General features: G+C 45.8%; 4 protein-coding genes across 5 annotated transcripts; 1 reads left to right on the top strand and 3 right to left on the bottom strand.

Annotated features, from left to right (window-relative positions):
- The first annotated feature begins 4,718 nt into the window (after positions 1 to 4,718).
- Positions 4,719 to 121,898, top strand: LOC109886111 (bone morphogenetic protein receptor type-2). The gene is made up of 14 exons (XM_031801720.1): positions 4,719 to 5,467; positions 54,142 to 54,339; positions 57,723 to 57,899; positions 62,710 to 62,909; positions 64,215 to 64,445; positions 75,861 to 75,975; positions 77,827 to 77,987; positions 78,120 to 78,267; positions 81,432 to 81,568; positions 82,152 to 82,324; positions 84,001 to 84,275; positions 106,580 to 107,496; positions 108,178 to 108,274; positions 120,580 to 121,898. The coding sequence occupies exons 1-14, from the start codon at positions 5,326 to 5,328 to the stop codon at positions 120,846 to 120,848; spliced, it is 3,240 nt and encodes a 1,079-aa protein (XP_031657580.1). The 5' UTR covers positions 4,719 to 5,325; the 3' UTR covers positions 120,849 to 121,898.
- Positions 121,899 to 123,869: 1,971 nt separating this feature from the next.
- On the bottom strand, positions 123,870 to 141,725 carry LOC116356562 (uncharacterized protein KIAA2012 homolog). The gene is made up of 6 exons (XM_031802383.1): positions 141,719 to 141,725; positions 141,138 to 141,384; positions 136,873 to 137,045; positions 136,022 to 136,241; positions 132,048 to 132,234; positions 123,870 to 124,634 (listed from the first exon to the last, which is right to left on the bottom strand). The coding sequence occupies exons 1-5, from the start codon at positions 141,723 to 141,725 to the stop codon at positions 132,051 to 132,053; spliced, it is 831 nt and encodes a 276-aa protein (XP_031658243.1). The 3' UTR covers positions 123,870 to 124,634; positions 132,048 to 132,050.
- On the bottom strand, positions 139,986 to 195,798 carry LOC109886047 (uncharacterized). 2 transcript variants are annotated; one of them, XM_031801734.1, is made up of 21 exons: positions 194,632 to 195,798; positions 194,145 to 194,435; positions 187,768 to 187,948; positions 187,394 to 187,576; positions 185,135 to 185,289; positions 184,491 to 184,540; positions 180,275 to 180,552; positions 180,016 to 180,140; positions 179,692 to 179,944; positions 176,643 to 176,852; positions 169,617 to 169,793; positions 169,260 to 169,415; positions 168,925 to 168,996; positions 165,676 to 165,827; positions 159,980 to 160,052; positions 159,622 to 159,889; positions 159,011 to 159,176; positions 141,621 to 141,740; positions 141,138 to 141,384; positions 140,506 to 140,686; positions 139,986 to 140,160 (listed from the first exon to the last, which is right to left on the bottom strand). In XM_031801734.1, exons 1-18 carry the CDS (start codon positions 194,734 to 194,736, stop codon positions 141,726 to 141,728), a joined length of 2,910 nt encoding a protein of 969 aa, XP_031657594.1. In that variant the 5' UTR covers positions 194,737 to 195,798; the 3' UTR covers positions 139,986 to 140,160; positions 140,506 to 140,686; positions 141,138 to 141,384; positions 141,621 to 141,725. The 2 variants fall into 2 exon arrangements, with proteins under 2 accessions (XP_031657594.1, XP_031657591.1); XM_031801731.1 differs by having other exon boundaries at positions 159,011 to 159,179.
- A 6,656-nt stretch (positions 195,799 to 202,454) lies between these two features.
- LOC109874160 (complement C1q subcomponent subunit B) lies at positions 202,455 to 203,840 on the bottom strand. The gene has a single exon (XM_020465969.2). The coding sequence runs from the start codon at positions 203,709 to 203,711 to the stop codon at positions 203,043 to 203,045; it is 669 nt and encodes a 222-aa protein (XP_020321558.1). The 5' UTR covers positions 203,712 to 203,840; the 3' UTR covers positions 202,455 to 203,042.
- Positions 203,841 to 218,905: the final 15,065 nt, after the last annotated feature.

A 218,905-nucleotide genomic window follows, 5' to 3' on the forward strand; every position in this document is an offset into this window, starting at 1 on the left:
ACACATTACAACTGTATACACATTATGGCTGTATACACATTACAACTGTATATATTATGGCTGTATACACATTACAACTGTATACACATTATGGCTGTATACACATTACAACTGTATATATTATGGCTGTATACACATTACAACTGTATACACATTATGGCTGTATACACATTACAACTGTATATATTATGGCTGTATACACATTACAACTGTATACACATTATGGCTGTATACACATTACAACTGTATATATTATGGCTGTATACACATTACAACTGTATACACATTATGGCTGTATACACATTACAACTATATACACATTACAACTATATACACATTACAACTGTATACACATTATGGCTGTATATATTACAACTGTATATATTATGGCTGTATACACATTACAACTGTATACACATTATGGCTGTATACACATTACAACTGTATATAATATGGCTGTATACATATTACAACTGTATACACATTACAACTGTATACACATTATGGCTGTATACACATTACAACTGTATATATTATGGCTGTATATATTACAACTGTATACACATTACAACTGTATACACATTATGGCTGTATACACATTACAACTGTATATATTATGGCTGTATATATTACAACTGTATACACATTACAACTGTATACACATTATGGCTGTATACACATTACAACTGTATATATTATGGCTGTATATATTATGGCTGTATATATTATGGCTGTATACACATTACAACTGTATATATTATGGCTGTATATATTACAACTGTATACACATTACAACTGTATATATTATGGCTGTATATATTACAACTGTATACACATTACAACTGTATATATTATGGCTGTATATATTACAACTGTATACACATTACAACTGTATATATTATGGCTGTATATATTACAACTGTATACACATTACAACTGTATACACATTACAACTGTATATATTATGGCTGTATATATTACAACTGTATACACATTACAACTGTATACACATTACAACTGTATATATTATGGCTGTATATATTACAACTGTATACACATTACAACTGTATACACATTACAACTGTATATATTATGGCTGTATATATTACAACTGTATACACATTACAACTGTATACACATTATGGCTGTATACACATTACAACTGTATATAATATGGCTGTATACACATTACAACTGTATACACATTACAACTGTATACACATTACAACTGTATATATTATGGCTGTATACACATTACAACTGTATACACATTACAACTGTATACACATTACAACTGTATATAATATGGCTGTATACATATTACAACTGTATATATTATGGCTGTATACACATTACAACTGTATATATTATGGCTGTATACATATTACAACTGTATATATTATGGCTGTATATATTACAACTGTATACACATTACAACTGTATATATTATGGCTGTATATATTACAACTGTATACACATTATGGCTGTATACATATTACAACTGTATATATTATGGCTGTATATATTACAACTGTATACACATTACAACTGTATATATTATGGCTGTATATATTACAACTGTATACACATTATGGCTGTATACATATTACAACTGTATACACATTACAACTGTATACACATTACAACTGTATACACATTACAACTGTATATAATATGGCTGTATACATATTACAACTGTATATATTATGGCTGTATACACATTACAACTGTATATATTATGGCTGTATACACATTACAACTGTATACACATTATGGCTGTATACACATTACAACTGTATATATTATGGCTGTATATATTACAACTGTATACACATTACAACTGTATATATTATGGCTGTATATATTACAACTGTATACACATTATGGCTGTATACATATTACAACTGTATACACATTACAACTGTATACACATTATGGCTGTATACACATTACAACTGTATACACATTACAACTGTATATATTATGGCTGTATACACATCACAACTGTATATAGTATGGCTGTAGACACATTATGGCTGTATACATATTACAACTGTATATATTATGGCTGTATACACATTACAACTGTATACATATTACAACTGTATACACATTATGGCTGTATACACATTACAACTGTATATAATATGGCTGTATACACATTACAACTGTATACACATTACAACTGTATACACATTATGGCTGTATACACATTATGGCTGTATACACATTACAACTGTATACACATTACAACTGTATATAATATGGCTGTATACACATTACAACTGTATACACATTACAACTGTATATATATTACAACTGTATACACATTATGGCTGTATACACATTACAACTGTATATATATTACAACTGTATACACATTACAACTGTATACATATTACAACTGTATACACATTATGGCTGTATACACATTACAACTGTATATATTATGGCTGTATACATATTACAACTGTATACACATTACAACTGTATACACATTACAACTGTATACACATTACAACTGTATATATTACAACTGTATACACATTACAACTGTATACACATTACAACTGTATACACATTACAACTGTATACACATTACAACTGTATATATTATGGCTGTATACACATTACAACTGTATACACATTACAACTGTATACACATTATGGCTGTATACACATTACAACTGTATACACATTATGGCTGTATACACATTACAACTGTATACACATTATGGCTGTATACACATTACAACTGTATACACATTACAACTGTATATATTACAACTGTATACACATTACAACTGTATACACATTACAACTGTATACACATTACAACTGTATATATTATGGCTGTATACACATTATGGCTGTATACACATTACAACTGTATATATTATGGCTGTATACATATTACAACTGTATATAATATGGCTGTATACACATTACAACTGTATATATTATGGCTGTATACACATTACAACTGTATACACATTACAACTGTATATATTATGGCTGTATACATATTACAACTGTATATAATATGGCTGTATACACATTACAACTGTATATATTATGGCTGTATACACATTACAACTGTATACACATTACAACTGTATATATTATGGCTGTATACACATTACAACTGTATATATTATGGCTGTATACACATTACAACTGTATACACATTATGGCTGTATACACATTACAACTGTATATATTATGGCTGTATACACATTACAACTGTATATATTATGGCTGTATACACATTACAACTGTATATATTATGGCTGTATACACATTACAACTGTATATATTATGGCTGTATACACATTACAACTGTATACACATTATGGCTGTATACACATTACAACTGTATACACATTATGGCTGTATACACATTACAACTGTATATATTATGGCTGTATACACATTACAACTGTATATATTATGGCTGTATAAATTACAACTGTATACACATTACAACTGTATATATTATGGCTGTATATATTACAACTGTATACACATTACAACTGTATATATTATGGCTGTATACACATTACAACTGTATACACATTACAACTGTATATATTATGGCTGTATACACATTACAACTGTATACACATTACAACTGTATATATTATGGCTGTATATATTACAACTGTATACACATTACAACTGTATATATTATGGCTGTATACACATTACAACTGTATATATTATGGCTGTATATATTACAACTGTATACACATTACAACTGTATATATTATGGCTGTATACACATTACAACTGTATACACATTACAACTGTATATATTATGGCTGTATATATTACAACTGTATACACATTACAACTGTATATATTATGGCTGTATATATTACAACTGTATACACATTACAACTGTATATATTATGGCTGTATACACATTACAACTGTATATATTATGGCTGTATATATTACAACTGTATACACATTACAACTGTATATATTATGGCTGTATATATTACAACTGTATACACATTACAACTGTATATATTATGGCTGTATATATTACAACTGTATACACATTACAACTGTATATATTATGGCTGTATACACATTACAACTGTATATATTATGGCTGTATACACATTACAACTATATACACATTACAACTGTATACACATTACAACTGTATACACATTACAACTGTATACACATTACAGCTGTATATATTATGGCTGTATAAACATTACAACTATATACACATTACAACTGTATACACATTACAACTGTATACACATTACAACTGTATACACATTACAACTGTATATATTATGGCTGTATACACATTACAGCTGTATATATTATGGCTGTATACACATTACAACTGTATATATTATGGCTGTATATATTATGGCTGTATACACATTACAACTGTATATATTATGGCTGTATACACATTACAACTGTATATATTATGGCTGTATACACATTACAACTGTATACATGTTATGGTAATCTACATATTATGGCTGCATACATATCTATCTGCAACGCTCCAAAAGGTGTTTGTACTGATCATGCTCAGGCGAACCCCTCTGTCCATTGCTCGTCTGTCTGGAAAACCTCCGCAAATGGAAACATGTCTTCCCGGTCCGACCCCACCCCCAGCCGGCCCTCCCTGTTCCGTGTGCCGTGGCGAGGGGCTTCCCTGCCCACCCGACTTGTCAGCCTGGTTTTACAGTATGGACACATTTCCAACAGGCAGAACACAACTTGTCCATTATGGATGGATACCAAGCGGATTTGATCGGGAATATATATATTTTTGGGGAAAACAAGTAGGATCATCAATTTTGTGATAACAGTTTTATCAGCTTGCTAGTAGAATATGCCTGCTTAGATCGCCAGAAAAGCCGTATGACAGTGCCACCCAGCCAAAAGATTTGTCTTGTCCAGTCGGCCACTAGGAAACGTGAGGTTACTGTAGCTGCATTAAAATCTGATTTTTCTCGTTGAATGCGATGACAACTCAATATGTAGCACAGTTAACTTACAGTGGAGACTCCATGTCGATTAAAACCCTACAACGTTTAGGCAATTTAATAAGAATAAGGTAGCTAGTTAGGTGATAAGAAAGTATACAGACAACGGTAGCTATTTTACTAGCTGAAATTAGATTGTATTTGTTGTTGCACTGCCTGGGGACCTTCTATTGGACAATCACGGTTAGGTAATTATCTAGTTAAGTTCCTCGTCAATATCAACTATTAAAGCTGGGAAACATTTTAATCATCCCGTCCTATTTTATTTGGATTATGTTGGATTTGATAGTCCGGGCGAATGTATTCGTTTAACATTAGTTTACGGAGTTTTTGGAGAAACCGCCCGTCCCAAATGACCCCACCAGCCATGGCAGTCCTGTGCCCAATGTCGGCGCTGTCACTGGGGCTATACATCATCCTGCTCCTCAGTCCTGTTACTGGTAAGTCTCCTTCACCTCCATTTACCCAGCTAGTTTATTCAAATCGATTAAATAAATATACATGCACACTAATTCATTTCCATATGATGTAATTGGAAAATAGATTTTGAGTTCCCCTTCCTATAGCTAACTAGCCCTAGTTAGTAAATCAAATCACATTTTATTTTTCACATACACATGGTGAGCAGATGTTAATGCGAGTGTAGCGAAATGCTTGTGCTTCTAGTTCTGACAATGCAGTAATAACCAACGAGTAATCTAGCTAACAATTCCACAACTACTACCTTATACACACAAGTGTAAAGGGATGAAGAATATGTACATACAGATATATGAATGAGTGATGGTACAGAACGGCATAGGCAAGATGCAGTAGATGGTATAGAGTACAGTATATACACTATTACTGCAATTTCACAATGTGTCTGCTTTTATTAATGGGATCTGTTGACCATGACCTGTGAATGAATGGCTAGCCATGTCATCTCAAGTCAAGACATTACACCGGCTCTGAGAATATGATATTGGCAAGCCACAGCAACAATGCTAGCCTGTCATCCATACATGGGGTCTATTGATAGGTTATTGATCTGATGGATGGTGAAAGCCTGGTATTATAGGCCATACTGAGATCGGATATTCAGAAAAGGCTCTGATCTACCCGAGATGCTAGTGCCGCTTTGGTTGAAAGTGCTGGAGGCCTATCTGCTGTCAGGAGCCTCCTCAGAGAACATTCAAATGTCGTCCAACTTACTACCATGATGGTAAAGAATTTTTTTTTTTTACTTCTGAGAGTCGAGAGGATTCAGGAAGCTCTAATTCTACACATTTAGTGTTCAGCCTTGACATGGCTCCCGAGTGGCCCAGCGGTCTAAGGCCCTGGTTCCATTCCAGGCTGTATCACAGCAGTCTAAGGCCCTGGTTCCATTCCAGGCTGTATCACAGCAGTCTAAGGCCCTGGTTCCATTCCAGTCTGTATCACAGTGGTCTAAAGCCTTGGTTCTAAGACCCTGGTTCCATTCCAGTCTGTATCACAGCAGTCTAAGGCCCCGGTTCTAAGACCCTGGTTCCATTCCAGGCTGTATCACAGCAGTCTAAGGCCCTGGTTCCATTCCAGTCTGTATCACAGCAGTCTAAGGCCCTGGTTCCATTCCAGTCTGTATCACAGTGGTCTAAGGCCTTGGTTCTAAGACCCTGGTTCCATTCCAGGCTGTATCACCAGGGTCTAAGGCCCTGATTCTAAAGCCCTGGTTCTAAGGTCCCGGTTCCATTCCAGTTTGCATCCCAGCGGTCTAAGACCCTGGTTCTAAGGCCCCGGTTCCATTCCAGGCTGCATCCCAGCGGTCTAAGACCCTGGTTCTAAGACCCTGGTTCTATTCCAGGCTGCATCCCAGCAGTCTAAGACCCTGGTTCCATTCCAGTCTGTATCACAGCGGTCTAAGACCCTGGTTTTAAGGCCCTGGTTCCATTCCAGTCTGTATCACAGCAGTCTAAGACCCTGGTTCTAAGGCCCTGGTTCCATTCCAGTCTATATCACAGCGGTCTAAGACCCTGGTTCTAAGGCCCTGGTTCCATTCCAGTCTGTATCACAGCGGTCTAAGACCCTGGTTCCATTCCAGTCTGTATCCCAGCGGTCTAAGGCCCTGGTTCCATTCCAGTCTGTATCACAGCAGTCTAAGGCCCCGGTTCCATTCCAGGCTGTATCACAACCCACTGTGATTGGGAGTCCCATAGGGCGGCGCACAATTGGCCCGGCGACGTCCGGGTTTGGCCGGTGTAGGCCGTCATTGTAAATAAGAATTAGTTCTTAACTGACTTGCCTAGTTAAATATAGTGCACTACTTTTAACCAGAACCCAATGGCACCCTATCCCCTATATAGTGCACTTCTTTTAACCAGAACCCAATGGCCAATGGCACCCTATCCCCTATATAGTGCACAACTTTTAACCAGAACCCAATGGCCAATGGCACCCTATCCCCTATATAGTGCACAACTTTTAACCAGAACCCAATGGCCAATGGCACCCTATCCCCTATATAGTGCACAACTTTTAACCAGAACCCAATGGCCAATGGCACCCTCTGGACCTCACAGCCAGTTCCACTGTGTTGTTTTCATTGTTCCTCTAATCAAGGCCTGATTTAGACCTGGGACACCAGGTGGGTGATTCCCCTCTAATCGGGGACTGATTTAGACCGGGGATACCAGGTGCGTGATTCCCCTCTAATCAGGGACTGATTTAGACCTGGGACACCAGGTGGGTGATTTCCCTCCAATCAGGGACTGATTTAGACCTGGGACACCAGGTGGGTGATTCCCCTCTAATCAGGGACTGATTTAGACCTGGGACACCAGGTGGGTGATTCCCCTCCAATCAGGGACTGATTTAGACCTGGGACACCAGGTGGGTGCATACCCCTGCCTCGTAGGGTAACGGTTGAATACGCCCTGCCTTGTTGGGTAACGGTTGAATACCCCTGGTCTAAAGGATAAGCTAAAGCTGAGAATGTCAGCCATGTTGAATATGATCATTTATCACTCTGTTCCACAGGCTGTTGACACCATTTTCTCTTCTTGACAGTTTCTCCCCCCGTCACTGAGAAAATGGTGACGGGGCAATTTAATGCGGTGGAAAAGTGTTTTCTTCCTCTATCAGCAGCATACCAGAACCCCACAGCAACTCCAAAACAAACCATATCAGCAATATTTGGGATGGTCTCTCCATGACGAAATGGTGGCCTCCTGATAGTAGCTGATGAGGTAGAGCAGTAAAACTCCAGACGACATGCCAAGAGAGGAGATGGAATGGGGTCGGAGTCCAAAATGGCCACCTACTCCCTATATAGTGCACTACTTTTGACCAGATTATCCCAAATGGCACCATATCATTTCCCCTTTGTTGTTCCCTATGAAGGGAAAAGGGAAAGGACCACATTTTTGTAAATGTTAGGCATGTTTAAATCGTCTTTCTGTTAAAACGTCGAGAAATAAAATCATAATTTATAATTTAATATAATTCATATTTTAATTCACAATGCTGCTGACAGCAACGGTCTCGGATCTCAGCAACGGTCACAGCAACGGTCTGGGTCTCAGCAACGGTCACAGCAACGGTCTGGGTCTCAGCAACGGTCACAGCAACGGTCTCAGCAACGGTCACAGCAACGGTCACAGCAACGGTCTCAGCAACGGTATGGGTCTCAGCAACGGTCTGGGTCTCAGCAACGGTCTGGGTCTCAGCAATGGTCACAGCAACGGTCTGGGTCTCAGCAACGGTCACAGCAACGGTCTGGGTCTCAGCAACGGTCACAGCAACGGTCTCAGCAACGGTCACAGCAACGGTCACAGCAACGGTCTCAGCAACGGTCTGGGTCTCAGCAACGGTATGGGTCTCAGCAACGGTCTGGGTCTCAGCAACGGTCACAGCAACGGTCTGGGTCTCAGCAACGGTCACAGCAACGGTCTGGGTCTCAGCAACGGTCACAGCAACGGTCTCAGCAACGGTCACAGCAACGGTCTCAGCAACGGTCTGGGTCTCAGCAACGGTATGGGTCTCAGCAACGGTCTGGGTCTCAGCAACGGTCTCAGCAACAGTCTCAGCAACGGTTTGGGTCTCAGCAACGGTCTCAGTAACGGTCTCAGCAAAGGTTTGGGTCTCAGCAACGGTCTCAGCAAAGGTCTGGGTCACAGCAACGGTCTCAGCAACGGTCTGGGTCACAGCAACGGTCTGGGTCACAGCAACGGTCTGGGTCACAGCAACGGTCTCAGCAACGGTCTCAGCAACGGTCTGGGTCACATCAACGGTCTCAGCAACGGTCTGGGTCTCAGCAACGGTCACAGCAACGGTCTCAGCAACGGTTTGGGTCTCAGCAACGGTTTGGGTCTCAGCAACGGTCACAGCAACGGTCTCAGCAACGGTCTCAGCAACGGTCTCAGCAACGGTCACAGCAACGGTCACAGCAACGGTTTGGGTCTCAGCAACGGTCTCAGCAACGGTTTGGGTCTCAGCAACGGTCTCAGAAACGGTCTCAGCAACGGTCACAGCAACGGTCACAGCAACGGTCACAGCAACGGTCACAGCAATGGTCTCAGCAACGGTCTCAGCAACGGTTTGGGTCTCAGCAACGGTCTCAGCAACGGTCACAGCAACGGTCTCAGCAACGGTCTCAGCAACGGTCTCAGCAACGGTCACAGCAACGGTCACAGCAACGGTCACAGCAACGGTCTCAGCAACGGTCTCAGCAACGGTTTGGGTCTCAGCAACGGTCTGGGTCTCAGCAACGGTCTGGGTCTCAGCAACGGTCTCAGCAACGGTTTGGGTCTCAGCAACGGTCTGGGTCACAGCAACGGTCTCAGCAACGGTTTGGGTCTCAGCAACGGTCTCAGCAACGGTTTGAGTCTCAGCAACGGTCTCAGCAACGGTTTGGGTCTCAGCAACGGTCTGGGTCTCAGCAACGGTCTGGGTCACAGCAACGGTCTCAGCAAGGTTTGGGTCTCAGCAACGGTCTCAGCAACGGTTTGGGTCTCAGCAACGGTCTGGGTCACAGCAACGGTCTCAGCAACGGTTTGGGTCTCAGCAACGGTCACAGCAACGGTCTCAGCAACGGTCTCAGCAACGGTTTGGGTCTCAGCAACGGTTTGGGTCTCAGCAACGGTCTGGGTCTCAGCAACGGTTTGGGTCTCAGCAACGGTTTGGGTCTCAGTAACGGTCTGGGTCACAGTAACGGTCTGGGTCACAGTAACGGTCTGGGTCACAGTAACGGTCTGGGTCTCAGTAACGGTTTGGGTCTCAGCAACGGTTTGGGTCTCAGCAACGGTTTGGGTCTCAGCAACGGTTTGGGTCTCAGCAACGGTCACAGCAACGGTCACAGCAACGGTCTCAGCAACGGTCTCAGCAATGGTCACAGCAACGGTCACAGCAACGGTTTGGGTCTCAGCAACGGTCTCAGCAACGGTTTGGGTCTCAGCAACGGTCTCAGAAACGGTCTCAGCAACGGTCACAGCAACGGTCACAGCAACGGTCACAGCAATGGTCTCAGCAACGGTCTCAGCAACGGTTTGGGTCTCAGCAACGGTCTCAGCAACGGTCACAGCAACGGTCTCAGCAACGGTCTCAGCAACGGTCACAGCAACGGTCACAGCAACGGTCTCAGCAACGGTCTCAGCAACGGTTTGGGTCTCAGCAACGGTCTGGGTCTCAGCAACGGTCTCAGCAACGGTTTGGGTCTCAGCAACGGTTTGGGTCTCAGCAACGGTCTCAGCAACGGTTTGGGTCTCAGCAACGGTCTGGGTCTCAGCAACGGTCTCAGCAACGGTTTGGGTTTCAGCAACGGTCTGGGTCACAGCAACGGTCTCAGCAAGGTTTGGGTCTTAGCAACGGTCTCAGCAACGGTTTGGGTCTCAGCAATGGTCTGGGTCACAGCAACGGTCTCAGCAACGATTTGGGTCTCAGCAACGGTCACAGCAACGGTCTCAGCAACGGTCTCAGCAACGGTTTGGGTCTCAGCAACGGTTTGGGTCTCAGCAACGGTCTGGGTCTCAGCAACGGTTTGGGTCTCAGCAACGGTTTGGGTCTCAGTAACGGTCTGGGTCACAGTAACGGTCTGGGTCACAGTAACGGTCTGGGTCACAGTAACGGTCTGGGTCTCAGTAACGGTCTGGGTCTCAGTAACGGTCTGGGTCACACGGTTCACAGTGGACAGGACATCTAAACATGTCTATGGGTTGGCTTCACACAGTTCACAGTAGACAGGACATCTAAACATGTCTATGGGTTGGCTTCACACAGTTCACAGTAGACAGGACATCTAAACATGTCTATGGGTTGGCTTCACACGGTTCACAGTAGACAGGACATCTAAACATGTCTATGGGTTGGCTTCACACTGTTCACAGTAGACAGGACATCTAAACATGTCTATGGGTTGGCTTCACACTGTTCACAGTAGACAGGACATCTAAACATGTGTATGGGTTGGCTTCACACGGTTCACAGTAGACAGGACATCTAAACATGTCTATGGGTTGGCTTCACACTGTTCACAGTGGACAGGACATCAAAACATGTCTATGGGTTGGCTTCACACAGTTCACAGTAGACAGGACATCTAAACATGTCTATGGGTTGGCTTCACACTGTTCACAGTGGACAGGACATCTAAACATGTCTATGGGTTGGCTTCACACAGTTCACAGTAGACAGGACATCTAAACATGTCTATGGGTTGGCTTCACACGGTTCACAGTAGACAGGACATCTAAACATGTCTATGGGTTGGCTTCACACAGTTCACAGTAGACAGGACATCTAAACATGTCTATGGGTTGGCTTCACACTGTTCACAGTGGACAGGACATCTAAACATGTCTATGGGTTGGCTTCACACAGTTCACAGTAGACAGGACATCTAAACATGTGTATGGGTTGGCTTCACACTGTTCACAGTGGACAGGACATCTAAACATGTCTATGGGTTGGCTTCACACTGTTCACAGTGGACAGGACATCTAAACATGTCTATGGGTTGGCTTCACACTGTTCACAGTGGACAGGACATCTAAACATGTCTATGGGTTGGCTTCACACTGTTCACAGTGGACAGGACATCTAAACATGTCTATGGGTTGGCTTCACACGGTTCACAGTGGACAGGACATCTAAACATGTCTATGGGTTGGCTTCACACTGTTCACAGTGGACAGGACATCTAAACATGTCTATGGGTTGGCTTCACACAGTTCACAGTAGACAGGACATCTAAACATGTCTATGGGTTGGCTTCACACTGTTCACAGTGGACAGGACATCTAAACATGTCTATGGGTTGGCTTCACACAGTTCACAGTGGACAGGACATCTAAACATGTCTATGGGTTGGCTTCACACTGTTCACAGTGGACAGGACATCTAAACATGTCTATGGGTTGGCTTCACACTGTTCACAGTAGACAGGACATCTAAACATGTCTATGGGTTGGCTTCACACGGTTCACAGTAGACAGGACATCTAAACATGTCTATGGGTTGGCTTCACACGGTTCACAGTAGACAGGACATCTAAACATGTCTATGGGTTGGCTTCACACGGTTCACAGTAGACAGGACATCTAAACATGTCTATGGGTTGGCTTCACACGGTTCACAGTAGACAGGACATCTAAACATGTCTATGGGTTGGCTTCACACAGTTCACAGTGGACAGGACATCTAAACATGTCTATGGGTTGGCTTCACACGGTTCACAGTAGACAGGACATCTAAACATGTCTATGGGTTGGCTTCACACGGTTCACAGTAGACAGGACATCTAAACATGTCTATGGGTTGGCTTCACACGGTTCACAGTAGACAGGACATCTAAACATGTCTATGGGTTGGCTTCACACAGTTCACAGTGGACAGGACATCTAAACATGTCTATGGGTTGGCTTCACACTGTTCACAGTGGACAGGACATCTAAACATGTCTATGGGTTGGCTTCACACGGTTCACAGTGGACAGGACATCTAAACATGTCTATGGGTTGGCTTCACACTGTTCACAGTGGACAGGACATCTAAACATGTCTATGGGTTGGCTTCACACGGTTCACAGTGGACAGGACATCTAAACATGTCTATGGGTTGGCTTCACACTGTTCACAGTAGACAGGACATCTAAACATGTCTATGGGTTGGCTTCACACGGTTCACAGTAGACAGGACATCTAAACATGTCTATGGGTTGGCTTCACACTGTTCACAGTGGACAGGACATCTAAACATGTGTATGGGTTGGCTTCACACTGTTCACAGTAGACAGGACATCTAAACATGTCTATGGGTTGGCTTCACACTGTTCACAGTGGACAGGACATCTAAACATGTCTATGGGTTGGCTTCACACTGTTCACAGTGGACAGGACATCTAAACATGTCTATGGGTTGGCTTCACACTGTTCACAGTGGACAGGACATCTAAACATGTCTATGGGTTGGCTTCACACTGTTCACAGTGGACAGGACATCTAAACATGTCTATGGGTTGGCTTCACACTGTTCACAGTGGACAGGACATCTAAACATGTCTATGGGTTGGCTTCACACTGTTCACAGTGGACAGGACATCTAAACATGTCTATGGGTTGGCTTCACACTGTTCACAGTGGACAGGACATCTAAACATGTCTATGGGTTGGCTTCACACTGTTCACAGTGGACAGGACATCTAAACATGTCTATGGGTTGGCTTCACACTGTTCACAGTGGACAGGACATCTAAACATGTCTATGGGTTGGCTTCACACTGTTCACAGTGGACAGGACATCTAAACATGTCTATGGGTTGGCTTCACACTGTTCACAGTGGACAGGACATCTAAACATGTCTATGGGTTGGCTTCACACTGTTCACAGTGGACAGGACATCTAAACATGTCTATGGGTTGGCTTCACACTGTTCACAGTGGACAGGACATCTAAACATGTCTATGGGTTGGCTTCACACTGTTCACAGTGGACAGGACATCTAAACATGTCTATGGGTTGGCTTCACACTGTTCACAGTGGACAGGACATCTAAAAACAGAGCAGAAGTTTAGCCTCACTTGTCAAAACTTTTAGTTGTTGTAGAAATTGACCCACTATGGTGTTTACTGTCTTACTTCTTCCTGCTGAGTCTGTCTTTAAATTACACAACTTCCTCCGGGCCTTTCATAGCCTATCGTTGAGTTAGGCTGTAACACATTATTTCCTGTGTTTTGTGATAACTGCACTGTGATTTTGAATTTTGTGTTTCGGTTAGGATTTTTCTGCATGTTGAAGATCCCAACTTTGTTTAAACGTTTTCACGTTCACAGCCCTAGTAGATGTATTAAACCTGTCTGACTGACTGTCTTCAGACGAGAAGTCCAGCATTCCCATCTCCATGGTGATTTAAGAAGGCGCCATCCTCGAGGCCTCCGTTTTGTGAGCTTCGAACCAACTTTGCTATTTTGATTCTTCTGGCGTTAATCTTTACTTTATTTTCACAATGTATTCGCTATCATTTCTTATAACCAATAAGAACTTTCTGCTTCCACTTGGAGACATATTTCTGTGATTCCTGAAACGCTGGAAGACCTGACATTTCACATTCTTAAAATAAAGTGGTGATCCTAACTGATCACTGAGTTAAACTCACTGAAAACTGAGTTTAAATGTATTTGGCTAAGGTGTAACTTCTGACTTCAACTGTATATAGTTGTAATATGTATACAGATGTAATATGTATATAATTGTAATATGTATCCAACCATATTAGAGCTATGTTACATAATAGCTCATAGCTAGAGGTGTCACTACAGACAGACCTGGGTTCGATCCCAGGCTGTCACAGCGGTCTAAGGCACTGCATCTCATAGCTAGAGGCGTCACTACAGACAGACCCGGGTTCGATCCCAGGCTGTGTCACAGCGATCTAAGGTACTGCATCTCATAGCTAGAGGTGTCACTACAGACAGACCTGGGTTCGATCCCAGGCTGTGTCACAGCTGGCCGTGACCAGAAGACCCATGAGGTGACGCACAATTGGCCCAGCGTCGTCCGGGTTAGGGGATGGTTTGGCCGGCTGGTATTGCCTTGTCCCATCGCACTCTAGCGACTCTTTGTGACAGGCCGGGCACCTGAAAGCTGAATTCGGTCGCCAGGTGTACAGTGTTTCCTCCAACACATTGGTGCGGCTGGCTTCTGGGTTAGGCGAGAAGTGTGTCAAGAAGCAGTGCGGCTTGGCAGGGCCGTGTTTCGGAGGACGCATGGTTCTCGACCTTCGCCTCTCCCGAGTCCTTACTGGAGTTGCAGTGATGGGACAAGACTGTAACTACCAATTGGATAACATGAAATTGGGGAGAAAATAGGGGTATAAAGTGAAAAAAGGTCAAAATCCCAGTCAGTATCTGGTGTGACCACCATTTACCTCATGGAAACCAGTCAGTATCTGATGTGACCACCATTTACCTCATGGAAACCAGTCAGTATCTGGTGTGACCACCATTTACCTCATGGAAACCAGTCAGTATCTGGTGTGACCACCATTTACCTCATGGAAACCAGTCAGTATCTGGTGTGACCACCATTTACCTCATGGAAACCAGTCAGTATCTGGTGTGACCACCATTTACCTCATGGAAACCAGTCAGTATCTGATGTGACCACCATTTACCTCATGGAAACCAGTCAGTTTCTGGTGTGACCACCGTTTGCCTGATGCAGGGTGACACATCTCCTTCGCATAGAGTTGATCCAGCTGTTGATTGTGGCCTGTGGAATGTTGTCCCATTCCTCTTCAATGGCTGTTTGAAGTTGCTTGATATTGGCAGGAACTGGAACACGCTGTCATACACGTCGATCCAGAGCATCCCAACTACACTCAATGAGTTTCTGGTGAGTATGCAGGCCATGGAAGAACTGGGACATTTTCAACTTCCAGGAATTGTGTCCAGATCCTTACGACATGGGGCCGTGTATTATCATGCTGAAACATGAGGTAATGGCACAACAATGGGCCTCAGGATCTCGCCATGGTGTCTCTGTGCTTTCAAATTACCATTGATAAAAGTGTGTGTGTTGTCTGTAGCTTATGCCTGTCCATACCATAACCCCACCACCACCATGGAGCACTCTGTTCACAACGTTGACATCAGCAAAACGCTCGCCCACACGACCCATTACACGCTGTCTGCCTGGTACAGTTCTGCCCGGTACAAACAGGGAATCATCTGTGAAGAGCACACTTCTCCAGCGTGCCAGTGGCCATCGAAGGTGAGCATTTGCCCACTGAAGTCAGTTACGACACCGAACTGCAGTCAGGTCAAGACCCTGGTGAGGACGACGAGTACCCAGTTTCCCTGAGACGGTTTCTGACAGTTTGTGCAGAAATGCTTTGCTTGTGTAAACCCACAGTTTTATCAGCTGTCTGGGTGGCTGGTCTCAGACGATCCCACAGTTTCATCAGCTGTCTGGGTGGCTGGTCTCAGACAATCCCACAGTTTCATCAGCTGTTTGGGTGGCTGGTCTCAGACGATCCCACAGTTTCATCAGCCATCTTGGTGGCTGGTCTCAGACGATCCCACAGTTTCATCAGCTGTCTGGGTGGCTGGTCTCAGACGATCCCACAGTTTCATCAGCTGTCTGGGTGGCTGGTCTCAGACAATCCCACAGTTTCATCAGCTGTCCAGGTGGCTGGTCTCAGACAATCCCACAGTTTCATCGGCTGTCCAGGTGGTTGGTCTCAGACAATCCCACAGTTTCATCAACTGTCCAGGTGGCTGGTCTCAGACAATCCCACAGTTTCATCAGCTGTCTGGGTGGCTGGTCTCAGACAATCCCACAGTTTCATCAGCTGTCCGGGTGGCTGGTCTCAGACAATCCCACAGTTTCATCAGCTGTCTGGGTGGCTGGTCTCAGACGATCCCACAGTTTCATCAGCTGTCTGGGTGGCTGGTCTCAGACAATCCCACAGTTTCATCAGCTGTCTGGGTGGCTGGTCTCAGACGATCCCACAGTTTCATCAGCTGTCTGGATGGTTGGTCTCAGACGATCCCACAGTTTCATCAGCTGTCTGGGTGGCTGGTCTCAGACGATCCCACAGTTTCATCAGCTGTCTGGGTGGCTGGTCTCAGACAATCCCACAGTTTCATCAGCTGTTTGGGTGGCTGGTCTCAGACGATCCCACAGTTTCATCAGCTGTTTGGGTGGCTGGTCTCAGACGATCCCACAGTTTCATCAGCTGTCCGGGTGGTTGGTCTCAGACAATCCCACAGTTTCATCAGCTGTCCAGGTGGTTGGTCTCAGACAATCCCACAGTTTCATCAGCTGTCTGGATGGTTGGTCTCAGACGATCCCACAGTTTCATCAGCTGTCTGGATGGTTGGTCTCAGACAATCCCACAGTTTCATCAGCTGTCCAGGTGGTTGGTCTCAGACAATCCCACAGTTTCATCAGCTGTCCAGGTGGCTGGTCTCAGACGATCCCACAGTTTCATCAGCTGTCCAGGTGGCTGGTCTCAGACGATCCCACAGTTTCATCAGCTGTCCAGGTGGCTGGTCTCAGACGATCCCACAGTTTCATCAGCTGTCCAGGTGGTTGGTCTCAGACAATCCCACAGTTTCATCAGCTGTCCAGGTGGCTGGTCTCAGACGATCCCACAGTTTCATCAGCTGTCCAGGTGGTTGGTCTCAGACAATCCTGCAGTTTCATCAGTTGTCCAGGTGGTTGGTCTCAGACAATCCCACAGTTTCATCAGCTGTCCTGGTGGCTGGTCTCAGACCATCCCACAGTTTCATCAACTGTCCGGATGGTTGGTCTCAGACACTCCTGCAGGTGAAGAAGCCGGATCTGGAGGTCCTGGCTTGAGTGGTTACACGTGGTCGGTCTGCAGTTGTCAGGCCTATTAGACGTACTGTCAAATTCTCTAAAATGACATTGGAGGCGGCTTATGGTAGATAAATGAAGATTCAATTCTCTGGCAACAGCTCTGCTGGACGTTCCTGCAGCCAGCATGCCAATTGCACGCTCCCTCAACTTGAGACATCTGTGGCGTTGTGTTGTGTTACAAAAAGGCATATTTTAGAGTGGCCTTTTATTGTCCCCAACACAAGGTGCACCTGTGTAATGATCATGCTGTTTAATCAGCTTCTTGATATGCCACACCTGGATTATCTTGGCAAATGAGAAATGCTGACTAACTGAGATGTAAAGAAATTTGTGCCCGAAATTTGACTGAAATAAGCTTTTTGTGCTCATTGAACATTTGTGGGATCTTTTATTTCAGCTCATGAAACATGGGACCAACACATTACATGTTGAGTTTATATTTTTGTTCAGTAATATTCCGGTCTCTATTTCTTAATTTTTCTTTTTTTTTGTAATGATAGTTTTTGCTTCCTTTCACGATATAACAATGCAATTGAGTTACATTTAGCACTAAACAATAACTTGGCAGACATTAATATACAGTGCCAGTCGAAGCCGGGACAAACCCAGCCACTCTTTTCAATGGGTAGCTGGTCCGCACAGACACGCCCAGCCAGCCACTCTTTTCAATGGGTAGCTGGGCCGCACAGACACGCCAAGCCAGCCACTCTTTCCAATGGGTAGCTGGGCCACCCGGACACGCCCAGCCAGCCACTCTTTTCAATGGGTAGCTGGGCCACCTGGACACGCCCAGCCAGTCACTCTTTTCAATATGACTCTTTTAGCTGTCCTCCTCCCTCCAGTGTCTCAATATGACTCTTTTGGCTGTCCTCCTACCTCCAGTGTCTCAATATGACTCTTTTGGCTGTCCTCCTCCCTCCAGTGTCTCAATATGACTCTTTTGGCTGTCCTCCTCCCTCCAGTGTCTCAATGTGACTCTTTTGGCTGTCCTCCTGCCTCCAGTGTCTCAATATGACTCTTTTGGCTGTCCTCCTCCCTCCAGTGTCTCAATATGACTCTTTTGGCTGTCCTCCTCCCTCCAGTGTCTCAATATGACTCTTTTGGCTGTCCTCCTCCCTCCAGTGTCTCAATATGACTCTTTTGGCTGTCCTCCTCCCTCCAGTGTCTCAATATGACTCTTTTGGCTGTCCTCCTCGCTCCAGTGTCTCAATATGACTCTTTTGGCTGTCCTCCTCCCTCCAGAGTCTCAATATGACTCTTTTGGCTGTCCTCCTCCCTCCAGTGTCTCAATATGACTCTTTTGGCTGTCCTCCTCCCTCCAGTGTCTCAATATGACTCTTTTGGCTGTCCTCCTCCCTCCAGTGTCTCAATATGACTCTTTTGGCTGTCCTCCTCCCTCCAGTGTCTCAATATGACTCTTTTGGCTGTCCTCCTCCCTCCAGTGTCTCAATATGACTCTTTTGGCTGTCCTCCTCCCTCCAGTGTCTCAATATGACTCTTTTGGCTGTCCTCCTCCCTCCAGAGTCTCAATATGACTCTTTTGGCTGTCCATTCTATATGACTCTTTTGGCTGTCCTCCTCCCTCCAGTGTCTCAATATGACTCTTTTGGCTGTCCATCTCTATATGACTCTTTTTGCTGTCCTCCTCCCTCCAGTGTCTCAATATGACTGGCTGTGATTAGAGCAACTTTTAGCCAGTTTAAACATGAGCTTTTCAGTCTATCAATATCGTTAGTGATATTCAGTAATGGAAAAACCAGGATTTGCAGGTATTGTGGTACCCAGGTATATCCCCAATCTTTTCCATTACCTTCCGCCAAAAGGTATCCAAGCTTAGACAGTCACAGAACATATATCATGTCACCTGTACGTGCCTGACAACTCCAGCATAGACTGGATTCATTCAAACCTATTCTGTTCAACCTCGGAGTCCATTGAATCAGCTTGGACCGGACATCTCTCATAGGGAGGAGCATATGTTATATTAGTATCTATTCCATTCCTCCTCTCCAATAGTTACCTCCAGGTCTTTTTCCCATATGTCCTTTAGGCCCAGGCATTAATTCCACCTATCAGGTGGCTATATGTTCCTATGGATTTCTATCTTAACACTTGTATCAGAATGTACAGGGAATTTGTTGTTGTTTTTGTCCTACCTTAAACATTACAATCTATAAACTGGAGATACAGTGCCTTGCGAAAGTATTCGGCCCCCTTGAACTTTGCGATCTTTTGCCACATTTCAGGCTTCAAACATAAAGATATAAAACTGTATTTTTTTGTGAAGAATCAACAACAAGTGGGACACAATCATGAAGTGGAACGACATTTATTGGATATTTCAAACTTTTTTAACAAATCAAAAACTGAAAAATTGTGCGTGCAGAATTATTCAGCCCCCTTAAGTTAATACTTTGTAGTGCCACCTTTTGCTGCGATTACAGCTGTAAGTCGCTTGGGGTATGTCTCTATCAGTTTTGCACATCGAGAGACTGACATTTTTTCCCATTCCTCCTTGCAAAACAGCTCGAGCTCAGTGAGGTTGGATGGAGAGCATTTGTGAACAGCAGTTTTCAGTTCTTTCCATAGATTCTCGATTGGATTCAGGTCTGGACTTTGACTTGGCCATTCTAACACCTGGATATGTTTATTTTTGAACCATTCCATTGTAGATTTTGCTTTATATTTTGGATCATTGTCTTGTTGGAAGACAAATCTCCATCCCAGTCTCAGGTCTTTTGCAGACTCCATCAGGTTTTCTTCCAGAATGGTCCTGTATTTGGCTCCATCCATCTTCCCATCAATTTTAACCATCTTCCCTGTCCCTGCTGAAGAAAAGCAGGCCCAAACCATGATGCTGCCACCACCATGTTTGACAGTGGGGATGGTGTGTTCAGGGTGTTGCTTTTACGCCAAACATAACATTTAGCATTGTTGCCAAAAAGTTCCATTTTGGTTTCATCTGACCAGAGCACCTTCTTCCACATGTTTGGTGTGTCTCCCAGGTGGCTTGTGGCAAACTTTAAACGACACTTTTTATGGATATCTTTAAGAAATGGCTTTCTTCTTGCCACTCTTCCATAAAGGCCAGATTTGTGCAATATACGACTGATTGTTGTCCTATGGACAGAGTCTCCCACCTCAGCTGTAGATCTCTGCAGTTCTTCCAGAGTGATCATGGGCCTCTTGGCTGCATCTCTGATCAGTCTTCTCCTTGTATGAGCTGAAAGTTTAGAGGGACGGCCAGGTCTTGGTAGATTTGCAGTGGTCTGATACTCCTTCCATTTCAATATTATCGCTTGCACAGTGCTCCTTGGGATGTTTAAAGCTTGGGAAATCTTTTTGTATCCAAATCCGGCTTTAAACTTCTTCACAACAGTATCTCGGACCTGCCTGGTGTGTTCCTTGTTCTTCATGATGCTCTCTGCGCTTTTAACGGACCTCTGAGACTATCACAGTGCAGGTGCATTTATACGGAGACTTGATTACACACAGGTGGATTGTATTTATCATCATTAGTCATTTAGGTCAACATTGGATCATTCAGAGATCCTCACTGAACTTCTGGAGAGAGTTTGCTGCACTGAAAGTAAAGGGGCTGAATAATTTTGCACGCCCAATTTTTCAGTTTTTGATTTATTAAAAAAGTTTGAAATATCCAATAAATGTCGTTCCACTTCATGATTGTGTCCCACTTGTTGTTGATTCTTCACAAAAAAATACAGTTTTATATCTTTATGTTTGAAGCCTGAAATGTGGCAAAAGGTCGCAAAGTTCAAGGGGGCCGAATACTTTCGCAAGGCACTGTATCTCAGTGTTCTTTCTGTAAATTCTACTTGGACCTTAGTTCTTCAAAAGAGGTAAAGGTGTTTTCTTGATTATCTGTACCAATGTTCCCTATCCCCTTTCTATACCAATCTTTCCAGAAAACCATGTGTCCCTATTTTCAATGTAGGCTTGTTCCTTATTGAAGCAGAGCTTGTCAGGAAAAGTGAAAATTTCTCTCTCTTTTGAATCTGACTCCATATATTTTGTTTGTATGAAACATTGTTGAATTCTGCAGTGCCACTTTTTGTTGACTCAAATAATCTGATTCTCCGAATGGGGCATTAAGTTCTTCCTCCATGTCCACCCAGATTGGCCAATTACAGTTCTCGGGTAAAGAGAGAGCCTATTAGAGTTCTCAGTAAAGAGAGAGCCTATTAGAGTTCTCAGGTAAAGAGAGAGAGCCTATTAGTGTTCTCAGTAAAGAGAGAGCCTATTAGAGTTCTCGGGTAAAGAGAGAGCCTATTAGAGTTCTCAGTAAAGAGAGAGCCTATTAGAGTTCTCAGTAAAGAGAGCGCCTATTAGAGTTCTCAGTAAAGAGAGAGCTGATTAGAGTTCTCAGTAAAGAGAGAGCCCATTAGAGTTCTTGGGTAAAGAGAGAGAGCCTATTAGAGTTCTCGGGTAAAGAGAGAGCCTATTAGAGTTCTCAGTAAAGAGAGAGCCTATTAGAGTTCTCAGGTAAAGAGAGAGAGCCTATTAGTGTTCTCAGTAAAGAGAGAGCCGATTAGAGTTCTCGGGTAAAGAGAGAGCCTATTAGAGTTCTCAGTAAAGAGAGAGCCTATTAGAGTTCTCAGTAAAGAGAGAGCCTATTAGAGTTCTCAGGTAAAGAGAGAGAGCCTATTAGTGTTCTCAGTAAAGAGAGAGCCGATTAGAGTTCTCGGGTAAAGAGAGAGCCTATTAGAGTTCTCAGTAAAGAGAGAGCCTATTAGAGTTCTCAGTAAAGAGAGCGCCTATTAGAGTTCTCAGTAAAGAGAGAGCTGATTAGAGTTCTCAGTAAAGAGAGAGCCTATTAGAGTTCTTGGGTAAAGAGAGAGTGCCTATTAGAGTTCTCGGGTAAAGAGAGAATCTATTAGAGTTCTCAGTAAAGAGAGAGCCAATTAGAGTTCTCAGTAAAGAGAGAGAGCCTATTAGAGTTCAGTAAAGAGAGAGCCTATTAGAGTTCTCAGTAAAGAGAGAGCCTATTAGAGTTCTCAGTAAAGAGAGAGAGCCTATTAGAGTTCTCAGTAAAGAGAGAGCTTATTGGAGTTCTCAGTAAAGAGAGAGCCAATTAGAGTTCTCAGTAAAGAGAGAGCCAATTAGAGTTCGCAGTAAAGAGAGAGCCAATTAGAGTTCTCAGTAAAGAGAGCTTATTGGAGTTCTCAGTAAAGAGAGAGCCTATTAGAGTTCTCAGTAAAGAGAGAGCCTATTAGGGTGGTTATAAAGGCTTCTTGATATAATTACATGTTAGGGAGTTTTAATCCTCCCTTCTCAGTCGTTGCCTGTAATCTCGCTAGTTTCAGCCTGGCCCTTTTACCGGCAATAAACAAACTCCGTAGTCATTTTGTCTATGGATTTAAAAAGTATAGACAGGTATGGACAATGGTAACATGCTGATGACGTCATTCAGAGCTATGACCTGCATCCTCTCACATAATGAGATCTGTAGTTTATCCCAGCGCTTAAACTGGAGTTGAACTTTGTTCAGTAGTGGGTCAATGTTTTCAGAAATCATGTTCTCTAGACCAGGATTTAAGGTGATTCCCAGGTAGCTCACGGTTTTAAGGAACCGTTGAAACCTCCAGCTGAGGAAATCATTTCTCAGACATTGTTTTGACAGGTGCATTACTTCAGATTTGGTCCAGTTTACTTTATAGCCCGATATCTCTGAAAATGCATGTATTAAGTCCGGTAAAGGCTGGAGAGTTGGGTGGTCTGACGTTAATAGTAATATGTCGTCTGCATAAAACAGTAGTTTATTCTCCCTACCTCCCATAGTAACCCCTTTGATTGACTGATGCAGCCTAATGGCTTCGGCTACTGGTTCTAATGCTACAATAAATAGGAGAGGTGACAGACAGTCACCTTGTTTCGTGCCTCGTCCTACAGAAAATGGACATGATCGTAGTCCGTTAGTGACGACTGGATTTGGGGTCGTTGTACAGAAGTTTAGTAATATTCTGAAAGCCCTGTCCAAATCCTAATGTATTTATAGTATAATGCAGGTAGTCCCAGCCCACCCTATCAAAGGCTTTCTCTGCGTCTAGGGATAAGGCTGCTACTGAAGTGTCCAACTCTGTAGCCTTCCAGATGACATGCAGGAGTCTAAGATTATCAGATGAAGTTCTGCCTTCCACAAATCCCACCTGGTCTGGATTTAGGATTTTCTTAATGATATTATTCACCCTCATAGACAGAAGTTTTGGAAACAATTTTCCATCACAATTTATCAAAGAAATTGGACGGTAGCGCCCACACTCATGGGGATCCTTTCCCTGTTTGACGATTAGGGGGATTACTGCATCACTCATAGGTGGGAGTTCAGCTGTGTCAATCGATGTGTTAAGTGTTTTCAATCTTTCTGGGCTAAGCTGCTCTGCAAACCTTTTATAGAAATGACTGGGTATCCCATCTAACCCCAGAGTTTTCCCACTCTCACAACTGCAGACCGACCACGTGTAACCACTCAAGCCAGGACCTCCAGATCCACTTATCTTATACATTCGGTCAATTCCTCCAAAGTAATAGGGTGGTCGAGCCACTTCCTGTCTTCCTCTGTTAGTTTAGGAAGGTTTGAAATTCTGAAAGAAGGCCTCTGCTTTCTGCATATCTAAAGGACTGTCTGAAGTAGAAAGTTCCTGATAAAAGTCTGTAAATATATTGTTTATTTCTTTATGATTGGTAATCAGCTTGGCTGTCTTATTTCAGATTCCACCGACTTGCCGATCTGTTTCTCTAGATTTCAATTGACTGCAGTTTTCCTGCCTTTTCACCAGATTCCTACCATCTCTGCTTCAGCCTGGGAATATTCAGCTTTTTTTTACTGAATAAAGCATTCAGCTCGTATTTGGTTTTCATCAGGGTCATCAGGCTGGTGTTCTTTCGCTGTCTCCGTGTCCTCCTCCTCCACTGTCTCTGTCTCTTCCTCCTCCTCTGTCTCCGTCTCCTCCTCCTCCTCTGTCTCTGTCTCCTCCTCTGTCTCCGTCTCCTCCTCCTCCTCTGTCTCTGTGTCCTCCTCTGTCTCCATCTCCTCCTCTGTCTCCTCCTCCTGCTCTGTCTCCGTCTCCTCCTCTGTCTCCGTCTCCTCCTCCTCCTCCTCTGTCTCCGTCTCCTCCTCCTCCTCTGTATCCGTCTCCTCCTCCTACTCTGTGTCCGTCTCCTCCTCCTCTGTCTCCGTCTCCTCCTCCTCCTCTGTCTCCGTCTCCTCCTCCTCCTCTGTCTCCGTCTCCTCCTCCTCCTCTGTCTCCGTCTCCTCCTCCTCCTCTGTCTCCGTCTCCTCCTCTGTCTCCTCCTCCTTCTCTGTCTCCGTCTCCTCCTCCTGCTCTGTCTCCGTCTCCTCCTCTGTCTCTGTCTCCTCCTCCCCCTCTGTCTCCGTCTCCTCCTCCTACTCTGTCTCCGTCTCCCCCTCCTCCTCCTCCTCTGTATCCGTCTCCTCCTCCTACTCTGTGTCCGTCTCCTCCTCCTCTGTCTCCGTCTCCTTCTCTGTGTCCGTCTCCTCCTCCTCCTCCTCTGTCTCCGTCTCCTACTCCTTCTCTGTCTCCGTCTCCTACTCTGTCTCCGTCTCCTCCTCTGTCTCCGTCTCCTCCTCCTACTCTGTCTCCTCCTCCTACTCCGTCTCCTCCTCCTTCACTGTCTCCATCTCCTCCTCCTCTGTCTCCTCCTCCTCCTCTGTGTCCGTCTCCTCCTCCTCCTCCTCTGTGTCTGTCTCCTCCTCCTCCTCTGTCTCCGTCTCCTCCTCCTACTCTGTCTCCGTCTCCTCCTCCTCCTCCTCCTCTGTCTCCGTCTCCTACTCTGTCTCCGTCTCCGTCCTCCTCCTCCTCTGTCTCCGTCTCCTCCTCCTCCTCTGTCTCCATCTTCTACTCTGTCCTCCTCTGTCTCCTCAAATCAAAATTTTATTTATTTAATTTTATTTATTTTCAAATCAAATCAAATCAAATGTATTTATATAGCCCTTCGTACATCAGCTGATATCTCAAAGTGCTGTACAGAAACCCAGCCTAAAACCCCAAACAGCAAGCAATGCAGGTGTAGAAGCACGGTGGCTAGGAAAAACTCCCTAGAAAGGCCAAAACCTAGGAAGAAACCTAGAGAGGAACCAGGCTATGTGGGGTTGCCAGTCCTCTTCTGGCTGTGCCGGGTGGAGATTATAACAGAACATGGCCAAGATGTTCAAATGTTCATAAATGACCAGCATGGTCGAATAATAATAAGGCAGAACAGTTGAAACTGGAGCAGCAGCACAGTCAGGTGGAAGTTGAAACTGGAGCAGCAGCATGGCCAGGTGGACTGGGGACAGCAAGGAGTCATCATGTCAGGTAGTCCTGGGGCATGGTCCTAGGGCTCAGGTCAGTTGAAACTGGAACAGCAGCATGGCCAGGTGGACTGGGGACAGCAAGGAGTCATCATGTCAGGTAGTCCTGGGGCATGGTCCTAGGGCTCAGGTCCTCCGAGAGAGAGAAAGAAAGAGAGAAGGAGAGAATTAGAGAACGCACACTTAGATTCACACAGGACACCGAATAGGACAGGAGAAGTACTCCAGATATAACAAACTGACCCCAGCCCCACGACACATAAACTACTGCAGCATAAATACTGGAGGCTGAGACAGGAGGGGTCAGGAGACACTGTGGCCCCATCCGAGGACACCCCCGGACAGGGCCAAACAGGAAGGATATAACCCCACCCACTTTGCCAAAGCACAGCCCCCACACCACTAGAGGGATATCTTCAACCACCAACTTACCATCCTGAGACAAGGCTGAGTATAGCCCACAAAGATCTCCGCCACGGCACAACCCAAGGGGGGGGTGCCAACCCAGACAGGATGACCACAACAGTGAATCAACCCACTCAGGTGACGCACCCCCTCCAGGGACGGCATGAGAGAGCCCCAGCAAGCCAGTGACTCAGCCCCTGTAATAGGGTTAGAGGCAGAGAATCCCAGTGGAAAGAGGGGAACCGGCCAGGCAGAGACAGCAAGGGCGGTTCGTTGCTCCAGAGCCTTTCCGTTCACCTTCCCATTCCTGGGCCAGACTACACTCAATCATATGACCCACTGAAGAGATGAGTCTTCAGTAAAGACTTAAAGGTTGAGACCGAGTTTGCGTCTCTGACATGGGTAGGCAGACCGTTCCATAAAAATGGAGCTCTATAGGAGAAAGCCCTGCCTCCAGCTGTTTGCTTAGAAATTCTAAGGACAATTAGGAGGCCTGCGTCTTGTGACCGTAGCGTACGTGTAGGTATGTACGGCAGGACCAAATCAGAGAGATAGGTAGGAGCAAGCCCATGTAATGCTTTGTAGGTTAGCAGTAAAACCTTGAAATCAGCCCTTGCTTTGACAGGAAGCCAGTGTAGAGAGGCTAGCACTGGAGTAATATGATCAAATTTTTGGGTTCTAGTCAGGATTCTAGCAGCCGTATTTAGCACTAACTGAAGTTTATTTAGTGCTTTATCCGGGTAGCCGGAAAATAGAGCATTGCAGTAGTCTAACCTAGAAGTGACAAAAGCATGGATTAATTTTTCTGCATCATTTTTGGACAGAAAGTTTCTGATTTTTGCAATGTTACGTAGATGGAAAAAAGCTGTCCTCGAAATGGTCTTGATATGTTCTTCAAAAGAGAGATCAGGGTCCAGAGTAACGCCGAGGTCCTTCACAGTTTTATTTGAGACGACTGTACAACCATTAAGATTAATTGTCATATTCAACAGAAGATCTCTTTGTTTCTTGGGACCTAGAACAAGCATCTCTGTTTTGTCCGAGTTTAATAGTAGAAAGTTTGCAGCCATCCACTTCCTTATGTCTGAAACACATGCTTCTAGCGAGGGCAATTTTGGGGCTTCACCATGTTTCATTGAAATGTACAGCTGTGTGTCATACGCATAGCAGTGAAAGTTTACATTATGTTTTCGATTAACATCCCCAAGAGGTAAAATATATAGTGAAAACAAGTAAACAAATAGTGGTCCTAAAACGGAACCTTGAGGAACACCGAAATTTACAGTTGATTTGTCAGAGGACAAACCATTCACAGAGACAAACTGATATCTTTCCGACAGATAAGATCTAAACCAGGCCAGAACATGTCTGTGTAGACCAATTTGGGTTTCCAATCTCTCCAAAAGAATGTGGTGATCGATGGTATCAAAAGCAGCACTAAGGTCTAGGAGCACGAGGACAGTCTCCTCCGTCTCCTCCTCCTCCATCTCCTCCTCTGTCTCCGTCTCCCCCTCCTCTGTCTCCTCCTCCTCCTCCATCTCCTCCTCCTCCTTTGTCTCCGTCTCCCCCTCCTCTGTCTCCGTCTCCTCCTCCATCTCCTCCTCCTGTCTCGCTGTCTTTCCTTTCTGAGTTGCTGGATTCTGACAGTAGAAGGCTGGCTGATGTACTGAGCCACCACTACCACAGCCTACTTTCATCTCAATGTAAACCTGTGTGTGTGTGTGTGTTAAGGGGTTGGATAGCATGTGTGTGTGTTAAGGGGTTGGATAGCGTGTGCGTGTGTGTGTTATCAACTTCCGGCGCCGACAGAGATGGCCGCCTCGCTTCGCGTTCCTAGGAAACTATGCAGTTTTTTGTTTTTTTTACGTGTTATTTCTTACACTAGTACCCCAGGTCATCTTAGGTTTCATTACATACAGCCGAGAAGAACTACTGAATATAAGATCAGCGTCAACTCACCATCAGTACGACCAAGAATATGTTTTTCGCGATGCAGATCCTGTGTTCTGCCTTACAACCAGTGTAACGGAGTGGATTACATGCAGCGACCCAAAAAAACGACTCAGAAAAAGAGGGAAACGAAGCGGTCTTCTGGTCAGACTCCGGAGACGGGCACATCGTGCACCACTCCCTAGCATTCTTCTTGCCAATGTCCAGTCTCTTGACAACAAGGTTGATGAAATCCGAGCAAGGGTAGCATTCCAGAGGGACATCAGAGACTGTAACGTTCTCTGCTTCACGGAAACATGGCTAACTGGAGAGACGCAATCCGAAGCGGTGCAGCCAGCGGGTTTCTCCACGCATCGCGCCGACAGAAACGAACATCTTTCTGGTAAGAAGAGGGGCGGGGGCGTATGAAAGAAACATACAGGAACTCAAATCCTTCTGTTCACCTGATTTAGAATTCCTCACAATCAAATGTAGACCGCATTATCTACCAAGAGAATTCTCTTCGATTATAATCGCAGCCGTATATATACCCCCCCAAGCAGACACATCGATGGCTCTGAACGAACTTTATTTAACTCTCTGCAAACTGGAAACGATTTATCCGGAGGCTGCATTCATTGTAGCTGGGGATTTTAACAAGGCTAATCTGAAAACAAGACTCCCTAAATTTTATCAGCATATCGATTGCGCAACCAGGGGTGGAAAGACCCTGGATCATTGTTACTCTAACTTCCGCGACGCATATAAGGCCCTGCCCCGCCCCCTTTCGGAAAAGCTGACCACGACTCCATTTTGTTGATCCCTGCCTACAGACAGACACTAAAACAAGAAGCTCCCACGCTGAGGTCTGTCCAACGCTGGTCCGACCAAGCTGACTCCACACTCCAAGACTGCTTCCATCACGTGGACTGGGAGATGTTTCGTATTGGGTCAGATAACAACATTGACGAATACGCTGATTCGGTGTGCGAGTTCATTAGAACGTGCGTTGAAGATGTCGTTCCCATAGCAACGATTAAAACATTCCCTAACCAGAAACCGTGGATTGATGGCAGCATTCGTGTGGAACTGAAGGCGCGAACCACTGCTTTTAATCAGGGCAAAGTGTCTGAATTGTGACTGAAAGGCAAAGTGACTGAATACAAACAGTGCAGCTATTCCCTCCGCAAGGCTATCAAACAAGCTAAGCACCAGTACAGAGACAAAGTAGAATCTCAATTCAACGGCTCAGACACAAGAGGCATGTGGCAGGGTCTACAGTCAATCACGGACTACAGGAAGAAACCCAGCCCAGTCACGGACCAGGATGTCTTGCTCCCAGGCAGACTAAATAACTTTTTTGCCCGCTTTGAGGACAATACAGTGCCACTGACACGGCCTGCAACGAAAACATGCGGTCTCTCCTTCACTGCAGCCGAAGTGAGTAAGACATTTAGACGTGTTAACCCTCGCAAGGCTGCAGGCCCAGACGGCATCCCCAGCCGCGCCCTCAGAGCATGCGCAGACCAGCTGGCCGGTGTGTTTACGGACATATTCAATCAATCCCTATACCAGTCTGCTGTTCCCACATGCTTCAAGAGGGCCACCATTGTTCCTGTTCCCAAGAAAGCTAAGGTAACTGAGCTAAACGACTACCGCCCCGTAGCACTCACATCCGTCATCATGAAGTGCTTTGAGAGACTAGTCAAGGACCATATCACCTCCACCCTACCTGACACCCTTGACCCACTCCAATTTGCTTACCGCCCAAATAGGTCCACAGACGATGCAATCTCAACCACACTGCACACTGCCCTAACCCATCTGGACAAGAGGAATACCTATGTGAGAATGCTGTTCATCGACTACAGCTCGGCATTCAACACCATAGTACCCTCCAAGCTCGTCATCAAGCTCGAGACCCTGGGTCTCGACCCCGCCCTGTGCAACTGGGTACTGGACTTCCTGACGGGCCGCCCCCAGGTGGTGAGGGTAGGCAACAACATCTCCTCCCCGCTGATCCTCAACACTGGGGCCCCACAAGGGTGCGTTCTGAGCCCTCTCCTGTACTCCCTGTTCACCCACGACTGCGTGGCCATGCACGCCTCCAACTCAATCATCAAGTTTGCGGACGACACAACAGTGGTAGGCTTGATTACCAATAACGACGATACGGCCTACAGGGAGGAGGTGAGGGCCCTCGGAGTGTGGTGTCAGGAAAATAACCTCACACTCAACGTCAACAAAACTAAGGAGATGATTGTGGACTTCAGGAAACAGCAGAGGGAACACCCCCCCCATCCACATCGATGGAACAGTAGTGGAGAGGGTAGCAAGTTTTAAGTTCCTCGGCATACACATCACAGACAAACTGAATTGGTCCACTCACACAGACAGCATCGTGAGGAAGGCGCAGCAGCGCCTCTTCAACCTCAGGAGGCTGAAGAAATTCGGCTTGTCACCAAAAGCACTCACAAACTTCTACAGATGCACAATCGAGAGCATCCTGGCGGGCTGTATCACCGCCTGGTATGGCAACTGCACCGCCCTCAACCGTAAGGCTCTCCAGAGGGTAGTGAGGTCTGCACAACGCATCACCGGGGGCAAACTACCTGCCCTCCAGGACACCTACACCACCCGATGCTACAGGAAGGCCATAAAGATCATCAAGGACATCAACCACCCGAGCCACTGCCTGTTCACCCCGCTGTCATCCAGAAGGCGAGGTCAGTACAGGTGCATCAAAGCTGGGACTGAGAGACTGAAAAACAGCTTCTATCTCAAGGCCATCAGACTGTTAAACAGCCACCACTAACATTGAGTGGCTACTGCCAACACACTGTCAATGACACTGACTCTACTCCAGCCACTTTAATCATGGGAATTGATGGGAAATGATGTAAATATATCACTAGCCACTTTAAACAATGTTACTTACCCTACATTATTCATCTCATATGCATACGTAGATACTGTACTCTATATCATCGACTGCATCCTTATGTAATACATGTATCACTAGCCACTTTAACTACGCCACTTGGTTTACATACTCATCTCATATGTATATACTGTACTCGATATCATCTACTGTATCTTGCCTATGCTGCTCTGTACCAACACTCATTCATATATCCTTATGTACATATTCTTTATCCCCTTACACTGTGTATAAGACAGTAGTTTTTTTTGGAATTGTTAGTTAGATTACTTGTTCGTTATTACTGCATTGTCGGAACTAGAAGCACAAGCATTTCGCTACACTCGCATTAACATCTGCTAACCATGTGTATGTGACAAATAAAATTTGATTTGATTTGATTTGGATAGCGTGTGTGTTAAGGGGTTGATAGCGTGTGTGTGTGTGTGTGTTAAGGGGTTGGATAGCGTGTGTGTGTTAAAGGGTTGGATAGCGTGTTTGTGTTAAGGGGTTGGATAGCGTGTGTGTGTTTAAGGGGTTGGATAGCATGTGTGTTAAGGGGTTGGATAGCGTGTGTGTGTGTGTGTGTTAAGGGGTTGGATAGTGTGTATGCGTGTGTGTGTGTGTGTGTGTTGCTCGGCTGGCATTGCGTGTTGGGCTGCGGTGTTAACTCTTTGTGCCACTTGCTGTGATGGGACGCAGTCTCTGCCCTGAACAACACACACACACACACACACACACACACACACACACACACACACACACACACACACACACACACACACACACACACACACACACACACACACACACACACACACACACACACACACACACACACACACTATCCAACCCCTTAACACACACACACACACACATAAGTAGATCTCTCTTAAAGCACTTTCAACCACACTGAACATTTTACATGAGCGTAACTATGCACAGTATCAAAGATACGACCATTGAGTTGTCTCTCTGTATGTAGACAGTGTGGTCAGCAGTTGGTACGTAGAGAGGGATGTCGGGAGGGTCTGCAGTGGTCTGTGGTGTGTCTTGTGTACAGGATACTGTGCTGCTCTGCTGCACGCCAGGTTTTAGACTAAACAATGGCTTTCCTTCTGGCTCCGTTGGGGAGATGACGACCCCTGCCTTTTACCCACACCCCACCCTGCCTGCCCCATGGAGCCGGAGGGAGAGCCATTGTTTAGTCTAAAGCCTGGCCAGTAGCAGAGTGTGTGTCTCCCACCCCTCACTAGTTCTACTGGCTGTCATTGAACAGACCGCCCTCTGCCAGACAGTCCTGTGGTCTATATACAGACTGCTCTCTACCAGACAGTCCTGTGGTCTATATATAGACTGCCCTCTACCAGACAGTCCTGTGGTCCATATATAGACTGCCCTCTACCAGACAGTCCTGTGGTCTATATACAGACTGCCCTCTACCAGACAGTCCTGTAGAGAATATACAGACTGCTCTCTACCAGACAGTCCTGTGGTCTATATACAGACTGCCCTCTACCAGACAGTCCTGTGGTCTATATATAGACTGCTCTCTACCAGACAGTCCTGTGGTCTATATATAGACTGCCCTCTAGACCAGACAGTCCTGTGGTCTATATATAGACTGCTCTCTACCAGACAGGCATGTGGTCTATATACAGACTGCTCTCTACCAGACAGTCCTGTAGAGAATATACAGACTGCTCTCTACCAGACAGTCCTGTAGAGAATATACAGACTGCTCTCTACCAGACAGTCCTGTGGTCTATATACAGACTGCCCTCTACCAGACAGTCCTGTGGTCTATATACAGACTGCCCTCTACCAGACAGTCCTGTGGTCTATATACAGACTGCCCTCTACCAGACAGTCCTGTAGAGAATATACAGACTGCTCTTTACCAGACAGTCCTGTGGTCTATATACAGACTGCCCTCTACCAGACAGTCCTGTGGTCTATATACAGACTGCCCTCTACCAGACAGTCCTGTGGTCTATATACAGACTGCTCTCTACCAGACAGTCCTGTGGTCTATATACAGACTGCTCTCTACCAGACAGTCCTGTTGTCTATATACAGACTGCCCTCTACCAGACAGTCCTGTGGTCTATATACAGACTGCCCTCTACCAGACAGTCCTGTAGTCTATATACAGACTGCTCTCTACCAGACAGTCCTGTGGTCTATATATAGACTGCCCTCTAGACCAGACAGTCCTGTGGTCTATATATAGACTGCTCTCTACCAGACAGTCATGTGGTCTATATACAGACTGCTCTCTACCAGACAGTCCTGTAGAGAATATACAGACTGCTCTCTACCAGACAGTCCTGTAGAGAATATACAGACTGCTCTCTACCAGACAGTCCTGTGGTCTATATACAGACTGCCCTCTACCAGACAGTCCTGTGGTCTATATACAGACTGCCCTCTACCAGACAGTCCTGTGGTCTATATACAGACTGCCCTCTACCAGACAGTACTGTAGAGAATATAAAGACTGCTCTCTACCAGACAGTCCTGTGGTCTATATACAGACTGCCCTCTACCAGACAGTCCTGTGGTCTATATACAGACTGCCCTCTACCAGACAGTCCTGTGGTCTATATACAGACTGCTCTCTACCAGACAGTCCTGTAGTCTATATACAGACTGCTCTCTACCAGACAGTCCTGTTGTCTATATACAGACTGCCCTCTACCAGACAGTCCTGTGGTCTATATACAGACTGCTCTCTACCAGACAGTCCTGTGGTCTATATACAGACTGCTCTCTACCAGACAGTCCTGTTGTCTATATACAGACTGCCCTCTACCAGACAGTCCTGTGGTCTATATACAGACTGCCCTCTACCAGACAGTCCTGTAGTCTATATACAGACTGCTCTCTACCAGACAGTCCTGTGGTCTATATATAGACTGCCCTCTAGACCAGACAGTCCTGTGGTCTATATATAGACTGCTCTCTACCAGACAGTCATGTGGTCTATATACAGACTGCTCTCTACCAGACAGTCCTGTAGAGAATATACAGACTGCTCTCTACCAGACAGTCCTGTAGAGAATATACAGACTGCTCTCTACCAGACAGTCCTGTGGTCTATATACAGACTGCCCTCTACCAGACAGTCCTGTGGTCTATATACAGACTGCCCTCTACCAGACAGTCCTGTGGTCTATATACAGACTGCCCTCTACCAGACAGTACTGTAGAGAATATAAAGACTGCTCTCTACCAGACAGTCCTGTGGTCTATATACAGACTGCCCTCTACCAGACAGTCCTGTGGTCTATATACAGACTGCCCTCTACCAGACAGTCCTGTGGTCTATATACAGACTGCTCTCTACCAGACAGTCCTGTAGTCTATATACAGACTGCTCTCTACCAGACAGTCCTGTTGTCTATATACAGACTGCCCTCTACCAGACAGTCCTGTGGTCTATATACAGACTGCCCTCTACCAGACAGTCCTGTAGAGAATATACAGACTGCTCTTTACCAGACAGTCCTGTGGTCTATATACAGACTGCCCTCTACCAGACAGTCCTGTGGTCTATATACAGACTGCTCTCTACCAGACAGTCCTGTGGTCTATATACAGACTGCCCTCTACCAGACAGTCCTGTGGTCTATATACAGACTGCTCTCTACCAGACAGTCCTGTGGTCTATATACAGACTGCCCTCTACCAGACAGTCCTGTGGTCTATATACAGACTACCCTCTACCAGACAGTCCTGTGGTCTATATATAGACTGCTCTCTACCAGACAGTCCTGTGGTCTATATACAGACTGCCCTCTACCAGACAGTCCTGTAGTCTATATACAGACTGCTCTCTACCAGACAGTCCTGTGGTCTATATATAGACTGCCCTCTAGACCAGACAGTCCTGTGGTCTATATATAGACTGCTCTCTACCAGACAGTCATGTGGTCTATATACAGACTGCTCTCTACCAGACAGTCCTGTAGAGAATATACAGACTGCTCTCTACCAGACAGTCCTGTAGAGAATATACAGACTGCTCTCTACCAGACAGTCCTGTGGTCTATATACAGACTGCCCTCTACCAGACAGTCCTGTGGTCTATATACAGACTGCCCTCTACCAGACAGTCCTGTGGTCTATATACAGACTGCCCTCTACCAGACAGTCCTGTAGAGAATATAAAGACTGCTCTCTACCAGACAGTCCTGTGGTCTATATACAGACTGCCCTCTACCAGACAGTCCTGTGGTCTATATACAGACTGCCCTCTACCAGACAGTCCTGTGGTCTATATACAGACTGCCCTCTACCAGACAGTCCTGTAGAGAATATACAGACTGCTCTTTACCAGACAGTCCTGTGGTCTATATACAGACTGCCCTCTACCAGACAGTCCTGTGGTCTATATACAGACTGCCCTCTACCAGACAGTCCTGTGGTCTATATACAGACTGCTCTCTACCAGACAGTCCTGTGGTCTATATACAGACTGCTCTCTACCAGACAGTCCTGTTGTCTATATACAGACTGCCCTCTACCAGACAGTCCTGTGGTCTATATACAGACTGCCCTCTACCAGACAGTCCTGTAGTCTATATACAGACTGCTCTCTACCAGACAGTCCTGTGGTCTATATATAGACTGCCCTCTAGACCAGACAGTCCTGTGGTCTATATATAGACTGCTCTCTACCAGACAGTCATGTGGTCTATATACAGACTGCTCTCTACCAGACAGTCCTGTAGAGAATATACAGACTGCTCTCTACCAGACAGTCCTGTGGTCTATATACAGACTGCCCTCTACCAGACAGTCCTGTGGTCTATATACAGACTGCCCTCTACCAGACAGTCCTGTGGTCTATATACAGACTGCCCTCTACCAGACAGTACTGTAGAGAATATAAAGACTGCTCTCTACCAGACAGTCCTGTGGTCTATATACAGACTGCCCTCTACCAGACAGTCCTGTGGTCTATATACAGACTGCCCTCTACCAGACAGTCCTGTGGTCTATATACAGACTGCCCTCTACCAGACAGTCCTGTAGAGAATATACAGACTGCTCTTTACCAGACAGTCCTGTGGTCTATATACAGACTGCCCTCTACCAGACAGTCCTGTGGTCTATATACAGACTGCCCTCTACCAGACAGTCCTGTGGTCTATATACAGACTGCTCTCTACCAGACAGTCCTGTAGTCTATATACAGACTGCTCTCTACCAGACAGTCCTGTTGTCTATATACAGACTGCCCTCTACCAGACAGTCCTGTGGTCTATATACAGACTGCCCTCTACCAGACAGTCCTGTAGAGAATATACAGACTGCTCTTTACCAGACAGTCCTGTGGTCTATATACAGACTGCCCTCTACCAGACAGTCCTGTGGTCTATATACAGACTGCTCTCTACCAGACAGTCCTGTGGTCTATATACAGACTGCCCTCTACCAGACAGTCCTGTGGTCTATATACAGACTGCTCTCTACCAGACAGTCCTGTGGTCTATATACAGACTGCCCTCTACCAGACAGTCCTGTGGTCTATATACAGACTACCCTCTACCAGACAGTCCTGTGGTCTATATACAGACTGCTCTCTACCAGACAGTCCTGTGGTCTATATACAGACTGCCCTCTACCAGACAGTCCTGTGGTCTATATACAGACTGCTCTCTACCAGACAGTCCTGTGGTCTATATACAGACTGCTCTCTACCAGACAGTCCTGTGGTCTATATACAGACTGCCCTCTACCAGACAGTCCTGTGGTCTATATACAGACTGCTCTCTACCAGACAGTCCTGTGGTCTATATACAGACTGCCCTCTACCAGACAGTCCTGTGGTCTATATACAGACTGCCCTCTACCAGACAGTCCTGTGGTCTATATACAGACTGCCCTCTACCAGACAGTCCTGTGGTCTATATACAGACTGCCCTCTACCAGACAGTCCTGTGGTCTATATACAGACTGCCCTCTACCAGACAGTCCTGTGGTCTATATACAGACTGCCCTCTACCAGACAGTCCTGTGGTCTATATACAGACTGCCCTCTACCAGACAGTCCTGTGGTCTATATACAGACTGCCCTCTACCAGACAGTTAGATAATAGATAATAAACAAAAGTGAAACAGTAAACATTACACTACAAAAGTTCCAAAAGAATAAAGACATTTCAAATGTCATATTATGTTTTTATACAGTGTTGTAATGTTGTGCAAATAGTTAAAGTACACAAGGGAAAATAAATAAGCATACATATAGGTTGTATTTACAAGGGTGTTTGTTCTTCACTGGTTGACCTTTTCTTGTGGCAACAGGTCACAAATCTTGCTGCTGTGATGGCACACTGTGGAATTTCCCCCAGTAGATATGGGAGTTTATCAAAATTGGATTTGTTTTCGAATTCTTTGTGGATCTGTGTAATCTGAGGGAAATATGTCTCTCTAATATGGTCATACATTGGGCAGGAGGTTAGGAAGTGCAGCTCAGTTTCCACCTCATTTTGTGGACAGTGAGCACATAGCCTGTCTTCTCTTGAGAGCCATGTCTGTCTACGGCGGCCTTTCTCAATAGCAAGGCTATGCTATATGTGGGGGGGCTCTCTTGCTGGGAGGTGGGGTCTCACAACCATAAAGGGCAAGGGGCTCTATGACTGATTCAAGTATTTTTAGCCAGATCCTAATTGGGATGTCAAATGTTGTGTTCCTTTTGATGGCATAGAATGCCCTTCTTGCCTTGTCTCTCAGATCGTTCACAGCTCTGTTGAAGTTACCTGTGGCGCTGATGTTTAGGCCAAGGTATGTATAGTTTTTTGTGTGCTCTAGGGCAACAGTGTCTAGATGGAATTTGTATTTGTGGTCCTGGCGACTGGACCTTTTTTGGAACACAATTGTTTTGGTCTTACTGAGATTTACTGTCAGGGCCCAGGTCTGGCAGAATCTGTGCAGAACATCTAGGTGCTGCTGTAGGCCCTCCTTGGTTGGGGACAGAAGCACCAGATCATCAGTAGACATTTGACTTCAGATTCTAGTAGGGTGAGACCGGGTGCTGCATACTGTTCTAGTGCCCTCGCCAATTCATTGATATCTATGTTGAAGAGGGTTGGGCTCAAGCTGCTTCCCTGTCTCGCCCCACGGTCCTGTGTCTCGCCCCTCGGCCCTGTGTCTCACTCCACGGCCCTGTGTCTCGCCCCACGACCCTGTGTCTCACCCCACGGCCCTGTGTCTCGCCCCACGGCCCTGTGTCTCGCCCCACGGCCCTGTGTCTCACCCCACAACCCTGTGTCTCACCCCTCGGTCCTGTGTCTCGCCCCACGGCCCCGTGTCTCGCCCCACGGCCCCGTGTCTCGCCCCAGGGCCCCGTGTCTCACCCCTCGGCCCCGTGTCTCGCCCCACGGCCCCGTGTCTCGCCCCACGGCCCCGTGTCTCGCCCCACGGCCCCGTGTCTCGCCCCACGGCCCCGTGTCTCGCCCCACGGCCCCGTGTCTCGCCCCACGGCCCCGTGTCTCGCCCCACGGCCCCGTGTCTCGCCCCACGGCCCCGTGTCTCGCCCCACGGCCCCGTGTCTCGCCCCACGGCCCCGTGTCTCGCACCTCGGCCCCGTGTCTCACCCCACGGCCCCGTGTCTCACCCCACGGCCCCGGCCCCGTGTCTCACCCCTCGACCCTGTGTCTCGCCCCACGGCCCCGTGTCTCACCCCTCGGCCCCGTGTCTCACCCCACGGCCCTGTGTCTCACCCCACAGCCATGTGTCTCACCTATGTTTTACCCCCAACACCACTTTCCATCAACTTGTATAGCAGATCCTCACGCCAAATTGAGTCAAAGGCTTTTTTTAAATCAACAAAGCATGAGAAGACTTTGCCTTTGTTTTGGTTTGTTTGTCAATTAGGGTGTGCAGGGTGAATACGTGGTCTGTCGTACGGTAATTTGGTAAAAAGCCAATTTGATATTGGCTCAGTACATTGTTTTCATTGAGGAAATGTACGAGTCTGCTGTTAATGATAATGCAGAGGATTTTCCCAAGGTTACTGTTGACGCATATCCCATGGTAGTTATTGGGGTCAAATTTGTCTCCACTTTTGTGGATCAGTCCTTGGTTCCAAATATTGGGGAAGATGCCAGAGCTGAGGATGATGTTAAAGAGTTTAAGGATAGCCAATTGGAATTTGTGGTCTGTATATTTTATAATTTCATTCATCAACACCACAGGCCTTTTTGAGTTGTAAAGTTTGCATTTTGTCCTGTAGTTCATTCAATGTCATTTGGATGGGTTCTGGGAGACTTTAATAGTTATACGACCAAAAAGAGAAGTGGTTTCACCCAGACATCTGCATTTTGGAAAGATAACTCTTCGTTTTGTGTGCTTTCCAATTTTCCCAGAAGTGGTTAGTCTATGGATTCTTCATTTCTCTCTCCCCCTGTCTTTCTCTCTCCCCCTGTCTTTCTCTCTCCCCCCCCCATCTTTCTCTCTCCCCCCTCTCCTGTCTTTCTCTCTCTCCCCCTGTCTTTCTCTCTCCCCCTCCCCGTCTTTCTCTCTCCCCCCTCTCCTGTCTTTCTCTCTCTCCCCCTGTCTTTCTCTCTCTCCCCCTGTCTTTCTCTCTCTCCCCCTGTCTTTCTCTCTCTCCCCCTCCCCCTGTCTCTCTACCCCTCCCCTGTCTTTCTCTCTCTCTCCCCCTCCCCCTCCCTCTCTCCCCCTCCCCTGTCTTTCTCTCTCTCCCCCCTCCCCCTGTCTCTCTCCCCCTCCCCTGTCTTTCTCTCTCTCCCCCCTCCCCCTGTCTCTCTCCCCCTCCCCTGTCTTTCTCTCTCTCCCCCTCCCCCTGTCTCTCTCCCCCTCCCCTGTCTTTCTCTCTCTCCCCCCTCCCCCTGTCTCTCTCCCCCTCCCCCTGTCTCTCTCCCCCCCTGTCTTTCTCTCTCTCCCCCTCCCCCTGTCTCTCTCCCCCTCCCCTGTCTTTCTCTCTCCCCCCCCTCCCCCTGTCTCTCTCCCCCCTCCCCCTGTCTCTCTCCCCCCCTGTCTTTCTCTCTCCCCCTCCCCCTTTCTCTTCCCCTCCCCTGTCTTACTCCTTCCCCCCCGTCTTTCTCTCTCTCCCCCCTCCCCCTGTCTTTCTCTCTCTCCCCCCTCCCCCTGTCTCTCTCTCCCCCTGTCTTTCTCTCTCTCCCCCTGTCTCTCTCTCCCCCTGTCTTTCTCTCTCTCCCCCTGTCTTTCTCTCTCCCCCTCCCCCCATCTTTCTTTCTCTCTCTCTCTCTACCCCACCCTACCCTACTCTACCCTACCCTACTCTACTCTACCCTACTCTACCCTACCCTACCCTACTCTACTCTACCCTACCCCACCCTACCCTACTCTACCCTTCTCTACCCTACCCCACCCTACTCTACTCTACCCTACTCTACTCTACTATACCCTACCCTACCCTACTCTACTCTACTCTACTTCACCCTACTCTAGTCTACCCTACCCTACCCTACTCTATTCTACTCTACCCCACCCTACCCTACTCTACCCTACTCTACTCTACTCTACTTCACCCTACTCTACTCTACCCCACCCTACCCTACTCTACTCTACCCTACCCTTCTCTACTCTACTCTACCATACCCTTTCTACCCTTCCCCACCCTACTCTACTTTACTCTACCCTACCCCACCCTACCCTACTCTACTCTACCCTACCCTACCCTGCCCTACCCTACCCTACCCTACCCTACCCTACCCTATACTACTCTACTCTACTTCACCCTACTCTATTCTACCCTACCCTACTCTACTCTACTCTACCCTACCTTACTCTACTCTACTCTCCCCTACCCTTCTCTTGTGAAACATGAGGAGAAGGACATTCATATCCCTAATTATGCATTTCTGTGTAGTACAGATCAGGGACCCATGATGAAATTCTGTTAGCGTAATTCCGCTACTAGTTGTAAATCCCATTCACTTGCTGTAGTTCAATAACCAAAAGAGATGTTTTTCAAGTGCAAGGTCCCATGTCATAGCTGACACCCCCATTCTTTCTGCAGACAATGTTGAATCTTAATTTGGAGCAGACATTTAAGAGTTTATGGAAGACATGGTCGCATAGAAACCTGAGGGAGATTTGACCCTAATTCCATGACCTAAATTTGCATCTGCACAGTTTTTTTCTGTACAGTATTTTGTATTTTTTTTGAGTTTAATGGTTTGTTAAACTTTGAAATGAATGTTTTTTGTTTGGCATACAAGTGAAAAAAACTTGAGTAAAGCGTGGCAGGTAGCCTAGTGGTTAGAGTGTAGAGGTGGCAGGTAGCCTAGTGGTTAGAGTGTAGAGGTGGCAGGTAGCCTAGTGGTTAGAGTGTAGAGGTGGCAGGTAGCCTAGTGGTTAGAGTGTAGAGGTGGCAGGTAGCCTAGTGGTTAGAGTGTAGAGGTCGCAGGTAGCCTAGTGGTTAGAGTGTAGAGGCGGCAGGTAGCCTAGTGGTTAGAGTGTAGAGGTGGCAGGTAGCCTAGTGGTTAGAGTGTAGAGGTGGCAGGTAGCCTAGTGGTTAGAGTGTAGAGGTGGCAGGTAGCCTAGTGGTTAGAGTGTAGAGGTGGCAGGTAGCCTAGTGGTTAGAGCGTAGAGGTGGCAGGTAGCCTAGTGGTTAGAGCGTAGAGGTGGCAGGTAGCCTAGTGGTTAGAGTGTAGAGGTGGCAGGTAGCCTAGTGGTTAGAGTGTAGGGGAGACAGGTAGCCTAGTGGTTAGAGTGTAGAGGTGGCAGGTAGCCTAGTGGTTAGAGTGTAGAGGTGGCAGGTAGCCTAGTGGTTAGAGTGTAGAGGTGGCAGGTAGTCTAGTGGTTAGAGCGTAGAGGTGGCAGGTAGCCTAGTGGTTAGAGTGTAGAGGTGGCAGGTAGCCTAGTGGTTAGAGTGTAGGGGAGACAGGTAGCCTAGTGGTTAGAGTGTAGAGGTGGCAGGTAGCCTAGTGGTTAGAGTGTAGAGGTGGCAGGTAGCCTAGTGGTTAGAGGGTAGAGGTGGCAGGTAGCCTAGTGGTTAGAGTGTAGAGGAGGCAGGTAGCCTAGTGGTTAGAGTGTAGAGGTGGCAGGTAGCCTAGTGGTTAGAGTGTAGAGGTGGCAGGTAGCCTAGTGGTTAGAGTGTAGAGGTGGCAGGTAGCCTAGTGGTTAGAGTGTAGAGGTGGCAGGTAGCCTAGTGGTTAGAGTCTAGAGGTGGCAGGTAGCCTAGTGGTTAGAGTGTAGAGGTGGCAGGTAGCCTAGTGGTTAGAGTGTAGAGGTGGCAGGTAGCCTAGTGGTTAGAGTGTAGAGGTGGCAGGTAGCCTAGTGGTTAGAGTGTAGAGGTGACAGGTAGTCTAGTGGTTAGAGTGTAGAGGTGGCAGGTAGCCTAGTGGTTAGAGTGTAGAGGAGACAGGTAGCCTAGTGGTTAAAGTGTAGGGGAGACAGGTAGCCTAGTGGTTAAAGTGTAGGGGAGACAGGTAGCCTAGTGGTTAAAGTGTAGTGGAGACAGGTAGCCTAGTGGTTAGAGTGTAGGGGAGACAGGTAGCCTCGTGGTTAGAGTGTAGAGGAGACAGGTAGCCTAGTGGTTAAAGTGTAGGGGAGACAGGTAGCCTAGTGGTTAAAGTGTAGGGGAGACAGGTAGCCTAGTGGTTAAAGTGTAGTGGAGACAGGTAGCCTAGTGGTTAGAGTGTAGAGGAGACAGGTAGCCTCGTGGTTAGAGTGTAGGGGAGACAGGTAGCCTAGTGGTTAAAGTGTAGGGGAGACAGGTAGCCTAGTGGTTAAAGTGTAGGGGAGACAGGTAGCCTTGTGGTTAGAGTGTAGGGGAGACAGGTAGCCTAGTGGTTAAAGTGTAGTGGAGACAGGTAGCCTAGTGGTTAGAGTGTAGAGGAGACAGGTAGCCTAGTGGTTAGAGTGTAGAGGAGACAGGTAGCCTAGTGTTAAAGTGTAGGGGAGACAGGTAGCCTAGTGGTTAGAGTGTAGGGGAGACAGGTAGCCTCGTGGTTAGAGTGTAGTGGAGACAGGTAGCCTCGTGGTTAGAGTGTAGAGGTGGCAGCTAGCCTAGTGGTTAGAGTGTAGGGGAGACAGGTAGCCTAGTGGTTGAAGTGTAGTGGAGACAGGTAGCCTAGTGGTTAGAGTGTAGGGGAGACAGGTAGCCTCGTGGTTAGAGTGTAGAGGAGACAGGTAGCCTCGTGGTTAGAGTGTAGGGGAGACAGGTAGCCTATTGGTTAAAGTGTAGGGGAGACAGGTAGCCTAGTGGTTAAAGTGTAGGGGAGACAGGTAGCCTCGTGGTTAGAGTGTAGGGGAGACAGGTAGCCTCGTGGTTAGAGTGTAGGGGAGACAGGTAGCCTCGTGGTTAGAGTGTAGGGGAGACAGGTAGCCTTGTGGTTAGAGTGTAGGGGAGACAGGTAGCCTAGTGGTTAGAGTGTAGAGGTGGCAGGTAGCCTAGTGGTTAGAGTGTAGAGGTGGCAGGTAGCCTAGTGGTTAGAGTGTAGAGGTGGCAGGTAGCCTAGTGGTTAGAGTGTAGAGGTGGCAGGTAGCCTAGTGGTTAGAGTGTAGAGGTGGCAGGTAGCCTAGTGGTTAGAGTGTAGAGGTGGCAGGTAGCCTAGTGGTTAGAGTGTAGAGGCGGCAGGTAGCCTAGTGGTTAGAGTGTAGAGGTGGCAGGTAGCCTAGTGGTTAGAGTGTAGAGGTGGCAGGTAGCCTAGTGGTTAGAGTGTAGAGGTGGCAGGTAGCCTAGTGGTTAGAGTGTAGAGGTGGCAGGTAGCCTAGTGGTTAGAGCGTAGAGGTGGCAGGTAGCCTAGTGGTTAGAGCGTAGAGGTGGCAGGTAGCCTAGTGGTTAGAGTGTAGAGGTGGCAGGTAGCCTAGTGGTTAGAGTGTAGGGGAGACAGGTAGCCTAGTGGTTAGAGTGTAGAGGTGGCAGGTAGCCTAGTGGTTAGAGTGTAGAGGTGGCAGGTAGCCTAGTGGTTAGAGTGTAGAGGTGGCAGGTAGTCTAGTGGTTAGAGCGTAGAGGTGGCAGGTAGCCTAGTGGTTAGAGTGTAGAGGTGGCAGGTAGCCTAGTGGTTAGAGTGTAGGGGAGACAGGTAGCCTAGTGGTTAGAGTGTAGAGGTGGCAGGTAGCCTAGTGGTTAGAGTGTAGAGGTGGCAGGTAGCCTAGTGGTTAGAGGGTAGAGGTGGCAGGTAGCCTAGTGGTTAGAGTGTAGAGGAGGCAGGTAGCCTAGTGGTTAGAGTGTAGAGGTGGCAGGTAGCCTAGTGGTTAGAGTGTAGAGGTGGCAGGTAGCCTAGTGGTTAGAGTGTAGAGGTGGCAGGTAGCCTAGTGGTTAGAGTGTAGAGGTGGCAGGTAGCCTAGTGGTTAGAGTCTAGAGGTGGCAGGTAGCCTAGTGGTTAGAGTGTAGAGGTGGCAGGTAGCCTAGTGGTTAGAGTGTAGAGGTGGCAGGTAGCCTAGTGGTTAGAGTGTAGAGGTGGCAGGTAGCCTAGTGGTTAGAGTGTAGAGGTGACAGGTAGTCTAGTGGTTAGAGTGTAGAGGTGGCAGGTAGCCTAGTGGTTAGAGTGTAGAGGAGACAGGTAGCCTAGTGGTTAAAGTGTAGGGGAGACAGGTAGCCTAGTGGTTAAAGTGTAGGGGAGACAGGTAGCCTAGTGGTTAAAGTGTAGTGGAGACAGGTAGCCTAGTGGTTAGAGTGTAGGGGAGACAGGTAGCCTCGTGGTTAGAGTGTAGAGGAGACAGGTAGCCTAGTGGTTAAAGTGTAGGGGAGACAGGTAGCCTAGTGGTTAAAGTGTAGGGGAGACAGGTAGCCTAGTGGTTAAAGTGTAGTGGAGACAGGTAGCCTAGTGGTTAGAGTGTAGAGGAGACAGGTAGCCTCGTGGTTAGAGTGTAGGGGAGACAGGTAGCCTAGTGGTTAAAGTGTAGGGGAGACAGGTAGCCTAGTGGTTAAAGTGTAGGGGAGACAGGTAGCCTTGTGGTTAGAGTGTAGGGGAGACAGGTAGCCTAGTGGTTAAAGTGTAGTGGAGACAGGTAGCCTAGTGGTTAGAGTGTAGAGGAGACAGGTAGCCTAGTGGTTAGAGTGTAGAGGAGACAGGTAGCCTAGTGTTAAAGTGTAGGGGAGACAGGTAGCCTAGTGGTTAGAGTGTAGGGGAGACAGGTAGCCTCGTGGTTAGAGTGTAGTGGAGACAGGTAGCCTCGTGGTTAGAGTGTAGAGGTGGCAGCTAGCCTAGTGGTTAGAGTGTAGGGGAGACAGGTAGCCTAGTGGTTGAAGTGTAGTGGAGACAGGTAGCCTAGTGGTTAGAGTGTAGGGGAGACAGGTAGCCTCGTGGTTAGAGTGTAGAGGAGACAGGTAGCCTCGTGGTTAGAGTGTAGGGGAGACAGGTAGCCTATTGGTTAAAGTGTAGGGGAGACAGGTAGCCTAGTGGTTAAAGTGTAGGGGAGACAGGTAGCCTCGTGGTTAGAGTGTAGGGGAGACAGGTAGCCTCGTGGTTAGAGTGTAGGGGAGACAGGTAGCCTCGTGGTTAGAGTGTAGGGGAGACAGGTAGCCTTGTGGTTAGAGTGTAGGGGAGACAGGTAGCCTAGTGGTTAGAGTGTAGAGGTGGCAGGTAGCCTAGTGGTTAGAGTGTAGAGGTGGCAGGTAGCCTAGTGGTTAGAGTGTAGAGGTGGCAGCTAGCCTAGTGGTTAGAGTGTAGAGGTGGCAGGTAGCCTAGTGGTTAGAGTGTAGAGGTGGCAGGTAGCCTAGTGGTTAGAGTGTAGAGGTGGCAGGTAGCCTAGTGGTTAGAGTGTAGAGGTGACAGGTAGTCTAGTGGTTAGAGTGTAGAGGTGGCAGGTAGCCTAGTGGTTAGAGTGTAGAGGAGACAGGTAGCCTAGTGGTTAAAGTGTAGGGGAGACAGGTAGCCTAGTGGTTAAAGTGTAGGGGAGACAGGTAGCCTAGTGGTTAAAGTGTAGTGGAGACAGGTAGCCTAGTGGTTAGAGTGTAGGGGAGACAGGTAGCCTCGTGGTTAGAGTGTAGAGGAGACAGGTAGCCTAGTGGTTAAAGTGTAGGGGAGACAGGTAGCCTAGTGGTTAAAGTGTAGGGGAGACAGGTAGCCTAGTGGTTAAAGTGTAGTGGAGACAGGTAGCCTAGTGGTTAGAGTGTAGAGGAGACAGGTAGCCTCTTGGTTAGAGTGTAGAGGAGACAGGTAGCCTCGTGGTTAGAGTGTAGGGGAGACAGGTAGCCTAGTGGTTAAAGTGTAGGGGAGACAGGTAGCCTAGTGGTTAAAGTGTAGGGGAGACAGGTAGCCTTGTGGTTAGAGTGTAGGGGAGACAGGTAGCCTAGTGGTTAAAGTGTAGTGGAGACAGGTAGCCTAGTGGTTAGAGTGTAGAGGAGACAGGTAGCCTAGTGGTTAGAGTGTAGAGGAGACAGGTAGCCTAGTGTTAAAGTGTAGGGGAGACAGGTAGCCTAGTGGTTAGAGTGTAGGGGAGACAGGTAGCCTCGTGGTTAGAGTGTAGTGGAGACAGGTAGCCTCGTGGTTAGAGTGTAGAGGTGGCAGCTAGCCTAGTGGTTAGAGTGTAGGGGAGACAGGTAGCCTAGTGGTTGAAGTGTAGTGGAGACAGGTAGCCTAGTGGTTAGAGTGTAGGGGAGACAGGTAGCCTCGTGGTTAGAGTGTAGAGGAGACAGGTAGCCTCGTGGTTAGAGTGTAGGGGAGACAGGTAGCCTATTGGTTAAAGTGTAGGGGAGACAGGTAGCCTAGTGGTTAAAGTGTAGGGGAGACAGGTAGCCTCGTGGTTAGAGTGTAGGGGAGACAGGTAGCCTCGTGGTTAGAGTGTAGGGGAGACAGGTAGCCTCGTGGTTAGAGTGTAGGGGAGACAGGTAGCCTTGTGGTTAGAGTGTAGGGGAGACAGGTAGCCTCGTGGTTAGAGTGTAGTGGAGACAGGTAGCCTAGTGGTTAGAGTGTAGGGGAGACAGGTAGCCTAGTGGTTAGAGTAGGGGAGACAGGTAGCCTTGTGGTTAGAGTGTAAGGGAGACAGGTAGCCTCGTGGTTAGAGTGTAGGGGAGACAGGTAGCCTCGTGGTTAGAGTGTAGGGGAGACAGGTAGCCTCGTGGTTAGAGTGTAGGGTAGACAGGTAGCCTCGTGGTTAGAGTGTAGGGTAGACAGGTAGCCTCGTGGTTAGAGTGTAGGGTAGACAGGTAGCCTAGTGGTTAAAGTGTAGTGGAGACAGGTAGCCTAGTGGTTAGAGTGTTGGATCAGCGACCGAAAGGTTGCAAGATCGAACCCCCGAGCTGACAAGGTACAAATCTGTCATTCTGTCCCTGAACAATGCAGTTTACCCACTGTTCATTGAAAATAAGAATTTGTTCTTAACTGGCTTGTCTAGTTAAATAAAGGTTCAAATAAATTTAAAAAATCCGTTGCCGTGGAATTGCCCATTCTGGACAGATATGTTGTCTGATATGTAATTCTGGACAAATATGTTGTCTGATCTGTAATTCTGGACAGATATGTTGTCTGATCTGTAATTCTGGACAGATATGTTGTCTGATCTGTAATTCTGGACAGATATGTTGCCTGATCTGTAATTCTGGACTGATATGTTGCCTGATCTGTAATTCTGGACAGATATTTTGCATGATATGTAATTCTGGACAGATATGTTGTCTGATCTGTAATTCTGGACAGATATGTTGTCTGATCTGTAATTCTGGACAGATATGTTGTCTGATCTGTAATTCTGGACAGATATGTTGTCTGATCTGTAATTCTGGACAGATATGTTGTCTGATCTGTAATTCTGGACAGATATGTTGTCTGATCTGGTTTTTCTGGACAGATATGTTGTCTGATCTGTAATTCTGGACAGATATGTTGTCTGATCTGTAATTCTGGACAGATATGTTGTCTGATCTGTAATTCTGGACAGTTATGTTGTCTGATCTGTAATTCTGGACAGATATGTTGTCTGATCTGTAATTCTGGACAGATATGTTGCCTGATCTGTAATTCTGGACAGATATGTTGCCTGATCTGTAATTCTGGACAGATATGTTGCCTGATCTGTAATTCTGGACAGATATGTTGTCTGATCTGTAATTCTGGACAGATATGTTGTCTGATCTGTAATTCTGGACAGATATGTTGCCTGATCTGTAATTCTGGACAGATATGTTGCCTGATCTGTAATTCTGGACAGATATGTTGTCTGATCTGTAATTCTGGACAGATATGTTGTCTGATCTGTAATTCTGGACAGATATGTTGTCTGATCTGTAATTCTGGACAGATATGTTGTCTGATCTGTAATTCTGGGCAGATATGTTGTCTGATCTGTAATTCTGGACAGATATGTTGTCTGATCTGTAATTCTGGACAGATATGTTGTCTGATCTGTAATTCTGGACAGATATGTTGCCTGATCTGTAATTCTGGACAGATATGTTGTCTGATCTGTAATTCTGGACGGATATGTTGCCTGATCTGTAATTATGGACGGATATGTTGCCTGATCTGTAGTTCTGGACGGATATGTTGTCTGATCTGTAATTCTGGACGGATATGTTGTCTGATCTGTAATTCTGGACGGATATGTTGTCTGATCTGTAATTCTGGACGGATATGTTGTCTGATCTGTCATTCTTGACAGGTATGTTGTTTGATCTGTAATTCTGGACAGATATGTTGTCTGATCTGTAATTCTTGACAGATATGTTGTTTGATCTGTAATTCTGGACAGATATGTTGTCTGATCTGTAATTCTGGACAGATATGTTGCCTGATCTGTAATTCTGGACAGATATGTTGTCTGATCTGTAATTCTTGACAGATATGTTGCCTGATCTGTAATTCTGGACAGATATGTTGCCTGATCTGTAATTCTGGACAGATATGTTGTCTGATCTGTAATTCTGGACGGATACTTTGCCTGATCTGTAATTCTGGACAGATATGTTGTCTGATCTGTAATTCTTGACAGATATGTTGTTTGATCTGTAATTCTGGACAGATATGTTGCCTGATCTGTAATTCTGGACAGATATGTTGTCTGATCTGTAATTCTGGACAGATATGTTGTCTGATCTGTAATTCTGGACAGATATGTTGTCTGATCTGTAGTTCTGGACTGAGATGTTGTCTGATCTGTAATTCTGGACAGATATGTTGTCTGATCTGTAATTCTGGGCAGATATGTTGCCTGATCTGTAATTCTGGACAGACATTTTGTCTGATATCTAACAAGATAATATGGCAGCTAGCTACTGACCTGAACATGATGAACAGCATATTATATATTTCCATTGTCTTCTTCAGCTTGATTCAGCTTTTCACTTCACAATGTCCAATACAATGTCAATGGCATGGTGCTTTTGTTCAATCCGGATTAACTAACACAATGGACACAGTATGTGCTTTGACAAGTTTCACGAGAGGACATGATGAAACAGACTATTGTCACAGAGTTACAAAGAGGTCTTAAAACACTCATTTTTCTTTGTCAGTGTAATTAGATTTAAAACATGAAGGTTGTCATGGTTTCTGTTTGAGGAAATGGAGAATGAAGTTAGTTTTTTTTCTTCATTTTTCACATTCTGCCTTACTCTAGCGCTCTACTGGTTGTGTCGCGTCCCAAATCACACCCTATTCCCGAAGTAAAGCCCTATGGGCCTTGGTAAAAAGTAGTGCACTACCCCTATGGGCCCTTGGTCAAAAGTAGTGCACTACGTAGGAAATAGGGTGCCATTTGAGACGTTGATAAGTGTATGATGGTGCAGTAGTGTTTTGCAACTCTTTGGTGTGATTCATGTGTAACTTGTGAAATGTTGACTGGTTGGCTGGCTGACTGGCTGGCTGACTGGCTGACTGGCTGACTGACTGGCTGGCTGGCTGACTGGCTGACTGACTGGCTGGCTGGCTGACTGGCTGGCTGGCTGACTGGCTGACTGGCTGACTGGCTGACTGGCTGGCTGGCTGGCTGACTTGCTGACTGGCTGGTTGGCTTGCTGACTAAGCTGTGAACGGAGCTGTGTTCACTGGGCCAAATGTCACTAGATCTCTGTAGACTGGCTTTTAGCCAGCAGAGATGGAAACTGTTTGATTTCAGCTGCTAGCTTCTCAGTCTGGTTCGTGGAAAGAACTAGTAGCCCCGGACAGGTGTATCTGCTACTTAATGAGCTTTCACTGGAGCAAATGTCAAGGAGGTGGATATGTTGGAGTCAGCTGGTAGCCTGCCTCTGAGCTGGTAGCCTGCCTCTGAGCTGGTAGCCCGCCTCTGAGCTGGTAGCCCGCCTCTGAGCTGGTAGCCCGCCTCTGAGCTGGTAGCCTGCCTCTGAGCTGGTAGCCTGCCTCTGAGTTGGTAGCCTGCCTCTGAGCTGGTAGCCTGCCTCTGAGCTGGTAGCCTGCCTCTGAGCTGGTAGCCCGCCTCTGAGCTGGTAGCCCGCCTCTGAGTTGGTAGCCTGCCTCTGAGCTGGTAGCCTGCCTCTGAGCTGGTAGCCTGCCTCTGAGCTGGTAGCCTGCCTCTGAGTTGGTAGCCTGCCTCTGAGTTGGTAGCCTGCCTCTGAGTTGGTAGCCTGCCTCTGAGCTGGTAGCCCGCCTCTGAGCTGGTAGCCCGCCTCTGAGCTGGTAGCCTGCCTCTGAGCTGGTAGCCCGCGTCTGAGCTGGTAGCCCGCCTCTGAGCTGGTAGCCCGCCTCTGAGCTGGTAGCCCGCGTCTGAGTTGGTAGCCCGCCTCTGAGTTGGTAGCCTGCCTCTGAGTTGGTAGCCTGCCTCTGAGCTGGTAGCCCGCCTCTGAGCTGGTAGCCTGCCTCTGAGCTGGTAGCCTGCCTCTGAGCTGGTAGCCCGCGTCTGAGCTGGTAGCCCGCCTCTGAGCTGGTAGCCCGCCTCTGAGCTGGTAGCCCGCGTCTGAGCTGGTAGCCCGCCTCTGAGCTGGTAGCCCGCCTCTGAGTTGGTAGCCTGCCTCTGAGCTGGTAGCCTGCCTCTGAGTTGGTAGCCCGCCTCTGAGCTGGTAGCCCGCCAGACTGACTCCACCAGCTGGTTGCCTGCTGGTGGAGGGCTCAGCCTGCCGGTGGAGGAGTCAGTCTGCCATAATTAGCAAATAAATTCATTAAAAATCCTACAATGTGATTTTCTGGATTTCTTTTTCTCATTTTGTCTGTCATAGTTGAAGTGTACCTATGATGAAAATTACAGGCCTCATCTTTTTAAGTGGGAGAACTTGCACAATTGGTGGCTGACTAAATACTTTTTTGCCCCACTGTACATATTACCTCAATTACCTCGACTAACTGGTGCCTCCGCACATTGAACGGTACACCCTGTATATAGTCTCCACATTGACTCTGTACTGGTACCCCCTGTATATAGCCTCCACATTGACTCTGTACCGGTACCCCCTGTATATAGCCTCCACATTGACTCTGTACTGGTACCCCCTGTATATAGTCTCCACATTGACTCTGTACCGTAACACCCTGTATATAGCCTCCACATTGACTCTGTACCGTAACACCCTGTATATAGCCTCCACATTGACTCTGTACCGTAACACCCGGTATATAGCCTCCACATTGACTCTGTACCGGTACACCCTGTATATAGTCTCCACATTGACTCTGTACTGGTACCCCCTGTATATAGTCTCCACATTGACTCTGTACCGGTACACCCTGTATATAGTCTCCACATTGACTCTGTACTGGTACCCCCTGTATATAGTCTCCACATTGACTCTGTACTGGTACCCCCCTGTATATAGCCTCCACATTGACTCTGTACCGGTACCCCCTCTATATAGCCTCCACATTGACTCTGTACTGGTACACCCTGTATATAGTCTCCACATTGACTCTGTACCGATACCCCCTGTATACAGTCTCCACATTGACTCTGTACTGGTACCCCCTGTATATAGCCTCCACATTGACTCTGTACTGGTACCCCCTGTATATAGTCTCCACATTGACTCTGTACCGTAACACCCTGTATATAGCCTCCACATTGACTCTGTACTGGTACACCCTGTATATAGTCTCCACATTGACTCTGTACTGGTACACCCTGTATATAGCCTCCACATTGACTCTGTACTGGTACACCCTGTATATAGTCTCCACATTGACTCTGTACTGGTACACCCTGTATATAGCCTCCACATTGACTCTGTACCGGTACCCCCTGTATATAGCCTCCACATTGACTCTGTACCGGTACCCCCCTGTATATAGCCTCCACATTGACTCTGTACTGGTACACCCTGTATATAGTCTCCACATTGACTCTGTACTGGTACACCCTGTATATAGTCTCCACATTGACTCTGTACTGGTACACCCTGTATATAGCCTCCACATTGACTCTATACCGGTACCCCCCTGTATATAGCCTCCACATTGACTCTGTACCGGTACCCCCTGTATATAGCCTCCACATTGACTCTGTACCGATACCCCCTGTATATAGCCTCCACATTGACTCTGTACCGTAACACCCTGTATATAGCCTCCACATTGACTCTGTACCGTAACACCCTGTATATATCCTCCACATTGACTCTGTACTGGTACCCCCTGTATATATCCTCCACATTGACTCTGTACCGTAACACCCTGTATATAGCCTCCACATTGACTCTGTACCGTAACACCCTGTATATAGCCTCCACATTGACTCTGTACCGGTACCCCCCTGTATATAGCCTCCACATTGACTCTGTACCGTAACACCCTGTATATAGCCTCCACATTGACTCTGTACCGTAACACCCTGTATATAGCCTCCACATTGACTCTGTACCGTAACACCCTGTATATAGCCTCCACATTGACTCTGTACCGTAACACCCTGTATATAGCCTCCACATTGACTCTGTACCGTAACACCCTGTATATAGCCTCCACATTGACTCTGTACCGTAACACCCTGTATATAGCCTGAATACTGTTATTTTATCGTTGATTTTAATAATTCTTAATTTACTTCATTTTATTTTTTTATTAAGGTGACCAACAGATGTATTTCCAGTCATGTGAAATCCATAGATTAGGACCTAATGAATGTATTTAAATTCCTTAAATGAACTGTGACTCAGTAAAATCTGAAAATGTGTTGCGTTTATCTTTTTATTCAGTATATTTAAAACCCAAGAAGACAAGCACACCTTTATTAGTTATCCTCGATCACCTTCACATGATCACATTCATGATAAGACATTGTTTTTGCTAACGTATGATTGGGCAAGAAAAGGTTGAAGACCCCTGATGCTGCTAACCCTAACCCTATAATAATCACTGAGATGCTGAGATAACAGAGAGATGCCTGATGCTGCGACCTGTATCATAATGATATAATAATCACTGAGATGCTGAGATAACAGAGAGATGCCTGATGTATCATAATAATATAATAATCACTGAGATGCTGAGATAACAGAGAGATGCCTGATGCTGCGACCTGTATCATAATGATATAATAATAGCTCCATCCGTTAACTTTTCTGTGTCAGATGATTTTCACAAACTTTTCTATATCTCTCCCTTCCCCTCTATCCTGCTATTTCCTGTCCCTCCCTCCCTCCCTCCCTCCCTCCCTCCCTCCCTCCCTCCCTCCCTCCCTCCCTCCCTCCCTCCCTCCCTCCCTCCCTCCCTCCCTCCCTCCCTCCCTCCCTCCCTCCCTCCCTCCCTCCCTCCCTCCCTCTTCTCCCTGTCCCCCTCCCCCACTCGCTCCCTCCCTCCCTTTCTCGCTCTCTCCCCCCTCTCTCATCCTCCCTTTCCCCCTCTCTCCCTCTCTCTCTCTGTCCCTAGGTGCACAGAGTGAGGAGCGTGAGTGTGCGTTCAACGACCAGCAGCAGCAGTATGAGGAGCAGCGTGTGGGAGCAGGAGGAGGAGGAAGAGACTGGCCTTTGACCAGAGAGAATACTACAATACGCTGCAGTAGGGGCTCTCGATGCTATGGACTGTGGGAGAAGACTAGAGACGGAGAGATACACCTGGTCAAACAGGGTACGTCTACACACATAGACGGACCTGGTGTTCATGTACAACTGTTTCTCCTTCTGTCCTGATCTCATTCGCTCTCTCTCTCTCTTTCTCTCTCTGTTTTTCTCTTTCTCTCTCTGTTTTTCTCTGTCTCTCTCTCTCTCTCTCTCTCTCTCTCTCTGTTTCTCTCTCTGTCTCTCTCTGTTTCTCTCTCTGTCTCTCTCTGTTTCTCTCTCTGTCTCTCTCTGTTTCTCTCTCTCTCTGTTTCTCTCTCTCTCTGTTTCTCTCTGTTTCTCTTTGTTTCTCTCATTCTCTCACACACACATAATATTTTGGTGTATTTTACCCCCTTTTCCTCCCCAATTTCGATCTTGTCTCATCGCTGCAACTCCCCAACGGGCTTGGGAGAGGCGAAGGTTGAGTCATGCGTCCTCCGAAACATGACCCACCAAACCGCTCTTCTTAACACCCGCCAGCTTAACCCGGAAGCCAGCTGCACCAATGTGTCAAAGGAAACACTGTTCAACTGACGTCCGAGGTCAGCCTGCAGGCACCCGGCCCGCCACAAGGAGTCGCTAGAGCGCGATGAGCCAACTAAAGCCCCCCCGGCCAAACCCTTCCCTAACCCAGACGACACTGGGCCAATTGTACCCCACCCTATGTGACTCCTGATCACGGCCGGTTGTGACACAGCCTGGGATCAAACCTGGGTCTGTAGTGACGCCTCTAGCTCTGCGATGCAGTGCCTTAGACCACTGCACCACTCGGCAGGCCCACTCACAAAACTTAAAATAATATAGAGATTTTACATTTTAGATTATTGGCTATGTACAGTGTACAGTTGTATTTACAATAGTGATACACCGATATGACATTTTTGAACAATACCGATATCCAATATTTTCCTTGCCAAAAAATCTGATACCTACGTTATACAGGTATGTAAATCATCTACCTACCTTATACAGGTATGTAGGTCATCTACCTACGTTATACAGGTATGTACCTCATCTACCTACGTTATACAGGTATGTAGGTCATCTACCTACGTTATACAGGTATGTACCTCATCTACCTACGTTATACAGGTATGTAGGTCATCTACCTACATTATACAGGTATGTACCTCATCTACCTACCTTATACAGGTATGTAGGTCATCTACCTACGTTATATAGGTATGTAGGTCATCTACCTACGTTATACAGGTATGTAGGTCATCTACCTACGTTATACAGGTATGTACCTCATCTACCCACGTTATACAGGTATGTACCTCATCTACCTACGTTATACAGGTATGTACCTCATCTACCTACATTATGTACCTGATCTACCTACCTTATACAGGTATGTAGGTCATCTACCTACGTTATACAGGTATGTAGGTCATCTACCTACGTTATACAGGTATGTACCTCATCTACCTACGTTATACAGGTATGTACCTCATCTACCTACATTATACAGGTATGTACCTCATCTACCTACCTTATACAGGTATGTAGGTCATCTACCTACGTTATATAGGTATGTAGGTCATCTACCTACGTTATACAGGTATGTAGGTCATCTACCTACGTTATACAGGTATGTACCTCATCTACCTACGTTATACAGGTATGTACCTCATCTACCTACATTATGTACCTGATCTACCTACCTTATACAGGTATGTAGGTCATCTACCTACGTTATACAGGTATGTACCTCATCTACCTACGTTATACAGGTATGTACCTCATCTACCTACGTTATACAGGTATGTACCTCATATACCTACATTATGTACCTCATCTACCTACCTTATACAGGTATGTAGGTCATCTACCTACGCTATACAGGTATGTAGGTCATCTACCTACGTTATACAGGTATGTACCTCATATACCTACATTATGTACCTCATCTACCTACCGTATACAGGTATGTAGGTCATCTACCTACGTTATACAGGTATGTACCTCATATACCTACGTTATACAGGTATGTACCTCATATACCTACGTTATACAGGTATGTAGGTCATCTACCTACATTATACAGGTATGTACCTCATCTACCTACATTATACAGGTATGTAGGTTATCTACCTACGTTATACAGGTATGTAGGTCATCTACCTACGTTATACAGGTATGTAGGTCATCTACCTACGTTATACAGGTATGTAGGTCATCTACCTACGTTATATAGGTATGTAGGTCATCTACCTACGTTATGTAGGTCATCTACCTACGTTATGTACCTCATCTACCTACGTTATGTACCTCATCTACCTACCTTATACAGGTATGTAGGTCATCTACCTACGTTATATAGGTATGCACCTCATCTACCTACATTATGTACCTCATCTACCTACCTTATACAGGTATGTAGGTCATCTACCTACGTTATACAGGTATGTACCTCATCTACCTACCTTATACAGGTATGTCGGTCATCTACCTACGTTATACGGGTATGTAGTTCATCTACCTACGTTATACAGGTATGTACCTCATCTACCTACCTTATACAGGTATGTACCTCATCTACCTACCTTATACAGGTATGTACCTCATCTACCTACCTTATACAGGTAGGTATGCACGTCAGCTTTGACATCGGTTAAGCACATCTGTGTTAAACTAGACATCGGGCCGATGCCTTTGTTGGCATTTTTAGCTAATATCAGCCGATTCCGATATGCTTACTGCTATATCGTGCATCCCTAATTTACGATGTTGTTTGTTCTTCACTGGTTGGCCTTTTCTCATGGCAACGTGTCACACGTCTTGCTGCTGTGATGTCACACGGTGGTAATGCACCTAATACATATGGGAGTTGATCAATGTTTGATTTGTTTTCAAATTCTTTGTGGATCTGTGTGATCTGAGGGAAATATGTGTCTCCAATATGGTCATACATTTGGCAGGAGGTTAGGAAGTGCAGCTCAGTTTCCACCTCATTTTGTGGGCAGTGTGCACATAGCCTGTCTTCTCTTGAGAGCCATGTCTGCCTATGGCGGCCTTTCTCAATAGCAAGGCTATGCTCACTGAGTCTGTACATAGTCAAAGCTTTCCTTAAGTTTGGGTTAGTCACAGTGGTTAGGTATTCTGCCACTGTGTACTCTCTGTGTAGGGCCAAATAGCATTCTAGTTTGATCTGTTTTTTTGGGTTAATTATTTTTGTTTTCTCATGATTTGGTTGGGTCTAACTGTGCTGCTGTCCCGGGGCTCTGTAGGGTGTGTTTGTGTTTGTGAACAGAGCCCCAGGACCAGCTTGCTTAGGGGAGTCTTCTCCAGGTTCATCTTTCTTTAGGTGATGGATTTGTGGTGGGGCTCGGCAGTGGGTTAGGTTTCAGATTCTCTCTCTCATCTTGTCCACACCAGTCTCCTCATCCTCTCTCTCTCCTCTCCCAGGATGCTGGACTCACATCGGGGACCAGCAGGAGTGCCATGACGACCGTTGCGTGGTTACCACCACTCCGTCTCAGATCCAGAACGGGACGTATAGGTTCTGCTGCTGTAGCACCAACATGTGTAACGTCAACTTCACCGAGGACTTCCCCCCGCCCAGCCCCACCTCTGCACAGCTATGTAAGTACGATGACCCCTGACCCCACACACAACACAGCGACACAACAGTGGGAGTGTCGTAAGTAGTATAACGTCATAGAGAAGTGGTCGTCAGTACGTTTCTAGCTGCAGGTCACGCAGAGGATCTTCTAAACTAGTCCATAGTCTCTGAGGTTTTAGTCTGCTTTTAGTCTGCTTTTAGTCTGGTTTTAGTCTGGCTTTAGTCTGGTTTTAGTCTGGTTTTAGTCTGGTTTTAGTCTGGTATTAGTCTGCTTTTAGTCTGGTATTAGTCTGGTGTTAGTCTGGTTTTATTCTGGTTTTATTCTGGTGTTAGTCTGGTTTTTGGCTTGGCCCAGCCACATGGTCAGGAGGTTACCAGGGTTACCGTTAGGGCTGCACCAAATCAAATGTTATTGGTCACATACACATGTTTAGCAGGTGTTATTATTAAGAGTGTAGTGAAATGCTTGTGCTTCTAGTTCCATCAGTGCAGTAATATCTAACAAGTAATCTAACAATTCCACAACTACCGTATACACACAGATCTAAAGGGGTGAATGAGAATATGTAAATATATACACCTTAGGCAAATACATTTAAACTCAGTTCTTCACCATTCCTGACATTTAATCCTAATAAAAATGCCTTGTCAAGATCAGTTAGGATCACCACTTTATTTTAAGAGTGTGAAATGTCAGAATAATAGTAGAGAGAATGATTACTTTCAGCTTTTATTTCTTTCATCACATTCCCAGTGGGTCAGAAGTTTACATACACTCAATTAGTATTTGGTAGCATTGCCTTTAAATTGTTTAACTTGGGTCAAACATTTCAGGTAGCCTTCCACAAGCTTCCCACAATAAGTTGGGTGAATTTTGGCCCATTCCTCCTGACAGAGCTGGTCTAACTGAGTCAGGTTTGTAGGCCTCCTTGCTCGCACAATCTTTTTCAGTTGTGCCCACAAATTTTCTATAGGATTGAGGTCAGGGCTTTGTGATGCACACTCCAATACCTTGACTTTGTTGTCCTTAAGCCATTTTGCAACAACACTGGAAATATGCTTGGGGTCATTGTCCATTTGGAAGACCCATTTGCGACCAAGCTTTAACTTCCTGACTGATATCTTGAGATGTTGCTTCAATATATCCACAGAATTTTCCTCCCTCATGAGGCCATCTATTTTGTGAAGTGCACCAGTCCCTCCTGCAGCAAAGCACCCCCACAACATGATGCTGCCACCCACGTGCTTCACGGTTGGGATGGTGTTCCTCAGCTTGCAAGCCTCCTCCTTTTTCCTCCAAACATAACGATGGTCATTATGGCCAAACAGTTCTATTTATGTTTCATCAGACCAGAGGACATTTCTCCAAAAAGTACGATCTTTGTCCCCATGTGCAGTTGCAAACCGTAGTCTGGCTTTTTTATGGCGGTTTTGGAGCAGTGGCTTCTTCCTTGCTGAGCGGCCTTTCAGGTTATGTTGATATAGGACTCGTTTTACTGTGGATATAGATACTTTTGTACCTGTTTCCTCCAACATCTTCACAAGGTCCTTTGCTGTTGTTCTGGGATTGATTTGCACTTTTCACACCAATGTACGTTCATCTCTAGGCGACAGAACGCGTCTCCTTCCTGAGCTGTATGACAGCTGCGTGGTCCCATGGTGTTTATACTTGCGTACTATTGTTTATACAGATGAACGTGGTACCTTCAGGCTACTGTTTTTTTTCTGGGGTCGTGGCTGATTTCTTTTGATTTTCCCATGATGTCAAGCAAAGAGGCACTGAGTTTGAAGGTAGGCCTTGAAATACATCCACAGGTACACCTCCAATTGACTCAAATTATGTCAATTTGCTTATCAGAAGCTTCTAAAGCCATGACATCATTTTCTGGAATTTTCCCAGCTGTTTAAAGGCACATTCAACTTAGTGTATGTGAACTTCTGACCCACTGGAATTGTGATACAGTGAAATAAGTGAAATAATCTGTTTGTAAACAATTGATGGAAAAATGACTTGTGTCGTGTACCAAGTAGAGGTCCTAACCGACTTGCTTTAACAAGAAATGTGTGGAGTGGTTGAAAGTGAGTGCATGTAAACTTCTGACTTCAACTGTATCTGCTAGTAGACAGTAGTAGTGAGTTCTATCTGTTAGTAGACAGTAGTAGTGAGTTACATCTGTTAGTAGACAGTAGTAGTGAGTTATATCTGCTAGTAGACAGTAGTAGTGAGTTCTATCTGTTAGTAGACAGTAGTAGTGAGTTATATCTGTTAGTAGACAGTAGTAGTGAGTTATATCTGTTAGTAGACAGTAGTAGTGAGTTATATCTGTTAGTAGACAGTAGTAGTGAGTTATATCTGTTAGTAGACAGTAGTAGTGAGTTATATCTGTTAGTAGACAGTAGTAGTGAGTTATATCTGTTAGTAGACAGTAGTAGTGAGTTATATCTGTTAGTAGACAGTAGTAGTGAGTTATATCTGTTAGTAGACAGTAGAAGTGAGTTATATCTGTTAGTAGACAGTAGTAGTGAGTTATATCTGTTAGTAGACAGTAGAAGTGAGTTATATCTGCTAGTAGACAGTAGTAGTGAGTTATATCTGTTAGTAGACAGTAGTAGTGAGTTATATCTGTTAGTAGACAGTAGTAGTGAGTTATATCTGCTAGTAGACAGTAGTAGTGAGTTATATCTGTTAGTAGACAGTAGTAGTGAGTTACATCTGTTAGTAGACAGTAGTAGTGAGTTATATCTGCTAGTAGACAGTAGTAGTGAGTTCTATCTGTTAGTAGACAGTAGTAGTGAGTTATATCTGTTAGTAGACAGTAGTAGTGAGTTATATCTGTTAGTAGACAGTAGTAGTGAGTTATATCTGTTAGTAGACAGTAGTAGTGAGTTATATCTGTTAGTAGACAGTAGTAGTGAGTTATATCTGTTAGTAGACAGTAGTAGTGAGTTATATCTGTTAGTAGACAGTAGTAGTGAGTTATATCTGTTAGTAGACAGTAGTAGTGAGTTATATCTGTTAGTAGACAGTAGAAGTGAGTTATATCTGTTAGTAGACAGTAGTAGTGAGTTATATCTGTTAGTAGACAGTAGAAGTGAGTTATATCTGCTAGTAGACAGTAGTAGTGAGTTATATCTGTTAGTAGACAGTAGTAGTGAGTTATATCTGTTAGTAGACAGTAGTAGTGAGTTATATCTGCTAGTAGACAGTAGTAGTGAGTTATATCTGTTAGTAGACAGTAGAAGTGAGTTATATCTGTTAGTAGACAGTAGAAGTGAGTTATATCTGCTAGTAGACAGTAGTAGTGAGTTATATCTGTTAGTAGACAGTAGTAGTGAGTTATATCTGTTAGTAGACAGTAGTAGTGAGTTATATCTGCTAGTAGACAGTAGTAGTGAGTTATATCTGTTAGTAGACAGTAGTAGTGAGTTATATCTGTTGGTAGACAGTAGTAGTGAGTTATATCTGTTAGTAGACAGTAGAAGTGAGTTATATCGGTTGGTATTTTATTTTAACTTTATTTAACTAGGCAAGTTAGTTAAGAACAAATTCTTATTGTCAATGACGGCCTAGGAGTAGACAGTAGTGGTGAGTCTGTGTGTATGATGTCACACTGAGTTGTATCTCATTGTAACGCTTGTCTTCGTCCTCCTCTGATGAGGAGTAAGAAATGTCAGACCATGCGCAGCGTTGTAAGTGTCCATATTGTATTTAATACGAATACCAAACAAATGAACAAAAACAATAAAATGACAAAAACGAACAGTCCTGAACGTTGAAGCAAAACACAGAACAGAAAATAATCAAAGGTGAAAACAGGCTGCCTAAGTATGGTTCTCAATCAGGGACAACCAGGCTACCTAAGTATGGTTCTCAATCAGGGACAACCAGGCTACCTAAGTATGGTTCTCAATCAGGGACAACCAGGCTGCCTAAGTATGGTTCTCAATCAGGGACAACCAGGCTACCTAAGTATGGTTCTCAATCAGGGACAACCAGGCTACCTAAGTATGGTTCTCAATCAGGGACAACCAGGCTACCTAAGTATGGTTCTCAATCAGGGACAACCAGGCTGCCTAAGTATGGTTCTCAATCAGGGACAACCAGGCTGCCTAAGTATGGTTCTCAATCAGGGACAACCAGGCTACCTAAGTATGGTTCTCAATCAGGGACAACCAGGCTACCTAAGTATGGTTCTCAATCAGGGACAACCAGGCTACCTAAGTATGGTTCTCAATCAGGGACAACCAGGCTACCTAAGTATGGTTCTCAATCAGGGACAACGAATGACAGCTGCCTCTGATTAGAACCATACCAGACCAAACACAGAAATCCCAAATTATAGAAAAAAGAACATAGACTGCCCACCCAACTCACACTCTGGCCATACTAAAACAAAGACAAAACAAAGGAACTAAGGTCAGAATGTGACACTCATGTTTGATATTAAAGACCGGAGGACAGGAGATCTCTTGAAGATCCCCCTGTTGACTGCTGTTCCTGAAAGTGTTTATTAGTTTAGTTAGTTCAGTATGTGAAGTGAGTGAATGGATGAATATTAGAGAGTGATGCACATCGTAAGCAAGGTGAACTGGCTCTCTAGCTTATGAAGGAGAAACATTTACCTTCTGTAGACCAAGCTATGTTTATCTCTGTATGGTGCTATGATCCTGACATGGAAATGTGACCAGTCTCTTGGCCCCATAGAAATGATAGAAGCTGTGTTTTAGGATGTAGGATCTCCGTACCTGCCCCTAACCAACTCTGACCCCTAACCTCTGACCCCTGCTGTGTGATGCCATCCTCTGACCCTGTGATGTCATCATCCCCAGACCCGCGGCCGCTGTACCGCGAGGAGACCATTGTGATCGCCCTGGCATCTGTCTCCATACTAGCGGTGCTGATCGTGGCGCTGTTCTTCGGGTACCGCATGCTGAGTGGAGACAGGAAACAGGGACTACACAACATGGACATGATGGAGGCCGCAGCCTCAGAACCCAGCCTCGACCTGGACAGCCTTAAACTACTAGAGGTGAGTAGTGGTGTTGTAGTACTTAGGGTTGCTGTTACTAGTGGTTAGGGTTATTATGACATGACATGATGGAGGCTGCAGCCTCAGAACCCAGCCTCGACCTGGACAGCCTTAAATAACAACTCCACCTCTTTTCAACCTCGTATTCATTCTCTCCAGCACCATACCAGTGTCTACATATGTGGAAACATGTTTCTATGAACTGTGGTTAAAAAGAGAAGAAGAAAGGTCCTGTAAAAATGGTCTTTCTATCCAGAGGGAGGGTCGTTTCTAGGCAGAGGGAGGGTCGTTTCTAGGCAGAGGGAAGGTCGTTTCTAGGCAGAGGGAGGGTCGTTTCTTTGGAGCCAGAGGGTTGAGGGATGTTTCTTTGTAGCCAGAGAGTTGAGGGTCGTTTCTTTGTAGCCAGAGAGTTGAGGGTCGTTTCTTTGTAGCCAGAGAGTTGAGGGTCGTTTCTCTGTAGCCAGAGAGTTGAGGGTCGTTTCTCTGTAGCCAGAGAGTTGAGGGTCGTTTCTCTGTAGCCAGAGATTTGAGGGTCGTTTCTCTGTAGCCAGAGATTTGAGGGTCGTTTCTCTGTAGCCAGAGAGGAGGGTCGTTTCTCTCTAGCCAGAGAGGAGGGTCGTTTCTCTCTAGCCAGAGGGAGGGTCGTTTCTCTCGAGCCAGAGAGGAGGGTCGTTTCTCTCTAGCCAGAGGTAGGGTCGTTTCTCTCGAGCCAGAGAGGAGGGTCATTTCTCTCTAGCCAGAGGTAGGGTCGTTTCTCTCGAGCCAGAGAGGAGGATCGTTTCTCTCGAGCCAGAGGGAGGGTAGTTTTCTTGCTCTCCAGGATACCGCGAATCTCATAGTGTTTGACAATGTTTTTTTATTGATGATGTCATACAGTATGTAGACACTGGTGTTGTGCTGTACGTGGAGTTGAGTTGACCTTTAAACTCCTAGAGGTGAGACTAGAATGGCAGTGTTATCACCTTACTAGCATATAATGGATGGCCCCTCCCTCTCTCTCCCTCGATCTCTCTTCCTCTCTCCCCCGCCTTCTCTCTTACTCTCTCCCTCTCCCCTCTCTCTTCCTCTCTCCCTCGCCCCTCTCTCTTCCTCTCTCTTCCTCTCTCCCTCGCCCCTCTCTCTTCCTCTCCCCTCTCCCCTCTCTCTTCCTCTCTCCCTCGCCCCTCTCTCTTCCTCTCTCCCCCTCCTTCTCTCTTCCTCTCTCCCTCGCCCCTCTCTCTTCCTCTCTCCCTCGCCCCTCTCTCTTCCTCTCTCCCTCTCCCCTCTCTCTTCCACTCTCACTCTCTGTCTCTTTCTCTCTCCCAGTTGATTGGTCGTGGGCGGTATGGCTCAGTGTATAAAGGTTCTTTAGACGAGTGTCCCGTGGCGGTCAAGGTGTTCACCTACCAGAACCGGCTGAACTTTGCCAACGAGCGAGCCATCTACCGTGTCCCCCTGCTGGAGCACGATAACATCGCACGCTTCATCGTAGGAGACGAGAGACTCACAGCCGATGGACGCGTGGAGTACCTACTGGTCATGGAATATTACCCTCATGTGAGTACTGTACATACTGGTCATGGGATATTACCCTCATGTGAGTACTGTACCTACTGGTCATGGGATATTACCCTCATGTGAGTACTGTACCTACTGGTCATGGAATATTACCCTCATGTGAGTACTGTACCCACTGTGGCCTGGCTGGGATATTACCCTCATGTGAGTACTGTACCCACTGTGGCCTGTCTGGGATATTACCCTCATGTGAGTACTGTACCCACCTGCCTGGCTGGGATATTACCCTCATGTGAGTACTGTACCCACTGTGGCCTGGCTGCGATATTACCCTCATGTGAGTACTGTACCCACTGTGGCCTGGCTGGGATATTACCCTCATGTGAGTACTGTACCCACTGTGGCCTGGCTGGGATATTACCCTCATGTGAGTACTGTACCCACTGTGGCCTGGCCAGAATATTACCCTCATGTAAGTACTGTACCCACTGGCCTGTCTGGGATATTACCCTCATATGAGTACTGTACCCACCTGCCTGGCTGGGATATTACCCTCATGTGAGTACTGTACCCACTGTGGCCTGGCTGGGATATTACCCTCATGTGAGTACTGTACCCACTGGCCTGACTGGGATATTACCCTCATGTGAGTACTGTACCCACTGTGGCCTGGCTGGGATATTACCCTCATGTGAGTACTGTACCTACTGTGGCCTGGCTGGGATATTACCCTCATGTGAGTACTGTACCCACTGTGGCCTGGCTGGGATATTACCCTCATGTGAGTACTGTACCCACTGTGGCCTGGCTGGGATATTACCCTCATGTGAGTACTGTACCCACTGTGGCCTGGCTGGGATATTACCCTCATGTGAGTACTGTACCCACTGTGGCCTGTCTGGGATATTACCCTCATGTGAGTACTGTACCCACTGGCCTGGCTGGGATATTACCCTCATGTGAGTACTGTACCCACTGGCCTGGCTGGGATATTACCCTCATGTGAGTACTGTACCCACTGTACTAGCTGGGATATTACCCTCATGTGAGTACTGTACCCACTGTGGCCTGGCTGGGATATTACCCTCATGTGAGTACTGTACCCACTGTGGCCTGGCTGGGATATTACCCTCATGTGAGTACTGTACCCACTGGCCTGGCTGGGATATTACCCTCATGTGAGTACTGTACCCACTGTGGCCTGGCTGGGATATTACCCTCATGTGAGTACTGTACCCACTGTGGCCTGGCTGGGATATTACCCTCATGTGAGTACTGTACCCACCTGCCTGGCTGGGATATTACCCTCATGTGAGTACTGTACCCACTGTGGCCTGGCTGGGATATTACCCTCATGTGAGTACTGTACCCACCTACCTGGCTGGGATATTAACCTCATGTGAGTACTGTACCCACTGTGGCCTGGCTGGGATATTACCCTCATGTGAGTACTGTACCCACCTGCCTGGCTGGGATATTACCCTCATGTGAGTACTGTACCCACTCTGGCCTGGCTGGGATATTACCCTCATGTGAGTACTGTACCCACTGGCCTGGCTGGGATATTACCCTCATGTGAGTACTGTACCCACTGTGGCCTGGCTGGGATATTACCCTCATGTGAGTACTGTACCCACTGTGGCCTGGCTGGGATATTACCCTCATGTGAGTACTGTACCCACTGTGGCCTGGCTGGGATATTACCCTCATGTGAGTACTGTACCCACTGTGGCCTGTCTGGGATATTACCCTCATGTGAGTACTGTACCCACTGGCCTGGCTGGGATATTACCCTCATGTGAGTACTGTACCCACTGGCCTGGCTGGGATATTACCCTCATGTGAGTACTGTACCCACTGTACTAGCTGGGATATTACCCTCATGTGAGTACTGTACCCACTGGCCTGGCTGGGATATTACCCTCATGTGAGTACTGTACCCACTGTGGCCTGGCTGGGATATTACCCTCATGTGAGTACTGTACCCACCTGCCTGGCTGGGATATTACCCTCATGTGAGTACTGTACCCACTGTGGCCTGGCTGGGATATTACCCTCATGTGAGTACTGTACCCACCTACCTGGCTGGGATATTAACCTCATGTGAGTACTGTACCCACTGTGGCCTGGCTGGGATATTACCCTCATGTGAGTACTGTACCCACCTGCCTGGCTGGGATATTACCCTCATGTGAGTACTGTACCCACTGTGGCCTGGCTAGGATATTACCCTCATGTGAGTACTGTACCCACTGGCCTGGCTGGGATATTACCCTCATGTGAGTACTGTACCCACTGTGGCCTGGCTGGGATATTACCCTCATGTGAGTACTGTACCCACTGGCCTGGCTGGGATATTACCCTCATGTGAGTACTGTACCCACTGTGGCCTGTCTGGGATATTACCCTCATGTGAGTACTGTACCCACTGGCCTGGCTGGGATATTACCCTCATGTGAGTACTGTACCCACTGGCCTGGCTGGGATATTACCCTCATGTGAGTACTGTACCCACTGTGGCCTGGCTGGGATATTACCCTCATGTGAGTACTGTACCCACTGTACTAGCTGGGATATTACCCTCATGTGAGTACTGTACCCACTGGCCTGGCTGGGATATTACCCTCATGTGAGTACTGTACCCACTGTACTAGCTGGGATATTACCCTCATGTGAGTACTGTACCCACTGTACTAGCTGGGATATTACCCTCATGTGAGTACTGTACCCACTGTACTAGCTGGGATATTACCCTCATGTGAGTACTGTACCCACTGTACTAGCTGGGATATTACCCTCATGTGAGTACTGTACCCACTGTACTAGCTGGGATATTACCCTCATGTGAGTACTGTACCCACTGTACTAGCTGGGATATTACCCTCATGTGAGTACTGTACCCACTGTACTAGCTGGCCAGCTCTAGCTAGCAAAGGAGAATTATATAGAACAGCCTTTAGTCGGGAGTTAGCACAATAATCCACAGGTTCACATAGAGTATTACCCTCACATGATCCCTCAATCTGAGTTAGATAGAAGCTGTTCAACAGTCTGATGGCCTGGTAATAGAAGCTGTTCAACAGTCTGATGGTGATAGAAGCTGTTCAACAGTCTGATGGTAATAGAAGCTATTCAACAGTCTGATGGTAATAGAAGCTGTTCAACAGTCTGATGGTGATAGAAGCTGTTCAACAGTCTGATGGTAATAGAAGCTGTTCAACAGTCTGATGGTAATATAAGCTGTTCAACAGTCTGATGGTAATAGAAGCTGTTCAACAGTCTGATGGTGATAGAAGCTGTTCAACAGTCTGATGGTGATAGAAGCTGTTCAACAGTCTGATGGTAATAGAAGCTGTTCAACAGTCTGATGGTGATAGAAGCTGTTCAACAGTCTGATGGTCTGGTAATAGAAGCTGTTCAACAGTCTGATGGTCTGGTAATAGAAGCTGTTCAACAGTCTGATGGTGATAGAAGCTGTTCAACAGTCTGATGGTAATAGAAGCTGTTCAACAGTCTGATGGTAATAGAAGCTGTTCAACAGTCTGATGGTAATAGAAGCTGTTCAACAGTCTGATGGTGATAGAAGCTGTTCAACAGTCTGATGGTGATAGAAGCTGTTCAACAGTCTGATGGTAATAGAAGCTGTTCAACAGTCTGATGGTGATAGAAGCTGTTCAACAGTCTGATGGTGATAGAAGCTGTTCAACAGTCTGATGGTAATAGAAGCTGTTCAACAGTCTGATGGTGATAGAAGCTGTTCAACAGTCTGATGGTGATAGAAGCTGTTCAACAGTCTGATGGTCTGGTAATAGAAGCTGTTCAACAGTCTGATGGTCTGGTAATAGAAGCTGTTCAACAGTCTGATGGTGATAGAAGCTGTTCAACAGTCTGATGGTAATAGAAGCTGTTCAACAGTCTGATGGTAATAGAAGCTGTTCAACAGTCTGATGGTAATAGAAGCTGTTCAACAGTCTGATGGTTATAGAAGCTGTTCAACAGTCTGATGGTGATAGAAGCTGTTCAACAGTCTGATGGTGATAGAAGCTGTTCAACAGTCTGATGGTAATAGAAGCTGTTCAACAGTCTGATGGTGATAGAAGCTGTTCAACAGTCTGATGGTGATAGAAGCTGTTCAACAGTCTGATGGTCTGGTAATAGAAGCTGTTCAACAGTCTGATGGTGATAGAAGCTGTTCAACAGTCTGATGGTAATAGAAGCTGTTCAACAGTCTGATGGTGATAGAAGCTGTTCAACAGTCTGATGGTGATAGAAGCTGATCAACAGTCTGATGGTCTGGTAATAGAAGCTGTTCAACAGTCTGATGGTAATAGAAGCTGTTCAACAGTCTGATGGTAATAGAAGCTGTTTAACAGTCTGATGGTAATAGAAGCTGTTTAACAGTCTGATGGTGATAGAAGCTGTTCAACAGTCTGATGGTAATAGGAGCTGTTCAACAGTCTGATGGTCTGGTAATAGAAGCTGTTTAACAGTCTGATGGTGATAGAAGCTGTTCAACAGTCTGATGGTAATAGAAGCTGTTTAACAGTCTGATGGTGATAGGAGCTGTTCAACAGTCTGATGGTCTGGTAATAGAAGCTGTTCAACAGTCTGATGGTGATAGAAGCTGTTCAACAGTCTGATGGTAATAGAAGCTGTTTAACAGTCTGATGGTAATAGAAGCTGTTCAACAGTCTGATGGTAATAGAAGCTGTTCAACAGTCTGATGGTGATAGAAGCTGTTTAACAGTCTGATGGTGATAGAATCTGTTCAACAGTCTGATGGTAATAGAAGCTGTTCAACAGTCTGATGGTAATAGAAGCTGTTCAACAGTCTGATGGTAATAGAAGCTGTTCAACAGTCTGATGGTGATAGAAGCTGTTCAACAGTCTGATGGTGATAGAAGCTGATCAACAGTCTGATGGTCTGGTAATAGAAGCTGTTCAACAGTCTGATGGTAATAGAAGCTGTTCAACAGTCTGATGGTAATAGAAGCTGTTCAACAGTCTGATGGTAATAGAAGCTGTTCAACAGTCTGATGGTAATAGAAGCTGTTCAACAGTCTGATGGTCTGGTAATAGAAGCTGTTTAACAGTCTGATGGTAATAGAAGCTGTTCAACAGTCTGATGGTCTGGTAATAGAAGCTGTTCAACAGTCTGGTGGTGATAGAAGCTGTTTAACAGTCTGATGGTAATAGAAGCTGTTCAACAGTCTGATGGTAATAGAAGCTGTTCAACAGTCTGATGGTGATAGAAGCTGTTCAACAGTCTGATGGTGATAGAAGCTGTTCAACAGTCTGATGGAGATAGAAGCTGTTCAACAGTCTGATGGTGATAGAAGCTGTTCAACAGTCTGATGGTAATAGAAGCTGTTCAACAGTCTGATGGTAATAGAAGCTGTTCAACAGTCTGATGGTAATAGAAGCTGTTTAACAGTCTGATGGTAATAGAAGCTGTTCAACAGTCTGATGGTAATAGAAGCTGTTCAACAGTCTGATGGTAATAGAAGCTGTTTAACAGTCTGATGGTAATAGAAGCTGTTCAACAGTCTGATGGTAATAGAAGCTGTTCAACAGTCTGATGGTGATAGAAGCTGTTCAACTGTCTGATGGTCTGGTAATAGAAGCTGTTCAACAGTCTGATGGTGATAGAAGCTGTTCAACAGTCTGATGGTAATAGAAGCTGTTCAACAGTCTGATGGTGATAGAAGCTGTTCAACAGTCTGATGGTAATAGAAGCTGTTCAACAGTCTGATGGTAATAGAAGCTGTTTAACAGTCTGATGGTCTGGTAATAGGAGCTGTTCAACAGTCTGATGGTAATAGAAGCTGTTCAACAGTCTGATGGTAATAGAAGCTGTTCAACAGTCTGATGGTCTGGTAATAGAAACTGTTTAACAGTCTGATGGTAATAGAAGCTGTTCAACAGTCTGATGGTGATAGAAGCTGTTCAACAGTCTGATGGTGATAGAAGCTGTTTAACAGTCTGATGGTAATAGAAGCTGTTCAACAGTCTGATGGTAATAGAAGCTGTTCAACAGTCTGATGGTAATAGAAGCTGTTCAACAGTCTGATGGTCTGGTAATAGAAGCTGTTCAACTGTCTGATGGTCTGGTGATAGAAGCTATTCAACAGTCTGATGGTAATAGAAGCTGTTCAACAGTCTGATGGTAATAGAAGCTGTTCAACAGTCTGATGGTAATAGAAGCTGTTTAACAGTCTGATGGTAATAGAAGCTGTTCAACAGTCTGATGGTAATAGAAGCTGTTCAACAGTCTGATGGTGATAGAAGCTGTTCAACAGTCTGATGGTGATAGAAGCTGTTCAACAGTCTGATTGTGATAGAAGCTGTTCAACAGTCTGATGGTGATAGAAGCTGTTCAACAGTCTGATGGTAATAGAAGCTGTTCAACAGTCTGATGGTGATAGAAGCTGTTCAACAGTCTGATGGTGATAGAAGCTGTTCAACAGTCTGATGGTGATAGAAGCTGTTCAACAGTCTGATGGTGATAGAAGCTGTTCAACTATCTGATGGTCTGGTAATAGAAGCTGTTCAACAGTCTGATGGTGATAGAAGCTGTTCAACAGTCTGATGGTGATAGAAGCTGTTCAACAGTCTGATGGCCTGGTAATAGAAGCTGTTCAACAGTCTGATGGTGATAGAAGCTGTTCAACAGTCTGATGGTGATAGAAGCTGTTCAACAGTCTGATGGTAATAGAAGCTGTTCAACAGTCTGATGGTGATAGAAGCTGTTCAACAGTCTGATGGTAATAGAAGCTGTTCAACAGTCTGATGGTAATAGAAGCTGTTTAACAGTCTGATGGTCTGGTAATAGGAGCTGTTCAACAGTCTGATGGTAATAGAAGCTGTTCAACAGTCTGATGGTAATAGAAGCTGTTCAACAGTCTGATGGTCTGGTAATAGAAACTGTTTAACAGTCTGATGGTAATAGAAGCTGTTCAACAGTCTGATGGTGATAGAAGCTGTTCAACAGTCTGATGGTGATAGAAGCTGTTTAACAGTCTGATGGTAATAGAAGCTGTTCAACAGTCTGATGGTAATAGAAGCTGTTCAACAGTCTGATGGTAATAGAAGCTGTTCAACAGTCTGATGGTCTGGTAATAGAAGCTGTTCAACTGTCTGATGGTCTGGTGATAGAAGCTATTCAACAGTCTGATGGTAATAGAAGCTGTTCAACAGTCTGATGGTAATAGAAGCTGTTCAACAGTCTGATGGTAATAGAAGCTGTTTAACAGTCTGATGGTAATAGAAGCTGTTCAACAGTCTGATGGTAATAGAAGCTGTTCAACAGTCTGATGGTGATAGAAGCTGTTCAACAGTCTGATGGTGATAGAAGCTGTTCAACAGTCTGATTGTGATAGAAGCTGTTCAACAGTCTGATGGTGATAGAAGCTGTTCAACAGTCTGATGGTAATAGAAGCTGTTCAACAGTCTGATGGTGATAGAAGCTGTTCAACAGTCTGATGGTGATAGAAGCTGTTCAACAGTCTGATGGTGATAGAAGCTGTTCAACAGTCTGATGGTGATAGAAGCTGTTCAACTATCTGATGGTCTGGTAATAGAAGCTGTTCAACAGTCTGATGGTGATAGAAGCTGTTCAACAGTCTGATGGTGATAGAAGCTGTTCAACAGTCTGATGGCCTGGTAATAGAAGCTGTTCAACAGTCTGATGGTGATAGAAGCTGTTCAACAGTCTGATGGTGATAGAAGCTGTTCAACAGTCTGATGGTAATAGAAGCTGTTCAACAGTCTGATGGTGATAGAAGCTGTTCAACAGTCTGATGTTAATAGAAGCTGTTCAACAGTCTGATGGTGATAGAAGCTGTTCAACAGTCTGATGGTGATAGAAGCTGTTCAACTGTCTGATGGTCTGGTAATAGAAGCTGTTCAACAGTCTGATGGTGATAGAAGCTGTTCAACAGTCTGATGGTGATAGAAGCTTTTCAACTGTCTGATGGTCTGGTAATAGAAGCTGTTCAACAGTCTGATGGTGATAGAATCTGTTCAACAGTCTGATGGTGATAGAAGCTGTTCAACAGTCTGATGGCCTGGTAATAGAAGCTGTTCAACAGTCTGATGGTGATAGAAGCTGTTCAACAGTCTGATGGTGATAGAAGCTGTTCAACTGTCTGATGGTCTGGTAATAGAATCTGTTCAACAGTCTGATGGTGATAGAAGCTGTTCAACAGTCTGATGGCCTGGTAATAGAAGCTGTTCAACAGTCTGATGGTGATAGAAGCTGTTCAACAGTCTGATGGTGATAGAAGCTGTTCAACTGTCTGATGGTCTGGTAATAGAAGCTGTTCAACAGTCTGATGGTGATAGAAGCTGTTCAACAGTCTGATGGTGATAGAAGCTGTTCAACAGTCTGATGGTGATAGAAGCTGTTCAACAGTCTGATAGTGATAGAAGCTGTTCAACAGTCTGATGGTGATAGAAGCTGTTCAACAGTCTGATGGTAATAGAAGCTGTTCAACAGTCTGATGGTCTGGTAATAGAAGCTGTTCAACAGTCTGATGGTGATAGAAGCTGTTCAACAGTCTGATGGTAATAGAAGCTGTTCAACAGTCTGATGGTAATAAAAGCTGTTCAACAGTCTGATGGTGATAGAAGCTGTTCAACAGTCTGATGGTGATAGAAGCTGTTCAACAGTCTGATGTTCCTCAGGTAGACATTCTGGCTGGCCCTCAGCTAGACATTCTGGCTGTCCCTCAGCTAGACATTCTGGCTGTCCCTCAGGTAGACATTCTGGCTGTCCCTCAGGTAGACATTCTGGCTGTCCCTCAGGTAGACATTCTGGCTGTCCCTCAGGTACACATTCTGGCTGTCCCCTCAGGTAGACATTCTGGCTGTCCCTCAGGTAGACATTCTGGCTGCCCCTCAGGTAGACATTCTGGCTGTCCCTCATTTAGACATTCTGGCTGTCCCTCAGGTACACATTCTGGCTGTCCCTCAGGTAGACATTCTGGCTGTCCCCTCAGGTAGACATTCTGGCTGTCCCCTCAGGTACACAGTCTGGCTGTCCCTCAGGTAGACATTCTGGCTGTCCCTCAGGTACACATTCTGGCTGTCCCTCAGGTAGACATTCTGGCTGTCCCTCAGGTAGACATTCTGGCTGTCCCTCAGGTAGACATTCTGGCTGCCCCTCAGGTAGACAGTCTGGCTGTCCCCTCAGGTACACAGTCTGGCTGTCCCTCAGGTAGAAATTCTGGCTGTCCCTCAGGTAGACATTCTGGCTGCCCCTCAGGTAGACAGTCTGGCTGTCCCTCAAGTAGACAGTCTGGCTGTCCCTCAGGTAGACATTCTGGCTGTCCCTCAGGTAGACAGTCTGGCTTTTCACCCAATAAATATTTGATTTTATAGTTTCAAATTCTTTGTACTGAATGATAATTTGGGGAAATAAATATTCTTTAATTTGAGTATTTGTCACAGTGTAATAGGAAAGCAGCTTGGTCTCTACCTCTCCCCTGGAGCAGAGTGAGCACAGCCTGTCCTCTCTGGGCAGCCAGGTTTGTCTGTGACGACTGGTCTCTATAGCAAGACTTTCCTCTCTGGGCAGCCAGGTTTGTGTGTGACGACCGGTCTCTATAGCCAGACTGTCCTGTCTGGGCAGCCAGGTTTGTCTGTGACGACCGGTCTCTATAGCCAGACTGTCCTCTCTGGGCAGCCAGGTCAGAGCCCAGACAGAACCTGTGATTAACGGTCAGAGCCCAGGTCTGACAGAACCTGTGGTTAACGGTCAGAGCCCAGGTCTGACAGAACCTGTGGTTAACGGTCAGAGCCCAGACAGAACCTGTGATTAACGGTCAGGACCCAGGTCTGACAGAACCTGTGGTTAACGGTCAGAGCCCAGGTCTGACAGAACCTTTGATTAATGGTCAGAGCCCAGACAGAACCTGTGATTAACGGTCAGGACCCAGGTCTGACAGAACCTGTGGTTAACGGTCAGAGCCCAGGTCTGACAGAACCTGTGGTTAACGGTCAGAGCCCAGATCTGACAGAACCTGTGATTAACGTTCAGGGCCCAGGTCTGACAGAACCTTTGATTAATGGTCAGAGCCCAGACAGAACCTGTGATTAACGGTCAGGACCCAGGTCTGACAGAACCTGTGGTTAACGGTCAGAGCCCAGGTCAGACCGAACCTGGGGTTAACGGTCAGAGCCCAGGTCTGACAGAACTTGTGGTTAACCTTAATTTCAGTGTTGTGTAGGGTGAGACCAGGTGCCTTGATTTCAGGGTTGTGTAGATTGAGACCAGGTGCTGCTGATTCTTGTAATGTTTTGGCCAATTCATTAATTTAGATGTTAAATAGTGTTGGACTTATTGGACAGCCCTGTTTCACTCCACGTCCCTGAGAGACTGAGAGAAGAAGTTTGCTTGTTGCCAATTTTAACCACACATTTGTTTTTAGTGTCTTCCCTCCATTACGCATTTGAATCAAATGCTTTCCTGAAGTCTACAAAACACGAGCAGATTGTGCCTTTGTTTTGGTTGACTTGTTTGTCAATTGTGGAGGGTATAAATGTGGTCTGTTGTACGATCATTTAAAAAAAATCTATCTGGCTTCTGTTCAAAACTTTGAGTGAAACGTTTTCACACACAAAAAACCAGAAGATATGTTTAAAGTTGGAGTCCGTGCTCCTTTTTGGTTTACTCACTCAGTTTGGTCGTTTGATGTAGTTGCATTAACTCCCCTTGCTAGGTTTGTTCTACCTCGTTTCTTCTGGCTAGCTTGTTAGTCTGCTGGCTAGGTCTTTGTGGTGTAGCTAGCTAGCGAGAGTCAAAACTTATTCATTTGATGGACAAAGTTACTTCTTGTCTTGAATTATTTTTTAGATTTGAGTGTTTATCTCTAAAAACACAACAAAACTGAAATAAGTCAGCAGCTCACTTTGAGCACGTCTGTAACTCTCCCTCTTCCTACCCTTCCTCTTTTCCCTCCTCTTCCTCTTTTCCCTTTCTTCCCACTCCTCCTCATCCTCTTCCTCCCCTTTCCTATTGCTTTTCCCCCGCATCATTCTCTTGCTTCCCTTCCTCTTCTCCCTCCTCTTCCTCATCCTCCTTCTCCCCTTCCTCTTCTCCCTCCTCCTCCTCCCCTTCCTCTTCTCCCTCCTCCTCCTCCCCTTCCTCTTCTCCCTCCTCTTCCACCTTCTCCTCTTCTCCCTCCTCCTCCTCCCCTTCCTCTTCTCCCTCCTCTTCCACCTTCTCCTCTTCTCCCTCTTCCTCCTCCCCTTCCTCTTCACCCTCCTCCCCTTCCTCTTCTCCTCCTCTACTTTAACTCTGGTGGGAAGTGAGCTGACAGCCGACCTCTCCTTTCCTCATCCTCCTCTACTTGAACTCTGATGGGAAGTGAGCTGACAGCCGACTCTCCAACCTGTATCTGTATGTGTGTCTACGATGAAATAGTAAAGTCATGTTGTTGTTCTCCTCTCCAGGGTTCTCTGTGTCAGTACCTGAGTCTGCAGACAGGAGACTGGGTCAGCTGTTGTCGCCTCACACACTCTGTCACACGGGGGCTGGCCTACCTGCACACTGAGCTGCTGAGAGGAGGTAGGACTTAGAACTCTGGGATCTTTCTTTAGCCCAGTGAGTCTGGGTGTGAATAAAACATCCTTGAGAACACAGACTTATACTGAGACCTCAAGGCCTGTATGATGAGGGGGAGGGGAGGAGGAGAGGGAGGATATTGAGGATGATGATGATTTAGGTTGTAACTCATGTTTTTCCTCAAGCAGAATATGTTAGGCAAAAGGCCCATGTTATTTCTACTCCCTAATGTCATGTTTAGAAAGCCAGGGAGGAAAACAGAGATGCTCTAATTGGTTTTATCATATCAGCCTCTACTCCCAATGGAGAGAAAGGAGTCATGCCAGAGAGCTAACACACTGTTCTGTTCTTCATCAAATGACAGGCTGCTGGGCTTCTGGCTAGGGAGAAGGCATCAAGCTGGGGCCTTATAGGGCTGCTCTCTCTGTCTGTCTCTCTCTCTGTCTCTCTCTCTCTCTGTCTGTCTCTCTCTCTGTTTGTCTCTCTCCCTGTGTGTCTCTCTCTCTGTATCTCTCTCTGACTCTCTCTCTTTGTCTGTCTGTCTCTCTCTCTGTATGTCTCTCTCTCTGTCTCTCTCTCTCTCCTCTCTCTGTGTCTCTTTCTCTGTATCTCTCTCTCTGTCTGTCTCTATGTATGTCTCTCTCCCTGTGTGTCTCTCTCTCTGTGTCTTTCTCTCTCTGTCTGTCTCTCTCTGTATGTCTCTCTCTCTCTCTCTGTCTGTCTCTCTCTCTCTCTGTGTATGTCTCTCCCTCTGTGTCTCTCTCTCTGTCTCTCTCTCTTTCTGTGTCTCTCTCTCTCTCTGAATCTCTCTCTCTCTGTCTGTCTGTCTCTGTCTCTCTCTCTGTCTCTCGCAATTCAATTCAAGGGCTTTATTGACATGGGAAACATATGTTATCATTGCCAAACCAAGTGAAGTAGATAATAAACAAAAGTGAAATAAACAATTAAAGTAAACACTCATCAATGTTCCAAAATAATAAAAACATTTCAAATGTCATATTATGTTCAATAGTTAAAGTAGAAAAGGGAAAATAAATATTTATGCATTTACAATTGTGTTATATAGTGTAATATTACAGTTTAACCATAGTACTGTGTTATATAGTGTAATATTACAGTTTCACCGTAGTATTAACTGCAGTATTCAGCAAGGAGCTCTAAGTCATGACATGAACACAAAGCAGACAGTAACATGGAGACATTCAGAGACCTTCCCCTCCCTCCCTCCCTCCCTCCCTCCCTCCCTCCCTCCCTCCCTCCCTCCCTCCCTCCCTCCCTCCCTCCCTCCCTCCCTCCCTCCCTCCCTCCCTCCCTCCCTCCCTCCCTCCCTCCCTCCCCTTCTCTCTCTCTCGCCCTTCCTCCTCCCTCCCTCCTCTTCTCTCTCTCTCGCCCTTCCTCCCCCTCCCTCCTCTCCCTCCCTCCCTCCCTCCCTCCCTCCCTCCCTCCCTCCCTCCCTCCCTCCCTCCCTCCCTCCCTCCCTCCCTCCCTCCCTCCCTCCCTCCCTCTCCTTCTCTCTCTCTCGCCCTTCCTCCTCTCTCTCGCCCTTCCTCTCCCTCCCTCCCTCCCTCCCTCCCTCCCTCCCTCCCTCCCTCCCTCCCTCCCTCCCTCCCTCCCCTCCCTCCCTCCCTCCCTCCTCATCTCTCTCTCTCGCTCTCTTGCCCTTCCTCCCCCCTCCCTCCTCTTCTCTCTATCTCGCCCTTTCTCCTCCCTCCTCCTCTCTCTCTCTCCTTCCTCCCTCCCTCCCTCCCTCCTCTTCTCTCTCTCTCCTTCCTCCTCCCTCCTCCTCTCTCTCTCCTACCTCCCTCTCTCCTTCCTCTTCTCCCTCCCTCCCTCCCTTCCTGTCCTCTCTTCCAGACATCTACAAGCCAGCCGTATCTCACAGGGACCTAAACAGCAGGAATGTTCTAGTAAAGAACGACGGGACGTGTGTGATCAGTGACTTTGGTCTGTCCATGAAGCTGACAGGGAACCGCCTGGTCAGGCCTGGAGAGGAGGAGAACGCTGCCATCAGTGAGGTGAGTCCCTAACCTCTGACCTCTAACCCAGAGAGGTGGAGAATGCTGCCATCGGTGAGGTTAGTCAGAAGAGGTCCCAGCGGTTCTGGAGGGTTAGTGTAGTGTTATAACACTGGTTCTGTCTCTCTCCAGGTGGGTACAGTCCGCTACATGGCCCCAGAGGTTCTGGAGGGGGCTGTGAACCTGAGGGACTGTGAGTCGGCTCTGAAGCAGGTGGACATGTACGCCCTGGGCCTCATCTACTGGGAGACCTTCATGAGGTGTACTGACCTCTTCCCAGGTAATAACCCTGACCTCTAACCCTGGGCCCCGTCTACTGGGAGACCTTCATGAGGTGTACAGACCTCTTCCCAGGTAATAACCCTGACCTCTAACCCTCGTCTACTGGGAGACCTTCATGAGGTGTATCAAAAAGGATCTATTATATTGACAAGATGGTCGACTGACTCCTCCTCTAACAATGGAAATACATGTCCGCAAAGTTGAAAGACTGGAACAAGGATATCAGGTGCGAACGTTCTAGAGAGGGCAGATACTCGTTAACCCTAACCCTAACAGGCACAACTCCGATATACGGTGCCTTAAAAAAGTATTCATACCCCTTGACTTATTCCACATTTTGTTGTTTTAGCCTGAAATCAAAATGGATTAAATATATACAGTGGGGCAAAAAAGTATTTAGTCAGCTACCAATTGTGCAAGTTCTCCCACTTAAAAAAATGAGAGAGGCCTGTAATTTTCATCATAGGTACACTTCAACTATGACAGAGAAAAAAATCCAGAAAATCACATTGTATGATTTTTAATGAATTTATTTGCAAATTATGGTGGAAAATAAGTATTTGGTCAATAACAAAAGTTTATCTCAATACTTATATACCCTGTTATATACCCTTTGCGGGCAATGACAGATGTCAAATGTTTTCTGTAAGTCTTCACAAGGTTTTCACACACTGTTGCTGGTATTTTGGCCCATTCCTCCATGCAGATCTCCTGTAGAGCAGTGATGTTTTGGGGCTGTTGCTGGGCAACACGGACTTTCAACTCCCTCCAAAGATTTTCTATGGGGTTGAGATCTGGAGACTGGCTAGGCCACTCCAGGACCTTGAAGTGCTTCTTACGAAGCCACTCCTTCGTTGCCCGGGCGGTGTGTTTGGGATCATTGTCATGCTGAAAGACCCAGCCACGTTTCATCTTCAATGTCCTTGCTGATGGAATGAGGTTTTCACTCAAAATCTCACGATACATGGCCCCATTCATTCTTTCCTTTACATGGATCAGTCGTCCTGGTCCCTTTGCAGAAAACAGCCCCAAAGCATGATGTTTCCACCCCCATGCTTCACAGTAGGTATGGTGTTCTTTGGATGCAACTCAGCATTCTTTGTCCTCCAAACACGACGAGTTAAGTTTTTAGCAAAAAGTTATATTTTGGTTTCATCTGACCATATGACATTCTCCCAATCTTCTTCTGGATCATCCAAATGCTCTCTAGCAAACTTCAGACGGGCCTGGACATGTACTGGCTTAAGCAGGGGGACACGTCTGGCACTGCAGGATTTGAGTCTCTGGCGGCGTAGTGTGTTACTGATGGTAGGCTTTGTTACTTTGGTCCCAGCTCTCTGCAGGTCATTCACTAGGTCCCCCCGTGTGGTTCTGGGATTTTTGCTCACCGTTCTTGTGATCATTTTGACCCCACGGTGTGAGATCTTGCGTGGAGCCCCAGATCGAGGGAGACTATCAGTGGTCTTGTATGTCTTCCATTTCCTAATAATTGCTCCCACAGTTGATTTATTCAAACCAAGCTGCTTACCTATTGCAGATTCAGTCTTTCCAGCCTGTTGCAGGTCTACAATTTTGTTTCTGGTGTCCTTTGACAGCTCTTTGGTCTTGGCCATAGTGGAGTTTGGAGTGTGACTGTTTGAGGTTGTGGACAGGTGTCTTTTATACTGATAACAAGTTCAAACAGGTGCCATTAATACAGGTAACGAGTGGAGGACAGAGGAGCCTCTTAAAGAAGAAGTTACAGGTCTGTGAGAGCCAGACATCTTGCTTGTTTGTAGGTGACCAAATACTTATTTTCCGCCATAATTTGCAAATAAATTCATAAAAAATCCTACAATGTGTTTTTCTGGATTTTTTTTCTCATTTTGTCTGTCATAGTTGAAGTGTACCTATGATGAAAATTACAATTGCACAATTGGTGGCTGACTAAATAATTTTTTTGCCCCACTGTATATATATTTTTAAAGTCTCTAAGAGTGATTACAGCTGTGAGTCTTTCTGGGTAAATCTCTAAGAGTGATTACAGCTGTGTGTCTTTCTGGGTAAGTCTCTAAGAGCTGTGAGTCTTTCTGGGTAAATCTCTAAGAGTGATTACAGCTGTGTGTCTTTCTGGGTAAGTCTCTAAGAGCTGTGAGTCTCTCTGGGTAAGTCTCTAAGAGTGATTACAGCTGTGTGTCTTTCTGGGTAAGTCTCTAAGAGCTGTGAGTCTCTCTGGGTAAGTCTCTAAGAGTGATTACAGCTGTGAGTCTGTCTGGGTAAGTCTCTAAGAGTGATTACAGCTGTTAGTCTCTCTGGGTAAGTCTCTAAGAGTGATTACAGCTGTGAGTCTCTCTGGGTAAGTCTCTAAGAGTGATTACAGCTGTGAGTCTCTCTGGGTAAGTCTCTAAGAGTGATTACAGCTGTGAGTCTGTCTGGGTAAGTCTCTAAGAGTGATTACAGCTGTTAGTCTCCCTGGGTAAGTCTCTAAGAGTGATTACAGCTGTTAGTCTCTCTGGGTAAGTCTCTAAGAGTGATTACAGCTGTGAGTCTCTCTGGGTAAGTCTCTAAGAGTGATTACAGCTGTTAGTCTGTCTGGGTAAGTTTCTAAGAGCTGTTAGTCTCTCTGGGTAAGTCTCTAAGAGTGATTACATCTGTTAGTCTGTCTGGGTAAGTCTCTAAGAGCTGTTAGTCTCTCTGGGTAAGTCTCTAAGAGTGATTACAGCTGTTAGTCTGTCTGGGTAAGTCTCTAAGAGCTGTTAGTCTCTCTGGGTAAGTCTCTAAGAGCTGTTAGTCTCTCTGGGTAAGTCTAAGAGCTGTTAGTCTCTCTGGGTAAGTCTCTAAGAGTGATTACAGCTGTGAGTCTCTCTGGGTAAGTCTCTAAGAGTGATTACAGCTGTTAGTCTCTCTGGGTAAGTCTCTAAGAGCTGTTAGTCTCTCTGGGTAAGTCTCTAAGAGCTTTCCACACATTGAGCACCATTTGCCCTTTTATTATTTTCAGAATTCTTCAAGCTCTGTTAAACTGGTTGTTGAGTGTTGCTAGACAACCATTAGTAGTGACTGGGTGTATTGATACACCATCCAAAGTGTAATTAATAACTGCACCATGCTCAAAGGGATATTCAATATCTGCTTTTTTTAAAATAAATTTACCTATCTACCAATTGATGACATTGTGTCCTCCAGGAGAGGCGGTGCCCGACTACCAGATGGCGTTCCAGGCCGAGGCAGGGAACCACCCCTCCTTTGAGGACATGCAGGTCCTGGTCTCCAGAGAGAAAGAGAGACCCAAGTTCCCTGAGGCCTGGAAAGAGAACAGCCTGGTGAGCCTGAGTACTATTGTCCTGCCCTTACATGTGTGTTTGGCCTCGCTCCTAACCCTTCTCCTAACCTCGCTCCGAGCCTCGCTACGAGCCTCTCTCCTAACCTCGCTCCTAACCTCTCTCCTAACCTCGCTCTGAGCCTCGCTCATAACCTTTCTCCTAACCTCTAACCACTAGGCAGGGTAGCCTAGTGGTTAGAGCGTTGGACTAGTAACCGAAAGGTTGCAAGTTCGAATCCCCGAGCTGGCAAGGTACAAATCTGTCGTTCTGCCCCTGAACAGGCAGTTAACCCACTGTTCCCTGGCCGTCATTGAAAATAAGAATTTGTTCTTAACTGACTTGCCTAGTAAAATAAAGGTAAAATTTAAAATTTGTAAAAACCTCGCTCCTAACCTCGCTCCTGTCCCTCATTGAACTCATCAGAAAGGGGAAGCTGAAGGTGAAACCTAATGCTGATCTTCCACCATTCTGGTCTCACCTGGCAAGACCCCTGTAATCAATGCAGATGAAGGGGAGGAGAGCATTGAGATGTAGAGTAATTGAGAATAGAATTGAGATGTGTGACTACGGTCCTCCCCCCCAGGCGGTACGTTCCCTAAAGGAGACCATGGAGGACTGTTGGGACCAGGATGCTGAGGCCAGGCTGACCGCTCAATGTTCAGAGGAGCGCATGGCTGAACTACTGCTGATCTGGGACAGGACCAAGTCTGTCAGCCCCACGGTTAACCCTATGACCACCACACTACAGAACGAGAGGTGAACACACACACACACAGGACCAAGTCTGTCAGTCCTACAGTTAACCCCATGAGCACCACACTGCAGAACGAAAGGTGTGTCTCAGCATGTTGGCCTTACTGTATAATCACATCTCATATAATCACATCTCTCAGCTAGTTGTCTCTACTCAGCATGTAGGCCTTACTGTATAATCACATCTCATATAATCACATCTCTCAGCTAGTTGTCTCTACTCAGCATGTTGGCCTTACTGTATAATCACATCTCTCAGCTAGTTGTCTCTACGCAGCATGTAGGCCTTACAGTATAATCACATCTCTCAGCTAGTTGTCTCTACTCAGCATGTAGGCCTTACTGTATAATCACATCTCTCAGCTAGTTGTCTCTACGCAGCATGTAGGCCTTACTGTATAATCACATCTCTCAGCTAGTTGTCTCTACGCAGCATGTAGGCCTTACTGTATAATCACATCTCTCAGCTAGTTGTCTCTACTCAGCATGTAGGCCTTACTGTATAATCACATCTCATATAATCACATCTCTCAGCTAGTTGTCTCTACTCAGCATGTAGGCCTTACTGTATAATCACATCTCATATAATCACATCTCTCAGCTAGTTGTCTCTACGCAGCATGTAGGCCTTACTGTATAATCACATCTCATATAATCACATCTCTCAGCTAGTTGTCTCTACTCAGCATGTAGGCCTTACTGTATAATCACATCTCATATAATCACATCTCTCAGCTAGTTGTCTCTACTCAGCATGTAGGCCTTACTGTATAATCACATCTCATATAATCACATCTCTCAGCTAGTTGTCTCTACTCAGCATGTAGGCCTTACTGTATAATCACATCTCATATAATCACATCTCTCAGCTAGTTGTCTCTACGCAGCATGTAGGCCTTACTGTATAATCACATCTCATATAATCACATCTCTCAGCTAGTTGTCTCTACTCAGCATGTAGGCCTTACTGTATAATCACATCTCATATAATCACATCTCTCAGCTAGTTGTCTCTACGCAGCATGTAGGCCTTACTGTATAATCACATCTCTCAGCTAGTTGTCTCTACGCAGCATGTAGGCCTTACTGTATAATCACATCTCATATAATCACATCTCTCAGCTAGTTGTCTCTACTCAGCATGTAGGCCTTACTGTATAATCACATCTCATATAATCACATCTCTCAGCTAGTTGTCTCTACTCAGCATGTAGGCCTTACTGTATAATCACATCTCTCAGCTAGTTGTCTCTACGCAGCATGTAGGCCTTACTGTATAATCACATCTCTCAGCTAGTTGTCTCTACTCAGCATGTAGGCCTTACTGTATAATCACATCTCATATAATCACATCTCTCAGCTAGTTGTCTCTACGCAGCATGTAGGCCTTACTGTATAATCACATCTCTCAGCTAGTTGTCTCTACGCAGCATGTAGGCCTTACTGTATAATCACATCTCTCAGCTAGTTAAAGGGATAGGTCGGGTTTTTGCGATATGCCCTTTATCTTCTTTCATACTGGACCCAGAGACATACAACAGGTTTAAAACTTTGATTTGATGTGACTCTGGGGAAGCAGATGAAGAAAGGGCTTTATTTCCAGAATCACCAACTATCCCTTTAATACACATCGACATAAAGTAACTATATGATGTTCAACCACCTTCCATCTGCCTCAGGAACCTGTCCCACAGCCGCAGGGGTCCTAAAGTCAGCCCCTACCCCGACTACATCGAGGACCACAGGGTGAAGAACCTCCCCGGTGGAGACACCTCTATGTCGTGGGCCTCCTCCGCTGGCCCAGAGAAGAACCGGAACTCCATCAACGCGGAGCGTCAGCAGGCGCAGGCCCGTCTGCCCAGCCCGGAGAGCGCCAGCGTCTCCTCCACCACGGGGTTCACTCCCAACACCATCATGACCTCTGAGTCAGGACACGTCTCCTCCAGCACACTAGGTAATAATATTACTATATTTCATATATTATGTTGATAATTATGTACTGGAATTAGTGTTTCACATTTCAGTCCATTTGGCTGCCGATTAACCGACTCTCATTACTGGTCACATGTTTTTTCCAAATGGTCAAATGGCGCGACCGAAAGAAAACACAATGCATGAATACAAGGAATAGATGTTTTTCATTAAGAGTTTAGTGGGCAACACCAAGCCTGTCATCATCCAATCAAAAGGCTATAACCTATTATTCAACAATACCAAGCTATATGATATATGATTCTATATCATACAGAGATGATAACACAGTTCTATATGATACAGAGATGATAACACAGTTCAAACCAGCACACATGATGCTAGCAGTTCTATATGATACAGAGATGATAACACAATTCAAACCAGCACACATGATGCTAGCAGTTCTATATGATACAGAGATGATAACACAATTCAAACCAGCACACATGATGCTAGCAGTTCTATATGATACAGAGATGATAACACAGTTCAAACCAGCACACATGATGCTAGCAGTTCTATATGATACAGAGATGATGGTATTGGTGGTATTCCTCTAACTAGTCTCTTTCTGACAGGTGGTATTCCTCTAACTAGTCTCTGTATGCTGTCTGACAGGTGGTATTCCTCTAACTAGTCTCTGTATGCTGTCTGACAGGTGGTATTCCTCTAACTAGTCTCTGTCTGACAGGTGGTATTCCTCTAACTAGTCTCTTTCTGACAGGTGGTATTCCTCTAACTAGTCTCTGTCTGACAGGTGATATTCCTCTAACTAGTCTCTGTCTGACAGGTGATATTCCTCTAACTAGTCTCTGTCTGACAGGTGGTATTCCTCTCCTCTAACTAGTCTCTGTATGACAGGTGGTATTCCTCTAACTAGTCTCTGTCTGACAGGCTATATTCCTCTAACTAGTCTCTGTCTGACAGGTGGTATTCCTCTCCTCTAACTAGTCTCTGTCTGACAGGTGGTATTCCTCTAACTAGTCTTTTTCTGACAGGTGGTATTCCTCTAACTAGTCTCTGTCTGACAGGTGGTATTCCTCTCCTCTAACTAGTCTCTGTCTGACAGGTGGTCTTCCTCTCCTCTAACTAGTCTCTGTCTGACAGGCAATATTCCTCTAACTAGTCTCTGTCTGACAGGTGATATTCCTCTAACTAGTCTCTGTCTGACAGGTGGTATTCCTATAACTAGTCTCTGTCTGACAGGTGGTATTCCTCTAACTAGTCTCTGTCTGACAGGCAATATTCCTCTAACTAGTCTCTGTCTGACAGGCAATATTCCTCTAACTAGTCTCTGTCTGACAGGTGGTATTCCTCTCCTCTAACTAGTCTCTGTCTGACAGGTGGTACTCCTCTAACTAGTCTCTGTCTGACAGGTGATATTCCTCAAACTAGTCTCTGTCTGACCGGTGGTATTCCTCTCCTCTAACTAGTCTCTGTCTGACAGGTGGTACTCCTCTAACTAGTCTCTGTCTGACAGGTGATATTCCTCTAACTAGTCTCTGTCTGACAGGTGGTATTCCTCTAACTAGTGTCTGTCTGACAGGTGATATTTCTCTAACTAGTCTCTGTATGCTGTCTGACAGGTGGTATTCCTCTAACTAGTCTCTGTATGCTGTCTGACAGGTGGTATTCCTCTAACTAGTCTCTGTCTGACAGGTGGTATTCCTCTCCTCTAACTAGTCTCTGTCTGACAGGTGGTACTCCTCTAACTAGTCTCTGTCTGACAGGTGATATTCCTCAAACTAGTCTCTGTCTGACCGGTGGTATTCCTCTCCTCTAACTAGTCTCTGTCTGACAGGTGGTACTCCTCTAACTAGTCTCTGTCTGACAGGTGATATTCCTCTAACTAGTCTCTGTCTGACAGGTGGTATTCCTCTAACTAGTCTCTTTCTGACAGGTGGTATTCCTCTAACTAGTCTCTGTATGCTGTCTGACAGGTGGTATTCCTCTAACTAGTCTCTGTATGCTGTCTGACAGGTGGTATTCCTCTAACTAGTCTCTGTCTGACATGTGGTATTCCTCTAACTAGTCTCTTTCTGACAGGTGGTATTCCTCTAACTAGTCTCTGTCTGACAGGTGATATTCCTCTAACTAGTCTCTGTCTGACAGGTGATATTCCTCTAACTAGTCTCTGTCTGACAGGTGGTATTCCTCTCCTCTAACTAGTCTCTGTATGACAGGTGGTATTCCTCTAACTAGTCTCTGTCTGACAGGCTATATTCCTCTAACTAGTCTCTGTCTGACAGGTGGTATTCCTCTCCTCTAACTAGTCTCTGTCTGACAGGTGGTATTCCTCTAACTAGTCTTTTTCTGACAGGTGGTATTCCTCTAACTAGTCTCTGTCTGACAGGTGGTATTCCTCTCCTCTAACTAGTCTCTGTCTGACAGGTGGTCTTCCTCTCCTCTAACTAGTCTCTGTCTGACAGGTGGTATTCATCTAACTAGTCTCTGTCTGACAGGTGGTATTCCTCTAACTAGTGTCTGTCTGACAGGTGGTATTCCTCTCCTCTAACTAGTCTCTGTCTGACAGGCAATATTCCTCTAACTAGTCTCTGTCTGACAGGTGATATTCCTCTAACTAGTCTCTGTCTGACAGGTGGTATTCCTATAACTAGTCTCTGTCTGACAGGTGGTATTCCTCTAACTAGTCTCTGTCTGACAGGCAATATTCCTCTAACTAGTCTCTGTCTGACAGGCAATATTCCTCTAACTAGTCTCTGTCTGACAGGTGGTATTCCTCTCCTCTAACTAGTCTCTGTCTGACAGGTGGTACTCCTCTAACTAGTCTCTGTCTGACAGGTGATATTCCTCAAACTAGTCTCTGTCTGACCGGTGGTATTCCTCTCCTCTAACTAGTCTCTGTCTGACAGGTGGTACTCCTCTAACTAGTCTCTGTCTGACAGGTGATATTCCTCTAACTAGTCTCTGTCTGACAGGTGGTATTCCTCTAACTAGTGTCTGTCTGACAGGTGATATTCCTCTAACTAGTCTCTGTATGCTGTCTGACAGGTGGTATTCCTCTAACTAGTCTCTGTATGCTGTCTGACAGGTGGTATTCCTCTAACTAGTCTCTGTCTGACAGGTGGTATTCCTCTCCTCTAACTAGTCTCTGTCTGACAGGTGGTACTCCTCTAACTAGTCTCTGTCTGACAGGTGATATTCCTCAAACTAGTCTCTGTCTGACCGGTGGTATTCCTCTCCTCTAACTAGTCTCTGTCTGACAGGTGGTACTCCTCTAACTAGTCTCTGTCTGACAGGTGATATTCCTCTAACTAGTCTCTGTCTGACAGGTGGTATTCCTCTAACTAGTCTCTTTCTGACAGGTGGTATTCCTCTAACTAGTCTCTGTATGCTGTCTGACAGGTGGTATTCCTCTAACTAGTCTCTGTATGCTGTCTGACAGGTGGTATTCCTCTAACTAGTCTCTGTCTGACAGGTGGTATTCCTCTAACTAGTCTCTTTCTGACAGGTGGTATTCCTCTAACTAGTCTCTGTCTGACAGGTGATATTCCTCTAACTAGTCTCTGTCTGACAGGTGATATTCCTCTAACTAGTCTCTGTCTGACAGGTGGTATTCCTCTCCTCTAACTAGTCTCTGTATGACAGGTGGTATTCCTCTAACTAGTCTCTGTCTGACAGGCTATATTCCTCTAACTAGTCTCTGTCTGACAGGTGGTATTCCTCTCCTCTAACTAGTCTCTGTCTGACAGGTGGTATTCCTCTAACTAGTCTTTTTCTGACAGGTGGTATTCCTCTAACTAGTCTCTGTCTGACAGGTGGTATTCCTCTCCTCTAACTAGTCTCTGTCTGACAGGTGGTCTTCCTCTCCTCTAACTAGTCTCTGTCTGACAGGTGGTATTCATCTAACTAGTCTCTGTCTGACAGGTGGTATTCCTCTAACTAGTGTCTGTCTGACAGGTGGTATTCCTCTCCTCTAACTAGTCTCTGTCTGACAGGCAATATTCCTCTAACTAGTCTCTGTCTGACAGGTGATATTCCTCTAACTAGTCTCTGTCTGACAGGTGGTATTCCTATAACTAGTCTCTGTCTGACAGGTGGTATTCCTCTAACTAGTCTCTGTCTGACAGGCAATATTCCTCTAACTAGTCTCTGTCTGACAGGTGGTATTCCTCTAACTAGTCTTTTTCTGACAGGTGGTATTCCTCTAACTAGTCTCTGTCTGACAGGTGGTATTCCTCTCCTCTAACTAGTCTCTGTCTGACAGGTGGTCTTCCTCTAACTAGTCTCTGTCTGACAGGCAATATTCCTCTAACTAGTCTCTGTCTGACAGGTGGTATTCCTCTAACTAGTCTTTTTCTGACAGGTGGTATTCCTCTAACTAGTCTCTGTCTGACAGGTGGTATTCCTCTCCTCTAACTAGTCTCTGTCTGACAGGTGGTCTTCCTCTCCTCTAACTAGTCTCTGTCTGACAGGTGGTATTCATCTAACTAGTCTCTGTCTGACAGGTGGTATTCCTCTAACTAGTGTCTGTCTGACAGGTGGTATTCCTCTCCTCTAACTAGTCTCTGTCTGACAGGCAATATTCCTCTAACTAGTCTCTGTCTGACAGGTGATATTCCTCTAACTAGTCTCTGTCTGACAGGTGGTATTCCTCTAACTAGTCTCTGTCTGACAGGTGGTATTCCTCTAACTAGTCTCTGTCTGACAGGCAATATTCCTCTAACTAGTCTCTGTCTGACAGGCAATATTCCTCTAACTAGTCTCTGTCTGACAGGTGGTATTCCTCTCCTCTAACTAGTCTCTGTCTGACAGGTGGTACTCCTCTAACTAGTCTCTGTCTGACAGGTGATATTCCTCAAACTAGTCTCTGTCTGACCGGTGGTATTCCTCTAACTAGTCTCTGTCTGACAGGTGGTATTCCTCTAACTAGTCTCTGTCTGACAGGCAATATTCCTCTAACTAGTCTCTGTCTGACAGGTGATATTCCTCTAACTAGTCTCTGTCTGACAGGTGGTATTCCTCTAACTAGTCTCTGTCTGACAGGTGGTATTCCTCTAACTAGTCTCTGTCTGACAGGTGATATTCCTCTCCTCTAACTAGTCTCTGTCTGACAGGCAATATTCCTCTAACTAGTCTCTGTCTGACAGGTGGTATTCCTCTAACTAGTCTCTATCTGACAGGTGGTATTCCTCTCCTCTAACTAGTCTCTGTCTGACAGGTGGTATTCCTCTAACAAGTCTCTGTCTGACAGGTGATATTCCTCTAACTAGTCTCTGTCTGACAGGTGGTATTCCTCTAACTAGTCTCTGTCTGACAGGTGGTATTCCTCTAACTAGTCTCTGTCTGACAGGTGATATACCTCTCCTCTAACTAGTCTCTGTCTGACAGGCAATATTCCTCTAACTAGTCTCTGTCTGACAGGTGGTATTCCTCTCCTCTAACTAGTCTCTGTCTGACAGGCAATATTCCTCTAACTAGTCTCTTTCTGACAGGTGGTATTCCTCTCCTCTAACTAGTCTCTGTCTGACAGGTGGTATTCCTCTAACTAGTCTCTGTCTGACAGGTGGTACTCCTCTAACTAGTCTCTGTCTGACAGGTGGTATTCCTCTCCTCTAACTAGTCTCTGTCTGACAGGTGATATTCCTCTCCTCTAACTAGTCTCTGTCTGACAGGTGGTATTCCTCTCCTCTAACTAGTCTCTGTCTGACAGGTGGTATTCCTCTAACTAGTCTCTGTCTGACAGGTGGTATTCCTCTAACTAGTCTCTGTCTGACAGGTGGTATTCCTCTCCTCTAACTAGTCTCTGTCTGACAGGTGGTATTCCTCTAACTAGTCTCTGTCTGACAGGTGGTATTCCTCTCCTCTAACTAGTCTCTGTCTGACAGGTGGTATTCCTCTAACTAGTGTCTGTCTGACAGGTGGTATTCCTCTCCTCTAACTAGTCCCTGTCTGACAGGTGGTATTCCTCTAACTAGTCTCTGTCTGACAGGTGGTATTCCTCTAACTAGTCTCTTTCTGACAGGTGGTATTCCTCTAACTAGTCTCTGTATGCTGTCTGACAGGTGGTATTCCTCTAACTAGTCTCTGTCTGACAGGTGGTATTCCTCTAACTAGTCTCTTTCTGACAGGTGGTATTCCTCTAACTAGTCTCTGTCTGACAGGTGATATTCCTCTAACTAGTCTCTGTCTGACAGGTGATATTCCTCTAACTAGTCTCTGTCTGACAGGTGGTATTCCTCTCCTCTAACTAGTCTCTGTCTGACAGGTGGTATTCCTCTAACTAGTGTCTGTCTGACAGGTGGTATTCCTCTCCTCTAACTAGTCTCTGTCTGACAGGCAATATTCCTCTAACTAGTCTCTGTCTGACAGGTGATATTCCTCTAACTAGTCTCTGTCTGACAGGTGGTATTCCTCTAACTAGTCTCTGTCTGACAGGTGGTATTCCTCTAACTAGTCTCTGTCTGACAGGCAATATTCCTCTAACTAGTCTCTGTCTGACAGGCAATATTCCTCTAACTAGTCTCTGTCTGACAGGTGGTATTCCTCTCCTCTAACTAGTCTCTGTCTGACAGGTGGTACTCCTCTAACTAGTCTCTGTCTGACAGGTGATATTCCTCAAACTAGTCTCTGTCTGACCGGTGGTATTCCTCTAACTAGTCTCTGTCTGACAGGTGGTATTCCTCTAACTAGTCTCTGTCTGACAGGCAATATTCCTCTAACTAGTCTCTGTCTGACAGGTGATATTCCTCTAACTAGTCTCTGTCTGACAGGTGGTATTCCTCTAACTAGTCTCTGTCTGACAGGTGGTATTCCTCTAACTAGTCTCTGTCTGACAGGTGATATTCCTCTCCTCTAACTAGTCTCTGTCTGACAGGCAATATTCCTCTAACTAGTCTCTGTCTGACAGGTGGTATTCCTCTAACTAGTCTCTATCTGACAGGTGGTATTCCTCTCCTCTAACTAGTCTCTGTCTGACAGGTGGTATTCCTCTAACAAGTCTCTGTCTGACAGGTGATATTCCTCTAACTAGTCTCTGTCTGACAGGTGGTATTCCTCTAACTAGTCTCTGTCTGACAGGTGGTATTCCTCTAACTAGTCTCTGTCTGACAGGTGATATACCTCTCCTCTAACTAGTCTCTGTCTGACAGGCAATATTCCTCTAACTAGTCTCTGTCTGACAGGTGGTATTCCTCTCCTCTAACTAGTCTCTGTCTGACAGGCAATATTCCTCTAACTAGTCTCTTTCTGACAGGTGGTATTCCTCTCCTCTAACTAGTCTCTGTCTGACAGGTGGTATTCCTCTAACTAGTCTCTGTCTGACAGGTGGTACTCCTCTAACTAGTCTCTGTCTGACAGGTGGTATTCCTCTCCTCTAACTAGTCTCTGTCTGACAGGTGATATTCCTCTCCTCTAACTAGTCTCTGTCTGACAGGTGGTATTCCTCTCCTCTAACTAGTCTCTGTCTGACAGGTGGTATTCCTCTAACTAGTCTCTGTCTGACAGGTGGTATTCCTCTAACTAGTCTCTGTCTGACAGGTGGTATTCCTCTCCTCTAACTAGTCTCTGTCTGACAGGTGGTATTCCTCTAACTAGTCTCTGTCTGACAGGTGGTATTCCTCTCCTCTAACTAGTCTCTGTCTGACAGGTGGTATTCCTCTAACTAGTGTCTGTCTGACAGGTGGTATTCCTCTCCTCTAACTAGTCCCTGTCTGACAGGTGGTATTCCTCTAACTAGTCTCTGTCTGACAGGTGGTATTCCTCTAACTAGTCTCTTTCTGACAGGTGGTATTCCTCTAACTAGTCTCTGTATGCTGTCTGACAGGTGGTATTCCTCTAACTAGTCTCTGTCTGACAGGTGGTATTCCTCTAACTAGTCTCTTTCTGACAGGTGGTATTCCTCTAACTAGTCTCTGTCTGACAGGTGATATTCCTCTAACTAGTCTCTGTCTGACAGGTGATATTCCTCTAACTAGTCTCTGTCTGACAGGTGGTATTCCTCTCCTCTAACTAGTCTCTGTCTGACAGGTGGTATTCCTCTAACTAGTCTTTTTCTGACAGGTGGTATTCCTCTAACTAGTCTCTGTCTGACAGGTGGTATTCCTCTCCTCTAACTAGTCTCTGTCTGACAGGTGGTCTTCCTCTCCTCTAACTAGTCTCTGTCTGACAGGTGGTATTCATCTAACTAGTCTCTGTCTGACAGGTGGTATTCCTCTAACTAGTGTCTGTCTGACAGGTGGTATTCCTCTCCTCTAACTAGTCTCTGTCTGACAGGCAATATTCCTCTAACTAGTCTCTGTCTGACAGGTGATATTCCTCTAACTAGTCTCTGTCTGACAGGTGGCATTCCTATAACTAGTCTCTGTCTGACAGGTGGTATTCCTCTAACTAGTCTCTGTCTGACAGGCAATATTCCTCTAACTAGTCTCTGTCTGACAGGCAATATTCCTCTAACTAGTCTCTGTCTGACAGGTGGTATTCCTCTCCTCTAACTAGTCTCTGTCTGACAGGTGGTACTCCTCTAACTAGTCTCTGTCTGACAGGTGATATTCCTCAAACTAGTCTCTGTCTGACCGGTGGTATTCCTCTCCTCTAACTAGTCTCTGTCTGACAGGTGGTACTCCTCTAACTAGTCTCTGTCTGACAGGTGGTATTCCTCTAACTAGTGTCTGTCTGACAGGTGATATTCCTCTAACTAGTCTCTGTCTGACAGGTGGTATTCCTCTAACTAGTGTCTGTCTGACAGGTGGTATTCCTCTAACTAGTCTCTGTCTGACAGGTGGTATTCCTCTCCTCTAACTAGTCTCTGTCTGACAGGTGGTATTCCTTTAACTAGTCTCTGTCTGACAGGTGGTATTCCTCTAACTAGTCTCTGTCTGACAGGTTGTATTCATCTCCTCTAACTAGTCTCTGTCTGACAGGTGGTATTCCTCTAACTAGTGTCTGTCTGACAGGTGGTATTTCTCTAACTAGTCTCTGTCTGACAGGTGGTATTCCTCTAACTAGTCTCTTTCTGACAGGTGGTATTCCTCTAACTAGTCTCTTTCTGACAGGTGGTATTCCTCTAACTAGTCTCTGTATGCTGTCTGACAGGTGGTATTCCTCTAACTAGTCTCTGTATGCTGTCTGACAGGTGGTATTCCTCTAACTAGTCTCTGTCTGACAGGTGGTATTCCTCTAACTAGTCTCTTTCTGACAGGTGGTATTCCTCTAACTAGTCTCTGTCTGACAGGTGATATTCCTCTAACTAGTCTCTGTCTGACAGGTGATATTCCTCTAACTAGTCTCTGTCTGACAGGTGGTATTCCTCTCCTCTAACTAGTCTCTGTCTGACAGGTGGTATTCCTCTAACTAGTCTTTTTCTGACAGGTGGTATTCCTCTAACTAGTCTCTGTCTGACAGGTGGTATTCCTCTCCTCTAACTAGTCTCTGTCTGACAGGTGGTCTTCCTCTCCTCTAACTAGTCTCTGTCTGACAGGTGGTATTCATCTAACTAGTCTCTGTCTGACAGGTGGTATTCCTCTAACTAGTGTCTGTCTGACAGGTGGTATTCCTCTCCTCTAACTAGTCTCTGTCTGACAGGCAATATTCCTCTAACTAGTCTCTGTCTGACAGGTGATATTCCTCTAACTAGTCTCTGTCTGACAGGTGGTATTCCTCTAACTAGTCTCTGTCTGACAGGTGGTATTCCTCTAACTAGTCTCTGTCTGACAGGCAATATTCCTCTAACTAGTCTCTGTCTGACAGGCAATATTCCTCTAACTAGTCTCTGTCTGACAGGTGGTATTCCTCTCCTCTAACTAGTCTCTGTCTGACAGGTGGTACTCCTCTAACTAGTCTCTGTCTGACAGGTGATATTCCTCAAACTAGTCTCTGTCTGACCGGTGGTATTCCTCTAACTAGTCTCTGTCTGACAGGTGGTATTCCTCTAACTAGTCTCTGTCTGACAGGCAATATTCCTCTAACTAGTCTCTGTCTGACAGGTGATATTCCTCTAACTAGTCTCTGTCTGACAGGTGGTATTCCTCTAACTAGTCTCTGTCTGACAGGTGGTATTCCTCTAACTAGTCTCTGTCTGACAGGTGATATTCCTCTCCTCTAACTAGTCTCTGTCTGACAGGCAATATTCCTCTAACTAGTCTCTGTCTGACAGGTGGTATTCCTCTAACTAGTCTCTGTCTGACAGGTGATATTCCTCTCCTCTAACTAGTCTCTGTCTGACAGGCAATATTCCTCTAACTAGTCTCTGTCTGACAGGTGGTATTCCTCTCCTCTAACTAGTCTCTGTCTGACAGGTGGTATTCCTCTCCTCTAACTAGTCTGCCGAAATTGTTGCCACCCCTATTACTAGCCTGTTCAACCTCTCTTTCGTGTCGTCTGAGATTCCCAAAGATTGGAAAGCAGCTGCGGTCATCCCCCTCTTCAAAGGGGGGGACACTCTTGACCCAAACTGCTACAGACCTATATCTATCCTACCGTGCCTTTCTAAGGTCTTCGAAAGCCAAGTCAACAAACAGATTACCGACCATTTCGAATCTCACCATACCTTCTCTGCTATGCAATCTGGTTTCAGAGCTGGTCATGGGTGCACCTCAGCCACGCTCAAGGTCCTAAACGATATCTTAACCGCCATCGATAAGAAACATTACTGTGCAGCCGTATTCATTGATCTGGCCAAGGCTTTCGACTCTGTCAATCACCATATCCTCATCGGCAGACTCGACAGCCTTGGTTTCTCAAATGATTGCCTCGCCTGGTTCACCAACTACTTCTCTGATAGAGTTCAGTGTGTCAAATCGGAGGGTCTGCTGTCCGGACCTCTGGCAGTCTCTATGGGGGTGCCACAGGGTTCAATTCTTGGACCGACTCTCTTCTCTGTATACATCAATGAGGTCGCTCTTGCTGCTGGTGAGTCCCTGATCCACCTCTACGCAGACGACACCATTCTGTATACTTCCGGCCCTTCTTTGGACACTGTGTTAACAACCCTCCAGGCAAGCTTCAATGCCATACAACTCTCCTTCCGTGGCCTCCAATTGCTCTTAAATACAAGTAAAACTAAATGCATGCTCTTCAACCGATCGCTACCTGCACCTACCCGCCTGTCCAACATCACTACTCTGGACGGCTCTGACTTAGAATACGTGGACAACTACAAATACTTAGGTGTCTGGTTAGACTGTAAACTCTCCTTCCAGACCCATATCAAACATCTCCAATCCAAAGTTAAATCTAGAATTGGCTTCCTATTTCGCAACAAAGCATCCTTCACTCATGCTGCCAAACATACCCTTGTAAAACTGACCATCCTACCAATCCTCGACTTTGGCGATGTCATTTACAAAATAGCCTCCAATACCCTACTCAACAAATTGGATGCAGTCTATCACAGTGCAATCCGTTTTATCACCAAAGCCCCATATACTACCCACCATTGCGACCTGTACGCTCTCGTTGGCTGGCCCTCGCTTCATACTCGTCGCCAAACCCACTGGCTCCATGTCATCTACAAGACCCTGCTAGATAAAGTCCCCCCTTATCTCAGCTCGCTGGTCACCATAGCATCTCCCACCTGTAGCACACGCTCCAGCAGGTATATCTCTCTAGTCACCCCCAAAACCAATTCTTTCTTTGGCCGCCTCTCCTTCCAGTTCTCTGCTGCCAATGACTGGAACGAACTACAAAAATCTCTGAAACTGGAAACACTTATCTCCCTCACTAGCTTTAAGCACCAACTGTCAGAGCAGCTCACAGATTACTGCACCTGTACAAAGCCCACCTATAATTTAGCCCAAACAACTACCTCTTTCCCAACTGTATTTAATTTTAATTAATTAATTTATTTTGCTCCTTTGCACCCCATTATCTTTTTATTTCTACTTTGCACATTCGTCCATTGCAAAACTACCATTCCAGTATTTTACTTGCTATATTGTATTTACTTTGCCATCATGGCCTTTTTTGCCTTTACCTCCCTTCTCACCTCATTTGCTCACATTGTATATAGACTTGTTTATACTGCATTATTGACTGTATGTTTGTTTTTACTCCATGTGTAACTCTGTGTCGTTTTATCTGTCGAACTGCTTTGCTTTATCTTGGCCAGGTCGCAATTGTAAATGAGAACTTGTTCTCAACTTGCCTACCTGGTTAAATAAAGGTAAAATAAAATAAATAAATAAAAGGTGGTATTCCTCTCCTCTAACTAGTGTCTGTCTGACAGGTGGTATTCCTCTAACTAGTCTCTGTCTGACAGGTGGTATTCCTCTAACTAGTCTCTATCTGACAGGTGGTATTCCTCTCCTCTAACTAGTCTCTGTCTGACAGGTGGTATTCCTCTAACTAGTCTCTATCTGACAGGTGGTATTCCTCTCCTCTAACTAGTCTCTGTCTGACAGGTGGTATTCCTCTAACTAGTCTCTGTCTGACAGGTGGTATTCCTCTCCTCTAACTAGTCTCTGTCTGACAGGTGGTATTCCTCTAACTAGTCTCTGTCTGACAGGTGGTATTCCTCTAACTAGTCTCTGTCTGACAGGTGGTATTCCTCTCCTCTAACAAGTCTCTGTCTGACAGGTGATATTCCTCTAACTAGTCTCTGTCTGACAGGTGGTATTCCTCTAACTAGTCTCTATCTGACAGGTGGTATTCCTCTCCTCTAACTAGTCTCTGTCTGACAGGTGGTATTCCTCTAACTAGTCTCTGTCTGACAGGTGGTATTCCTCTCCTCTAACTAGTCTCTGTCTGACAGGTGGTATTCCTCTAACTAGTCTCTGTCTGACAGGTGGTATTCCTCTAACTAGTCTCTGTCTGACAGGTGGTATTCCTCTCCTCTAACAAGTCTCTGTCTGACAGGTGATATTCCTCTAACTAGTCTCTGTCTGACAGGTGGTATTCCTCTAACTAGTCTCTATCTGACAGGTGGTATTCCTCTCCTCTAACTAGTCTCTGTCTGACAGGTGGTATTCCTCTAACTAGTCTCTGTCTGACAGGTGATATTCCTCTAACTAGTCTCTGTCTGACTGGTGGTATTCCTCTAACTAGTCTCTGTCTGACAGGTGGTATTCCTCTAACTAGTCTCTGTCTGACAGGTGATATTCCTCTCCTCTAACTAGTCTCTGTCTGACAGGTGGTATTCCTCTCCTCTAACTAGTCTCTGTCTGACAGGTGGTATTCCTCTAACTAGTCTCTGTCTGACAGGTGGTATTCCTCTCCTCTAACTAGTCTCTGTCTGACAGGTGGTATTCCTCTAACTAGTCTCTGTCTGACAGGCAATATTCCTCTAACTAGTCTCTGTCTGACAGGTGATATTCCTCTAACTAGTCTCTGTCTGACAGGTGGTATTCCTCTAACTAGTCTCTGTCTGACAGGTGGTATTCCTCTAACTAGTCTCTGTCTGACAGGTGATATTCCTCTCCTCTAACTAGTCTCTGTCTGACAGGCAATATTCCTCTAACTAGTCTCTGTCTGACAGGTGGTATTCCTCTAACTAGTCTCTATCTGACAGGTGGTATTCCTCTCCTCTAACTAGTCTCTGTCTGACAGGTGGTACTCCTCTAACTAGTCTCTGTCTGACAGGTGATATTCCTCAAACTAGTCTCTGTCTGACCGGTGGTATTCCTCTAACTAGTCTCTGTCTGACAGGTGGTATTCCTCTAACTAGTCTCTGTCTGACAGGCAATATTCCTCTAACTAGTCTCTGTCTGACAGGTGATATTCCTCTAACTAGTCTCTGTCTGACAGGTGGTATTCCTCTAACTAGTCTCTGTCTGACAGGTGGTATTCCTCTAACTAGTCTCTGTCTGGCAGGTAATATTCCTCTCCTCTAACTAGTCTCTGTCTGACAGGCAATATTCCTCTAACTAGTCTCTGTCTGACAGGTGGTATTCCTCTAACTAGTCTCTATCTGACAGGTGGTATTCCTCTCCTCTAACTAGTCTCTGTCTGACAGGTGGTATTCCTCTAACTAGTCTCTGTCTGACAGGTGATATTCCTCTCCTCTAACTAGTCTCTGTCTGACAGGCAATATTCCTCTAACTAGTCTCTGTCTGACAGGTGGTATTCCTCTCCTCTAACTAGTCTCTGTCTGACAGGTGGTATTCCTCTCCTCTAACTAGTCTCTGTCTGACAGGTGGTATTCCTCTAACTAGTCTCTGTCTGACAGGTGGTATTCCTCTCCTCTAACTAGTCTCTGTCTGACAGGTGGTATTCCTCTAACTAGTCTCTGTCTGACAGGTGGTATTCCTCTCCTCTAACAAGTCTCTGTCTGACAGGTGATATTCCTCTAACTAGTCTCTGTCTGACAGGTGGTATTCCTCTAACTAGTCTCTATCTGACAGGTGGTATTCCTCTCCTCTAACTAGTCTCTGTCTGACAGGTGGTATTCCTCTCCTCTAACTAGTCTCTGTCTGACAGGACGGTATTCCTCTAACTAGTCTCTTTCTGACAGGTGGTATTCCTCTAACTAGTCTCTATCTGACAGGTGGTATTCCTCTCCTCTAACTAGTCTCTGTCTGACAGGTGGTATTCCTCTAACTAGTCTCTGTCTGACAGGTGATATTCCTCTAACTAGTCTCTGTCTGACAGGTGGTATTCCTCTAACTAGTCTCTGTCTGACAGGTGGTATTCCTCTAACTAGTCTCTGTCTGACAGGTGATATTCCTCTCCTCTAACTAGTCTCTGTCTGACAGGTGGTATTCCTCTCCTCTAACTAGTCTCTGTCTGACAGGTGGTATTCCTCTAACTAGTCTCTGTCTGACAGGTGGTATTCCTCTCCTCTAACTAGTCTCTGTCTGACAGGTGGTATTCCTCTAACTAGTCTCTGTCTGACAGGCAATATTCCTCTAACTAGTCTCTGTCTGACAGGTGATATTCCTCTAACTAGTCTCTGTCTGACAGGTGGTATTCCTCTAACTAGTCTCTGTCTGACAGGTGGTATTCCTCTAACTAGTCTCTGTCTGACAGGTGATATTCCTCTCCTCTAACTAGTCTCTGTCTGACAGGCAATATTCCTCTAACTAGTCTCTGTCTGACAGGTGGTATTCCTCTAACTAGTCTCTATCTGACAGGTGGTATTCCTCTCCTCTAACTAGTCTCTGTCTGACAGGTGGTATTCCTCTCCTCTAACTAGTCTCTGTCTGACAGGTGGTATTCCTCTAACTAGTCTCTGTCTGACAGGTGGTATTCCTCTCCTCTAACTAGTCTCTGTCTGACAGGTGGTATTCCTCTCCTCTAACAAGTCTCTGTCTGACAGGTGATATTCCTCTAACTAGTCTCTGTCTGACAGGTGGTATTCCTCTCCTCTAACTAGTCTCTGTCTGACAGGTGGTATTCCTCTCCTCTAACTAGTCTCTGTCTGACAGGTGGTATTCCTCTAACTAGTCTCTGTCTGACAGGTGGTATTCCTCTCCTCTAACTAGTCTCTGTCTGACAGGTGGTATTCCTCTAACTAGTCTCTGTCTGACAGGTGGTATTCCTCTCCTCTAACAAGTCTCTGTCTGACAGGTGATATTCCTCTAACTAGTCTCTGTCTGACAGGTGGTATTCCTCTAACTAGTCTCTATCTGACAGGTGGTATTCCTCTCCTCTAACTAGTCTCTGTCTGACAGGTGGTATTCCTCTAACTAGTCTCTGTCTGACAGGTGGTATTCCTCTAACTAGTCTCTTTCTGACAGGTGGTATTCCTCTAACTAGTCTCTGTATGCTGTCTGACAGGTGGTATTCCTCTAACTAGTCTCTGTCTGACAGGTGGTATTCCTCTAACTAGTCTCTTTCTGACAGGTGGTATTCCTCTAACTAGTCTCTGTCTGACAGGTGATATTCCTCTAACTAGTCTCTGTCTGACAGGTGATATTCCTCTAACTAGTCTCTGTCTGACAGGTGGTATTCCTCTCCTCTAACTAGTCTCTGTCTGACAGGTGGTATTCCTCTAACTAGTCTTTTTCTGACAGGTGGTATTCCTCTAACTAGTCTCTGTCTGACAGGTGGTATTCCTCTCCTCTAACTAGTCTCTGTCTGACAGGTGGTCTTCCTCTCCTCTAACTAGTCTCTGTCTGACAGGTGGTATTCATCTAACTAGTCTCTGTCTGACAGGTGGTATTCCTCTAACTAGTGTCTGTCTGACAGGTGGTATTCCTCTCCTCTAACTAGTCTCTGTCTGACAGGCAATATTCCTCTAACTAGTCTCTGTCTGACAGGTGATATTCCTCTAACTAGTCTCTGTCTGACAGGTGGCATTCCTATAACTAGTCTCTGTCTGACAGGTGGTATTCCTCTAACTAGTCTCTGTCTGACAGGCAATATTCCTCTAACTAGTCTCTGTCTGACAGGCAATATTCCTCTAACTAGTCTCTGTCTGACAGGTGGTATTCCTCTCCTCTAACTAGTCTCTGTCTGACAGGTGGTACTCCTCTAACTAGTCTCTGTCTGACAGGTGATATTCCTCAAACTAGTCTCTGTCTGACCGGTGGTATTCCTCTCCTCTAACTAGTCTCTGTCTGACAGGTGGTACTCCTCTAACTAGTCTCTGTCTGACAGGTGATATTCCTCTAACTAGTCTCTGTCTGACAGGTGGTATTCCTCTAACTAGTGTCTGTCTGACAGGTGATATTCCTCTAACTAGTCTCTGTCTGACAGGTGGTATTCCTCTAACTAGTGTCTGTCTGACAGGTGGTATTCCTCTAACTAGTCTCTGTCTGACAGGTGGTATTCCTCTCCTCTAACTAGTCTCTGTCTGACAGGTGGTATTCCTTTAACTAGTCTCTGTCTGACAGGTGGTATTCCTCTAACTAGTCTCTGTCTGACAGGTTGTATTCATCTCCTCTAACTAGTCTCTGTCTGACAGGTGGTATTCCTCTAACTAGTGTCTGTCTGACAGGTGGTATTCCTCTAACTAGTCTCTGTCTGACAGGTGGTATTCCTCTAACTAGTCTCTTTCTGACAGGTGGTATTCCTCTAACTAGTCTCTGTATGCTGTCTGACAGGTGGTATTCCTCTAACTAGTCTCTGTATGCTGTCTGACAGGTGGTATTCCTCTAACTAGTCTCTGTCTGACAGGTGGTATTCCTCTAACTAGTCTCTTTCTGACAGGTGGTATTCCTCTAACTAGTCTCTGTCTGACAGGTGATATTCCTCTAACTAGTCTCTGTCTGACAGGTGATATTCCTCTAACTAGTCTCTGTCTGACAGGTGGTATTCCTCTCCTCTAACTAGTCTCTGTCTGACAGGTGGTATTCCTCTAACTAGTCTCTGTCTGACAGGTGGTGGTGTCTCCAAGTGGCCCCACACCTCTCCAAACTGTGGGTTTCAGTGAGAGGACTAACTGGTGTCTCCAAGTGGGGACACACCTCTCCAAACTGTGGGTTTCAGTGAGAGAACTAACTGGTGTCTCCAAGTGGGGACACACCTCTCCAAACTGTAGGTTTCAGAGAGAGGACTAGCTGGTGTCTCCAAGTGGTCCCACACCTCTCCAAACTGTGGGTTTCAGTAAGCGGATTAACTGGTGTCTCCAAGTGGGGACACACCTCTCCCAACTGTGGGTTTCAGTGAGAGGATTAACTGGTGTCTCCAAGTGGGGACACACCTCTCCAGACTGTGGGTTTCAGTGAGAGGACTAACTGGTGTCTCCAAGTGGGGACACACCTCTCCAAACTGTGGGTTTCACAGAGAGGACTAACTGGTGTCTCCAAGTGGGGACACACCTCTCCAAACTGTGGGTTTCAGTGAGAGGATTAACTGGTGTCTCCAAGTGGGGACACACCTCTCCAAACTGTGGGTTTCAGAGAGAGGACTAACTGGTGTCTCCAAGTGGTCCCACACCTCTCCAAACTGTGGGTTTCAGAGAGAGGACTAACTGGTGTCTCCAAGTGGTCCCACACCTCTCCAAACTGTGGGTTTCAGTGAGAGGATTAACTGGTGTCTCCAAGTGGGGACACACCTCTCCAAACTGTGGGTTTCACAGAGAGGATTAACTGGTGTCTCCAAGTGGGGACACACCTCTCCAAACTGTGGGTTTCAGTGAGAGGATTAACTGGTGTCTCCAAGTGGGGACACACCTCTCCAAACTGTGGGTTTCAGTGAGAGGACTAACTGGTGTCTCCAAGTGGGGACACACCTCTCCAAAGTGTTCGCACTTCCTTAGTTATTTCAATGCACTTTTATGACTCAAGGAAAGAGCCTTCAGCTACAAGTTGTCTTTTTGACCTCTCCTAGCTGGGCCATTGAGGAACTAGAGCAAGCACACTGGCAGTAGTTTGGAACACAGCCCTGCATCCATGGCATCACACAATTACTGTTGTTGTTCACGCGATCCAAATACATCCCGCTATAAATCACAACCTAGGTCAGGTGGGCATCATTTCAAAGCCTGTTGTATTGCCAACATGATTAGCTAGTTTTCTTCACAGTAGACAAATATACCCAGGGTATGACACCATGTCATCTGGTAACTGTACATCAACCAGGCTCATTCTGTTCAGAACAACCCAGGGAATGAGACCATGTCATCTGGTAACTGTACATCAACCAGGCTCATTCTGTTCAGAACGACCCAGGGAATGACACCATGTCATCTGGTAACTGTACATCAACCAGGCTCATTCTGTTCAGAACAACCCAGGGAATGACACCATGTCATCTGGTAACTGTACATCAACCAGGCTCATTCTGTTCAGAACGACCCAGGGTATGACACCATGTCATCTGGTAACTGTACATCAACCAGGCTCATTCTGTTCAGAACAACCCAGGGAATGACACCATGTCATCTGGTAACTGTACATCAACCAGGCTCATTCTGTTCAGAACAACCCAGGGAATGACACCATGTCATCTGGTAGCTGTACATCTAGCATGGTGATCATAAACGTTGACTATAAACATAATGACAGAAGTTTTATCATATGGAAATGTGAAGTGGTGTGTTTGGACTCACGGGTGTTTGGCTTGCTTGTATGACATCAAAGCGGTATTTATTATAATCCAATCCAGTCTCATCTTTCGAAATATGTTATATAAACAAAATTTGTGGATCCGGCTATTTCAGCCACACCCGTTGCTGACAGGTTTATAAAATCGAGCACACAGCCATGCAATCTCCATAGACAAACATTGACAGTAGAATGGCCTTACTGAAGAACTCAGTGACTTTCAACATGGCACAGTCATAGGATGAAACCTTTCCAACAAGTCAGTTTGTCAAATTCCTACCCTGCTAGAGCTTAACGGGTCAACTGTAAGTGCTGTTACTGTGAAGTGATAATGTCTGGGAGCAACAACGGCTCAGCTGGTAAGTGGTAGGCCACACAAGCTCACAGAACGGGACCGCCGAGTGCTGAAGCGTGTAGCATCGGTTGCACCACTCACTACCAAGTTTCAAACTGCATCTGGAAGCAACATCAGCACAAGAACTGTTCGTTGGAAGCTTCATGAAATGGGTTTCCATGGCCGAGCAGCCGCATAACAAACCTAATATCACCATGCACAATGCCAAGCATCGGCTGGAGTGGTGGAAAGCTCGCCGCCATTGCACTCTGGAGCAGTGGAAACGCGTTCTGTGATGAATCACGCTTCACCATCTGGCAGTCCAACGGATGAATCTGGGTTTGGCGGATGCCAGGAGAACGCTACCTGCCCCAATGCATAGTGCCAACTGTAAAGTTTGGTGGAGGAGGAATAATTGTCTGGGGCTGTTTTTCATGGTTTAGGCCCCTTAGTTCCAGTGAAGGGAAATCTTAACACTACAGCATACGATGACATTCTAGATGATTCTGTGCTTCCAACAGTTTGGGGAACGACCTTTCCTGTTTCAGCATGACAATGTCTCCGTGCGAGAGAGGGAGAGAGAGAGAGAGACTCTCGTTAAAGATGAAGCCCATGATTTAGCATGAGATGTTGGACCAGCTTCTGGTGATGTAGTGCTTATGGAGTCCTCTTTATTTACTGCAGTCCCCTCAGTCTCCTGAGTCTCCTCAGTCTCCTCAGTCCCCTCAGTCCCCTCAGTCTCCTCAGTCTCCTCAGTCCCCTCAGTCCCCTCAGTCTCCTCAGTCCCCTCAGTCCCCTCAGTCTCCTCAGTCCCCTCAGTCCCCTCAGTCTCCTCAGTCTCCTCAGTCCCCTCAGTCTCCTCAGTCTCCTCAGTCCCCTCAGTCTCCTCAGTCCCCTCAGTCTCCTCAGTCCCCTCAGTCCCCTCAGTCTCCTCAGTCTCCTCAGTCCCCTCAGTCCCCTCAGTCCCCTCAGTCTCCTCAGTCCCCTCAGTCTCCTCAGTCTCCTCAGTCCCCTCAGTCTCCTCACTCCCCTCAGTCCTTTCAGTCCCCTCAGTCCCCTCAGTCTCCTCAGTCCCCTCAGTCTCCTCACTCCCCTCAGTCCCCTCACTCCCCTCACTCCTCTCAGTCCCCTCAGTCTCCTCACTCCCCTCAGTATCCTCACTCCCCTCAGTCCCCTCAGTCTCCTCAGTCTCCTCAGTCCCCTCAGTCTCCTCACTCCCCTCAGTCCTCTCAGTCCCCTCACTCCCCTCAGTCCCATCAGTCCCCTCAGTCCTCTCAGTCCCCTCACTCCCCTCAGTCCTCTCAGTCCTCTCAGTCCCCTCAGTCCTCTCAGTCCCCTCAGTCCCCTGTGCAACCCATATACAGGTACTGTTCAACCCATATACAGGTATATAGAGGTACTGTTCAACCCATATACAGGTACTGTTCAACCCATATACAGGTACTGTTCAACCCATATACAGGTACTGTTCAACCCATATACTATACAGGTACTGTTCAACCCATATACAGGTATATACAGGTACTGTTCAACCCATATAACAGGTATATACAGGTACTGTTCAACCCATATACAGGTATATACAGGTACTGTTCAACCCAATATACAGGTATATACAGGTACTGTTTCAACCCATATACAGGTATATACAGGTACTGTTCAACCCATATACAGGTACTGTTTCAACCCATATACAGGTACTGTTCAACCCATATACAGGTATATACAGGTACTGTTCAACCATATACAGGTATATAGAGGTACTGTTCAACCCATATACAGGTATATACAGGTACTGTTCAACCCATATTCAGGTTATATACGGTACTGTTCAACCCATATACAGGTACTGTTCAACCCATATACAGGTACTGTTCAACCCATATTCAGGTATATACAGGTACTGTTCAACCCATATACAGGTACTGTTCAACCCATATTCAGGTATATACAGGTACTGTTCAACCCATATACAGGTATATACAGGTACTGTTCAACCCATATACAGGTATATACAGGTACTGTTCAACCCATATACAGGTACTGTTCAACCCATATACAGGTATATACAGGTACTGTTCAACCCATATACAGGTACTGTTCAACCCATATACAGGTATATACAGGTACTGTTCAACCCATATACAGGTATATACAGGTACTGTTCAACCCATATACAGGTACTGTTCAACCCATATACAGGTATATACAGGTACTGTTCAACCCATATACAGGTATATACAGGTACTGTTCAACCCATATACAGGTATATACAGGTACTGTTCAACCCATATACAGGTATATACAGGTACTGTTCAACCCATATACAGGTATATACAGGTACTGTTCAACCCATATACAGGTATATACAGGTACTGTTCAACCCATATACAGGTATATACAGGTACTGTTCAACCCATATACAGGTATATACAGGTACTGTTCAACCCATATACAGGTACTGTTCAACCCATATACAGGTATATAGAGGTACTGTTCAACCCATATACAGGTATATACAGGTACTGTTCAACCCATATACAGGTATATAGAGGTACTGTTCAACCCATATACAGGTATATACAGGTACTGTTCAACCCATATACAGGTACTGTTCAACCCATATACAGGTATATAGAGGTACTGTTCAACCCATATACAGGTATATAGAGGTACTGTTCAACCCATATACAGGTATATACAGGTACTGTTCAACCCATATACAGGTATATACAGGTACTGTTCAACCCATATACAGGTATATACAGGTACTGTTCAACCCATATACAGGTACTGTTCAACCCATATACAGGTATATAGAGGTACTGTTCAACCCATATACAGGTATATACAGGTACTGTTCAACCCATATACAGGTACTGTTCAACCCATATACAGGTATATAGAGGTACTGTTCAACCCATATACAGGTACTGTTCAACCCATATACAGGTATATAGAGGTACTGTTCAACCCATATACAGGTACTTGTAGGGCTACTAAAGTATTTATTTATCTTGTATTTGTAATTAATACATGATTTATTTGTTATGTTGTTACAACTAGGTGGTGCTGTGTTGGTGCCGGTGTGTCTGCAGCTGACCCAGGAGGACTTGGAGAGCACCAAACTGGACCCTAAAGAGGTTGACAAGAACCTGAAAGAGTCTTCTGATGAGAACCTTATGGAGCACAGCCAGAAACAGTTCTCTGCTCCAGACCCCCTCAGCTCTGGGTCTTCCTCCCTGCTCTACCCTCTCATCAAGCTGGCTGCGGAGGTGACTGGGGTCGGGCCTGGGGCCCAGGGAGGGTCTGGGACCGGGGCCAGTAGGATGGGGGACCCACCAGCTACTATGCTTCCCCTGCCCAAACAGCAGAACCTCCCCAAGCGGCCTAGCAGCCTACCACTCAGCACCAAGGCCAAGCAGAGCCCTGGTTCCTCCAGGCTGAAGCAGGGCTCTGGTTCCTCCAGGCTGAAGCAGGGCCCTGGTTCCTCCAGGCTGAAGCAGGTAGAAACGGGCGTGGCCAAGATGAACACGGTCGCCCCGGCAGCAGAGTCACACCTGGTTACCGTCACCAACAATGGAACAACCGGGGTTGGGGTGGATGGGGTGTGGAGCGTGTTGGTCGTCAATGGCTATCTGAACGGAGGTGTGGCCTCTTCATCTGGAGGCGGGGCTCCGTACGGGATGACCAATCTGGCGGGCTTCCAGAGTGAGGTGGGCGGAGTAGCCCCGCTGTTACAGACCCAACTCAGCGGAGAGGACAGTCGACTCAACATCAACTCCAGTCCTGATGAACATGAACCGCTGTTAAGGAGAGAGCAGCCCGCCCCATGTGACCAGAGACCAACCAATCACCTGGCGGGACGCACCAACACCAACAACAACAACAACAGTCTGGTAGACCTGGCTAGCAGAGGGATCACGTGTCCACCTGTAGAGGCACAGCCTGAGCACTTTGCTTCTGCCCCCACCCCTAAACCTGTCTCTGTCCCTACCCCTAAACCTGTCTCTGTCCCCACCCCTAAACCTGTCTCTGTCCCTACCCCCACCCCTAAACCTGTCTCTGTCCCTACCCCTAAACCTGTCTCTGCCCCCACCCCTAAACCTGTCTCTGTCCCTACCCCCACCCCTAAACCTGTCTCTGTCCCTACCCCCACCCCTAAACCTGTCTCTGCCCCTACCCCCACCCCTAAACCGGTCTCTGCCCCTACCCCCACCCCTAAACCTGTCTCTGTCCCTACCCCCACCCCTAAACCTGTCTCTGTCCCTACCCCCACCCCTAAACCTGTCTCTGTCCCTACCCCTAAACCTGTCTCTGTCCCTACCCCCACCCCTGTCCCTGCCTCTGTCCCTACCCCCACCCCTGTCCCTGCCTCTGTCCCTACCCCCACCCGTGTCCCTGTCTCTGTCCCTACCCCCACCCCTAAATCTGTCTCTGTCCCTCACCCTGTCCCTGCCTCTGTCACTCCTCCTGTCCCTGCCCCTGTCTCTGTCACTCCCCCTGTCCCTGTCTCTGTCACTCCCCCTGTCCCTGCCCCTGTCCCTACCACTCCCCCTGTCCCTGCCCCTGTCACTCCCCCTATCTCTGTCCATCTCCCTGTCTTTGCCTCTCTACCAGCAACAACAGTCCCAGAGCCCCAGCAGGAGGCCCCTGTACACCAGGAGGCTGCCCAGCTCCGACAGCCCAAACCCAGACGACCTGAGAGACCCTGCTCCCTGGAGCTCTCTGCTTCTTTCTCTTCACACAACAGCTCCTCAGGTGAGAAGAGAACACACCACACATCTCTCACTGACCTGTTTCACCCTCTATAACCACTGTGATTATTATTTGGCCCTGCTGGTCATCTATGAACATTTGAACACCTTGTCCATGTTCTGTTATAATCTCCACCCGGCACAGCCAGAAGAGGACTGGCCACCCCACATAGCCTGGTTCCTCTCTAGGTTTCTTCCTAGGTATTGGCCTTTCTAGGGAGTTTTTCCTAGCCACCGTGCTTCTACACCTGCATTGCTTGCTGTTTGGGGTTTTAGGCTGGGTTTCTGTACAGCACTTTGAGATATCAGCTCATGTAAGAAGGGCTATATAAATACATTTGATTGATTGATTGCACTACATAGGGAATAGGGTGCCATTTGCGACACAACCGAAGTGTTTCGATTGGATGTGGGAAGGGAAGGAAATTCCATAGAGTTGATAAGGATTCAGTAGGAGACGAACAACATGAGGGGAGATGAATGGGAGGAGATCCCAGCCAGATGTCTCTATAGCTGTGAGGAGGTTTTAGCCAGATGACTCTATAGTTGTGTCTCAGTAGGAGACCAACACCCGCTGGGGAGCCAGGCCCAGCCGCTTTGGAGACAGGCCCAGCCGATTTGGAGCCAGGCCCAGCCCCTTTGGAGCCAGGCCCAGCCGCTTTGGAGACAGGCCCAGCCGCTTTGGAGCCAGGCCCAGCCGCTTTGGAGACAGGCCCAGCCGCTTTGGAGCCAGGCCCAGCCGCTTTGGAGACAGGCCCAGCCGCTTTGGAGCCAGGCCCAGCCGCTTTGGAGACAGGTCCAGCCGCTTTGGAGACAGGCCCAGCCGCTTTGGAGACAGGTCCAGCCGCTGGGGAGCCAGGTCCCAGGTCCAGCCGCTGGGGAGCCAGGTCCCAGGTCCAGCCTATCAGAATGAGTTTTTCCCCACAAAAGGGCTTTAATACTCAGCACTCCCCTCTTCAGACAATCCTACAGTCGAAGAAGCCGGATGTGAAGGTCCTGGGCCGGCATGGTAACTCGTAGTCTGCAGTTTTGAGGGCAGTTGGATGTACTGCCAAATTCTTGAAATCGACTTTGGTGGCGGCTTATGGTAGAGAAATTAACATTCAATCCTCTGGCAACAGCTCCGTTGGGCAGTCAGCATTCCAACTACACGCTCCCTCAATTTGAGACATCTGTGGCATTATGTTGTATGACAAAGCTGCACATTTTAGAGCGGCCTTCTATTGTCCCCAGCACAAGGTGCCCCTGTGTGATTATCCTGCTGTTTAATCAGCTTCTTGATATGCCACACCTGTCAGGTGGATAGATTATCTTGGCAAAGGAGAAATGCTCACTAAGAGGGATGTAAACAAATTTGTGCACAACATTTGAGACGAGTGATATGGAAAATTTCTGGGATCTTTTATTTCAGCTCATGAAACATGGGATTAATCATTTACATTTTTGTTCATTATAGGTCTCTACTTATGACCAGGGTCCATAGAACTGAGCTTTAGTCAAAAGTAGTGCACTCCATAGGGAACAGGTTGCCATTTGGGATGCAGACCTATGACCTAGCCTGATCCCAGGTCTGTTTGCGCTGTCTTGTTAATGACTATAGGGAGTTGGCAAGACAGCACAAACAGATCTGAGACCAGGCTATATCTGACCTAGTACAGATCTGAGACCAGGCTATGTCTGACCTTGTACAGATCTGAGACCAGGCTATATCTGACCTAGTACAGATCTGAGACCAGGCTATATCTGACCTAGTACAGATCTGAGACCAGGCTATATCTGACCTAGTACAGATCTGAGACCAGGCTATATCTGACCTAGTACAGATCTGAGACCAGGCTATATCTGACCTAGTACAGATCTGAGACCAGGCTATGTCTGACCTAGTACAGATCTGAGACCAGGCTATATCTGACCTAGTACAGATCTGAGACCAGGCTATATCTGACCTAGTACAGATCTGAGACCAGGCTATATCTGACCTAGTACAGATCTGAGACCAGGCTATATCTGACCTAGTACAGATCTGAGACCAGGCTATATCTGACCTAGTACAGATCTGAGACCAGGCTATATCTGACCTAGTACAGATCTGAGACCAGGCTATATCTGACCTAGTACAGATCTGAGACCAGGCTATGTCTGACCTAGTACAGATCTGAGACCAGGCTATATCTGACCTAGTACAGATCTGAGACCAGGCTATATCTGACCTAGTACAGTAACTATTTGGTGTTTCCACATTCCAGAGGGGTGGTGCTAAGAGCGGGACAATAAGAAATGGGGGAGTTATTCAAACAGCCAGCAGTACTTTAGTTTATCTGGTCTGGAAAGGTCACACCGCAATGTGTTTCCTGTGATTACTGGTCTTTTGTCACCAAGGAGTGAATGTGTGTGTGCATGTGCATGTGTGGTGTGTGTGTGTGTGCGGGTGTGATAAATACTATTAGCAGTGGTACATTTACCTATCACTAGAGAGCAGCATTCTGGGACTGCTTGTATGGATGTGTCATTCTCCACTCTGCTGCCTTGTATGGATGTATGGATGTGTCATTCTCCACTCTGCTGCCTTGTATGGATGTATGGATGTGTCATTCTCCACTCTGCTGCCTTGTATGGATGTATGGATGTGTCATTCTCCACTCTGCTGCCTTGTATGGATGTGTCATTCTCCACTCTGCTGCCTTGTATGGATGTATGGATGTGTCATTCTTCACTCTGCTGCCTTGTATGGATGTGTCATTCTCCACTCTGCTGCCTTGTATGGATGTATGGATGTGTCATTCTCCACTCTGCTGCCTTGTATGGATGTATGGATGTGTCATTCTCCACTCTGCTGCCTTGTATGGATGTGTCATTCTCCACTCTGCTGCCTTGTATGGATGTATGGATGTGTCATTCTCCACTCTGCTGCCTTGTATGGATGTGTCATTCTCCACTCTGCTGCCTTGTATGGATGTATGGATGTGTCATTCTCCACTCTGCTGCCTTGTATGGATGTGTCATTCTCCACTCTGCTGCCTTGTATGGATGTGTCATTCTCCACTCTGCTGCCTTGTATGGATGTGTCATTCTCCACTCTGCTGCCTTGTATGGATGTGTCATTCTCCACTCTGCTGCCTTGTATGGATGTGTCATTCTCCACTCTGCTGCCTTGTATGGATGTGTCATTCTCCACTCTGCTGCCTTGTATGGATGTGTCATTCTCCACTCTGCTGCCTTGTATGGATGTATGGATGTGTCATTCTCCACTCTGCTGCCTTGTATGGATGTATGGATGTGTCTTTCTCCACTCTGCTGCCTTGTATGGATGTGTCATTCTCCACTCTGCTGCCTTGTATGGATGTATGGATGTGTCATTCTCCACTCTGCTGCCTTGTATGGATGTGTCATTCTCCACTCTGCTGCCTTGTATGGATGTATGGATGTGTCATTCTCCACTCTGCTGCCTTGTATGGATGTGTCATTCTCCACTCTGCTGCCTTGTATGGATGTGTCATTCTCCACTCTGCTGCCTTGTATGGATGTGTCATTCTCCACTCTGCTGCCTTGTATGGATGTATGGATGTGTCATTCTCCACTCTGCTGCCTTGTATGGATGTATGGATGTGTCATTCTCCACTCTGCTGCCTTGTATGGATGTATGGATGTGTCATTCTCCACTCTGCTGCCTTGTATGGATGTGTCATTCTCCACTCTGCTGCCTTGTATGGATGTATGGATGTGTCATTCTCCACTCTGCTGCCTTGTATGGATGTGTCATTCTCCACTCTGCTGCCTTGTATGGATGTGTCATTCTCCACTCTGCTGCCTTGTATGGATGTGTCATTCTCCACTCTGCTGCCTTGTATGGATGTGTCATTCTCCACTCTGCTGCCTTGTATGGATGTATGGATGTGTCATTCTCCACTCTGCTGCCTTGTATGGATGTATGGATGTGTCATTCTCCACTCTGCTGCCTTGTATGGATGTGTCATTCTCCACTCTGCTGCCTTGTATGGATGTATGGATGTGTCATTCTCCACTCTGCTGCCTTGTATGGATGTGTCATTCTCCACTCTGCTGCCTTGTATGGATGTATGGATGTGTCATTCTCCACTCTGCTGCCTTGTATGGATGTGTCATTCTCCACTCTGCTGCCTTGTATGGATGTGTCATTCTCCACTCTGCTGCCTTGTATGGATGTGTCATTCTCCACTCTGCTGCCTTGTATGGATGTGTCATTCTCCACTCTGCTGCCTTGTATGGATGTGTCATTCTCCACTCTGCTGCCTTGTATGGATGTATGGATGTGTCATTCTCCACTCTGCTGCCTTGTATGGATGTCATTCTCCACTCTGCTGCCTTGTATGGATGTATGGATGTGTCATTCTCCACTCTGCTGCCTTGTATGGATGTATGGATGTGTCATTCTCCACTCTGCTGCCTTGTATGGATGTGTCATTCTCCACTCTGCTGCCTTGTATGGATGTATGGATGTGTCATTCTCCACTCTGCTGCCTTGTATGGATGTATGGATGTGTCATTCTCCACTCTGCTGCCTTGTATGGATGTGTCATTCTCCACTCTGCTGCCTTGTATGGATGTATGGATGTGTCATTCTCCACTCTGCTGCCTTGTATGGATGTGTCATTCTCCACTCTGCTGCCTTGTATGGATGTATGGATGTGTCATTCTTCACTCTGCTGCCTTGTATGGATGTGTCATTCTCCACTCTGCTGCCTTGTATGGATGTATGGATGTGTCATTCTCCACTCTGCTGCCTTGTATGGATGTATGGATGTGTCATTCTCCACTCTGCTGCCTTGTATGGATGTGTCATTCTCCACTCTGCTGCCTTGTATGGATGTATGGATGTGTCATTCTCCACTCTGCTGCCTTGTATGGATGTGTCATTCTCCACTCTGCTGCCTTGTATGGATGTATGGATGTGTCATTCTCCACTCTGCTGCCTTGTATGGATGTGTCATTCTCCACTCTGCTGCCTTGTATGGATGTGTCATTCTCCACTCTGCTGCCTTGTATGGATGTGTCATTCTCCACTCTGCTGCCTTGTATGGATGTGTCATTCTCCACTCTGCTGCCTTGTATGGATGTGTCATTCTCCACTCTGCTGCCTTGTATGGATGTGTCATTCTCCACTCTGCTGCCTTGTATGGATGTGTCATTCTCCACTCTGCTGCCTTGTATGGATGTATGGATGTGTCATTCTCCACTCTGCTGCCTTGTATGGATGTATGGATGTGTCTTTCTCCACTCTGCTGCCTTGTATGGATGTGTCATTCTCCACTCTGCTGCCTTGTATGGATGTATGGATGTGTCATTCTCCACTCTGCTGCCTTGTATGGATGTGTCATTCTCCACTCTGCTGCCTTGTATGGATGTATGGATGTGTCATTCTCCACTCTGCTGCCTTGTATGGATGTGTCATTCTCCACTCTGCTGCCTTGTATGGATGTGTCATTCTCCCACTCTGCTGCCTTGTATGGATGTGTCATTCTCCACTCTGCTGCCTTGTATGGATGTATGGATGTGTCATTCTCCACTCTGCTGCCTTGTATGGATGTATGGATGTGTCATTCTCCACTCTGCTGCCTTGTATGGATGTATGGATGTGTCATTCTCCACTCTGCTGCCTTGTATGGATGTGTCATTCTCCACTCTGCTGCCTGTATGGATGTATGGATGTGTCATTCTCCACTCTGCTGCCTTGTATGGATGTGTCATTCTCCACTCTGCTGCCTTGTATGGATGTATGGATGTGTCATTCTCCACTCTGCTGCCTTGTATGGATGTGTCATTCTCCACTCTGCTGCCTTGTATGGATGTGTCATTCTCCACTCTGCTGCCTTGTATGGATGTGTCATTCTCCACTCTGCTGCCTTGTATGGATGTATGGATGTGTCATTCTCCACTCTGCTGCCTTGTATGGATGTGTCATTCTCCACTCTGCTGCCTTGTATGGATGTATGATGTGTCATTCTCCACTCTGCTGCCTTGTATGGATGTGTCATTCTCCACTCTGCTGCCTTGTATGGATGTATGGATGTGTCATTCTCCACTCTGCTGCCTTGTATGGATGTGTCATTCTCCACTCTGCTGCCTTGTATGGATGTGTCATTCTCCACTCTGCTGCCTTGTATGGATGTGTCATTCTCCACTCTGCTGCCTTGTATGGATGTGTCATTCTCCACTCTGCTGCCTTGTATGGATGTATGGATGTGTCATTCTCCACTCTGCTGCCTTGTATGGATGTATGGATGTGTCATTCTCCACTCTGCTGCCTTGTATGGATGTGTCATTCTCCACTCTGCTGCCTTGTATGGATGTATGGATGTGTCATTCTCCACTCTGCTGCCTTGTATGGATGTGTCATTCTCCACTCTGCTGCCTTGTATGGATGTATGGATGTGTCATTCTCCACTTCTGCTGCCTTGTATGGATGTGTCATTCCCACTCTGCTGCTTGTATGGATGTTGTCATTCTCCACTCTGCTGCCTTGTATGGAATGTGTCATTCTCCACTCTGCTGCCTTGTATGGATGTGTCATTCTCCACTCTGCTGCCTTGTATGGATGTGTCATTCTCCACTCTGCTGCCTTGTATGGATGTATGGATGTGTCATTCTCCACTCTGCTGCCTTGTATGGATGTCATTCTCCACTTGCTGCCTTGTATGGATGTATGGATGTGTCATTCTCCACTCTGCTGCCTTGTATGGATGTATGGATGTGTCATTCTCCACTCTGCTGCCTTGTATGGATGTGTCATTCTCCACTCTGCTGCCTTGTATGGATGTATGGATGTGTCATTCTCCACTCTGCTGCCTTGTATGGATGTATGGATGTGTCATTCTCCACTCTGCTGCCTTGTATGGATGTGTCATTCTCCACTCTGCTGCCTTGTATGGATGTATGGATGTGTCATTCTCCACTCTGCTGCCTTGTATGGATGTGTCATTCTCCACTCTGCTGCCTTGTATGGATGTATGGATGTGTCATTCTCCACTCTGCTGCCTTGTATGGATGTGTCATTCTCCACTCTGCTGCCTTGTATGGATGTGTCATTCTCCACTCTGCTGCCTTGTATGGATGTGTCATTCTCCACTCTGCTGCCTTGTATGGATGTGTCATTCTCCACTCTGCTGCCTTGTATGGATGTATGGATGTGTCATTCTCCACTCTGCTGCCTTGTATGGATGTATGGATGTGTCATTCTCCACTCTGCTGCCTTGTATGGATGTATGGATGTGCCATTCTCCACTCTGCTGCCTTGTATGGATGTATGGATGTGTCATTCTCCACTCTGCTGCCTTGTATGGATGTCATTCTCCACTCTGCTGCCTTGTATGGATGTATGGATGTGTCATTCTCCACTCTGCTGCCTTGTATGGATGTATGGATGTGTCATTCTCCACTCTGCTGCCTTGTATGGATGTATGGATGTGTCATTCTCCACTCTGCTGACTTGTATGGATGTATGGATGTGTCATTCTCCACTCTGCTGCCTTGTATGGATGTATGGATGTGTCATTCTCCACTCTGCTGCCTTGTATGGATGTATGGATGTGTCATTCTCCACTCTGCTGCCTTGTATGGATGTCATTCTCCACTCTGCTGCCTTGTATGGATGTATGGATGTGTCATTCTCCACTCTGCTGCCTTGTATGGATGTATGGATGTGTCATTCTCCACTCTGCTGCCTTGTATGGATGTCATTCTCCACTCTGCTGCCTTGTATGGATGTATGGATGTGTCATTCTCCACTCTGCTGCCTTGTATGGATGTGTCATTCTCCACTCTGCTGCCTTGTATGGATGTATGGATGTGTCATTCTCCACTCTGCTGCCTTGTATGGATGTATGGATGTGTCATTCTCCACTCTGCTGCCTTGTATGGATGTATGGATGTGTCATTCTCCACTCTGCTGCCTTGTATGGATGTATGGATGTGTCATTCTCCACTCTGCTGCCTTGTATGGATGTATGGATGTGTCATTCTCCACTCTGCTGCCTTGTATGGATGTCATTCTCCACTCCGCTGCCTTGTATGGATGTCATTCTCCACTCTGCTGCCTTGTATGGATGTCATTCTCCACTCTGCTGCCTTGTATGGATGTCATTCTCCACTCTGCTGCCTTGTATGGATGTCATTCTCCACTCTGCTGCCTTGTATGGATGTCATTCTCCACTCTGCTGCCTTGTATGGACGTCATTCTCCACTCTGCTGCCTTGTATGGATGTCATTCTCCACTCTGCTGCCTTGTATGGATGTCATTCTCCACTCTGCTGCCTTGTATGGACGTCATTCTCCACTCTGCTGCCTAGCAACTTCCGGCGCCGACAGAGATGGCCACCTCGCTTCGTGTTCCTAGGAAACTATGCCGTTTTTTTGTTTTTTTACGTGTTATTTCTTACATTAGTACCCCAGGTAATCTTAGGTTTCATTACATACAGTCGAGAAGAACTACTGAATATAAGATCAGCGTCAACTCACCATCAGTACGACCAAGAATATGTTTTTCGCGACGCGGATCCTGTGTTCTGCCTTTCAAGCAGGACAACGGAATGGATTCCATGCAGCGACCCAAAAAAACGACTCCGAAAAAGAGGGAAACGAGGCGGTCTTCTGGTCAGACTCCGGAGACGGGCACACCGTGCACCACTCCCTAGCATTCTTCTCGCCAATGTCCAGTCTTTTGACAACAAGGTTGATGAAATCCGAGCAAGGGTAGCATTCCAGAGGGACATCAGAGACTGTAATGTTCTTTGCTTCACGGAAACATGGCTCACTGGAGAGACGCTATCCGAGGCGGTGCAGCCAGCGGGTTTCTCCACGCATCGCGCCGACAGAAACAAACATCTTTCTGGTAAGAAGAGGGGTGGGGGCGTATGCCTTATGGCTAACGAGACATGGTGTGATGAAAGAAACATACAGGAACTCAAATCCTTCTGTTCACCTGATTTAGAATTCCTCACAATCAAATGTAGACCGCATTATCTACCAAGAGAATTCTCTTCGATTATAATCACAGCCGTATATATCCCCCCCCCCAAGCAGACACATCGATGGCTCTGAACGAACTTTATTTGACTCTTTGCAAACTGGAATCCATTTATCCGGAGGCTGCATTCATTGTAGCTGGGGATTTTAACAGGGCTAATCTGAAAACAAGACTCCCTAAATTTTATCAGCATATCGATTGCGCAACCAGGGGTGGAAAAACCTTGGATCATTGTTACTCTAACTTCCGCGACGCATATAAGGCCCTGCCCCGCCCCCCTTTCGGAAAAGCTGACCACGACTCCATTTTGTTGATCCCTGCCTACAGACAGAAACTAAAACAAGAAGCTCCCACGCTGAGGTCTGTCCAACGCTGGTCCGACCAAGCTGACTCCACACTCCAAGACTGCTTCCATCACGTGGACTGGGATATGTTTCGTATTGTGTCAGATAACAATATTGACGAATACGCTGATTCGGTGTGCGAGTTCATTAGAACGTGCGTTGAAGATGTCGTTCCCATAGCAACGATTAAAACAGTCCCTAACCAGAAACCGTGGATTGATGGCAGCATTCGCGTGAAACTGAAAGCGCGAACCACTGATTTTAATCAGGGCAAGGTGACTGGTAACATGACTGAATACAAACAGTGCAGCTATTCCCTCCGCAAGGCTATCAAACAAGCTAAGCGTCAGTACAGAGACAAAGTAGAATCTCAATTCAATGGCTCAGACACAAGAGGCATGTGGCAGGGTCTACAGTCAATCACGGACTACAAGAAGAAATCCAGCCCAGTCACGGACCAGGATGTCTTGCTCCCAGGCAGACTAAATAACTTTTTTGCCCGCTTTGAGGACAATACAGTGCCACTGACACGGCCTGCAACGAAAACATGCGGACTCTCCTTCACTGCAGCCAAGGTGAGTAAGACATTTAAACGTGTTAACCCTCGCAAGGCTGCAGGCCCAGACGGCATCCCCAGCCGCGCCCTCAGAGCATGCGCAGACCAGCTGGCCGGTGTGTTTACGGACATATTCAATCAATCCCTATACCAGTCTGCTGTTCCCACATGCTTCAAGAGGGCCACCATTGTTCCTGTTCCCAAGAAAGCTAAGGTAACTGAGCTAAATGACTACCGCCCCGTAGCACTCACTTCCGTCATCATGAAGTGCTTTGAGAGACTAGTCAAGGACCATATCACCTCCACCCTACCTGACACCCTAGACCCACTCCAATTTGCTTACCGCCCAAATAGGTCCACAGACGATGCAATCTCAACCACACTGCACTAACCCATCTGGACAAGAGGAATACCTATGTGAGAATGCTGTTCATCGACTACAGCTCAGCATTCAACACCATAGTACCCTCCAAGCTCGTCATCAAGCTCGAGACCCTGGGTCTCGACCCCGCCCTGTGCAACTGGGTACTGGACTTCCTGACGGGCCGCCCCCAGGTGGTGAGGGTAGGCAACAACATCTCCTCCCCGCTGATCCTCAACACTGGGGCCCCACAAGGGTGCGTTCTGAGCCCTCTCCTGTACTCCCTGTTCACCCACGACTGCGTGGCCACGCACGCCTCCAACTCAATCATCAAGTTTGCGGACGACACAACAGTGGTAGGCTTGATTACCAACAACGACGAGACGGCCTACAGGGAGGAGGTGAGGGCCCTCGGAGTGTGGTGTCAGGAAAATAACCTCACACTCAACGTCAACAAAACTAAGGAGATGATTGTGGACTTCAGGAAACAGCAGAGGGAACACCCCCCTATCCACATCGATGGAACAGTAGTGGAGAGGGTAGCAAGTTTTAAGTTCCTCGGCATACACATCACAGACAAACTGAATTGGTCCACTCACACAGACAGCATCGTGAAGAAGGCGCAGCAGCGCCTCTTCAACCTCAGGAGGCTGAAGAAATTCGGCTTGTCACCAAAAGCACTCACAAACTTCTACAGATGCACAATCGAGAGCATCCTGGCGGGCTGTATCACCGCCTGGTACGGCAACTGCTCCGCCCTCAACCGTAAGGCTCTCCAGAGGGTAGTGAGGTCTGCACAACGCATCACCGGGGGCAAACTACCTGCCCTCCAGGACACCAACACCACCCGATGTTACAGGAAGGCCATAAAGATCATCAAGGACATCAACCACCCTGCCTGTTCACCCCGCTGTCATCCAGAAGGCGAGGTCAGTACAGGTGCATCAAAGCAGGGACCGAGAGACTGTAAAACAGCTTCTATCTCAAGGCCATCAGACTGTTAAACAGCCACCACTAACATTGAGTGGCTGCTGCCAACACACTGACACTGACACTGACTCAACTCCAGCCACTTTAATAATGGGAATTGATGAGAAATGATGTAAATATATCACTAGCCACTTTAAACAATGCTACCTTATATAATGTTACTTACCCTACATTATTCATCTCATATGCATACGTATATACTGTACTCTATATCATTGACTGCATCCTTATGTAATACATGTATCACTAGCCACTTTAACTATGCCACTTTGTTTACATACTCATCTCAGATGTATATACTGTACTCGATACCATCTACTGTATCTTGCCTATGCTGCTCTGTACCATCACTCATTCATATATCCTTATGTACATATTCTTTATCCCCTTACACTGTGTATAAGACAGTAGTTTTGGAATTGTTAGTTAGATTACTTGTTGGTTATTACTGCATTGTCGGAACTAGAAGCACAAGCATTTCGCTACACTCGCATTAACATCTGCTAACCATGTGTATGTGACAAATAACATTTGATTTGATTTGTATGGATGTCATTCTCCACTCTGCTGCCTTGTATGGATGTCATTCTCCACTCTGCTGCCTTGTATGGATGTCATTCTCCACTCTGCTGCCTTGTATGGATGTTATTCTCCACTCTGCTGCCTTGTATGGACGTGTCATTCTTCACTCTGCTGCCTTGTATGGATGTCACTCTCCTGCCTTGTATGGATGTCATAGAGACTCAACGTAAATTACATTCTCAGTGTACTACACGTCTCTATCCCTAGTAACATCTGTCTGTCTGTCTGTCTGTCTGTCTGTCTGTCTGTCTGTCTGTCTGTCTGTCTGTCTGTCTGTCTGTCTGTCTGTCTGTCTGTCTGTCTGTCTGTCTGTCTGTCTGTCTGTCTGTCTGTCTGTCTGTCTCTCCTCTCCTCTCCTCTCCTCTCCTCTCCTCTCCTCTCCTCTCCTCTCCTCTCCTCTCCTCTCCTCTCCTCTCCTCTCCTCTCCTCTCCTCTCCTCTCCTCTCCTCTCCTCTCCTCTCCTCTCCTCTCCTCTCAGGTGATTGCTCGTCACTGGGTGACCGTGGAGGGTCAGGTGAGAAGATCAAGCGCCGCGTCAAGACACCGTACTCCCTGAAGGGGTGGCGTCCCACCACCTGGGTGGTCTCCACGGATACGCAGGTGGACGAGGTGAACAGTAACAACAACAAGGATGCTGCCAAGGCTCCTCGCTCCAAGTCCTCCACTGCTGTCTACTTGGTGGGGGGTGGGACTACCACGGCTACCATGTCTTCTGACCCCTGTGACCCTGGCATTACCTGCCTGTGAACCCTGACCCCTGGGTGTGTGGCTAGAGGGAGTGGCCAGATGATAGGAAAGTGTGTTCATAAGCGCCAGCTGATAGCCAAATAGCCGACAACTCAGTGACTCTCATGCGGCCAGCTACTTCAGTGACTTTAACAAATTAGGGTGCATCAGATGCCCTTCCCCCGCACCCCCCTGGGAACTTGATTAATTATGCTGGCTACTTCCGATTTAAAGAAACCCACCGAGGAGGGTGTGGCCAGAGAAGGACTGTGCCTACAGAAGGCTACATTGAGGAGGGTGTGGCCAGAGAAGGACTGTGCCTACAGAAGGCTACATTGAGGAGGGTGTGGCCAGAGAAGGACTGTGCCTACAGAAGGCTACATTGAGGAGGGTGTGGCCAGAGAAGGACTGTGCCTACAGAAGGCTACATTGAGGAGGGTGTGGCCAGAGAAGGACTGTGCCTACAGAAGGCTACATTGAGGAGGGTGTGGCCAGAGAAGGACTGTGCCTACAGAAGGCTACATTGAGGAGGGTGTGGCCAGAGAAGGACTGTGCCTACAGAAGGCTACATTGAGGAGGGTGTGGCCAGAGAAGGACTGTGCCTACAGAAGGCTACATTGAGGAGGGTGTAGCCAGAGAAGGACTGTGCCTACAGAAGGCTACATTGAGGAGGGTGTAGCCAGAGAAGGAATGTGCTTACAGAAGGCTACATTGAGGAGGGTGTGGCCAGAGAAGGACTGTGCCTACAGAAGGCTACAGCTGTGTCTCAAATGGACCCTATTCCCTATATAGTGCACTACCTTGGCCCAGAGCCCCATGGCAGCATGCTCTAGTATTCTGAGTTTCCTGGTTACCATTCTGTCAGGAGAAGAAATGATGTGAAATGAAACAAAGAAAGAAGCATTTCTAAAACGTTTCTTTAAAGAACGTGCTTTAAACAGAACCTAGCTATTCTAGAGCAACATTGGCTGCAAGCTGCTTGCCTATTGTCCTGTAGCCCATCCCAGCCTTGTGCAGGTCTACAATTTTAGCCCTGATGTCCTTACACAGCTCTCTGGTCTTGGCCATTGTGGAGAGGTTGGAGTCTGTTTGATTGAGTGTGTGGACAGGTGTCTTTTATACAGGTAACGAGTTCAAACAAGTGCAGTTAATACAGGTAATGAGTGGAGAACAGGAGGGCTTCTTAAAGAAAAACTAACAGGTCTGTGAGAGCCGGAATTCTTACTGGTTGGTAGGTGATCAAATACTTATGTCATGCAATAAAATGCAAATTAATTACTTAAAAATCATACAATGTGATTTTCTGGATTTTTGTTTAAGATTCCGTCTCTCACAGTTGAAGTGTACCTATGATAAAAATTACAGGCCTCTACATGCTTTGTAAGTAGGAAAACCTGCAAAATCGGCAGTGTATCAAATACTTGTTCTCCCCATTATATATGCTGTTCCATTATAAATGCTGTTCCATTATATATGCTGTTCCATTATAAATGCTGTTCCATTATAAATGCTGTTCCATTATAAATGCTGTTCCATTATAAATGCTGTTCCATTATAAATGCTGTTCCATTATAAATGCTGTTCCATTATATATGCTGTTCCATTATAAATGCTGTTCCATTATAAATGCTGTTCCATTATAAATGCTGTTCCATTATAAATGCTGTTCCATTATATATGCTGTTCCATTATATATGCTGTTCCATTACATATCCTTTACCATTATATTATGTATATATATTTTACAGTGCCTTGCAAAAGTATTCACCCCCTTGGCATTTTTCCTATTTTGTTGCATTACAACCTGTAATTAAAATGTATTTGTATTTGTATTTCATGTAATGGACACAACATAGTCCAAACTGGTGAAGTGAAATGGAAAAAATTACTTGTTTAAAAAAATACAAAAAAATACAAAATGGAAAAGTGGTGCATAGAGTACCTTGCGAAAGTATTCGGCCCCCTTGAACTTTGCGACCTTTTGCCACATTTCAGGCTTCAAACATAAAGATATAAAACTGTATTTTTTTGTGAAGAATCAACAACAAGTGGGACACAATCATGAAGTGGAACGACATTTATTGGATATTTCAAACTTTTTTAACAAATCAAAAACGGAAAAATTGGGCTTTTTTCCACATTTTGTTACAGCCTTATTCTAAAATGGATTAAAATAAAACATTTTCCTCATCAATATACACACTATACCCCATAATGACATCACAATACCCCATAATGACATCACAATACCCCATAATGACATCACAATACCCCATAATGACATCACAATACCCCATAATGACATCACAATACCCCATAATGACGAAGCAAAAACAGGTTGTTAGCGATTTTTGCACATTTATTTCAAATATACCTTATTAGACCTTATTTACATAAGTATTCAGACCCTTTGCTTTGAGACTCGAAATTGAGCTCAGGTGCATCCTGTTTACATTGATCATCCTTAAGATGTTTCTACTACTTGATTGGTCCTGTGGTAAATTCAATTGATTGACACCTGTTTATAGACAGGATTGCGTCGAGGCAAATATCTGGGGAAGGGTTCTAAAAAATGTCTGGGGAAGGGTTCTAAAAAATGTCTGGAGAAGGGTTCTAAAAAATGTCTGGGGAAGGGTTCTAAAAAATACCTGGGGAATGGTTCTAAAAAATGTCTGGGGAAGGGTTCTAAAAAATACCTGGGGAATGGTTCTAAAAAATGTCTGGGGAAGGGTTCTAAAAAATACCTGGGGAATGGTTCTAAAAAATGTCTGGGGAAGGGTTCTAAAAAATGTCTGGGGAAGGGTTCTAAAAAATACCTGGGGAAGGGTTCTAAAAAATACCTGGGGAAGGGTTCTAAAAAATGTCTGCAGCATCGAAGGTTTCCATCATCATTGTTATTACTATTTTCCAAAGGTGCTTCAATAAAGTACTGAGTAAAAGGTCTGAATATTTTTGTAAATGGGATATTTCAGTTTCATTTATTTTTTGCAAACATTTCTAAAAAACATTTTTTTGCTTTGTCATTATGGGATATTGTGTGTAGATTGATGAGGGGGAAAACAATTGAATTAATTTTAGCGTAAGACTGTAACGTAACAAAATGTGGAAGTGGTCTGGAAACGTTCTGAATGCACTGTATATGCTGATCCATTATATTTGTTGAGGCACTTTTTTACAAGGTTATAAAATAATCACCTAGTGAAGTCGATGTGTGATCAGGTTAAAGAGTGGTCTTAAGACAGTAAGAGAAGAAGAAAATGGATTGATCTAACGATCAGTAATAACATACATCCCAAATGGAACTCTATTCCCTATATAGTGCCATAGGGCTCTGGCCAAAAGTAGTGCACTATATAGGGAATAGGGTGCCTTAGGGCTCTGACCAAAAGTAGTGCACTATGTAGGGAATCGGGTGCCATTTGGGAAGCATATATAGACTGCTCCTGTGGACTTCTATGGATACTGTATAAAACAGCAGATTGACAATAGAGAATGTCTTTGGCACTGGGTTGGCTGCACATTGTTTTTCAATACGTTTATAATACGTTTACAATGTTTATGTATTTGTTTCAACTAATCTGTATATTCTACATTTTTGTATTAAATAAAAACATGTGCAATAGGCTTTAGCTTTTTCAATATAATTTTTATTGTGGTTTAAAAATTAAAAAAATTGCTGTGTTTTTTTTTGTTATGATATTGTAAACACTTATTGTTATTACTATCAGTAGGGGTCCTACTTCCTGTCACATGTCCTTGAATGAGACGTTTCATTGATCCTTTACTTTCTCACCAACCCCATCAAACCTGAGAAGGAAAAGCAACCAATCAAATCAAGAAGAAGTGGGTGGACAGAAAGGACAGTGCTGTGTTAGTATGTCCAATCAGAGTAAAGAAGGAAGTGTTTTAGCAGGAAGTGGTGCCAACTAGTCGATATATCTAATCTAATGTTATTAGTCACCTGCTTCATAAACAACAGCTGTATTCAAACAGTGAAATGCTTACCTAAAGGGCCTTTTCCAACAATGCAGAGTTAAAAATAAAAAATACAATTGAAATAGTGACAATAAGGTGAATAAGGAATGAAAAGAACATGAATACAGGGAGTACCAGTATCAAGTCAATGTGCAGGGGTACGAGGTACTTCAGGTAGATATCTACACATAGGTAGGGGACAGTAACAGCAGTATACTGTAGGTAGGGGTAAAGGATAGATAATAGACAGTAGCAGCAGTATACTGTAGGTAGGGGTAAAGGATAGATAATAGACAGTAACAGCAGTATACTGTAGGTAGGGGTAAAGGATAGATAATAGACAGTAACAGCAGTATACTGTAGGTAGGGGTAAAGGATAGATAATAGACAGTAACAGCAGTATACTGTAGGTAGGGGTAAAGGATAGATAATAGACAGTAACAGCAGTATACTGTAGGTAGGGGTAAATGATAGATAATAGACAGTAACAGCAGTATACTGTAGGTAGGGGTAAAGGATAGATAATAGACAGTAACAGCAGTATACTGTAGGTAGGGGTAAAGGATAGACAGTAACAGCAGTATACTGTAGGTAGGGGTAAAGGATAGATAATAGACAGTAACAGCAGTATACTGTAGGTAGGGATAAAGGATAGATAATAGACAGTAACAGCAGTATACTGTAGGTAGGGATAAAGGATAGATAATAGACAGCAACAGCAGTATACTGTAGGTAGGGGTAAAGGATAGATAATAGACAGTAACAGCAGTATACTGTAGGTAGGGGTAAAGGATAGATAATAGACAGTAACAGCAGTATACTGTAGGTAGGGGTAAAGGATAGATAATAGACAGCAACAGCAGTATACTGTAGGTAGGGGTAAAGGATAGATAATAGACAGTAACAGCAGTATACTGTAGGTAGGGATAAAGGATAGATAATAGACAGTAACAGCAGTATACTGTAGGTAGGGGTAAAGGATAGATAATAGACAGTAACAGCAGTATACTGTAGGTAGGGGTAAAGGATAGATAATAGACAGTAACAGCAGTATACTGTAGGTAGGGGTAAAGGATAGATAATAGACAGTAACAGCAGTATACTGTAGGTAGGGGTAAAGGATAGATAATAGACAGTAACAGCAGTATACTGTAGGTAGGGGTAAAGGATAGATAATAGACAGTAACAGCAGTATACTGTAGGTAGGGGTAAAGGATAGATAATAGACAGTAACAGCAGTATACTGTAGGTAGGGGTAAAGGATAGATAATAGACAGTAGCAGCAGTATACTGTAGGTAGGGGTAAAGGATAGATAATAGACAGTAACAGCAGTATACTGTAGGTAGGGGTAAAGGATAGATAATAGACAGTAACAGCAGTATACTGTAGGTAGGGGTAAAGGATAGATAATAGACAGTAACAGCAGTATACTGTAGGTAGGGGTAAAGGATAGATAATAGACAGTAACAGCAGTATACTGTAGGTAGGGATACTGTTCTATTAAGTTACCCACTATGACAACTGGGTACTTTTTCCACCATTGAGTTTATTTAAATTGTATTTGAGTACAAGAGTTAGTAAAAAAAAAAAAAAGGTCAATGCAGGTAGTTTGGGTATTTAGCAGTCTTGTTTAGCAGTCTTATGCCTTAGAAGCTGTTCATCGGTCCTGTTGGTTCCAGACTTGGTGCCTGCCATGCGGTAGCAGAGAAAACAATCTATGACCAGGGTGACTGGAGTCTGACAATTTTTTGGGCCTTCCTCTGACACCGCCTGGTATCGAGGTCCTGGATGACAGGGAGCTCGGCCCCAGTGATGTACTGGGCCATGTTCACCATTTGCCTTGCGGTGAAGCAGCCAGTGAAGATGCCCTCAATGGTGCAGCTGTATCCTTTTGAGGATCTGAGGGCCAATGCCAAATCTTTTCGGCCTCCTGAGGGGGAAGAGGCGCTGTCTTGTTGACCCTTCTTTTTCAAGACCTCTGCAAACCGCCCTGGCATGCTGTCAATTAACTTCTGGGCCACATCGTGACTGAAACAGCCCATTCTTGCATAATCAATGCTTGGAGTTTGTCAGAATTTGTGGGTTTTTGTTTGTCCACACACCTCTTGAGGATTGACCACAAGTTCTCAATGGGATTAAGGTCTGGGGAGTTTCCTGGCCATGGACCCAAAATATCGATGTTTTGTTCCCCGAGCCACTTGGTTATCACTTTTGCCTTATGGCAAGGTGCACCATCATGCTGGAAAAGGCATTGTTTGTCACCAAACTGTTCCTGGATTGTTGGGAGAAGTTGCTCTCGGAGGACGTGTTGGTACCATTCTATATTCATGGCTGTGTTCTTCTCAGCCCACTCCCTTGGCTGAAAAGCAACCCCACACATGAATGGTCTCAGGATGCTTTACTGTTGGCATGACACAGGACTGATGGTAGCGCTCACCTTGTCTTTTCCGGACAAGCTTTTTTCTGGATGCCCCAAACAATCATCAGTCCAATCCCTGTACCTTTTGCAGAATATCAGTCTGTCCCTGATGTTTTTCCTGGGGAGAAGTGGCTTCTTTGCTGGGCGCCCTTTACTGGGTGCCCTTTCTTGGGCGCCCTGAAGCCTTCGTCACAACAATTGAACCGCTTTAGGAGACGGTCCTGGCGCTTGCTGGACTTTCTTGGGCGATTAAACCGCTCTCCTTGAAGTTCTTGATGATCCGATAAATGGTTGATTTAGGTGCAGTCCTACTGGCAGCAATATCCTTGCCTGTGAAGCCCTTTTTATGCAAAGCAATGATGACGGCACGTGTTTCCTTGCAGGTAACCATGGTTGACAGGGTAAGAATAATGATTCCAAGCACCACCCTCGTTTTGAAGCTTCCAGCCTGTTATTCAAATTCAATCAGCATGACAGAGTTGTCTCCAGCCTTGTCCTCGTCAACTCACACCTGTGTTAACGAGAGAATCACTGACATGGTGTCAGCTGGTCCTTTTGTGGAAGGGCAGAAATGCAGTGGAAATGTTTTTGGGGGATTCAGGTAATTTGCATGGCAAAGAGGGACTTTGCAATTCACTGAAATTCATCTGATCTCTCTTCATAACATTCTGGAGTATATGCAAATTGACATAATACAAACTGAGGCAGCAGACTTTGTGAAAATTGTCATTCTCAAAACTTTTGCCCACAACTGTATACTGAACAAAAATATAAATGCAACATGCAACAATTTCAACGATTTTACTGAGTTACAGTTCGTATAAGGAAATCAGTCAATTGAAATAAATAAATTAGGCCCTAATCTATGGAGTTCCCATGACTGGAAATACTAAAGGGACTGAAGGGACGTGACTGAAGGGACTGAAGGGACGTGACTGACGGGACTGAAGGGACTGAAGGGACTGAAGGGACTAAAGGGACTTAAAGGGACTGAAGGGACTAAAGGGACTGAAGGGACTAAAGGGACTGAAGGGACTGAAGGGACTAAAGGGACTAAAGGGACTGAAGGGACTAAAAGGACTAAAAAGACGTGACTGATGGGACGTGACTGAAGGTCGTGACTGAAGGGACTGAAGGGACATGACTGAAGGGATGTGACTGAAGGGATGTGACTGAAGGGACGTGACTGAAGGTCGTGACTGAAGGGACATGACTGAAGGGACATGACTGAAGGGACATGACTGAAGGGAAAGAAGGACGTGACTGAAGGGACGTGACTGACGGGACGTGACTGAAGGTCGTGACTGAAGGAACGTGACTGAAGGGACGTGACTGGAGGGAAAGAAGGACGTGACTGAAGGGATGTGACTGAAGGGACTGAAGGACGTGACTGAAGGGACTAAAGGGACGTGACTGAAGGGACTGAAGGGACGCGAACGAAGGGAAAGAAGGACGTGACTGAAGGGATGTGACTGAAGGGACGTGACTGAAGGGACGTGACTGAAGGGATGTGACTGAAGGGAAAGAAGGATGTGACTGAAGGGACGTGACTGAAGGGACTGTAGGATGTGACTGAAGGGACTGAAGGGACGTGACTGAAGGGACTGAAGGACGTGACTAAAGGGACGTGACTGAAGGGATGTGACTGAAGGGATGTGACTGAAGGGACTGAAGGGACGTGACGAGGGGATGTGACTGCAGGGACGTGACTGCAGGGACGTGATTAAAGGGACTGAAGGACGTGACTAAAGGGACGTGACTGAAGGGAAGTGACTAAAGGGACATGACTGAAGGGACGTGACTGAAGGGACTGAAGGACGTGACTAAAGGGACATGACTGAAGGGACATGACTGAAGGGATGTGACTGAAGGGACGTGACGGAAGGGACTGTAGGATGTGACTGAAGGGACTGAAGGGACGTGACTGAAGGGACTGAAGGACGTGACTAAAGGGACGTGACTGAAGGGACATGACTGAAGGGATGTGACTGAAGGGACTGAAGGGACGTGACGAGGGGATGTGACTGCAGGGACGTGACTGCAGGGACGTGATTAAAGGGACTGAAGGACGTGACTAAAGGGACGTGACTGAAGGGACGTGACTGAAGGGACATGACTGAAGGGACGTGACTGAAGGGACGTGACTGAAGGGACGTGACTGAAGGGACGTGACTGAAGGGACGTGACTAAAGGGACGTGACTGAAGGAACGTGACTGAAGGGAAAGAAGGACGTGACTGAAGGGACATGACTGAAGGACGTGACTGAAGGGACGTGACTAAATGGACGTGACTGAAGGGACGTGACTGAAGGTCATGACTGAAGGGACGTGTCTGAAGGGAAAGAAGGACGTGACTGAAGGGACATGACTGAAGGGACGTGACTGAAGGGACGTGACTAAAGGGACTGAAGGACATGACTAAAGGGACTGAAGGACGTGACTAAAGGGACTGAAGGGACGTGACTGCAGGGATGTGATTAAAGGGACTGAAGGATGTGACTAAAGGGACGTGACTGAAGGGAAGTGAGTAAAGGGACGTGACTGAAGGGAAGTGAGTAAAGGGACATGACTGAAGGGACGTGACTGAAGGACGTGACTAAAGGGACGTGACTAAAGGGACGTGACTGAAGGGACTGTAGGATGTGACTGAAGGGACTGAAGGGACGTGACTGAAGGGACTGAAGGACGTGACTAAAGGGACGTGACTGAAGGGACATGACTGAAGGGATGTGACTGAAGGGACTGAAGGGACGTGACGAGGGGATGTGACTGCAGGGACGTGACTGCAGGGACGTGATTAAAGGGACTGAAGGACGTGACTAAAGGGACGTGACTGAAGGGAAGTGACTAAAGGGACATGACTGAAGGGACGTGACTGAAGGGACTGAAGGACGTGACTAAAGGGACATGACTGAAGGGACATGACTGAAGGGACGTGACTGAAGGGATGTGACTGAAGGGACGTGACGGAAGGGACTGTAGGATGTGACTGAAGGGACTGAAGGGACGTGACTGAAGGGACTGAAGGACGTGACTAAAGGGACGTGACTGAAGGGACATGACTGAAGGGATGTGACTGAAGGGACTGAAGGGACGTGACGAGGGGATGTGACTGCAGGGACGTGACTGCAGGGACGTGATTAAAGGGACTGAAGGACGTGACTAAAGGGACGTGACTGAAAGGACGTGACTGAAGGGACATGACTGAAGGGACGTGACTGAAGGGACGTGACTGAAGGGACGTGACTAAAGGGACGTGACTGAAGGAACGTGACTGAAGGGAAAGAAGGACGTGACTGAAGGGACATGACTGAAGGACGTGACTGAAGGGACGTGACTAAATGGACGTGACTGAAGGGACGTGACTGAAGGTCATGACTGAAGGGACGTGTCTGAAGGGAAAGAAGGACGTGACTGAAGGGACATGACTGAAGGGACGTGACTGAAGGGACGTGACTAAAGGGACTGAAGGACGTGACTAAAGGGACTGAAGGACGTGACTAAAGGGACTGAAGGGACGTGACTGCAGGGATGTGATTAAAGGGACTGAAGGATGTGACTAAAGGGACGTGACTGAAGGGAAGTGAGTAAAGGGACGTGACTGAAGGGAAGTGAGTAAAGGGACATGACTGAAGGGACGTGACTGAAGGACGTGACTAAAGGGACGTGACTAAAGGGACGTGACTGAAAGGACGTGACTGAAGGGACGTGACTAAAGGGACTGAAGGACGTGACTGAAGGGAAGTGACTGAAGGGACGTGACTGAAGGGACGTGACTGAAGGTCATGACTGAAGGGACGTGTCTGAAGGGAAAGAAGGACGTGACTGAAGGGACATGACTGAAGGGACGTGACTGAAGGGACGTGACTAAAGGGACTGAAGGACGTGACTAAAGGGACTGAAGGACGTGACTAAAGGGACTGAAGGGACGTGACTGCAGGGATGTGATTAAAGGGACTGAAGGATGTGACTAAAGGGACGTGACTGAAGGGAAGTGAGTAAAGGGACGTGACTGAAGGGAAGTGAGTAAAGGGACATGACTGAAGGGACGTGACTGAAGGACGTGACTAAAGGGACGTGACTAAAGGGACGTGACTGAAAGGACGTGACTGAAGGGACGTGACTGAAGGGACGTGACTAAAGGGACTGAAGGACGTGACTGAAGGGAAGTGACTGAAGGGACGTGACTGCAGGGATGTGACTGCAGGGATGTGATTAAAGGGACTGAAGGACGTGACTAAAGGGACGTGACTGAAGGGAAGTGACTAAAGGGACGTGACTGAAGGGACGTGACTGAAGGGACGTGACTGAAGGGACGTGACTGAAGGGACGTGACTAAAGGGATGTGACTAAAGGGACGTGACTGAAGGGACGTGACTGAAGGATGTGACTAAAGGGACGTGACTGAAGGGACGTGACTGAAGGGACATGACTGAAGGGACGTGACTGAAGGGACGTGACTGAAGGGACGTGACTGAAGGGATGTGACTAAAGGACGTGACTGAAGGGACAGAATTCACCAAGCATTGGATTGTTCACCCACTAATAGGGAACGTGAGCTGGGTTTAGACCGTCGTGAGACAGGTTAGTTTTACCCTGAAGGGACGTGACTGAAGGTCGTGACTGAAGGTCGTGACTAAAGGGACTGAAGAACGTGACTGACGGGACGTGACTGAAGGGACGTGACTGAAGGACGTGACTGACTAGCATCCCATTGACAGCCCGACCTAAACGTACCCTTACCTTAAACATAACCTCATTTTAACCCATTTGGAAATTCAACACTGGTTTGCTGGTCAGCCACATCCCCTTGTTTTCCCCTTACATTCTAGGACATGTCTTTGGGTGAGTCTTCCTGTGCTGTGGGGACCTCAGCCAGCCCCAGTAGTTGTATGAGCTGGAAGTAAGAGTAGACCCAGGCTCGAGAGATGTCCTGAGTCTGTCCCAAAGCTCCGGCCTCCGTCAGCAGGCCTCGTCTGAACTGCAGCTGCTGCTCTAGTAAAGCCCTCTGCCTGTGGACGGGAGAGAGGGGTGAAGAGACAAAAATATATATACTTTTCTAGGGGACAATCTCCATTGCCTTGATTCATCACGTCCTCTCGCCTCCTTCTCAAAACCCAATTTGGATGAGGTCAGAGGGGCGGGACCTCTGACCTTCTCATCCAATGGGTTTTGAGGAGAGAGGCGAGAGGATGTGATGAATCAAGGCAATGGAGATTGCACTTAATGCGACAGAATAGGTGTAATGAATACACTCCTGTCCACTTCCTCTTACTGACACACCTTCATGTTATGGATCTCTTAGCCAGGCCTGGCACCCTGGACCCTGTTAGCCTAGCCAGGCCTACCATCCTGGACCCTGTTAGCCTAGCCAGGCCTACCACCCTGGACCCTGTTAGCCTAGCCAGGCCGACCACCCTATTAGCCAGGCCTACCACCCTGGACCCTGTTAGCCTAGCCAGGCCTACCACCCTGGACCCTGTTAGCCAGGCCTACCACCCTGGACCCTGTTAGCCAGGCCTACCACCCTGTACCCTGTTAGCCAGGCCTACCACCCTGTACCCTGTTAGCCAGGCCTACCACCCTGGACCCTGTTAGCCAGGCCTACCACCCTGTACCCTGTTAGCCAGGCCTACCACCCTGGACCCTGTTAGCCAGGCCTACCACCCTGTACCCTGTTAGCCAGGCCTACCACCCTGTACCCTGTTAGCCAGGCCTACCACCCTGTACCCTGTTAGCCAGGCCTACCACCCTGTACCCTGTTAGCCAGGCCTACCACCCTGTACCCTGTTAGCCAGGCCTACCACCCTGTACCCTGTTAGCCAGGCCTACCACCCTGTACCCTGTTAGCCAGGCCTACCACCCTGTACCCTGTTAGCCAGGCCTACCACCCTGTACCCTGTTAGCCAGGCCTACCACCCTGTACCCTGTTAGCCAGGCCTACCACCCTGGACCCTGTTAGCCAGGCCTACCACCCTGGACCCTGTTAGCCAGGCCTACCACCCTGTACCCTGTTAGCCAGGCCTACCACCCTGGACCCTGTTAGCCAGGCCTACCACCCTGTACCCTGTTAGCCAGGCCTACCACTCTGTACCCTGTTAGCCAGGCCTACCACCCTGTACCCTGTTAGCCAGGCCTACCACCCTGTACCCTGTTAGCCAGGCCTACCACCCTGTACCCTGTTAGCCAGGCCTACCACCCTGTACCCTGCTAGCCAGGCCTACCACCCTGTACCCTGTTAGCCAGGCCTACCACCCTGGACCCTGTTAGCCAGGCCTACCACCCTGTACCCTGTTAGCCAGGCCCACCACCCTGTACCCTGTTAGCCAGGCCTACCACCCTGTACCCTGTTAGCCAGGCCTACCACCCTGGACCCTGTTAGCCAGGCCTACCACCCTGTACCCTGTTAGCCAGGCCTACCACCCTGTACCCTGTTAGCCAGGCCTACCACCCTGGACCCTGTTAGCCAGGCCTACCACCCTGTACCCTGTTAGCCAGGCCCACCACCCTGGACCCTGTTAGCCAGGCCTACCACCCTGGACCCTGTTAGCCAGGCCTACCACCCTGTACCCTGTTAGCCAGGCCTACCACCCTGTACCCTGTTAGCCAGGCCTACCACCCTGTACCCTGTTAGCCAGGCCTACCACCCTGTACCCTGTTAGCCAGGCCCACCACCCTGTACCCTGTTAGCCAGGCCTACCACCCTGTACCCTGTTAGCCAGGCCTACCACCCTGTACCCTGTTAGCCAGGCCTACCACCCTGTACCCTGTTAGCCAGGCCTACCACCCTGTACCCTGTTAGCCAGGCCTACCACCCTGTACCCTGTTAGCCAGGCCTACCACCCTGGTCCCTGTTAGCCAGGCCTACCACCCTGTACCCTGTTAGCCAGGCCTACCACCCTGTACCCTGTTAGCCAGGCCCACCACCCTGTACCCTGTTAGCCAGGCCCACCACCCTGTACCCTGTTAGCCAGGCCCACCACCCTGTACCCTGTTAGCCAGGCCTACCACCCTGTACCCTGTTAGCCAGGCCTACCACCCTGTACCCTGTTAGCCAGGCCTACCACCCTGTACCCTGTTAGCCAGGCCTACCACCCTGTACCCTGTTAGCCAGGCCTACCACCCTGTACCCTGTTAGCCAGGCCACCACCCTGTACCCTGTTAGCCAGGCCTACCACCCTGGTCCCTGTTAGCCAGGCCTACCACCCTGTACCCTGTTAGCCAGGCCTACCACCCTGTACCCTGTTAGCCAGGCCTACCACCCTGTACCCTGTTAGCCAGGCCTACCACCCTGTACCCTGTTAGCCAGGCCTACCACCCTGTACCCTGTTAGCCAGGCCTACCACCCTGTACCCTGTTAGCCAGGCCCACCACCCTGTACCCTGTTAGCCAGGCCTACCACCCTGGTCCCTGTTAGCCAGGCCTACCACCCTGTACCCTGTTAGCCAGGCCTACCACCCTGTACCCTGTTAGCCAGGCCTACCACCCTGTACCCTGTTAGCCAGGCCTACCACCCTGTACCCTGTTAGCCAGGCCCACCACCCTGTACCCTGTTAGCCAGGCCCACCACCCTGTACCCTGTTAGCCAGGCCCACCACCCTGTACCCTGTTAGCCAGGCCTACCACCCTGTACCCTGTTAGCCAGGCCCACCACCCTGTACCCTGTTAGCCAGGCCCACCACCCTATACCCTGTTAGCCAGGCCCACCACCCTGTACCCTGTTAGCCAGGCCTACCACCCTGTACCCTGTTAGCCAGGCCTACCACCCTGGTCCCTGTTAGCCAGGCCTACCACCCTGTACCCTGTTAGCCAGGCCTACCACCCTGTACCCTGTTAGCCAGGCCCACCACCCTGTACCCTGTTAGCCAGGCCCACCACCCTGTACCCTGTTAGCCAGGCCCACCACCCTGTACCCTGTTAGCCAGGCCTACCACCCTGGTCCCGATATAATCCACTTCATCTACTGTAGTTTAAAGAAACAATAAAACAATTAAAACCCAAGGTATCATGCCATAGATGAAACCCACTTCTTTCTGAAGACATCTTTGAATCTTAGTTCGAAGCAGACATTTAAGAGTTTCTGGAAAATGTAAAATACTGAGGGAGATGTTAATGTAATTCTTTTACCAAAGTTTGCATCTGCACAGTTCTTTCAGTAAATGCGTTTTTGTGAAATGTTCTGTGTAAATTGTTCAAAGTAGTCCTTGTGTATAGAGTTGGTTTCTTAAACTTTTAAGTTTTGTTTGGCATACATTTTAAAGTGAACATCTGAGTCAACGAATAATTCTGTTACAGTGGAACTGCCCATTTTGAAGATAGAAAATGGGTGAAAATGTATCTATGCCTTCATTTCCCAAAAATGTTAGCTGTCATTTGACACCCAATTTGACATGCCCCTATGCACTTCACATGGTGATGCTCATGGGTCATGTTTTCAGGGAACTACTGTCCCTTCTGCTCTAAAGGACATGGCAGCAACGGGCACTACACGTCCCTTCTGCTCTAAAGGACATGGCAGCAACGGGCACTACACGTCCCTTCTGCTCTAAAGGACATGGCAGCAACGGGCACTACACGTCCCTTCTGCTCTAAAGGACATGGCAGCAACGGGCACTACACGTCCCTTCTGCTCTAAAGGACATGGCAGCAACGGGCACTACACGTCCCTTCTGCTCTAAAGGACATGGCAGCAACGGGCACTACACGTCCCTTCTGCTCTAAAGGACATGGCAGCAACGGGCACTACACGTCCCTTCTGCTCTAAAGGACATGGCAGCAACGATGAAGAGATTGAGATACCTGGCAAACAGTTCAGCTTGTAGTCGTGCCTCTTCTTTTGCCCACTGCGCTGCCTCCTCCTCTCTGCTTTTTCTCTCCTCCACTGCCTTCTTCCTCTCCTCTTCCTCCTCCTCCTGTTTCTGCAGGTACTCCCTCTTCTCATGGTCCTCCATCGCTGCCAGCCTCTTCCTCTCCTCTTCCTTACTCATCGCCTCCTCTAGTCGCTGCAGCTCCAACTCAGCTGTAGTAGAGTGGAGGGGACACACTTGTTATATTCAGGTCTGTGTGTGTGTGTGTGTGTGTTTGCAGGGCTGGCCCTAGCCTTTTGGGGGCCCTAAGCGAGATTTGTTTGGGGGGCCCCGTACCTCGTGGCAAAATGTTTTAGTGGCCCCACTCTTGATGGCGGAGAGAACAATGATAGTTTTTATGTTCATTTCCTGCAACTCGACTCATTTTGCCATGGGTCTCCAGGGACGTGACTGAAGGGGCGTCCCTTCCCTTAAGGTCTACAGGCACATACCTGCAATTCTACAAGACTTATGCTGTGTTACTATGATATCTGAGTTAATGACTAAGAAAATCAATGGGGGCCCCCTGGTGCCCCTGGACATGTGCCCCGTCGGTATTCGACCAAGATTATTACAAGTTTAGATAGCTGGCTAGACTAACTACCAATCTATAAATTGTTCGCTGACTATTTGAGTGAGTGTCAGACTGCAGATGCACAACCAGATTTAGCACCTGTTGTATTCTACTGTTCTTACTATCAGTAGTAAGTTGAGACCCCAACTGAGTTCCTAAAAAAGCCTAGCAGCCGGGGGCCCTAAGCTACCGCTCTTATACCTGGGACAGGTGTGTGTGGAGTCATTCACCTGCCCTGCGTTCCTCCTCCTCCTGTCTGATCTTCTGAATCATCTCCATCTGTCGTCTCTTCTGCTCCTTCTTCCTCCACTCCTTCTCTTTCTCCGCCTGCTCCCTTCTTCTCCTCTCAGTCTCCTTCTCCTCTAACCTTTGTCTCTCTTCCTCCTCAGCCAGTCTCCTCAGCCTGCAGGAAGAGATCATTACTATAAAAAACATTTACATTTATAATTTAGCAGACGGTCTTATCCAGAGCGCCTTACAGGAGCAACTAGAGTTAAGTGCCTTGCTCAAAGGCACATTGACAAATTTGTCAACAAGTCGGCTCAGGGATCCAAATCAGCAAACTTCCGGTTAGTGATCCAGTGCTCTTAACAGCTAGACTACCTGCCCAGGCCCGGCTCTTAACAGCTAGACTACCTGCCCAGGCCCGGCTCTTAACAGCTAGACTACCTGCCCAGGCCCGGCTCTTAACAGCTAGACTACCTGCCCAGGCCCGGCTCTTAACAGCTAGACTACCTGCCCAGGCCCGGCTCTTAACAGCTAGACTACCTGCCCAGGCCCGGCTCTTAACAGCTAGACTACCTACCCAGGCCCGGCTCTTAACAGCTAGACTACCTGCCCAGGCCCGGCTCTTAACAGCTAGACTACCTGCCCAGGCCCGGCTCTTAACAGCTAGACTACCTGCCCAGGCCCGGCTCTTAACAGCTAGACTACCTGCCCAGGCCCGGCTCTTAACAGCTAGACTACCTGCCCAGGCCCGGCTCTTAACAGCTAGACTACCTGCCCAGGCCCGGCTCTTAACAGCTAGACTACCTGCCCAGGCCCGGCTCTTAACAGCTAGACTACCTGCCCAGGCCCGGCTCTTAACAGCTAGACTACCTGCCCAGGCCCGGCGCCACAAGGAGGGGCCCTTAGTTGGAATAGTGTCCTCCATCATTTTGTATCCCTATTCTGTCCGACAATCTACCTACTCCGTCACGCCCAGCCGATTTGTTGCTTCATTCATGAAACTCCTTTGCATGCATCATAGGTACGTCATACACAATTTACCAGTTGAAAACCAAAAGTGGGTTCATTTTCAAAGTTACGTACTACCGGAAAAAAAAAAATTGCTGTGCAGCTGGATGGAATTTAGTTAATGTTAACAGTTAGATAGGTAGCATGATGGATATTAGAAAGTGGCTTCGCCCAGGGCACAATGGCAGCATCGGATCAAAGTGGCGGGGAGAAGTCTGCCACAGAGGCCAAAGCCGCTGAGCCGACGCTGATCACCTAGTCCAAGGCCGCTGAACCGACGCTGATCACCTAGTCCAAGGCCACTGAACCGATGCTGATCCCCTAGTCCAAAGCCGCTGAGCCGACGCTAATCACCTAGGCCAAAGCCGCTGAGCCGACGCTAATCACCTAGTCCAAAGCCGCTGAGCCAACGCTAATCACCTTGACCAAAGCCGCTGAGCCGACGCTAATCACCTAGTCCAAGGCTGCTGAGCCGACGCTAATCACCTAGTCCAAGGCCGTCGAGCCCAGTAGCAGAGGCACCTGCACAACCGTCTTGCAGCCTGGTGGCCAACCCGAGGAGGGGCCTGCAGCCTCCAAGATACCCAACCCGCCTGTACTGTGGGAGAAAACTGGTTTAAAGGCAGAGAGTGGCTGGAATATTCCTGGAAGGAAATACATGCACACGAACACCCCCGCTCCAAGCACAAGGCAAAGAGTAGTGAGTAGTAATTTGATAGAATGGTGGTGAAACAACAAGGGGTTAGCAAGAAGAGGATAATGAGAGGGAAAAAACTGTTTTTCAGCACTCTGGATGCTGTACTGGGAGAAAGGTCAGCACGATTTAACCAACCAAACAGCCAACTTGTTGAGGCCCTGTGTGCCTTGCACCCAGAGAAGGAATCCTTTATGGAAAAGGTGAAACCACTGCTGGACTTAACCTCAGGAGACTTTGTGGAAGCTGAGTTTACTGTCGCACGCCAGGTTCTACAGACTGAAATGGCCTGATCTGGAGAAAAAAATGGACTGAAGTTATGCAGAGCATTTTGGATAAATACTCCAGGCCTCTAACAACTAAGCCTACTGTGATGATGGCATTGAAGCTGGGATTAACATTTTGGAGCATCCAAGGCAACTTGCAAGAACTCTTTTTCAACATTGAAAATATGTGTTCAGTGAGCGTAGACGGAGCACAGGAGGAAAGCTGATTCAACTGGCATTTGGAGAGGGATCTTACAAGCAAGTTCCGTGAGGAACGAGAGACTGCTGAGGAGGTTCAACACAGCGTCAAGGAGGCTGCAAATCCTTTGAATCTGGGTACGAACAGGCAGCCTAACTTGCAATTTCTCGAGACGGTTATGAATTGTCCATGTTTGTAAAGCGGTGCAGTAGCCTGTATTCTTGTGGCAAGACAGCCGTGCTGCAAACACATTGTGTGTAATTGTACTATTATCAGCAAGCGAATATAGTTGTACCCCCCGTAGTCATTTCTAATGCCCCCTTGCCAAGTTAATCCTGTCGCCGGGCCTTTGCCTGCCGCCTAGGTAGTCATTTTGTTACACTCTTTTACAAAAAGATTGGTAGGAACAGCCTTGATTACATTCTCTTTCTCTGTGTCTCATTAATAGTGCCAGAAGTTTTCCCCGACCAGGTGACCAGGAAAAGCTCTGCGTCCTAGACCAAGTGACCAGGAAAAGCCCTGGGTCCTCGACCAAGTGACCAGGAAAAGCCCTGGGTCCTCGACCAAGTGACCAGGAAAAGCCCTGAGTCCTCGACCAAGTGACCAGGAAAAGCCCTGGATCCTAGACCAAGTGACCAGGAAAAGCCCTGGGACCTCGACCAAGTGACCAGGAAAAGCCCTGGGTCCTCGACCAAGTGACCAGGAAAAGCCCTGGGTCCTCGACCAAGTGACCAGGAAAAGCCCTGGGTCCTCGACCAAGTGACCAGGAAAAGCTCTGAGAAATTCTTATCATATCCACTAGAGGGCGGTGCTGAGCCCCATCACATATTTCAGAGGTAATTCATATCATATCCACTAGAAGGCGGTGCTGAGGCCCCATCCCAGCCCATATCAGGGAGTTAGAATAGACAGTCTACCTGAGTTCCTCGGCTCTCTGATTCTGCTCCTCTTCCAGCTCCAGCCTCATGCACTCCTCTCTTTCCTCCCTCTCCTGCTGCCTCCTCCTCTCCTCCTCTCTCTCCTTCCTCTTCCTCTCCACCTCTAGTCGGCGACGCTCTGCCTTCTCAGCCAACACATTCTTCTGTTGCTCCATATGGGCTGCTGCCTCTCCTCTGTTCTTGTCCTTATTACCCACAGATCATGTATAATGTAGTGAATTCAAGGGTAGCACCGACCAGGACTCAAAACCGGGTCCCTGCACCCATCAGTCCAACAACTTAACCGTTACGCCCAGAGGTCTGAACCTCTGTACGAAGTCGCTAGGTGTTGTACTGAGGTCACTACTATATCAAAATAACATTGGGTAAAAACAATGTTGAGAATGTGTTTGTCCGAAGTGACGTCATATTCCCTACATAGTGCACTACTTCTGACTAGAGTCATTTTACTAGGGGCCCTAGTCAATAGTGGTGCACTATATAGTGAATAAGGGGCCATTTCCAATGCAGACTATGTCCTCCATACTCACAGTACTGATGCTGGCGTCAGATATGACCAGATTTAATGCTTGTGTTTCTGCTGTCATGACAACCGAGCAGGATGACAGTTGGTCATGAGAGGACCGTCGTTGTCCGCACGGTAAAACCTCGTCCTCACAGGAGTTAGATCTGTGTGAACTCTGACCTGACTGCCCATTGGATGAGGAGCTCCTGAAGACAAAAGGGAATTCAGCAACTCTTGGAAGACAGTGGAAGTGTTTACAGAGCTATGATGGGATAAAACCAACCCATCTCTTTACAGAGCTGTGATTGGATAAAACCAACCCATCTGTTTATAGAGCTGTGATTGGATAAGACCAACCTACCTGTTTACAGAGCTATGATGGAATAAAACCAACCCACCTGTTTACAGAGCTGTGATTGGATAAAACCAACCCATCTGTTTACAGAGCTGTGATTGGATAAAACCAACGCATCTGTTTACAGAGCTGTGATTGGATAAAACCAACCCACCTGTTTACAGTGCTGTGATTGGATAAAACCAACCCACCTGTTTACAGTGCTGTGATTGGATAAAACCAACCCACCTGTTTACAGTGCTGTGATTGGATAAAACCAACCCACCTGTTTACAGAGCTGTGATTGGATAAAACCAACCCACCTGTTTACAGTGCTGTGATGGGATCTCGGGGATTGGACGAGGTCACTATGTTCCTCTTCATGTGTGTTTAGTGCAGCACTATCGTCTTCGGTGTCCTTCACATCTCCATCAAGACTCAGAGCAGATGGAGACGTCTCAGATAAGCCTTTAGTCTCTTTGGTCTTCTTCGTCCTCTCCACGTCCAAGTGGCCTTTAGTCTCTTTGGTCTTCTTCGTCCTCTCCACGTCCACGTGGCCTTTAGGTTTTCCTATAAGACAGGGAGGGAATCAGTGGAGATGGGTCTCAAACACCATGGGTCCCAAATGGCTCCCTATTCCCTATTATAGTGCACAAATTTAGACCAGGGCCCTAAGGCACCCTATTCCCTATATAGTGCACTACACTAGACCAGGACCTATAGGGAATAGGGTGCAATTTGGGATGTAATTCATATCAGATATCAGCTCCATTCAACAGGTCATCCTGACAGAGACAGATACTCACCGACAACAAACTCAGCTTGATCTTTGACCCGATCCTTTTTCTTCTTCCTCAAGACCTTCCCCGCCTCCTTGGAGAGGACTTCCTGGTTCTGCTCCTGCCCTTCATTCACTTTTCTCTTTTCTGGAAAACAGGAATGACAGCAATGAAGCTCCACCTCTGGTTGTGTTGGATACAGGGGGGGTTATTAAAATACAGTATTATGTGTTGGATACAGGGGGGGGGGGTATTAAACTACAGTATAATGTGTTGGATACAGGGGGGGGGGGGGGGTTATTAAACTACAGTATTATGTGTTGGGTACAAGGGGGGGGGGGGGGGTATTAAACTACAGTATAATGTGTTGGATACAGGGGGGGGGGGCAATAAACTACAGTATTATGTGTTGGATACAGGGGGGGGGGGGGTTTATTAAACTACAGTATAATGTGTTGGATACAGGGGGGGGGTGGGGTAATAAACTACAGTATTATGTGTTGGATACAGGGGGGGGGGGGTTATTAAACTACAGTATTATGTGTTGATACAGGGGGGGTATTAAACTACATTATTATGTGTTGATACAGGGGGGGTTATTAAACTACAGTATTATGTGTTGATACAGGGGGGGTATTAAACTACAGTATTATGTGTTGATACAGGGGGGGGGTAATAAACTGCAGTATTATGTGTTGGATACAGGGGGGGGGTAATAAACTACAGTATTATGTGTTGGATACAGGGAGGGGGGGTAATAAACTACAGTAGTATGTGTTGATACAGGGGGGGTTATTAAACTACAGTATCATGTGTTGGATACAGGGGGGGGGGGGGGCAATAAACTACAGTATTATGTGTTGGATACAGGGGGGGGGGGTTTATTAAACTACAGTATAATGTGTTGGATACAGGGGGGGGTGGGGTAATAAACTACAGTATTATGTGTTGGATACAGGGGGGGGGGGTTATTAAACTACAGTATTATGTGTTGATACAGGGGGGTATTAAACTACATTATTATGTGTTGATACAGGGGGGGTTATTAAACTACAGTATTATGTGTTGATACAGGGGGGGTATTAAACTACAGTATTATGTGTTGATACAGGGGGGGGTAATAAACTGCAGTATTATGTGTTGGATACAGGGGGGGGGGTAATAAACTACAGTATTATGTGTTGGATACAGGGAGGGGGGGTAATAAACTACAGTAGTATGTGTTGATACAGGGGGGGTTATTAAACTACAGTATTATGTGTTGATACAGGGGGGGTTATTAAACTACAGTATTATGTGTTGGATACAGGGAGGGGGGGTAATAAACTACAGTATTATGTGTTGGATACAGGGGGGGGGTAATAAACTGCAGTATTATGTGTTGGATACAGGGGGGGGTTATTAAACTACAGTATTATGTGTTGGATACAGGGGGGGGGGGGGGGTAATAAACTACAGTATAATGTGTTGGATACAGGGGGGGTGGGGTAATAAACTACAGTATTATGTGTTGGATACAGGGGGGGGGGGGGGTTATTAAACTACAGTATTATGTGTTGATACAGGGGGGTATTAAACTACATTATTATGTGTTGGATACGGGGGGTGGGGGTATTAAACTACAGTATTATGTGTTGGATACAGGGGGGGGGTATTAAACTACAGTATTATGTGTTGGATACAGGGGGGGTATTAAACTACAGTATTATGTGTTGGATACAGGGGGGGTATTAAACTACAGTATTATGTGTTGATACGGGGGGGGGGTATTAAACTACAGTATTATGTGTTGGATACAGGGGGGGGTATTTCACTACAGTATTATGTGTTGGAAACAGGGGGGGGGGGGGTATTACACAACAGTATTATGTGTTGGATACAGGGGGGGTATTACACAACAGTATTATGTGTTGGATACAGGGGGGGTATTAAACTACAGTATTATGTGTTGGATACAGGGGGGGGTTATTAAACTACAGCAGTATGTGTTGGATACGGGGGGGTATTAAACTACAGTATTATGTGTTGGATACAGGGGGGGGGGTTATTAAACTACAGTATTATGTGTTGGATACAGGGGGGGGGGGTATTAAACTACAGTATTATGTGTTGGATACAGGGGGGGGGGGTATTAAACTACAGTATTCTGTGTTGGATACAGGGGGGGCTATTAAACTACAGTATTATGTGTTGGATACAGGGGGGGTATTAAACGACAGTATTATGTGTTGATACAGGGGGGGTTATTAAACTACAGTATTATGTGTTGATACAGGGGGGGGGGGGGTAATAAACTACAGTATTATGTGTTGGATACAGGGGGGGCTATTAAACTACAGTATTATGTGTTGGATACAGGGGGGGTATTAAACGACAGTATTATGTGTTGATACAGGGGGGGTTATTAAACTACAGTATTATGTGTTGATACAGGGGGGGGGGGGGTAATAAACTACAGTATTATGTGTTGGATACAGGGGGGGGGGTAATTAAACTACAGTATTATGTGTTGGATACAGGGGGGGGTTATTAAACTACAGTATTATGTGTTGGATACAGGGCGGGGGGCATTAAACTACAGTATTATGTGTTGGATACGGGGGGGTTATTAAACTACAGTATTATGTGTTGGATACAGGGGGGCATTAAACTACAGTATAATGTGTTGGATACGGGGGGGGGGGGGTTATTAAACTACAGTATTATGTGTTGGATACAGGGGGGGTTATTAAACTACAGTATTATGTGTTGAATACATGGGGGGGTATTAAACTACAGTATTATGTGTTGGATACCGGGGGGGTATTAAACTACAGTATTATGTGTTGGATACAGGGGGGGGCTATTAAACTACAGTATTATGTGTTGGATACAGGGGGGGTATTAAACTACAGTATTATGTGTTGATACAGGGGGGGTATTAAACTACAGTATTATGTGTTGATACAGGGGGGGGTAATAAACTACAGTATTATGTGTTGGATACAGGGTGGGGTTATTACAATACAGCATTATGTGTTGGATACAGGGGGGGTATTAAACTACAGTATTATGTGTTGGATACGGGGGGGTATTAAACTACAGTATTATGTGTTGGATACAGGGGGGGGGGGTTATTAAACTACAGTATTATGTGTTGGATACAGGGGGGGGGTATTAAACTACAGTATTATGTGTTGATACGGGGGGGGGGGGTTCTTAAACTACAGTATTATGTGTTGGATACAGGGGGGGGTTCTTAAACTACAGTATTATGTGTTAATTACGGCGGGGGGGGGGGGGTTATTAAACTACAGTATTATGTGTTGGATACAGGGGGGGTATTAAACTACAGTATTATGTGTTGATACGGGGGGGGGTTCTTAAACTACAGTATTATGTGTTGGATACAGGGGGGGGGTTCTTAAACTACAGTATTATGTGTTGGATACAGGGGGGGTAATAAACTACAGTAGTATGTGTTGGATACAGGGGGGGGTAATAAACTACAGTATTATGTGTTGGATACGGGGGGGCGGGGGTATTAAACTACAGTATTATGTGTTGGATACAGGGGGGTATTAAACTACAGTATTATGTGTTGATACAGGGGGGGGGGGGTATTAAACTACAGTATTATGTGTTGGATACAGGGGGGGGGGGGGTTATTAAACAACAGTATTATGTGTTGGATACAGGGGGGGGGGGGTAATAAACTACAGTATTATGTGTTGGATACAGGGGGGGGGTTTAAACTATAAACTACAGTAGTATGTGTTGGATACAGTGGGGGGTATTAAACTACAGTATTATGTGTTGGATACAGGGGGGGTATTAAACTATAGTATTATGTGTTGGATTCGGGGGGGGAGGTATTAAACTACAGTATTATGTGTTGGATACAGGGGGGGTTATTAAACTACAGTATTATGTGTTGGATACAGGGCGGGGGCATTAAACTACAGTATTATGTGTTGGATACAGGGGGGGTTATTAAACTACAGTATTATGTGTTGGATACAGGGGGGCATTAAACTACAGTATAATGTGTTGGATGGGGGGGGGGGGGCAATAAACTACAGTATTATGTGTTGGATACGGGGGGGTTATTAAACTACAGTATTATGTGTTGGATACAGGGGGGCATTAAACTACAGTATTATGTGGTGGATACGGGGGGGGGGGGGGGTTATTAAACTACAGTATTATGTGTTGGATACAGGGGGGGTTATTAAACAACAGTATTATGTGTTGGATACGGGGGGGGGGGGGGTAATAAACTACAGTATTATGTGTTGGATATGGGGGGGGAGGTATTAAACTACAGTATTATGTGTTGGATACAGGGCGGGGGCATTAAACTACAGTATTATGTGTTGGATACAGGGGGGTTATTAAACTACAGTAGTATGTGTTGGATACAGGGGGGCATTAAACTACAGTATAATGTGTTGGATGGGGGGGGCAATAAACTACAGTATTATGTGTTGGATACGGGGGGGGTATTAAACTACAGTATTATGTGTTGGATACAGGGGAGGCATTAAACTACAGTATTATGTGTTGGATACAGGGGGGTTATTAAATTACAGTATTATGTGTTGGATACAGGGCAGGGGTATTAAACTACAGTATTATGTGTTGGATACAGGGGGAGGGGGGTATTAAACTACAGTATTATGTGTTGGATACAGGGGGGGTATTAAACTACAGTATTATGTGTTGGATACGGGGGGGGAGGTATTAAACTACAATATTATGTGTTGGATACAGGGGGGTTATTAAACTACAGTATTATGTGTTGAATACATGGGGGGGTATTAAACTACAGTATTATGTGTTGGATACAGGGGGGTATTAAACTACAGTATTATGTGTTGGATACAGGGGGGGGGCTATTAAACTACAGTATTATGTGTTGGATACAGGGGGGGTATTAAACTACAGTATTCTGTGTTGATACAGGGGGGGTATTAAACTACAGTATTATGTGTTGATACAGGGGGGGGGGTAATAAACTACAGTATTATGTGTTGGATACAGGGTGGGGTTATTACAATACAGCATTATGTGTTGGATACAGGGGGGGTATTAAACTACAGTATTATGTGTTGGATACGGGGGGGTATTAAACTACAGTATTATGTGTTGGATACAGGGGGGGGGGTTATTAAACTACAGTATTATGTGTTGGATACAGGGGGGGGGTATTAAACTACAGTATTATGTGTTGATACGGGGGGGGTTTCTTAAACTACAGTATTATGTGTTGGATACAGGGGGGTTATTAAACTACAGTATTATGTGTTGAATACAGGGGGGGTATTAAACTACAGTATTATGTGTTGGATACAGGGGGGGTATTAAACTACAGTATTATGTGTCGAATACAGGGGGGGCTATTAAACTACAGTATTATGTGTTGGATACAGGGGGGGTATTAAACTACAGTATTATGTGTTGATACAGGGGGGGGTATTAAACTACAGTATTATGTGTTGATACAGGGGGGGGGGTAATAAACTACAGTATTATGTGTTGGATACAGGGGGGGTTCTTAAACTACAGTATTATGTGTTAATTACGGCGGGGGGGGGGGGTTATTAAACTACAGTATTATGTGTTGGATACAGGGGGGGTATTAAACTACAGTATTATGTGTTGATACGGGGGGGGGTTCTTAAACTACAGTATTATGTGTTGGATACAGGGGGGGGGGGTTCTTAAACTACAGTATTATGTGTTGGATACAGGGGGGGGGTTATTAAACTACAGTATTATGTGTTGATAAGGGGGGGGGGGGGGTATTAAACTACAGTATTATGTGTTGGATACAGGGGGGGGGGGTTATTAAACTACAGTATTATGTGTTGGATACAGGGGGGGGTATTAAACTACAGTATTATGTGTTGATACGGGGGGGGGGTTTCTTAAACTACAGTATTATGTGTTGGATACAGGGGGGGGTTCTTAAACTACAGTATTATGTGTTAATTACGGCGGGGGGGGGGGGGTTATTAAACTACAGTATTATGTGTTGGATACAGGGGGGGTATTAAACTACAGTATTATGTGTTGATACGGGGGGGTTCTTAAACTACAGTATTATGTGTTGGATACAGGGGGGGGGTTCTTAAACTACAGTATTATGTGTTGGATACAGGGGGGGTAATAAACTACAGTAGTATGTGTTGGATACAGGGGGGGGTAATAAACTACAGCATTATGTGTTGGATACGGGGGGGCGGGGGTATTAAACTACAGTATTATGTGTTGGATACAGGGGGGTATTAAACTACAGTATTATGTGTTGATACAGGGGGGGGGTATTAAACTACAGTATTATGTGTTGGATACAGGGGGGGGGTTATTAAACAACAGTATTATGTGTTGGATACAGGGGGGGTAATAAACTACAGTATTATGTGTTGGATACAGGGGGGGGGGGATTAAACTACAGTAGTATGTGTTGGATACAGTGGGGGGTATTAAACTACAGTATTATGTGTTGGATACAGGGGGGGTATTAAACTATAGTATTATGTGTTGGATTCGGGGGGGAGGTATTAAACTACAGTATTATGTGTTGGATACAGGGGGGTTATTAAACTACAGTATTATGTGTTGAATACAGGGGGGGTATTAAACTACAGTATTATGTGTTGGATACAGGGGGGGTATTAAACTACAGTATTATGTGTCGGATACAGGGGGGGCTATTAAACTACAGTATTATGTGTTGGATACAGGGGGGGTATTAAACTACAGTATTATGTGTTGATACAGGGGGGGTATTAAACTACAGTATTATGTGTTGATACAGGGGGGGGGTAATAAACTACAGTATTATGTGTTGGATACAGGGGGGGTTCTTAAACTACAGTATTATGTGTTAATTACGGCGGGGGGGGGTTATTAAACTACAGTATTATGTGTTGGATCCAGGGGGGGTATTAAACTACAGTATTATGTGTTGATACGGGGGGGGGGGTTCTTAAACTACAGTATTATGTGTTGGATACAGGGGGGGGGGTTCTTAAACTACAGTATTATGTGTTGATAAGGGGGGGGGGGTATTAAACTACAGTATTATGTGTTGGATACAGGGGGGGGGGTTCTTAAACTACAGTATTATGTGTTGGATACAGGGGGGGGGGTAATAAACTACAGTATTATGTGTTGGATACGGGGGGGGGGCTATTAAACTACATTATTATGTGTTGGATACAGGGGGGGGGTGTTATTAAACTACAGTATTATGTGTTGGATACAGGGGGGGGGGATATTAAACTACAGTATTATGTGTTGGATACAGGGGGGGAGCTATTAAACTACAGTATTATGTGTTGGATACAGGGGGGGTAATAAACTACAGTAGTATGTTTTGGATACAGGGGGGGGGGGTATTAAACTACAGTATTATGTGTTGGATACAGGGGGGGGTATTAAACTACAGTATTATGTGTTGGATACAGGGGGGGTAATAAACTACAGTAGTATGTGTTGGATACAGGGGGGGGGTATTACACTACAGTATTATGTGTTGGATACAGGGGGGGGTATTAAACTACAGTATTATGTGTTGGATAAGGGGGGGCAATAAACTACAGTATTATGTGTTGGATACAGGGGGGGGGTTATTAAACTACAGTATTATGTGTTGGATACAGGGGGGGTATTAAACTACAGTATTATGTGTTGATACGGGGGGGTGTTCTTAAACTACAGTATTATGTGTTGGATACAGGGGGGGTTCTTAAACTACAGTATTATGTGTTAATTACGGCGGGGGGGGGTTATTAAACTACAGTATTATGTGTTGGATACAGGGGGGGTAATAAACTACAGTAGTATGTTTTGGATACAGGGGGGGGTTATTAAACTACAGTATTATGTGTTGGATACAGGGGTGGGTATTAAACGACAGTATTATGTGTTGGATACGGGGGGGGGCAATAAACTACAGTACTATGTGTTGGATACAGGGGGGGGGGTTATTAAACTACAGTAGTATGTGTTGGATACAGGGGGGGTATTAAACTACAGTATTATGTGTTGATACGGGGGGGTGTTCTTAAACTACAGTATTATGTGTTGGATACAGGGGGGGTTCTTAAACTACAGTAGTATGTTTTGGATACAGGGGGGGGGGGGTATTAAACTACAGTATTATGTGTTGGATACAGGGGGGGGTATTAAACTACAGTATTATGTGTTGGATACAGGGGGGGTAATAAACTACAGTAGTATGTGTTGGATACAGGGGGGGGGGGGTTCTTAAACTACAGTATTATGTGTTGGATACAGGGGGGGGTGTTATTAAACTACAGTATTATGTGTTGGATACAGGGGGGGGGGGGGTATTAAACTACAGTATTATGTGTTGGATACAGGGGGGGGGCTATTAAACTACAGTATTATGTGTTGGATACAGGGGGGGGGTGTTATTAAACTACAGTATTATGTGTTGGATACAGGGGGGGTAATAAACTATAGTAGTATGTTTTGGATACAGGGGGGGGGGGGTATTAAACTACAGTATTATGTGTTGGATACAGGGGGGGGTATTAAACTACAGTATTATGTGTTGGATACAGGGGGGGTAATAAACTACAGTAGTATGTGTTGGATACAGGGGGGGGGTATTAAACTACAGTATTATGTGTTGGATACAGGGGGGGGTATTAAACTACAGTATTATGTGTTGGATACGGGGGGGGCAATAAACTACAGTATTATGTGTTGGATACAGGGGGGGGGGTTATTAAACTACAGTATTATGTGTTGGATACAGGGGGGGTATTAAACTACAGTATTATGTGTTGATACGGGGGGGTGTTCTTAAACTACAGTATTATGTGTTGGATACAGGGGGGGTTCTTAAACTACAGTATTATGTGTTAATTACGGCGGGGGGGGGTATTAAACTACAGTATTATGTGTTGGATACAGGGGGGGTATTAAACTACAGTATTATGTGTTGATACGGGGGGGGGTTCTTAAACTACAGTATTATGTGTTGGATACAGGGGGGGGGGGTTATTAAACTACAGTATTATGTGTTGGATACAGGGGGGGTATTAAACTACAGTATTATGTGTTGATACGGGGGGGTGTTCTTAAACTACAGTATTATGTGTTGGATACAGGGGGGGTTCTTAAACTACAGTATTATGTGTTAATTACGGCGGGGGGGGTTATTAAACTACAGTATTATGTGTTGGATACAGGGGGGGTATTAAACTATAGTATTATGTGTTGGATTCGGGGGGGAGGTATTAAACTACAGTATTATGTGTTGGATACAGGGGGGTTATTAAACTACAGTATTATGTGTTGAATACAGGGGGGGTATTAAACTACAGTATTATGTGTTGGATACAGGGGGGGTATTAAACTACAGTATTATGTGTCGGATACAGGGGGGGCTATTAAACTACAGTATTATGTGTTGGATACAGGGGGGGTATTAAACTACAGTATTATGTGTTGATACAGGGGGGGTATTAAACTACAGTATTATGTGTTGATACAGGGGGGGGGTAATAAACTACAGTATTATGTGTTGGATACAGGGGGGGTTCTTAAACTACAGTATTATGTGTTAATTACGGCGGGGGGGGTTATTAAACTACAGTATTATGTGTTGGATCCAGGGGGGGTATTAAACTACAGTATTATGTGTTGATACGGGGGGGGGGGTTCTTAAACTACAGTATTATGTGTTGGATACAGGGGGGGGGGTTCTTAAACTACAGTATTATGTGTTGATAAGGGGGGGGGGGTATTAAACTACAGTATTATGTGTGGATACAGGGGGGGGTTCTTAAACTACAGTATTATGTGTTGGATACAGGGGGGGGGGTAATAAACTACAGTATTATGTGTTGGATACGGGGGGGGGGGCTATTAAACTACATTATTATGTGTTGGATACAGGGGGGGGGTGTTATTAAACTACAGTATTATGTGTTGGATACAGGGGGGGGGGATATTAAACTACAGTATTATGTGTTGGATACAGGGGGGGAGCTATTAAACTACAGTATTATGTGTTGGATACAGGGGGGGTAATAAACTACAGTAGTATGTTTTGGATACAGGGGGGGGGGGGTATTAAACTACAGTATTATGTGTTGGATACAGGGGGGGGGTATTAAACTACAGTATTATGTGTTGGATACAGGGGGGGTAATAAACTACAGTAGTATGTGTTGGATACAGGGGGGGGGTATTACACTACAGTATTATGTGTTGGATACAGGGGGGGGTATTAAACTACAGTATTATGTGTTGGATAAGGGGGGGGCAATAAACTACAGTATTATGTGTTGGATACAGGGGGGGGGTTATTAAACTACAGTATTATGTGTTGGATACAGGGGGGGTATTAAACTACAGTATTATGTGTTGATACGGGGGGGTGTTCTTAAACTACAGTATTATGTGTTGGATACAGGGGGGGTTCTTAAACTACAGTATTATGTGTTAATTACGGCGGGGGGGGGTTATTAAACTACAGTATTATGTGTTGGATACAGGGGGGGTAATAAACTACAGTAGTATGTTTTGGATACAGGGGGGGGTTATTAAACTACAGTATTATGTGTTGGATACAGGGGTGGGTATTAAACGACAGTATTATGTGTTGGATACGGGGGGGGGCAATAAACTACAGTACTATGTGTTGGATACAGGGGGGGGGGTTATTAAACTACAGTAGTATGTGTTGGATACAGGGGGGGTATTAAACTACAGTATTATGTGTTGATACGGGGGGGTGTTCTTAAACTACAGTATTATGTGTTGGATACAGGGGGGGTTCTTAAACTACAGTAGTATGTTTTGGATACAGGGGGGGGGGGGTATTAAACTACAGTATTATGTGTTGGATACAGGGGGGGGTATTAAACTACAGTATTATGTGTTGGATACAGGGGGGGTAATAAACTACAGTAGTATGTGTTGGATACAGGGGGGGGGGTTCTTAAACTACAGTATTATGTGTTGGATACAGGGGGGGGTGTTATTAAACTACAGTATTATGTGTTGGATACAGGGGGGGGGGGGTATTAAACTACAGTAATATGTGTTGGATACAGGGGGGGGGCTATTAAACTACAGTATTATGTGTTGGATACAGGGGGGGGGTGTTATTAAACTACAGTATTATGTGTTGGATACAGGGGGGGTAATAAACTATAGTAGTATGTTTTGGATACAGGGGGGGGGGTATTAAACTACAGTATTATGTGTTGGATACAGGGGGGGGTATTAAACTACAGTATTATGTGTTGGATACAGGGGGGGTAATAAACTACAGTAGTATGTGTTGGATACAGGGGGGGGGTATTAAACTACAGTATTATGTGTTGGATACAGGGGGGGGTATTAAACTACAGTATTATGTGTTGGATACGGGGGGGGCAATAAACTACAGTATTATGTGTTGGATACAGGGGGGGGGGGGGTTATTAAACTACAGTATTATGTGTTGGATACAGGGGGGGTATTAAACTACAGTATTATGTGTTGATACGGGGGGGTGTTCTTAAACTACAGTATTATGTGTTGGATACAGGGGGGGTTCTTAAACTACAGTATTATGTGTTAATTACGGCGGGGGGGGGTATTAAACTACAGTATTATGTGTTGGATACAGGGGGGGTATTAAACTACAGTATTATGTGTTGATACGGGGGGGGGTTCTTAAACTACAGTATTATGTGTTGGATACAGGGGGGGGGGGTTATTAAACTACAGTATTATGTGTTGGATACAGGGGGGGTATTAAACTACAGTATTATGTGTTGATACGGGGGGGTGTTCTTAAACTACAGTATTATGTGTTGGATACAGGGGGGGTTCTTAAACTACAGTATTATGTGTTAATTACGGCGGGGGGGGGTTATTAAACTACAGTATTATGTGTTGGATACAGGGGGGGTATTAAACTACAGTATTATGTGTTGATACGGGGGGGGGTTCTTAAACTACAGTATTATGTGTTGGATACAGGGGGGGGGGGGGGAAATAAACTACAGTATTATGTGTTGGATACAGGGGGGGGTGTTATTAAACTACAGTATTATGTGTTGGATACAGGGGGGGTAATAAACTACAGTAGTATGTTTTGGATACAGGGGGGGGGGGGGGTATTAAACTACAGTATTATGTGTTGGATACAGGGGGGGGGGGGTATTAAACTACAGTATTATGTGTTGGATACAGGGGGGGGTAATAAACTACAGTAGTATGTGTTGGATACAGGGGGGGGGGTATTAAACTACAGTATTATGTGTTGGATACAGGGGGGGGTATTAAACTACAGTATTATGTGTTGGATACGGGGGGGGAAATAAACTACAGTATTATGTGTGGATACAGGGGGGGGGGGTTATTAAACTACAGTATTATGTGTTGGATACAGGGGGGGGGTATTAAACTACAGTATTATGTGTTTATACGGGGGGGTGTTCTTAAACTACAGTATTATGTGTTGGATACAGGGGGGGTTCTTAAACTACAGTATTATGTGTTAATTACGGCGGGGGGGGGTTATTAAACTACAGTATTATGTGTTGGATACAGGGGGGGTATTAAACTACAGTATTATGTGTTGATACGGGGGGGGGGGGGGTTCTTAAACTACAGTATTATGTGTTGGATACAGGGGGGGGGGGTTATTAAACTACAGTATTATGTGTTGGATACAGGGGGGGGTATTAAACTACAGTATTATGTGTTGATACGGGGGGTGTTCTTAAACTACAGTATTATGTGTTGGATACAGGGGGGGTTCTTAAACTACAGTATTATGTGTTAATTACGGCAGGGGGGGTTATTAAACTACAGTATTATGTGTTGGATACAGGGGGGGTATTAAACTACAGTATTATGTGTTGATACGGGGGGGGGGGTTCTTAAACTACAGTATTATGTGTTGGATACAGGGGGGGGGGTTCTTAAACTACAGTATTATGTGTTGGATACAGGGGGGGGGGTATTAAACTACAGTATTATGTGTTGATACGGGGGGGGGGTTCTTAAACTACAGTATTATGTGTTGGATACAGGGGGGGGGGGTTCTTAAACTACAGTATTATGTGTTGGATACAGGGGGGGGGTTATTAAACTACAGTATTATGTGTTGATAAGGGGGAGGGGTATTAAACTACAGTATTATGTGTTGGATACAGGGGGGGTTCTTAAACTACAGTATTATGTGTTGGATACAGGGGGGGGGGGGTAATAAACTACAGTATTATGTGTTGGATACGGGGGGGGGGCTATTAAACTACATTATTATGTGTTGGATACAGGGGGGGTGTTATTAAACTACAGTATTATGTGTTGGATACAGGGGGGGGGGTATTAAACTACAGTATTATGTGTTGGATACAGGGGGGGGGCTATTAAACTACAGTATTATGTGTTGGATACAGGGGGGGGGTGTTATTAAACTACAGTATTATGTGTTGGATACAGGGGGGGTAATACACTACAGTAGTATGTGTTGGATACAGGGGGGGGGGGTATTAAACTACAGTATTATGTGTCGGATACAGGGGGGGGTATTAAACTACAGTATTATGTGTTGGATACGGGGGGGGTTATTAAACTGCAGTATTATGTGTTGGATACAGGGGGGGGGGGGTATTAAACTACAGTATTATGTGTTGGATACAGGGGGGGGTGGATTAAACTACAGTATTATGTATTGGATACAGGGGGGGTATTAAACTACAGTATTATGTGTCGGATACAGGGGTGGGGTATTAAACTACAGTATTATGTGTTGGATACAGGGGGGGGGTATTTAAACTACAATATTATGTGTTGGATACAGGGGGGGGGGTATTAAACTACAGTTTTATGTAGTATTATCTCATATGTATATACTGTATTCTATACTATCCTACTGTATCTTGGTCTATGCATTACTCATCTCATATGTATATACTGTATTCTATACTATTCTACTGTATCTTAGTCTATGCATTACTCATCTCATATGTATATACTGTATTCTATACTATTCTACTGTATCTTGGTCTATGCATTACTCATCTCATATGTATATACTGTATTCTATACTATTCTACTGTATCTTGGTCTATGCATTACTCATCTCATATGTATATACTGTATACTATTCTACTGTATCTTATTCTATGCATTACTCATCTCATATGTATATACTGTATTCTATACTATCCTACTGTATCTTGGTCTATGCATTACTCATCTCATATGTATATACTGTATACTATTCTACTGTATCTTATTCTATGCATTACTCATCTCATATGTATATACTGTATTCTATACTATCCTACTGTATCTTGGTCTATGCATTACTCATCTCATATGTATATACTGTATTCTATTCTACTGTATCTTAGTCTATGCATTACTCATCTCATATGTATATACTGTATTCTATACTACTGTATCTTGGTCTGTGCATTACTCATCTCATATGTATATACTGTATTCTATACTACTGTATCTTGGTCTATGCATTACTCATCTCATATGTATATACTGTATTCTATACTATCCTACTGTATCTTGGTCTATGCATTACTCATCTCATATGTATATACTGTATTCTATACTATCCTACTGTATCTTGGTCTATGCATTACTCATCTCATATGTATATACTGTATTCTATACTATTCTACTGTATCTTAGTCTATGCATTACTCATCTCATATGTATATACTGTATTCTATACTATTCTACTGTATCTTGGTCTATGCATTACTCATCTCATATGTATATACTGTATTCTATACTATCCTACTGTATCTTGGTCTATGCATTACTCATCTCATATGTATATACTGTATTCTATACTATCCTACTGTATCTTGGTCTATGCATTACTCATCTCATATGTATATACTGTATTCTATACTATCCTACTGTATCTTGGTCTATGCATTACTCATCTCAGATGTATATACTGTATTCTATACTATCCTACTGTATCTTGGTCTATGCATTACTCATCTCATATGTATATACTGTATTCTATACTATCCTACTGTATCTTATTCTATGCATTACTCATCTCATATGTATATACTGTATTCTATACTATCCTACTGTATCTTATTCTATGCATTACTCATCTCATATGTATATACTGTATTCTATACTATCCTACTGTATCTTATTCTATGCATTACTCATCTCAGATGTATATACTGTATTCTATACTATCCTACTGTATCTTGGTCTATGCATTACTCATCTCATATGTCTATACTGTATTCTATACTATCCTACTGTATCTTGGTCTATGCATTACTCATCTCATATGTCTATACTGTATTCTATACTATCCTACTGCATCTTGGTCTATGCATTACTCATCTCATATGTATATACTGTATTCTATACTATCCTACTGTATCTTATTCTATGCATTACTCATCTCATATGTATATACTGTATCCTATACTATTCTACTGTATCTTATTCTATGCATTACTCATCTCAGATGTATATACTGTATTCTATACTATCCTACTGTATCTTGGTCTATGCATTACTCATCTCATATGTATATACTGTATTCTATACTACTGTATCTTGGTCTATGCATTACTCATCTCATATGTATATACTGTATTCTATACTATCCTACTGTATCTTGGTCTATGCATTACTCATCTCATATGTATATACTGTATTCTATACTATCCTACTGTATCTTGGTCTATGCATTACTCATCTCATATGTATATACTGTATTCTATACTATTCTACTGTATCTTAGTCTATGCATTACTCATCTCATATGTATATACTGTATTCTATACTATTCTACTGTATCTTGGTCTATGCATTACTCATCTCATATGTATATACTGTATTCTATACTATCCTACTGTATCTTGGTCTATGCATTACTCATCTCATATGTATATACTGTATTCTATACTATCCTACTGTATCTTGGTCTATGCATTACTCATCTCATATGTATATACTGTATTCTATACTATCCTACTGTATCTTGGTCTATGCATTACTCATCTCAGATGTATATACTGTATTCTATACTATCCTACTGTATCTTGGTCTATGCATTACTCATCTCATATGTATATACTGTATTCTATACTATCCTACTGTATCTTATTCTATGCATTACTCATCTCATATGTATATACTGTATTCTATACTATCCTACTGTATCTTATTCTATGCATTACTCATCTCATATGTATATACTGTATTCTATACTATCCTACTGTATCTTATTCTATGCATTACTCATCTCAGATGTATATACTGTATTCTATACTATCCTACTGTATCTTGGTCTATGCATTACTCATCTCATATGTCTATACTGTATTCTATACTATCCTACTGTATCTTGGTCTATGCATTACTCATCTCATATGTCTATACTGTATTCTATACTATCCTACTGTATCTTGGTCTATGCATTACTCATCTCATATGTATATACTGTATTCTATACTATCCTACTGTATCTTGGTCTATGCATTACTCATCTCAGATGTATATACTGTATTCTATACTATCCTACTGTATCTTGGTCTATGCATTACTCATCTCATATGTATATACTGTATTCTATACTATCCTACTGTATCTTGGTCTATGCATTACTCATCTCAGATGTATATACTGTATTCTATACTATCCTACTGTATCTTGGTCTATGCATTACTCATCTCAGATGTATATACTGTATTCTATACTATCCTACTGTATCTTGGTCTATGCATTACTCATCTCAGATGTATATACTGTATTCTATACTATCCTACTGTATCTTGGTCTATGCATTACTCATCTCCTATGTATATACTGTATCCTATACTATCCTACTGTATCTTGGTCTATGCATTACTCATCTCCTATGTATATACTGTATCCTATACTATCCTACTGTATCTTGGTCTATGCATTACTCATCTCATATGTATATACTGTATCCTATACTATCCTACTGTATCTTGGTCTATGCATTACTCATCTCCTATGTATATACTGTATCCTATACTATCCTACTGTATCTTGGTCTATGCATTACTCATCTCATATGTATATACTGTATCCTATACTATCCTACTGTATCTTGGTCTATGCCGCTCTGTCTGCTCATCCATATATTTATATTTATATATTGTTATTCCATCCCTTTACTTAGATATGTGTGTATTGGGTAGTTGTTGTGTAGTTGTTGTGTAATTGTTAGATATTACTTGTTAGATATTACTTGTTAGATATTATTGCGATATTATCGGAACTAGAAGCACAAGCATTTCACTTGTATATAATCTTCTAACCAAGTATATTTATTTATTGAACCTTTACTTAACTAGGCAAGTCAGTTAAGAACAAATTCTTATTTACGTGTATGTGACTTGAACACCTTGACGTACCATTTTCTGTACAGTAGGAGAGTCCTGGGATCCCACCTCTTTATTCAATGTGTCCTCCAGCTTCTCTCTGCTGGCTTGTTCCCCTGTTTCCTGTGTCTGTCCCTCCGCCTGCTGTGAATTCTGCTCATCTACTGTCACGTTTGTTTTCTTAGAATGGCCTCCTTTCCTGCTAAAAAGAGAGAAGAAGCAGGATAAAAGGTAATGATCGATAAAGATGGAGATACTCGAGGCAGGCACTGATGAGGAGGGAGAGGAGGGAGAGACAGAGGGAGGGAGAGAGAAGGAGAGACAGAGGGAGGGAGAGATGGGGTGGACAGGGGAGAGGGGCTGAGGGAGGGAGGGAGAGAGAAGGAGAAGAGAAGGAGAAGGAGAAGGAATGCAAACAGCAATTAGACAGGATATGAATGAGGACTAGAACTCTGTGGAGCTTTACACTGTGACCTATGACCTATAACTGCTACGCAGGACCCTGTCAACCTGCAGCCCAGATAGTAGATCTGAGATAGAATGGACAGGACCCGATTAAGGTCTGTCTGAGTCCCAAATGGGTCAACAGCAGTGCACTATGTAGGGCGTAGGATGCAATGTGGGATACAGTCTCTTTCACTCACCCACTGGGTGTAAGGGGTCCCTCTGAGTGTTTGGGACTTCTGTTCTGAGAGAAGGCCCATTCTGTAGAGTGGCCTGTGGGGATGGGCTGTGAAGGTTTGTGGGGGTTGATGTTTTGGGTCTCTTCTTCTTCTGTGGTAGGTAAGGAGGATACCCCACTCCTTTGTGGACCTGGCTTTTCCCGATCCTGGCTCCTCTTCCTTGTTGTAGACTTCTCCTCAGCTTCCTCCCTCCTCACCTCCTTCCCTTCCTCCTGTCTTGGTATCTCCACTGGTGCAACAAGCAGAGTGTGTATAGTTGAGGTCCTTGCAGATCCAGATACTGACCTATCAGAAGGCTAGCTGCTGGGGGGTTCTTTACCTGTCCTGCTGTTGTAGCTGACAGCAGCCATGTGTTTATCACTTCCTCCAGGTCTCTGAGTGTCTGGGTGCAGCTGGCCAGGGGAGGGACACACCACAGGGTCAGATGAGACGACATCAGCCATAAGATCAGACTCATTTATCAGACCAGACTAAGTGCATTAGACCAGACTAAGTGTATTAGATTAGACAAATTTATCAGATCAGACTAAGTGCATTAGATCAGACTAAGTGCATTAGGCCAGACTAAGTGTATTAGACCTGTGTATCAGATCAGACTAAGTGTATTAGACCAGACTAAGTGTATTAGACCTGTGTATTAGATCAGACTAAGTGTATTAGACCAGACTAAGTGTATTAGATCAGACTAAGTGTATTAGACCACACTAAGTGTATTAGATCAGACTAAGTGTATTAGATCAGACTAAGTGTATTAGGCCAGTGTATTAGATCAGACTAAGTGTATTAGACCAGACTAAGTGTATTAGATCAGACTAAGTATATTAGATCAGACTAAGTGTATTAGACCAGACTAAGTATATTAGATCAGTGTATTAGACCAGACTAAGTGTATTAGATCAATGCATTATATCAGACTAAGTATATTAGACCACACTAAGTGTATTAGATCAGACTAAGTGTATTATATCAGACTAAGTGTATTAGACCAGTATATTATATCAGACTAAGTGTATTAGACCAGTGTAATAGATCAGACTAAGTGTATTAGATCAGTGTATTATATCAGACTAAGTGTATAAGACCAGCGTAATAGATCAGACTAAGTGTATTAGATCAGTGTATTATAGCAGCATAAATGTATTATATCAGACTAAGTGTATTAGATCAGACTAAGTGTATTAGATCAGACTAAGTGCATTAGATCAGTGTAATAGATCAGACTAAGTGTATTAGATCAGTGTATTATATCAGACTAAGTTTATTAGATCAGTGTATTATATCATACTAAGTGTATTAGATCAGTGTATTATACCAGACTAAGTGTATTAGATCAGTGTATTAGATCAGACTAAGTGTATTAGATCAGACTAAGTGTATTAGATCAGTGTATTAGATCAGACTAAGTGTATTAGATCAGTGTATTATACCAGACTAAGTGTATTAGATCAGTGTATTAGATCAGACTAAGTGTATTAGATCAGACTAAGTGTATTAGATCAGTGTATTAGATCAGACTAAGTGTATTAGACCAGTGTATTAGATCAGTGTATTATACCAGACTAAGTGTATTAGATCAGACTAAGTGTATTAGATCAGTGTATTAGATCAGACTAAGTGTATTAGACCAGTGTATTAGATCAGTGTATTAGATCAGACTAAGTGTATTAGATCAGACTAAGTGTATTAGATCAGTGTATTAGATCAGACTAAGTGTATTAGACCAGTGTATTAGACCAGTGTATTAGATCAGTGTATTATACCAGACTAAGTGTATTAGATCAGTGTATTAGATCAGACTAAGTGTATTAGACCAGTGTATTAGATCAGTGTATTATACCAGACTAAGTGTATTAGATCAGTGTATTAGATCAGTGTATTAGACCAGTGTATTAGATCAGTGTATTATACCAGACTAAGTGTATTAGACCAGTGTAATAGACCAGACTAAGTGTATTAGATCAGTGTATTAGATCAGTGTATTATACCAGACTAAGTGTATTAGACCAGTGTAATAGACCAGACTAAGTGTATTAGACCAGTGTATTAGATCAGTGTATTAGACCAGTGTATTAGATCAGTGTATTAGATCAGACTAAGTGTATTAGACCAGTGTATTAGATCAGTGTATTAGACCAGTGTATTAGATCAGACTAAGTGTATTAGACCAGTGTATTAGATCAGTGTATTAGACCAGTGTATTAGATCAGACTAAGTGTATTAGACCAGTGTATTAGACCAGTGTATTAGATCAGTGTATTATACCAGACTAAGTGTATTAGATCAGTGTATTAGATCAGTGTATTAGACCAGTGTATTAGATCAGTGTATTAGACCAGTGTATTAGATCAGACTAAGTGTATTAGACCAGTGTATTAGATCAGTGTATTAGACCAGTGTATTAGATCAGACTAAGTGTATTAGACCAGTGTATTAGACCAGTGTATTAGATCAGTGTATTATACCAGACTAAGTGTATTAGATCAGTGTATTAGATCAGTGTATTAGACCAGTGTATTAGATCAGTGTATTAGACCAGTGTATTAGATCAGTGTATTAGATCAGTGTATTATACCAGACTAAGTGTATTAGACCAGTGTATTAGACCAGTGTATTAGATCAGGGTATTATACCAGACTAAGTGTATTAGATCAGTGTATTAGATCAGTGTATTAGACCAGTGTATTAGACCAGTGTATTAGACCAGTGTATTAGACCAGTGTATTATACCAGTGTATTAGACCAGTGTATTAGACCAGTGTATTATACCAGTGTATTAGACCAGTGTATTAGACCAGTGTATTAGACCAGTGTATTAGACCAGTGTATTAGACCAGTGTATTAGATCAGTGTATTAGACCAGTGTATTAGACCAGTGTATTATACCAGACTAAGTGTATTAGACCAGTGTAATAGATCAGTGTATTAGACCAGTGTAATAGATCAGTGTATTAGATCAGTGTATTATACCAGTGTATTAGACCAGTGTATTAGATCAGTGTATTAGATCAGTGTATTAGATCAGTGTATTAGATCAGTGTATTAGATCAGTGTATTATACCAGACTAAGTGTATTAGATCAGTGTATTATACCAGACTAAGTGTATTAGACCAGTGTATTAGATCAGACTAAGTGTATTAGATCAGTGTATTAGATCAGTGTATTAGATCAGTGTATTAGACCAGTGTATTAGACCAGTGTATTATACCAGACTAAGTGTATTAGATCAGTGTATTATACCAGACTAAGTGTATTAGACCAGTGTATTAGATCAGACTAAGTGTATTAGATCAGTGTATTAGACCAGTGTATTAGACCAGTGTATTAGACCAGTGTATTAGACCAGTGTAGTGTATTAGACCAGTGTATTAGACCAGTGTATTAGACCAGTGTATTAGACCAGTGTATTAGACCAGTGTATTATACCAGACTAAGTGTATTAGACCAGTGTATTAGATCAGTGTATTATACCAGACTAAGTGTATTAGACCAGTGTATTAGATCAGACTAAGTGTATTAGATCAGTGTATTAGACCAGTGTATTAGATCAGTGTATTAGACCAGTGTATTAGACCAGTGTATTAGATCAGTGTATTAGACCAGTGTATTAGACCAGTGTATTATACCAGTGTATTAGACCAGTGTATTATACCAGACTAAGTGTATTAGATCAGTGTATTAGACCAGTGTATTATACCAGTGTATTAGACCAGTGTATTAGACCAGTGTATTAGACCAGTGTATTAGACCAGTGTATTAGACCAGTGTATTATACCAGACTAAGTGTATTAGATCAGTGTATAGACCAGTGTATTAGACCAGTGTATTAGACCAGTGTATTAGACCAGTGTATTAGACCAGTGTATTAGACCAGTGTATTAGACCAGTGTATTAGACCAGTGTATTGACCAGACTAAGTGTATTAGATCAGTGTATTAGACCAGTGTATTAGACCAGTGTATTATACCAGACTAAGTGTATTAGGACCAGTGTATTAGACCAGTGTATTAGACCAGTGTATTAGGACCAGTGTATTAGACCAGTGTATAGACCAGTGTATTATACCAGACTAAGTGTATTAGACCAGTGTATTAGATCAGTGTATTAGACCAGTGTATTAGACCAGTGTCTTATACCAGACTAAGTGTATTAGACCAGTGTATTCGACCAGTGTATTAGACCAGTGTATTAGACCAGTGTATTAGACCAGTGTATTAGACCAGTGTATTAGACCAGTGTATTAGACCAGTGTATATACCAGACTAAGTGTATTATACCAGTGTATTAGACCAGTGTATTAGACCAGTGTATTAGACCAGTGTATTTATACCAGTGTATTAGACCAGTGTATTAGACAGTGTATTAGACCAGTGTATTAGACCAGTGTATTAGACCAGTGTATTAGACCAGTGTATTATACCAGTGTATTATACCAGTGTATTAGACCAGTGTATTAGACCAGTGTATTAGACCAGTGTATTATACCAGTGTATTAGATCAGTGTATTAGACCAGTGTATTAGACCAGTGTATTAGACCAGTGTATTAGATCAGTGTATTATACCAGTGTATTAGATCAGTGTATTAGACCAGTGTATTAGACCAGTGTATTAGACCAGTGTATTATACCAGTGTATTAGACCAGTGTATTATACCAGTGTATTAGACCCAGTGTATTATACCAGTGTATTAGACCAGTGTATTAGACCAGTGTATTAGACCAGTTGTATTATACCAGTGTATTAGACCAGTGTATTAGACCAGTGTATTAGACCAGTGTATTAGACCAGTGTATTAGACCAGTGTATTATACCAGTGTATTATACCAGTGTATTAGACCAGTGTATTATACCAGTGTATTAGACCAGTGTATTAGACCAGTGTATTAGATCAGTGTATTAGACCAGTGTATTAGACCAGTGTATTAGACCAGTGTATTATACCAGTGTATTAGACCAGTGTATTAGACCAGTGTATTATACCAGTGTATTAGACCAGTGTATTAGACCAGTGTATTAGACCAGTGTATTAGACCAGTGTATTATACCAGACTAAGTGTATTAGACCAGTGTAATAGATCAGTGTATTAGACCAGTGTAATAGATCAGTGTATTAGATCAGTGTATTATACCAGTGTATTAGACCAGTGTATTAGATCAGTGTATTAGATCAGTGTATTAGACCAGTGTATTAGATCAGTGTATTAGATCAGTGTATTAGACCAGTGTATTAGACCAGTGTATTAGACCAGTGTATTAGACCAGTGTATTATATCAGTGTATTATATCAGTGTATTATACCAGTGTATTAGACCAGTGTATTATATCAGTGTATTAGACCAGTGTATTATACCAGTGTATTAGACCAGTGTATTATACCAGTGTATTAGACCAGTGTATTATACCAGTGTATTAGACCAGTGTATTATACCAGTGTATTAGACCAGTGTATTATACCAGTGTATTAGACCAGTGTATTAGACCAGTGTATTAGACCAGTGTATTAGACCAGTGTATTATACCAGTGTATTAGACCAGTGTATTAGACCAGTGTATTATACCAGTGTATTAGACCAGTGTATTAGATCAGTGTATTAGACCAGTGTATTAGACCAGTGTATTAGACCAGTGTATTAGACCAGTGTATTAGACCAGTGTATTAGACCAGTGTATTAGACCAGTGTATTAGACCAGTGTATTAGACCAGTGTATTAGACCAGTGTATTAGACCAGTGTATTAGACCAGTGTATTAGACCAGTGTATTAGACCAGTGTATTAGACCAGACTAAGTGTATTGTTTATATTATTAATTTATTGAACCTTTACTTAACCAGGAAGGGCTCATTGAGATTTTAAATCTCTTTTTCAAGAGCGCCCTGGCCAAGATAGGCAGCACCAAGTCATTACAAAAAAATTACAGACAGACAACATGAAAAACTATAAGTCATCTAGTAAAAACCATTGAATTCACAAGAGTATAACAAAATCAAACACAGCAAATTAATAACATTGGATCACCTGTTTCCCTGTAGTTCTGTTCCTGGAAGATTCAGGTCCCTGTCTATGTCTCTGGCCACCAGACAGGACAGTTTGTCCATCAGATCCTACCGTTTGGACTAATTCACATTGTTCCATGTTGGTTGGGGGTCCTTCGGGATTGCTGGCATCCCCTGGAACAAGAAGGAAAAGCCATCAGATATATAATTGATCCACTTTTATATAAGCTGTGGGTACGTAATGAAACCTAATCAAAACACTCACTACATACCCAGCCATCACCTGCATATTGAGATATGATGATGGCTGGGTATGTCAATTTCAAACTGTAACTACCACTTCCATGTAGAGAGAGAATAGTGTATTCTGTCTTTAAATCTGTTCATAAAGAACTCCCAATCATATGTCTCTCTGAGACATACGTGTTTCCTCTTGAGTATGTCTCAACAGGTTCTAGTTAAACTCCTACATCTCCTTGTTATCTCGGTGAGTGTACCAGGCGCCGAAGAGGTTAGTTTGGGTTAGTCATGTCAGCACCGGCCAAAAACAAAACCATCAGCTGGCTTCTCCTAAACGGTGTATCGTGATTGGGAGAGAGAATTCCTCTTTGAAATATATATCCCATGACACTCTGGCCCACTCACCTCCTTGACCTCCCTGTGACCCTAACTGATTCCTAACCCTTGACCCCTGACCCACAGAGCAGACCAATAACACACCACAACAACACCTACAGACAGTCAAACCATCAACCCACTACACCAAGGGCAGAGTCATTCAACCGATTACACTAAGGTCAGAGTCATTCAACCCACTACACTAAGGTCAGAGTCATTCAACCCACTACACTAAGGGCAGAGTCATTCAACCCACTACACTACAGTCAGAGTCATTCAATCCACTACACTAAGGGCAGAGTCATTCAACCCACTACACTACAGTCAGAGTCATTCAACCCACTACACTAAGGGCAGAGTCATTCAACCCACTACACTAAGGTCAGAGTCATTCAACCCACTACACTAAGGTCAGAGTCATTCAACCCACTACGCTAAGGTCAGAGTCATTCAACCCACTACACTACAGTCAGAGTCATTCAACCCACTACACTAAGGGCAGAGTCATTCAACCCACTACACTACAGTCAGAGTCATTCAACCCACTACACTAAGGGCAGAGTCATTCAACCCACTACACTAAGGTCAGAGTCATTCAACCCACTACACTAAGGTCAGAGTCATTCAACCCACTACACTAAGGTCAGAGTCATTCAACCCACTACACTACGGTCAGAGTCATTCAACCCACTACACTAAGGTCAGAGTCATTCAACCCACTACACTAAGGTCAGAGTCATTCAACCCACTACACTAAGGGCAGAGTCATTCAACCCACTACACTAAGGGCAGAGTCATTCAACCCACTACACTAAGGTCAGAGTCATTCAACCCACTACACTAAGGTCAGAGTCATTCAACCCACTACACTACGGTCAGAGTCATTCAACCCACTACACTACGGTCAGAGTCATTCAACCCACTACACTAAGGTGGTTGGAAGACAACACTTAGACAGGAGGAGTGAAACTGTCAAATCGGGATAGAGAAGTGAGAACTCCCACCAATGGGAGAGCCCGTCTGAATTGTGATCTGTCGCTCAATAGGAAGTCAACAGGTATCACAAGGTGTGTATCCAGTGGAGGCTGGTGAGGGGAGGACGGCTCATAATAATGGCTGGAACGAGTCAATGGAATGGTATCAACTATATCAAAGACGTGGTCTCCATGTGGTTGATATAATTCCACTCCATTCCCGCCATTATAATGAGCCGTACTCCCCTCACCAGCCTCCACTGGATGGATCCCAAACTACCCCCTCACCCCTACCAACTTGCTCGAGGACCCTCCGTTGACCGGTGTTGCTGATAAAAATCAGAGGGTGACTTCCAGAGAGTGGTTAGGGGTTCACTAACCATATCATGTTTGGGACACACCCGTGACTAGAATATGATGCAATTAATTCATGATACACTTTTAGATAATAAAATGAGAAATTAAAATGAATAAATCCACCCTGTCGTTTTAAAAAATACATACAGTGGCTTGTGAAAGCATTCACCCCCCTTTTCACATTTTTCCTATTTTGTAGCCTTACAACCCGGAATTAAAATGTATGTTTTGTGGGTTTGTATCATTTGATATACACTGAAAACTTGAGCGTGCATAATTATTAACCCCTCCAAAGTCAATACATTGTAGAAGCACCTTTTGCAGCAATTACAGCTGCAAGTCTCTTGGGGTATGTCTCTATAAGCTTGGCTGGCACATCTAGCCACTGGGATTTTTGCCCATTCTTCAAGGCAAAACTGCTCCATCTCCTTCAAGTTGGATGGATCCTGCTGGGTCCTGCTGGTGTACAGCAATCTTTAAGTCATACCACAGATTCTCAATTGGATTGAGGTCTGGGCTTTGACAAGGCCATTCCAAGACATTTAAATGTTTCCCCTCAAACCAGTTGAGTGTTGCTTTAGCAGTATGCTTAGGGTCATTGTCCTGCTGGAGGGTGAAACGCCGTCCCAGTCTCAAATCTCTGGAAGACTGAAACAGGTTTTCCTCAATAATTTCCCTGTATTTAGCTCAATCTGACATTCCTTCAATTCTGACCAGTTTCCCAGTCCCTGTCGGTGAAAAACATCCCCACAGCATGATGCTGCCACCACCATGCTTCACTGTGGGGATGCTGTTCTCGGGGTGATGAGAGGTGTTGGGTTTGCGCCAGACATAGCGTTTTCCTTGATGGCCAAAAAAGCTCAATTTTAGTCTCATCTGACCAGAGTACCTTCTTCCATATGTTTGGGGAGTCTCCCACATGCCTGTTGGCGAACACCAAACATGTTTGCTTATTTTTTCTTTAAGCTATTTTTTTCTTGCCACTCTTCTGTAAAGCCCAGCTCTGTGGAGTGTACAGCTTAGTGGTGCTATGGACAGATACTCCAATCTCCGCTGTGGAGCTTTGCAGCTCCTTCAGGGATATTGTTTTCAGGGTTAGGGGTTAAGGTTAGGTACTGGCCTGTGGCTCTAGGCTCTGTTTGTATCAGTAGGACCCAGGGTTAGGGTTAGGGGTTAGGGGTAGGGGTTAGGATTAGGGATTAGGGTTAAGGGCTAGGTACTGACCTGTGGCTATAGGCTATGTTTTTATCAGTAGGACCCAGGGTTAGGGTTAGGGGTTAGGGGTTAGGATTAGGGATTAGGGTTAAGGGTTAGGTACTGACCTGTGGCTATAGACTGTGTTTGCATCAGTAGGACCCAGGGTAGCTCCCCCTCTGAGGTTAGGACCTGGAGAGCTGGTGACATACACAGTGTAGAGGGCAAAGTGAAGGTGTTGTACGTATGAGTGAGCTTACCTTGGCATTCAATCTGTTTAATTTGGAAGCAAACAAATATAATGATTTATTATGGAAATGTTAAGTCTAAACATTAGCTGAGTCTAATTGGAAAGTACCCCCCCCCCCCACTGCTGTATGTTTCCAATCACCACCAACCTCCTTGTCATTGGCCCGATGACCTCAGTGTCCCTGAAATAGTTAATAACCCCCACATTACATACCATGGTCTCGTGTGACCTTGTCCAGAGCAGAGGTAAGGGCGGGCTGGTCCTCAGTGGCAGACATATTATTAGGGTCCCACGGGGACATCTGTATAACCTCACCATCAGGACCCAAGATCAAGGTGCCCTGGGATCTGCCTGTCTGCTGCTGCCACTCTGAGAACACACAGAGGCTGCGTCTGAAATGGCACCCTATTCACTATATCAGTAATTTGGACCAGAATATGGTGCCAATGGGTCCTGGTCAAAAGCAGTGCACTATATAAGGAATAGTGTCCCTAACTGAGCATCTAGAAGGGCCTTATCAACATACCAGACATCTACTGAACACAGAGTCCTATGATGTGGGCTGCTTACCTCTGAGCTCCAGGGGTAGGCTGCCTCTGACCATGGCCCTCCCAGGATCGGAGGGGTCCCAGGGGGCATGGACATCAGATCTGTCTTTGTAGATGGCCATGGAGCTCTGTTTACCTGGGCCTCTGAGCCGACCAGCTAGGGGACCAGCCAGGGGACCAGCCAGGGGGACAGCAGCCTCTGGAGGAGGAATAGTAAGTATCAGAATAGTGAAAGAAAGATGAAAACCTGGTATGGTACCACAGAACAGAGTCCTGTACTACGTAGCTGGTACCACAGAACAGAGTCCTGTACTATGTAGCTGGTACCACAGAGTCCTGTACTATGTATCTGGTACCACAGAGCAGAGTCCTGTACTATATAGCTGGTTTCACAGAGTCCTGTACTATGTAGCTGGTACCACAGAGTCCTGTACTATGTATCTGGTACCACAGAACAGAGTCCTGTACTATGTATCTGGTACCACAGAACAGAGTCCTGTACTATGTATCTGGTACCACAGAGTCCTGTACTATGTATCTGGTACCACAGAGTCCTGTTCTATGTATCTGGTACCACAGAGTCCTGTACTATGTATCTGGTACCACAGAACAGAGTCCTGTACTATGTATCTGGTACCACAGAGTCCTGTACTATGTATCTGGTACCACAGAGCAGAGTCCTGTACTATATAGCTGGTTTCACAGAGTCCTGTACTATGTAGCTGGTACCACAGAGTCCTGTACTATGTATCTGGTACCACAGAGCAGAGTCCTGTACTATATAGCTGGTTTCACAGAGTCCTGTACTATGTAGCTGGTACCACAGAGTCCTGTACTATGTATCTGGTACCACAGAACAGAGTCCTGTACTATGTATCTGGTACCACAGAACAGAGTCCTGTACTATGTAGCTGGTACCACAGAGTCCTGTACTATGTATCTGGTACCACAGAGCAGAGTCCTGTACTATATAGCTGGTTTCACAGAGTCCTGTACTATGTAGCTGGTACCACAGAGTCCTGTACTATGTATCTGGTACCACAGAACAGAGTCCTGTACTATGTATCTGGTACCACAGAACAGAGTCCTGTACTATGTATCTGGTACCACAGAGTCCTGTACTATGTATCTGGTACCACAGAGTCCTGTTCTATGTATCTGGTACCACAGAGTCCTGTACTATGTATCTGGTACCACAGAACAGAGTCCTGTACTATGTATCTGGTACCACAGAGTCTTGTACTATGTATCTGGTACCACAGAGTCCTGTACTATGTAGCTGGTACCACAGAGTCCTGTACTATGTATCTGGTACCACAGAGTCCTGTACTATGTATCTGGTACCACAGAGTCCTGTACTATGTATCTGGTACCACAGAGTCCTGTACTATGTATCTGGTACCACAGAGTCCTGTACTATGTATCTGGTACCACAGAGTCCTGTACTATGTATCTGGTACCACAGAACAGAACCCTAAACTACGTAGCTGGTACCACAGAACAGAGCCCTATACTACGTAGCTGGTACCACAGAGCAGAGCCCTAAACTACGTAGCTGGTACCACAGAACAGAGCCCTAAACTACGTAGCTGGTACCACAGAACAGAGCCCTAAACTACGTAGCTGGTACCACAGAACAGAGCTCTATACTTCATAGCTGGTTCCACAGAGCAAAGCCCTATACCTAGTAGCTGGTACCACACAGCAGAGCCCTATACTACCTAGCTGGTACAACAGAACAGAGCTCTATACTTCATAGCTGGTTCCACAGAGCAAAGCCCTATACCTAGTAGCTGGTACCACAAAGCCCTATACTACGTAGCTGGTACCACAGAACAGAGCCCTATACTACGTAGCTGGTACCACAGAACAGAGCCCTAAACTACGTAGCTGGTACCACAGAACAGAGCTCTATACTTCATAGCTGGTTCCACAGAGCAAAGCCCTATACCTAGTAGCTGGTACCACACAGCAGAGCCCTATACTACCTAGCTGGTACAACAGAACAGAGCTCTATACTTCATAGCTGGTTCCACAGAGCAAAGCCCTATACCTAGTAGCTGGTACCACAAAGCCCTATACTACGTAGCTGGTACCACAGAACAGAGCCCTATACTACGTAGCTGGTACCACAGAACAGAGCCCTATACTATGTAGCTGGTACCACAGAACAGAGCCCTATACTACGTAGCTCGTACCACAGAGCAGAGCCTTATACTACATAGCTGGTACCACAGAACAGAACCCTATATTACGTAGCTGTTACCAGAACAGAGCCCTATACTACATAGCTGGTACAACAGAACAGAGTCCTAAACTACGTAGCTGGTACCACAGAACAGAGCCCTAAACTACGTAGCTGGTACCACAGAGTCCTATACTACGTAGCTGGTACCACAGAACAGAGCCCTAAACTACGTAGCTGGTACCACAGAACAGAGCCCTATACTACGTAGCTGGTACCACAGAACAGAGTCTTATACTACGTAGCTGGTACCACAGAACAGAGCCCTAAACTACGTAGCTGGTACCACAGAACAGAGCCCTAAACTACGTAGCTGGTACCACAGAACAGAGCCCTAAACTACGTAGCTGGTACCACAGAACAGAGCCCTATACTACGCAGCTGGTACCACAGAACAGAGCCCTATACTACGTAGCTGGTACCACAGAACAGAGCCCTAAACTACGTAGCTGGTACCACAGAACAGAGCCCTAAACTACGTAGCTGGTACCACAGAACAGAGCCCTATACTACGCAGCTGGTACCACAGAGCAGAGCCCAAAACTACGTAGCTGGTACCACAGAACAGAGCCCTAAACTAAGTAGCTGGTACCACAGAGCAGAGCCCTAAACTACGTAGCTGGTACCACAGAACAGAGTCCTATACTACGTAGCTGGTACCACAGAACAGAGTCCTATACTACGTAGTTGGTACCACAGAACAGAGCCCTATACTACGTAGCTGGTACCACAGAACAGAGTCCTATACTACGTAGCTGGTACCACAGAGCAGAGCCGACTCTCTTTATCACTTTCTCTCTTTACCACTTTATTACTTCACCACAAACAACTTTATTACTTTACCATTTAAAGCTTCTTAGGGATAGGGGGGAGTATTCGGAAGTTTGGATGAATGAGGTGCCCAAAGTTAACTGCCTGTTACTCAGGCCCAGAAGCTAGGATATGCATATGATAAAGATTAAAAATGGACTGCTACTTATGTAAAATATTACTAGGTCTTTAAAACGAGTTATGCATTAGGGGGCGCTATTAAAATTTTTGGATGAAAAACGTTCCCGTTTTAAACAAGATATTTTGTCACGAAAAGATGCTCGACTATGCATATAATTGACAGCTTTGGAAAGCTCTGACGTTTCCAAATCTGCAAAGATATTATCTGTGAGTGCCACAGAACTGATGCTACAGGCGAAACCAAGATGAAATTTCAAACAGGAAATGCCCCAGATTTTGAATGCGCTTTGTTCCAATGTCTCCTTATATGGCTGTGAATGCGCAAGGAATGAGCCTACACTTTCTGTCGTTTCCCCAAGGTGTCTGCAGCATTGTGACATATTTGTAGACATATCATTGGAAGATTGACCATAAGAGACTACATTTACCAGGTGTCCGCTTGGTGTCCCCCGTCGAAATTATTGCGTAATCTCCAGCTGCATGCATTTTTCCATGTGGATCAGAGGAGAAACCAAACTTCCACAAATGATATATCATCGAATAGATATGTGAAAAACACCTTGAGGATTGATTCTAAACAACGTTTGCCATGTTTCTGTCGATATTATGGAGTTAATTTGGAAAAAACATTGGCGTCGTAATGACTGAATTTTCGGGGGGTTTTCTCAGCCAAACGTGATGAACAAAACGGAGCGATTTATACGGCTAAATACGGCTGCTAGAATCCTGACTAGAACCCAAAAATTTGATCATATTACTCCAGTGCTAGCCTCCCTACACTGGCTTCCTGTCAAGGCAAGGGCTGATTTCAAGGTTTTACTGCTAACCTACAAAGCATTACATGGGCTTGCTCCTACCTATTTCTCTGATTTGGTCCTGCCGTACATACCTACACGTACGCTACAGTCACAAGACGCAAGCCTCCTAATTGTCCCTAGAATTTCTAAGCAAACAGCTGGAGCCAGGGCTTTCTCCTAGAGCTCCATTTTTATGGAATGGTCTGCCTACCCATGTGAGAGACGCAAACTCGGTCTTTAAGTCTTTACTGAAGACTCATCTCTTCAGTGGGTCATATGATTGAGTGTAGTCTGGCCCAGGAGTGTGAAGGTGAACGGAAAGGCTCTGGAGCAACGAACCGCCCTTGCTGTCTCTGCCTGGCCGGTTCCCCTCTTTCCACTGGGATTCTCTGCCTCTAACCCTATTACAGGGGCTGAGTCACTGGCTTACTAGGGCTCTTTCATACTGTCCTTAGGAGGGGTGTGTCACTTGAGTGGGTTGAGCCACTGATGTGATCTTCCTGTCTGGGTTGGCGCTCCCCCTTGGGTTGTGCCGTGGCGGAGATCTTTGTGGGCTATACTCTGCCTTGTCTCAGGATGGCAAGTTGGTGATTGAAGATATCCCTCTAGTGGTGTGGGGGCTGTGCTTTGGCAAAGTGGGTTGGGTTATATCCTTCCTGTTTGGCCCTGTCGGGGGTGTCATCGGATGGGGCCACAGTGTCTCCTGACCCCTCCTGTCTCAGCCTCCAGTATTTATGCTGCAGTAGTTTATGTGTCGGGGGGCTAGGGTCAGTTTGTTATATCTGGAGTACTTCTCCTGTCCTATCCAGTGTCCTGTATGAATTTAAGTATGCTCTCTCTAATTCTCTCTTTCTCCCTTTCTTTCTCTCTCTCGGAGGACCTGAGCCCTAGGACCATCCTGACATGATGACTCCTTGCTGTCCCCAGTCCACCTGGCCGTGCTGCTGCTTCAGTTTCAACTCTTCTGCCTGTGATGATGATTATTTGACCATGCTGGTCATTTATGAACATTTGAACATCTTGGCCATGTTCTGTTATAATCTCCACCCGGCACAGCCAGAAGAGGACTGGCCACCCCTCATAGCCTGGTTCCTCTCTAGGTTTCTTCCTAGGTTTTGGCCTTTCTAGGGAGTTTTTCCTAGCCACCGTGCTTCTACACCTGCATTGCTTGATGTTTGGGGTTTTAGGCTGGGTTTCTGTACAGAACTTTGAGATATCAGCTGATATAAAAAGGGCTATATAAATCAATTTGATTTGATTTGATCATTGCCCTCTGCATTACCTTTTACACGGAAGGGAACTGACTTCCCTAGCCTGGATTCCAGTCTATGTCTTTGTAACTTACTTTCCCTAGCCTGGATTCCAGTCTGTGTCTTTGTATCTTACTTTCCCTAACCTGGATTCCAGTCTGTGTCTTTGTAACTTACTTTCCCTAGCCTGGAATCCAGTCTGTGTCTTTGTAACTGACTTTCCCTAGCCTGGATTCCAGTCTGTGTCTTTGTAACTTACTTTCCCTAGCCTGGATGCCAGTCTGTTTCTGGTTGACTAACATTCCGTAGCCTGGATGCCAGTCTGTTTCTGGTTGACTAACATTCCCTAGCCTGGATGCCAGTCTGTGTCTTTGTAACTTACTTTCCCTAGCCTGGATGCCAGTCTGTTTCTGTGTAACTTACTTTCCCTAGCCTGGATGCCAGTCTGTTTCTGTGTAACTTACTTTCCCTAGCCTGGATGTCATTCTGTTGTTGTGTAACTTACTTTCCCTAGCCTGGATGTCATTCTGTTGTTGTGTAACTTACTTTCCCTAGCCTGGATGTCATTCTGTTGTTGTGTAACTTACTTTCCCTAGCCTGGATGTCATTCTGTTGTTGTGTAACTTACTTTCCCTAGCCTGGATGCCAGTCTGTGTCTTTGTAACTGACTTTCCCTAGCCTGGATGCCAGTCTGTTTCTGCTCTCTTTTTTTTTTTAAACTTTATTTTACTAGGCAAGTCAGTTAAGAACAAATTCTTATTTTCAATGACAGCCTAGGAACAGTGGGTTAACTGCCTGTTCAAGGGCAGAACGACAGATTTTGTACCTTGTCAGCTCGGGGATTTGAACTTGCAACCTTTCGGTTACTAGTCCAATGCTCTAACCACTAGGCTACACTGCCGCCCTCTTACCTATTTCCCAACTCCATTTAGTTTCTCAGGGAATTGTCATGCCAACTCAATGCTTGGCTTGACAATGACAGCAATGGAGTTGGCAAGAGCACAATCAGATCTGGGACCAGGCTATAGGAGGAGACAACCGATCTGGGACCAGGCTATAGGAGGAGACTACAGATCTGGGACCAGGCTATAGGAGGAGACTACAGATCTGGGACCAGGCTATAGGAGGAGACAATCAGATCTGGGATCAGGCTATAGGAGGAGACAATCAGATCTGGGACCAGGCTATGGAGGAGACTACAGATCTGGGACCAGGCTATAGGAGGAGACAACCGATCTGGGACCAGGCTATAGGAGGAGACTACAGATCTGGGACCAGGCTATAGGAGGAGACTACAGATCTGGGACCAGGCTATAGGAGGGGACAATCAGATCTGGGACCAGGCTATAGGAGGAGACAATCAGATCTGGGACCAGGCTATAGGAGGAGACTACAGCGCTGGGACCAGGCTATAGGAGGAGACAACCGATCTGGGACCAGGCTATAGGAGGAGACTACAGATCTGGGACCAGGCTATAGGAGGAGACTACAGATCTGGGACCAGGCTATAGGAGGAGACAATCAGATCTGGGACCAGGCTATAGGAGGAGACAATCAGATCTGGGACCAGGCTATAGGAGGAGACTACAGATCTGGGACCAGGCTATAGGAGGAGACAATTGATCTGGGACCAGGCTATAGGAGGAGACAACAGATCTGGGACCAGGCTATAGAAGGAGACTACAGATCTGGGACCAGTATAATCCCCTCAGCCCAGTGAATACCTTCCCCAGGCTGTAGTAGAGAGAGACCATTCTGCTCAGGCCCGGTGTGCTTAGAGCCTTTCATCTTAGTGATCAGAATACCTTCCCCAGGCTGTAGTAGGGAGAGACCGTTCTGCTCAGGCCAGGTCTGCTTAGAGCCTTTCTCAGGGAGACCCCTTCCTCCTCCTCCTCCTACTCCCCCTCCTCCTCGTCCTTCTCCTTCCCCTCTTCTAGTGCTCTCTCTTTTGTGTCCCGTCTCTCCACAGTGAGGCTCCCCTCTCTCCTCCTCTGATGGCTCGTAGTGGACACCAGCTGAGAGACACAGAAGAGACCGACAAGACAACAGGATGAATATCGTTAGTGGAAAACAAACTGTGTGTTTTAATGACTTACCTGGTTAAATAATACAATCAATAAGAATGTCCTAGTAGGTATTAGTCAGCATGTCAAATATTAAAATACACAGAGAAAACAAAGGGATCATGGGGGGGGTAGCCTAGTGGTTAGAGTGTAGAGGCGGCAGGTAGCCTAGTGGTTAGAGTGTAGAGGCGGCAGGTAGCCTAGTGGTTAGAGTGTAGAGGCGGCAGGTAGCCTAGTGGTTAGAGTGTAGAGGCGGCAGGTAGCCTAGTGGTTAGAGTGTAGAGGCGGCAGGTAGCCTAGTGGTTAGAGTGTAGAGGCGGCAGGTAGCCTAGTGGTTAGAGTGTAGAGGCGGCAGGTAGCCTAGTGGTTAGAGTGTAGAGGCGGCAGGTAGCCTAGTGGTTAGAGTGTAGAGGCGGCAGGTAGCCTAGTGGTTAGAGTGTAGAGGTGGCAGGTAGCCTAGTGGTTAGAGTGGAGAGGTGGCAGGTAGCCTAGTGGTTAGAGTGTAGAGGTGGCAGGTAGCCTAGTGGTTAGAGTGTAGAGGTGGCAGGTAGGCTAGTGGTTAGAGTGTAGAGGTGGCAGGTAGCCTAGTGGTTAGAGTGTAGAGGAGGCAGGTAGCCTAGTGGTTAGAGTGTAGAGGCGGCAGATAGCCTAGTGGTTAGAGTGTAGAGGAGGCAGGTAGCCTAGTGGTTAGAGTGTAGAGGAGGCAGGTAGCCTAGTGGTTAGAGTGTAGAGGCGGCAGGGTAGCCTAGTGGTTAGAGTGTAGAGGAGGCAGGTAGTCTAGTGGTTAGAGTGTAGAGGTGGCAGGTAGCCTAGTGGTTAGAGCGTAGAGGTGGCAGGTAGCCTAGTGGTTAGAGTGTAGAGGAGGCAGGTAGCCTAATGGTTAGAGTGTAGAGGAGGCAGGTAGCCTAGTGGTTAGAGTGTAGAGGCGGCAGGTAGCCTAGTGGTTAGAGTGTAGAGGTGGCAGGTAGCCTAGTGGTTAGAGTGGAGAGGTGGCAGGTAGCCTAGTGGTTAGAGTGTAGAGGTGGCAGGTAGCCTAGTGGTTAGAGTGTAGAGGTGGCAGGTAGCCTAGTGGTTAGAGTGTAGAGGCGGCAGATAGCCTAGTGGTTAGAGTGTAGAGGAGGCAGGTAGCCTAGTGGTTAGAGTGTAGAGGCGGCAGGGTAGCCTAGTGGTTAGAGTGTAGAGGAGGCAGGTAGTCTAGTGGTTAGAGTGTAGAGGTGGCAGGTAGCCTAGTGGTTAGAGCGTAGAGGTGGCAGGTAGCCTAGTGGTTAGAGTGTAGAGGAGGCAGGTAGCCTAATGGTTAGAGTGTAGAGGAGGCAGGTAGCCTAGTGGTTAGAGTGTAGAGGCGGCAGGTAGCCTAGTGGTTAGAGTGTAGAGGAGGCAGGTAGCCTAGTGGTTAGAGTGTAGAGGCGGCAGGGTAGCCTAGTGGTTAGAGTGTAGAGGAGGCAGGTAGTCTAGTGGTTAGAGTGTAGAGGTGGCAGGTAGCCTAGTGGTTAGAGCGTAGAGGTGGCAGGTAGCCTAGTGGTTAGAGTGTAGAGGAGGCAGGTAGCCTAGTGGTTAGAGTGTAGAGGAGGCAGGTAGCCTAGTGGTTAGAGTGTAGGGGAGGCAGGGTAGCCTAGTGGTTAGAGTGTAGAGGAGGCAGGTAGCCTAGTGGTTAGAGTGTAGAGGCGGCAGGGTAGCCTAGTGGTTAGAGTGTAGAGGAGGCAGGTAGCCTAGTGGTTAGAGTGTAGAGGTGGCTGGTAGCCTAGTGGTTAGAGTGTAGAGGCGGCAGGGTAGCCTAGTGGTTAGAGTGTAGAGGAGGCAGGTAGTCTAGTGGTTAGAGTGTAGAGGTGGCTGGTAGCCTAGTGGTTAGAGTGTAGAGGCGGCAGGGTAGCCTAGTGGTTAGAGTGTAGAGGAGGCAGGTAGCCTAGTGGTTAGAGTGTAGAGGCGGCAGGGTAACCTAGTGGTTAGAGTGTAGAGGAGGCAGGTAGCCTAGTGGTTAGAGTGTAGAGGCGGCAGGGTAGCCTAGTGGTTAGAGTGTAGAGGAGGCAGGGTAACCTAGTGGTTAGAGTGGAGAGGTGGCAGGTAGCCTAGTGGTTAGAGTGTAGAGGCGGCAGGGTAGCCTAGTGGTTAGAGTGTAGAGGAGGCAGGTAGCCTAGTGGTTAGAGTGTAGAGGTGGCAGGTAGGCTAGTGGTTAGAGTGTAGAGGTGGCAGGTAGCCTAGTGGTTAGAGTGTAGAGGAGGCAGGTAGCCTAGTGGTTAGAGTGTTGGGGAGGCAGGTAGCCTAGTGGTTAGAGTGTAGAGGTGGCAGGTAGCCTAGTGGTTAGAGTGTAGAGGAGGCAGGTAGCCTAGTGGTTAGAGTGTAGAGGAGGCAGGTAGCCTAGTGGTTAGAGTGTAGGGGAGGCAGTTAGCCTAGTGGTTAGAGTGTAGAGGCGGCAGGGTAGCCTAGTGGTTAGAGTGTAGAGGAGGCAGGTAGCCTAGTGGTTAGAGTGTAGAGGCGGCAGGGTAACCTAGTGGTTAGAGTGTAGAGGAGGCAGGTAGCCTAGTGGTTAGAGTGTAGAGGCGGCAGGGTAGCCTAGTGGTTAGAGTGTAGAGGAGGCAGGTAGCCTAGTGGTTAGAGTGTAGGGGAGGCAGGTAGCCTAGTGGTTAGAGCGTTGGACTTGTAGCCCGAAAGGTTGCAAGATCAAATCCCCGAGCTGACAAGGTAAAAACAAAAAAAAGTGTTGCTCTGCCTCTGAAAAAGGCAACTGACTGTCATCATTGAAAATAAGAATGTGTTCTAGTTAAATAAAGGTCAAACATTTGTATTTAAATACCACACGGAGCCTGAACCCCCTCCTCTTCTGTATGTCCAAGGGGTAGTAGCACTGACAGCAGCAGCCTCCTGGGCTTCTCCAGGTGGGCCCTCTCTGGATGGGCTTGGGGCTCTAGGATGGTGTGGGCTGGATGGACAGGATAGGTCTGGGTCAACCTCTCCGGCTGGGTCTGGGCTGGTTCCTCAGAGCTGACATACGCCTCATGTATGAGTGGCAGGAACTTCCCACCCAGCCCACCTGGACTCCTTGGTTTCTGCCATATGACGATTTAGAGTTATTATGTTGGAATTCTATGAAGCTCAAAGCTAGTGTCATTAGACTTACCCTCCTACTACTGTCCTGGTCCAGACTGACCACTGAGCCAGAAAAAAGGGGAGGGAGATGCAATCTGGAGAAGCTGGGGTCCGAGGATGTGTTGTCCTTTTTTGTGTCTGTGCTGCCTTGTTTCACTGACCGAAGAAACAAAAAAGTTTGACTCTGTGAAACACGTGAACACTCACGTGCACACTCACATGCACACTTACATGCACACTCACAATCCTTCTTCATTCTTCACAACTGAACTGAAGGAAGGTAAACTCACGTGTCCGTCCCTGCTGGGCCCCACCCAGGTAACCACCATAGTAGTTGACGTGTGATAGCTGGCTGCTTCTCCAGGAGGAATCTACTGAGGCCGTCTTCAGAGGGCAGGGTCTCTCTCCTCCCTGTAGAGGCCAGGGTCTCTCTCCTCCCTGTAGAGGCCAGGGTCTCTCTCCTCCCTGTAGAGGGCAGGGTCTCTCTCCTCCCTGTAGAGGCCAGGGTCTCTCTCCTCCCTGTAGAGGCCAGGGTCTCTCTTCTCCAACCTCCTCACAGTCTTTCACACTAAATCATTATAATTTATTCAACTTCTATAACATAAAGGAATCTCAAAGCAATATGCCATGCAAAATATCATGAGTAGCCAAGCTGTAGCTAACTACGCTGAACACATTGTGTAACTCAACATGTAAAGTGTTGTTCCCATGTTTCATGAGCTGAAATAAAAGATCCCAGAAATGTTCCATACACACAAAAAGCTTATTTCTCTCAAACTTTGTGCACAAATTTGTTTACATCACTGTTAGTGAGCATTTCTCCTTCACCAAGATAATCCATCCACCTGACAGGTGTGGCATATCAAGAAGCTGATTTAACAGCATGACCATTACACAGGTGCACCTTGTGCTGGGGACAATAAAAGACCATGTCCAACAGAGCTGTTGACAGAGAATTGAACGTTCATTTCACGGGGCTCCACTACAGCCCCGTCCATGTTGGGCTCCTTTGTCTTGCTCACATTGAGAGCGAGGTTGTTGTCCTGGCACCACACTGCCAGGTCTCTGACATGAGTGCTACCAACATGAGTGCTACGGGGCGGGAATCATTTTGGCAGGTTACCTTCGCTTTTCTGGGGACTTTTCTGGGGACAGGGACTATGGTGGTCTGTTTTGAAACATGCAGGTATTACAGACGCGGTCAGGGAGAGGTTGAAAATGTCAGTGAAGACACTGGCCCCGTGGCTTTGCAAATGTTGACTTGTTTAAAGGTCTTGCTCACATCTGTTACCAAGAGCGTGATCACACAGTCATCCGGGACAGCTGGGGCTGCATGTCAGGCATTTAGCTCATCTGGTAGGCTCACGTCACTGGGCAGCTCGCGGCTGGGTTTCCCTTTGTAGGCCGTAATAGTTTGCAAGGGCTGACACATCCAATGAGCCGGTGTAGTAGGATTCAATCATAGTCCTGTATTGACTCTTTGCCTTTTTGATCGTTTGTCTGAGGGCATTGTGGGATTTCTTATAAGCATCTGGATTAGTGTCCCGCTCCATGAAAGTGGCAGCTCTAGCCTTTAGCTCGGTGCAGATGTTGCCTGTGATCCATGGCTTCTGGTTAGGATATGTACGTACAGTCACTGTGGGGACGATGTCGACGATGCTCTTATTGATGAAGCCAGTGACTGATGTGGTATATTCCTTATCGTGAGGTATTCTACCCCAGGAGAGCAATACCTCAAGACTTCTTTAAAGTAGACATCACGCACCAGTAGTCATTGACAAAGAGACACACACCACCGCCCCTCGTCTTTCCAGACGTAGCTGCTCTGTCTTGCCGATGCATGGTAAACCCAGCCAGCTCTATATTTGTTCAGATCTGGCTTCTATATTGTGGTTACCACATCTGATGGATTTGGATACTGCTTTAATGCAAATGTCTGCAGCATTAGTTAAGATGTGATCAATACATGTTAATGATTTCATTCCTGTGCTGTTTGTAACTACCCTGGTAGGTTGACTGATACTCTTACTACTAAATTATTGATTTCATGAACCTTGTTTCTTAAGCTACATTTGTTAATGTATAGACGCTTAAAGTTAATGGTCTCTCTTTATGTCGTGTTGTGTTGTCTCTCTTGTTGTGTTTTGTCCTATATGTTTTGTCCTATATTTATATTGTATTTATTTATTTATTTATTTATTTTAATCCTGTCCCTACAGGATAACTTTTTATTTTGGTAGGCCATCATTGTAAATAAAAATGTGTTCTTAACTGACTTGCCTAGTTAAAAAAAGTATATATTATATATAAAATATATATTTTTAGCCCTTTTCTGGGATGCTTGATTGTTTTCATTGCTTTACTGGAAAGCTTAGCAGAAGTAGACATGCTCATGTTATTTATGTTAGTGCAGGGCACACCGTCTCAGTGCTAACGGTATACCTCTGGTTCATAGGCACATTACTGCATTACTGCATTCAATAGCTGTGGGACCAGCAGAGGCATTCAGGGCAGTAAGAGTGGCATACAGTCAATTTGGCTACTTACATTGTATCTACCAACGCCCCTGGCATATCTACCAACGCCCCTGGCGTATCTACCAACGCCCCTGGGATAATGTACAGTTGCTGAAGCCTTATCAAATCAAATCAAATGTATTTATATAGCCCTTCTTAGATCAGCTGATATCTCAAAGTGCTGTACAGAAACCCAGCCTAAAACCCCAAACAGCAAGCAATGCAGGTTTAGAAGCACGGTGGCTAGGAAAAACTCCCTTGAAAAGGCCAGAAACTAGGAAGAAACCTAGAGAGGAACCAGGGTGTGAAGGGTGGCCAGTCATCTTCTGACTGTGCCGGGTGGAGATTATAACAGAACATGGCCAAGATGTTCAAATGTTTATAAATGACCAGCATGGTCAGATAATAATAATCACAATAGTTGTCGAGGGGGCAACAGGTCAGCTCCTCAGGAGTAAATGTCAGTTGGCCTTTCATAGCCGGTCATTGACAACTCAGCGACACAATGGTTGGGATTAACTGAGCTGAGCTTGGGTCATTGATAAGTCATTGTCTCAACGCAGCCTTATAATACTGTGAAAGGACCCAGGAACAGAAAGGATTTGGGTGGATCCCATCTTTTCTTATAGAACGAGCTTTGTTTCCAGAAGGTATCAGAATTGTCAGTAAATGTTCCACCCACAGAGCTGTAATAGTCTGGTAGCCAGTTATGGAGGGCTGAAAGTCTGCTGAACCGTTCAATGCCACCATTTAGGGAGGGCAGAGGGACCGATATTATGGGGCGTTTGTTGGTGTCAATCAGTTCTTTAAAATCCATCTTCAGCTGTTCTGAGCTGCCCTTCATTATGTATTTGAGATCCCACATGAACTATGATAGACTCAATTTCCTGATATTGGTTTAAAATGTTTGGAAGCATCTTAATGATGTCCTGTACTCATGCTCCTGTATAGCACAATGTTTTCGCTCCAGGGACTGAGACATTTCTCACCATTGAACTGAACAATACAATGGCCAGAGAAGGGAATTGATAAATCCATTTCTACCCCTCACACAATTCGGTGAACCACGGGAAGCAGGAAAGCATGTGACATTAGAGCCTAATGCATTTATTTCATTAGACTGATTTCTTTCTATAAACTATAAACTCAGTAAAATCTTTGAAATTGTTGCATGTTGCGTTTTGTTCAATATAAGTCAACCAATAGAGGCCAAGTGTTTGAGTGCATGCATCATTCAAAGGTCTAGAGTACGTGTCCAACTCATTCCACGGAAGGCAGTGTGTCTGCAGGCTTTCACTCCTCCCTTGTGCTTGATTGATGAAATAAGGTCACTAATTCGTAAGGAACTCACCTGGTTGTCTAGGGCTTAATTGAAAGGAAAAAACAAAAACCCGCAGACCCTCCATGGAAGGAGTTTGCCAGACCTGCCCTAGAGGGTCAGAGAGATAATGTACCTGTCGTCAGACCCTCCATGGAAGGAGTTTGCCAGACCTGCCCTAGAGGGTCAGAGAGATAATGTACCTGTCGTCAGACCCTCCATGGAAGGAGTTTGCCAGACCTGCCCTAGAGGGTCAGAGAGATAATGTACCTGTCGTCAGACCCTCCATGGAAGGAGTTTGCCAGACCTGCCCTAGAGGGTCAGAGAGATAATGTACCTGTCGTCAGACCCTCCATGGAAGGAGTTTGCCAGACCTGCCCTAGAGGGTCAGAGAGATACTGTACCTGTTGTCAGACCCTCCATGGAAGGAGTTTGCCAGACCTGCCCTAGAGGGTCAGAGAGATACTGTACCTGTTGTCAGACCCTCCATGGAAGGAGTTTGCCAGACCTGCCCTAGAGGGTCAGAGAGATAATGTACCTGTCGTCAGACCCTCCATGGAAGGAGTTTGCCAGACCTGCCCTAGAGGGTCAGAGAGATAATGTACCTGTCGTCAGACCCTCCATGGAAGGAGTTTGCCAGACCTGCCCTAGAGGGTCAGAGAGATAATGTACCTGTCGTCAGGGTATGTAAACACAGGCCTCCCAACCTCCTGATGTGCAGCCTGGAATATACAAAAAAGATGATCAGTTATGTTGAAATTGTTGAGACTAGTCCAGGGGGTGTAATAGTACATCTAGCTGTCTCACACTACAGAATATAGGCCCCTGTCCTATGGGCCGTTCTGGTCCACACTACAGAAACAGGAGATAGACCCCTGTCCTATGGGCCGTTCTGGTCCACACTACAGAAACAGGAGATAGACCCCTGTCCTATGGGCCGTTCTGACTGTCTCACACTACAGAAACAGGACATAGACCCCTGTCCTATGGGCCGTTCTGACTGTCTCACACTACAGAAACAGGCGATAGGCCCCTGTCCTATGGGCCGTTCTGGTCCACACTACAGAAACAGGAGATAGACCCCTGTCCTATGGGCCATTCTGGTCCACACTACAGAAAGAGGAGATAGACCCCTGTCCTATGGGCCGTTCTGACTGTCTCACACTACAGAAACAGGAGATAGACCCCTGTCCTATGGGCCGTTCTGGTCCACATGGGCCGTTCTGGTCCATGGCTCGGGCATGACTTACTTATAGTGAAACCAAGAGCGTATGACAAAATGGTATTTTGAAAAGTCTATTAGTTTCTGTTATCACCTGTCCGTGAGGTGGATCTCCAGGGAGGTGTCTTGTACTCTCTACCCGCCAAAGAGGCTCTGTCTCTGGGATGGGACTCCTCTGAACCCTGGGTGTCTCAACCATGACCTCAAGCTTCACTCCCCTCAGTAGCCTAGCCTCCTGCTCCTCCAAACCTTTTAGAAACAACAATAATAACAACAAACAAACAACTAGATAACTTAAATGTTGACCTGTTGTTCTTGATTGATGACATTACATGACATAATGAATGAATGCTACCACTGATAGATAACAATTAAAATAGAAGAGCCTTGCTCCACACCACTCTGACATGCTGTGTACACAAACTGTGTGACGTCTCCTGTGGTTTAAAAAACAACGGCTCAAAAGAAGCTCATGAGTATGACGCATGGTCAAGGGTTGTGGGTTCAATTCCCGGAGGCACCCATATGGGGGTTGTGGGTTCGATTCCCGGAGTCACCCATATGGGGGTTGTGGAGTCACCCATATGTGGGTTGTGGAATCACCCATATGGGGGTTGTAGAGTCACCTATATGGGGGTTGTGGAGTCACCCATATGGGGGTTGTGGAATCACCCATATGGGGGTTGCGGAGTCACCCATATGGGGGTTGCAGAGTCACCCATATGGGTGTTGTGGAGTCACCCATATGGGGGTTGTGGAATCACCCATATGGGGGTTGTAAAATCACCCATATGTAAAATGTATGAATAACTGTAAGTCTCTCTGGATAAAAGCGTCTGCTAAATGGTGTGAGTTGTTATAATAAGAAACTGTGGTGTTAAATAACGGGTTCCTAGTTAAATAAAGGTTCCTAGTTAAATAAAGGTCCAATAACATTACAGGTTGGAAGACAAGGAAGGGGTAACTTGATTTTCATGCTTCCTGAAGAACACATTTGCACTATAGGTGCAGTACATAACATTTATTCAGAGGTCGATGGTTGTATAAAGGGGGGATTTGATTAACCTCTCTCATTACAATGGGTAATACTGTTTTCTTCCCAAATCGCACCCTGTTCATTATGTAGAGCACAACCTTTTAGGGCCTGTACTGTGTAGAGTACATAGTCATACCATGTTTGGTGGGATCCCGTATCCTCATGACGTCTCGACCTCACACTAACACATCACAGGGAGTGTCTTCTAAAACCTAGCAGCACTTCCTTCTCTAAAATACCTCCCGTTAACTCACAGGGGAGTCCCAATAACATCTCATTCCTCTCTCTCTCTGAAGTGTGTGTTATTAAAGTTCCGACTGTTGTCCCTGTCCTTCAGTCTAAACTTCTGGCTGTTGTCCCTTGTCTTCAGTCCAACCTTCTGGCTGTTGTCCCTGTCCTTTAGTCTAACCTTCTGGCTGTTGTCCCTGTCCTTCAGTCTAACCTTCTGGCTGTTGTCCCTGTCCTTCAGTCTAACCTTCTGGCTGTTGTCCCTGTCCTTCAGTCTAACCTTCTGGCTGTTGTCCCTGTCCTTCAGTCTAACCGTCTGGCTGTTGTCCCTGTCCTTCAGTCTAACCTTCTGGCTGTTGTCCCTGTCCTTCAGTACTAACCTTCCCACTGTGGTCCCTGTCCATCAGTACTAACCTTCCCACTGTTGTCCCTGTCCTTCAGTACTAACCTTCCCACTGTTGTCCCTGTCCTTCAGTACTAACCTTCCCACTGTGGCCCCTGTCCTTCAGTACTAATCTTCCCACTGTTGTCCCTGTCCTTCAGTACTAATCTTCCCACTGTTGTCCCTGTCCTTCAGTACTAATCTTCCGACTGTTGTCCCTGTCCTTCAGTACTAACCTTCTGACTAATGTCCCTGTCCTTCAGTACTAACCTTCTGACTGTTGTCCCTGTCCTTCAGTACTAACCTTCCGACTGTTGTCCCTGTCCTTCAGTACTAACCTTCTGACTGTTGTCCCTGTCCTTCAGTACTAACCTTCTGACTGTTGTCCCTGTCCTTCAGTACTAACCTTCTGACTGTTGTCCCTGTCCTTCAGTACTAACCTTCCCACTGTTGTCCCTGTCCTTCAGTACTACCCTTCCCACTGTTGTCCCTGTCCTTCAGTACTAACCTTAACCCTAACCTGGTGGGAGTTTCCACCATAAAGCATTGGATTAGTGGAGGCATGGGCTAGTGGAAGTTTCCACCATGCTTGTTCCCTTCATTCACCTCAATCCCTTTACAATCAGTGAAGGGAGGTGACCAAGTACGCACTTTTGGACGAAGGAGAGATAATTGGGACAGTATGTTGGTCAACATGCTGAGTTTACCTGATGCTGGATGAGATATGTCTCTTGTGTAGCAGTTCACCTCTGGTATAGGTGGTAAAGGAACTTGAGTTTGCCTGTAGGGATTGTGGGAGACTGCCTGGCCAGGCCTGGGGAGATAAAGGCCACCTGTAGCTGGAGTGGGGCGTGGGGTCTTGACATGGCCCCTACACAGCTCTGGATCATCTGGTTGAACAAAGGCAAACGATGGACAGGAAAAGTCTTCTTTTTCAGTGAACTACTCATAGACATGCTGAGCCCGTCTATATTCAGACTTTCATCCCAACTGCCCGTATTGACAGGTGGACATACAGACACGTTTCATGTTCCCCTATTATGCTTGTTACCTTTGACCTTTGGCCTGTCCTGCATGTTACCTGTAAGCTGCTCCAGGTGGGTGGGAGCTGCCTGGCGGTTCCAGGTAGACCTGAAGGGAGTCCAACCCTTGGTGGGGTGTCTGGGGTAGGAGGGCTTGATGGGAGGATAGTAGGTCTCATGACTGGAGGGGAGAGGGAGGACAGGCTGGTTGGTGTCTTTGCCTTCTCCTTCCTCACGAAGCTGAGGGAGAGACAAAGACAAACCATTATTAATGAGAATCATAACAGATGCATTATAACAAATACTACAACACCTTAGATACTTCCCAGTGTAGGAAAAGGGCTTTAGCAATATGTTTAGCCTGTCAGAGGTAAAAAATTAACTACAGACAGAAAGCTGCTATATATGGTGTCCTGCCATAGTTAAAATATAGCTTGTTTCTGAATGGGTGTGTTTTAAAAAATTTGATTTCACCTTTATTTAACCAGGTAGGCCAGTTGAGAACAAGTTCTCATTTACAACTGCGACCTGGTCAAGATAAAGCAAAGCAGTGCGACACAAACAACAACACAGAGCTACACATGAATATAAACAAACATACAGTCAATAACACAACAGAAAAGTCTATATACAATGTGTGCAAATTAAGTAAGATAAGGGAGGTAAGACAATTAATAGGCCATAGTGGCGAAACAATTACAATTTAGCAATTAAACACTGGAGTTTAGTGATAGTGATAGTTGAGCAGCAGACGAATGTGCAAGTAGAGATACTGGGGTGCAAAGGAGCAAAATGATAAATACAATATGGGGATGAGGTAGTTGGGTGGGCTATTTACAGATGGGCTATGTACAGGTGCAATGATCTGTAAGCTGCTCTGACTGCTGGTTAGTGAGGGAGAAATGAGTCTCCAGCTTCAGTGATTTTTGCAATTGGTTCCAGTCATTGTCAGCAGAGAACTGTAAGGAAAGGAGGCCAAATGGGGAGTTGGCTTTGGGGGTGACCAGTGAAATATACCTGCTGGAGCGTGGGCAGTTGGTTTTGGGGGTGACCAGTGAATTATACCTGCAAGAGCGTGCTACGGGTGGATGCTGCTATGGCGACCAGTGAGCTGAGATAAGGCGGGGCTTTACCTAGCAAAGACTTATAGGTGATCTGGAGCCAGTGGGTTTGGGGATGAGTATGAAGCGATGTCCAGCCAACGAGAGCATACAGGTCGCAGTGGTGTATGGGGCTTTGGTGACAAAACGGATGGCACTGTGATAGACTGCATTCAATTTGCTGAGTCGAGTGTTGGAGGCTATTTTATAGTGAATAGCCAGGATCGGTAGGATGGTCAGTTTTACGAGGGTATGTTTGGCAGCATGAGTGAAGGATACTTTGTTGCGAAATAGAAAGCCGATTCTAAATTTGATTTTGGATTGGAGATGCTTGATGTGAGTCTGGAAGGAGAGTTTACAGTCTAGCCAGACACCTAGGTATTTACACCTAGGTATTTATAGTTGTCAGAACCGTCCATTACATATCAGAACCGTCCAGAGTAGTTGTCCTAGGCTGGCGGCTGGTGTGGGAAGCGATCTCTTGAAGAGCATGCATTTAGTTTTACTAGCGTTTAAGAGCACTTGGAGGCCACGGAAGGAGTATTTTATGGCATTGAAGATCGTCTGGAGGTTTGTTAACACAGTGTCCAAAGAAGGGCCAGAAGTATACAGAATGGTGTTGTCTGCGTAGAGGTGGATGAAAGAATCACCCACAGCAAGAGCGACATCATTGATCTATACAGAAAAAAGAGTCGGCCCGACAATTGAACCCTGTGGCACCCCCATAGAGACTGCCAGAAGTCCGGACAACAGGCCCTCCGATTTGACACACTGAACTCTATCAGAGAAGTAGTTGGTGAACCAGGCGAGGCAGTCATTTGAGAAACCAAGGCTGTTGAGTCTGCCGATAAGAATACGGTGATTGACGAAATCAAAAGCCTTGGCCAGGTCGATGAAGACGGCTGCACAGTACTGTTTTTTATCGATGGCGGTTTTGATATTGTTTAGGACCTTGAGCGTGGCTGGGTTGCACCCGTGACCAGCTAGGAAACTGGATTGCATAGCGGAGAAGGTTTGGTGGTATTCGAAAAGGTCTGTGATCTGTTTGTTCACTTGGCTTTCGAAGACTTTAGAAAGGCAGGGCAGGATGGATATAGGTCTGTAACATTTTGGGTCTAGAGTGTCTCCCCCTATGAGGAGGGGGAGACCGCGGCCGCTATGAAAGAGAGGTTTAACAGACTAGTAATAGGGGTTGCAGAAGATAATTTTAGGAAGAGAGGGTCCAGATGTCTAGCCCAGCTGATTTGTAGAGGTCCATATTTTGCAGTTCTTTCAGGACATCAGTTGTCTGGATTTGGGTGACGGAAAAGCGGGGGGGGGGGGGGGCTTGCTGCTGGAGCAACGATAATCCAGAGCTGTTGGCCGGGGTTGGTGTAGCCAGGTGGAAAGCGTAGCCTGCTGTAAAGAAATGCTCATTGAAATTCGCGATTATCGTGGATTTATCAGTGGTGACTGTGTTTCCTAGCCTCAGTGCAATGGGCAGCTGGGAGAAGGTGCTCTTGTTCTCCATGGACTTTACAGTGTCCCAGACCTTTTTGGAAGTAGTGCTGCAGGATGCAAATTTCTCTTTGAAAAAGCTAGCCTTTGCTTTCCTAAATGACTGTGTATATTGGTTCCTGACTTCCCTGAAAAGTTGCATATCGCGGGGACTATTCGAAGCTAGTGCAGAACGCCACAGGATGGTTTTGTGCTGGTCAATGGCAGACAATTCTGGAGTGAATCAAGGGCTATATCTGTTCTTAGTTCTATATGTTTTGAATGGGGCATGCTTATTTGAGATGGTGAGGAAGACACTTTTGAAGAACAACCAGTCATCCTCTACAGACGGGATGAGTTCAATATCCTTCCAGGATACCCGGGCAAGGTCGATTAGAAAGGCCTGCTCGCAGAAGTGTTTTAGGGAGCGTTTGACAGTGATGAGGGGTGGTCGTTTGACCGCTGACCCATTATGGATGCAGGCAATGAGGCAGTGATCGCTGAGATCCTGGTTGAAAACAGCAGAGGTGTATTTAGAGGGCAAGTCGGCCAGCATGATATCTATGAGGGTGTACCTGTTTAAGGATTGGGGTTGTACCTGGTAGGTTCCTTGATAATTTGTGTGAGATTGAGGGCATCAAGTTTAGATTGTAGGACTGCCGAGGTGTTGAGCATGTCCAAGTTTAGGTCACCGAACAGTACGAACTCTGAAGATAGATGGGGGGCAATCAATTCACATATGGTAACCAGGGCACAGCTGGGAGCTGAGACGGGTCTATAACAAACGACAACAGTGAGAGACTTTTTTCTGGAGAGATGGATTTTTAAAATTAGTAGCTCAAACTGTTTGGGTATAGACCTGGATAGTAGACAGAACTCTGCAGGCTATCTCTACAGTAGATTCCAACTCTGCCCCCTTTAGCAGTTCTATCTTGACGGAAAATGTTGTAATTGGGGATGTACATTTCAGAATTTTTGGTGGTCTTCCTAAGCCAGGATTCAGACACAGCTAGAACATCCGGGTTAGCAGAGTGTGCTAAAGCAGTGAATAAAACAAACTTAGGGAGGCTTCAGATGTTAACTTGCATGAAACCAAGGATTTAATCTGTTGATACTTTGTGTCTTTAAAATCACAATGTTATTTGTTTTTATTTATTGAAATGTCCTTCTTTAATAAGATCCAATTTGGTCTGCAATAAAACCTATATAACATTCTGCCCAAATGAACACATTTATTTAGGCCATATAAAGAACAGCATGACACAACAGTGTTTCACATTCTTCAATAAAATACTCTTAAGCAGAAAAAGACAGCAGGCTTCACAGTTTCCTTGGCGAAATAGGTCTACAAGGAAACTCTACATCTCTCTATGACGTTGAGTGGGGTAAGGAGTCTGTGTGCGGAGCAGTACCTCACGCAAAAAGATTAGCTCTACAAAAACACACCTAATTGTCTGATTTAACCCTCATGGTGCAGATATAAACCCAAAGATTTGAGTACAATCCTCAGCATGTATAATCCCATCAGTTTTTTCATGTGGGTGTCTTCTCTTTTCTCAGTCTCTAGCCATTCCACGTCAGCTATACACACAGATATCTCTAAACCTGTCCCACTACGACCGTCAGCTATACAAACAGATATCTCTAAACCTGTCCCACTACGACCGTCAGCTACAGTTGAAGTCGGAAGTTTACATACACCTTCGCCTCATACATTTAAACTCAGTTTTTCATAATTCCTGACATTTAATCCTAGTAAAAATTCACTGTCTTAGGTCAGTTAGGATCACCACTTTATTTTAAGAATGTGAAATGTCAGAATAATAGTAGAGGGAATGATTTATTTCAGCTTTTATTTATTTCATCACATTCCCAGTGGGTCAAAAGTTTACATACACTCAATTAGTATTTGGTAGCATTGCCTTTAAATTATTTAACTTGGGTCAAACGTGTCGGGTAGCCTTCCACAAGCTTCCCACAATAAGTTGGGTGAATTTTGGCCCATTCCTCCTGACAGAGCTGGTGTAACTGAGTCAGGTTTGTAGGCCTCCTTGCTCGCAAACACTTTTTCAGTTCTGCCCAAACATTTTCTATAGGAATGAGGTCAGGGCTTTGTGATGGCCACTTCAATACCTTGACTTTGTTGTCCTTAAGCCATTTTGCCACAATTTTGGAGGTATGCTTGGAGTCGTTATTCATTTGGAAGACCCATTTGCGACCAAGCTTTAACTTCCTGACTGATGTCTAGATGTTGCTTCAATATATCCACATCATTTTCCTTTCCTCATGAGGCCATCTATTTTGTGAAGTGCACCAGCCCCTCCTGCAGCAAAGCATCCCACAACATGATGCTGCCACCCCTGTGCTTCACGGTTGGGATGGTGTTCTTCGGCTTGCAAGCCTCCCCCTTTTTCCTCCAAACAGAACAATGGTCATTATGGCCAAACAGTTCTATTTTTGTTTCAACAGACCAGAGGACATTTCTCCAAAAAGTACGATCTTTGTCCCCATGTGCAGTTGCAAACCGTAGTCTGGCTTTTTATGGCGGTTTTGGAGCAGTGGCTTCTTTCTTGCTGAGCTGCCTTTCAGGTTATGTTGATATAGGACTCGTTTTACTGTGGATATAGATACTTTTGTACCTGTTTCCTCCAGCATCTTCACAAGGTCCTTTGCTGTTGTTATGGGATTGATTTGCACCAAAGTATGTTCATCTCTAGGAGACAGAACGTGTCTCCTTCCTGAGCGGTATGACGGCTGCGTGGTCCCATGGTGTTTATACTTGTGTACTATTGTTTGTACAGATGAACGTGGTACCTTCAGGTGTTTGGAAATTGCTCCCAAGGATGAATCAGACTTGTAGAGGTCAACAATTTGTTTTCTGAGGTCTTGGCTGATTTCTTTTCATTTTCCCATGATGTCAAGTAAAGAGGCACTGAGTTTGAAGGTAGGCCTTGAAACACATCCACAGGTACACCTCCAATTGACTCAAATGATGTCAATTAGCCTATCAGAAGCTTCTAAAGCCATGACATCATTTTCCAAGCTGTTTAAAGGCACAGTCAATTTAGCTTATGTAAACTTCTGACCCACTGGAATTGTGATACAGTGAATTATAAGTGAAATAATCTGTCTGTAAACAATTGTTGGAATAATGATTTGTGTCATGTACAAAGTAGATGTCCTAACCGACTTGCCAAAACTATAGTTTGTTAACAAGAAATTTGTGGAGTGGTTGAAAAACAAGTTTTAATGACTCCAACCTAAGTGTATGTAAACTTCCGACTTCAACTGGATATACACACAGATATCTATAAACCTGTCCGACTATGACCGTCAGCTACATACACCTGTCCCGCTAGTACAATCAGTCACTTCCCTTTACAAATTCTAATTTCACAAATATCTTTGCAAAAGAGGGTGAGAGAGAGTGAGAGAGAGTGAGAGAGAGAGAGATAATTATTTTACCAGGCCCAGGTACTGTACCATAGTGCACTATGTAAAGAATAGTGAGCCATTTGGGATTGTAAGACATGAATGAGAAATATACAGCTCCACTCTCCATTTCTCCCTATGGGCTAAACACTGGTCAGTATGACAATGGGGCTATGGTTGAACTCTATCTGGCTCCTTATGAGAAGAGCTCAGTGGAAATGAGTAGAGAGATGAGAACCTCTTTGTGTGTGAGTTCCAAAACAAAAATTATTCAGTTTGAACTGATGGACAATGTGGAACTAAATGATCCATGCCAGCACAGAATGTTTCTGGTTGGCCCGACAGTGTGAATCAGGGACCAGACGTCTCCTATTGGCTAATCTCTACCCGCTTGTTGCCCCAAACTCTTCCTATTGGCTGAGCTCTACCTGCTTTTTCCCATAAGCCAGTATGGCTCCCGTCAGGTCCCGCAGAGTGTTCAGCTGGAGCTCCACTTCCTGTCTGGAATGTTGGGAGGCCTGCCTCTTCCTGATGTCCTCTGCCACTGAGGGGCATGATGACAGAAACGGTGACGTCATGGCCATTTCCTGGTAGTATAGGAAGAGGGGTCCCTGTCTTGTGCTGTAGGTTTTAGGGAGCGCTGGCTCCTCCCCGCCCAGCAGACGGCCACTCTTAGATAAGCGGAGCAGGGGGGGCTGAGACTTCCAATGATAGTAGTCCTATGTAGAAATAAAACATTTGTATTGTCAACATTTTATCATAACTTCCACATTTCATTGTTATTTGAGTCTTCAATAAATTCATCAACTCACTTTAAAGGGTAACACTTTAATCAAAGCCTGCAGATATAATGCTTTATAATGTGCTATAACTTGCTTTCTGACTGAATGAAGTGTAAAAGGACCTGAAATTTACCTTAGGTTCGAAGTAGACTTCCAGGCGTCCATCTTGACTGCCCAGATGTGACTGGACAACATGACCACAGCCTCGACTGAGTAGCGATAGAGCAATATCTTTCATGACTAAAACCCTGCTGCTTCTTAAAACACTATGGAATAACAGTTAGATACGGTCCTCTCAGACAGATCCTGCTCCAGATACGGTCCTCTCAGACAAATCCTGCTCCAGTACGGTCCTCTCAGACAAATCCTGCTCCAGACACTGTCCTCTCAGGCAAATCCTGCTCCAGACACTGTCCTCTCAGGCAAATCCTGCTCCAGACACTGTCCTCTCAGTCAAATCCTGCTCCAGATACGGTCCTCTCAGACAAATCCTGCTCCAGTACGGTCCTCTCAGACAAATCCTGCTCCAGACACTGTCCTCTCAGGCAAATCCTGCTCCAGACACGGTCCTCTCAGACAAATCCTGCTCCAGACACTGTCCTCTCAGTCAAATCCTGCTCCAGATACGGTCCTCTCAGACAGATCCTGCTCCAGATACGGTCCTCTCAGACAAATCCTGCTCCAGTACGGTCCTCTCAGACAAATCCCTGCTCCAGTACGGTCCTCTCAGACAAATCCTGCTCCAGACACTGTCCTCTCAGACAAATCCTGCTCCAGACACTGTCCTCTCAGACAAATCCTGCTCCATACTGTCCTCTCAGACAAATCCTGCTCCAGATACTGTCCTCTCAGACAAATCCTGCTCCAGACACTGTCCTCTCAGACAAATCCCTGCTCCAGACACTGTCCTCTCAGACAAATCCTGCTCCAGACACTGTCCTCTCAGACAAATCCTGCTCCAGACACTGTCCTTTCAGACAAATCCTGTTCTAGATTACTGTCCCCTCAGACATATCCTGTTCTAGATACTGTCCGCTCAGAGAAATCCTGCTCCAAACACTGTCCTATCAGACAAGTCCTGCTCTTTCGTAGAAGAAAGATCCTCAGGAGAGCAGTTTCATTCCCCTGTCTCTATAAAACAAACAAAAACAAGTATGTAATTTTACTAAAAATAACATTAAATCACACATTTCAAAGCATAAAAACTTAATGGAAAAGGCTCTCTTCTAGGAGCCATTCTGCTGTGGCATTAAAATAGAACTGACTGAATTTGTTAACTGGTGAATGTGAGTCGTCAAAAGCGAATAGCCTCTCTGCCCCTCTGTGTATGTCTGTCCTTAATGCTTGTGTTTGCCGAGTTGCTGTTGCTAAGTGTTGCTAGGTTCTCTAGAGTTTATCTCTATACAGGCAGAGCTCAACCACTGAGTTTCTGTTGCCGTGGTTGCAACTCAGATATTACCCCCTCCCTTCCTGTCTGACCAACAGCCCTAACCACCTTCACCCATCCTGAAACAGTAACACAGCAAAGGAGAGACCCAGGCATCTGAAATGGAACCCTATTCCCTAGATAGTTCACTACTTGGAGCTCTGGTCATAAGTAGTCCACTATAGAGGAAAGGGGGCCATTTTGGATCTAGCTTCACGACAGGCAGATTACGCTGACCCTCAACACGGGGGCCCCACAGGAATGTGTATTTAGTCCCATTTAACCAATGACTGAGGCCGAGCATGACTCCAACACCATGATCCAAGTTTGCTGACAACACTATGGTGCAGTGGAACGGGTCGAGAGCTTCAAGTTCCTCGGTGTGTATCAAATACTGGTTCTCCTGACCCTGTACAGTGGGGAGAACAAGTATTTGATACACTGCCAATTTTGCAGGTTTTCCTACTTACAAAGCATGTAGAGGTCTGTAATTTTTATCATAGGTACACTTCAACTGTGAGAGACGGAATCTAAAACAAAAATCCAGAAAATCTCATTGTATGATTTTTAAGTAATTAATTTGCATTTTGTTGCATGACATAAGTATTTGATCACCTACCAACCAATAAGAATTCCGGATCTCACAGACCTGTTAGTTTTTCTTTAAGAAGCCCTCCTGTTCTCCACTCATTACCTGTATTAACTGCACTTGTTTGAACTCGTTACCTGTATAAAAGACACCTGTCCACACACTCAATTAAACAGACTCCAACGTCTCCACAATGGCCAAGACCAGACAGCTGTGTAAGGACATCAGGGATAAAATTGTAGACCTGCACAAGGCTGGGATGGGCTACAGGACAATAGGCAAGCAGCTTGGTGAGAAGGCAACAACTGTTGGCGCAATTATTAGAAAATGGAAGAAGTTCAAGATGACGGTCAATCACCCTCGGTCTGGGGCTCCATGCAAGATCTCAGTCCAGTCAGAGGCATTTCAGTTATCTATCCCTTTTGCACGTGTCACTTAACATGTTAACATGTTTGTTTCTACCTTTTTCCTCAAATAATAAATAAACCACAAAAGCATCATGTGTCTGTGTTAATAAAACCCCCATTGTGGTGTCTTAGCTCTTATTACTTATTTATAACATCAGTAATTAACAGAACATAACACCCACTGTGGATTCCTGCTTCATCTCATTGCATCTGCATTCTTATCGATGCGTCATCGGTGGCACTTTGAACTCTGAACCAGTCAAACCCTCCTTAAACAGTCCAGTGAAAGGCCTTAAACAGTCCAGTGAAAGGCCTTAAACAGTCCAATGAAAGGCCTTAAACAGTCCAGTGAAAGGCCTTAAACAGTCCAGTGAAAGGCCTTAAACAGTCCAGTGAAAGGCCTTAAACAGTCCAGTGAAAGGCCTTAAACAGTCCAGTGAAAGGCCTTAAACAGTCCAGTGAAAGGCCTTAAACAGTCCAGTAAAAGGCCTTAAACAGTCCAGTGAAAGGCCTTAAACAGTCCAGTGAAAGGCCTTAAACAGTCCAGTGAAAGGCCTTAAACAGTCCAGTGAAAGGCCTTAAACAGTCCAGTGAAAGGCCTTAAACAGTCCAGTGAAAGGCCTTAAACAGTCCAGTGAAAGGCCTTAAACAGTCCAGTGAAAGGCCTTAAACAGTCCAGTGAAAGGCCTTAAACAGTCCAGTGAAAGGCCTTAAACAGTCTGCCGTTTCTATAACAACTGCATTGTTGGGAAAACATGTTTAAAGAAAGGCCTTTCACTGGACTGTTTAAGGCCTTTCACTGGACTGTTTAAGGCCTTTCACTGGACTGTTTAAGGCCTTTCACTGGACTGTTTAAGGCCTTTCACTGGACTGTTTAAGGCCTTTCACTGGACTGTTTAAGGCCTTTCACTGGACTGTTTAAGGCCTTTCACTGGACTGTTTAAGGCCTTTTACTGGACTGTTTAAGGCCTTTCACTGGACTGTTTAAGGCCTTTTACTGGACTGTTTAAGGCCTTTCACTGGACTGTTTAAGGCCTTTCACTGGACTGTTTAAGGCCTTTCACTGGACTGTTTAAGGCCTTTCACTGGACTGTTTAAGGCCTTTCACTGGACTGTTTAAGGCCTTTCACTGGACTGTTTAAGGCCTTTCACTGGACTGTTTAAGGCCTTTCACTGGACTGTTTAAGGCCTTTCACTGGACTGTTTAAGGCCTTTCACTGGACTGTTTAAGGCCTTTCACTGGACTGTTTAAGGCCTTTCACTGGACTGTTTAAGGCCTTTCACTGGACTGTTTAAGGCCTTTCACTGGACTGTTTAAGGCCTTTCACTGGACTGTTTAAGGCCTTTTACTGGACTGTTTAAGGCCTTTCACTGGACTGTTTAAGGCCTTTCACTGGACTGTTTAAGGCCTTTCACTGGACTGTTTAAGGCCTTTCACTGGACTGTTTAAGGCCTTTCACTGGACTGTTTAAGGCCTTTCACTGGACTGTTTAAGGCCTTTCACTGGACTGTTTAAGGCCTTTCACTGGACTGTTTAAGGCCTTTCACTGGACTGTTTAAGGCCTTTCACTGGACTGTTTAAGGCCTTTCACTGGACTGTTTAAGGCCTTTCACTGGACTGTTTAAGGCCTTTCACTGGACTGTTTAAGGCCTTTCACTGGACTGTTTAAGGCCTTTCACTGTGACAATGTGTCATTTCCAGCCTCCTGTCACTGTGAACTAACAATAGGTACAGGGTTTAGTAAAGCACATGCCCTCTAAGGCTGCTTTCCAAAACGACGCCCTATTCCCTGCATAGTACATGTCTTTTCACCAGGGGCCATAGGGAATAGGGTGCCATTTGGGAGGCAGACAAAGAGTCTGTTATTAACCCTTAGAGGTGTAGGAACAGGAGGGAGCATGTGATGCCCATCTACTGGTTTGGAAACAAATCTAGCCTACGTATTTCTTTCCCCCACACTGGCGTAAAGGCCATTTCATACTTCAACCTTTAAGGTTTGTTGAACTATAAGCAAATGTGTTACCAAGCGACCTGTCGGTGGGCTTTCATGTAGGCTTACCCTGGCGTGAGTCTTAATAACCATGTAAATCCCTCTGGACAAGGTGACTTTAATCAATATATTTGTCTCTATTTACTCTGATTTGAAAATGCTAATTAGTATCAAAGTAGACATCATGCAAAACTACAAATCCCAGCATGCTCCTGCACGCCATCTCTAGCTGACACCTTAGCTAACAGGTATTGTGTCCATTTAAAACTTACACGACATTTCACAGAATTGTCAATTTAAAGAAATGTAGTCAATTTATTCATTAGAAAATGTAGCTAACATTAGCTAACATTAGATAGGTAATCCAGAGATTCTTACCTTTGCCTCGATTCGTCAGTCTCATCCAGATCATCGTGGCATTTGTAGTTCTTAGCAGCTAATTAGCATTTAATTTTTTGGGGGTGAATACAGGTGAATAAATTGATAAAAGTCACCTTGTCCAAGAGAGATTTACATGGTTATCAAAATGTCACGCCAGGGTAAACCTACACGAAACTCAGCCCTTATTTTAAGTGTTTCTTGTGTGCAAATCGCATCAAATGTTTTGTCTCTGTAGCTGACAAAGGGACTGGAGAATAATGTAACTGGGACCATAACAAACCTTTTATTTTGTACCTGACCTGTCAGGTTGAATCTGGTTTTATTTTACTCTATTAGCTATTGGCCCATTTATAACCAAGGTCAGGTCTCACGGTCAATGCACCAAAATACCGATAGGTGGCGCCAAAGGATCAGCCGACAGATATGGAGCCTAGATGAATAATATCAAAAGACAGATATTGATCGAGGTGAGAAGTATCAGAAGACAGATATTGATCGAGGTGAGAAGTATCAGAAGACAGATATTGATCGAGGTGAGAAGTATCAGAAGACAGATATTGATCGAGGTGAGAAGTATCAGAAGACAGATATTGATCGAGGTGAGAAGTATCAGAAGACAGATATTGACCGAGGTGAGAAGTATCAGAAGACAGATATTGATCGAGGTGAGAAGTATCAGAAGACAGATATTGATCGAGGTGAGAAATCAATGTTGATTAAAACCAAATGGAGCAGTCAGAGAAAATAAGACGGAATTGGAAAGGTCAAACACACCCCAGATGAAAGGTCAAACACACCCCAGATGAAAGGTCAAGCACACCCCAGATGAAAGGTCAAGCACACCCCAGATGAAAGGTCAAGCACACCCCAGATGGAGGGTCAAGCACACCCCAGATGAAAGGTCAAGCACACCCCAGATGAAAGGTCAAGCACACCCCAGATGAAAGGTCAAGCACACCCCAGATGAAAGGTCAAGCACACCCCAGATGGAGGGTCAAGCACACCCCAGATGAAAGGTCAAGCACACCCCAGATGAAAGGTCAAACACACCCCAGATGACATACTACCATACTACCCTAACCACCATACTACCCTAACCACCATACTACCCTAACCACCATACTACCCTAACCACCATACTACTATACTACCCTAACCACCATACTACTATACTACCATACTGCCCTAACCACCATTCTACTATACTACCATACTACCCTAACCACCATACTACCCTAACCACCATACAACTATACTACCCTAACCACCATACTACCCTAACCACCATACTACCCTAACCACCATACTACTATACTACCCTAACCACCATACTACTATACTACCCTAACCACCATACTACTATACTACCATACTACCCTGACCACCATACTACCATACTACTATACTACCCTAACCACCATACTACCCTAACCACCAGACTACTATACTACCCTAACCACCATACTACCATACTACCATACTACTATAATACCCTAACCACCATACTACCCTAACCACCAGACCACCATACTACCCTAACCACCATACTACTATACTACCCTAACCACCATACTGCCATACTACTATTCTACCCTAACCACCATACTACCATACTACTATTCTACCCTAACCACCATACTACCCTAACCACCATACTACCATACTACCCTAACCACCATACTACTATACTACCATACTACGCTAACCAACATACTACCATACTACTATACTACCCTAACCACCATACTACCCTAACCACCATACTACTATACTACCCTAACCACCATACTACCATACTACCCGAACCACCATACTACTATACTACCCTAACAACCATACTACTTTACTACCATACTACGCTAACCACCATACTACCATACTACTATACTACCCTAACCACCATACTACTATACTACCATAGTACGCTAACCACCATACTACCATACTACTATACTACCCTAACCACCACACTACCCTAACCACCAGACCACCATACTACCTTAACCACCATACTACCCTAACCACCAAACTACTATACTACCCTAACCACCATACTACCATACTACCATACTACTATACTACCCTAACCACCACACTACCCTAACCACCAGACCACCATACTACTATACTACCCTAACCACCACACTACCCTAACCACCAGACCACCATACTACCTTAACCACCATACTACCCTAACCACCATACTACTATACTACCCTAACCACCATACTACCATACTACCATACTACTATACTACCCTAACCGCCATACTACCATACTAACTTGTTTAAGTACACACACTCAAGTCCGCACCTGGTTCCATGACCATCCCAGATTTACAATTCTATCTCCCACCATATTCACCATTTCTCAACCCCCGTTGAGGTGTTGTTTTCGCATGGCGGAAGCTGTATGATCGCAAACCCCATGAACGTGTGGCCCTTTCAAGGTCATGGAGGAGGCCTGTGGCGACGTTCCAGCAGAGTCCTGTCAGGGGTGGACGTGTCATTCCAGAAGATATTTCCCCCGCTGTCGAGCCAAGGACCAGAACAAAAACAACAGACATGACTCATTTTGTTTTCGCAATGGAGTAGTTTTTTTCTGGACTTATGATGTTGATTTAACTGTGTTTTGACAGTTTATTTGATCTATTCTGTTCAATTGATCTTACATACAATACAGTAGTACAAATAGGCATCTGTTTCTTCATTTGAATATGCAAATTATTTTTACAGTATGTTTGCATTTTTACAGTATGTGTGCTGTTTGACATCTATTGAGTCATATTGAAATATAAAACTTACATTTGTGCATTTGTGTTCCTTTCTTGTTTTCAGTACACACCAACGAAATACAGTAAAACAACAAAATCTTCATCTTTACACTGAAATAGTGGTGTTTAGAATATGTTACATTAGCGTGATCTCGTTTGTCACCAAGTTAGATTCATTCGATGTTTAGGTGAGTCTCATTAGTAAGCAGAGTTTCATTTTGAGCTGAGAGTGAATGATTTAGATAGCTGTGTTTCATTTTGCAAGACATCTGTGGGGTTTGTGGGAAATTGTCAAACTGTTTTGGGATTTGGAATGTATTGTAGTTTCAGCCAACTTGTGTTAATTAACCATTGTGAAAAACTGGAAGCAGGCAGAAATGATTTCCATCTCTTTTTTTTTTAAGACTTTATTGCTTTTCAACAATGGTGATAAACAAGAGTGTAACAACATCAACACATAGTAATCACATCAGAAACAAAAGAAGATAATAGATGCAATCACTCAACCTACAAAATAGAGAACAGCGCTAGACTACCAATGTATTTTACCAACAATGTCAGCCTGAATACATCAAAAAAGGATATATAGACTACATGATGATGGATTAGATGGTTATATTGAATACACTATGATGGATATATAGACTACATGATGATGGATTAGATGGTTATATTGAATACACTATGATGGATATATAGACTACATGATGATGGATTAGATGGTTATATTGAATACACTATGATGGATATATAGACTACATGATGATGGATTAGATGGTTATATTGAATACACTATGATGGATATATAGACTACATGATGATGGATTAGATGGTTATATTGAATACACTATGATGGATATATAGATTACATTATGAATTAGGATACAGGAGTTACAGTATGTGAGAAAGATTAGCTGTTCACAATAATAACATCACCAAAAGTAGAAAGCAGAGGACGGCGCTACCAATGTATTTCGTCACACTTGTTTGAGCAGGAACCCATTGAAGGTGGTGTGGTTTACAGAGTCCCACACGTGAGTGTTAGCCATTAGGCGTATGAACACTTGGTCTCCCACCTCCAGCTGTAGAGTGACTGCATTAGCCCCGTTGTCAGCTCCATCACCGCTAGACTGGTGATCAGAGGAAGTGACCATGCGCTGTCCATTCTTGAACAAGGAAATGTATTTAGTCTGACTTCCTCCGGCATGGTAGAAGAAACTGAAGTAGTAGACCCCTGCAATAGGGGCAGCAAATACCCCTGTACTTGGATTGTAGGCACTGCCAATGTTAGTGATGACATTTTTGAAGATCAGGGTAGTGTCATGGTCGATTGGCCCGATGTGCCCATTCCCGCCCAGGGCAGCCGAAAAGATCACCTTCCTCCTCTCGTTATTTTTCAGTTCCTCAAGTTGATTCTCGTTAACTTTGAGCTGGGTTTCCATGACTCCCAGTTTTTCCACCGTGGTTCGCAGTTTCGCCTCCATGACACCGAAGTCTTTCAGCAGCTTGCACAAGTCAGGGTAGCACGAGCCTTGTGATGTCTGGCATTCTTTACCTTCATTTTCAGTCTTTTTGGTCTCTTGTTGAGCCGCAGACAGCCAGCAGCAGCAGCACAGCGAAACCAACAGAAATGCAGCTGTGTTCATTTCTCCCTGTATTTAGGAACCTGTGTTGATTCTGGAGTTTTCTCTTCCTGTTTTTATACAGCAGGATGTAGATGCTGTTTCAGACACTCATTGTACATTCCATTTATTTCGCAATTCTTTATCGCTAGTGTTGCGAAATGTGAAAAATAAATATTTGGACAGTGTTTGTCTCCAGTACATGGAGTAGCCAGTCGCTTAAGTAAGAGAACAATAAACCTTATTTAACATTTAACTTGTCTTCTCTTGAGATTAAAGTATCTTGCTGCAAAAAATGAATTTCCACCATTATGTTTGTTGTTATTATGTATTTTATTGAAACATAAAAGTTCAGTAAGTAGCCTTGAAAATAATTTATATCTAAAATTTCTAACCAAACAAATTGTGTGATGGGCACTTTTTCAAATGACAAAATTGGTCTTTAAAGGGGAATGTCACCCTGGGGGAGTTTGGGCTTGTTTTTATCATGTCTGAGGCGTTTCTATGACAGTGAGATGTGTTTCACACATATTTTCCCAGGAGGGAGTCAGGTCAGGGCTTATAGCGCTGAACGATACACCCTATGACAGCTTCTGGTGTATTGATGGGGGTGTTTAACTATAGTCCTGCTTCGTTGCACTTCTCCAAGGCTCTGTTTTATACTGACACTATGAGTTTGTGTTAGGGTTGGGGTTAGATGAGGTTGTCGATGTTCCATCACGCCATTGGACGTCTTTCGGGAAACACTACAACTTGTGTTGGGCAGTGCTTCCTGCTCTGGCCCCTCCTCCAAGGCAAGCTTTTTGTAAAAGGAGGCGGACACTAACAGCAATCCTTTGAGCAAAACTGAAAGAACTGACCAGACTCTATGGCTTCAAGTGATTCCTCTCGTCAATATGAATTCAATGATGGAGCATCTATTATTATTATTATCTACTATTAGCTACCTGGTGATGTCCAATCATACATGTTTCAACCAGAATATAGACAGCTAGACAGGCCCCCCCAGCCAGACAGGCCCCCCCCAGCTAGACAGGCCCCCCCAGCTAGACAGGCCCCCCCAGCCAGACAGGCCCCCCCAGCTAGACAGGCCCCCCAGCTAGACAGGCCCCCCCAGCTAGACAGGCCCCCCAGCCAGACAGGCCCCCCCAGCTAGACAGGCCCCCCCAGCCAGACAGCCCCCCCCCCCCAGCTAGACAGGCCCCCCCAGCTAGACAGGCCCCCCCAGCTAGACAGGCCCCCCCAGCTAGACAGGGCCCCCCAGCCAGACAGGCCCCCCCAGCCAGACAGGCCCCCCAGCTAGACAGGCCCCCCCAGCTAGACAGGCCCCCCAGCCAAACAGGCCCCCCCAGCCAGACAGGCCCCCCAGCCAGACAGGGCCCCCCAGCTAGACAGGCCCCCCCAGCCAGACAGGCCCCCCCCCCCCAGCCAGACAGGCCCCCCAGCTAGACAGGCCCCCCCAGCCAGACAGCCCCCCCCCCCCCAGCCAGACAGGCCTCCCCAGCCAGACAGGCCCCCCCAGCCAGACAGGCCCCCCCAGCCAGACAGGCCCCCCCAGCTAGACAGGCCCCCCCAGCCAGACAGGCCCCCCCAGCTAGACAGGCCCCCCCAGCTAGACAGGCCCCCCAGCTAGACAGGCCCCCCCAGCCAGACAGGCCCCCCCAGCCAGACAGGCCCCCCCAGCTAGACAGGCCCCCCCAGCTAGACAGGCCCCCCCAGCCAGACAGGCCCCCCCAGCTAGACAGGCCCCCCAGCTAGACAGGCCCCCCCCAGCTAGACAGGCCCCCCCAGCTAGACAGGCCCCCCCAGCCAGACAGGCCCCCCCAGCTAGACAGGCCCCCCCAGCTAGACAGGCCCCCCCAGCCAGACAGGCCCCCCAAGCCAGACAGGCCCCCCAGCTAGACAGGCCCCCCCAGCCAGACAGGCCCCCCCAGCCAGACAGGCCCCCCCAGCTAGACAGGCCCCCCCAGCTAGACAGGCCCCCCCAGCCAGACAGGCCCCCCCAGCCAGACAGGCCCCCCCAGCTAGACAGGCCCCCCCAGCCAGACAGGCCCCCCCAGCTAGACAGGCCCCCCCAGCTAGACAGGCCCCCCCAGCCAGACAGGCCCCCCCAGCCAGACAGGCCCCCCCAGCTAGACAGGCCCCCCCAGCTAGACAGGCCCCCCCAGCCAGACAGGCCCCCCCAGCCAGACAGGCCCCCCCAGCTAGACAGGCCCCCCCAGCTAGACAGGCCCCCCCAGCCAGACAGGCCCCCCCAGCTAGACAGGCCCCCCCAGCTAGACAGGCCCCCCCAGCCAGACAGGCCCCCCCAGCCAGACAGGCCTCCCCAGCTAGACAGGCCCCCCAGCTAGACAGGCCCCCCAGCCAGACAGGCCCCCCCAGCCAGACAGGCCCCCCCAGCCAGACAGGCCCCCCCAGCCAGACAGGCCCCCCCAGCTAGACAGGCCTCCCCAGCTAGACAGGCCCCCCCAGCTAGACAGGGCCCCCCAGCCAGACAGGCCCCCCCAGCCAGACAGGCCCCCCCAGCCAGACAGGGCCCCCCAGCCAGACAGGCCCCCCCAGCCAGACAGGCCCCCCCAGCCAGACAGCCCCCCCCCCCCCCCCAGCCAGACAGGCCTCCCCAGCCAGACAGGCCCCCCCAGCCAGACAGGCCCCCCCAGCCAGACAGGCCTCCCCAGCCAGACAGGCCCCCCCAGCTAGACAGGCCCCCCCAGCTAGACAGGCCCCCCCAGCCAGACAGGCCCCCCAGCCAGACAGGCCCCCCCAGCCAGACAGGCCCCCCCAGCTAGACAGGCCCCCCCAGCTAGACAGGCCCCCCCAGCCAGACAGGCCCCCCCAGCCAGACAGGCCCCCCCAGCTAGACAGGGCCCCCCAGCAGACAGGCCCCCCCAGCCAGACAGGCCCCCCCAGCTAGACAGGGCCCCCCAGCCAGACAGGCCCCTCCAGCCAGACAGGCCCCCCCCCCCAGCCAGACAGGCCTCCCCAGCCAGACAGGCCCCCCCAGCCAGACAGGCCCCCCCAGCCAGACAGGCCTCCCCAGCTAGACAGGCCCCCCCAGCTAGACAGGCCCCCCAGCCAGACAGGCCCCCCCAGCCAGACAGGCCCCCCCAGCCAGACAGGCCCCCCCAGCCAGACAGGCCCCCCCAGCCAGACAGGCCTCCCCAGCCAGACAGGCCTCCCCAGCCAGACAGGCCTCCCCAGCTAGACAGGCCCCCCCAGCCAGACAGGCCTCCCCAGCTAGACAGGCCCCCCCAGCCAGACAGGCCCCCCCAGCCAGACAGGCCCCCCCAGCCAGACAGGCCTCCCCAGCTAGACAGGCCCCCCCAGCTATTTGTATTTATTTTATTTCACCTTTATTTAACCAGGTAGGCCAGTTGAGAACAAGTTCTCATTTACAACTGAGACCTGGTCAAGATAGAGCAAAGCAGTGCGACACAAACTGAGTTACACATGGAATAAACAAACGTACAGTCAATAACACAATAGAAAAGTCTATATACAGTGTATGCAAATGAGGTAAGATTAGGGAGGTAAGGCAATAAATAAGCCGTAGTGGCGAAGTAATTACAATATAGCAATTAAACACTGGAGTGGTAGATGTGCAGATGATGAATGTGCAAGTAGAGATACTGGGGCGCAAAGGAGCAAAAAAAAAGAACAACATGGGGATGAGGTAGTTGGGTAGGCTATTTACAGATGCACTATGCACGGGGAGGCAGGGTAGCCTAGTGGTTAGAGTGTTGGTTCAAAATCCCCGAGCTGACATGGTACAAACCTGTCGTTCTGCCCCTGAACAGGCAGTTAACCCACTGTTCCTAGGCCGTCATTGAAAATGCGAATTTGTTCCTAACTGACTTGCCTAGTTTAAAAAAAAAAAGGTTTAAGTTGCTTAAAGTTTTTGAGGGAGATGTAAGTCTCCAGCTTCAGTGATTTTTGCAGTTCGTTCCAGTCATTGGCAGCAGAGAACTGGAAGGAAAGTCTGCCAAATGAAGAGTTGGCTTTGGGGGTGACCAGTGAGATATACCTGCTGGAGCACATGATATGGGTGGGTTCTGCTATGGTGACCAGTGAGCTGAGATAAGGCAGGGCTTTACCTAGCAAAGACTTATAGATGACCTGGAGCCAGTGGGTTTGGCGACGAACATCTAGCAAGGGCCAGCCAACGAGAGCATACAGGTCGCAGTGGTGGGTAGCTAGCTTTCCCAATTCAACACCTGTGATTACTGTATGCCTCGCTGTATGTCTCTCTCAAATGTCAATATGCCTTGTATACTGTTGTTCAGGTTAGTTATCATTGTTTTAGTTCACAATGGAGCCCCTAGTTCCACTCTTCACGCCCCTGATAACTCCTTTGTCCCACCTCCCACACATGCGGTGACCTCACCCATTACTACCAGCATGTCCAGAGATACAACCTCCCTCATCATCACCCAGTGCCTGGGCTTACCTCCGCTGTACCCGCACCCCACCATACCCCTGTCTGCGCATTATGCCCTGAATATATTCTACCATGCCCAGAAACCTGCTCCTCTTATTCTCTGTCCCCAACGCTCTAGGCGACCAGTTTTGATAGCCTTTAGCCGCACCCTCATACTACTCCTTCTCTGTTCCGCGGGTGATGTGGAGGTAAACCCAGGCCCTGCATGTCCCCAGGCACCCTCATTTGTTGACTTCTGTGATCGAAAAAGCCTTGGTTTCATGCATGTCAACATCAGAAGCCTCCTCCCTAAGTTTGTTTTACTCACTGCTTTAGCACACTCTGCTAACCCTGATGTCCTTGCTGTGTCTGAATCCTGGCTCAGGAAGGCCACCAAAAATTCAGAGATTTCCATACCCAACTATAACATCTTCCGTCAAGATAGAACTGCCAAAGGGGGCAGAGTTGCAGTTTACTGCAGAGATAGCCTGCAAAGTAATGTCATACTTTCCAGGTCCATACCCAAACAGTTCGAACTACTAATTTTGAAAATTACTCTCTCCAGAAATAAGTCTCTCACGGTTGCCGCCTGCTACCGACCCCCCTCAGCTCCCAGCTGTGCCCTGGACACCATTTGTGAATTGATCGCCCCCCATCTAGCTTCAGAGTTTGTTCTGTTAGGTGACCTAAACTGGGATATGCTTAACACCTCGCCAGTCCTACAATCTAAGCTAGATGCCCTCAATCTCACACAAATCATCAAGGAACCCACCAGGTACAACCCTAACTCTGTAAACAAGGGCACCCTCATAGACGTCATCCTGACCAACTGGCCCTCCAAATACACCTCCGCTGTCTTCAACCAGGATCTCAGCGATCACTGCCTCATTGCCTGTATCCGCTACGGAGCCGCAGTCAAATGACCCCCCCTCATCACTGTCAAACGCTCCCTAAAACACTTCTGTGAGCAGGCCTTTCTAATCGACCTGGCCCGGGTATCCTGGAAGGACATTGACCTCATCCCGTCAGTTGAGGATGCCTGGTCATTCTTTAAAAGTAACTTCTTCACCATTTTAGATAAGCATGCTCCGTTCAAAAAATGCAGAACTAAGAACAGATACAGCCCTTGGTTCACCCCAGACCTGACTGCCCTCGACCAGAACAAAAACATCCTGTGGCGGACTGCAATAGCATCGAATAGTCCCCGTGATATGCAACTGTTCAGGGAAGTCCGGAACCAATACACGCAGTCAGTCAGGAAAGCTAAGGCCAGCTTCTTCAGGAAGAAGTTTGCATCCTGCAGCTCCAACTCCAAAAAGTTCTGGGACACCGTGAAGTCCATGGAGAACAAGAGCACCTCCTCCCAGCTGCCCACTGCACTGAGGCTAGGTAACACGGTCACCACTGATAAATCCATGATTATCGAAAACTTCAATAAGCATTTCTCAACGGCTGGCCATGCCTTCCGCCTGACTACTTCAACCTCGGCCAACAGCTCCGCCCCCCCCGCAGCTCCTTGCCCAAGCCTCTCCAGGTTCTCCTTTAACCAAATCCAGATAGCAGATGTTCTGAAAGAGCTGCAAAACCTGGACCCGTACAAATCAGCTGGGCTTGACAATCTGGACCCTCTATTTCTGAAACTATCTGCCACCATTGTCGCAACCCCTATTACCAGCCTGTTCAACCTCTCTTTCATATCGTCTGAGATCCCCAAGGATTGGAAAGCTGCCGCAGTCATCCCCCTCTTCAAAGGGGGAGACACCCTGGACCCAAACTGTTACAGACCTATATCCATCCTGCCCTGCCTATCTAAGGTCTTCGAAAGCCAAGTCAACAAACAGGTCACTGACCATCTCGAATCCCACCGCACCTTCTCCGCTGTGCAATCTGGTTTCCGAGCCGGTCATGGGTGCACCTCAGCCACACTCAAGGTACTCAACAATATCATAACCGCCATCGATAAAAGACAGTACTGTGCACCCGTCTTCATCGACCTTGCCAAGGCTTTCGACTCTGTCAATCACCATATTCTTATCGGCAGACTCAGGAGCCTCGGTTTTTCGGATGACTGCCTTGCCTGGTTCACCAATTACTTTGCAGACAGAGTTCAGTGCGTCAAATCGGAGGGCATGCTGTCTGGTCCTCTGGCAGTCTCTATGGGGGTGCCACAGGGTTCAATTCTCGGGCCGACTCTTTTCTCTGTGTATATCAATGATGTTGCTCTTGCTGCGGGCGATTCCCTGATCCACCTCTACGCAGACGACACCATTCTATATACCTTCGGCCCGTCTTTGGACACTGTGCTATCTAACCTCCAAACAAGCTTCAATGCCATACAACACTCCTTCCGTGGCCTCCAACTGCTCTTAAACGCTAGTAAAACCAAATGCATGCTTTTCAACCGGTCGCTGCCTGCACCCGCATGCCCGACTAGCATCACCACCCTGGATGGTTCCGACCTAGAATATGTGGACGTCTATAAGTACCTAGGTGTCTGGCTAGACTGCAAACTCTCCTTCCAGACTCATATCAAACATCTCCAATCGAAAATCAAATCAAGAGTCGGCTTTCTATTCCGCAACAAAGCCTCCTTCACTCACGCCGCCAAGCTTACCCTAGTAAAACTGACTATCCTACCGATCCTCGACTTCGGCGATGTCATCTACAAAATGGCTTCCAACACTCTACTCAGCAAACTGGATGCAGTCTATCACAGTGCCATCCGTTTCGTCACTAAAGCACCTTATACCACCCACCACTGCGACTTGTATGCTCTAGTCGGCTGGCCCCCGCTACATATTCGTCGCCAGACCCACTGGCTCCAGGTCATCTACAAGTCCATGCTAGGTAAAGCTCCGCCTTATCTCAGCTCACTGGTCACGATGGCAACACCCATCCGTAGCACGCGCTCCAGCAGGTGTATCTCACTGATCATCCCTAAAGCCAACACCTCATTTGGCCGCCTTTCGTTCCAGTACTCTGCTGCCTGTGACTGGAACGAATTCGCTGAAGTTGGAGACTTTTATCTCCCTCACCAACTTCAAACATCAGCTATCTGAGCAGCTAACCGATCGCTGCAGCTGTACATAGTCTATTGGTAAATAGCCCACCCTTTTTCACCTACCTCATCCCCATACTGTTTTTATTTATTTACTTTTCTGCTCTTTTGCACACCAATATCTCTACCTGTACATGACCATCTGATCATTCATCACTCCAGTGTTAATCTGCAAAATTGTAATTATCTGCCTACCTCCTCATGCCTTTTGCACACATTGTATATAGACTCCCCCTTTGGTTTCTACTGTGTTATTGACTTGTTAATTGTTTACTCCATGTGTAACTCTTTGTTGTCTGCTCACACTGCTATGCTTTATCTTGGCCAGGTCGCAGTTGCAAATGAGAACTTGTTCTCAACTAGCCTACCTGGTTAAATAAAGGTGTTCTCAACTAGCCTACCTGGTTAAATAAAGGTGAAAAAAAAAATATATATATAAAAATATGGGGCTTTAGTGACAAAACGGATGGCACTGTGATAGACTGCATCCAATTTGCTGAGTAGAGTGTTGGAGGCTATTTTGTAAATGACATCGCCGAAGTCAAGGATCGGTAGGATAGTCAGTTTTACGAGGGTATGTTTGGCAGCATGAGTGCAGGAGGCTTTGTTGTGAAATAGGAAGCCGATTCTAGATTTAATTTTGGATTGGAGATGCTTGATGTGAGTCTGGAAGGAGAGTTTACAGTCTAACCAGACACCTAGGTATTTGTAGTTGTCCACATATTCTAAGTCAGAACCATCCAGAATAGTGATGCTAGACTGGCAGGCAGGTGCGGGCAGCGATCGGTTGAAGAGCATGCATTTAGTTTTACTTGCATTTAAGAGCAGTTGGAGGCCACGGAAGGAGTGTTGTATGGCATTGAAGCTCCTCTGGAGGTTTGTTAACACAGTGTCCAAAGAAGGGCCAGATGTATACAGAATGGTGTCGTCTGCGTAGAGGTGGATCAGAGAATCACCAGCAGCAAGAGCGACATCATTGATATATACAGAGAAAAGAGTCAGCCTGAGAATTGAACCCTGTGGCATCCCTATAGAGACTGCCAGAGGTACAGACAACAGGCCTTCCGATTTGACACGCTGAACTCTAACTGAGAAGTAGTTGGTGAACCAGGCGAGGGATTCATTTGAGAAACCAAGGCTGTTGAGTCTGCCGATAAGAATGTGGGGATTGACAGAGTCGAATGCCTTGGCCAGGTCGATGAATACGGCTGCACAGTATTGTCTTTTGTCGATGGCGGTTATGATATCGTTTAGGACCTTGAGCGTGGCTGAGGTGCAGAGTTGGAGTTAACGTTAGCTAATGTTAGAAGCTTAGCTACATGCCAGAACCAAGAGGGCAGATAACAAATACGGTGCCTTGCTAAGTAAGTAATTTTTTCCTGCAAGCCATCTAACTAGCGAACGTTGCTGGCTAACATACTATTGTTTTACAGTTAGGGGAAATCAAATGATCTTTCTGTTTGCTAGCTTAACTAGCTATGTAGCTAGCTAACAATAATACGACAATATACTGTTGTAAATCTCTAAAACTGAAGCTGGTTTTGCTATAAACAAATATTTGCCTGATAGACATGGCTGTAGGAAGATACTGTCTCCCTACCTACCTAGGCTCATTTATAAATTCTGGTCACTGTGCAAAGGTTGAGGGTTATGCCATATTTCTTTCTATATATAGATATGGTTGTTAATGTAGTCTCTGTGCCGTGTACATGTATGCATTTTCAACTACTCTACCCTAATGTTGATGTTATGCTGGTAATGTTCAACTGTTGTTCAAACTGTACTAGAGTGTGATATGTTTAGTTTGTTTTCTTACAGACAATACTGTGTGGTGCCTGGGCTTCTTCCTGGAGTGGATTCTTGATACTGAAACAGAATTCCTTTGCCTGTCCGTGTCATTGTAGCAAAACTGTATCCAGTGAACTGTATCCCTCTAGCGGGATTAAACATTATGCTGGATTTCAAGCAGATGACTCATGAGGAGCTGAATGGCAGTCTGATCATGACAACACTCCTCCCACAGCTTTACAAATATTCCCTGAACTTACTGTATGTTTCTTTGGAATGGCAATTTCATCATGACCACCTCTCCCATAATCTGTTGATCAACAGTTCTCTTAGCTATGGATTGTTGCACCAGATAGTGTGATTTAACAACAGATTTTTGGTATCCGCTACTGGAAGTTACAGGATAGGTTTGTTTGGACAGAGAATTTTCGACCAACTTTAGCGATGCCGTCTTCGTCCTCGATTCGGGGAAACAGGAGTCTCATAAAATGTCCTGTTGCAGGGGGTTAGTTTGAATTTACAAAATGCTCCGTTATTTCAAAAATTAGCTTTTGTGCTCCATAAAGTAATCCAACAATTATGTGTGTCGCCATCTTGTTTATTTCAAGTCTTCTCTTTCATTGATGGAGACAGGTCTCTGTCATCATGACATGCAGCTCTTTGGTGGGTGTCCACCTGTCTCAACCAATAAGAGGATGCTTGAAATAGACAAGATGTCAGCAAAATCTTTGACTAAATCACGTTATCTGGTGTAAATATCTGTAGCTACAGTTCTCTGCACTTGAGTGTCTCTACATCTGAGACACACTTAGACAAACTGAACTGAACTACACTGCTCACACAATTTAAAAAATACTTTTGCCACATACAAGTTTTGCTACCCTGCTACAGCAGTACCCCTGCTACCGTGCTACAGCAGTACCCCTGCTACCCTGCTACAGCAGTACCCCTGCTACCCTACCCAGTCTCTCCTCTACCTACTGCTGCCTATCAGCACAGTGTCTGCCTTCGACAGGTAAGGGCCTACCCTGCCCCGTCTCTCCTCTACCTACTGTTGGCTATCAGCACAGAGTCTGCCTTCGACAGGTAAGGTCCTACCCTGCTCAGTCTCTCCTCTACCTACTGTTGGCTATCAGGGTTAGGGTTAGGGTTAGGGTTTGACTTAGGGTTGATTTAGGAAGATGTCAAACTACCCTCAGACTTAGGAAGATGTCAAACCACCCTCAGACTTAGGAAAGTGTCAAACCACCAACAGACTCAGGAAGATGTCAAAGTACCCTCAGACTTAGGAAGGATCAAACAACCCTCAGACTTAGGAAGGTTAAAACTACTCTCAGACTTAGGAAGGTTAAAACTACCCTCAGACTTTGGAAGGATCAAACCACCCTCAGACTTAGGAAGGATAAAACCACCCTCAGACTTAGGAAGGTGTCAAACTACCCTCAGACTTAGGAAGATGTCAAACCACCCTCAGACTCAGGAAGATGTCAAACTACCCTCAGACTTAGGAAGGATCAAACCACCCTCAGACTTAGGAAGATGTCAAAGTACCCTCAGACTTAGGAAGGATCAAACCACCCTCAGACTTAGGAAGGCTAAAACCACCCTCAGACTTAGGAAGATGGCAAACTACCCTCAGACTCAGGAAGGTTAAAACTACCCTCAGACTTAGGAGGGTTAAAACTACCCTCAGACTTAGGAAGGTTCAAATCACCCTCAGACTTAGGAAGGATCAAACCACCCTCAGACTTAGGAAGATGTCAAAGTACCCTCAGACTTTGGAAGGATCAAACCACCCTCAGACTTAGGAAGGATAAAACCACCCTCAGACTTAGGAAGGTGTCAAACCACCCTCAGACTTAGGAAGGCTAAAACCACCCTCAGACTTAGGAAGATGGCAAACTACCCTCAGACTTAGGAAGGATCAAACCACCCTCAGACTTAGGAAGATGTCAAAGTACCCTCAGACTTAGGAAGGATCAAACCACCCTCAGACTTAGGAAGGCTAAAACCACCCTCAGACTTAGGAAGATGGCAAACTACCCTCAGACTCAGGAAGGTTAAAACTACCCTCAGACTTAGGAGGGTTAAAACTACCCTCAGACTTAGGAAGGTTCAAATCACCCTCAGACTTAGGAAGATGTCAAACCACCCTTAGACTTAGGAAGGATAAAACCACCCTCAGACTCAGGAAGGTTAAAAGCACCCTCAGCCTCAGGAAGGTTAAAACTACCCTCAGACTACACATGTCCCTCAACAGGTTGGTCTAGTGGTTAGTGGTCAACACAGTCCCCTCTGGACTACACATGTCCCTCAGCAGGTTGGTCTAGTGGTTAGTGGTCAACACAGTCCCCTCTGGACTACACATGTCCCTCAACAGGTTGGTCTAGTGGTTAGTGGTCAACACAGTCCCCTCTGGACTACACATGTCCCTCAGCAGGTTGGTCTAGTGGTTAGTGGTCAACACAGTCCCCTCTGGACTACACATGTCCCTCAACAGGTTGGTCTAGTGGTTAGTGGTCAACACAGTCCCCTCTGGACTACACATGTCCCTCAACAGGTTAGTCTAGTGGTTAGTGGTCAACACAGCCCCCTCTGGACTACACATGTCCCTCAACAGGTTGGTCTAGTGGTTAGTGGTCAACACAGTCCCCCCTGGACTACACATGTCCCTCAACAGGTTGGTCTAGTGGTCAACACAGTCCCCTCTGAACTGCACATGTCCATCAACAGGTTGAGCTAGTGGTTAGTGGTCAACACAGTCCCCTCTGGACTACACATGTCCCTCAACAGGTTGATCTAGTGGTTAGTGGTCAACACAGTCCCCTCTGGACTACACATGTCCCTCAACAGGTTGGTCTAGTGGTTAGTGGTCAACACAGTCCCCTCTGGACTACACATGTCCCTCAACAACATGGTTTAAATCATCACAGTAGTACCAGTTTCTATACTGTTCCTGTAGTCTAGTTTCTATACTGTTTCTGTAGTCTAGTTTCTATACTGTTCCTGTAGTCTAGTTTCTATCCTGTTCCTGTAGTCTAGTTTCTATACTGTTCCTGTAGTCTAGTTTCTATACTGTTCCTGTAGTCTAGTTTCTATACTGTTCCTGTAGTCTAGTTTCTATACTGTTCCTGTAGTGTAGTTTCTATACTGTTCCTGTAGTCTAGTTTCTATACTGTTCCTGTAGTCTAGTTTCTATACTGTTCCTGTAGTCTAGTTTCTATACTGTTCCTGTAGTCTAGTTTCTACACTGTTCCTGTAGTGTAGTTTCTACACTGTTCCTGTAGTGTAGTTTCTATACTGTTCCTGTAGTCTAGTTTCTATACTGTTCCTGTAGTCTAGTTTCCAAAATGTTCCTTTAGTCTAGTTTCTATACTGTAGTCGAGTTTCTATACTGTTCCTGTAGTCTAGTTTCTATACTGTAGTCTTATTTCTATACTGTTCCTGTAGTCTAGTTTCTATACTGTTCCTTTAGTCTAGTTTCTATACTGTAGTCGAGTTTCTATACTGTTCCTGTAGTCTAGCTTCTATACTGTAGTCTTATTTCTATACTGTTCCTGTAGTCTAGTTTCTATACTGTTCCTGTAGTCTAGTTTCTATACTGTTCCTGTAGTCAAGTTTCTATCCTGTAGTCTAGTTTCTATACTGTTCCTGTAGTCTAGTTTCTATACTGTTCCTTTAGTCTAGTTTCTATACTGTTCCTGTAGTCTAGTTTCTATCCTGTTCCTGTAGTCTAGTTTCTACACTGTTGCTGTAGTCTAGTTTCTATACTGTTCCTGTAGTGTAGTTTCTATACTGTAGTCTAGTTTCTATACTGTAGTCTAGTTTCTACACTGTTGCTGTAGTCTAGTTTCTATACTGTAGTCTAGTTTCTATACTGTTCCTGTAGTCTAGTTTCTATACTGTAGTGTAGTTTCTATACTGTTCCTGTAGTCTAGTTTCTATACTGTTCCTGTAGTCTAGTTTCTATACTGTTCCTGTAGTCTAGTTTCTACACTGTTGTCTGATCTCCATGCTCTGTGTTGCAGGGTGAACCAGGCGAAAGCCTCCATGGCTCTAAGGGGATTCCTCACTCTGTAGTCTAGCTGCTCCGTTGTCTGATCTCCATGCTCTGTGTTGCAGGGTGAACCTGGCGAAAGCCTCCATGGCTCTAAGGGGATTCCTCACTCTGTAGTCTAGCTGCTCCGTTGTCTGATCTCCATGCTCTGTGTTGCAGGGTGAACCAGGCGAAAGCCTCCATGGCTCTAAGGGGATTCCTCACTCTGTAGTCTAGCTGCTCCGTTGTCTGATCTCCATGCTCTGTGTTGCAGGGTGAACCAGGCGAAAGCCTCCATGGCTCTAAGGGGATTCCTCACTCTGTAGTCTAGCTGCTCCGTTGTCTGATCTCCATGCTCTGTGTTGCAGGGTGAACCTGGCGAAGGCCTCCATGGCTCTAAGGGGATTCCTCACTCTGGACCCAGCTGCTCTGGCCTCCTTCTGTAGGTTCCTCTTCTTACTAGTTCATAACAACATCCTATGATCTGTAGCCTCTTCTGTTAGTTAACCACGTACTAGACAAAGACTAAACATATTCTGGGAGATATGATGTACATAAGGCCTAGAGAAAAGTGTACTTTACAGAGCACATCCTGTCTGTTTCCAGTGTACTTTACAGAGCTCATCCTGTCTGTTTCCAGTGTACTTTACAGAAATCATCCTGTCTGTTTCCAGTGTACTTTACAGAGCACATCCTGTCTGTTTCCAGTGTACTTTACAGAGCTCATCCTGTCTGTTTCCAGTGTACTTTACAGAGCTCATCCTGTCTGTTTCCAGTGTACTTTACAGAGCTCATCCTGTCTGTTTCCAGTGTACTTTACAGAGCTCATCCTGTCTGTTTCCAGTGTACTTTACAGAGCTCATCCTGTCTGTTTCCAGTGTACTTTACAGAAATCATCCTGTCTGTTTCCAGTGTACTTTACAGAAATCATCCTGTCTGTTTCCAGTGTACTTTACAGAAATCATCCTGTCTGTTTCCAGTGTACTTTACAGAGCTCATCCTGTCTGTTTCTAGTGTATTTTACAGAGCACATCCTGTCTGTTTCCAGTGTACTTTACAGAGCTCATCCTGTCTGTTTCCAGTGTACTTTACAGAAATCATCCTGTCTGTTTCCAGTGTACTTTACAGAGCACATCCTGTCTGTTTCCAGTGTACTTTACAGAGCTCATCCTGTCTGTTTCCAGTGTACTTTACAGAGCTCATCCTGTCTGTTTCTAGTGGACTTTACAGAGGAACTCAACATACAGAACTGAAGTCCTTTTGTTCTCCTGAACTAGAATTCCTTACGATCAAATGCCGACCGCATTATCTACCGAGAGAATTCTCTTCGATCATAATCACAGCCTCCAAGCAGACACCTTGACAGCCCTGAAAGAACTTCATTGGACTCTATGTAAACTGGAAACCATATATCCTGAGGCTGCATTTATTGTAGCTGGGTATTTTAACAAGGCTAATCTGAAAACAAGGCTCCCTAAATTTTATCAGCATATCGAATGCGCTACCCGGGCTGGAGAATTCTGGATCATTGTTACTCTAACTTCCACGTCGCATACAAAGCCCTCCCCTGCCCTGCCTTCAGCAAATCTGACCACGACTCAATTTTGTTGCTCCCAGCCTATAGACAGAAACTAAAACTGGAAACACCCGTGCTCAGGTCTGTTCAACGCCTGTCCGACCAATCTGATTCCACGCTTCAAGATTGCTTCGATCACGTGGACTGGGATATGTTCCGGATAGCATTGGACAACAACATTGATGAATACGCTGATTCGGTGAGCTAGTTTATTAGCAAGGGCATCGGTGATGTTGTCCCCACAGCGTCTATTAAAACCTTCCCCAACCAGAAACCATGGATTGATGGCAGCATTCACGCAAAACTGAAAGCACGAACCACTGCTTTTAATCAGGGCAAGGCG

Source organism: Oncorhynchus kisutch, linkage group LG2 (genome assembly GCF_002021735.2).
Source record: "Oncorhynchus kisutch isolate 150728-3 linkage group LG2, Okis_V2, whole genome shotgun sequence".
Lineage (NCBI taxonomy): Eukaryota > Metazoa > Chordata > Actinopteri > Salmoniformes > Salmonidae > Oncorhynchus > Oncorhynchus kisutch.

Coding starts and splice junctions, on each gene's coding strand:
- LOC109886111 (XM_031801720.1), top strand. CDS start 5,326: ATGTATTCGTTTAACATTAGTTTACGGAGTTTTTGGAGAAACCGCCCG. Junction 5,468..54,141: donor GCTCCTCAGTCCTGTTACTG/GTAAGTCTCCTT, acceptor CTCTGTCCCTAG/GTGCACAGAGTGAGGAGCGT. Junction 108,275..120,579: donor TTCACACAACAGCTCCTCAG/GTGAGAAGAGAA, acceptor CTCTCCTCTCAG/GTGATTGCTCGTCACTGGGT.
- LOC109874160 (XM_020465969.2), bottom strand. CDS start 203,711: ATGAACACAGCTGCATTTCTGTTGGTTTCGCTGTGCTGCTGCTGCTGG.
- LOC116356562 (XM_031802383.1), bottom strand. Junction 137,046..141,137: donor CATCACAGCACTGTAAACAG/GTGGGTTGGTTT, acceptor CTCTTCCTGCAG/GCTGAGGAGACTGGCTGAGG. Junction 132,235..136,021: donor CAAGCTGAACTGTTTGCCAG/GTATCTCAATCT, acceptor TCCCGTCCACAG/GCAGAGGGCTTTACTAGAGC.
- LOC109886047 (XM_031801731.1), bottom strand. CDS start 194,736: ATGAAAGATATTGCTCTATCGCTACTCAGTCGAGGCTGTGGTCATGTT. Junction 185,290..187,393: donor CATATCTCATCCAGCATCAG/GTAAACTCAGCA, acceptor TGTTTCTAAAAG/GTTTGGAGGAGCAGGAGGCT. Junction 165,828..168,924: donor AACACAGTCTATAGCCACAG/GTCAGTACCTAA, acceptor TTCTTGTTCCAG/GGGATGCCAGCAATCCCGAA.